The sequence below is a fragment of the Salvelinus fontinalis genome, chromosome 21 (genome assembly GCF_029448725.1).
Source record: "Salvelinus fontinalis isolate EN_2023a chromosome 21, ASM2944872v1, whole genome shotgun sequence".
Lineage (NCBI taxonomy): Eukaryota > Metazoa > Chordata > Actinopteri > Salmoniformes > Salmonidae > Salvelinus > Salvelinus fontinalis.
In genome coordinates, this window is record NC_074685.1 from 38642780 (window position 1) to 38855452 (window position 212673).

Consider the following 212673-nt stretch of genomic DNA (forward strand, 5'->3'; position numbering starts at 1 on the left):
GCCTCCTCCCTGAACGTAACATCATACCCGCTCTCCTCGCCGTTTCCGGTTAAAGCTCTGGATAACCAACCACTGGGATCTGGGACAATGACACACATCACAGCACCACTCACCATCACCGTGGCACCCCAGCACCAAGAAAACCTTTCCTCATCATCCAGGCACCCGTACACAAAGTCGTCCTCGGCCTCCCATGGCTCCCACTCCACGACTCCACCATTTCCTGGTCAAGGATAGAAATCACGGCCTGGGCACCCCGGATGTCAGAAGACCTGCTTTCCCTTACCCTGTGGTTCCACGTCAGTTGAGAGTCGTGTGGTTGCCCTCCGTGTCTTTATTAAATGTTTTTTGTTAAAATAACATGTCTTTGGCGATTTCTGAAACACGCATTGTCGTCTCCGTGCTGTCCGTGCCTATACCGTGGGTCTCCCATCCTCCTCCATTTTTCAAGTCACCATCCTCCTCCATTTCTCAAGTCACCAGCCGCCACTGACACACACACAGGGCCTGACTGTGAAGTTGATGACAGATACACTGTAATTGCATCTCGTTCTCACCGCCTCCAGCTCTTTTCTGGTCCAGAGGACAGTGTTGTTCTTTCAGTGCCGTGGGGTCAGCACCTGTAGGTCACACAGGTGATATGGGGTTACACGGACCCCTACTGACCTCTCACCCCAACCTGTCAATGGCTATGGGGTTACCAGCTTAATCCTTCACCCAATGCTAGAAAAACCCACCCATCCTATTGTGTTTCTCACTTTCCTTTCCCCCCCTATTTTCACACACACTAGATATACCTAATTCCTGATGCATGGCAAACTGAACAAATAACATACACACACATTAGCCTATTCCTCACTAACTACTCCTTCACAACGTGTGTCACTACACACGTTGCTAATGCTAATGCATTTGTATCACTGCTAAGAATAGCTGGGTTATCATTAACTCAAAAGAGTGAGATGGGATAGGATTAACAGCTGTTGAGGGTTACTGACTGATGTTTGGACTAGTTCTGCTTAGCTTTTGGTTTGATTTAAAGCCCTGATACCCACTGAGAAAACAGGGCACATTTTTGGAAGGCTGGGGTGAGTTTAAAAAAAGGCCTGTTAACAAAAGGGAGACAAGGGGAGGTATAGGCCGGGTATGTTCCTAAACATTCCCAAATGCTCCTGCCTATCTCGCTCTGTCTTTCTCGCTCTCTCTCTCTTTCATGCTGTGTGGGCTCTGACTCCCCCCTCCACCCCACCCCCTGTCTCCCTCCATCCCAGGCCGAGTATTCCTATTCCCCTCTCCCTAACGCTATCTGTTTGTCTCAGATATCCCCAGGAAAGGGCAACGTGGTGGTCATGGTGTAAAACATCCAGCCTTCCTGACGACCAGCCTGGGAAAGCAGACCAAAGGGCTTCTCTCTCCCTCTCTCGCCACACTTTAACTCTCAGATCCTCGCAGATCGGAGCTGGCTAATGCATGCCTGACAGCAGAGAGACAGAGCAGTGTGTACTGTAACATAGCTCAGAACAGGTCTGGGAAGCACCGGTATGAATTGCACTCGGGAAAAACACTTTTCACTGACTCCCCAGAGCAAAGCACAGCACAATGCATGGAGTTAGTAGAGCTCTGCATACTTCACAGAAATCTTCTTTCTATGTTGCTATTCTACCAGTCAGAGCCCCTGCCAACCATTCATCCCAGTCCCACAGAAAAAAAATAAGGGGGGAGGGGGGGGGGGGGGGGGGGGGCTAAGGAATGTGGAACATGTAGCTTCTCAATTGCATGGGTGAGCTACTGAGTGACAGGTAAGCAGAGCTGTATATGGAAGACTCCACCTGGGAGTGAGTTTGTTTGTGTGTAGAGGTCGACCGATTAATCGGAATGGCCGATTAATTGGGGCCGATTTCAAGTTTCCATAACAATCGGTAATAGGCATTTTTGGACACCGATTGTGGCCGATTACATTGCACTCCACGGGGTGCCTGCGTGGCAGGCTGACTACCTGTTACGCGAGTGCAGCAAGAAGCCAAGGTAAGTTGCTAGCTAGCATTAAACTTATCTTATAAAAAACAATCAATATTAACATAATCACTAGTTAACTACACATGGTTGATGATATTACAAGTTTATCTAGCTTGTCCTGCGTTGCATATAATCGATGCGGTGCCTGTTCATTTCTCATCGAATCACAGCCTACTTCGCCAAACGGGTGATTTAACAAGCGCATTCGTGAAAAAAGCACTGTCGTTGCACCAATGTGTACCTAACCATAAACATTAATGCCTTTCTTTAAAATCAATACACAAGTATATATTTTTAAACCTGCATATTTTGTTAATATTGCCTGCTAACATGAATTTCATTTAACTAGGGAAATTGTGTCACTTCTCTTGCGTTCCGTGCAAACAGTCAGGGTATATGCAGCAGTTTGGGCCGCCTGGCTCGTTGCAAACTGTGTGAAGACCATTTATTCCTAACAAAGACCGTAATTAATTTGCCAGAATTGTACATAATTATGACATAACATTGAAGGTTGAACATTGAAACAGAAAACCCAAACATATGGCAGCAGATCCACAAGGTCTGCCATGAGAGGTGACTGTGTAGTTCCCCTAAGGAAAAGCACCTTTAGTAAATCCGCTTTTTCTGTGAGAGCTTCCCATGTCTGGAATACACTGCCATCAGACACACATAACTGCACCACATATCACACTTTCACAAAATGCTTGAAGACATGGCTAAAGGTCAATCAGATTTGTGAACATGGTCCCTAGCTGTGTGTTGACGCTTTCCATGTCTGTTGTCTTTAACTTGTGAGGTGTGGAAACACTTTGTTGCTTTTATGAATTTTGTCTTGCTGCTTTTTGTTCTATGTTGCTCTGTCTGTATGCTACGTCTTGCTTGTCCTATGTTGCTATGTCTGTATGATATGTCTTGTTCTATGTTGCTATTGTCTATAATAACCTGCTCAGGGACTGCGGTTGAAAATTAGCCGGCTGGCTAAAACCGGCACTTTTACTGAAACGTTGATTAATGTGCACTGTCCCTGTAAAAATAAACTCAAACTCAAACTCAAACTCAACTCAAGGTTGTGCAATGTAACAGCAATATTTAGACTTAGGGATGCCACCCGTTAGATAAAATATGGAACGGTTCCGTATTTCACTGAAAGAATAAACATTTGGTTTCACAATGATAGTGTAACGGTTGTCGTCGGGAGAAAGAGATTGTTCATCTTATTTAATGAAAGTGAACACTTCAAAATATAAAACAACAAAGTGAAAACCGAAACAGTTCTATTTGGTGCAGACACACAAAGACTGAAAACAACCACCCACAAAACCCAACAGAAAACAGGCTACCTAAATATGGTTCCCAATCAGGGACAACGATTGACAGCTGCCTCTGATTGAGAATCATATCAGACCAAATACAGAAATAGAAAATCATAGAAAAACTAACATAGACAACCCACCCAACTCACGCCCTGACCATACTAAAACAAAAGACAAAACAAAGGAACTAAGGTCAGAACGTGACACATAGTTTCCAGATTTTACCATATTACTGACCTAAGGCTCGTATTTCTGTGTGTTATTATGCTATAATTAAGTCTATGATTTGATATTTGATAGAGCAGTCTGAGTGGTGGTAGGCAGCAGCAGGCTCGTAAGCATTCATTCAAACAGCACTTTCATGCGTTTGCCAGCAGCTCTTCGCTGCGCTTCAAGCATTGAGCTGTTTATGACTTCAAGCCTATCAACTCCCGAGATTAGGCTGGTGTAACCGATGTGAAATGGCTAGCTAGTTAGCGGGGTGCGCGCTAATAGCGTTTCAATCGGTGACGTCACTCGCTCTGAGACTTGGAGTAGTTGTTCCCCTTGCAGAGTAACGATGCTTCGAGGGTGGCTGTTGTCGATGTGTTCCTGGTTCGACCCCAGGTAGGGGCGAGGAGAGGGACGGAAGCTATACTGTTACACTGGCAATACTAAAGTGCCTATATGAACATCCAATAGTCAAAGGTATATGAAATACAAATGGTATAGAGAGAAATAGTCCTATAATTCCTATAATAACTAGAACCTAAAACTTCTTACCTGGGAATATTGAAGACTCATGTTAAAAGGAACCACCAGCTTTCATATGTTCTCATGTTCTGAGCAAGGAACTTAAACGTTAGCTTTTTTACATGGAACATATTGCACTTTTACTTTCTTCTCCAACACTTTGTTTTTGCATTATTTAAACCAAATTAACATGTTCCATTATTTATTTTAGGCTAAATTGATTTGATTGATGTATTATATTAAGTTAAAATAAAAGTGTTCATTCAGTATTGTTGTAATTGTCATTATTACAAATAAAAAATAAATTAAAAAATATCGGCCGCTAAATCGGTATCTGCTTTTTTTGGTCCTCCAATAATCGGTATCGGCGTTGAAAAATCATAATCAGTCGACCTCTATTTGTGTGTGTGTCATTCCACTCATAGACCTTTACACCTGCCATGACTATCCTCTCTGTCTCTCCAACATAGGCAAATACATACCCGAACATTGTGTATTTGAGCCTGGTGTCTGACTCTGAACTGATGTGTGTAGGTCCCAGACAAGTGTTTCTTTGGCTTTACTAGTACTGACCATCTGGTTGCATAGCCTGGCTCATTCCTCTCCAGTGGGTGGCGCTGCGTTGTCAGTCTGAGTGGTCTCACGCCCCTGAGGGGGAGGAGGGGATAAAAAGTGAGGGAGGGGGTGACAGTAGTGGGGGGAGACAAGCACGTCAAATTAGAGTGGAATTAGAGTTGTGAAAAAACCCATACCGGTTGTTCGGTTCAGCAAAAGACGGGAACACTTGCTCTGGTCTGTGGAATACAAACATCAAAGGCAACTGGGGACACACCTTGACTGGCATTACAGGCAATATTAACCACACCTGATTGGTGGGAATTGTCATAATAATGAGTAGACACTTCCTGACTCCAAGGACTTGTATTTCGTTATGGACTTCAGTTTGGTTATGTATCCCAAACTATAACACTTTCATCCACATTAGAAATGCAGCCTCTTTTTTGATTTGTGTCTCATCAAATCGTTTTCACATTTCTGATTTGTTTTTTCATTTAAATCGCATAGTTGCTAGTATAATTCCAGACTGTCAAGAGCTGCATTTACAGTGCAGACCCCTTCACTTTTTCCACATTTTGTTAAGCTACAGCCTTATTATAAAATTTAGCAATTCATCAATCTACACACAACACCCTATAATGACAAAGCAAAAAAATGTTTTTTAGAAATGTTTAAAAAATAAAATTTACATAAGTATTCAGACCCTTTACTCAGTACTTTGTTTGAAGCACCTTTGGCAGCGATTACAGCCTTGAGTCTTCTTGGGTATGACGCTACAAGCTTGGCACACCTGTACTTGGGGAGTTTCTTCCATTCTTCTCTGCAGATCCTCTCAAGCTCTGTCAGGTTGGATGGGGAGCGTCGCTGCACAGCTATTTTCAGGTCTCTCTAGAGATGTTTGATTGTGTTCAAGTCCGGGCTCTGGCTGGGCCACTCAAGGACATTTAGAGACTTGTCCCGAAGCCACTCCTGCGTTGTCATGGCTGTGTGCTTAGGGTCATTGTTCTGTTGGAAGGTGAACCTTCGCCCCAGGCTGAGGTCCTGAGCGCTCTGGAGAAGGTTTTCATCAAGGATCTTTCTGTACTTTGATCCGTTCATTCTTCCTTCGATCCTGACTAGTCTCCCAGTCCCTGCCGCTGAAAAACATCCCCACAGCATGATGCTGCCACAACAAAGCTTCACCGTAGGGATGGTATTGGCCAGATGATGAGCGGTGCTGGTTTCCTCCAGATGTGACGCTTGGCATTCAGGCCAAAGAGTTCAATCTTGGTTTCATCAGACCAGAGAATCTTGTTTCTCATGGTCTGAGAGTCCTTTAGGTGCCTTTAAGCAAACTCCAAGCAGGCTGTCATCTGCATTTTACTGAGGAGTGGCTTCCGTCTGGCCATTCTACCATAAAGGCCTGATTGGTGGAGTGCTGCAGAGATGGTTGTCCTTCTGGAAGGTTCTCCCATCTCCAAATAGGAACCCTGGAGCTCTGTCAGAGTGACCATCGGGTTCTTGGTCACTTCCCTGACCAAGGCCCTTCTCCCCCATTTGCTCAGTTTGGCCGGGCGGCCAGCTCTAGGAATAGTCTTGGTGGATCCAAACTTCTTCCATTTAAGAATGATGGAGGCCACTGGATTCTTGGAGACCTTCAATGCTGCAGAAATGTTTTGGTACCCTTCCCCAGATCTGTGCCTCGACACAATCCTGTCTCTGAGCTCTACAGACAATTTCTTTGACCTCATGGCTTGGGTTTTGCTCTGACATACACTGTCACCCATGGGACCTTATATAGACAGGTGTGTGCCTTTCCAAATCATGTCCAGTCAATTGAATTGACCACAGGTGAATTCCAATCAAGTTGTAGAAACATCTCAAGGATGATAAATGGAAACAGGATGCACCTGAGCTCAATTTAGAGTTTCATAGCAAAGGGTCTGAAAACTTATATAAACAAGGTATTTCTGTTTTTTATTTTTAATACATTTGTAAAAATTTCTAACAACCTGTTTTTGCTTTGTCATTATTGAGTATTGTGTGTAGATTGATGAGGAAAAAAGACTGTATAGTAACAAAATGTGGAAAATGTGAAGGGGTCTGAATACTTTTCGAAAGCACTGTACATGGCCCTGTATAAAATGTAAATACTAACAGACTCATAAAACCCCAAACTTTTATTTATGAACTTAACTCTCCTCTTACATATTTCATAATTTCACTCTTGAGCAAGTTATTAACCAGCGCTGAAGCCTGAAGGTCTAACTCTCTCTCACGCATACACACACACCCTCCCTGTGGGAACAGCAGCCCAAGAAAGGGCAGGCTGCCAGCTGGCTATGAGACATGCTTTTGAGTCTGAGGATGTTTTTTTAGGTCTGGAGTCTGGACTGTTTCTCTCCCTTTCTCTCCCTGGTCCCTGTGGGAGGTTCTTGGCTCTCACTGCTCACTTCTACAGCAGTGGGGGATTCTGCATGGCGCTCTGCTGTACTCTGCTACCACCTATTGGCGACTATTGAGCAGTACAGCATGGTGAAGTCCTCCTAGGTGAGGTAATAAAGTGTATAATAATGCAGTGCCTTCAGAAAATATTCATACCCCTTGACTTACTCCACATGTTCTTGTGTTACAGCCTGAATTCAATTATTCTTATTTTTTTAATCTCACCCATCTACACACAATACCCCATAATGAAAATGTGAAAACATTTACATTTTTGCCAATAAAAAATAAATACAAACTGAAATACAGAAATATCTAATTTACATAAGTTTTCACACCCCTGAGTAAATACTTTGTAGAAGCACCTTTGGCGGCGATTACAGCATTGAGTCATTTTGGGTATGTCTGTATCAGCTTTGCACATCTGGATTAGGGGATTTTCTCCCATTCTTCCTAGCAATTTTTTTTCAAGCTCTGTTAAATTAGATGGGGAGCGGTGGTGAACCGCAATCTTCAAGTCTTTCCACAGATTTTCAATGGAATTCAAGTCTGGGCCACTCAATGACTTTCACATTCTTGTTCTGAAGCCATTCCAGCGTTGCTTTGGCTGTATGCTTGGGGTCATTGTCCTGTTGAAATGTACATTTTTGCCCAAGTCTACGGTCTTTTGCACTCCGAAACAAGCTCTCGTCGAGGATTTGCCTGTATTTGGCTCCATTCATTGTTCCCTCTGTCCCCGACCAACCCAATTCATTGACGCTCTAACTGCTTTGGCGACTATTGACAAAAGTATCTTCTTTGCGGTGGGCTTTTTGTTAAGAGTTCTGGCACTCGGTCTGAAAGTTAACATGCATCGGATATCAGCGAGAAATAATAATACATAAAACAAAGGTTAAATTGACACACACCTCGTTAGGGTTAGTGTCCCCACACACCATGTCGCCATGGTTACAGCGCTTGTTTGCGGAATACAAGAGGCGACAATCTGTGCTAATTAGCTATCTAGCATACTCCAAACACGTGTGTGTACACTTAACCCCAGAGAGGAAGAGAGAGGCTCGACTCTGCGGAAAATCTGTCTCCTTCCAGCAAGTGGATTTTTTCGTTTTGCCCACCAAGCAACGACTTTTTTTTTATGGAGGTCAATGAGAGTATCTCGAATTTGGTCAACAACAAAAAAATATGGCTTATTTGCTACGTGAGGTTTATTTGATTGAATAGAATTTTCGTAATGCTTAAGTTGTTACAACTGTATTGATATTAGTAGGACATGTGACATCCCGGCAACATTGAGAAAAACACTTTATTTATGAGTTGTCTGCAGATGGCTATGCATATTCATGACATCAGGCTAGTAGCATGGCATTTGTCAACAACCTTTATCAAATATTTAAAAAAAGATTGTAATAATGAGATGTATCCACCAATCCAAAGAAAGGATTTGCGGGTGCAAGATAGCATGCCGTTCCGCTTTGTGGACAATGACTCTCATTGTTAGAGTGGAGAGACATGTTATGTGTCTTGTCAGTATATTCATAATCTTTGGTAACTCAGGAAGTGTAGCGGAAGTGTAGTTTCGTCGGATGGAGGCACCCGTAGCTGTATGGATCTGTGCAAAACTGCTACAGTAAGTATCTTTTTTATTTGAAGGATTCTTTCTCGCTGATTAAAGTTTCGAAAGCAATGATTAATGACGTTTCTAAATGTTAAAACACAGCGTTGGGATTGTGGTTCACATGAAGTAGACATGGGCGAAGCTAATGGCTAGAGTTTGAGAGTTATCCCCGAACATGTCTAGCTAGAAAGCCCAGCCTGCGTTTATAGCCTTTGTTTCATGTGTGAATGTTAGGTCTGACATGTTTTTACATGGGTTGAATGTTATCCGAATTCACCACGTGTCATATGTTATTTTACAATGTTTTGAAGGTGAAAAATAGACTTACGTTATAACTTGCCTCTGGCATTAATGGAAAAGCGAAACAATGGACTTGTTCTATATTTTGATAGCTTATGGAACGAAACATTCCAGGTTAAGGGTCTGCACGAAGGGCATTGCGTCGTGCCTAAGAACAGCCCTTGGCGGTGGTGCAGTATATTCAAAGAGTTTTAAGACTAGACCACAGCCTGTCGTTTCCAATTGGAACAAATTAGTTATGGTAGGCAGAGCCAAGCACGAGCTAGCGAGACTTTATTGCCGCGTTGCATATTTCTGTTATTGAACGCCTCCTCTGTGAATTGCGCGTCTGCAATAACTTAATTCTCATTTGCACTCCTTATAAACAACGCGATTTTTTAAAACCATTTTTACAAAGGGAGAAGTCTATAAAACGTAGTCCACACTGTTCATAACAGACTATAGTCTTAGGAACAGAAAACTGTATTGAGATCAAACGTTTGGTATTTTGGCCATACAGTATTTTTGCATTGTAGCATTCAATGGCTATAGGTCATTCTTACATGTTCTATGTTTGAGCTGCTTTTGAACGCAAAAGTCAAATTGAAAACATTATTGGCATTGTTGAATTCGATTTTCATAACGGCAAGCGAGGACTGATTATGGTTTGGTTAGCTTAACTAGCAAGTCTGTTTGTTTGGTTACCACGGCAACTACTGTAGCTATCTAGTAAACTTGCTAGCTACTTCAGTGGATGTTTAACACATTTTTATAGCAACAAATGTGTTACATTTATAGCCATGGTATAAAAGGGATAATCAATTCGGGGCTCTAAGCATTCTCTGAAAAATAATACAATTCCGTGGAAGGTCAGTTCCACTCCAATAGCGCGTCATGGAACAAACCTTCCACGTTGTTCATTATTTTCCATGGAACGCATAGCCCCTCGTTGATTATCCCTTACAAAATGTATAGTAATCGTGGTTATCAAATACACATTTTAAAAACACCAAAACAGATTTACCACGTGATCAAAGTTCCACAACACGTGGTACTTGAATAAAAAAACATGGAGGATGAAGTTGATTAAAGAGGCTGCTGTATTTTTGTGATCAGATTTACCCAAATATCACAGCTGTTAGTTTGGCTAGCTCATTGCCTGTCTTGGGAAGAATTTAAGGCAATATATTTTCTCTAGTGACAGGTTCTAGAATTCAGTGACGGTGTTTTGGGCGGCTCGAGGAGGAGCAGCAGCAGCGATGGAGGGGTTCGGGACTATAAACTTCCCCATGTTAGCAGACGAAGAAGAAAGCTGCAGTGCCTCTGCTGTACCAAGTAACGGTAGATGTTACAGCACTTCACTGCAGGTATTGTGGGGCTAAATGCCAACACACTTTTACCAATTGATTCGTACTAGACGGGTAGCAACGGAGCTAACGTTACGTCAGTCACCCAGGAAATATAGCCTTAGCACGCTAGTTTAGGCACCCCCCTCTCCATTGTTGCTAGTTAGCCTGCTGCTAGTTATTCGACACCCTTGCCGAATAATCTCTGATAATAATAGCTGCAGTATGCTGTTAGCTAGTTAACAAGTCAATTTCATTACATAAAGTCAACAATAGAAACGAGTCTGAGTTAGTATTGAGTCCATCTGTAATGACTGCTCTTACAGGACTGTGTCTAGTTAGCTAGCTCTGTCGCTCTGGACCAGTGCAACTAACGTTAGCTAGCTAGCTTGCCCAATAAATCAGACTGTGTGTGATAGCTAACGTTACCTCTGTAGATTTCCACTCTGGGATTCGAAAGAGGCCACTAGCTAGCTCTAGCAAAGTCTGCTAGCTCAGCAGAACGACATATTGCCCGTTTTTGCCAGTTCTTAACTCAGCCAAGATAGCGCCACTGTAATTTAGATGCTTACCAATATTACACGGCGAATTGGTGCATAGAACACGAGCTAACGTTACACCATATAATTCTCAAATCTAATTTTATTGGTCACATACACATGTTTAGCAGATGTCAGTCGTACTTGCTGTATTGTTGTTTTAGCCAGTCAAGCAGTAACTAGCTACTTAGCTATCTCAGGTACCATGAATGATATAAGCACCCATAACTATTATGTGTGTCATCTCTATTCCCTGAAGTATCCATACAGTATTGTCTTGACAGCTGTAGCTAGTGGGTGGCACATATTGTTGTTATTATTAGCGTGTTATGCAAAGCTACACAACCTGTGCTACACAACCTGTGTTTTTACATGTCCGTTTGCACATCCATTGTACACACATCACCCTAACAGAGTTACTGCATTGCATCATCAGGTGGAGGAGTTTTCAGCTGCAATGGAGGACAGGCGGTATTGGGAGCCCGGACCCACTTTTCATTCCCAACAGAGCTCGTTTTCATAAAGCATCTCTGACTAAGACTGCTGCTCAAGGTTCAGTTTTGCCTTTAAAATCATAATGAATAAGATTACAGGGAGGACCATGTCTCATATACGCACTCCTACTCTGAGACACTTTTTGGATACAGGCCCTGATGATTGTAGCTTTAATATTCTGCTGCAGGATGTAATGTAACATATTTTCTGATATCAGTCATAATAAGCTACTTTATTTTTCTCCTCTGTGACCATGGTGTTGTAGAGTTCATGGCATCTCTGTCCCAGAGCCAGCAGCAGAATATAATATAAAGATAATTGGATATCAGTCAATCACATTTATTTATAAAGCTATTTTTACATCAGCCGATGTTGCCAAGTGCTATGCAGAAACCCAGCCGAAAACCCCAAACAGCAAGCAATGCAGATGTAGAAGCACGGTGGCTAGGAAAAACTCCCTAGAAAGGCAGGAACCTAGAAAGAAACCTAGAGAGGAACCAGGCTATGAGGGGTGGCCAGTCCTCTTCTGGCTGTGCCGGGTGGAGATTATAACAGTACATGGGCAAGATGTTCAAACGTTCATAAATGACCAGCGGGGTCAAATGATAATAATCACAGTGGTTGTAGAGGGTGCAACAGATCAGCACCTCGGGAGTAAATATCAGTTGGCTTTTCATAGAGTTGAAAACAGCAGGTCAGGGACAGGTAGCACGTCCTGTCAACAGGTTAAGGTTCCATAGCCGCAGGCAGTACAGTTGAAACTGGAGCAGCAGCACGACCACGTGGACTAGAGACAGCAAGGAGTCATCAGGCCAGGTAGTCCTGAGGCATGGTCCCAGGGCTCAGATCCTCTGGTAGGGGAGGGAGAGAGAGAGAATTAGAGGGAGCATACTTAAATTCACACCAGATAAGACAGGAGAAATACTCCAGATATAACAGACTGATCCTAGCCCCCCCCCCGACACAAACTATTGCAGCATAAATACTGGAGGCTGAGACAGGAAGTGTCGGGAGACACTGTGGCCCCGTCCGACGATACCCCAAAACACAGCCAACCAGGCAGGATATAACCCCGCCCACTTTGCCAAAGCACAGCCCCCACACCACCAAACCACCAAATTACTACCCTGAGACAAGGATGAGTATAGCCCACAAAGATCTCCCCCACGGCACGAATCCAAGGGAGGCGCCAACCCAGACAGGTAGATCACGTCAGTGACTCAGCCCACGCACCACCCCTCGGGACGGCATGGAAGAGCACCAGTACGCCAGTGACTCAGCCCTCGTAATAGGGTCAGAGGCAGAGAATCCGTAGTGTACATTTTTATTTATTTATCCTTTATTTTACCAGGTAAGTTGACTGAGAACACATTCTCATTTGCAGCAACAACCTGGGGAATAGTTACAGGGGAGAGGAGGGGGATGAATGATCCAATTGTAAACTGGGGATTATTAGGTGACCGTGATGGTTTGAGGGCCAGATTGGGAATTTAGCCAGGATACCAGGGACACCCCTACGATAAGTGCCATGGGATCTTAATGACCTCAGAGAGTCAGGACACCCGTTTAACGTCCCATCCGAAAGACTGCACCCTACATATGGCAGTGTCCCCAATCACTGCCATGGGGCATTTGGGGATATTTTTTTAGACCAGAGGAAAGAGTGGCTCCTACTGGCCCTCCAACACCACTTCCAGCAACATCTGGTCTCCCATCCAGGAACTGACCAGGACCAACCCTGCTTAGCTTCAGAAGCAAGCCAGCAGTGGTATGCAGGGTGGTATGCTGCTGGCATAGCTTACATAGCGTGACCGTAGCGTACATGTAGGTATGTACGACAGGACCAAATCGGAGAGATAGGTAGGCGCAAGCCCATGTAATGCTTTCTAGATTAGCAGTAAAACCTTGAAATCAGCCCTAGCCTTAACAGGAAGCCAGTGTAGAGAGGCTAGCACTCGCTATTTTTTGGCTTCTAGTCAAGATATCAGATGTTAATGAACTCTTCTCCCCTCTGTGACCCCAGGGTGCAGCTGCATGTCCACGGCATCTCTGTGCCAGAGCCAGCAGCAGTGGGTTAAGGACTCCATCAGTTGTTCATAACAAACTACTCTTTTTCCTCTCTGTGACCAGGGTGTTTTCGTTGAAGAGTGCATGGCGTCTGCATCAGAAGACAGCATGGCGTCCCTGTGCCAGAGCCAGCAGCAGTGTGTGAAGGCCTCCATCGTGTCCAGCTGGCAGCTGGTGGAGGCTCAGGACCAGCTGTGTGGGCTGGAGCTGCACGGCTCCGAGAGTGTTGAGCAGGAGCATGCCCGCGCCATTGCCAGCCAATCAGAGCTCTCTCAGACGGAACAAGAGTGGCGCCGGAAGGAGAACATGCTGGGAGGCAGCAGAAGCCCTGTGCTCAGTGCTGACAGCAGCCAGGATGTGTTTGACAAGGTAACTGTGGAAACTTACACACACTCATTGAAACACGAGAAAAATACGAAGTTAAATGTCCCTGACAATAATAAAAGGGATGCAAACTTGCCACTTCTCGGGGACATTCGCTGTTTTGATCTCAAAATAGGTAATCCGTGTGAATCGTGTCGATCCGGCTTGAGGGTCTGGGTGTTGAGGGCACCACATGTTTTGTGGCTACAATCATACACTACCAAAAGTATGTGGAAATCTGCTTGTCGACCATCTCATTCCAAAATCATGGGGGCGGCAGGGTAGCCTAGTGGTTAGAGCGTTGGACTAGTAACCGAAAGGTTGCAAGTTCAAATCCCTGAGCTGACAAGGTACAAATCTGTCGTTCTGCCCCTGAACAGGCAGTTAACCCACTGTTCCTAGGCCGTCATTGAAAATAAGAATTTGTTCTTAACTGACTTGCCTAGTTAAATAAAGGTAAAATAAAAAATAAATAATATAGAGTTGGTTCCCTTCTGCTATAACAGTCTCCACTCTTCTGGGAAGGCTTTCCACTAGATGTTGGAATATTGATGTGGGGACCTGCTTCCATTCAGCCACGAGAATTAGTGAGGTCGGGCACAAATGTTGAGCGATCATCACCCCTGTCCTCTGAACTCCACTGTCTCCCTGTCTCCCAATGCATTGATTACAATATCCTCCTTCTGACCTACAAAGCCCTTCACCACCCCACCCTTACATCTCAGATCTTCTCCCCTCCCAACCCACACGCACACTCCATTCCACCACAGCAGGCCACCTTGTCGTCCCCCAGTTACAGAGCTTAGACGACAGGGCCTTGTCCAGGGTTGCTCCTAGGCTCTTTAACTCCCTCCAGCTATCTGTGACTGAGTCCATCACTATCTTTCAGTCCCTCCTAAAGCCCCACCTCTGACAAGGCCTACCCTTAAGCCAAAAAAATACTAAATAGCAGTTTGGCTTAGAATACTGACACGACTGCGAATGCAAATCAAACAAAACAGTGGTAGCAAGTAGGCCTAGTAAACAAAAAATCAGATCGATGAAGCATGACACGATCTATATTTAACTTCTCTGCGCTACGGATCCCTTTTACGGGATCATTTTCCTAAACAACCGCTGAATTGCAAGGCGCAAAAATATTACTAAAAATATTTATAATCATGCAATCACAAGTGAAATATACCAAAACACAGCGTAGCTTGTTGTTAATCCACCTATCGTGTCAGAATTTGAAAATATGCTTTACAGAGAAAGAAATCCAAGCTTTTGTGAGTGTATCAATCAATGCTAGAACAGCTAGCCCCAAATTAGCATGGTCACGAAAGTCAGAAAAGCAATAAAATGAATCGCTTACCTTTGATAATCTTCGGATGTTTGCACTCACGAGACTCCCAGTTACACAATACATTTTATTTTTGTTCGATAAATATTACTTTTATAACAAAAAAACGCCATTTGGGTTGCGCGTTATGTTCAGAAAACTACAGCCTCGTTCCGTTCGACGAAAATTCCAAAAAGTATCCGTAATGTTCGTAGAAACATGTCAAATGTTTTTTGTAATCAATCCTCAGGTGGTTTTTAACATACATAATCGATAATATTTCAACCGGACCGTAACCTATTCAATTAGAGAGAGAAAGAAAATGGAGAGCTAACCTCTCGCGCGCAGGAATTATTCAGAGGACACCTGACTACTTTTGAAAAATCTTGCTAATTTTTCAAAATAAAAGCCTGAAACTATGTCTAAAGCCTCGTCACAGCCTGAGGAAGCCATTGGAAAGGGAATCTGGTTGATACCCCTTTAAATGGAAGAAAGACGGGCCAGGAAACACAGATTAAAAAAAAAATATATATATATATATATATCACTTCCGGGTTAGATTTTCTCAGGTTTTCGCCTGCAGAATCAGTTTTGTTATACTCACAGACAATATTTTGACAGTTTTGGAAACTTTGGAGTGTTTTCTATCCTAATCTGTAAATTATATGCATATTCTACGATCTGGACCTGAGAAATAGTCCGTTTACCTTGGGAACGTTAATAAAAATAAAAAAATAAAAAATGACCCCTAGCGTCAAGAGGTTTTAAGCTAGTTGCATTAACAGTAAACAAAAGGCAAATGGTGATCCAAATAATGCAGCCTTGCACAGCTGTCTTGCCAAACAAATAGGCCTATAGGCTCGCTTCAAACATGGAAAATCATGCCGCTCATGAGTACAGCAACACGTTGTGATATGGCACAATACACTTCTGTGGATCAAATTCGAGCGACTTAATCAACTAAGCAATGCCAGCCTACCACAAACACGTTTCCAGAGTTTTGAGATTGTCCAAATATGTATTATCTACTTGTTATTCTCTGAAAATATGCAACAATTATTTTTGACCATTTCGGACCCTCGCAGGTTTGCATCCCTGATAAAGCTACCTACCTGATTAGTACACATGTAATCTTTCTCCACGTACTGTGAGAGCGAGTCTCAATTGTATCTCCTTGATTTCTTGTGTGCTCCCTTGAAATCTTATCAAAACACATTGAAGGAGAAGGTTCTGAAGAGGATGTGAGGAATAGTTATGGACTCAGTGTTTCTCTTTTTTTTTCTTTTTTTTATAGAGTATTATTAATTCAAGAAGTAAAAACGTTGAATTGGAGGATCATGACCAGAGCAAAACCTTTGTTCAGAAGTATGAACAAGAATTTAGACATTTCGGTGAGTGAAATGTTTAATCTATAACTTGTCGTAGTTCAATATTGAGTTATGCAGATCCATGGTGGAGCCATCCATCCATGGAGCTGGTGTTGTCCCTCTAGTGGGGCTGGGGGAGAATGTGGTATTGGTCCGATGGTCTATTGTGATTGGTCAGGCATGTTGCGGAGGTGGGATGACAGCCAGCGGTTCCTGTCTGACCTGCCTCACCTCGTCTGTGAGGAGACTGCCAACTACCTGATCCTCTGGTGCTTCAGACTACAGGCTGAAGAGGTCAGAACAGTCACACACGCACACTGTCCTGTTCTGTGTACAATATTTGATACAATATATGTTATCTAACAGCCAATGTCACCCGTATGTTTCCTGTTCAGAGTTGACGCATAAAGTTTTTTGTTGTTGTAAATTAGCATTTATTTTCAGCATAAGATTTGTTATAAATGCCTTGAAATTGTATGAGGTTTTATCAGTAAGGCCCACCAGAGGGTGCTGTTCCATATGTATTCGCAGTGAGTTAAGCAGGAGGCCCTGCCTCAAACGCCCCAATCGTTGGAGTGGATCAGGGCGGGAGTTCCGGCTGTCCTCCATTCGTTCGGCCATCTTAATTGCTGCTGTCTTAGTAGGAATGTCTAGCGCCATAATCGAGGCGTTTTCACCCCACCTCGACAGCTACTCACTAATAATGGGGGGTGGGGGGGGCAACATGTCAGGAAACTAGGTTAAACTCACTGTCTGCATACAGTCAGTTGTTCCTAATGTATAATAAGAACTCCCTTTTGTCCTCAAGCTCACACGCAGAGTATCTGGATAAGAACTTACATATTTTAATATCAACCACAGTGTTTCAGTTGGTCACTGGGGCATCTATTTGAGACTGCTTGATGTGCCTTTCACTCCACTACCCATAGTGCTATGGGCCTCGGTCAAAAGTAGTGCACTGTTTTAAGGGCATAGGGTGCCATTCGGTGTCACAGAGTCTGGCGAAAGGCCTCATCTCCCCCTACCCTCACCCCTTGCACTCAAGGGCATGTCAACCGATTTTTCACCTAGTCGACTCGTGGATTTGAACCAGCGATTTTTCGGTTTCTGGCCTAACACTGTTAACAAGCTAGACTACCTGCCGCCCAATGTTAGAGGTTGTTGTAACAGTGAAAGGTTACATCCTGTCCACTTCCCCTGCCAGAAAGAGGCCTTGAAAAATATATATTTTTACAGTTCAGGTTTACAAACGTTTACTTTATAGTATAGCCTACAGAGACTGTATTTGTGTAATACAGATGAATTCACTTTTTTTATTTTTTTATTTTTATTAAAACATTGTTTTTATTCAACCACAGAAAGAGGCGTTGATGGAGCAGGTAGCTCACCAGGCTGTTGCTATGCAGTTTATCCTGGAGATGGCCAGCACCTCCCAGCAGGACCCCAGAGGCTGCTTCCGTCAGTTCTTCCACAAAGCCAAAGTAAGCCTCTATCTATCCTGGGCACTGTTTTAGATAGTGATGGAACTTAGGCATACAGGTGTTTTTTAACGTTAAAAAATAACGGCCAAAGAAGTCGCACCAGTTTCCCAAAAGACCACGCAGTACACTCGTTACGAAGTGGAACTTAACCGTGTCGTTACAGGAGCTTTTCTGTGCCGAAAGGTATTATAGAATATCTGCGTAAGAGTTTGCTGTAGCTCTTAAATGGCTATTCAAAGTCATCTTTAAACAATACAATTTTCCCCATCAAGATAAGAAATGTTCTGTAGCTTATTATGTATTTGTTTGTATTATATGTTTGCCTTGTGTTATGTATTCTGTGTTTTCTTGTGCTATTTTCTATGCAATGTTTATGTAAATTCAGCATTTCTTCAGTTTGTGTAAATTGTGAGCCAGAATGAATATAGACACGTTCGCTAAAGAAAATATCAATGTGACCTAAAAAATAGGATATGATGACAATGGTTTTGATAATTGCTCAACAAATCATTGTCGCCTAATGACAGGCAGGAATTGAGCTTCAAGTAGGCCTACAGATATTCCACAATTCAAATAATTAAACCTGAGGTAGCAAGTTAAGCTTTGTCAAATGCGTGAGCTTTTAGATAATAGTAGCATATAGGCATAATAGATACAAATATTGAAGCGGCTCAGATGTAGCCTAATGACTTAATACTAGGTAGGTATATCGATTGCGCGCACAGTACCAGTCATAAGTTTGGACACCTACTCATTCAAGGGTTTTTCTTTATTACTATAATCTACATTGTAAAATAATAGTGAAGACATTAAAACTATGAAAAAACACATGGAATCATGGAGTAACCCCCAAAAATTGTTAAACAAATCTAAATATTTTTTAGATTTTTCAAAGTAGCCACCCATTACATTAATGACAGCTTTGCACACTCTTGGCATTCTCTCAACCAGCTTCACCTGGAATGCTTTTCCAACAGTCTTGAAGGAGTTCCCACATATGCTAAGCATGTGTTGGCTGCTTTTCTTTCATTCTGCAATTCAACTCAACCCAAACCATCTTAATTGGGTTGAGGTCAGGTGATTGTGGAGGCCAGGTCATCTGATGCAGCACTCCATCGCTCTCCTTCTTGGTCAAATAGCCCTTACACAGCCTGGAGGTGTGTTGGGTCATTGTCCTGTTGAAAAACAAATGATAGTCCCACTAAGCGCAAACCAGATGGGATGGTGTATCGCTGTGGTAGCCATGCTGGTTAAGTGTGCCTTGAATTCTAAATAAATCACTGACGGTGTCACCAGCAAAGCGCCATCACACCACCTCCTCCATGCTTCACGGTGGGAACCACACATGCGGGGATCATCCGTTCACCTACTCTGCGTCTCAAAGACATGGCGGTTAGACCAAAGGATAGATTTCCACCGGTCTAATGTCCATTGCTCATGTTTCTTGGCCCAAGCAAGTCTCTTCTTATTGGTGTCCTTTAGTAGTGGTTTCTTTGCAGCAATTTGACCATGAAGGCCTGATTCACACAGTCTCCTCTGAACAGTAGATGTGTCTGTCTGTTGAACTCTGTGAAGCATTTATTTGGGCTGCAATCTGAGGTGCAGTTAACTCTAATGAATGTATCCTCTGCAGCAGAGGTAACTCTGGCTCTTCCTCTCCTGTGTCGGTCCTCATGAGGGCCAGTTTCATCACAGCGCTTAGTTTTTTGCTACTTCACTTGAAGAAACTTTCAAAGTTACGTTTTCTGGATTGACTGACCTTCGTGTGTTATTTCATAGTTTTGATGTCTTCACTATTGTTCTACAATGTAGAAATTAGTAAAAAAAAAAAAAAAAAAACCTTGAATGAGTAAATGTGTCCAAACTTTTGACTGGTACTGTTCATCAGGGATGGGCAACTGGTGGCCCACTTTTTGCAGGTCCTTTTTAAAAATACAAATACATTTTGGAAGGGGGGGGGGCAGTCGGGGCCTCGTCATACATACTGTTGGGAGATAGAATAATAGAATACACAGGGTGCCATTTTGAAATCTGGATGTGCATCAGCAGTCACTCAATTAGCCCATGTCAGCATTTTCTTTTTTTCTTGGTTGGTAAATTAGTCTAGCTGCTAGGAATACACTTGTAGTAAGCATGGTCGAATTACCGACTGGCATGGGGCCCATTGATCATCAGTTATCATGTTAAAAACTGCAAACATTTGCCTCCACCCTATGGCAAAATGTGTAGAATTGCAGGAATTAGTTATAACATCTTCTCCGCCCCATGGCAAAAGGTGTAGAATTTCAGGAATTAGTTATAACATCTTCTCCGCCCCATGGCAAAAGGTGTAGAATTTCAGGAATTAGTTATAACATCTTCTCCGCCCCATGGCAAAAGGTGTAGAATTTTAGGAAATTAACTTTTAGAGCACAAGACTGTTCTCGTCGATGTCACAAGGGGGGGGCCGCTAAAATATTTTGCTTAGGAACACCTGCTCTTTCCATGACAGACTGACCAGGTGAAAGCTATGATTCCTTATTGATGTCTCCTGTTAAATCGACTTCAATCAGTGTAGATGAAGAGACGGTTTTGTGGAAACGGCTTGTTAAATCAGCCTTGGTCTGTCTGCTGAGTCACTGTCAAGTCATTATACCACAAAGTAATTTTAAGAAAAATGATTTACCCACCGTCTAACCAGTTGTTATTAATAAGCTAGGTTAAGGAATTATTCAACTTTTTGTGTTGTAATTCAATGACCAAACTTGTTTTTCATGGTTTTTTGTTATTATGTAACTAACATGTTAAAAAAAAAAAAAAAAAAAAAAAACTTTTGCTGGAGGAAGGAAGGTGTACGGACAGTGATGTAATGTGGTCAGATGACCACTAGAGTGACAGGAGTCAAGACAAAGATTCCTACAACACAACAAGGCAATGATATACAGCTACATGATTTCACACCAACACACTATTGCATTCATGTGAAAACATTGTAAGCATTTCTGTATGATTTCCAGTCTGACATGTTGATATGATTGTAAGTTCCTTCTGTGAACAGTATGGTTTCATGCCAAAATATGTTGCATTTGTCATCTGTAAACATTTATCTACAACTGACACTCTTTTAATATATGCCATTTTAGAAGACATTTGTTGCATCTGTTATGATTCCAAGTTCCTCTTGTCAACAGAGGAGGATCAAGTGGATATACTTTAATGCCGGTGTCATTTCTTTCTATGCAAGGCAGGACAAGAGGGGTACTTGGACGTATTCCATACTGAGCTAGAGGCCTTTAAGCAGAGAGTAAAAGAGCACACTGTCAAGTGCAAAGGAGAGACACTCCCTAACTTTACAGAGCACCAGAGCAGCACAGCACGCTGTCGTCCGGACCCCAAGGAAGTTCTAGAATCTTTACCCCCTGTAAGTATTCCAAATGACATCATTTACATGTGTGGAAAGTTTGCGATTTGTTTTCTCCTTCTTTTTTAAAATTAAAAAAAACATATTTTTTTTATTGAAATGTATTTTTGAAGCTGTACGTTCTGATACATTCTGATATGTACTACTATGTATGTATATATATATATATATATATATATATATATACGGTACTATATATATATATATATATATATATATATATATATATATATATATATATATATATATATATATATATATATATATATATATATATATATATATATATATATATATATATATATATATATATATATATATATATATATATATATATATATATATATATATATATATATATATATATACGGTACTATATGTATGATTCTATTCCTATCATTCTGGAACAGGAACTGAAGTCCGGCTTCCAGCTGCAAGACATGCAGATTCTCCAGAATGTTCTCAGCACCATGAATCCACAGGTATTGGCTACACTTCTCACCACAGTTTCCACAGAGGCAGACACGTGCTGTAGGCTTGTCGGATCTGTTTATTCAGCCACACTATTTGTTGAGAAAGAAACTTTTTCTTATGTGAACATTGATTGAGATAACCGACGGAAATATCCCAAGATACCGTAACTGAAATTCATGCTCAAGTTCAAGCTGTGCTCTCTGTTTTTGAAACCGAGGGTAAATTAACAGTCATTGTGTTGTTTTCGAACATAATTACTTTCTGGAGAGTGAGAGAGAGAGAGAGAGCGAGGGGGATGGGAGTGAGTTAAAGAATGAGATCACCCCCAACTGGGCACCTAAAGTCTGACTTCCTGCCAAATCCTAACAGACGGAGGGAAAATCAACAAATGTCCTCTCCTCCACAAATTCTACTTAGTTAGCAGCAGGGGCTTAGTTGGAATTCTAGACGTGGGCCAATTTAACTCCTGTTACATAACCATTATAATCTGCTTGAGCAGCACAGTGTGTTAACCCCTGTGTGCATGCTAAATGGCACCCTTTTCCCTAGATAGTGCACGTCAAAAGTAGTGCACTATATAGGGAATAGGGTGTTATTTGTACATTCACTCAGAGCAGACGGGTCTACTCTCCAACCCTCTGCCCCCACATGCTCACGAAACACTGGGCCTGTATTCACAAAGAGTCTCAGAGTAGGAGTGCTGCTGATCTGGGATCAGTTTAGCCTCTTAGATCATAATGCATGAGATTTATATGGACAGAGGGTTGGACCTGATACTAGAACAGCACTTCTATTCTGAGATGCTTGTTAAATACGGGCCCTGGAGAGTTGTTCACTGGAGTTAGACATGGCAGACTCCTTTTTAGATTGAGTGCTGCTGAAAGGTGTTACTACAGGGAACTTGGCGATAGGGAGTTAGCAATGTTCGCTATCAGATGCCCCACGGAGCAGGTGGATTAGGGTCGCAAACTACACTTCCCAGGGAGCAATGTTTAGCACTAACCCATAGAAATGAACTCGTCATATTGTAGAAGTGTGTCTGCTTTCCTCTTTAGATGAGTTATGCCTACCTGTACTGCAATCATTTGCATGATTTATTTTTGAATTTTCTCGGGGAGTTGAAGTTGCCCTTACGTTCTGTCTCTGTTTTTGTACCACCAGGTGGCAGAGTACCATGTGAAGCGCTGCCTGGAGGCTGGTTTGTGGACCAACAGAGAAGGGAGATGGTCCAAGGAGGACGCTACTTTAGAAACAGACGACCTGCGCATGATGGAGACATAGCGAATGTGGCGCAAGCGCCCTCCTTCTCCCCATCAGTTCATGACACTCAATAGAAATATTACAAAATGGAGGGAAAAAGGACTGAGCTCCCACAGACTTATTTTTGTATGCCGCAGAATCAGCGCTGGAATGTGTCCTGCACTTTATATTTGTTCAAAACAAAGAAAGTATTTAAGGGAAGACGATTGGTAGGTATTTTGAAGTGCTTACTGTACCTTTGCTTATATCGCTAAAGTATCTCTTATGTCATATCTTGAAGGGAGTTTGAAACAGTTTATCTACAGTAGGTTTGGCTGGACCCGGCACAGTCCTTCCCTAGCAGGAGGGGGGGAAACCTGAGCATTAGAATAAAACACGCTCTTGCTGTAAATAAAAGTACATATTGTTTTTATAATTGAAGAAACAAAAGGCCCGTTCCTGGACTCATGGTTCTGCAGTGGACATCTCCGACGTGCTGTCTAAAACTGCTATGCCACTAGCGTTGTGTGGTCAAAACTGTCCGAGAAACTTTCAGAGGAACTGCTCAGTGCTCCTTTTAAACTCCTGCGTGTCCAGTTCGTCGTCGTTAGGCCAAACATTGACAGTACCACGGCGTTGCCACGACGACGTAACTATGCAACGTGATCTGTTGACCGCTGTACCCGAAATCTTTTGTTTTTGTTACTGCTCGTCACTCCACCTCAACCAACCCTCCAGAAATGTGTCCGTCACAGAAGAATGAGCTTCTCAACATACGTGTGTGGCTGCTAAACCTGCTCACAGACTTGATTGTGGAATAGAAACAGATCGTAAAACTTTCTGGCTGACGTAGCGTGATTAACATCCTGTGTCAGGCTCTGCTTCGGTGCTCTGTTTGAAATAGAACAGCTTTAAAACAACTGTGTTCAGGGGGAAATGCTTTTCATAGGCCTACCAGCCATATTAGGGACTTAGACTTTTGCAGAGCGTCCAAGGTCGACATTAAATGGAAAGCTGTTTGTTGCTTTTCACCATTTTTAAAAATGTATTGTATTTGTTTATTTTACATTTTTAAACAGTTGGCCTGAATACAGTCTCTTCCAGCAAGTGAGACTTGATAATAAATAATACACTTGTTATGAAATAAAGTTTAAGGTTCATTAAAGTATATTCATACATGTATACACATTTAATAAAGTAGTTATTCCTTTGACTGATCAAAGTACAGATAATGTGCTACAAAAATAATGCATTATAATATGCTGGTCAGACATTCAGCATACATTTTCAGTATAGATTAGTCGGATTACAAATCTAAACTCCCAAGGCATGGCCACAGTCAGAGAAAATATACAAATATCGTAATTAAAACTAGGCATCGGCTAATTACAGCTTTTTTTGAGAATATACGTCTCCGTTATAACTTATCCAAATAGATTTTCTGACGTTTCACTTCGCGGGAGTGCAACGTTCACTCTGGTTTAACCAGGCTAACAACTTCAAATGACAGCTACTCTAAACTACTGCATTTCTGGTGACAAATGTGTCATTGGCATTAAGTCTTTTTTTTATCATTCATTAATTGCATGGTGATCCACATTTTTTTTTATCATGTAAAAGCGACACGATATATTGTCATGTCAACATCTTGGCCCTAAAGATGAATTCAAGACAACTTCAACTAATATAAATGGCACTTTTCCCTTTACCCCATTATAGTTGTCCTGTACACAGACAGATCTGTTTGTGCTGTTCTGCCAACTTCTATCGTCATTGTTTGGCATGACTATAGAAGTTGGCCAGAGCACAAACAGATCTGTATTGTAGCTTGTTGCTAGGTGGTTTTGTATCCAATTCATACCATTCCTTGGTCAGGCGACATATGGAATGAACAGAGATGGAATGTGACATTTAGTTGAATGAGTGGTCCTCATCCACATATGTTGTAGTAGTAAATGATATGGTCTTATATAGGCACTGAGATACTTTTACATTTTGGACCGAAGAGTTGAGTCCCATTTAAAGTTGTGGTAAACTGATCCATTCTTTTCCCGGGAGTGTATTCTATGCTTTCCCAACAACCTTTTAATATTGTGGGGAGAGTTTTTTGGACAGGAAGGCCTGAATGTGAGGCCAGGTCTTGTTGGTTTCCGTTCCTGAGAATGTCTCCAACACCCCTTTACTCCTGTTGTTAGAAACAGACATTAGTACCTCATGACAGTCATGAAAGTTATCACAATAAACATAAGCAGTGAACCAGGTCATGTTCAGTGGGTAAAAAAAAAAAAACGTTTTGAAATGGGGAGGTACTACTACCCTTTTCTCCAATAAGAACAGATTTCCGCTAAATGTTTTGCTGCCGTATGCTCTACTGAACGCAACCCAGTTCTTAACTACATAATACTTTCACGGTTGCCAACATAGATCATTCACTGTTTAACAAAGGGAAAGAGATCACTGCACAGTGTAATGCATTCACTGTCTGGTCTCATTTCTGAAACCTGAATCCTTTGTTACAGTCCCAAGATATTTCAGTTCTCAGACTGGCCTCTGTAGTAGGGTTTATTCATCTTTATCAATTTACCAGTGAAGAAGAGCTCCAACATCTATGTTATCAATAACTTGGACGCTATAACATCCTATGTACACAGGGGGCTCTGCCTACTGTTTTCCTTTTTTGCATTGGCCAGTGAACTGTGTGGATGTGATTTGTCATCTTGACCGTCACACATGCACTTAGCTATGCATCTAAATTCAAATTTCTAGCTAATTGAGATGAATGTCCGTTTGTTACGCCACCTTATGTCGCAGCTTTGAAAGGGCAGATCTACAGTAAGCCTTGAAGCCTATGATGACCCGAAAAGGGCCACTGCAATGTTATTATGCAGTTACAGCTTATATAATTGAATAACTAATATAACGGTGTATCAAATGTGTTGTACTAGACTGGTATGTTTTTGGAGAGAAACAAATACAATGTGTATATTTACATACACTTAGGTTGGAGTCATTAAAACTTGTTTTTTAACCGCTCCACAAATTTCTTGTTAACAAACTATAGTTTTGGCAAGTCGGTTAGGACATCTACTTTGTGCATGAGACATGTAAATTTAACAATTGTTTACACACAGATTATTTCACTTAATTATCACAATTCCAGTGGGTCAGAAGTTTACATAACCTAAATTGACCTTGCCTTCAAACAGCATGGAAAATAGTGCGCATGTAGAAACACTAGGGGACCACGTAGCCGTCATACCGCTCAGGAAGGAGGCGCGTTCTGTCTCCTAGAGATGAACTTACTTTGGTGCGAAAAGTGCTAATCAATCCCAGAACAACAGCAAAGGACCTTGTGAAGATGCTGGAGGAAACGGGTACAAAAGTATCTATATCCACAGTAAAACGAGTCCTATATCGACATTACCTGAAAGGCCGCTCGGCAAGGAAGAAGCCACTGTTCCAAAACCGCCATAAAAAAAGCCAGACTATGGTTTGCAACTGCACATGGGGACAAAGATCGTACTTTTTGGAGAAATGTCCTCTGGTCTGATGAAACAAAAATAGAACTGTTTTGCCATAATGACCATCGTTATGTTTGGAGGAAAAAGGGGGTGGCTTGCAAGCAGAAGAACACCATCCCAACCATGAAGCAGGGTGGGGGGGGGCAGCATCATGTTGTGGGGGTGTTTTGCTGCAGAAGGGACTGGTGCACCTCACAAAAGAGGACATCATGAGAAAGGAAAATTATGTGGATATATTGGAGCAACATCTCAAGACATCAGTCAGGAAGTTAAAGCTTGGTCGCAAATGGGTCTTCCAAATGAACAATGACCCCAAGCATACTTCCAAAGTTGTGGCAAAATGGCTTAAGGACAACAAAGTCAAGGTATTGGAGTGGCCATGACAAAGCCCTGACCTCAATCCTAGAGAAAATGTGTGAGCAAGGAGGCCTACAAACCTGACTCAGTTACACCAGCTCTGTCAGGAGCAATGGGCCAAAATCCACCCAACTTATTGTGGGAAGCTTGTGGAAGGCTACCCGAAACGTTTGACCCAAGTTAAACAATTTAAAGGCAATCCTGCCAAATACTAATTGAGTGTATGTAAACTTCTGACCCACTGGGAATGTGATGAAAGAAGTAAAAGCTGAAATAAATCTTTCTCTCTACTATTATTCTGACATTTCACATTCTTAAAATGAAGTGGTTATCCTAACTGACCTAAGACAGGGAATGTTTACTAGGATTAAATGTCAGGAATTGTGATAAACTGAGTTTAAATGTACTTGGCTAAGGTGTATGTAAACTTCTGACTTCAAGTCTGTGTATGTATGTATATATATATATGTGTATGTATGTATGTATATATATATATATATGTATGTATATATATATGTATGTATATATATATGTATGTATGTATATATATGTATGTATGTATATATATATATGTATGTATGTATGTATATGTATGTATGTATATGTATGTATGTATATATGTATGTATGTATATATATATGTATGTATGTATGTATGTATATGTATGTGTATATATATATGTATAAATATATAAATATGTGTATATATATGTATAAATATATAAATATGTGTATATATATGTATAAATATATATATGTGTATATATATGTATAAATATATATATGTATATGTATATGTATATATATGTATATATATATACACATATCTCAGCAAAAAAAGAAACGTCCCCTTTTCAGGACCCCATAAACAATTAATGAACATGCACCTGTGGAACATTGCAATGTCTGTACTGTGAGACGCCTAAGATAGTGCTACAGGGAGACAGGACGGACAGCTGATCGTCCTCGCAGTGGCAGACCACGTGTAACAACACCTGCACAGGATCGATACATCCGAACAAGTACAGGATGGCAACAACTGCCCAAGTTACACCAGGCATGCACAATCCCTCCATCGGTGCTCAGACTGTCCGCAATAGGCTGAGAGAGGCTGGACTGAGGGCTTGTAGGACTGTTGTAAGGCAGGTCCTCACTAGACATCACCGGCAACAACGTCGCCTATGGGCACAAACCCACCGTCGCTGGACCAGACCAGATTGGCAAAAAGTGCTCTTCACTGACGAGTCGCGGTTTAGTCTCACAAGGGGTGATGGTCGGATTCGCGTTTATCGTCGAAGGAATGAGCGTTACACCGAGGCCTGTACTCTGGAGCGTGATCAATTTGGAGGTAGAGGGTCCTTCATGGTCATGGTCATTGCAGGCAATCTCAACCCTGTGCGTTACAGGGAAGACATCCTCCTCCCTCATGTGGTACCCTTCCTGCAGGCTCATCCTGACATGACCCTCCAACATGACAATATCACCAGCCATACTGCTCGTTCTGTGCGTGATTTCCTGCAAGACAGGAATGTCAGTGTTCTGCTCTTAGCTGATACACCAGATATTGACTGTTACTTCTGATTTTGACCCCCCTTTGTTCAGGGACACATTATTCAATTTCTGTTAGTCACATGTCTGTGGAACTTGTTCAGTTTGTCTCAGTTGTTGAATCATGTTATGTTCATACAAATATTTACACGTGTTAAGTTTGCTGAAAATAAACGCAGTTGACAGTGAGAGGACGTTTCTTTTTTTGCTGAGTTTTTATATGGCTCGGGTTTTCGACACCACCTGTAGTACTCCAGCACAGGTTGTGTCTGGTTCTCGTATGCCTTTAGCCTCCTGGTGACGGTCTCTGGTGTGTCATCATCTCTCTGAATCAGAGGCTCTCCGGTGACGTCATCAAGGCCCTGTAGGCAAACCAAAACATACCAAACAGTCCATGAGTGTGTAAAGAAAAGGTATATTGGACAATTTAGTAATGCAGTGAAGGCCTGTATTAAAAAAAGTTTATATTTTAAGCTTATTAACTTTAGAGGCGACAAGTGCAGGACAAACGATTTGGCTGTTAAGCCATTGTCAATGTGTCCAACGTACTGCCATAGTATGTAAATTGTAAACACCACAGCCCAAGCCTGTGTTGCCTATTATGAGACATGCAAGGAGGGCAAAAACCTGTATGCCTATAGTTAGTAGCAAAACATGACCTATGAGGACATTGCTTTCCAAAAAAATTGCAACATACTTTAAACTCCTCGTGTGACCATGGTGACAAACACTCGAACAAGTGATCACATTGAACAAGACTTTTCCCACTCCTCAAAGACGTGAATAGACCCTTGAGAGAGCACACTGCTAAAATAAAGTGCTTTGAAACACAAAACTAGTGGCAACTGAGCTGCCACCAACGCAAAGGAGACAAAACCTTAACCTGGCTGGAGTATTGAAAGACATCATCCTGGGATGTTTTGAAACATGACGCAGTTTGTTGGTACACCACTTAATCAAGTATTGTGCAACACCTTGCCAGGGACTGGGAGCCCTACCGGAAAATGTTGAAAACACTATTTTGGTGTTTCAAGTTCTGTTTAATGCAGAATTAGATACTATTCCTCCTTTGGCCGGCTTTCCTTCCAGTTCTCAGCTGCCAATGACTGGAACGAATTGCAAAAATCACTGAAGCTGGAGACTCATATCTCCCTCACTAAGTTTAAGCATCAGCTGTCAGAGCAGCTCACAGATCACTGCACCTGTACATAGCCCATCTGTAAATAGCCCATCCAACTACCTCATCCTCATACTGTATTTATTTATTTATCTTGCTCCTTTGCACCCCAGTATCTCTACTTGCACATTCATCTTCTGCACATCTACTATTCTACTAAACATCTACAGTGTTTAATTGCTATATTGTAATTACTTCGCCACCATGGCCTATTTCTTGTCTTACCTCCCTTATCCTACCTCATTTGCACACACTGTATATATACTTTTTCTACTGTATTATTGACTGTATTTTTGTTTATTCCATGTGTAACTCTGTGTTGTTGTATGTGTCAAGCTGCTTTGCTTTATCTTGGCCAGGTCGCATTTGCAAATGAGAACATGTTCTCAACTCGCCTACCTGGTTAAATAAAGGTTAAATAAAAACATTTAAAAATAATGAACAAGCCTACAGTGTCACGTTGGTCTGAAGAGATTTGGGAGAATATAGCCCATCTGGAAATATCCCATCCAACTACCTCATCCCCATATTGGTATTTCTTTTATTATTATTTTTGCTCCTTTGCAACCCAGTATCTCTACTTGCACATTCATTTTCTGCACATCTATCACTCCAGTATTTAATTGCTAAATTGTAATTACTTCGCCACTACGGCCTATTTATTGCCTTACCTCCCTAATCTTACCTGATTTGCACACACTGTATATATTTTTTCTATTGTGTTACTGACTGTACGTTTGTTTATTTCACGTGTAACTCTGTTGTTGTTTGTGTCGCACTGCTTGGCTTTATCTTGGGCAGGTCGCAGTTGTAAATGAGAACTTGTTCTCAACTGGCCTACCTGGTTAAATAAAGGTGAAATATATGTATATATTTTAAACATCAACAATTCAGAGGAGGCTGCGTGAATCAGGCCTTCATGGTCAAATTGCTGCAAAGAAACCACTACTAAAGGACACCAATAATAAGAAGAGACTTGCTTGGGCCAAGAAACACGAGCAATGGACATTCGACCGGTGGAAATTTGGAGTCCAAATGGAAGATTTTTGGTTCCAACGGCCGTGTCTTTGTGAACAGACAATCTCCTCCATGTGTATTTCCCACCATAAAGCATGAAGGAAGGGGTGTTATGGTGTGGGGGTGCTTTGCTGGTGACACTGTCTGTGATTTATTTAGAATTCAAGGCACACTTAACCAGCATGGCTACCACAGCATTCTGCAGTGATACGCCATCCCATCTGGTTTGAGCTTAGTAGGACTATCATATGTTTTTCAACAGGACAATGACCCAACACTCCTCCAGGTTGTGTTGTGTAATGACTATTTAGAGAAGGAGAGTGATGGAGTGCTGCATCAGATGACCTGGCTTCCACAATCAATTGACCTCAACCAAATTGAGATGGTTTGGATGAGTCAGACCGCAGAGTGAAGGAAAGCAGCCAACAAGTGCTCAGCATATGTGGGAACTCCTTCAAGACTGTTGGAAAACCATTCCAGGTGAAGCTGGTTGAGAGAATGCCAAGAGTGTGCAAAGCTGTCATCAAGGCAAAAGGCAAAGATCTTCAAATATTAAATATATTTAGTTTAACACTTTTTTGGTTACTACGTGATTCCATATGTGTTATTAACTCATTTTGATGTTTACATTTACATTTACATTTTAGTCATTTAGCAGACGCTCTTATCCAGAGCGACTTACGTTAGAGTGCATACATTTTATTACATTTTACATACTGAGACAAGGATATCCCTACCGGCCAAACCCTCCCTAACCCGGACGACGCTATGCCAATTGTGCGTCGCCCCACGGACCTCCCGGTTGCGGCCGGCTGCGACAGAGCCTGGGCGCGAACCCAGCCCAGGCGCGAACCCAGAGACTCTGGTGGCGCAGCTAGCACTGCGATGCAGTGCCCTAGACCACTGCGCCACCCGGGAGGATGTCTTCACTATTATTCTACAATGTATAAAATAGTAAAATAAAGAAAACTCTTGAATGAGTAGGTGTTCTAAAATGTTTGACTGGTAGTGTAGGTATTACAGACTCAGTAAGGGAGAGTTTGAAAATGTCAGTGAAGACAGTTGCCAGTTGGTCCGCGCATGCTCTGAATACACGTCCTGGAAATCCGTCTGGCCCAGCGGGCTTGCTCACATCGGCTACAGAGAGCGTAATCACACAGTCGTCCGGAACAGCTGGTGCTATCATACATGCTTCAGTGTTGCTTGCCTCGAAGCGAGCATAAAAGGCATTTAGCCAGTCTGGTAGGCTTGCGTCACTAGGCAGCTCGCGGCTGGGTTTCCCTTTGTAGTCCGTAATAGTTTGCAAGCCCTGCCACATCCGACAAGCGTCAGAGCCTGTGTAGGAGGATTCAAATGTATCCGTGTCGTTGTTCAGCCACGACTCAGTGAATATAAGATATTATAGTTTTTTATGTCCCGTTGGTAGGAGCTCATCCAGCTAATTCTACAGTGATTGCACGTTGGCCAATAGAATGGATAGTGAAGGCGGGTTACACACTCGCTGACGAATTGTCACAAGGCACCCTGATCTCCGCCCCTTGTATTTCCTTATTTTCTTCATACGAATGACGGGGATTTTGGCCTTGTCTGGGAGCAACATTACAGTTGAAGTCAGAAGTTTACATACACTTAGGTTGGAGTCATTAAAACTCGTTTTTCAACCACTCCACAAATTTCTTGTTAACAAACTATAGTTTTGGCAAGTCGATTATAACATCCAGTTTGTGCATGACACAAGTCATTTTTCCAACAATTGTTTACAGACAGATTATTTCACATATAACTCACTGTATCACAATTCCAGTGGGTCAGAAGTTTACATACGCTAAGTTGACTGTGCCTTTAAACAGCTTGGAAAATTCCAGAAAATTATGTCATGGCTTTAGAAGCTTCTGATAGGCTAATAGACATAATTTGAGTCAATTGGAGGTGTACCTGTGGACGTATTTCAAGGCTTACCTTCTTACCAAACTCAGTGCCTCTTTGCTTGACATCATGGGAAAATCAAAAGAAATCAGCCAAGACCTCAGAAAAAAATGTATAGATCTCAAGTCTGGTTCATCCTTGGGAAAAATTTCCAAATGCCTGAAGGTACCACGTTCATCTGTACAAACAATAGTACGCAAGTATAAACACCATGGGACCACGCAGCTCAGGAAGGAGACACATTCTGTCTCCTAGAGATGAACGTACTTTGGTGCGAAAAGTGCTATCCCAGAACAACAGCAAAGGACCTTGTGAAGATGCTGGAAGAAACAGGTACAAAAGTATCTATATCCACAGTAAAACGAGTCCTACATTGACATAACCTGAAAGGCCGCTCAGCAAGGAAGAAGCCACTGCTCCAAAACAGCCATTAAAAAAATCCAGACTACGGTTTGCAACTGCACATGGGGACAAAGATCGTACTTTTTGGGGAAATGTCCTCTGGTCTGATGAAACAAAAATAGAACTGTTTGGCCATAATGACCGTTGTTACGGTTGGAGGAAAAAGGGAGATGCTTGCAAGCCGAAGAACACCATCCCAACCGTGAAGCACGGGGGAGGCAGCATTATGTTGTGGGGGTGCTTTGCTGCAGGAGGGTCTGTTGCACTTCACAAAACAGATGGCTTCATGAGGAAGGACAATTATGTGCATATATTGAAGCAACATCTCAAGACATCAGTCAGGAAGTTAAAGCTTGGTCGCAAATGGGTCTTCCAAATGGACAATGACCCCAAGCATATTTCCAAAGTTGTGCCAAAATGGCTTAAGGACAACAAAGTCAAGGTATTGGAATGGTAATCACAAAGCCCTGACCTCAATCCTATAGAAAATTTGGGCAGAACTGAAAAAGCAAGGAGGCCTACAAACCTAACTCAGTTACACCAGCTCTGTCAGGAGGAATGGGCCAAAATTCACCCAACTTATTGTGGGAAGCTTGTGGAAGGCTACCTGAAACGTTTGACCCAAGTTAAACAATTTAAAGGCAATCCTACCAAATACTAATTGAGTGTATGTAAACTTCTAACCCACTGGGAATGTGATGAAAGAAATAAAAGCTGAAATAAATTATTCTCTCTACTATTGTTCTGACATTTCACATTCTTAAAATAAAAGTGGTGATCCTAACTGACCTAAGACAGGGAATTTTTACTAGGATTAAATGTCAGGAATTGTGAAAAACTGAGTTTAAATGTATTTGGCTAAGGTGTATGTAAACTTCCGACTTCAAATGTACATCTTTCGCGTCAGACTCATTAAATCTTTTTTTTTGTTCAGTTCGAGGTGATTAATCGCTGTTCTGATATCCAGAAGCTATTTTTATGTCATAAGAGACGGTAGCATCAACATTACGTACAAGATAAGTTACAAACAATGCAAAAAAACACCCCTCTGGCGCATATATCATATTCCACATGTTCTGTCTGAAACGAGTACAACAACCTTCAAGGACATTTTTTACATGAATACCCATATTTTGATAACATGAGCGTTAGATGGTTGCATGGTGGATTAGGACAAGTAAGAGCTTTTACAGAGCAGCTGTATATTCATATAAAGCTAGCTAACGACAAGCGCAACTGTGTGTTGGGAGAGATGGAACAAGACATAGCTGCCATATCAGAGTTTTCACTATCCTGTTACCTGGCTATTACATGTGTAATAACATTCTAATTACAGTGTGATAAGGCCTGTGTAAAATGTGGCCATACACATTTAGAGCAGAAGCGTCACTATAACTCAGTAGTCTCTACATTTCAGTCATTTAGCAGATGCTCTTATGCCTTGCTCAAGGTCATAACGACAGATTCATCACCTTGTTGGCTCAGGGATTCGAACCAGCGCCCTTTCAGTTGCTGGCCCAATGCTCTAACGGCTAGGCTAGCTGCCACCCTTTATCTAGCTGTCATATACATCTGTGGCTCATTGACCCAACTTACAGCGATCTTGGGTGGGTTGAAGTCTATGTTGTAGACACGTCCGCTGGGCAGATGGAGCCAGCGAGAAGTCAGTCTCTGTTTGATGGTCTGGTAAGGCACGTCTAGGTTGATGACTGTGTCCACACTGCACACGTTGTCCAGAGACTCTGCCTGAGACACGGTACGGGGGAACCCTGCCCGACAGGAGAGACCCAGTCATAACCTTAGAGATATACACCTAGTGTACAAAACATTAAGGACACCTGCCTTTTCCATGATAGACTAACCAGGTGAATCCAGGTGACAGCTATAAGCCCTTATTGATGTCACTTGTTAAATCCACTTCAATCAGTGTCGATGAAGGGGAGGAGACAGGTTAAAGAAGGATTTTTAAGCCTTGAGACAATTGAGACGTGGATTGTGTATGTGTGCCATTCAGAGGGTGAATGGGCAAGACAAGAGTCTGATCTGATAGTCCATTCCCCTTCATCACATACAATATTAGTTGTCATATAAGTAGCCTAAGGTTTTTAACCCATTTAAAGACATGTTTATACATAGTGGCTTTTCCCCACAAAAAGCATACATCTATTCATCTATAAAAACATTACAAAGTTGTAATAAATAGCATGAAAGCTATCAAGATCTGTTCAATGTAGATACATCTAAAGCTTATTCTTACTCATCTGAAGGTTTTTGGAGTGTATGCCTTTTTACCTAAGCCTGTGTTGGTGTAGCCTAGTTCCCAGGCTAATTTCTAGAGAGCCGACTGGTGATAGAGACGAATTCTGCTGTGCCTAAAGATGAGCATAATAAGCGTGGTGTGTGTGTGTGTGTGTGTGTGTGTGTGTGTGTGTGTGTGTGTGTGTGTGTGTGTGTGTGTGTGTGTGTGTGTGTGTGTGTGTGTGTGTGTGTGTGTGTGTGTGTGTGCACGTGCGTGCCTAAAGACCAGTAGTCTAATGAATGCAGGTGCAACTTCCTGTTCATCAGCTTGCTGTTCAAGTGCCTTCAGAAAATATTCACACCCCTTTGTCCACATTTCAGCCCAAATTTTGAATTGATTAAATTTACATTTTTGTCACTGGACGACACACACAATACCCCATAATGTCAAAGTGGAATTGTTTTTCGAAATGTTTACATATTAATTACAAATCAAAAGCTGAAATGCCTTGAGTCAATAATTATTCAACCCCTAAATAAGCCTAAATAATAAAATAAAAATGTGCTTAACAAGTCACATATTAAGTTGCATGGACTCACTCTGTGTGCAATAATAGTCCTTAACATGATTTTTTAATGACTACCTCACCTCACACTTACAACTACCTGTACCCCACACATAGGGGCATTTCAAACATAGATTCAAACACAAAGACCAGGGAGGTTTCCCAATGCCTCACAAAAAGGGCACCTATTGGTAGATGGGTAAAAAAACAAACAGACATTGAATATCCCTTTGAGTATGGTGAAGTTATTAATTACACTTTAGGATGATGTATCAATTTTTAAGTTGCATCCCATTTTGCATCCCACTCTAGCCACTTTGAACACGACCCTCCATTGACCTTCTCACAAGGGAGTGACCGCAGCAGGTCGTAACGGTATCGTTTATTGTTGTTCTCAAAATTCTATATTGCGCCATATTTGCACGCATGTTCATGTTTAACATTAATGTTTCCAACTACCAATCAGCAAATGTGCCGGAAATCCGGCTCATTTGCCAAAAAGGCCGGTCTCTTTGGCAAATGACAGGAGTGGCAAGGAGTGGAACATTAGCTAAAATAACTGTTACCCAGACTTAGTTTGAGAAAATATAAGGGATTTAAACCACTGTAATTCCACTCCGCAATGGCTTATCAACTTGAAGCTTGTCATCGCTATCATGGATGTCCCTAAGATGAACCTCACTGAATTTGGTATTGATATCTCAAAAAACAAGGAATCTATTAACAACTCATTCTTTGCATGTGTAACGCTAATGCTCAAAGTCATCTGCAATAATCTTCTCCTCATGAACCATACATCCGATTGACTACAGATTTTGCATTTAGACTCATTACATCAGTCTTTAATGGTTTACATATTTGTTTGTTTGTTGCTGCTTTCAAATATGGCTGCATTGTATCTATAGATGCATGTTAGCACATTTGCTACTGCTTAAAAATCTTCTTCTCATGAACCATAAATCAGATTGACTCCAGATTTGGTATATAGATACAACGAATTAGCCTCTTAAGGAATTGGATAATGATTCGTTTCTGCATTCAAAGATACCCAACGTACTGTACTAGTCAAACATCACTTGTGTCAATTGAGAGATAAACATGGCAATGCTTTCACATGATAGAGTGCTTGCTTGGTTATCCACCTGATCTTGTGTCCTTTCTGTAATCCTGTCAACCCTGTTCATTGGTGCTCAGAGCTATATTTATTATTATATCCTTTTTCTATATTTCCCCATTTTTATCCCCTCTATCTGTTGCTGTAATGAGTGTGGTGGAGGTGCTTATTGCTTACCATCCAGCAGCCAGCTGCTCTGGTCTATGTTCCTCATCTCTGTCAGGATGAGACGGGAGATGACGTCATCAGGTACCAGCTGACCCTGGTCAATGCATGACTTCATCAGAAGACCCAGCTCTGCAAGGAGAGGAGACACCGTGGAAAATAAAGCTCAGAGCTGTGATCTTTACTATTTAAACATGTACACATTATGCACTTCAGAAGACCCAGCTCTGCCAGGAGAGGAGACACAGACACACAGAGCAACACAAAGCTAAGACCCAGCTCTGCAGGGAGAGGAGACATGGAGGAAGTTAAAGCTCAGAGCTGTGATCTTCACTATTTACACATTATACACTTCATCAAAAGACCCAGCTCTGCAGGAGTCCGGAGAAGAGACATGAAAAAAAAGGATCAGAGCTGTCATCTTTACTATTTCTTATCTCAGAAGACCCAATTCTGCAAGGATGAAACAGAAAGCTGTCATGGGCAATCCCACGGTAACAGAATTGCGATGAGACTCAAGATTTTTCACTTAAAATATATGAAAAAACAAAAACCATTAATTTCAAAGTTTAACAAACCATAGTCTAACACAAGGACTACTTTTAACAATTTACATTTTACAAAAATACATTTCTGGAAGAACTGTGCAGATGCAAGATTTAGTAACAGAATTTCTGTAAAATCTCCCTTCGTTTTTTTATGTGTGCGGTAACAAAATTTCATCATGGGTCCCTGATCTGTACTACACAGAAATGCATAATTATGGATATGAATGTCATTCTCTTCGTGGTGATGTATCCTAAATAGGTACACAGAAGTAGAAATATGCAATATCCTCCTTTGCATATTTGGGTATAATTCTACACAATGGTTAATATTTCAATGAGCTCTGCCACCAAACAAGACAACATTTTTTAATTGTGTAGGTGCTTACTGCTCCAGAGCGAAGGTTCACCTTCCAACAGGACAATGACCCTAAGCACACAGTCAAGACAACGCAGGAGCGGCTTCGGGACAAGTCTCTAAATGTCCTTGAGTGGCCCAGCCACTTTTGTCACACATTTAGCTGTGTGACAAAACTCCATCTTATATTTCAGCTCGTGAAACATGGGACCAACTCTTTACATGTTTTGCCAAAAGAAGAGACACAGGTAAACACACACAGCTCAGAGCTGTCATCTTTACTGTGCATTCTCCACTAAGAACATATTCTACCAAATCCTATCTTGTCCAAAATAGAGTTATATATCTTACATAACCTGTACACTAAGGACAAAAAAACATCCTGTATCTTTACCAAGTCGAGAAAAGACCAAATCTCCCCAATTGATTACGATATGTACTGTACTCAAAGAAACTACGGGTAACTACCCAAATAAAGGAAACGCCAACATAAAGCGTCTTAATAGGGCGCGCCAGAACAGCTTCAATGCGCCTTGGCATAGACTCAACAAGTGTCTGGAACTCTATTGGATGGATGCGACACTATTCTTCCATGAGAAATTCCATATAATTTGGTATTTTCTTGATGGTGGTGATAAACCTTGTCTCAGGCACCGCTCCAGAATCTCCCAATAAGTGTTCAATTGGGTTGGGTTCTGGTGACTGAGACACACACTTTAAACCCCCTATGCTCCTTTGAGACCCCTTTTTCAAAGTTACTGAAATCTTCTAGCCATGGTAAGTCACTGAGATCTCTTATTCTAGCCATGGTAGCCAACATAATGGGCAACTGGGCATTTTTAAACCTGACCCTTAGCATGGGATGCTTAATTAACTCAGGAACCACACCTGTGTGGAAGCACCTGCTTTCAATATACGTTGCATCCCTCATTTACTCACGTGTTTCCTTTATTTTGGCAGTTACCTATATATTTCTAATAGGTTTAGAAAAACTTCAGTAGATCATTTCCTATTTAAGCCAGAATACATTTCCCCCTCAGCCTTTCACTTAATTGGTCGTTGTCCAACAGCAGAAAGGAATTTCCTGACAGTCCGGGCAGGGGGTTGTGCAGGGCCATAGACGGTGCAGCAGGACCCATATGCATGCTAATATAGCCTACTGTGGATCTCATCTCAGTCTAGAGCAGAGAGGCTGCACACTCCACACTGAAAATATGTGTTTTGGATATACAGGCTTGCATTCTTTGAACTTTTGGCCTTCTTTGAGGACTTGGCACATGCATTTAAGTCATTTAGCAGACGCTCTTATCCAGAGCAACTTACAAATTGGAAAGTTCATACATAATCATCCTGGTCCCCCCGTGGGAATTGAACCCTGGTCCCCCCGTGGGAATTGAACCCACAACCCTGGCGTTGCAAGCGCCATGCTCTACCAACTGAGCCACACGGGACCATGCAACTTGGCACATGCTTGCTGTGCTTGTGTGTACTTACAAAATGTACAATTTAACTGCTAACTAGATCACAGATTTGTGGAAGATGGTATGGGCAATAAAACGGTGTCTTTTCGTCCTGTTTTCACTTGGGTGTTCTGAAATAAAACTCTATTGCCTTTTATGTCCTTCATATCATTCCAGTGTGATACAAAGGTGCTAGGGAGAGTGGGAATGAAGTCCTTGAAGTCAGTTGTCCGCTATAGGCTACTCGTCAGTTTATGATGTCCTCATATCTGATGGGACTTCAGCCAAGGTAAGAGCTGGAGCAATGTGATAACATGCTGCAGTTACATACAGAACCACCTTGAACTTCACTGTAGAAAGCTCGGGTAGCAGCTCGTTTATATATCAGGTGACCTGTGCACAGGTTTACGTTAGCCGTAGTTCTATGTGAAATACAGGTGTGTGAATTGTTTCAAGCTAAAGCGGTTCTTTGTCACAATGACTCTTCTTTCCACTTAATGATTTGTGATGGGGGTCTTGTCACGCCTCTTCAGGCTCGACCTAACTGCAGTAAGATACCAGTATGATTGTGGAACTGGACTGAACTGTTTCTCTTATCATAGTCCGACCAGAAACATACTATTGGCTACTGTAGGGGGGAGTACTTTATTTGCAAGGTGTTGGTCTATTGCTATTTTTGTAACAGTTGTCAAGAGCAACTTCAACAAAACAACAAGTAGTTAGACAGGAAATCCAGGGGTTTAGGCCAGGGGTCATTAGAAAAACTTTGGTGAACTCTCGATCTGCATCTTTCTCCCCAGGGGTCAGTTGATCAGCAACCACCACACCATAATAGTAGGAGTGTGAGAACTCAGAGCTTTTTTCAGGACATGCTTCATTGCATCATCTTGTAGATAACACTTTCTTTTTTCTATCTCTCTGTATGTTGCATTTTGTGCTTACATACAGAATAACCTGATTGCATCCCTAGTAAAGTGGCAGATGCCACATTCATTTTTGGACTTATAAATGTATGATATACAGTGGGGCAAAAAAGTATTTAGTCAGCCACCAATTGTGCAAGTTCTCCCACTTAAAAAGATGAGAGAGGCCTATAATTTTCATCATATGTACACTTCAACTATGACAGACAAAATGAGAAGAAAAAAAATCCAGAAAATCACATTGTAGGATTTTTAATGAATTTATTTGCAAATTATGGTGGAAAATTAGTATTTGGTCAATAACAAAGGTTTCTCAATACTTTGTTATATACCCTTTGTTGGCAATGACATAGGTCAAACGTTTTCTGTAAGTCTTCACAAGGTTTTCACACACTGTTGCTGGTATTTTGGTCCATTCCTCCATGCAGATCTCCTCTAGAACAGTGATGTTTTGGGGCTGTTGCTGGGCAACACGGACTTTCAACTCCCTCCAAAGATTTTCTATGGGATTGAGATCTGGAGACTGGCTAGGCCACTCCAGGACCTTGAAATGCTTCTTACGAAAGCCACTCCGTTGCCCGGGCGGTGTCTTTGGGATCATTGTCATGCTGAAAGACCCAGCCACGTTTCATCTTCAATGCCCTTGCTGATGGAAGGAGGTTTTCACTCAAAATCTCACGATACATGGCCCCATTCATTCTTTCCTTTACACGGATCAGTCGTCCTGGTCCCTTTGCAGAAAAACAGCCCCAAAGCATGATGTTTCCACCCCTATGCTTCACAGTAGGTATGGTGTTCTTTGGATGCAACTCAGCATTCTTTGTCCTCCAAACACGACGAGTTGAGATTTTACCAAAAAAGTTATATTTTGGTTTCATCTGACCATATGACATTCTCCCAAACTTCTTCTGGATCATCCAAATGCTCTCTAGCAAACTTCAGACGGGCCTGGACATGTACTGGCTTAAGCAGGGGGACACGTCTGGCACTGCAGGATTTGAGTCCCTGGCAGCGTAGTGTGTTACTGATGGTAGGCTTTGTTACTTTGGTCCCAGCTCTCTGCAGGTCATTCACTAGGTCCCCCGTGTGGTTCTGGGATTTTTGCTCACCGTTCTTGTGATCATTTTGACCCCACGGGGTGAGATCTTGCGTGGAGCCCCAGATCGAGGGAGATTATCAGTGGTCTTGTATGTCTTCCATTTCCTAATAATTGCTCCCACAGTTGATTTCTTCAAACCAAGCTGCTTACCTATTGCAGATTCAGTCTTCCCAGCCTGGTGCAGGTCTACAATTTTGTTTCTGGTGTCCTTTGACAGCTCTTTGGTCTTGGCCATAGTGGAGTTTGGAGTGTGACTGTTTGAGGTTATGGACAGGTGTCTTTTATACTGATAACAAGTTCAAACAGGTTCCATTAATACAGGTTGTTAAGGCTGTCGCTCTCCTCATCCTCGGAAGAGGTGAGGAGAGAAGGATCATCAGACCAATACGCAGCTTCAGGGAAATAAGCCATCTTTTATTTATAAACGAAAAACTGATGAAGATGGCAATACGAAAACAAACACTATAACAAACTTACAAAATAAGAAAACGACGTAGAACGAAACCTGAACATAAACTCACATCACTAAACGTAAACTCACGGACAGGAACGTTACATCAAAACGCACGAACAGCCAAACAGCCCCGTAAGTGAATAACATCGACAACACGAGAGACATCACAGGAGACATCACCCACAAACAAACAGTGAGAACGCCCTACCTAAATATGACTCTTAATTAGAGGAAAACGCAAACCACCTGCCTCTAATCAAGAGCCATACCAGGTAACCCAAAACCAACATAGAAACAGATAACATAGACTGCCCACCCAAAACACATGCCCTGACCATAAACACATAAAAAACAACATAAAACAGGTCAGGACTGTTACAGAACCCCCCCCTCAAGGTGCGAACGCCGGGCGCACCAGCACAAAGTCCAGGGGAGGGTCTGGGTGGGCAGTTGACCACGGTGGTGGCTCCGGCTCAGGACGCTCTCCCCACACCACCATAGTCACTCCCCTCTTCTGTCTACCCCTTCCACTGACCACCCTAAAACTACCTTCCCCTAAATAAACAGCCAGCACCGGGACAAGGGGCAGCACCGGGACAAGGGGTAGCACCGGGACAAGGGGCAGCACCGGAACAAGGGGCAGCACCAGGATAAGGACCAGCACCGGAATAAGGGGCAGCACCGGGACAAGGGGCAGCACCGGGACAAGGGGCAGCACCGGGACAAGGGGCAGCACCGGGACAAGGGGCAGCACCGGGACAAGGGGCAGCACCGGGACAATGGGCAGCACCGGGACAAGGGGCAGCACCGGGACAAGGGGCAGCACCGGGACAAGGGGCAGCACCGGGACAAGGGGCAGATCCCGGCTGAAGGACTCTGGCAGGTCCTGGCTGAGGAACTCTGGCAGGTCCTGTTTGGACGGCTCTGGCAGGTCCTGGCTGGACGGCTCTGGCAGGTCCTGGCTGGACGGCTCTGGCAGGTCATAGCAGGACGGCTCTGGCAGGTCCTGGCTGGACGGCTCTGGCAGGTCCTGGCTGGACGGCTCTGGCAGGTCCTGGCTGGACGGCTCTGGCAGGTCCTGGCTGGACGGCTCTGGCAGGTCCTGGCTGGACGGCTCTGGCAGGTCCTGGCTGGACGGCTCTGGCTCAGGCAGATCCTGTCTGGTTGGCGGCTCTGGCAGATCCTGTCTAGTTGGCGGCTCTGGCAGATCCTGTCTGGCGGGCGGCTCTAGCGGCTCCTGTCTGGCGGGCGGCTCTAGCGGCTCCTGTCTGGCGGACGGCTCTGTAGGCTCATGGCAGACGGGCGGCTTTGCAGGCTCATGACAGACGGGCGGCTTTGCAGGCTCATGGCAGACGGATGGCTCAGACGGCGCTGGGGAGACGGATGGCTCAGATGGCGCTGGGGAGACGGATGGCTCAGATGGCGCTGGGGAGACGGATGGCTCAGATGGCGCTGGGGAGACAGATGGCTCTGTAGGAAGGAGAAGGAGAGACAGCCTGGTGCGTGGTCTAGGCACTGGCTGCGCTGGAGAGGAGGAAACAGCAGGAGAGAGAACCCGGAGAGACAGCCTGGTACGGGGGGCTGCCACCGGAGGACTGGTACATGGAGGTGGCACCGGGTCTACCGGACCGTGAAGGAGGACACGTGCTCTTGAGCACCGAGCCTCCCCAACCCTACCAGGTTGAATGATCCCCGTAGCCCTGCCAGTGCAGCGAGGTGGAATAGCCCGCACTGGCCTATGCAGGCGAACCGGGGACACCACCTGTAAGGCTGGTGCCATGTACGCCGGCCCGAGGAGACGTACTGGAGGCCAGATACGTTGGGCCGGCTTCATGACATCCGGCTCGATGCCCAACCTAGCCCTCCCAGTACGGCAAGGTGGAATAGCCCGCACTGGGCTAAGCACGCGTACTGGGGACACCGTGCGCTTTACCGCATAACACGGTGTCTTACCAGTACGACGCCTTCTACCTCCACGGTAAGCACGGGGAGTTGGCTCGGGTATCCTACCCGGCTTTGCCACACTCCTCGTGTGCCCCCCCCCCCCAAGAAATTTTTTGGTCTGACTCACGGGCTCCCAACCGCGTCGTCGCGCTGCCTCCTCATACCAGCGCCTCTCAGCCTTCGCTGCTTCCAACTCCTCCTTTGGACGGCGATATTCCCCTGGTTGAGCCCAAGGTCCTCTACCGTCCAGGATCTCCTCCCAAGTCCAGAAGTCCTTGTTGCTCCGTAGAGCATTCCCATACCGCTTGGTCTTAGCGTGGTGGGTGATTCTGTTAAGGCTGTCGCTCTCCTCATCCTCGGAAGAGGTGAGGAGAGAAGGATCATCAGACCAATACGCAGCTTCAGGGAAATAAGCCATCTTTTATTTATAAACGAAAAACTGATGAAGATGGCAATACGAAAACAAACACTATAACAAACTTACAAAATAAGAAAACGACGTAGAACGAAACCTGAACATAAACTCACATCACTAAACGTAAACTCACGGACAGGAACGTTACATCAAAACGCACGAACAGCCAAACAGCCCCGTAAGTGAATAACATCGACAACACGAGAGACATCACAGGAGACATCACCCACAAACAAACAGTGAGAACGCCCTACCTAAATATGACTCTTAATTAGAGGAAAACGCAAACCACCTGCCTCTAATCAAGAGCCATACCAGGTAACCCAAAACCAACATAGAAACAGATAACATAGACTGCCCACCCAAAACACATGCCCTGACCATAAACACATAAAAAACAACATAAAACAGGTCAGGACTGTTACAGGTAACGAATGGAGGACAGAGGAGCCTCTTAAAGAAGAAGTTACAGGTCTGTGAGAGCCAGAAATCTTGCTTGTTTGTAGGTGACCAAATACTTATTTTCCACCATAATTTGCAAATAAATTCATAAAAAATCCTACAATGTGATTTTCTGGATTTTTCCCCCCTCATTTTGTCTGTCATAGTTGAAGTGTACCTATGATGAAAATTACAGGCCTCTCATTTTTTTAAGTGGGAGAACTTGCACAATTGGTGGCTGACTAAATACTTTTTTGCCCCACTGTATACCCAATATTCTTGAAGAATATAACTTAGAAATGCTTCAATAGCTTAGTTCAACTGCCGTCCCCAGGGCTCACAATTTAAAAAAATATTGGTAGCACTGGCGCTCCCAAATTAAAAAAGTTAGGAGCACAACATAAAATCTAGGAGCACCAGAAGATATCATTTTTTTTCATTAATTGAGATATAGCATATTGGGCCTATATAAATTCCAGGTACTATTGAAGCACATGTTGTGCTCATAGATATTAAACCAGTAGATAGCGATAGAGCGGATGTCATCCACCTATTCCGCTGGAAAACTCCCGATCGCACATGAAGCCAGGAGTATTTGAATTTGAAGCTGAATGGGGCTGAATGGCACAAAATAAATGCTAAAGATCATGGTGAAAGTGGCCGTAAATAGCAAAGGATCATGTAGTTGTTATCATCCTGCCTGAGAGAGTCAATCGGGAGCCTCCTCCTAGCCTGCTGGCCCGTGATTGGTCTGTGTCAGCACGTGGTCCTGTGTGACAACAAATATTGTAGTCAGATTAGATCACTATTTAATTAAATATCTAGATTTGTAGCATTGTTGGTGTAACGTTCCTGACCTGTTTTATGTTGTTTTTGTATGTGTATATGGTCAGGGCGTGAGTTTTGGGTGGGCAGTCTATGTTTTCTGTTTCTATGTTGGTTTTGGTTGCCTGGTATGGCTCTTAATTAGAGGCAGGTGTTTTGCGTTTTCCTCTAATTAAGAGTCATATTTAGGTAGGGTGTTCTCACTGTTTGTTTGTGGGTGATTGTCTTCCGTATCTGTGTTATGTTTGCACCATACGGGACTGTTTGGCTGTTCGTTCGTTTTGATGTAGTCTGTTCCTGTCCGTGAGTTTTACGTTTAGTTAGTTAAGTTCATGTTCAGGTTTCGTCTACGTCGTTTTCTTGTTTTGTAATTTTTGTAAGTGTTTTGTTTTCGTGTTGCCGTCGTGTCGAATAAAAGGATGGCTTATTTCCCTAATGCTGCATTTTGGTCCACTGATCCTTCTCTCCTCTCCTCGTCCGAGGATGAGGAGAACGACAGCCCTTACAGAATCACCCACCACGCTAGGACCAAGCGGCAAGGGAAAGCTCGACAGAGCAACAAGGACTCCTGGACTTGGGACGATATTTTGGACGGGAAAGGTTGCTACACATGGGAGGAGATCCTGGCTGGTAGGGATCGCCTCCCATGGGAACAGCTGGAGGCACTGAGGAGAGCAGAGGCTACCGGAGAGAGGAACCGGAGTTATGAGGGAACGCGTCTGGCACGGAAGCCCAAAAAGCCCGTAAGTAACACCCAAACATTTCTTGGCTAAGAGGTAGTGGGCCAAGGGCAGGTAGGAGACCTGCGCCCACTTCCCAGGCTTACCGTGGAGAGCGGGAGTACGGGCAGGCGCCGTGTTACGCAGTAGAGCGCACGGTGTCTCCTGTACGAGTGCATAGCCCAGTGCGGGTTATTCCACCTCCCCGCACTGGCAGGGCTAGATTGGGTATTGAGCCAGGTGTCATGAGGCCGGCTCAACGCGTCTGGTCTCCAGTGCGTCTCCTCGGGCCGGCATACATGGCACCTGCCTTACGCATGGTTTCCCCGGTTCGCCTACATAGGCCGGTGCGGGTTATTCCACCTCCCCGCACTGGTCGGGCAACCGGGAGTATTCAACCAGGTAAGGTTGGGCAGGCTCAATGCTCAAGAGTGCCAGTACGCCTCCACGGTCCGGTATTTCCGGCGCCACCTCCCCGCCCCAGCCTAGTACCTACAGTGCCTACACTACGCACTAGGCTACCAGTGCGTCTCCTGAGCCCAGTTCCTCCTCCACGCACTCTCTCTGTGGTGCGTGTATCCAGTTCGGTGCCTTCAGTTCCGGCACCACGCGCTAGGCCTCCTGTGCGTCTCCAGAGCCTTGTGCACACTGTGTCTTCTCCCCCTACTAATCCTGGTGTGCTTGTCCTCAGCCCGGTGTCACCAGTGCCGGTACCTCGCATCAGGTATGGAGTGGGCTTTGAGAGTGTAGTGTGCCCTGTCCCTGCTCCCCGCACTAGTAGGAAGGTGCGTGTCCTTAGCCCGGTGCCTCCAGTTCCGGCACCGCGCACCGGGTCTGCAGTGCGCCTTATCCGGCCAGAGCCATCCGTCTCCCCAGCGCCATCTGAGCCATCCGTCTCCCCGGCGCCATCTGGGCCATCCGTCTCCCCAGCGCCATCTGGGCCATCCGTCTCCCCAGCGCCGTCTGAGCCATCCGTCTGCCATGAGCCTGCAAAGCCGCCCGTCTGCCATGAGCCTGCAAAGCCGCCCGTCTGCCATGAGCCTACTGAGCCGTCCGCCAGACAGGAGCCACTAGAGCCGCCCGCCAGACAGGAGCCGCTAGAGCCGCCCGCCAGACGGGATCTGCCAGAGCCGCCAGCCAGACGGGATCTGCCAGAGCCGCCAGCCAGACGGGATCTGCCAGAGCCGCCAGCCAGACGGGATCTGCCAGAGCTGCCAACCAGACGGGATCTGCCAGAGCCGCCAACCAGACAGGATCTGCCAGAGCCGCCAACCAGACAGGATCTGCCGGAGCCGCCAGCGAGCCATGAGCAGCCAGAGCCGTCAGAGAGCCATGGGCGTCGAGAGCCGTCAGCCTGCCATGAGCGTCGAGAGCCGTCAGCCTGCCATGAGCGTCGAGAGCCGTCAGCCTGCCATGAGCGTCGAGAGCCGTCAGCCTGCCATGAGCGTCGAGAGCCGTCAGCCAGCCATGAGCGTCGAGAGCCGTTCAGTCAGGATCTGCCTGAGTATATCAGCCGGGACCTGCCCCTTGTCCCGGTGCTGCCCCTTGTCCCGGTGCTGCCCCTTGTCCCGGTGCTGCCCCTTGTCCCGGTGCTGCCCCTTGTCCCGGTGCTGCCCCTTGTCCCGGTGCTGCCCCTTGTCCCGGTGCTGGCCGTTCATTTAGGGGATGTTAGTTTGAGGGTGGTCATTGGGAGGGGAAGACGGAAGCGGGGGGTGACTATGGTGGTGTGGGGACAGCGTCCGGAGCCTGAGCCACCACCGTGGTCAGCTGCCCGCCCAGGCCCTCCCCTGGACTTTGTGCTGGTGCGCCCGGCGTTCGCACCTTGAGGGGGGGGGTTCTGTAACGTTCCTGACCTGTTTTATGTTGTTTTTGTATGTGTATATGGTCAGGGCGTGAGTTTTGGGTGGGCAGTCTATGTTTTCTGTTTCTATGTTGGTTTTGGTTGCCTGGTATGGCTCTTAATTAGAGGCAGGTGTTTTGCGTTTTCCTCTAATTAAGAGTCATATTTAGGTAGGGTGTTCTCACTGTTTGTTTGTGGGTGATTGTCTTCCGTATCTGTGTTATGTTTGCACCATACGGGACTGTTTGGCTGTTCGTTCGTTTTGATGTAGTCTGTTCCTGTCCGTGAGTTTTACGTTTAGTTAGTTAAGTTCATGTTCAGGTTTCGTCTACGTCGTTTTCTTGTTTTGTAAGTGTTTTGTTTTCGTGTTGCCGTCGTGTCGAATAAAAGGATGGCTTATTTCCCTAATGCTGCATTTTGGTCCACTGATCCTTCTCTCCTCTCCTCGTCCGAGGATGAGGAGAACGACAGCCCTTACAGTTGGAATCAAACCTGATCATAACAAACTAATTTGAGAGCCCAAAACATAGAATTTCGAGGGCAGACCAGGGATTTTGGCACCACTAGCTTGCTACGCAGTAGTCGATCAGCAGAGCTCTTGACTCGGGGGCCTGCTTGTGCTCTAGAAACTCATATTTAAACCTGTAAATACATTTGTTTATTATAAAAAGCTAAAATGTTGATACAAAAACCTGTAATTAAAATGACGACGTCATTTGTGTAATATTAGGTGGTTTCTACATTGTGTAAAAGCACTACCTATAGAGATGCATTACATTGAACATTCGACACGGTCTCAAATGTGTGAGAGTGAAGACATCGCAAGGGATACGTCATTCATTGCTATGATCATTGATCTTCGAAGCTATCCCCTTTTCCTTTCTTTCTGTGCCCCCAAATGTTTAGATAGTGTCACAAGCCGGCTCATAGCCTGTGACAAAAATGAGGGGACACGAACAACAAGTATAGGCCAATTCAAAAGTGTTCTTTATTATTAAACAAACTATTAACTTAAACTAAGAAACAGGAATGAGGTGTGGATGTATCATAATGTAAGGTGTATGTAAAGTGCATGGGTGCATGAATATGTGTGTGTGAACATGACTGAGTGAAAACTATGCAAAACTAAAAAGGAACAAACAAATCATGAGCATACCTGGAGGAGCAGAGAGAGAGAGAGAGCAAGACAGGGAGAGGTGATTAGTAAGCAGTTTTATACCCTGAGCCCAGGTGGCTCCAATCACTTAACGACCCTCCTCTGCCTGCAGGAGGAACCGCCCCCTGCACTGCAGAGGAGGAGCCGTGACAATAGAGAGCCAATGAAGTAAAAGGACTCAACAAGGTGTAAACAAATGTCTGGTTTTGGAACGACCCGTGACATGGTTTACGAACATGGCCTAAAAACGAACTTGTTGGTCCAGCAGCCACTGTGGCAGGTAGATGAAACAACTTGCCAGCCACTCACAATTCTTACCAGCCAATACATTTATTTTGTTTTTCCAGGTTCCTGATTTCCCCTAGTGTTTTTCAGGTTTTCACACTCAAAATCTCACATTTTTAAAATAGAAAAAACAACTCAATTTGATGTTCTAAGTCCACAACCTTAAACCACATCAGGAGTCTGGAAAAAAATATATATTTTCGCTTGCACACCTCAATAGACTGGTGTTTGGCTGGCGCTGTTTCTGTACTGCATGCGCAATAGCAGAGATTACGAAACAAAAAAAGCCCCTGATTAATACAAATCATCATGATATCATATCATATGTGTAGGGTGCTGTCTTTCGGATGGAACGTTAAACGGGTGTCCTGACTCTGAGGTCATTAAAGATCCCATGGCACTTATCGTAAGAGTAGGGGTGTTAACCCCGGTGTCCTGGCTAAATTCACAATCTGGCCCTCAAACCATCATGGTCACCTAATAATCCCCAGTTTGCAATTGGCTCATTCATCCCCCTCCTCTCCCCTGTAACTATTCCCCGGGTCGTTGCTGCAAATGAGAACGTGTTCTCAGTCAACTTACCTGGTAAAATAAAATAAAAAAATAAAAAAAAATATTATTCTGACAGGTAAGCCTACTTTGCAGTTAACATTTCATTTGGAAAGTTTTATGGGAAAGCCTTTAGAAATTACTGTTTTGGCATCGCTAACTGGCCACACAGACACAGGCATTCCCATACCATTTAAGTATTCAAAAAGTTGCAGGAAATATAAATCACTGATGCATTCTTTAATATGTAGTCGTTGGATTGAACGAATCTGCTCTCACTTTTTTCTCTACGCACAACAGCACAGTGAAGCCTATTATTTCATAAATTATCATCTGGGTGATTTTTTTTCTCGGGTTGCACTGCTGCTCCCAAAATAAAATGTCAGGTAACACAGCAAAATATCTAGGAGCATATGGTCGAACTTTAGAGTCCTGGTCGTACCCCATCAGAACGCAAAATGTAGGATTGTTTTACTCCAATGTTTGTAAACAAAGTAAATGTAAACATTATAGCCTAAAAACATGGTTTAAACTATAATTTTGATATAATGGATGGTCAGTCATTGCATCCATACAGGGCTGGCCCCTAGCCATAAGTGACATAAGTGTCTCCTGACCCCTCCTGTCTCAGCCTCCAGTATTTATGCTGCAATAGTTTATGTGTCGGGGGGCTAGGGTCAGTCTGTTATATCTGGAGTACTTCTCCTGTCTTATCCGGTGTTCTGTGTGAATTTAAGTATGCTCCCTCTAATTCTCTCTCTCCCCTCCCGGAGGACCTGACCCCCGGGACTATGCCTCAGCACTACCTGGCCTCATGACTCCTTTCTGTACCCAGTCCACCTGGTCGTGCTGCTGCTCCAGTTTCAACTGTTCTGCCTGTGGCTATGGAACCCTGACCTGTTCACCGGACGTGCTACCTTGTCCCGGACCTGCTGTTTTCGACTCTCTCTCTCTACCGCACCCGCTGTCTCTAACTCTGAATTCTCGGCTATGAAAAGCCAACTGATATTTACTCCTGAGGTGCTGACTTGTCGCACCCTCTACAACCCCTGTGATTATTATTATCTGACCCTGCTGGTCATCTATGAACGTTTGAATATCTTGGCCATGTACTGTTATAATCTCCACCTGGCACAGCCAGAAGAGGACACCCCTCAAATCCTGGTTCCTCTAAGTTTCTTCCTAGGTTCCTGCCTTTCTAGGGAGTATTTCCTAGCCACCGTGCTTCTACATCTGCATTGCTTGCTGTTTGGGGTTTTAGGCTGGGTTTCTGTATAGCACTTTGTGACATCTGTTGATGTAAAAAGTGCTATATAAATACATTTGATTGATTGATAAGCGATTGCTTAGGGCCCCTGGCCACTAGGGTGCCCCCGACCATTTATCTATATTAGGGTCTTTCTATAAAAGAGGGTACCAGTGAGGATTTCCTACATTGGACAACTTGTTACAACTGTTGATAAGTCATTAATTATAATCAGCCATTTTGTTTCATGTCATTACATTAAGATATAGTGGTGATAATAGCCAATAGCCAGTGCCGTTTAAGATGAAGGAGGACAAAAGAATATTCCATGAGCATGGCCTTATTTCTATTACAGCATATTGCATGACTGTCATTCATATTCCATTTACCCAGTTCAATGTAACAGTGATATGTTTAGGCTACTAAATGATAATTTCCCTATACTCATGAGCTTGCTACAACCTAGCCTATGAATGAAAGTTTACAACGTAGGTGACACAGTTCGAAATTAAAATTTGAGGTGACAGAGACACATGGACAGACAGTGACACATTCAATACCACCTTGCACACTCCTGCCTGCATCTAGCTGATATAGGCTGTAATCATTCGTCTGTTGCAAACGAGACTTTCTATTGGACAAATTCAGGTATGTTTACATGTTTTGTTCTGTTTGCTTCCATTAAAACAAAAATTTCAACAGAATCGGCAGAATAAATACACCGCTGATCACGAATAAACACAGTTCACTTTCATAGCAGCCAAGTTGTATTCCTTCTCGCACTCTCCTCCTCTCACCTTTTCCCTTCGCTTGTTGACTTCAATGCACAACACATCAGCTGTATGTGACCAGGCCAAAAAAAACTTTCCAAGCCAAACCATGTCATAACCGCTACACACAGCCTATATATACACATCGTTGTCACCATATTAGCTAAAGTAACGTCATAGTTAACATAGCTAATAGAACTAACACGTTAGTAAACCCAGTACAATCATGCAGTAACGTTACAGTGTACAGTCAGTAAGCAGTTTAGCACTTACACCGGTGGTTAAATTATACATTGAACTTGAACCCTGTAAGAATCCTGGATCTAGCTGTCAGACAGTTTTGTTGTATAGAGATCTCAGAAATGCAGTGTAACTACGTAACATTTCTTGTCTCCTTATGTTACGGGGTGAAAACAGTTCTCATGGGCACACAAATCCTAAATAGTTTTTGCATCGCAAAATGAAATGCTTCTAACTGAAAGAGTCACCTTAACTTGATACTTAAAACCTAAATAATACTTGTTGGATGCGCATTTGGTGTCCAGCTGATTAGCTACTCCGTGATATTTTCACACATCTGATCCGGGAAGAAATTTGCCAAATGACAGTCCAGTGATGAACAGCTTTGGTGATAGCTAATGCACTGCAACAACAGCCCAAGTGCTGGAAAAAAATATGTTTGCGAGGATTGTCCAGAATATTTTGGTACGCCGGTGAAGACAGTTGTGCCTGGATCCACGTTGGATCCAATATCCCTAGCGAATTGATGTTGAGCATCTGTTATTGTCTGCTTGATTTACAGCAGGGTCTTGTTATATTTAACAGAGAAAGCATCAAGGTAATGAGTTCATGTTTTCACATGTTTTTGTGCCTCGGATTGGACACAGTCTACTATGCGCAATTGTGTAGGAAAGACTATTGTGCAACACCCAGTGCTATTCCTATTAATTAAGTCGCTCTGGATAAGAGCGTCTGCTAAATGACTTAAATGTAAATGTAAACGTAATTATTCTGGATATTATGACAAATCACATAGCCTAGTGGGCTTCTTCACAATATGATTTGGTAATGAAATAACATGACAAATACATTTTGGTTGTCCCATGTTACACCTGCAATTTTAAACAATACAAGGGGCTTAGTAACCTAGTTGAACTTCGAGCTCAGAAATACAAGTACTGGAATAGGCGTACCTTGAAAATCAGACATTTCCTTAATTTGGTGCTTGAAAAGTTCTTGGCATTATTGTAGCCAATGTATAAATTCTCCTGCTCCCATAAAATAATCTGTGATTTCATTTTTGATCCGTTTTTGTAAGAGATTTGTCCACTTTCGTTTGTGTCCCGACACTTCAATTGAAGTGTGTTGCACTACTCTGTCGCGGTAAAACCATGTGCAGTTATTATGAGGATGACATCTAATGTTGGCTTCTTTTAATCACTCCATTAAAAATGAACCTGGTTTTTGGCCACTTTCTCATCATAGAAACACAATGGTGAGATTCAAACGGTGAGATTAATGCTACCCCTATTCATGGCTTTATATGTGCCTGAGTCGGCCACAAAGGCTACAGAAAGAAATTATAATAGGCGACATGCATGCATACACACAATCTATTTAGTCAGGTAAAACAATGTCCACATTATTCTGACGTGAAACTTCATGAAAATCCTTTTTATTTCAGTTTCAAACTATTTTGAAATGTTGATCCCAATGTCACACACTGGCCCAATTATTTATAGAAAGACCAATGTACAGTGCCTTCAGAAAGTGGTGGTATGTACACCGAGGAACTTCAACTTTCCATCTTCACTGCTGTCCCGTCGATGTGGATATCGGGGGTGCTCCCTTTGCTGTTTTCTGAAGTCCATGTTCATCTCTTTTGTTTTGCTGCCCTTGAGTGAGAGGTTATTTTCCATGACACCACACTCCGAGGGCCCTCACCTCCACCCTGTCTCATCGTTGTTGGTAATCAGTGCTACAACTGTTGTGTCGTCTGCAAACATGATGCTTGAGTTGGAGGTGTGCATGGCCACGCAGTCGTGGGTGAACAGGGAGAACAGGAGGGGGCTGAGAACACACCCTTGTGGGGTCCCAGTGTTGAGGATCAGTGGAGTGGAGATGTTGTTTCCTATCTTCACCAACTGGGGGTGGCCCGTCAGGAAGTCCAGGACCCAGTTGCGCAGGGCAGGGTCAAGACCCAGGGACTCGAGCTTACATTTGTATTTTATTTAACTAGGTAAATCAGCAAAGAACAAATTCTTACTTACGACGCTGGGACAATTGTGCGCCGCCCTATGGGATGATGAGTTTGGAGGGTACTATGGTGTTGAATGCTGAGCTGTAGTCAATGAACAGCATTCTTACATAGGTATTCCTCTTGTCCAAATGGGATAGGGCAGTGTGATGGCGATTGCATCATCTGTGGACCTATTGGGGCCGTAAGCAAATTGAAGTGGGTCTAGGGTGACAGTTAGGGTGGAGGTGATATGATCCTTGACTAGTCTCTCAAAGCACTTCATGATGACAGAAGTGAGTGCCACGGGGCGATAGTAGTTTAGTTCAGTTACCTTAGCTTTCTTGGGAACAGGAACAATGGTGGCCATCTTGAAGCATGGGGGGACAGCAGACTGGAATAGGGATTGATTGAATATGTCCGTAAACACACCAGCCAGCTGTTCTGCGCACTGAGAACACGGCTAGGGATGCTGTCTGGGCCGGCAGCCTTGCAAGGTTTTACACGTTTAAATGTTTTACTCACGTCGGCCACGGAGAAGGAGAGCCCACAAACTTTGGTAGTGGGCTGCCTCGGTGGCACTGTATTGTCTTCAAAGCGCGCAAAGAAGTTGTTTAATTTGTCTGGAAGTTGTGAGGTTGGACCCAGGTTCAGAGAAGAGACCAGACAAGGTATCAGTGGTTCAGGATAAACATAATACTTTACTGAGAAACAGTCGCCGCAGGATCACAGTACACTTGAAAAACAACAAACACTAAGTCTCAAAAACTCACTCAGGAAACGACCGCACATGGTAAACAATTCAACAGTGAGTCTTTCTGGGTAAGTCTCTAAGAGCTTTCCACACCTGAATTGTGCAACATTTGCCCATTATTCTTTCCAAAATTATTCAAGCTCTGTCAAATTGGTTGTTGATCATTTCTAGACAAATATTTTCAGGTTTTGCCGTAGATCTTCAAGCTGATTTATGTCAGAACTGTAACTAGGCCACTCAGGAACATTCAACGACGTCTTGGTAAGCAACTCCAGTGTATATTTGTGTCACACCCTCATCTGTTTCACACGTCTTTGTGATTGTCTCTACCCCTCTCCTGGTGTCACCCATCTTCCCCATTATCCTATGTGTATTTATACCGGTGTTCTCTGTTTGTCTGTTGCCAGGTCGTCTTGTTTGTCAAGTCAACCAGCAGTTTTTGTATCAGCCCCTGCTTTCCCCAAATCTCTCTTTTCTCGTCCTCCTGGTTTTGACCCTGAGGCCGCATGCCTGACCACTCTGCCTGCCGACCTGTACCTTTTCCCAGTCTCTGGATTACCGACCTCTGCCTGACCTGAGCCTGCCTGCCGTCTTGTACCTTTGCCCCTGTTGCTGTAATAAACATTGTTACTTCGACACGGTCTACATCCTGGTCTTACCTTTATCCTGATAATTTGGCCCTGTGTTTTAGGTTATTGTCCTGCTGAAAGGTTAATTTGTCTTCCAGTGTCTGTTGGAAAGCAGACTGGACCAGCTTTTCCTATAGGATTTTGCCTTTGATTAGCTCTATTCCATTTATTTTTATCATAAATACCTACCTAGTGACAAGCATACCCATAACAGCCATACCCATGTCAGCTTTTCTTTCTCCTACGCATCTACCAATAGGTGCCCTTCTTTGCGAGGCGTTTGAAAACCTCCCTGGTCTTTGTGGTTGAATCTGTGTTCACTGCTCGACTGAGGGACCTTACAGATAATTGTATGTGTGGGGTACAGAGATGAGGCAGTTAAAAAATCCTGTAAAAACTATTATTGCACACAGAGCAACTTATTATGTGACTTGTTAAGCAAATTTGTACTCCTGAACTTATTTAGGCTTGCCATAACAAAGGGTTTAATACTTATTGACTCAAGACATTTCAGCGTTTCATTTTTTATTAATAAAAAAAAAATGAGTGGCTATTGTGAACTTATTTAGGCTTGCCTTAACAAAGGGGTTGGATACTGATTGACTCAAGACATTTCAGGTTTCCATTTTTAATTTATAAACATTTCAAAAGATATAATTCACTTTGACATGTTGGCATTATTTTTTACATTATATGGTATATATTCTGGGGTATATACTGTATCTGTATATGCCCAGGGCCTGACCTCCAGGGGGGCCCCATTGATTGTCACCACTCAGATATCCTATTAACATGGCATAAATCATGACAAAATGTGTAGAATTTCAGAAAAATAGCTTTAAACTGCTCAAATGTATCTCCACCTCATGCTAAAATTCAGAAAACTCCAACATTTTCTCAACCCCCATGACAAAAGGTGTAGAATTGCAGGAAATTTACTTTAAAACTAAAAATATATATATTCGCCTTAGGCGAATGCCAGCCCTGCATCGATAGCTCTTGGTTAAATTTCTCCAGCCCCAATCCCTCATATTTTTACTGAAACGGGCGATAAAACGCGTTGTTATTGTTTCTACTGTTGATTGCGGCTTTAAACCATACATTCATATTCATTTTGATTTATGATTTGAGTTATTGAAAGTAACCCTATTTAATAGCCAATCACACAAACGTAAGAACATGATAGCAACATCTATCCTTTATAATGTGACAACTGCTGCGGTCATGCATGAGAAAGACACAAGCAAGTTGGAACATTCGGACTACGTCGAGGAAACTGACTAATGCATTATGCATTACTTCAAAATCAGCCATAGCAGCCATTTCCGTTATCTGCGTAGGTGGGTTGGTCTAGAACTGCACTCTGATCTAATCTTACCTGTTTTGGCTTTAATGTTGGCCCTCAAAAGGTCCCCACTTGAAAGGTGCATTAATCCGAAACTTTTTACTATGCGCCCTGACACAGTGCCTTTCCCCGAGCCCGGAGGTCCCATGATAACCGCCCGGAATATCCGTTGTAGAAGCATTTTCCAATGTTGTTGTTAATGTTGTAACCACCATATAAAGAAAAGTATTGTCCTTCCCATTAAACTGTTATTTGTGCATTTACACAAGGAAACTTCCGTTCGAGCGGCCTTGGACGTCAAAGTCTATCCACTGTGCGCAATCGTGCAATCGCATACTGTGGGCGTCTCCTGTAGTAGTCTTAGCTTGTCCCTTCAAATGATCCTTCAAATGATTTTTTCTGAAAACCTTGACGCGGATAGAGGAGGAGGTAGTTCATAATGAGAAAACAGCTTCGGCTGGCTGCATGGCTGGCTGCGCTGCACGGAGGGCACGTGAGGACGCTTAAATCCGTACATCACATCCACCGAGTCAATGATGTATCATATGAATGGCGATTAACAATAATAAATATAAACTAACGACCGTGATATAAACCCTGGATTCATAGCCGCAGAAAGTAAGGGTGCCGAGGGTGCTGCAGCACCCACTGATAAATCAAATCAAATATATATTTATATATTATAGATAAAGAGATTTTAATAAAAAAATTACGACGAAAATCTACCAAATTAGTGCACTAGACCTTTATTACTCCTTCATTCGCAGAGACAAATAGTCATCAGACAAAAATGTTCTGCAGCAGTGCAGTTAAAGATAAAGAAAACAATTATAATAGAAATGCGGAATAGCGATGAACAATAACGAGTAAAAATAACATGGCTATATACAGGGAGTACCAGTACAGAGTCGATGTGCAGGGGTACGAGGTAATTGAGGTAGCTATGTACATATAGGTAGGGGTAGACAACAGTGACTAGACAACATGACAGATAATAGACAGTAGCAGCAGCGTATGTGGTGAGTGTGAAAGAGTGTGTGTGTGTGTGTCTGTGTGTGTAGCGTCAGTATGCGTGTGTGCACTTATGTGTGTGGGGGTGTGTGCGTGTGTTGGGGTGTCAGTGTAAGTATGTGGGAGTGTGTGGGTAGAGTTCAGTGGGGGGTGGGGGGGAGATGTTCCCCTGGGTGGCCTCCCGGGTGGCGCAGTGGTCTAGGGCACTGCATCGCAGTGCTAGCTACCACCAGAGTCTCTGGGTTCGCGCCGAGGCTCTGTCGCAACCGGGAGGTCCGTGGGGCGACGCACAATTGGCATAGCGTCGTCCGGGTTAGGGAGGGTTTGGCCGGTAGGGATATCCTTGTCTCAGTATGTAAAAAATGTAATAAAATGTATGCACTCTACTGTAAGTCGCTCTGGATAAGAGCGTCTGCTAAATGACTAAAATGTAAATGTAATGTTCAGGGTCCTGTTGGTTCCAGACTTAGTGCACTGTTACCGCTTGCCGGTAGCAGAGAGAACAGTCTATAGCTTGGGTGGATGGAGTCTTTTACATTTTTTGGGGCCTTTCTCTGACACCAGGGAGCTCGACCCGCATAGATGGAAACAGAAAAGACTGAGCCTTTTGGGTAAAACACTGGGGTAAATCTAGCCCATTCATAGAAGCTAACTACCTAACTAACTTTAGCATCTATTCCTGATGGTATCTTCTGGCCGGTGGAGTTTTGTTCTGAACATTAACACGCATCGCTTGTGGTACGGTTTTGGAAACATCTTTCATATCAGCGATAAATAATAATAAAACAACTTAAAAAGTTAAATTACAACACACCTTTATAGGGTTAGTGTTCCCACACGGTGATATCTCCATGTTACAGCGCTTGTTTACGGAAGACAGAGGCGACCTGTGCTAATTACCTATCTAACGTGCTTGAAGTGTAGTTTGTCGGCTGGAGGCACACAACCGTATGGATCTGTGCAAACCTGCTACAGTAAGTGTATATGTTTTATTTTTACATATTTTTTGTTGATATGAAAGATAAGTTCCATATGTTTCAAAACCCGTATCGCAACCGATGATTATTGAAGTTTCTAAATGTTAAAACAGTGCTTAAAGCTGAGAACCCCTGGGATAAGGCAGAATGCCTTGTTTAATGTCTTGGGTTCTCGAGAACAATGGTATATCCTGTATGGAAATGCGCCATAAGGGTATGTGTTTTTTACATAGGCTTTTATTTGGACCAAAGACCATTTGGACAGAGAATAAATAAATGAATGAATAATTTCTGATATTTAACCACGGTCAAAATGTTTCTCATCACGGTGTGATGTATTTCTGTCACAGTGTGAGCCATTAACCCACTCTGACTGAACTTTGTGTCCTGTGGTGTTTGAGAAAGCTCGAGATAACTGGTTTAAAGCAGTGCTAGGGCGCCATCTGGTGGTTAACACGAATACTCCGTTTAAAATGTCCTTTATGTCCCTCGTGGCGTCCCGTAGTTAACCCTTTACCCTCTCGACTCCCCATATTGAAAACACGTGTGGAAATATCAACAGCATGGCAAGCCAGGGACTCACTTACGATGGTTGTAATTTTTTCAGACAACGACTAGTGTTATCAACTCTAAGTGGCAAAAGAGTCAAAATCAGGAACATACGATCTAAAGATGATAACCCAGGACTTAGAGGTAAGTGGACTGCAAAACACCAGTGTGGCGTCGCATTATTACATATGGCTAGCATTACTTAGCTAGCTGTTACTACGCAGTTAACGTTCATCCATTCCAGCACGCCCAAGTAGACTGAATTGTTGCTTTTTGGCACCAATGCCATATAAATGAATCAACCAGCTAAGTTATTGGACAACATCTAATGCCGGATACAGTAGGACCATAGCTACATAACAATGATCCTTTTTGAGGATTTTGTTAGCTAATATTAGCTAGGCAGCAGTCACTACCCAGCTAGCATTTGTGTTCAACCAAAGACTAACACTCCTTTGGTTCAGCTCTATAGAAGATCATGCTTCTATAAACACACACCCTTAATTCTGCAAAATATCCCATAGCTGTTTGTAGACAGTCAAGTAAATGCTGCATATGCCTAATAAATAGATAAGGTTGTTATTGGGGTTTGAGCTACACTTTTATTGACACATTTTTTTGTGAATGTTCTAGATTTTGAAGCCAGCTTCATCCGGCTTCTGGACAAGGTAACCAATGGGACCAGAATAGAAATCAACCAAACAGGTAAACCATGGGAGGATGGATACACAGACCACAGCGTATGTCATGCTCACTACTGAATTCCAATGTCATTTGGGTTTGTTTGTGCTCTGCAACCACCTCACTTTTGAATGCATGCATATACACCAAACTGTTTTCTTTACATTGGGAAATGTTTCTATATGTTTTGTAGTCCGTGGCGCCCCCAACAGTGTCATATCTGTTGCAACGCAGCATTTGCAAGGCGTGATATGCACATGCTCGCGTGGGTGTAGTTGCATCTGTTTACATGCACCAAGTGTCTACTTTCGATGTTGTTCCTAGGCATTTCTCTACGTCCATTTTTCAACTTCTAGACCCAGAGACTAGGCGGGCCAGGCTTATGTCCCTGTCCTGGGCCATGTTCATAAGGGCACATCGCAGCAGGGCATACTGCAACGGAAAACAACAGTCTGTGCTTCCATTGGACAACTGTATGCACTACCATCCAGTTTGAAAACATTCTCTCCGCACTGAAAACAACCCTCTCCTCTCTCTGCCCTGTAGGTACGGTGCTGTTCTACCAGCCGGGCCTGCTCTATGGTGGTGTGGTGGAACATGAGTGTAACACCCAGCGGTCTGTGGGTTACTACCTGGAGGCTCTACTCATGCTGGCTCCCTTTATGAAGAACCCTCTGAAGGCTGTGCTGAAGGGGGTCACCAACGACCCGACAGACCCCTCGGTTAGACCCATGTTCCCTTGCTTATATATACATGTGAAGCGGCTGGCTATGGGGCAGTTAAAAGATTTTGTGGGGTGGGGGAGTGGTCCAAAATAGCAGGAGATTGTCAAATGTATTTATTTTTGCTTTGTTTTTTTATTTATTGGGCACAGGGGGAGGTAATGTGTGTTGGTGCCATGGTGAAACTTGCACTCCTTTAAATCTGAAATGATTGGATGGTGAAACTTGCCGGCCAACCAGAAAAGAAAGACGAAGCGTTTTGGCCGTTAAGTCGGGTCAGGACAATCCTTGTCCTGAAAAGACGCCTTGTTTTATAGTTGGGAATGGGGGAAAAAATGATTTTGCAAGCAGTAGGCATTTAGAATTAAAAGTGGAGCTAATAGTTACGCCATGACATCGCGTGCCCTGCGTACCTTCAAACTTATTCTGTGATCATCATTTATTCGAAACACTTTGTCGCAATAATGTTAGCCAAAAGAAAGATCCACCCCTGTCGAACGAATACAAATGTTGTCGATCTTTAGAAAATGTCTCCTGTCTGCCGTTTCCATTTTATACTAACGTTCAAAAGTTTGGAGTCACTTAGAAATGTCCTTGTTTTGAAAGAAAAACACTTTTTTGTCCATTATAACAATATCAAATGGATCAGGAATACAGTGTACTTAAATAACTATTGTAGCTGGAAGCAGCTTTTAATTTTTTTAATGGAATATCTACATAGGCGTACAGAGGCCCATTATCAGCAACCATCACTCCTGTGTTCCAATGGCACGTTGTTAGCTAATCGAAGTTTATCATTTTAAAAGGCTTTTAGAAAACCCTTTTGCAATGATGTTAGCACAGCAGAAAACTGTTGTGCTAATTAAAGAAGCAATGAAACTGGCCTTCTTTAGACTAGTTGAGTATCAGGAGCATCAGCATTTGTGGGTTCGATTACAGGCTCAAAAGGACCAGAAACACAGAACTTTCTTCTGTGTAGTCCTTAAATTCTGACGTGCACTTTGAACATGTTAGAACAACTGTCCACGTTTACTTTTCCTCGGCCAACAAGACGAGTAACGAACAGCGAAATCACTAGCCTATGTCAATCTACTATAGTAGAAAACTTTAAGCTACCTATGATATTAGTCAGCTTGTCGATAAAGTAATAGCCTATTCCCAACAGACTGGGACAGTTGTGGGACGATAGATCCCAAATTCATACAACCAGTAGGTGCAGGTTACATAAAAAATGTAAAAAGCGATATCTGATACAACAGATCAGAACGTTTAGCTTAAAATGTTGATCGACTATTTCTTCACATAAGTGCAGCAATGCGCACAAAGCAGTAGGCTATGCGGAATGTTCCATAATGCAATTAGCTTGGAAACACTGTTGTCAAAAAAGGCACCACACATGTGAGCGGTTTCGTGTGACAGAGATGAAAATATCCGTTTGAAATTTAGAAAGAGAGGAGATCTAATGGGCTACTTTGATGCAAGTAAGACATGCTTCATAATATGTATTGAAACGTTCAGGTTTCAACCCAATGAAGTATGTGTTTTCAAAATGCGTACTGCCTCCGGTTCATTGCAAAGTGGTGGGTGACGCGCTGGAGGAGTCTACCTTCCATGTCCGTTTGATGCAGCGTTCAAAATAACTCTGAATAACTCTCTGGGGGGGGAGGGAGAACTGGGGAAGAATCGCTTTGAACCGTCATCCAACTCGGAATTCCAACTCAGGCCTCTTTCTAAAAGTCAGACTTTTTGACCTGAAGATCAGAGTTCCCAGTTGTCATGAAAGCACCACAAGATGCTGCCAATTAGCATCAAAATAAAAAAAATAAGATTTCCCCTAGCTGATTGTCTGCAGCCGGCTTTGGTCGTAAAATAATGGAACAGTTAGGGAGAGTGAGCTTGTGGTCGGCCGTCCCTCAACCTTCTTGCCCCGCGTGGCATCGACTGTGACACAAGTCAATTCAATGAGAGCATTGTTTTGGTTTGTAAAACAGAGTTGGAAAAAGTGGCTGAATTGTCCTTTAAATTGTTATGATGCAGGGGGGGGGGGGTTGTTAAATTGTTATGATGCAGGGGGGGTTGTCAAATTGTTATGATGCAGGGGGGGGGGGGTTGTTAAATTGTTATGATGCAGGGGGGGGGGGGGTTGTTAAATTGTTACGGTGCGGGGGGGGGGGGGGGGGGGGTTGTTAAATTGTTAAGATGCAGGGGGTTGTGATTTCCACTCGGTCACACATGCTGAATGGAAACATGCTCGTAAACGTTGTGTACGTGGAAAACCAAACCCCTTCTCTCGCCCTTCCTTCCAGGTTGACCAACTCAAGTATACGTCCATTCCTGTGATGAAGAAGTTTGGGATTGATGGAGAGGGGCTGGAACTGAAGGTGAGGCTTTTAGAGCACATTCCTAGCATTAGTTTGTATGGGTTTACCTGTATTCATATGATATATAGCAGTTATACTGTCTTTGTCTGGGACTCTACGTTGGTATGTGGTGGAATGTGTTATTGGTATGTTTTAGAGCATTTTGGGGGGGGGGGGGGGGGGGGGGTTTTGCAACTTGCCAAGCTGTTGGAAGAATTGTTTCTGAATGATTTTACCTGGTTAAATAAAAAAAGATGATTGTGTTTCCTGTGTCCAGGTAGTGAAAAGGGGGATGGCTCCAGGTGGGGGAGGCGAGGTGCTGTTTACGTGTCCCGTTCGCAAGACTCTCCGCCCCGTCCAACTGTCGGAGCCTGGCAAGATCAAGCGGATCAGAGGAATAGCGTATCTTTTTCAGTCTCTTAATTAAATGTTTTGAATGTTTTGTCCTTTCTCTTATGGTGTTGTCGAGAGTCTTGACACCCGCAAAATGTATGGCAGTTAGGTCTTTGTCTTTGTTTACATTCTTGTCTTTTTCTGTCATTGTCACCTTGCTTTACCTGGCTCATATAACACAACTTTATTGATCCGTTCTACGGAGACGACGGAAATTGTTACACCCCTTGACATTGGTCGCACAGATACTCTGTTAGAGTCTCTCCACAGATGGCCAACAGAATAGTGGACTCTGCCAGAAGCATACTGAATAAATTCATTCCTGATATCTACATCTACACAGACCACATGAAGGGGGACAAGTCTGGAAAGTAAGTCATCGCCCTGCCTGTATCATATTCATTAGTCCGTAGCGTAGGGAAACAAGGTAAACCCTGTCCGTTTCAGTCAACCGTGGTCTTTCTCTGGTGCTGTAACTTTGGCCACTAGATGGGGCTATAGTTAAGAAACGCTGGAAGATTTCCTTTTTGAGAAAGGAGGGGGCAAACAGTGCTCAACTAGGGATTGTTAATCGGTTAGCTGCCGAAAATACATTCGACCGGTCATGCTTATTGGTCTAGGTTCATTTGCATAGTTTAGTGGAATGAAATTGGACCGTGTTTGTTTTCGTTAGTTCGTCTTGTGTCTTATTTATCACATGCATACCATACGGCGCATAGGTTTGAGTGGAATAATATCACCTGTCGGACGGCGAGAGCTGCAGCCGGTTGCTGCTGGAGTGAAACGTGTTCTTATAAGCCCAGTCATTGCGCAACAATTCAAATTGCATGTTAAAAGTAGTTTTGATGGCCTTGATGAAAAGGAGGATCCCAGCTTTCTATTGATACAATTTTTTTTATTTCTCAACTCCTAATTGAAGCCCGTCCTTCTTTCGAGTGCATAGGCAATACGTTTGGCAGGCTATCGGCATGTTATCCGCCACCGTGCAATTAGAGGCAGTATGCATTTTGAAAACATATACTTCACTGTTTGAAACCTGGAAGTTTTACTTCAAATTATGAGGCGATGTCTTACCCGCTTCAAAGTAGCCTAGCCAAAATCCGACCTTAGAAACATGGAGGCAATTAGTTTTATAAAGACTTCCTCATATGCCATTGAAAACAGGATTTCTCGCCTGTTCTATTGGTTTTCATATCAACTTTATTTCGTTTGTCCAGAAGCCAAAGGCACAATCCTAGTCGTATTAGCAACCCATCCAATTTGTTGCATCTTTAGATTCACTCTCTAAGTTTCTAGAAGAGCTTTTCATCTCTGTCACGTGTCACATCAGGTGTGCTGTTTAGAACTGTGTTTTCCAGTGAATTGCGTTTTGGCAAATGTTTTACATTGCCTGCATCATTAGTAGTTGTTAAATAGTATACACTACATGACCAAAAGTATGTGGACACTTGCTCATTCCAAAATCAAGGGCATTGATATTGAGTTGGTCCCCCCCCTTTGCTGCTTTCCACTACATGTTGACAGATTGCTGCAGGGACTTGCATTCATTCAGCATTAGTGAGGTTGGGCACAGATGTTGGGCGACTATTCCTGGCTCGCAGTCGGCATTCCAATTTATCCCAGAGGTGTTCGAGGGGGTTGAGGTGAGGGCAATGTCATTGTATGCTGTAGCGCTAAGATTTCCCTTTACTGGAACTAAGGGTCCTAGCCCGAACCACGGAAAATCAGCCCCAGACCATTATTCCTCCTCCACCAAACTTTACAGTTGGCAGTATGCATTGGGGCAAGGTAGCGTTCTCCTGGCATACATCAAACCCAGATTCGTCCGTCAGATAGTGAAGCGCGATTAATCACTCCAGAGAATGTGTTTCCGCTGCTCCAGAGTCCAATGGCGGCGAGCTTTACACCACACTAGCCGACGCTTGGCATTGCGCTTGGTGATCTTAGGCTTGTGTGCGGCTGCTCGGTCATGGAAACCCATTTCGTGAAGCTCCCGACGAACAGTTCTCGTGCTGACGTTGCTTCGAGGCAGTTTGGAACTCGCTTGTGAGTGTTGCAACAGACAATTTTGGGGCGCTACGCACTTCAGCACTCGGCGGTCCCGTTCTGTAGTCTTGTGCGTTCTACCACTTTGCGGCTGAGCCGTTGGTTTCCCTAGATGTTTCACTTCACAAAAACAGCACCTACAATTGACCGAAATGTGCATCCCTAATCAAAATCGATTAACAATGTTCCCTTTTGATGATCTTAGTTTTCACTGCTTAATCAACAGCCAAAGCATACATTTCTGATGAGGCACAATCTTGTTTATCATATTGAAACATTTGTCATCAGTCATGTTGATCACTAGTGCTGAGCAATTCTACTTGTTTTTTGATTTTAGGTTATAAATTATAATTTTTTACATTCATTGTGGGTTGAATGCTGTAACAATACAGAATAAAACGATGAAAGTCCCATGATGGTAGTGACTGCCCAGTACTGCTTATCACTTATTAACCATAATTTATTCACATTACTTTACTAAAATGTTTTTGTTGTGTATATTACATTTGTTTCAGGCCTATTTGATGTCTTGGAACGAAATAATAAAGTCCTCATCTCTATAGAGCTGCTGACTACGCTGTCTGACAACCACTATTTTAGTAGTTTTTAATGTAAATAAGGCATACGTTTATGACTGCTGAATACCAACTATCGAACAACTGCTCTCTCTCTCCCTAGATTGTGCATTTTTCAAGGCCCTTCTCTCAGACCAGCAGGCGCGCAATGGATTATGGTCATTGTAGTTAATTACCACATTTTCTGCGCTAAACTATGTAGAAAGTTGTAGGATCTGATTTATCTCGAGAAACTGCACATTGCACTCAGAAAAAGATGGAACTAAATGGAATTCCAATAATGGAACAGACGTCGGTCAATTTGTTTTAAAAATGGGGGGAAAATCACAAATGTTGGTTAATCACTCGGCGCTAATGATCACACTAACAAAAGTTGTTCTAGTCTACTTCAAGGTTCAAGGGTACTGTTTCGAGTAGCAAATAGTAGCTAGTATTTCACTTAGTGACGCAAACGCTTATTGATCAGGTTGTTTCCCCAGAAAACCGTTCTATCGTGGCTGATTTCTCTCCCTCAGGTCTCCAGGCTTTGGCCTGACCTTGGTGGCCGAGACCCTGAACGGGACGTTCCTGAGTGCAGAGCAGGTTTCCACCCCCCAGGGGCAGGGAGACCCTGTGCTGCCTGAGGACCTGGGAATAAACTGTGCCAAGCTACTGCTGGAGGAGATCTACAGGGTGGGTGACACGCGCGCGCGCACACACACACCACCAATCGAAACCCAAGCCACAGGGCGTGGTGCACTTAAACATTTTTTTTTTTTTTACAATATGTTTTAGTAATTTAGCCGACGCTCTTATCCTGAGCTACTTAGAGTAGTGTGTACATACTTTTTTTTGTACTGGTCCCACCTGGGACTCGAACCAGCAACCCTGGCGTTGCAAGCGCCATGCTCTGCCAACTGATCCACACAGGACTCCTGTCAACCGTGTTTTAAATCGACTTGTGGCCCTTGAAGTTGTTGTCGACTTTAAATGTACTATTTAACCATAAAGTCCCATGGACGCCTGGACTATCATGTCTAACTGTCATTACAGCTGTTGAGTACATACCAGACATTAAGTGTCTGGACTTGTTAATTCACACATTCAAATCGCCATCTGTTTCAAGGCTAAATGCTTGCTATTCTCAGTGTGCGGCATTTACCCTCGGTGGTGCACAGAGCGAGTGAGACAGCCGTCTCTCAGAGCTCAGACTCAGCTCATCGTTACAGGGAATGTGGGTAAACACTGTTTGTTTCCATGTTGTGATTGAGTCAAGCCCTCAACTGTGTTACAGAGACTTATGTGTCTGACAGACCCTAATGTGCTCTGTGGACATCTGGCCCCGTATTTGCGAAGCGTCTCAGAGTAGGAGTGCTCATCTTGGATCAGGTTCCCCCCTCTAAAACATTATGATTTTAAAATACAAAACTGATCCTAGATCAACACTCCTTCAAGACGCTTTGTGGAAATGAGCCCCGAGTTGTGAGATGACCAGTGCCTGGTTGGTTTTCTCACACAACTCAGAGACACAATAAAGCCCTGTGATGTGTTGAAACATTTTAAGACTGTTGTGATGTCAGTCTCTATAAAGTGACTGTACCAATCTAGACAACATTACACCGCAGTTCTCTATTTAGAGAGAGGGTTTTATAGTTGATAGTTTCATGAAGAAATATGTTCCACGTCTTTAACCAGCGTAATTCTAGAAGGGTTAATGTTGGTTAAGTGGTTTTAAGGCAATGGATTATAAATTGAAGTTCACGCTATGTCTATAAGTGGTAATATGATAACGATGTGATGCAAAACTCGCCTCACGTCTTAGAAAATGCACAACTCCCCCCAAAAAAAAGGCACTTTATCCCCCCCAAAATAATAATATTAGCTGCCGAGTCTGTGACTTGACTTTTCTCCTCCTGACTCACACTGGTCACCCTCTTTCATAAGAGCATGTGAATCCAGTTAGCCAGGAGAATTTGATGATTCGTTTTGAATGGTGAATATTGTTGCTCACTTCACTACTAAGCTAGGCCCGTGGAGAGTGACTGCTTCAATCTCCTCATTGGCCAAGAGGAGGGAAGACTAGGAGATAGCCACTGGTGTCTCCTGGGAATGGTTGTTTGAAGCATATAAGGGTGGTTGAGTTTCTTTGGGAGGACATGCGATGCACATCTGTTTGTTCAGTGGCTAATCAGTAGTACTGGCTGGCAGGCAGCAAGCGTAGTGGTCGTAGTAAACGGGAGATCTGTTTTGGAGCGCCTGTTGAGATGAGGGACAAGGAGAGTGGCTGTAAGTAGTGGTCTTTTATATTTGAATAGTTATTCATCTCTTTTAGAGTTCAAATCAATACAATGGATTTGGCAAACTGTTAAATATGAAATGAAGTAGGTAAACTTGAACTGTTCGGTTTTAGATTATCTGATAGTATTCGTCCAGTAACTCACCCATATGTTACCTTAATGTCAGAATGTCTTGCGCTTTGGTGGTTTTCTATGCATGATGACAGAAAAGCAAGATGTCAGCCTTTTAAATGTTGTATTCTGTGTGGTTGAGGCAGGCTACGCCTACGCATCTTAGACGGGATTGTAACACTCCCTTTGGCTTCTTCAAAATATTAGGCAAAATCATTTCTAGTTAAATCAAAAATCATTTCTGTACCTATGTGGGATAATTCAATTTGACCATTTCTTTTCCACCAGTTGTTGAGATACCAAATACACTGGGGTCTGAAATTGTTGATAAAGTTAAGAAAAATATATAATATAAATGCTGAACTACATTGTATGCTTTTAAAGAAAGGGGGAATGTATATTTTATACTAATACAATTGCTCTGAGAAATATATTTTGTTCAACATGTAATTTAAAAAAATCTCAAAGGTAGGGACTAAAATTGACACACCTGTTTTCAATCACCTTGCGAGGATAATGGCACTGAGCCTTTTTCTTCCCAATTACAATCTTGTCTCGTCGCTGCGACTCTCCAACGTGCTCGGGAGAGGCGAAGGTTGAGTCATGCGTCCTCCGAAACATGACTCGCTAGACCGCGCTCCTTAACACCCACTCGCTTAACCCGGAAGCCAGCCGCACCAATGTGTCGGAGGAAACACTGTTCAACTGACCACCAAAGTCAGCCTGCAGGCCCCTGGCCCGCCACAAGTAGTCGCTAGAGCGCAACGTGTTTAGGTTAATTAACATTCAATTACCGTGAGACCGGCAGCTTGACAATCACCGGCTGACAAAATGCCATGACCACCACAGCCCTACTCAGGATGCAATGTTGCTGTTTGAATTGTGAAAAATGACTGTTTTAAATGGTAGGTCCAGACCATGCGTTATTTGATTTAAACATTTATCTTATGTCCTTATTCTGTTACATTTTATCAGCAGTCAGGACATGCCTTTCCTAGACAGATCATCGGGTCAGACTGACTGTCTGGCGGTTACAAACAGTGAATTGTTTGGGATCTCAGTAGTATCATGGAACACATAATGGCTGGAGACAATGTTGCCTTATTTATTTGAAAAACTGATTGAAGTGATTGAATCATATTCATGCTGATGACCAGATGTCGGGCATAAAGAAGGCCACTGCCACCGCATGCTCGCACAGCACGGGATTCACGGCCAGACTAGCCTCCGTGCTCTTCAGTACATCTAAGATGTTGGGTTGGGCAACCCTGCTGTGTGCCCTGCAAGGCTTTTACTGTGCGGCGCCAGTCAAGTTCAAACCATCTGTCACATCACGATGTCGTCACCATCGACGATGGCTGTCAATTATCGTCGCTAGACACTGCTATTGCCCAACCTTACTAAAATGTCATATGTCCAGAAGCTACAAGGGGATTGACAGATGATTGGACTGTAACCCTGTCTGTCTGGGGAGTCTGAGTACTGAGTACACTTCAGTATTAGAGTTGGTGTATTTGTTGTCTCTACCATTTTGAGATTGTTCGTGTTCCTAGTTTGGTTATGTCCATTTTTATTTTTGAATAACAGAATGATCAGTCTAATCTGCTTTTTGTTATCTTCTAAGTGAGGCCGTGACGCCACATGCGGTCTTATCTTCGGGGGGTATTGAGCTTTTCGGGACCTCTCCCCTTGTGACGTCGGTGTGTTATGTTGTTGTTTCTGACGCACTGACACCCCCCACTCTGCGCGCTCTTTTTCAGGGCGGCTGCATCGACTCAGCCAACCAAAGCCTGGCTCTCGTGTACATGGCCTTGGGTCAACAAGATGTATCTAAAGCGCTGCTCGGCGACCTCTCTCCATACACGTAAGTTATTTATTTATATATATATATTTTTTTTTACAGTAAGCCGTTTGGCAGGACCTGCGATCCAAAGTTCTCTCCTATAGCAGGAATTTAAACCGGCTGTGGTTAAACCAAAAAGGGACTAACCTGACAGTGGAAAGCAAACAAGTTGTCATTTACGATAAACCCATGGCCACATTTTTTAATCTTTTGTTTGACGATTTTTGCAAAACATTTAGGGTGAATACTTCTGCTTCTTCTACGAACTTCAAAATCATGTTTTATTAGTACATCTGTTTTTAATGTTGTATTTAATTATTTAGTGAGAACATTTTGATCAATTAAATCAAATCCATTAATATCCTACAGATGCGGTCGAAAATATTGGCACCCTTGCACTTTAGAACGGAAAAACATTTTCTGATTTCTCTTTTCAAAACTGGTTGAGTGGCTTTTTTTTTACCCTGTAGGCACCTGCAACTTACCACAGGTGAGACATGACACAGGAAACAAGCATTTGCCTCCAACCAAATTAATTAAAGTGTTTGAATGATTTAGTCCAGACCAAAAAAAATGTTTGGATCTAAAAAAAAAAAGATATATAAAACAAATACACGTGTGAACACAGTTTTACATTTCAATATATTTTAGGAGAAAAGGTGAATCGTGCAAGGGTGACTATATTTGACTGCATCTGTAATAGAGAAAGTTAAGACTAAGCCATAAAGGTAAATAACTGGTATCCGTCGGTCTAACATGTTGACATTTGTACATGTATGTCGGTGTGTGCTTCGGCATTTTATCCCCTGATAGCATGGCAGTGATAATGTGGCTGTCGGGGACAACGGGTTCATCACCCCTCATCACCCCTTCTCCTCGCGTAGGGTTTTTACCGGTTACATTCGCCCACGGTTGGCTCCATGTGAACTACAATTCCGACAATGTTTTTTCCGTTTAGAAATGTCGATCATCGCTTTCGAACCGGTTTTCGAAACATATGCTGATATGCCCGTTATCAAAATCAAATGTTATTTGTCACATGCGCCGAATACAACAGGTGTGGACCTTAGTGAAATGCTTACTTACAAGCCCTTAACCAACAATGCAGTGTTAAGAAGATACCTAAAAAAAAGTAAGAGATAAGAATAACAAATGATTAAAGAGCAGCAGTAAATAACAATAGCGGGACTATATACAGGTGTTGAGGTAATATGTACATGTAGGTAGTTATTAAAGTGACTATGCATAGATAACAGAGTAGCATCAGCATAGGAGGAGGGGACAATGCAAATAGTCTGGGTAGCCATTTGATTAGATGTTCAGGAGTCTTATTGCTTGGGGGTAGAAGCTGTTTAGAAGCCTCTTGGACCCAGATTTGTCGCGCCGGTACCGCTTGCCGTGCGGTAGCAGAGAGAACAGTCTATGACTAGGGTGGCTGGAGTCTTTGACAATTTTTAGGACTTTCCTCTGACACCGCCTGGTATAGAGGTCCTGGATGGCAGGAAGCTTGGCCCGGTGATGTACTGGGCCTTCCTCTGACACCGCCTGGTATAGAGGTCCTGGATGGCAGGAAGCTTGGCCCCAGTGGTGTACTGGGCCGTACGCACTACCCTTCCCGATCAGCAAGAAATAATAATTCAAATAAAAAAGATACACTTTCTGTCACAGTTTTGCACCTTCATTTGACGAAATACACTTCCTCCCCAGTTACGCTTACACACGGGTGTTCAGAGCAAGCTCGATAGCTAATCAACAATTTTTTCCCATGGCGAAAATGTGAAGCAGACCACATTCTTTGGTCCTTTTAAAAAACCTGCTGTATGTAAAATAGTGTGCTATAGCTTGGAAAATATTCACAGCATAATGTTTGTTTCCAACATAAGGGCTGTTTTCCTAAAGCATCGGGGATCTTTTAAAAAAAAAAAAAAAAACTCCCCTGAACAGAAGATGCTATTGTCAATATGAATGGGTTCCAGTCCTCTCAGTCAGACTATGAACTGTCCATTTTCAGTTATCATGGTACCGGTGCTGTGTCCCTGTCAAGTACAGTACTATGATAACTGAAGATTGGCAGTGCCATCTCAATGGTTCTCTGAGCACCTTCTGAGGCAGCTAGGCAGGTCTTATCGCTCTCTGGGCCTTTTTTCTGAGTGTGGGTCATCCATTTTTGGATTCTGAGTTCTCAGTATTGATGTTCTACAGTATGTTTGGACGGTCCATCCGTTTCCTGATTTGTGTGTATATGTTGTTGTGTATGGGTGATCATAAAGACCTTTGAGCTGCTGTTTGGTGTTTTGAAGGCATTCCAAAGCACACACTGTCCACGGTCAGTGCTTGTCCCCGGTCATCTACTCTGACATCACACACCGGGTCAGGGGTAGTGTTGCAAAATTTCGGCCATGTTTTGTTCCCGAATTCCAGAAATCCTGGTTGGAGAATTCCAGATTTCCTGCTTATTCCCTCCTAATTTCAGGAATCCCCCAACAGGGATTTCGGGAAAACAATGGAATTTATTGAAAGTTCCTGGAATTCTGCCACCCTAGTCAGGGGTCAGTGCTTCTCAGTATTCCAGTGTTTGATGTCCCTACTGGCCTTTATAGCCTTTTTCTAGGATGCTCTGGTGTTTTGTATTTGACTCTGTTGTAAAATAACAAATCATCTCCATGAGGTTAGCCTGACTTGTGTTGTACTGCTGTATTTGAGTAGCCAAGCCACGCACCTAAACTCTCGCTCTCCTCTCAGGATCGAGTTCCTCCGACACATGAGAGACTTCTTCCGGATGATGTTCAAGATCGAGACTCAGAAACCATCGGAGGACGAGAGGAAAGGAGGAGACAAAGTACTGATGACCTGTGTTGGAGCCGGCTATACCAACATCAGCAAATCAATCAAATAAAGACTGTACAGTATTTTTCCACCTGTGTCATTCTTGAATTGCGGTGGTGTTTGAAACATAATTTATCTCTAGATTTTTATTTAAATGTATTTGGGCACGTTCTAAATCAACTGTCAGCTTAATGATTTTAAATAATTTGTGCAATTAGGATAACATTGTCCAGTAGGAGTAGTAACACCAATAAGACATTTTATGTTGAGGATATTTGTAAATGCTCAAATCTAAGGTCACTATTAACCCTTAAATGATGCGATGAATAATGTTGCTCGCAATGTTATTTCACTTCATTTGAATTGACTAACACCAAGTGAGGGTTTGGATTTAAACACACCAAATTATCAATGGTATCCTCAAATTGATGGCATACTAAAGGGTTTCTTTAATAGACCCCTCCTGATAAATCTGCCACTAGTCGGAATACTCAATGAACTTATCTTAGCATTTCAAGGCGGTAACCCCAATTACATAAGACTGAGGGACAGACATTATACAATAAAAAATATGTATTTTAATAGTCTGTTTTTATTGACCTATACAATATATTAAATACATTTGTTCACTTTCTAGCATTCAAAATAATAGATATCTTGAAATCCCAAAAACATGGCACGACAACTTTACTCATCACTACTGGAACAAGCCAATTTGCATACTCAAAGTAGATTTAAACAATACATAAACCAAGTTTTTCATTATGTTGATCATTGATAAACAGTTCAATATAAACAAAAGCATGTATGATGTGTAACTATTTGTGTTGTATGGTTGCAAGGGATCTAATTAAAATACGTTTCTCATAGCAATACGGGAATCTGTAGGATTTCCTCCTGGGCATGAATTTTGACCACATTTCCACTATGTTCATAAATTCAGTATTCATTCTATATAGCTGAGCATCTCAAATAGAACTCTATCGTCTTTCTTTAAATCTACACCGCATATACCATGTTGAACAAACGTGCGTCGTTGGCGAATCATTTTGATTCGTGTCTTGTAACCGTTGCCAAATAATGACGTCAGAGAGCACAAAACATTAAGAACACCTTAATTTTGAGTTGCACCCCCCCATTTGCCCTCCAAACAGCCTCAATTCGTCGAGACACAGACTCTATAAGGTGTCAAGCGTTCCACAGGGATGCTGGCCCATGTTGACTCCCAATGCTTCCCACAGTTGTGTCAAGTTGGCTGGATGTCCTTTGGGTGGTAGACCATTCTTGATACACACAAGAAACTGTTGAGTGGAAAAACCAGCAGTGTTGCAGTTCTTGACACAAACCGGTGCGCCTTCACCCTCGGAATGGCATACATACACAATGTCTCAATTGTCTCAATGCTTAAAAATCCTTCTAACCGGTCTCCTCCCATTCATCTACATTGATTTATGTTCCAGTTCCTGCCAATGTCCATACATTTTGCATTGAAGAGGAGTGGGACAACATTCCACAGGTCACAATCAACAGCCTGATCAACTCTATGCAAATTAGATGTGTCACGCTGCATGAGGCAAAAGTCTACAGTCAATCACGGATTACAAAAGAAAAACCAGCCCCGTCGCGGACCACGATATCTTGCTCCCAGACAGACTAAACAACTTCTTCGCTCGCTTTGAGGACAATACAGTGCCAGTGACACAGCCCGCTACCAAAACCTGCGGGCTCTCCTTCACTGCAGCCGAGGTGAGTAAAACATTTAAACGTGTTAACCCTCGCAGGGCTGCAGGCCCAGACGGCATCCCCAGCCGCGTCCATGCGCAGACCAGCTGGCTGGTGTGTTTACGGACATATTCAATCAATATGTCCGTAAATGGGCCACCATTGTTCCTGTTCCCAAGAAAGCTAAGGTAACTTTACCACATGTATACTCCAATCATGTTGTAGAAACATCTCAAGGATGATCAATGGAAACAGGTTGTACATGAGCTCAATTTCGAGTCTGATAGCATGATGTTTATGTAGATGAAGTATCTTTAAAAAAAAAAATTCTACATTTGCCAAAATGTCAAATGTTTTTCACTTTGTCATTATGGAGTATTATGTGTAGATTGAGGGAACAATGTATTTAATTCATTTTAAAATAAGGCTGTAACATGAAAGTCAAGGGATCTGAATACTTTCCGAATGCACTGTATAGTCACATATCAAAACACACTGTTTTGCAATGAAGGTCTCTGTAGGGTAGCATCATGGTGTAGCTGGAGGACCGCTATTTTCCGTCCTGCTCTGGGACTTTAATATAGAAAACCTGGTTCTGTTACGTTCCCCAGTAAGAAAAATGTCGCTCAAACGGAAGGGGAACTAACAAAGAGTCACTGACAAACAACTAAAACTTAACAGGTGGGGTTTTAGGAGGGGTTCTGAAAGACTCATGGGGGTGTCCACTGAAGGTTGACTAGCAACAACAACCTTAAGCTAAAAGACACCCACCATGAGTGCCCACAAAATGTTCCCAAGCAGAGGTAAAAAATCTATATAAAAAATAAGACAGGAAGCAAACCAGAAAGTGGAGCAAAACAAACACAGATTTTAGGGGGTAGATCATCTTTAATATTGCAGAAATATTTATTCTTCCATTAATGTAATTGTCTGCATCATTTCCAATACCCCATATATATTTTGGGGTATATCTAGTAGCAGTCAAAGTTTGGACACACCTGGTCATACAAGGGTTTTTCTTTTGCTTTTACTATTTTCTACATTGTAGAGTAATAGCGAAGACATCAAAACTATGAAATAACACATAGCCACCCTTTGCCTTGACGACAGCTTTGCACACTCTTGGTATTCTCTCAACCAGCTTCATGAGGTATTCACCTGGAATGCATTTCAAATAACAGCTGTGTCTTGTTAAGTTAATTTGTGTAATTAAAAACGCATCGGCCTACTTTAGGACATAGACACATGGCCTTATTTATTGGCAATAACAAACTTCAAAATTGGACAGAGAAAACAAATGGCCACTTCTATAAAGCAAATGAGACCGGAGCACAAGTCTAGTCTCTAACCTCCCTCCATAAAATAAAGCCAAGAGATGTGTTTATGAGCCGTCTAAAGAGCAACGTGGATATTCCAGTTGTTTTAAAGTGACAAAAAGCAATGGAACTTAACAAATAACAAGAGCACGTGTGACTTCCTTTTGCTGCAGTTCCGCTGCAGCATAGGTACCGTGGGAACCGAACTGATGCAATTCTGTGTGGTGTGTTCTTGCTCTTCTCACACGACTCTGGCGTGGAAACCACACCAGTATTGCTCCACTAACCAAACTGTCAGTGATACTCGAACCACACCTGTCTTTTCAAAGTGAAGCCGTTTCAGCTTGTCCACAGGTTCCCACGAACTCAACTGTACATTTGGTGCACGCACCCACTGTGATGACTCATTATGTTGTGTTGTGTAAAAGGGGCCTAGATCTGATACACAGGCCTGGTCTCTCACTACCAGACTCGCTCAATGAACATGTATATAGTCTACAAACAATAAACAACTCCTAACTTTATTTACTATGCTAGTAAATATATGATGTTCTCAGTGGCGACCCGTCATTCAGGGCAGGTGGGGCAGAGCGTTATATCTACCGTAGCTTTGATTGGACTGATCATGTCAACATCATACTTTCAAAATGTTTGCTAGCAAGCTAGAATCTACTGGCAAATCCTTTTCAATACATGTCATATGAAGATAAATTATAGATATAACGTATCGGTGCTCATCGGCCATTGGAAATAGACATTACACAAAAAGTTGGAAATCGCAAATTCAACAATGAGTGGTTTGGAAGGAATCAGTGGCTAACTGCAAGTGCTGCAAAGCAATCACTATTTTGCTTCCCCTGCCTGTTATTCGGTGCAGAGGGTGTGTGGTCCAAGTCTGGTTTTAAGGGTCTCTTCAAGCTTAGAAGGATAAACATTCACACGCAAAACCATGGGCCAGAAAAGGTTGAATACATTGGCCATGCTGTCAATCCAGCATGACTTCTGCGGCATTCAAAACAACTGGAATATTGGGAAGTGGGAAATCGCAGACTTACAGTGAGTTCAAGACAACTGGCAACTCTGGGGGAAAAAATTGCTCAGACTGGGAAAATACGTATTTGAACGGTCATCCAACTCGGAATTCCAAGTCGGGGACTCAGGCTTCGATCTAGAGCTCCGACCTGAAGATCACTGACGTCATGATTCGACCAGTTGTGCTGTGACAAGATAGGGGTGCTATACAGAAGATTGCCCTATTTGGTATAAGACCAAGTCCATATTATGGCAAGAACAAGTCAAATAAGCAAAGAGAAACGACAGTCCATCATTGCTGTAAGACATGAAGGTCAGTCAATCCGGAAAGTTTCTTTAAGTGCAGTTGCAAAAACCATCAAGAGCTATGATGAAACTGGCTCTCATGAAGACCCCCAAAGGAAAGGAAGACCCAAAGTTACCTCTGCTGCAGAGGATACGTTCATTAGAGTTACCAGCCTGAGAAATTGCAGGCCAAATAAATTCTTCATAGAGTTCTAGTAAGAGACACATTTCAACATCAACTGTTCATGAATCAGGCATTCATGGTCAAATTGCTGCAAAGAAACCACTACTGAAGGACACCAATAATAAGAAGAGACTTGCTTGGGCCAAGAAACACAAGCAATGGACATTAGACCGGTGGAAATATGTCATTTGGTCTGATTTGAGTCCAAATTTGAGATGTTTGGTTCCAACCGCTGTTTTTATGAAACGCAGAGTAGATGAACGGAGGATCTCTGCATGTGTGGTTCCCACCATGAAGCACGGAGGACCACACTTAACCAGCATTCTGCAGCAATACACCATCCCATCTGGTTTGCACTTAAATAAACGTTAAATAATAATACATTTTTTAAACTAGGCAAGTCAGTTAAGAACATTCTTATTTACAGTGACGGTTTGGTTTGGGATGAGGTGGACCGCGGAGTGAAGGAAAAGCAGCCAACGAGTGCTCAGCATATGTGGGAACTCCTTCAAGACTGTTGGAAAAGCATTCCAGGTGAAGCTGGTTGAGAGAATTCCAAGAGTGTGCAAATATGTCCTCAAGGCAAAGGGTGGCTACTTTGAAGAATCTAAAATATATTTAGATTTGTTTCACACTTTTTTCGTTACTACATGATTCCATATGTGTTATTTCATAGTTTTGATGTCTTCACTATTATTCTACAATATAGAAAATAGTAAAAAAAATAAAGAAAAACCATTGAATGAGTAGGTGTGTCCAAACTTTTGAATTGACAGGTATTTAAAGGTTTTTACAGTCATGTTCTTAATAGGTGCAAGCTTATTGGTAATTGGGATAAGCAATTTCATAAATGTGTGCAACGTCTGTTTTTTCCTGATTACATACCACAGACCAACAAATGATTATTTACATCAACAACTTAGGAATCACTACAAAAAGTATTGTATGACACTATATTAGGCCCAGCTTTTGGAACCTGGTTTTCCTAGATATGGCTACTATATTGTGATCACTACATCCAATGGATCTGGATACTGCTTTCAAGCAGTTTTCTACAGTATTAGTAAAGATGTGATCAATACATGTTGATTTCACTCCTGTGCTGTCTGTGACTACATTGGTAGGTTGTTTGATAACCCGAACCAGGTTGCAGGCACTAGTTACAGTTTGAAGCTTTTTCTTGAGTGGGCAGCCTGATGAAAGCCAGTCAATATTTAAATTACCCAGAAAATATAACTCTGTTTGACTGTAAGCATTTGGTGGTCTATAGCAGCTTCCCACAAGAATGGGCTTTAGGTGAGGCAGATGAACCTGTAGCCATGTTACTTCAACAGTATTTAACATGAGATGCTCTAATCTTTACAGGAATGTGGTTCTGAATATAAACAGCAATACATCCACCACTAGCATTTCTGTCTTTTATCAAATCACATTTTATTGGTCACATACATATGGTAAGCAGATTTTATTGCGAGTGTAGCGAAATGCTTGTGCTTCTAGTTCCGACGGTGTCACATTCTGACCTTAGTTCTTTTGGTATTTCTTTGTTTTAGTATGGTCAGGGCGTGAGTTGGGTGGGTTATCTATGTTCGTTTTTCTATGTTGGTTTTTCGTTTGGCCTGGTATGATTCTCAATCAGAGACAGGTGTCATTAGTTGTCTCTGATTGATAATCATACTTAGGTAGCCTTTTTCCACCTGGGTTTTGTGGGTGGTTATTTTCCGTGTCTGTGTGTTCCACACGGAACTGTTTCGATTTGTTATTTCACGTGGCGTTTATTGTTTTGTTTCTGTGTTCGTTTGTTTCATTAAAATATATTATGGACACATACCACGCTGCGCATTGGTCCGACATTTCTTACTCCTCCTCAGATAAGGAGGAGGACAGCCGTTACAGACGGTGCAGCAATATCTAACAATTTCAGAACAACTACCTAATACACACAAATTTAAGTAAAGGGATGGAATAATAATATATACATATAAATATATGGATGAGCAATGACCGTGCGGCATAGGCAAGATGGAATAAAATACAGTATTTACAGTTGAAGTCGGAAGTTTACATACACCTTAGCCAAATACATTTAAACTCAGTTTTTCACAATTTCTGACATTAAATCCTAGTAAAAATTCCCTGTTTTAGGTCAGTTAGGATTACCACTTTATTTTAAGAATGTGAAATGTCAGAATAATAGTAGAGAGAGACTGATTTATTTCAGCTGTTATTTCTTTCATCACATTCTCAGTGGGTCTGTCACGCCCTGGCCATAGAGAGGTTTTTATTCTCTATTTTGGTTAGGCCAGGGTGTGACTAGGGTGGGCATTCTAGTTTCTTTATTTCTATGTTTTCTATTTCTTTGTGTTTGGCCGGGTGTGGTTCTCAATCAGAGGCAGCTGTCTATCGTTGTCTCTGATTGAGAACCATACTTAGGTAGCCCTTTTTTCCACCTGTCTTTGTGGGAAGTTGACTTTGTTTAGGGTACATAGCCTTTGAGCTTCACGGTTTGTTTTTGTAGTCTTTATTGTTTTTTGTTCGGCGTCATTTTGATTAAATAAAGAAAATGTACGCTCACCACGCTGCACCTTGGTCCTCTCCTTTCAACAGCCATGACAGGGTCAGAAGTTTACATACACTCAATTAGTAATTAGTAGCATTGCCTTTAAATTGTTTAACTTGGGTCAAACATGATGCTGCCACCCCCCATGCTTCACGGTTGGGATGGTGTTCTTCGGCTTGCAAGCATACCCCTTTTTCCCCCAAACATAACAATGGTCATTATGGAAAACTTATTGGGGACATTGGTGACATTATTGGTGACATCTTCCTGTGACATCGGTTGCTGTAGATGTCCTGGAGGGCAGGTAGTTTGCCCCCGGCTATTTTTGTTTCATCAGACCAGAGGACATTTCTCCAAAAAGTACGATCTTTGTCCCCATGTGCAGTTGCAAACCATAGTCTGGCTTTTTTATGGCGGTTTTGGAACAGTGGCTTCTTCCTTGACGAGCGGCCTTTCAGGTTATGTCAATATAGGACTCGTTTTACTGTCGATATAGATAGTTTTTGTACCCATTTCCTCCAGCATCTTCACAAGGTCCTTTGCTGTTTTTCTGGGATCGATTGGCACTTTTCGCACAAGAGTACGTTCATCTCTAGGAGAAAGAACGCATCTCCTTCCTGAGCGGTATGACGGCTGCGTGGTCCCATGGTGTTTATACTTGCGTACAATTGTTTGTACAGATGAACGTGGAACCTTCAGGCGTTTGGAAATTGCTCCCAAGGATGAACCAGACTTGAGGAGGTCTACAAATTTTTTTCTGAGGTCTTGGCTGATTTCTTTTGATTTTCCCATGATGTCAAGCAAAGAGGCACAGAGTTTGAAGGTAGGCCTTGAAAAACATCCACAGGTACACCTACAATTGACTCAAACTATTATTCAGAAGCTTCAGAAGCTAAAGCCATGACACAATTTTCTGGAATTTTTCAAGCTGCTTGAAGGCACAGTCAACTTAGTGTATGTCAACTTCTGACCCACTGGAATTGTGATACAGTGAGTTATAAGTGAAATAATCTGCCTCTAAACAATTGTTGGAAAAAATACTTGTCATGCACAAAGTAGATGTCCTAACCGACTTGCCAAAACTATAGTTTGTTAACAAGAAATGTGTGGAGTTGTTGAAAAACGAGTTTTAATGACTCCAACCTAAGTGTATGTAAACTTCCGACTTCAACTGTACATATGAGATGAGTAATGCAAGATATGTAAACATTATTAACGTGGCATTATTAAAGTGACTCGTGATCCATTTATTAAAGTTGTTGGTAATCAAGCCTACTCTGTTGTGTCGTCTGCAAACTTGATGATTGAGTTGGAGGCGTGCATGTCTACGCAGCCATGGGTGAACAGGGAGTACAGGAGGGGGCTGAGCATGCACCCTTGTGGGGCCCGAGTGTTGAGGATCAGCGACGTGGAGATGTTGTTTCATACCTTCACCACCTGGGGTAGCCCGTCAGGAAGTCCAGGACCCAATTGCACAGAGCAGGGTTGAGACCCAGGGCCTCAAGCTTAATGATGAGCTTGGAGGGTACTATGGTGTTGAATGCTGAGCTGTAGTCAATGAACACCATTCTTACATAGGCATTCCTCTTGTCCAGATGGAATAGGGCAGTGTGATGGCGATTGCATCGTCTGTGGACCTATTGGGGCGGTATGCAATTTGAAGTGGGTCTAGGGTGACAGGGAAGGTGGAGGTGATATGATCCTTAACTCGTCTCTCAAAGCACTTCATGATGACAGAAGTGAGTGCTACTGGGCGATTAGTCATTTAGTTCAGTTACCTTAGCTTTCTTGGGAACTGGAACAATGGTGGCCCTCTTGAAGCATGTGGGAACAGCAGACTGGGATAGGGATTGATTGAATATGTCCGTAAACACACCAGCCAGCTGGTCTGCCCATGCTCTGAGGATGCGGCTAGGGATGCCGTCTGGGCCGGCAGCCCTGCAAGGGTTAACCCATTTAACTGTTTTACATTTAGGAGAGTCCGCAGGTTTTGGTAGCGGGCCGTGTCGGTGGCACTGTATTGTCCTCAAAGCGAGTGAAGAAGTTGTTTAGTTTGTCTGGGAGCAAGACATCGGGGTCCGCGACAGGGCTGGTTTTCTTCTTGTAGTCCGTGATTGACTGTAGATCCTGCCACATTCCTCTCGTGTCTGAGCCGTTGAATTGTGACTCTACTTTGTCTCTATACTGACGCTTAGCTTGTTTGATTGCCTTGCGGGGGGAATACCTGTACTGTTTGTATTCGGTCATGGTTCCGGTCGCCTTGCCCTGATTAAAAGCAGTGGTTCGCTCTTTCAGTTTTGCGCGAATGCTGCCATCAATCCAAGGTTTCTGGTTGGGGAAGGTTTTAACAGTCACTGTTGGTACAAGATCACTGATACACTTGCTAATAAACTCGCTCACCGAATCAGCGTATACATCAACATCAACAGTTCAGAGGAGACTGCATGAATCAGGCCTTTGTGGTCGAATTTCTGCAAAGAAACCACTACTAAGGACACCAATAATAATAAGAAACTTGCTTTGGCCAACAAACACGAGCAATGGACATTAGACCTGTTGTGAGATTAGTCCAAATGTGAGGTTTTTGGTTCCAACCACCGTGTCTTTGTGAGACGCAGAGTAGGTGAATGGATTCTCTGGTCTGATGAAACCAAATTTGAACTCTGGCCTGAATGCCAAGCGTCACGTCCGGAGGAAACCTGGCACCATCCCTACGGTGAAGCATGGTGGTGGCAGCATCTTGCTGTGGGGATGTTTTTCAGTGGTAGGGACTGGGAGACAAGTCAGGGACGAGGTAAAGATGAACGGTGCAAAGTACAGAAACATCCTTGATGAAAACCTGCTCCAGAGCGCTCAGGACCTCAGACGGGGGTCACTTTCACCCTCCAATAGTACAACAACCCTAAGCACACAGCCAAGACAACGCAGGAGTGGCTTCGGGACAAGTGTCTGAATGTCCTTGAGTGGTCCAGCCAGATCGCGGACTTGAACCCGATCTAACATCTCTTGAGAGACCTGAAAATAGCTGTGCAGCGATGCTCCCCATCTAATCTGAAAGAGCCTAGCAGTACTGTGTCTGCAGAGAAGAATGGGAGAAACTCCCCAAATACCCCAAAAGACTCTCTAAGACTCTCTAATACCCCAAAAGACTCTCAAAAAGAGGCTCTAATTTCTGCCTAGGGTGCCTCAACAAAGTACTGAGTAAAGGGTCTGAATACTTATGTAAATTTGATATTTTGTTTTTTTACATGTTTATACATTTGGTAAAATTTCAAAAAACCTGTTTTTGCTTTGTCATTATGGGGTATTGTGTGTAGATTGATGAGAAAGAAAAACAATTTAATACATTTTAGAATTAAGCTGTAAAGTAACAAAATGTGGAAAAATTCAAGGGGTCTGAATATTTTCTGAATTATTATTTATAAAGTTACATATAACTAACTTTAGGTTATAGTTTCATATACCAAACCACTGTATCAGCGGCGATTTTAGCATGTAAATCTTAGTGGAACAAACTCAACAATTGCACTATAACGGTGCCCACAAACTGTTAGGGCCTACATAAAGCTGTCCCGACAGATGAGCTTTGCTTTCCGCACCATGGAGTGATTCCTTACCACCGCTACACCTGGCTATCAGCGGTGCCTCGTCTGGCAGTGAAACAGTTAATTCAGCCTCATTTACTGATTTTTTAACACCTTAGCTGAAACGGCTGACTTACTTACACAAATCCACAAGGAGTGAGTAGACACCACATTTGTTTAAGTCGATAAGAACCTCGCTGTCCTTCAATAATAAAGAACGCCAACATGAGTTTTGACTTTTGAACCATACACAAACATTATTACATTTATATTCAGTAAATGCAAACGAGCTGCAACGAGGTAGGCCTATTCGGTCAGCACTTTCAAAATGGATACAGACAGAAATTCAGATCGACTCTTTTTTAATTTTCTCTGAAGGGGCATTTAAAAATGTGGAGCTAATGTTGTAAACTGTGATTGACCACACACTCCAGTACAGTAGGTGGCGGCATGCACCTTTAACGTTTGAGAACTGCCATTACATAATAGAAGAAGTCGTGTGTCTCTCTCTCCCTACTCACACACACTCCGACCGTATTACAGACTACAGTGACTTGTAAAGTAATGGAATCTTTGGAAATTACACTTTGCGTGGTTTTGTCACGGTCCAGCCATTAGTAATATACTAAAATATGTCAACGTTTGCGTGCTAATTTATCAGCTATAGAGTGAAAACCTCGTGCAAGATAAAAAAAAGTTTGTTAGAAATCTATTTAGATTGCTGTCAAATGTCAAACTAGCGTTCTACACGGAGTTATCTCGCACCCAGAATGAATCGGAAACAAGAACCTGACACGAAGGAGACGAAATTAATGGGGAAGCACGCGGACTGCAACGTTAATGGTTTTGACTTCTGCAACAGTCATAACTGTCATTCGGAATAATTTCCTTCCCGGTAGCTACAACATTCAGAACGGACAACGTCCAGGTAAAGTACGTTATGCTGTCAATCGTTTAGCAGACCAGTTTAGCCACCATGCTGTTTTCCGTGATATAGCCTATACGCTCTAAAGGCCCAGGGAAGTTGTGTAATTCAAATAAAACCAGAGACGAACTTCAAAATAGTTCAAATTGCAAGGCATTGTTAGATGCAGATTACCAAAATATATGTGCACGCTCCTGCCTCTCTCCCCCGCTCTCTCTGCCTGCAAGTCTTCTGCGTGTAGAATATGCTGGCACAGGTGTCTTCGGGACAGTCTTAGTTGTTTTATTTTTAATTTACCTTTATTTAAGTCAGTCAAGAACAAATTCTTATTTACAATAACGGCCTTCCGGGGAACAGTGGTTTAACTGTCTTGTTCAGGGGCAGAACGAGAGATATTTACCTTGTCAGCTCTGGTATTCGATCCAGAAACCTTTCGGTTACTGGCCCAACGCCACTAGGCTACCTGCCGCACGGTTTTACTAGCACGTTAGTCTTTTTTGTGTGCCTCATCACAGGCTACCGGTAGCCTGTATCGATTACGTTTTTCAGATGGAATGGAATGTTGCCCCGGCTACGGAATGTTTGTTTGTCTGTTAGGGTAGGCTACACTACGGTTTTTAAATTGCTGACTCGAAACCTCCGTTGATATGAACGGACATTTTACTTATCTTTTAAAGGATTGCCGTTTCTGAAACGGGACTAAAATCCATCACACGGTTATCAGAACTGCAGATCAAATAATCTCGAGCTGCTGCGGGCAGCCTGCTTGTCTACTGCCTGCGCGCAGACGACTATCTTAAAAAATTACTTAAAAGTTTGTTAAATACCGTGATTTCCCAAGACATTTATTAGAAATAAAACACATCTAGCTACCATATCATAAACTGCAATTTAAAACCAACACAGCAGCACATCAATCAGTGACGTTTATTGTTAGGGGAAAAATATATATATATGTATATATATATTTTAAGGCTGGGCATAATTCTACGTTATGAAATGGTACAGACCTGATGCACTTTTATTTCCTGAGAATTTATCAATTGTTGCTATCGACATGTCACTGTAGCTGCATTCTCTCTGTAGAGGGTTGCGGTAGATATAACTTAACTGCCCGGCCCTAGCGGTTAAACGTATAACACCAATATTGGGCATTGTAAATTGACATGGAATTGTATGATTTTTCTTATAATTTTAACTGAAAACCGTAAAAAAAATGGTAGTTTAAACATTAAGCAAATTGTCAGTTTGTCTCATCCCTAGTGCCCACTGTGCCACCATCAGGACAAATAGTATACATTGGCCTAAGATAAGCTACCTCTGTACAGTTTACAACGCTTGCCAATTATCAGAACTCAAAATCAAACTGATCATGCAATATAATATGCTTTTGGTGTATTTTGGACCATATGAAGTTGACTACTTTAAACGTCTTCTTCAGAATCGCTGGACCGATGTTGTATATATCATCTGGATGCACATCTTAAAACCCAATATTTTCCAAGACTCTAGCTGAAACAATATGGCCAATGAGCTTGCAATAATGTTTTTTCCTGACCACAATGTGGTCAAACTCAACCATACTTTACAGGTTAGCTAGACTCATCCTTGAGCATGTGTGCCAAATTTCATCACTCGGAGTCAAACCGACCAAGAGAGAAAAATGTGGCAGTTATAACGCCACTGTGTGGTGTATGAAGTGTATACTCTTAGCATAGTCTATTAGCTAGAAAGGTACAGTGTATCTTGACGCCATAAAGAAAAGTTTTCTGTTGTAAATCAAAATGTTCCAATGCTGTGTTTCTCTGCTCAAACAAAATCAATGGGCATGTGACCTGAATGCCCGTTAAAAAATTTTTAGATTCTCCCTGACTGTGTAGCTTTTATTTGATTATTATGGTATTATTTAAAAATGTATATCGTTTTCTATCTGGTTTTCTTCATTTAAGGTGACACCGAAACTGTTTTTCCATCCCAAAAATTACTGCTTAGACTGCCTGTCGAAGAATTTTCTATACAGAAAAACCCAGTAATAGCTCCAATGACTGTAATTTCCTCCAGATTAAAAGGGTAGTTTGAGTCATTGCGCTAACACTAGTTAGCATTGGCTTGTGAAATTACCTCTGCCTACCTTCTGAACGCAAGAGAAATAAAAATGGTGTCTACAATGGTATTGTTTTCCAGCTAACGATATTCATTAAAAAAAGTAATCACCAAAAATTGCCCCCAAAATATTTTCCCCAAAACATATTTTAAAAAGTACGGCCCCCTGCAGTACCCCGGGACCCCAGTTTTAAAACACCTGCCCTAGTTCATTCAAGAATGAACCTAGTCTGATTTAATCAGGCTGTAATACACAAATAATTGGTATATACAGCCTGAGACGTGTGTGCAAAATCATGTAAATGTTCCTTACAAACCAGAACGTTGAATAAAATTACATTTAAACTTCTCTACCGGTTGTCTGTGCTCGAAATTTGAGACAAAATATCCAGAGTATTGTTTACCTAACTTTTTAGAGAGCTGATAGGTACCAAGGTAAAGTTAGTTTCATATTGAATGTGGATAATTCTCCATCATTTGATTCAGAATATAACATTTTCATTGTCATGGCATGCTTGGTTCAATAGATAATGACGAGAAAAAATATCCAATATAAAACTAACATTACCTTGGTGCCTGAATGGAACCATATACCTACCGGCTCTCTTAAAAAGTTGGGGAAACAATATTTGGTACAAATGTGTACCGTTACATCCCTACTATTCAGTAGCCTATATCCCCTGGATAGCCCCCGTCTCCCCTAATCTGCATAGCATGTGCTCCTAAATTTGCCGCTATACTCACAGAACGGTCAAACAATAATACTGCGCGACCCTGGTTCTTTTGCTGTGTTTGTTCCGGACTGCGTTCTCCCCTGCAGCGAACCGCACCACGGTACGAATTGAATCGGGCCGAGACCAGGCTAGGTGCGTTGTTCAGTGCTCTCCCGAGTGTGGATTGTGTTCACAACATTCCAAATGAACCAAACTAAGGGGGTAAACGCACCAGAGTTTGGAAAAAAACACTCCAAAATAAGTTGGTGTGAAAGCCCCCTAAGTGTGTTTTCACACATAGTCCTCTTTAAAATTAATTCTGTGGTAAAAATAAGCAAAATAACTCTTCTCTTTGTATTCACAATGCCCTAAAAAAGATAACTGGACCACAGACTTCAAGCGAATCGAACTCAGATCCCCTCAGGAGATGGTCTCAGTTCAGTTTGCTTTGGGGGGCTCTTTTGAGGGGTCTGAGTTCCTTTGGAATGTTCACACTGCACAAAAATGTAAGCCAACTGCACTGAGTTCACAAAAAATTGAATGTTGGGTAAGCAGCATCCTCACAGTAGCTTTACGCAAGGTTTTGCGACTCAAGACATCCTGCTCATGAATTCCACTGTCCATTGGGAGAACTGTTGTAGAACTCTAGTGTGAATATGCCTCATGCTAGCTGCATGATGTCCCTTTTGACATTGTCAGTGAGAGGTCAAGAGGGTTTTTAGGAGTTGCAGACCCAGTAGAGTAGATGGAGCAAGCCTTGTGACATTAAGGCAGAGTGGACTGTACAGGACAGCCTGCAGGATACAGTCTGGCTGCAGTGATAGTGGTTCGCCCCAGCTTCCCCCAAAGCCCTGATAAGCCGGTGACACCATGGACAAACCAGGGTTACGTACGTAGTTGTGTGTGTGTGTGTGTAATCTAGACAGTTAGAGGGGTGGCTGAGCAGGGTTTAGGGGATTGTTAGGGAGTGCCCCAGCCCTGCGTGTTTTTTGAGTTTCAGCAAAACAGAGACCGCTGAAAGAATACTGAGCTAGGCTTATTGAAATCAGCATGGAACGAGTCTGGCTGTGTCCCAAATGGCACCCTATCAACAAGCTCTGTCTCATTGCAGAATGAAATGTTTATCCACTTTTCTACAAACCAGTGTATGTATGTATGAGTGGATTTGAGCTGGATTTGAGCTTTTTATAGCAAATTTGCTCCATTCATTAAAATCACAATTTAACCAACATCTATTTGTTTTGACAACCGGGACCTACCATTTGGTTTTGAAGTATTGAAACCAAACCATATGATTTGAATGAAAAGTATTTTAATTAACATGAGAAGGTGAATGTAAGAAGTGCTCATTTTAAGTAGGCTACATGTCATATTAAACAGCAAATACGGTGTATTCAGACTCCTTGACATTTTTCACGTTTTGTTACGTTACAGCCTTATTCGAAAATGTATTCAATGATTTTTTCCCCTCAGTCTACACACAATACCCCATAATGACAAAGCAAAATGTAGCTAATTTATTACAAATAAAAAACAAAAATAGTATTCAGACTAGAGGTCGACCGATTCATTGGAATGGCCGATTAATTAGGGCCGATTTCAAGTTTTCGTAACAATCGGTAATCGTCATTTTTGGACACCGATCATGGCCGATTACATTGCACTCCACGAGGAGACTGCGTGGCAGGCTGACTACCTGTGCAGCAAGGAGCCAAGGTCAGGTGCTTGCTAGCATTAAATGTATCTTATAAAAAACAATCAATCTTAACATAATCACTAGTTAACTACACATGGTTGATGATATTACTAGTTTATCTAGCTTGGCTTGCGTTGCATATAATCGATGCGGTGCCTGTTCATTTCTCATCGAATCACAGCCTACTTCACCAAAAGGGTGATTTAACAAGCGCATTCGTGAAAAAAGCACTGTCGTTGCACCAATGTGTACCTAACCATAAACATCAATACCTTTCTTAAAATCAATACACAAATATATATTTTTAAACCTGCATATTTACTTAATATTGCCTGCTAACATTCATTTCTTTTAACTAGGGAAATTGTGTCACTTCTCTTGTGTTCATTGCATGCAGAGTCAGGGTATATGCAGCAGTTTGGGCCGCCTGGCTCATTGCGAACTAATTTGCCAGAATTTTACGTAATTATGACATAACATCGAAGGTTGTGCAATGTAACAGGAATATTTAGACTTATGGATGCCACCCGTTAGATAAAATACGGAACGGTTCCGTATTTCACTGAAATAATAAGCGTTTTGTTTTCGAAATGATAGTTTCCGGATTTGACCATATTAATGACCTAAGGCTCGTATTTCTGTGTGTTATTATGTTATACTTAAGTCTATGATTTGATATTTGATAGAGCAGTCTGACTGAGTGGTGGTAGGTAGCAGCAGGCTCGTAAGCATTCATTCAAACAGCACTTTCATGCGTTTGCCAGCAGCTCTTCGCTGCGTTTCAAGCATTGAGCTGTTTATGACTTCAAGCCTATCAACTCCCGAGATTAGGCTGGTGTAACCAATGTGAAATGGCTAGCTAGTTAGCGGGGTGCCCGCTAATAGCGTTTCAATCAGAGACGTCACTCGCTCTGAGACCTTGAAGTAGTTGTTCCCCTTGCTCTGCAAGGGCCTCGGCTTTTGTGGAGCGATGGATAACGATGCTTCGAGGGTGGCTGTTGTCGATGTGTTCCTGGTTCGAGCCCAGGTAGGGGCGAGGAGAGGGACGGAAGCTATACTGTTACACTGGCAATACTAAAGTGCCTATAAGAACATCCAATAGTCAAAGGTATATGAAATACAAATGGTATAGAGAGAAATAGTCATAATTCCTATAATAACTACAACCTAAAACTTCTTACCTGGGAATATTGAAGACTCATGTCTTGTCCGAAACCACCAGCTTTCATATGTTCTCATGTTCTGAGCAAGGGACTTAAACGTTAGCTTTTTTACATGACACATATTGCACTTTTACTTTCTTCTCCAACACTTTGTTTTTGCATTATTTAAACCAAATTGAACATGTTTCATTTTATTTTAGGCTAAATTGATTTTATTGATGTATTATATTAAGTTAAAATAAGTGTTCATTCAGTATTGTTGTAATTGTCATTATTACAAATAAATAAGTAACATTTTAAGAATCGGACGATTAATCGGTATCGGCTTTTTTTTTGGGTCCTCCAATAATCGGTATCGGCGGTGAAAAATCATAATCGGTTGACCTCTAATTCAGACCCTTTACTATGGAACTCGAAATTGAGCTCAGGTGCATCCTGTTTCCATTGATCATCCTTGAAATGTTTCTACAATTTGATTGGAGTCCACCTGTGGTAAATTCAATTGATTGGACATAATTTGGGAAGGTGCACACACCTGTCTATATAAGGTCCCACTGTGCATGTCAGAGAAAAAAACAAGCCATTTGGTCGAAGCAATTGTCCGTAGCACTCCGAGACAGGATGTGTCGAGGCACATATCTGGGGAAGGGTACCAAAAGAATTCTGCAGCAAGAACACTGTGTCCTCCATCATTCTTAAATGTAAGAAATCACTCTGAAAGAGCTCCAGAGTTCCTCTGTGGAGATGGGAGAACCTTCCAGAAGGACAGCACTCCACCAATCAGGCCTTTATGGTAGAGTGACCAGACGGAAGCCGCTCTTCAGTAAAATACAGCCCGCTTGGAGTTTGCCAAATGGCACCTAAAGGACTCTCAGACCGTGAGCAACAAGATTCTCTGGTCTGATGAAACCAAGATTGAACTCTTTGGCCTGAATGCCAAGTGTCACATCTGGAGGAAACCAGGCACCATCCCTACGGTGATGCATGGTGGTGGTAGCATCATGCTGTGGGGATGTTTTTCAGTGGCAGGGATGGGAGACTAGTCACATGAATGGAGCCAAGTATAGACATCCTTGACAAAAAACTGCTCCAGAGCGCTCAGGATCTCAGACTGGGGCCAAGGTTCACCTTCCAACAGGATAATGACCCTAAGCACACAACCAAGACAATGCAGAAAATGGCTTCGGGACAAGTCTCTGAATGTCCTTGAGTGGCCCAGCCAGAGCCAGAGCTCCCCATCCAACCTGAAAGAGCTTGGGAGAATCTGCAGAGAAGAATGGGAGAAACTCCCCAAATACAGGTGTGCCAAGCTTGTAGCGTCATACCAAGAAGACTCAAGGCTGTAATAGCTGCCAAAGGTTATTCAACAAAGTACTGAGTAAAGGGCCTGAATATTTACAGTACCAGTCAAAAGTTTGGACACACTTACTCATTCAAGGGGTATTCTTTATTATTATTATTTTTTTACATTGTAGAATAATAGTGAAGACATCAAAACGATGAAGTAACACACATGGAATCATCTAGTAACCAAAAAAGTGTTAAACAAATAAAAATATATTTTAGGTTTCTTCAAAGTACCCACCTGTTTCCTTGATGACAGCTTTGTACACTCTTGACATTCTCTCAACCAGCTTCGTCTGGAATGCTTTTCAAACAGTCTTGAAGGAGTTTCCACATGCTGAGCAGTTGTTGGCTGCTTTTCCTTCACTTTGCGGTCCAACTCATCCCAATCCATCTCATTTGGGTTGAGGTCGGGTGATTGTGGCGGCCAGGTCATCTGATGCAGCACTCCATCACTTCTTACATACCCTGGAGGTGCTTTGAGTCATTGTCCTGTTGAAAAACAATTGATAGTCTGTCTTGGATATTCAGTACTGAGAGAGACTTGGTCAGTTCTTCAAACAATCATCTTTATTTAATATCGATGAATTATTGCAGTAATGAGACCGTCAGCCCTTACACTCTTGTTCTGACTGTTAGGCTGAGAGCCTAGCCTTTACAGACAATGCACCGTTTTTATATTGCTCATACCAAGATCGCTTAGTCAGTCATTTCTAACCTTCCCATCAGCCACCTTGGTTATCTACGTAGGATGGTGTTTCACTTAGTTCCCCAGATGCCAGGAATATGAGACAATGAAGCATTGTTCTACTCCTCTGTATCCCAGTTACAATCACCCAACATTCTGTCACTGGAATGCCATCTGTAGGTTTTATCACCAGGTCAATCAATTGCCAGCTCCAGCTATTTCTAGTAAAAACCCATGTCCACGAAACCCAGACTAGCTGCAGGAAGCTAGAGTGGACACCATAAAACTCAGCATTAGCAGGACTGAAATATCTTACTTTATGTTAAGTAAATAATTGTAACATATCCAATAAATAAGGGCAATACATAATTCTTCCCTCAAGTCCCACTAAGCGCAAACCAGATGGGAGGGTGTATCACTGCAAAATGCTGTGGTAGCCATGCTGGTTAAGTGTGCCTTGAATTCTAAATAAATCAGTGTCACCAGCAAAACACCTCCATGCTTCACGGTGGGAACCACACATGCGGTGTAAATCCGTTCACCTACTCTGTGTCTCACAAAGACACGGCGGTTGGAACCAAAAATCTCAAATTTGGACTCATCAGACCAAAGGTCAGATTTCCACCGATCTGATGTCCATTGCTCGTGTTTCTTGGCCCAAGCAAGTCTCTAATTTATTATTGATATCCTTTAGTAGTGGTTTCTTTGCAGCAATTCGACTAGGCCTGATTCACGCAGTCTCCTCTGAACAGTTGATGTTACGATGTCTGTTACTTGAACTCTGAACAATTTATTTGGGCTGCAATTTCTAAGGCTGGTGGTTCTAATGAACTTATCCTCTGCAGCAGAGGTAACTCTGGGTTTTCCTTTCCTGTGGCGGTCCTCATGAGAGCCAGTTTCATCATAGTGCTTGATGATTTTTGCAATTGCACTTGAAGAAACTTTAAAAGTTCTTGAAATGTTCCATATTGATTGACCTTCAAGTCTTACAGCAATGATGGACTGTCGTTTCTCTTTGCTTATTTGAGCTGTTCTTGCCAAAAAAGTAGTGTACTATAAACGGAATGCACCTGTGACTAACTTCTCCCACCTGTAGGAGTTCAAACAGCTGTAGAAATTAATTTAGCCCATGACAATTGTTCATGTGTGAGACCGAGCAACCACATGTGATTGTAGAGTTAGTAGCCTACATCAGTTGACCACAGCTACTTTTGCTTCGCTTGTCATTGTCAGCTCTGCCTGGGCTACTACCTACGTGATTGGAGCTGTGCATGCTGAACATTCTAGAGAAATGCAAAAATTCTAATAGAGGAAGTGTTGCACATCTAGCAATCTGTGTAAATAGTCACAGTTAGGCCAAAGCTATACGTTACGTGTCGACCTACTTTTATGTTCACTTCCTTTTTCCTGCTATCGGTCGGCAGGGACTCCCCTAATGACACATTGAAGTACTGAAGCACAATAGCAATGCATTGTGTGACGCAATGATAGCTTGAAACATGTTTTGTTTAAACTGCTGGTTAATATGGACCTTGTTTAGCCTACGTTTCGGTTTGCACTACTTTTCATCATTTTTACTGATGAAACGTGATGTACTAGCGTAATGGCAGTGCCCGATTGCTTTTCAGAAGTCAGCCACAATGTGGACTATTCTCACGTCACCAATTCTAGTGCTTCCCATAGGAGTTTTGTTAAGCAGCGGTGGCGAAGTTAGCTCGGGGTAGTGCGCGTGGCCAATGGCGCCGTACTTTCGGCCAACATTTTTCGAGGCCTTCCTTTTGGCCGCAGAGATAACGTTGCTGTATTCCCAGTCATGTGAAATCCATAGATTACGGCGTAAGACGCCCTCAGGCGGAGATGTCAATAAGGAAAACCATTATGAGAGCGTTCTGAATATCTGACCAAGGCCAGGGAACGTTTTAGCTGCTAAAAATGTAGCCTAATTATGGTGTACTTGTTTTTTTTAACCTCTTGTTTTCTATTCTTTATTGATTTCATACATAATGGTATCTGATCAGATTTGCTCATTATCATCATCTTGATGCCATGTACTGTAGAATGCAAGCAATTATCTGCAGGTAGGTAGGTAAATACTGCTTAGCTTTGCAGAGTCCGTGACATCTACAGCCACCTACCTCCGGTTCAAACCTGATTCATAGGGAAGCTGTAGGGCTGGCACAGTAATTGTATAATCGTGTAACCGCCTATTATGAATGAAGACCGTCATGAAAATCAAATGACCGTCGACGTACTTTACCCAAAAGCAGCAAGGTAAAAGTAAGCCTAGTCAACAAAAAACAGCTGATGGTCATTTGACTGATGTGTCACCCCAAAATCCATTACAGTCACAGCCTCAGGAAGCCGTTGTCGGCCCAAAGCTGAGGGTTGGAAAATTACTACGGGATTTCCATCTAGGATGAGTAACAGAATCAGTGGGACAGTCTAGTCATGTCAAACGGTCGGCTTGTATCTTTTCTCTGATCCAGTTGGTGGATCATTAACTCTCTGCCTCATCTCCGCGCTCACGTGGATTGCTATTTTTTTATCATTGTTTAACAATGAAATCTTATCATAAACTGTTATGAAGGGTCTCATAAATGTTGAGGTGATCAGTGTCTGAAAATATGTTTTTAACTTTGTTTCATCATGTGAAATATCTCAATGGTCACTGCAACCGTAAAAAGATTAGCAAGTTTTTACTCACCTGTTACCTCCTTTTTCACAACAGATACTGTATTGTCACAGGTCTACTCGTTATGACATGGGAATAGAGCTGAGCATACAATAGCTAATACATTGTAGTTATATACCATAATAACACATTAACCTTTTCATACATAAAACACCATTATAGTAACGTTTTGCTACCGACAATTGATAACCTTAAGCGCTGATAAGTCATACAGTGCATTCGGAAAGTATTCAGACCGCTTGACTTCGTCTAAATGTTTTACGTTACAGCCTTATTCTAAATTGGATTAAATCGTTTTTTCCCCCTCATCAATCTACACACAATACCTCATAATGACAAAGCAAAAACAGGTTTTTAGATATTTTAGTAAACGTAGAAAAAAATGATTTTTTAAAAATTAATTTACATAAGTATGCAGACCATTTAATCAGTACTTTGTTAAAGCACATTTGGCAGCGATTACAGCCTCGAGTCTTCTTGGGTATGACGCTACAAGCTTGGCACACGTGTATTTTGGGGAGTTTCTCCCATTCTTTTCTGCAGATCCTCTCAAGCTCTGTCAGGTTGGATGGGGAGCATTGCTGCACAGCTATTTTCAGGTCTCTCCAGAGTTGTTCAATCACATTCAAGTCCGGGCTTTGGCTGGCCCACTCCAGGACATTTAGAGACTTGTCCCGAAGCCACTCCTGCGTTGTCTTAGCTGTGTGCTTAGGGTCATTGTCCTGTTGGAAGGTGAACCTTCGCCCCAGTCAGGTCCTGACAGCTCTGGAGCAGGTTTTCATCAAGGATCCCTCTGTACTTTGTTCCGTTCATCTTTCCATTGATCCTAACTAGTCTCCCAGTCCCTGCTGCTGAAAAATTCCCCAGAGCATGATCCTGCCACCACCATGCTTCAATCTTGGTTTCATCAGACAAGATAATCTTGTTTCTCATGGTCTGAGAGTCTTTAGGTAATTTTGGCAAACACCAAGCGGGCGGTCATGTGCCTTTTACTGAGGAGTGGCTTTCATCTGGCCCCTCTACCATAAGGCCTGATTGGTGGAGTGCTGCAGAGATGGTTGTCCTTCTGGAAGGTTCTCCCATCTCCACAGAGGTACTCTGGAACTCTGTCAGAGTGACCATTGGGTTCTTGGTCAACTCCCTAAGGCCCTTCTCCCGATTACTCAGTTTGGCCGGGCGGCCAGCTCTAGAGAGGGTCTTGCTGGTTCTAAATTTCTTCCATTTAAGAATGATGGAGGCCACTGTGTTCTTGGACCTTCAATGCCGCAGAAATGTTTTGGTACCCTTATACAGATCTTTGCCTCGGCAGAATCCTGTCTCGGAGCTCTACGGACAATTCCTTCGACCTCATGGCTTGGTTTTTGCTCTGACCTGCACTGTCAACTGTGGGACCTTATATAGACAGGTGTGTGCCTTTCCAAATCATATCCAATCAATTGAATTGACAACAGGTGGACTTCAAGTTGTAGAAACATCTCAAAGATGATCAATGGAAACAGGATGCACCTGAGCTCAATTTCGAGTCTCATAGCAAAGGGTCTAAATACTTCTGTAGATAAGGTATTTCTGTTTTTTACTAAACCTGTTTTCGCTTTGTCATTATAGGATATTGTGTGTAGATTGAGGTAAAATTATTTAATCGATTTTAGAATAAGGCTGTAACGTGACAAAAGGGAAGGGGTCTGAATACTTTCCAAATGCACTATATTCTATAGAATTCTCAAACGCTCCAGGAAACCGAAACAGGGTAATGAATTTCATATGTGAAAACGCCCTTAATTAAATATGGTACATAAACACACTGTACGTGGTTAACCCATTTCCTTTCCCCCAAGAGAATGCATCTGTCAGCGTCTAGTCTCTTGTGGATACAACGGGATGCGGGAAGTAACGAGCAGCATTAGTTCCGGAGCTTTGTACAAATCACGATTTCGCATCTCTCAAATTTCGTGAGGGGACATTTGGCATATTGACTTGCCCGTAACTTGCGAAAAGAGAGGTGGAACTCTTCGTTACGGTTCCGATCCTTGTTCTATCACTTCTCTTAACACGTATGGACCCTGAACCTACAGTAATCGAGCAGCTGACCAATAACGCAATGATTTTAGTTCTGGGTTAACTGAGATTAGATTGCGTCTCCACACAGTATGCACATACCACGTTTTATTACATATTAATCCATATCACAGTAAATCAAATACAGGAAAAGTTACTCAAATAATTTCCCATTACACAGGTTTACAAAGCAAGTTTCAAATGGCCTTCATTTGTGCAAGAGGGCTTACTGTCACTTAAAGTAAACCGACTTGATTGTGCAATTCAAAGCATCTATTCATTTTAGTTGGGGAATTTTGGTTATACAGCAACAGTATTGTATTCATCTACTGGCCTAGGACTTATATCTAGTGTACATCCCCTGTTCCTTATATAATGCTCTACTTTTGACCAGAGCCCTATCCAGAACCCTATACAACGAAAAGGGTGCTTGATTAGGATATACGGTCAGTCAAAGGTCTATATTATAACACTGACATCAACATACCATGGCACATTTTTCCGGGAATGTTGGTGTGAAGACTTGTTCCTCATACAGGCTAGTATTTCACTTTCCTGGTCAGTGTGCCTTGTGACATAGTAATCTGATGCTTGCAGACAGTTTCAGAAGTGATATAATAGTGCAGCTGTAAGTACAACTCTCACACTAGAACACCCTGGACATGAGTCAACTTTGACCTTTTTGATCGCTAGCCTCTGACTCTGAACATTATCCATTCACATGTCAAAAGTATGCAGGCCTAGCACTTGTTTAAGACAGTGATTTGCAGCCCTGAGCGTTGGGCTGGGCGGTATACTGTATTTTACGATATACCGGTATTGATGCATGGACTGGTGTGGGTTTTTACGTTACCTTTTTATAACAGTATTTGAATTCTCTTTGTCCCCCCCCCCCCCCCCCCCCCCCCATGCTGCTTTCCACACAGACCTATCCCCGCCCCCTGTCACCGAAGGAGTGGATTTGTTGTTCCTCGACCACAGCACACTTTCGTTCAGTCTGCATGGTCAATGCAAAAATGTTGATGACAACGATGCTGTTTTCACTTTGCTTCTTAATATAAAGTATCAGTCAAAAGTGTGCAAAGCTGTCATCAAGGCAAGGGTGGCTACTTTGAAGAATCTCAAATATAAAATGTATTTTCTTTTGTTTAACTTTTTTTTTGGTTACTACATGATTCCAGGTGTTATTTCATAGTTTTGATGTCTTCACTATTATTCTACAATGTAGAAAATAGTCCCCAAAAAAGACAAACCCTGGAATGAGTAGGTGTGTCAACTTTTGACTGATACTGTAAATCCACTAGTGTTCTATAATTACACTTAGTTTGTTTTTCTTTCATCTGCAATCGGCTAGTTTGCCTTTTCTTAGGGAGTTGAGCCTAAATCGTGTTAGCCGCGAATGCTATTGGCTAGCTAGCTAGCTAATAAATGTACAGAGTCAGAGCAAACGTAACTAGCAATACAGCCTGATAATAACATTGATGGTGTAGACCTAAATCAGCATGTTGTTTGTGCAACAGTGTCTTCTAAATCACAGAGGAATACGCAAGGCATGAATATGTTCGCTACATGAAGTAGCTAAGAGAGAATATTAAATGTAGCCAAAGATTGTAGGGCCCCCTAGGAAACACTTATATACACATTGGTCACAATAACTCCTCCTGGAATTTTGTTGCCACCCTAGGGTCACGCCTACTCATAAAGTAAATGTAGAACCTTTTAATTATTCAAAAACATAAAATTGTGTCTTACTGTAATAATTTAAAAAAAATAATGTGATATATTTTGGACATATTGCCCAGCCCTACCTGACAGGCATTCACACTTGGAAGTGTATGGTTAGCTTGGTTAGCCTTTTCTGAGAATAACTATTTTAAATGTTTTATTTTACATTTATTTAACTAGGCAAGTCAGTTAAGAACAAATTCTTATTTACAATGACGGCCTAGGAACAGTGGGTTAACTGCCTTGTTCAGGGGCAGAACAACAGATTTTTACCTTGCCAGCTCGGGAATTCGCTCTTGCAACCTTTCGGTTACTAGAATCACTCCAGTGTTAATCTGCTAAATTGTAATTACTTTGCTACTATGGCCTATTTATCTCCTTACCTCACGCCATTTGCACACACTGTATATAGACATTATTTTTTCTCGATTGTGTTATTGACTGTACGCTTGTTTATTCCATGTGTAACTCTGTGTTGATGTTTCTGTCGCACTACTTTGCTTTATCTTGGCCAGGTCGCAGTTGTAAATGAGAACTTGTTCTCAACTAGCTTACCTGGTGAAATTAAATGTAAAAAAACGAGTCCACTAGGCTACCTGCTGCCCCCCTGCTATAGCATACCTGTAAACCAAGCAGAGCAGTTAAAGGTCTGTGTTTCTATCTCACGACATGAGTCAACTGTGCTAACTGACTCCCCTCTGCCCCCCTCCATCTTCCCCTTTCTGACTTTCTTTTGCTCTTTCCCCCCTATTTCTCTCTGCTCTTGTCTCCTCCCCTCTCCCCTCTTCTAACTCATGCTCTTCTTTCTATCTCTTACACTCTGTCTCCTCTCTTCTCTTTCTCCTCCATTCCTCTCCCTTTAGGTGGATGTATCTGCTGAGCCACACATGGACATGGAGTGTCCAGTATGTCCCTCGTCCAATCAGGATGGCTGTGTCCTAGACCCACTTCATGTCTCCGAGCCCAAACAGGTAGTAGCCCCTCCCTGTCTGAGGGTGCACCTGTATCACCTGGGCAGGGGCAGGGCCAATAGCCCAGACCTCACCTATCCTTCAGGGAACTATGTGGCTGAGGAGCTGTGCATCGATGCGGCCATGGCATGCGGTGAGTGAGACAATGCATAGAAAAAAGGGAATGTCTGCTCAATGTTTTTCTGCTCCCAAAGATGATTATTTGATGAAGCTTAAAGGGATACTTTGGGATTTTTCCCAATGGTTTCCTTTTATCTACTTCCCCAGACTCTGATGAACTCGTGGATACCATTTTTATGTCTCTGCGTCCAGTATGAAGGAAGTTGGGAGTTAGTTTTGCGAGCCGATGGGAACTAGAGATGCCAATATCACAGACTGCCCCCAGCCTCCATCAGAACTTACATGGGCTCCAAACACAGGTCTAGTGTCTGACCCACAGACAGTCGCCCTGCAGGACCTACAGTACATGATGTTCGCTCTTATTGCCCCTAAAACAAGCATTAAAGAGATACTTTGTGATTTTTGACAATTATGCTCTTTATTTACTTCCCCAGAGGCAGATGTACTCGTCTCTGTGTCAAGTATGAAGGAATTTGGAGGTAGTTTTGTGAGCCAATGCTAACTAGCGTTAGCGCAATGACTGGCAAGACCATTAAGATTAAGGGCATCATTACGTGTTCCACAAAACATGTGATATACCTGACAAGGGAATTGTATTGAATTCGCCGTTTGTGTACCATGTCTCCTAAAGGTCTGAACCAAGAGTTTTATATCAGACCATTTCTTACACGAATATGTCACGTTCATTTGTCCTCCCTTTCAGGTCTCCTACTTGGTCATTTTGTACATATATTAGATTCTGTAACTGGAATTATAGCTACGACCACCACGCTTAGTGCGCGTAATGGTCATGTAGGCAGGTATTCCAACAGTTTCCAACAATCTTTTTTACGGTTGCCCAGGTTTTAACTTGAACCCATTTGTATGTATTTCTGTGATTTAATTAGGATTTTATGCACAAAAGTGAATTGAATTGTTTCCAACCCCGCCATGTGTCATGTGCGTAATGGTCATGCGAGGTGAAATGTGTACATTTTGGGAAGTGAGCACTCTGTTTGTTTTGACCTGACGAAGATCCGTTCCGGATTGAATCGTAGTCAATATTGGGATGAATTGGGAGCTTCGAGTGTGCGGCCCTTATTCTTTATTAGCCCAGCACCTATGTTTTTAAGGATGTACGTATGACCACAAACTTTTCTATGGAAGACTTCCAGTCATAATGCTACCGCTAGTTAGCAATTGCTCTAGCGCCAGTTAGCAACTTCCTTCAAACTGCACTCAGAGACATGAAAATGGTATCCACGAGTTCATCTGACTCTGGGGAAGTAGATAACGGGCCTCATTGCCAAAACCCCGAATTATCCCTTAATGCTTGTGTCGTGTCTTTACTATCATTATATTGAAGACTCAGTTTTTTATCAAAGATTCCTGTAATTAGTATTACGCGATTAAACTGAATAATCATGTAACTGTAATTAACTAGGAAGTCAGGGCATGAAGGAAAGTATTCAGATTACAAAGTTATAATTTCCCAATATAACCTTTCAGATATTTTCATATCTGATCAATAGTCTTCTGATTTAATTATTTATTTATTTTACCTCACGTTAGTCTCATTCCAAACGTCGTAAATTGTTTGTTATCTGCACGAACCCAGTCTTCACTGAGTCATCCATACATCAATTGTCTTAAATCATGTATTTATTACTAAGTAATTCACAGAAATGCATAAACAAACAAACAAACAAATTAAATGTGGTTACAAGAAATTATAGGAGAATCGGCCCTAGTGGGCTAAACCGGCATGGCGGCTTGTTAAACTAAAGGGAAGTGGGGGTCGACTGAGATGAGACACTACAAAATTAATAATTATAACAATTGAAATGCTAATCCTTTGCACATGAACGCTCACTCATTCGGTAACAATTGCCATCAATATATATATTTACGCTCAGTGTGTCGTCTTGATCGCTGGTGAAAAGTTTGTTTCTGTTGGAGAGTTTCGTCCTCTCTCTGTCTCTCTCTCTGTCGTGGTTATAGTGGATAGTTGAGTGACATTCATTCGTGTTGTAGAATGGATGTTTCGGTGGTATCGTTCTTCGCGTTCAATGATACCGAATTCCTAGCTGCAGACTAGTAATTAATATCAAAGACTTGTTATTATTCTGTCGGTATCGATAGTCTAAGAGTTTAACCACGTGGTATGGTTAAAAGATTCAGCAATGGTCTGCAACCTTCAGCCATCTCGTAATTGAGGTAAGCTCGGTCTGCTGATCATTTCTCAAAGTTGGGTTTTATTCGGAATGGCAGAAAAGGGGCTGTCCCAGGATGTCTGACCCTAACTGGGCTCAGGGGCGGTCCTCTGATTTAGTTCAAATCAAAAGGGAATTGTATTTTTCTTCATTAAACAGTCCAAAATAATTTTACACAATTATACAAACAGTATCATACTCACTCATTCATCTTATACAACAATTAGATGTAAACCTCATATCTTTGGCTATTAAATAAACAGCGGTATGGTAATGTAGCCACACAGTCTCCCATGAGTTTCCCCAAGTTGTAACAAACGGACCAGTTCGTAGCTGGATTCTTCACCGATGTTTTATACTTTCTCCGGAACATGAAATTTGTTCGTACCTCAAGTTCTGTGAGGTGGAAGAAATCCATTTGTTCTCTATGAAAGTGTACCCTCTGCTATACTGCGTGGCCAGGGTCTTCTACTCAGGAATTTACGACCTCTCTCTGACCACAGCAACCTAGTTGTAGGAGGCAGGGAGAGGGGGATGGGGCTTGCTGTACCCAAACAGGCAACGTCAGGACACTTGTTTAACCTCTATCGCCTCACAAACCCGGATCCGGGAGCACCCCCATCAAAAAAGCTGACTAGCCTAGCCTAAAGCCACAGGGATATCATATAATAAAATGTTCATGAAATCACAAGTCCAAGACACCAAATGAAAGATACAGATCTTGTGAATCAAGCCATCATTTCTGATTTTTAAAATGTTTTACAGGGAAGACACAATATGTAAATCTATTAGCTAACCACGTTAGCAAAAGACACCACTTCTTTACTCCACCATTTTTTTACTCCATCAGTAGCTATCACAAATTCGACCAAATAAAGATATAAATAGCCACTAACCAAGAAACAACCTCATCAGATGACAGTCTGATAACATATTTATTGTATAGCATATGTTTTGTTAGAAAAATGTGCATATTTCAGGTATAAATCAGAGTTTACCATTGCAGCCACCATCACAACTCTCACCAAAGCGACTAGAATAACTACAGAGACCATCGTGTATTAGCTAATTACTCATCATAAAATATTTCTTAAAAATACACAGCGTACAGCAGATGAAAGACACAGATCTTGTGAATCCAGCCAATATTTCAGATTTTCTAAGTGTTTTACAGCGAAAACACAATATAGCGTTATATTAGCTTACCACAATAGCAAACATCACAACAGCATTGATTCAAGGCAAAAATAGCGATAACGTATAAACCACCAAAATATATAAAAAAAATTCACTAACCTTCTCAGAATTCTTCAGATGACAGTCCTATAACATCATATTACACAATGCATAGAGTTTGTTCGAAAGTGTGCATATTTAGCGGCACAAATCGTGCTTATACAATGAGAATAGTGTCCAAAACCTCAAGCAATCTGTCCGGCGCCATCTTGGAGAGGCACCTATTCTAATCGAAAACTATTCATAAACTTGACTAAAAAAATACAGGTTGGACAGCAATTGAAAGACAAAGTAGTTCTTAATGCAATCGCTGGGTTACATTTTTTTAAATTAACGCTACTTCAAGCATACAGCGTGCGCTAAAGCGAGACCGCACCATAATTCATGGCGGAATTATTATTTGACTTTTGTCAACATAAGTACGAATTAAGAGCATAAAGACTGCTTACTATTTGCTGAGCTTCCATCAGAATCTTGGGCAAGGTGTCCTTCCTCCAGAACAATCGTCTTTTGGTTGAAAGATGTCCTCTTGTCCTGTCGAAATAGCCGCTAACGTTAGCCACCCACTGGAGAAGTGTCCAACTCGTGAAAGCGTATGACAAAGAAATCCAGGAAAATCGCTATAAACTGCTATAAATCGGTTTAAATTAACAACATTATGATGTCTTTAACACCTATATTGAATAAAAACAGAGCCGGATATATCTAAGAGCTAAAACAGGAGCTTCTAGCACGACATGCCAAGATCCTCCCTGCGTCAGAGCGAAGAGTCAAAAGAGGGGACACCTCGTTTCCAAGCAATTTATAAACTTTCAGATCTGCCTAGAGACTCCATTTCAAGTCCTTCTAGTCGCTGACACCCAGGGGAAGGCGTATGCAGTGCATCTCAACCAATAGAGGACAGGCAAATTAATAAACTGTTCTGGGAACAGCGAGCAGATTTCAGCATTTTCAAATCCTCATAGGAAAATTGCTCTAAGTCCAGTTCTGTTTCACTCACAGACATAATTCAAACGGTTTTAGAAACTAGAGAGTGTTTTCTATCCAATAGTAATAATAATATGCATATTGTACGAGCAAGAATTGAGTACGAGGCAGTTTAATTTGGGCACTATTTTTTCCAATGGTGAAACAGCGCCCCCATATTGACAAGAATGTTAAGGGGCAATAGAGCAAACGAGATGTACTGTAGGGAAAGCCCATACCCCTAACAGTTGATTAACCTTTCAGTGCAGACAACAGCACAGACCGAACCAGACTTTCTCACTGTGAGGAGGGAGTGTAATAAAATTGATATCTGTCCACACAAAGCTCTCCTCTGCCATATTTTTCTAATCGAATCTGACTCCGGTTGACTTTTTCTAAGGGCTTTGTCTAACTATAACTACAGTCATTGTTAACTGCAGTTTACCAAGCTCTCATTTGATGATACAGAGCCATTTTACGTCATCGGGCGGAACATTCATTCAATGTGGGAAGTAATTTTTTTGTATGTTGGCCTTTATTTAAACTAACCCCCAGGGTGAACCCAATTCGTACACAAGAACAAAGCGTTGTCTGAAACGTCTGTGTGAAATTTCCCCTGCTGCTGAAAGACAAAAAGTTTTAAACATCACTTAAAGAAGACCGTCTGTCTTAACTTCGTGTGGGAGCCCACTTCATTAAACCATAAGGAAGTTGATAATGTATTCGTTATGGTGGTTAAGGTCAGTTAGTTTACGTATAATGACACTAGCAGCACTGAGGTTGTGTGTTTGATTCTGACATTGGACTATTCCACATCTCCATTTAGTATAAGAATCTGTCGAATCCAGTAGTCGACACGTAGGATTCTGACAATGGGCAAGCTAAGGGTTGATTTGGGATTCAGCACGTGTGACTCAGCCTAGCCACCATGGGATTAAATCATTAAAACCTTAATCTCCTCCTTGGTATAGACCTGTATTGTGACAGGGGTTATATCTGTGCCTGAAGAGAGGCTATGTAAACACAGATGAATTAATTAAGGAATTATTCCATTAGGCTATTTGATTAGGTAAATGCTGACGCAGAAGTGTTGCGCTTCTTTCCAGTCATGGTGTGCAATGTGCTTGACTGGCGGTGACAAGTTGTATACATGAGAGTTGGGAAGTGTGGTCTGTTCTTAAAATATAGAGCAGTGTACATAGACCTAGTGTATCTCTCCTCCTATCACACTTTATTCTTGGCAGTCTTACAATTCCAGTTATTTTATGCAGTGAAGTGCCATAGTTGGTGTATTTTTAAAGGAGGGCTGGACTTACTGATTTGGCCTTGTTTTGAACTTTGCTCATTAACAGTTTAGAACCCGAAGTGGCATCTCTTTAAATTACTATAGCAGCAGCGAACTGCCTTGTTTTTCTAACAATATTATGTGTCAATTTCACAAAAGTAGTGAAAACCTTGTGAAGACTTACAGAAAACGTTTGACCTCTGTCATTGCCAACAAAGGGTATATAACAAAGTATTGAGAAACTTTTGTTATTGACCAAATACTTATTTTCCACCATAATTTGCAAATAAATTCATTAAAAACCCTACAATGTCATTTTTTTTTTTCTCATGTTGTCTGTCATAGTTGAAGTGTACCTATGATGAAAATTACAGGCCTCTCTCATCTTTTTAAGTGGGAGAACTTGCACAATTGGTGGCTGACTAAATACTTTTTTGCCCCACTGTAATTTGCTCTCAACCAGTTGTTGTATTCGCGTGGCTGTTGTCATCAACCAGACGCCGGAAACGCGGTATGCTGTTATTTGACCTTCTAAAATACAAAAATCACTAAATTACAGAAAATTATTCTTCTGCAGGAAATCTCACAGGATTTTTGTGATCATTTTCCTGTGGGACAACATCATGATTCCTGCAGGAATGGTTCTGCAGGACTAATCCTGCAGGATTCTTATAATTCCTGCAGGAAGTACCTCAGAATTGAATTTAGACATTTCCTGCTGGAATGGTCTTGCAGGACCAGTTCTTCAGGGATCTTCTGCAGAAATCCTACTCATACTACCTTCAGTATTATAATTTTTCTTGTAGGACTAACCTACAGGAGCAATACTGCACAATTTGAATTATTCAGGATTCAACAATTTTATTTATGCAGGATTCAAACTCAAATGTATCCTGCATGACACCTACTTGTAATTCCTGCAGTAGGCCTATATGCAGTATATACTTTCATATAGATGGGGGAAAAGACAACACTGCACCAAGACTCTAATTCAACGTGTGTATGAGTGCTTGTCCACCAATCATCCAGTCATGTAACGCAGGAATTCCTAGGAGACAAAATAAACTGCATCAGGAAAATGGAATATTGGTTTTGGGCCTTAATCAAAATTAAGATTTCAAAAAGCAGAAATTCCTGATTAATCATCCCTTATCTATACTGAACGGAAATATAAATTCAACCTGTAACAATTTTCTAATATTTTACTGAGTTACAGTTCATATAAGGAAACAAATCAATTGAGAGAAATTCATTAGACTCTAATCTATTGATTTCACATGACTGGGTAGGGGTGCAGTCATGGATGGGATTGGGAGAGCATAGGCACACCTACTTGGGAGCCAGGCCCACCCACTGGGGAGTCAGGCCCAGCCAATCAGAATGAGTTTTTCCTTAAGTCTTTATTACAGACAGAAACACTCCTCAGTTTCATCAACTGTCTGGGTGGCTGGTCTCTGATCCCGCAGGTGAAGAACCTGAATGTTGAGGTCCTGGTCTGGTGTGGTTACACGTGGTCTGCGGTTGTGAGGCCGGTTGGACGTACTGCCAAATTCTCTAAAGTGATGTTGGAGGCAGCTTAAGGTAGAGAAATTAACATTAAATTCTCTGGCAACAGCTCGATTGGACATTCCTGCAGTCAGCATGCCAATTGCACGCTCCCTCAACTTGAGACGGCTCTGGCATTGTTGTGTGACACAACTGCACATTTTAGAGAGGCCTTTTATTGTTCCAGCACAAGGTGCACCTATGTAATGATCATGCTGTTTAATCAGCTTCTTGATATGCCACACTTGTCAGGTGGATGGATAATCTTGGCAAAGTAGAAATGCTCACAAACAGGGATGTAAACAAATTTGTGGCCAACATTTTAGAGAAAAAGCCTTTTGTTCTTATGGAAGATTTCTGGGATCTTTTATTTCATCTTATGGGACCAACACTCTATATATCTTGCGTTTATACTTTTTCCACAAGAGTTAATGTTAATGATTTATCACTTCGCTTTAACATGCAATGTCCAAACAGATCCTCATGAGTCCACTGTTATGATGATTTCCTGCTGATGAAATATAAGATCATAAATTTATATAAAAAAAATATAGGCTATCCTAATAGTGTCCATTCAATTAAAAAAAAATCTTAATTGGGCAGAGTCATGGTGACAGTTAGCGTATTCTATATCTACACTTGAAGTGGGCAGAGCTGTTTTTGATGATGTTGTGGGGGAACCTCATGCATGCCTCTGGTGGTGTGTAGACTCAATGTGTAACACCGTGGGCAAATAAACAATATTAAAAAAACTCCATAAGTCAACTGACCAAAGGAGTTGAGTAGGTTGACTTATGATTTTGAACAGCATTTCAAGATTTCACAAACTGTGGTCTGAATCCAATCATCCAGGATCACAACACACTCACCATGAGTGAGGGGTCAGTCCTTTTCCTCCATGTGCTCCAGAACAACCTTCTGTAGTTGCTGGGTCTCTGTATTGCCAGAGGTCTGTGAAACAGTTGATGGAGAGCAGAGGGAGTTGGAATGAAATTATATAAGCACATTTGTGCTCTTTTGTGGGGATTTTACAAGGCAAAGAGAAGGCCTATCACAAGTGGCACATGTTTGGGACTAGGATAGTGGGAGAGGTGGTTTAAGGTGGTGGTGGGGGGGTGTAATCATTTCTGTATTGACCTCGCTTTGTTCATGGGGCCATTGTCATGCTGAAAGGGCCTTCCCCAAACTGTTGCCACGAAGTTGGAAGCAGGGAATCGTTTATGCTGTAGCGTTAAAATGTATCTTCATTGGAACTAAGGGGACTAGCCTGAACCATGAAAAATATCCCCAAACCATTATTCCTCCTCCACCTAACTTTACAGTTGGCACTATGCATTCGGGCAGGGAGTGCTCTTCTGGTGTCCGCCAAACACAGTCGTCCGTCGGCCTGCCAGATAGTGAAGCAGGATTCATAACTCCAGAGAACTAATTTCCAATGCTCCAGGGTCCAATGGCGGTGACCTTTACACCACTCCAACCAGTGCTTGGCATTGCGCATGGGGATCTTATGCTTGTGTGCGGTTGCTCGGCCACGGCAACCCATTTCATAAAGCAAACAGTTATTGTGCTGACTTTGCTTCCAGAGGCAGTTTGAAATTCGGTAGTGAGTGTTGCAACTGAGGACAGACAATTTTTACGTGCTTCAGCACTCGGCGCTCCCATTCTGTGAGCTTGTGTGGTCTACCACTTCGCAGCTGAGCCGCTGTTGCTCCTAGACATTTCCACTTACTACTATAACAGCACTTACAATTGACCGGGGTATCTTTAGCAAGGCAGAAATTTGACTTAAACTGACTTATTGGAAAGGTGTTATCCTATGACTGTGCCACGTTGAAAGTGACTGAGCTCTTAAGTAAGGCCATTCTATTGCCAATATTTGTCTGTGGAGATGGCATGGCGGTGTGCACGATTGTATACACCTGTCAGCAACGGGTGTGGCTGAATACCTGTATCTACACATTTTTAAGGGGTGTCCACATACTTTTGTGTATATATATATATATATATATATACTGCTCAAAAAAATAAAGGGAACACTTAAACAACACAATGTAACTCCAAGTCAATCACACTTCTATGAAATCAAACTGTCCACTTAGGAAGCAACACTGATTGACAATAAATCCGGCAACTGAGTTAGGAAGGACACCTGTATCTAGGTATAACTTCACCGTGCTCAAAGGGTTATTATTTCTCTCTCTCTCTCTCTATATATAAATATATATGCCCTTCTTTGCGAGGCATTGGAAAACCTCCCTGGTCTTTGTGGTTGAACCTGTGTTTGAAATTCACTGCTGAAGGACCTTACAGATTGTATGTGTGCGATACAGAGATAAGGTAGTCATTAGACAATCGTTAAACTCTATTGCACACAGTCCATGCAGCTTATTATGTGACTTAAGCACATTTTACTCCTGAACTAAGACTTGACCTAACATTTCAATACATTTCAGCTTTTCATTTTTAATTCATTTGTAAAAATGTGTGTAGGCCCAGTGACCAAAAATCTCAATTTAATCCATTTAAAATGTACGCTGAAAAAGTCAATGGGTGTGAAATATTTCTGAAGGAACTGTAGATTATACCTCAGTCCCGGGTGTTCATAAACTTTACACCGACCTCGGCAGGCTGTCGACTTGTTGCTTTTGTGTCTTCTATTGCTCTATCTCTCTCAAACACACTCAGAAGGTCTCGCACTGATAAGCACCCTGCTGCTCTCTTTCTTGCTCTCACTCTCGCTCTCTCTCTCTCTCACTCCCCCTTCTCCTTCTGACTTTTAACTAATCCATACTGCAGTGTAGACACATATGGGGCAGTGAGTAGTCTTCCGTGTGTGCAAGGGACCTCATGATACGATATTATCACAGCACTTTGATGCCGGTACGATATGTATTGCAATTCAATGTTCCATACATATTGGTCACCATATTCTCTGCTGCAGAGGGACACGAGGGACATGATATCTAATTTTGATCAGTCATGGAAATAAGTGCTGAGAGCAAATTTACACTATTTAGAAATATGGAGAACAAGCTATGAAGGATCATACTGGAATTTTGCTGCAGGTACAGCCAATGAGCGCAAAAATAATAATGTGGTTTCGATGATAATATACACTACCGTTCAAAAGTTTGGGGTCACTTAGAAATGTCCTTGTTTTTGAAAGAAAAGCAAACATTTTTGTCCATTTAAAATAACATCAAATTGATCAGAAATACAGTGTGGACATTGTTAATGTTGTAAATGACTATTGTAGCTGGAAACGGCAGATACAAAAAAATAAAAATGGAATATCAACATAGGCGTACAGAGGCCCATTATCAGCAACCATCACTCCTGTGTTCCAATGGCATGTTGTTAGCTAATCCAAGTTTATCATTTTAAAATGCTAATTGATCATTAGAAACCCTTTTGCAATTATGTTAGCACAGCTAAAAACTGTTCTGATTAAAGAAGCAATGAAACTGGCCTTCTTTAGGCTAAGTTGATTATCTGGAGCATCAGCATTTGGTTTTGATTACAGGCTCAAAATGGCTAGAAACAAAGATGATCTGAAACTCATCAGTCTATTCTTGTTCTGAGAAATTGCCAAGAAACTGAAGATCTCGTACAACGCTGTGTACTACTCCCTTCACGGAACAGAGCCAACTGGCTCTAACCAGAATATAAAGAGTGGGAGCCCCCGGTGCACAACTGAGCAAGAGGACAAGTACATTAGAGTGTCTAGTTTGAGAAACAGACGTCTCACAAGTCCTCAACCAACTGCTTCATTAAATAGTACCCGCAAAACACCAGTCTCAACGTCAACAGTGAAGAGGCGAATCAGGGATGCTGGCCTTCTAGGCAGAGTTGCAAAGGAAAAGCCATATATCAGACTGGCCAATAAGAAGAGAAGATTAAGATGGCCAAAAGAACATCGACACTGGACAGAGGAACTCTGCCTAGAAGACCAGCATCCCGGAAAGTACCAGCACAGCACACCCATTGACTATACATTAGAATTAGCGTATTACCATTTCCCGAAATTAAGGTTCTCGTTAATAAAATAGGCAATTATAGCTCAATAAGCAAGTAATCTTAGACAGCCATTGTGAGTCGGCAAACAATTGAACACGTCACTAAAGCCCATTCATGCCTCCATGTTGGTAAGGTAATGGTTTTCTAGGTTTTTCCCCAATTTTTTACTTTTTAGTCATTTCGGTAATAAGGTTGGTGTAAAGGGGATGTTTGAAAATAAGATCCTCATTCTGATGGAATTCAATTAATTTGTTAATCTAAGGACTACTACTCCTAGATGATGCATCATAGGTGAATAAAACCACAATTGTGAGCTTCAACTAGTATACCATTTTTATGATTTATGGACAAACTACAGCAACATATATATTTTTATTCAAAAAAGTTAGAATTTTCAAAAGTACAATTTTATAAAATGTACCCAATTTTATCCAGACGTATTTCACTAAGAGAATTTGGTTGATAAGTTACGTAATTCAAATCAGACACTACCTTACACTAGGCATTTTAGTCTTCCGAATGATAGTTGAGTGTTGCAGATGCATCATGGTTTTCTAAATCAGTCTTACTACCTCAATTTGTTACTACCATGGTTAAAACTGTTTTCATGACAGTCACCCAACTAAGCTCCACCACACAATATGCTCTGCTAGGTTTCTCTTCCTGTTATCACACGGCACTCTACTCTCACTTCCTGTTTCTTTCATCTACTTTCTCTTCTTCCTTATGTGTGTCACACACTTGTCTTAGAGTTTGTTGTTGTTGTTGTGGTTTGAGCTGCAGATAAATAGTGTTTCTGAGTCCTGGCCCAGGACATCTGAACTTCATCCATTCTCTGGCTTGTTGTATTCCGTTTTTACTCTGTGACTCAAGCCTCTTCTTGCATTTTCCACTGGCCCCTCGCCCTTAGCTTTGTCCCCTGCACAAGGACGTCATTCATAGACACATTGAAACCCAAATATATACATACGTGTGCAAAAACATGCAGGACATTGTCACGACTTCTCCCGAAGTCGGTTCCTCTCCTTGTTCGGGCGGTGTTCGACGGTCGACGTCACTGGTCTTCTAGCCATCGCCGATCCATTTTTCATGTTCCATTTGTTTTGTCTAGTTTTCACACTCACCTGGTTTCAATTCCCTAGTTACATGTTGTGTATTTTCCCTCTGTTTCCCCCATGTCCTTGTTGGGAATTGTTTATTGTAAGTACTTGTGCTATGTGTTACTTGTGCGCTACGGGTTTTGCACCCATGTGTTTGTTATTTTGTACGCCGTTAGTTTTATGTATTAAACTGCTCCGGCTATTCACCAAGTTCTGCTCTCCTGCGTTTGACTTCCCTGCCACCAGTTACGCTCCCCTTACAGAATTCCCGACCCCTTATGGAGTCAGCAGGAACAGATACCCCTAGTATAGGGGTCGAGGAGCGCGTCCAGGAGGAAGCGAAAGTAATCCAACATCTCGGCGCCATCATGGATCAAGTTATCCAGACCCTGGACCGCGGAAGGACAGGAGGAAGGAGATGCGGCGTTGGAGGACTTCACAGAGTTCACCCGCCGTTTTTCTGGGCGGTCTTCGACCACCCGCCCGAGGGTAGAACGGCGGCTGAGCGCCTCTTCCAGCTGAGGCAGGAGACGAGGAGCGCCCAGGAGTTTGCCCTGGAGTTTAGGATCCTGGCTGCCGGTGCGGGATGGAACAACAGGGCCCTGATCAACCACTACCGTTGCAGTCTGCGCGAGGACGTCCATTGGAAGTTGGCCTGCAGAGACACCACCCTCACGTTGGATCAGCTGGTGGACCTGTCTATCCGGCTGGACAACCTGCTAGCTACCGTGGACGTTCTGATCGGTGTCTGGTGGTTCCATCCCCTCGCACCCCCTCTCCTGAACCTATGGAGCTGGGAGAGGCGGTGCGTAGGGAGACCGGAGGGGGTTCCAGTTCGTGCACCATCTGTGGCCGCAGAGGACACACTGCCGGTCGGTGCCGGGTTGCTCCCTCTGGGAGTCGAGGCAGCAGGCAAGGCACTCTGGCGTCACCCCAGGTGAGTTTGCACCACTTTAATCCAGAGTCCTTTTTGTGAAGGAGGATGGAGGTCTGCGTCCGTGCATTGATTATCGAGGTATCAATAAAATCATGGTGAGGTACAGTTACCCGCTACCTCTTATCGTCACGGCGATTGAATCAATGCACAAGGCGCGCTTCTTCACTAAACTGGATCTCAGGAGCGCATACCACCTGGTGCGTATCCGGGAGGGAGACGAGTGGAAGACGGCGTTAAGTACCACCTCAGGGCATTATGAGTACCTCGTCATGCCGTACGGGTTGATGAATGCTCCATCAGTCTTCCAATCCTTTGTAGACGAGATTTTCAGGGACCTGCACGGGCAGGGTGTAGTAGTGTATATTGACATTCTGATATACTCCGCTACACGCGCCGTGCATGTGTCTTTGGTGCGCAGGGTACTTTGATGACTGTTGGAGCATGACCTGTACATCAAGGCTGAGAAATGCCTGTTCTTGCAGCAAGCCTACTCCTTCCTAGGGTAACGCATTTCCACATCGAGTGGAGATGGAGAGTGACCGCATTTCAGCCGTGCGTAATTGACCGACTCCCACCACGGTAAAGGAGGTGCAGGGATTTTTAGGGTTTGCCAATTACTACCGGAGATTTATCCGGGGTTTTGGTCAGGTGGCTGCTCCCATTACCTCACTGCTGAAGGGGGGTCCTGTACGTCTGCAGTGGTCAGTTGAGGCGGACAGGGCTTTTGGGCAACTAAGGGATCTGTTTACCTCGGCGCCCATCCGGATCCCTCTTTGGCGTTCATAGTGGAGGTGGACGCGTCTGAGGCTGGGATAGGAGCGGTGCTCTCTCAGCGCTCGGGTACGCCACCGAAGCTCTGCCCCTGTGCCTTCGTCTCGAAGAGGCTCAGCCCGGCGGAGCAAAACTTTGACGTGGTGGACCGGGAGCTGTTGGCTGTTGTCAAGGCCTTGAAGGTGTGGAGACATTAGCTTGAGGGGGCTAAACACCCTTTTCTCATCTGGACTGACCACCGCAATCTGGAGTACATCCGGGGAGCGAGGAGACAGAACCCTCGCCAGGCAAGGTGGGCCATGTTTTTCACCCGTTTTGTTTTCACCCTTTCGTACAGACCAGGTTCCCAGAATGTTAAGGCAGACGCACTGTCCCGGCAGTATGACACAGAGGAGCGGCCTCTTGCTTGGTGGCGCCGGTAGTGTGGGAGCTGGATGCGGAAATTGAGAGGGCATCACGTGCAGAGCCCGCTCCCCCTCAGTGTCCAGCTGGGCGTCTGTACGTTCCGTCTGATGTCCGCGACCGGCTGATCTATTGGGCCCACACGTCACCCTCCTCTGGTCATCCTGGGATCGGTCGGACGGTGCGCTGTCTTAGTGAGAAGTACTGGTGGCCCACTTTGGCTAAGGATGTGAGGGTTTATATTTCCTCCGGTCTTATTGCCAGTACCGGCCGGGGGAGTGGGCAGCGTTCATGCCCTGGGCAGAGATGGCCCAGAACTCGCTCCGCCACTCCTCCACTAACCTCTCTCCCTTCCAGTGTTTATTGGGGTATCAGCCGGTTCTGGCTCCTTGGCATCAGAGTCAGACCGAAGCTCCTGCGGTGGATGACTGGTTCCGGCGTGCGGAGGAAACATGGGACGCCGCCCATGTCCATCTTCAGCCTGCCGTGCTGCGCCAGAAAGTTGGCGCAGACCGTCACTTCAGTGAGGCCCCTGTGTTCGCACCGGGGGACAAGGTCTGGCTCTCGGCCCAAAACCTGCCCCTCCGCCTGCCCTGTTGGAAGCTGAGTCTGCAGTTTGTGGGGCCCTTTCAAGTCCTGAGGAGAGTGAACGAGGTATGTTACAGGTTACAGCTTCCCCCCGATTACCGCATTAACCCCTTGTTCCATGTGTCTCTCCTCAGACCGGTGGTGGCTGGCCCACTCCAGGAATCTGAGGTGCGGGAGGTTTCTCCGCCCCCTCTGGACATCGAGGGCGCCCCGGCGTACTCCGTTTGATCCATCCTGGATTCGAGACGTCCGGCGAGGGGCCTTCAGTACCTCGTGCACTGGGAGGGTTACGGTCCGGAGGAGAGATGCTGGGTTCCGGAGGAGGACGTGTTGGACCCTTCTATGCTGTGGGATTTCCACCGTCTCCGTCCGGATCGCCCTGCACCTCGCCCTACGGGTCGTCCCCGAGGCCGGTGTCGGCACGCTGCTGGAGCCGCGCGTCAAGGGGGGGGGGACTGTCACAACTTCTGCCGAAATCGGTTCCTCTCCTTGTTCGGGCGGTGTTCGGCGGTTGACGTCACCGGTCTTCTAGCCTTCGCCGATCCATTTTTCATGTTCCATTTGTTTTGTCTAGTTTTCACACTCGCCTGGTTTCAATTCCCTAATTACATGTTGTATATTTTCCCTCTGTTTCCCCCATGTCCTTGTCGGGAGTTGTTTATTGTAAGTACTTGTGCTATGTGTTACTTGTGCGCTACGGGTTTTGTACCCATGTGTTTGTTATTTTGTACGCCGTTAGTTTTATATATTAAACTGCACCGGCTTTTCACCAAGTTCTGCTCTCCTGCGTTTGACTTCCCTGCCACCAGTTACGCACCCCTTACAGACATCTATTTACAAGTACAAGTTTCAAGCTGTTGTAATGCCATTTCAGGAGCCTAAAACCCACAAGTCAACAGTTTTTCCACTGTCCATTTTACAAGGCTATTTCCATTCTGAGAAGAGTGACACCTCCTGACCTCAACCCCTCCTTCATCTAATCCACAGATATCCATCTGTCTTAACTATATCAACACATCGCTCTCCTCTCCTCCATCAAACACATTCCAAAGCCTTCTGGCTTTCTACAGAGAACCCTTAACTTTCTCCTTTGATTCTATGCTTATTTTCTATCATTTATTTAATATCTCAATGTTCAAAATGTCAAACCCAACAGGACACGCCTCCTTCTCTCTCCAATCCTTACATCTTATGGTTCAACAGAAAGTAGGGAACCAGATACTAAACCCTGATTACTCCCTTAAGGGGAACTGACCTCACCTCCTGACCTCAACCCCTCCTTCACCTAATCCATAGATGTCCATCTGTCTCCCCTATCTCAACCGTTGCTCTACTCCCTCCCACCCAACACATTCCAAAGCTATCTGTCTTCCCACAGAGAACCATTAACATCTGACACACAACCCAGTCTCTTTCACTCTTCCTATTCAAGGCTTTTTCTCTATCATTTATTTAATATCTCAATGTTCAAAGTTTAGCCGATTCCAACAATACCCTCCAAGATTCACAAGAAGCTTAACCATCCCCCAGGAAGGCTGTCGTTTTTTCTATTGGTTTTGACCGAGAAGATGTCCCCCCCAAAAATCTGAAACCACGTGACTACCCTACCAGCCAATGTGAGAGATTCCGTGGACATGAGAAGCATATTGAAGTCTTTAGGATGTATTGAGGGAAATGTCATTATGGCTACATTTGATGTTGAGTGCTTTCTGAAAGTAATCAGGCCCCTTGACTTTTTCCACATTTTGTTACTTTACAGCCTTATTCTTAAATGGATTAAATCATTTCCCCCCCTCATCAATGGACACACACTCCCCCCTAAAGACAAAGAAAAAATTGGATTTTAGACATTTTTTACTAATTTATAAAGAATTTAATACTATCACGTTTACATAAGTATTCATACCTGTTCCTCAGTACTTTATTGAAGCACCTTTGGCAGCGATTACAGCCTTGAGTCTTCTTGGGTATGACGCTACAAGCTTGGCACACCTGTATTTGGGGAGTTTCTCCCATTCTTCTCTGCAGATTGTCTCCAGCTCTGTCAGGTTGGATGGGGAGCATTGCTGCACAGCTATTTTCAGGTCTCGCCAGAGATGTTCGTTTGGGTTCAAGTTCCGGCTCTGGCTGGGCCACTCAAGAACATTCAGAGACTTGTCCCGAAGCCACTCCTGTCTTGGCTGTGTACTTAGGGTCGTTGTCCTGTTGGAAGGTGAACCTTCGCCCCAGTCTGAGGTCCTGACCGCTCTGGAGCAGGTTTTCATCATGGATCTCTGTACTTTGCTCCCTGCCTCTGAATAACATCCCCACAGCATGATGCTGCAACCACCATGCTTCACTGAAGGGATGGTGCCAGGTTTCCTCCAGACATGACGCTTGGCATTTAGGCCAGAGAATTTTGTTTCTCATGGGCTGGGACTCTTTGTTGGTATGTGGTGGAATGTGTTATTGGTATAATGTTTTTAAGTATTTTTGGGGGACTCGTTAGAACATCTCAAGGATGATTCATGGAAACAGGATGCACCTGAGCTCAATGTCTATGCCTAAAGGGTCTGAATACATATGTAAATAAGGTATTTCTGTATTTTATTGATAATACATTTACAGAGATGTCAACTGTTTTCATTTTGTCATTATGGGGTATTGTGTGTAGATTGAGGGGAAAGAAGTTCATACATTTTAGAAGAAGGCTATAATATAATGTGGAAAAAGTCAAGTGGCCGGAATACTTTCCGAACGCATTGTACTTGTATTCCCCACCATAGAAAGCTAGAATCTCTCACCTTCTTTCTGAATCAGTGCTTCCCTGAGGCACGCCGATGGGCTCCCAATTATGCCAACCTTTTCATGGGGCTCCTATAACCGGATGTCATTTTTTGCCAAAATAAAATATTTTTAAGCCGGGTAAAGTTATGACTTCGCTATGTGGATGATGATATGGTTATTTGTCATGGGTCTTTTATGACTTTTTAAACCACTGCAACGAATACTATGTATGTACAATTGAAGTCGGAAGTTTACATACACTTATGTTGGAGTAATGAAAAACTTGGTTTTCAACCACTGCACAAATTTCTTGTTAACAAACTGTAGTTTTGGAAAGTCGGTTAGGACATCTACTTCGTGCATGACACAAGTCATTTTTCCAACAATTGTTTACAGACAGATTATTTCACTTATAATTCACTGTATTACAATTCCAGTGGGTCAGAAGTTTACATACACTAAGTTGGACAATTCCAGAAAATGATGTCATGGCTTTAGAAGCTTCTGATAGCTAATTGACATCATTTGAGTAAATTGGAGGTGTACCTGTGGATGTTTTTCAAGGCCTACCTTCAAACTCAGTGCATCTTTGCTTGGGAAAATCAAAAGAAATCAGGCAAGACCCCAGAAAACAAATTGTAGCCCTCCACAAGTCTGGTTCAACCTTGGGAGCAATTTGCCAACGTCTGAAGGTACCACGTTCATCTGTACGTACAATGGTACGCAAGTATAAACACCATGGGACCACGCAGCTGTCATACCACTCAGGAAGGAGTTCTGTCTCCTAGAGATGAACGTACTTTGGTGCGAAAAGTGCAAATCAATCCCAGAAAAATAGCAAAGGACCTTGTGAAGATGCTGGAGGAAGCAGGTACAAATGTATCAATATCCACAGTTAAACGAGTCCTATATCGACATAACCTGAAAGGCCGCTCAGCAAGGAAGCAGCCACTGCTCCAAAATCGCCATAAAAGCCAGACTACGGTTTGCAACTGCACATGGGGACAAAGATCGTACCTTTTGGAGAAATGTCCTCTGGTCTGATGAAACAAAAATAAAACTGTTTGGCCATAATGACCATTATGTTTGGAGGAAAAAGGGGGAGGCTTGGTGTCAGCGTCATGTTCTGGGGGTGCTTTGCTGCAGGAGGGTCTTGTGCACTTCACAAAATAGATGGCATCATGAGGTAGGAAAATTATGTGGATATATTGAAGCAACATCTCAAGACATCAGTCAGGAATTTAAAGCTTGGTCGCAAATGGGTCTTTCAAATGGACAATGACCCCCAAGCATACTTCCAAAGTTGTCGCAAAATGGCTTAAGGACAACAAAGGAGAGGTATTGGAGTGGCCATCAAAGCCCTGACCTCGATCCCATAAAAGATTTGTGGGCAGAACTGAAAAAGCGTGTGCGAGCAAGGAGGCCTACAAACCTGACTCAGTTACATCAGCTCTTTCAGGAGGAATGGGCCAAAATTCACCCAACTTATTGTGGGAAGCTTGTGGAAGGCTACCTGAAACGTTTGACCCAAGTTAAACAATTTAAAGGCAATGCTACCAAATACTGATTGAGTGTATGTAAACTTCTGAGCCACTGGGAATGTGATGAAAGAAATAAAAGCTGAAATAAATCATTCTCTCTACTATTATTCTGACATTTCACATTCTTAAAATTAAGTGGTGATCCTAACTGACCTACGACAGGAAATTTTTACTTGGATTAAATGTCAGGAATTGTGAAAAACGGAGTTTAAATGTATTTGGTTAAGGGTTATGTAAACTTCTGACTTCAACTGTATGTATACACACACTCTCTCTACTGGTCAAACGTTTTAGAACACCTACTCATTGAAGTTTTTATTTTTATTTGTACTATTTTCTACATTGTAGATGAATAGTGAAGACATCAAAACTATGAAATAACACATATGGCATCCTTTATGACTGGCCTGCACAGAGCCCTGACCTCAACCCCATTGAGCACCTTTGGGATGAATTGGAATGCCGACTGCTAGCCATTCCTAATCGCCCAACATCAGTGCCCGACCAACTAATTATTTTGTGGCTGAATGGAAGCAAGTCCCCGCAGCAATGTTCCAACATCTAGTGGAAAACCTTCCCAGAAGAGTGGAGGCTGATATGGCAGCAAAGGTGGGACCAACTCCATATGAATGACCATGATTTTGGAATGAGATGTTCGACAAGCACTTTTTGGTGAAATAATCTGACGAAAATCCTTGCAGGATCGAAATGTTGTTTATTTGTGAATAAAGGTACGTGGTGGAGTTTGAGTGTGAAGGCTCTTTTATACCTACTTCTTTCGGCCTTTCAAACGCACATCCTCAAGTGGGGTGATCACACTTGACTACTACTATCAATTTCCACTGGAATGTCTCGTCTCAAGCTTGAAATCCTAAACCCTCACAACCCCAATGCTCTTATAGTGACCATTTGACCACAGCAACCCTGTTTGTGTAGGATTGCTGATCTAGAATCAGCTTTGCCTTTGAAGACCCACTACACTTCTACTCGAGGCTGCGGTGTAAATATTTAAATCATGCCTGTCAGGCTGTGCAGGCGCCGAAGTTGCACACATACTTTTTTAGCTGTGAAACTTGCCTGTGAGGCAGCGTGCGTGCCAAAAGGACCTTCAAAATCTGCACACTGCCCCTTGTGGTGAAATTAAGAACTGCCATGAGATACATTTGCAAATTGTTTTATTTTATTTATTTAATATTTTATTTAACTAGGCAAGTCAGTTAAGAACACATTCTTATTTACAATGACTGCCAAACCCTAACCAGGACAACGCTGGGCCAATTGTGCGCCGCGTTATGGGACTCCCACTCAAGGCCGGTTGTGATACAGCCTTGAATTGAACCAGGTTCGATTCAAGTGACGCCTCTAGCACTGAGATGCCGGGCCTTAGACCGCTGCGCCACTCGGGAGCCCCAAATACAGGGCAAATACATGGTCATAGAAGATATGAATTATTCGAATAAAGGAAAAGTTACTGTTTGACCAAATAGGCATACAAATGTAGAAATGTGTGGAAATGATAACAATTGAGTGAAGGAAACGCGTAAATTGGTAAAAATGCCGACATTTTTGGGTGATTGAAGTTTCATTTGTTTTATACGGTTCAATCAGAAGAAAGCCCCATTAAAACCACACCCTGGGGTCATACACTACTCAAAGCACATTTAGAACTTTTATTATTAAAAAACCTGTAAAATACCGTCATACCATCAAAAATTAGAAATATATTGTGATATATTTTGGCCATATCGCCCAGACCTACGCTAGTCTATTGCAGGGCCTTCACCTCAATCCATCTCCTTAATGCTGTGTGTGCCAAGCAGAGAGGCATCAGGTCCCACTTTTTTTGTGTTTTCGTGTGACTCGACCAGGGATAGATGCCTGTGGATATGTTTAGTGTCAATGTTTTTATTATTCTGTTCTCTCCTGTGTCCCAGGCCTGTCACCAATGTACTGCAGCCTATTTGGCCTGATGAGGGAGAGCGACCGCATGTGGTTCCCACCCAATCACATCCTCAAACTGGACGAATCAGCCAATGAGATGCTCCTCTTCAGAGTGAGGTAGGAACTAGGAAGTGTCATGGGTTCAGGGGTCTAGCACTATTTATTTCTCTGTTGAAAAGGAAATGTTTAGTTGGACTAGATTTATTTATTTTTTAAATAAAAAAAATGGAGGAATTAAAGTGTGACATACAGTGGTAATTAAGTTTAATCAAAGTATCATTGTTATGTGGTATTATACACAATGTTAATTTATCTTCTATGACATCTTACTCTTTGGCTCAATCCCAATAACCCACCCCCTTAGCCCTCCCCCTCCGTTTTGCGCTATCCCGCAAGTGGTATGTCGTGGAAGTGGTGTCCCAATTCAACTTTGGGCGAGGTGTAGTGCCTTTTCAGTCCTCTAGTTGGCCCTCCAAACAATGTAAATCGAGTTGCTGACTTCCTACCGCAATAATGTCCATCTGCGGACTGAGGTTACTACATGGCGCCTACTATGCCTCGCTAAATGCCGCGGCCACTGCCATTGTGGCTGCTAGCGTGGTTTCTGGCCCAGACTGCAGCACAATAAGTGGCGGTAATGTACCAAAAACCCACCGAAGGAGGCTGCTAGCTAGCTAGGGGACACCGGTACACAGTGTCCTTCACCCCCGCCTGCCGACCACTGATTTCCCACAGTTATTTTAACGTTAGGGCGAGGGAGGTAGTTAGCTTCTGTCGCCAACCCAACTCTCGCGTGGCACTACCCTCGCCATAACATTAAAATAACTGCGGGAAAGCAGTGCTCGTCAGGTGGGGGCGAAGGACACTGTACTGGTGTCCTAGCTAGCAGCCTCAATGGCACTGGACGAGGCATGTAGTGACGCATAGTGGGCGATACATGTAGTAACCGCAGTATGCAGATAAACCCTACTCTCCTACCGAGTGGTTCTCAAAACTTCCAAGGCTCGAATGTTGCTTCAGGAAAGATGGCTGATTAATAAATACTAGGATAGAAGCAAATGTAAGTAATTTTTATGAATCATGCAAAACATGTACTGTTAAGAGGAATATGTTCGGTAGTCCGTTATACTCGTACCCCTGTGCGGGTTGAAAATGGCAGATTTGGGGACTGAGAAGTGCCTAAATTGGAATGCAGTGGCTGTACAGTAACATGCTATAAATGATGTCAGAGCTCAGGCTCTGCGTTTTCACAGCGCTGTATGGGTTTTGACTGACAGCCGTTCTGAACTTCCCCACCGCACAGTTCAAGAAGCTTCCGCGAACCCTCCTGCTAATTGGGCATTTTTTGTTTTCTGAGGGAAGAAAAGGCTTTAAAATTAGGAAGAGACTATGTATTTTAAAAGAGGAGACGATGAGGATTATAATAAATGCCACTTTCATGTCATACAAGCAAGCCAAACACTCGTGAGTCCAAATATGCACTTCACATTAAAACTTATGTCCTAAACAGTCAACGTTTATGATCACTATGTTTGATGTACAGTTACAAGATGACATGGCATCATACCTAGTCATGTTGGCAATAGAACGAGATTTCAAATGATGCCCACCTGACCCAGATAGCGATTTATAATGGGCTGTTTTTGGATTGCGTAAACAACAATAGTAATTGTGTGATGACGGGGACGCAAGGCTCTATTCCAAACAAAACAACTACAAGTGTGCTTGCTCTAGTTCCTGAACCGCACAGCTAGGACAGCTCAAAAAAGCATCTTATAGTTGAAGACTCTTTGAGCCATAAAAGTGCATTGCGGATAAAAAAGACATGTACGTCTATGGATGTATAGCCGATCTGTGTATGGACCCTAAAACATTTGGTATAAATATTAGTTCAGTAACAGTGGTTTTAATTGTTCTACAATGATTCTACTGGTTAATCGTTAATCCCTAAAAAATTGCAGAAAATGCCTGTGTGAAGGAAATGTGACTGTTTGTAGCAGTATTTATTAGAGAGGGGTAAATATAAAGATTTTGTTCGGGCGCCAGGCAGGTATTAACCATGCCGAAAGGAAAAGAGTAGAATAGAGAGAGTACCACTACCAGACCCACACACATCAGCAGAAGAGACTGCCTAGAGTGTAGCCTGTTTGCCAGATAGCCAGTGGAGAGAAAAGAGAAGACACACCATATAAAAACCAACATCACAGCACAGGGGTAACCACACCAACAATACCTCATACAATAATAATAATAATAATGGCAGAGCAATTGAACGGCAACTTCATAGAAACAATTTACAAGAAAGAACCCAGTCATCAACAGAGGATTTGCAATAATCTGTATTCTCTTCCAGTGGAGGAGTGCAGAGGGTATGAATGTGGGACACAAAACAAAGGCCTTAAAAATGTCCACAATCTTCTCGGCCACATGTCAACATGTTACATGTCAAACTGCTATTATGGAATGAAAGTCCTACTCCACGTTGAACCACAGCCAGAGGATGTGTCCGGGCACTTTGTTGTTTTGCTGTTCTCATTTGTTGCTGACGCAGTAAGTACGTATTTGTTGCATAAGAAATATAAGGAAAGCTATTACCGCCGCCTGTACAGGCTAGTCATCCTTTGCATGGTAGGCTATCCATTGGCTGCTTTTATTTATCGCTCCACCACTAGTTGCTCCGTTTTCAAGTGCCACTCCCCCACCGAAAGGACACATGAAAACAAGGTGAGGGGAAACTAGTGGTAGAGCGATAAATAACCCTCGGGGATGGACATCACTTCATCACTCGCGCACATCTGATCGTAGCTTGTTGGGATGGAGCCCTTATCTTTCCCTTTTCTCTTACTACCCTGTTTCTTTCCCCTCTCTCCAGGTACTACTTCCCTGGCTGGTATAACAACAGAGTCTCCTGTGCCCACCGCTATGGGGTCAACAAAGGACTGGAGAGCCCCGTCTTAGACGACACCGTCATGTCCTACCTCTTTGCTCAGGTTAGTCTTGACTTTGGCATTATTCTTGCCTGGTTTGTTTTCGGTCTGGTCGAGTGAAATTCAAGAGAGCAAAGGTGTAAATTCATAAAAGAGTCTCAGGGTAGGAGTGCTGATCTAAGATCAGCTTTAAATTCATCGTCTCTTCTACTCAGAGTTGCTTTGTAAATATGGGCTCTGACCAGACCATGTAGCCTTCAGGCTACATTTGAGGGAATGGTCTCTATAAGCAAAGCACCAATCAGCGAGGCTGTAGATCATTGTAAATCATTGCTTAATCCACCCATTGGTTGGGTGGGTGGTAGGGTACTGAAGAAAGGGGAAGTGATATTGGGAGGCAGGGTGAGAGGCACAGTGGTGGAACCTGGGTTTTTTATGGGTTTTTGTGTGTATGTGTGTGCGCTTCCTCACATTTTTACAATGTCTATGTGAGGATATGTGAACCAGGGGGCCCTTTCACTTTATCTCTGCTTATCCTTTTGACTTTACTATGAGAGAATATGCTGTCATTTAAGGGGCGATACGCATATAAATGATATACACTCATTGATTCTTGAAGAATATAACTTACAGATGCCTCATGACAGATGCCACTTAGTTAAACTTTCGTACATCAGAATCCAAAATATAAGCTTGTTTTACCCAATGTTTGTAAAAAATTGTAAATATAAATAAACAGTCATTAAAGTGTGTAAAGTCATTAGACTGTTGGCCGACCGAGATTGTTCTAGTCAAGCAGTAGTGTGTATATGTATTATAATATATATATATATACACACATAGAGTTGAAGTCGGAAGTTTACATACACTTTAGCCAAATGCATTTAAACTCAGTTTTTCACAATTCCTGACATTTAATCCTAGTAAAAATTCCCTGTCTTAGATCAGTTAGGATCACCACTTCATTTTAAGAATGTGAAATGTCAGAATAATAGTAGAGAGAATTATTTATTTCAGCTTTTACTTCTTTCATCACATTCCCAGTGGGTCAGAAGTTTACATACAGTCAATTAGTATTTGGTAGCATTGCCGTTAAATTGTTTAACTTGGGTCAAACATTTCGGGTAGCCTTCCTCAAGCTTCCCACAATAAGTTGGGTGAGTTTTGGCCCATTCCTCCTGACAGAGCTGGTGTAACTGAGTCAGGTTTGTAGGCCTCCTTGCTCGCACATGCTTTTTTCAGTTCTGCCCACAAATTTTCTATAGGATTGAGGTCAGAACTTTGTGATGGCCACTCCAATACCTTGACTTTGTTGTCCTTAAGCCATTTTGCCGCAACTTTGGAAGTATGCTTGGGGTCATTGTCCATTTGGAAGAGCCATTTGCGACCAAGCTTTAACTTCCTGACTGATGTCTTGAGATGTTGCTTCAATATATCCACATAATTTTCCTACCTCATGATGCCATCTATTTTGTGAAGCGCACAAGTCCCTCCTGCAGCGGTTGGGATGGTGTTCTTCAGCTTGCAAGCTTCCCCCTTTTTCCTCCAAACATAACGATGGTCATATTGGCCAAACAGTTCTATTTTTGTTTCATCAGACCAGAGGACATTTCTCCAAAAAGTACGATCTTTGTCCCCATGTGCAGTTGCATACCGTAGTCTGGCCTTTTATGGCGGTTTTGGAGCAGTGGCTTCTTCCTTGCTGAGCGGCCTTTCAGGTTATGTCGATATAGGACTCGTTTTACTGTGGATATGGATACTTTTGTACCTGTTTCCTGCAGCATCTTCACAAGGTCCTTTGCTGTTGTTCTGGGAATGATTTGCACTTTTTGCACCAAAGTACGTTCATCTCTTGGAGACAGAACGCGTCTCCTTCCTGAACGGTATGGCGGCTGCGTGGTCCCATGGCGTTTATACTTGAGTACTATTGTTTGTACAGATGAACATGGTACCTTCAGGCGTTTGGAAATTCCTCCCAAGGATGAACCAGACTTGTGGAGGGCTACAATTTTTCTTCTGGGGTCTTGGCTGAGTTCTTTTGATTTTCCCATGATGTCAAGCAAAGACGCACTGAGGTTGAAGGTAGGCCTTGAAATATATCCACAGGTACACCTCCAATTGACTCAAATTATGTCAATTAGCTATCAGAAGCTTCTAAAGCCATGACATAATTTTCTGGAATTTTCCAAACTGTTTACAGGCAAAGTCAACTTAGTGTATGTAAACTTCTGACCCACTGGAATTGTGATATATAAGTGAAATAATCTGTCTATAAACAACAAAGAAAAATGACATGTGTCATGCACAAAGTAGATGTCCTAACCGACTTGCCAAAACTATAGTTTTGCCAAAACTAAGTTTTAGAACACCTACTCATTCAAGGGTTTTTCTTAGTTTTTACTATTTTCTACTTTGTAAACATTAAAACTATGAAATAACACATATGGAATCATAAAAGTAGTAAGCAAAAAAGTGTTAAGCAAATCAAACTATGTTTTATTTTTGAGATTCTTCAAAGTAGCCATCCTTTGCCTTCATTACAGCTTTGCACACACTTTGCATTCTCTCAACCAGCTTCACGAGGTAGTCACCTGGAATGCATTTCAATTAACAGGTGTGCCTTGTTAAGTTAATTTGTGGAATTTCTTTCCTTAATGCATTTGAGCCAATCAATTGTGTTGTGACAAGGTAGGGGTGGCATACAGAAGATAGCCCTATTTGGTAAAAGTCCAAGTCCATATTATGGCAAGAACTGCTCAAATAAGCAAAGAGAAACAACAGTCTGTCATTACTTTAAGACATGGTCAGTCAATACGGAACATTTCAAGAACTTTGGAAGTTTCTTCAAGTGCAGTCGCAAAAACCATCAAGCACTATGATGAAACTGGCTTTCATGAGGACCGCCACAGGAAAGGAAGACCCAGAGGTACCTCTGCTGCAGAGGATAAGTTCATTAGAGTTACCAGCCTCAGAAATTGCAGCCCAAATAAAGGCTTCACAGAGTTCAAGTAACAGACACATCTCAACATCAACTGTTTAGAGGAGACTGTGTGAATCAGGCCTTCATGGTCGCATTGCTGCAAAGAAACCACTACTAAAGGACACAAATAATAAGAAGAGACTTGCTTGGGCCAAGAAAAATGAGCAATGGACATTAGACCGGTGGAAATTTGTCCTTTGGTTTGGAGTTCAAATTTGAGATTTTTGGCTCCAACCGCCATGTCTTTGTGAGTCTCGGTGTGGTTGAACGGATTACTTCTGCATGTGTATTTCCCACCGCAAAGCATGGAGGAGGAGGTTTTATGGTGTGGGGATGCTTTGCTGGTGACACTGATTTATTTAGAATTCAAGGCACACTGCATTCTGCAGCGATACTCCAACCCATCTGGTTTGCGCTTAGTGGGACTATCATTTGTTTTTCAACAGGACAATGACCCAACACACATCCAGGCTGTTTAAGAGCTATTTGACCAAGAAGGAGAGTGATGGAGTGCTGCCTCAGATGACCTGGCCTCCACAACCCCCTGACCTCAACCCAATTGAGATGGTTTGGGATGAGTTGGACTGCAGAGTGAAGGAAAAGCAGCCAACAAGTGCTCGGCATATGTGGGAGCTCCTTCAAGACTGTTGGAAAATCATTCCAGGTGAAGCTGGTTGAGAGAATGCCAAGAGTGTGCAAAGCTGTCATCAAGGCAAAGGTTGGCTATTTGAAAAAACATATATATATATATTTTGATTTGTTTAACACTTTTTTGATTACTACATGATTCCATATATGTTATTTCATAGTTTTGATGTCTTCACTATTATTCTACAATGTAGAAAATAGTAAAAATAAAGTACCAGTCAAAGGTTTGGACACACCTACTCGTTCAAGGGCTTTTCTTTATTTTTATTATTTTCTACATTGTAGAATAATAGCGATGACATAAAAACTATGAAATAACACATATGGAATCATGTAGTGACCCAAAAATTATTAAACAAATCAAAATAGCTAGATCTAATAGATTTGAGATTTTAGATTCTTCAAAGTAGTCACCCATTCCCTTGACAGTTTTGCACACTTTTGGCATTCCCTCAACCAGCTTCACCTGGAATGCTTTTCCAACAGTCTTAAAGGAGTTCCCACATATGCTGAGCACATGTTGGCTGCTTTTCCTTCACTCTGCGGTCCAACTCATTCCAAACCATCTCAATTGGGTTGAGGTCGGGTGATTGTGGAGGCCAGGTCATCTGATGCAGCGCTCCATCACTCTCCTTCTTGGTCAAATAGCCCTTACACAGCCTGGAGGTGTGTTGGGTCATTGTCCTGTTGAAAACAAATACTAGATATAATAGACTCATTCAAGGGTTGTTCTTTATTTTTACTATTCTCTACATTGTGGAATAATAGTGAAGACATCCAAACATGAATAACACATGGAGTTTTGAGATAAAGGAAAACCCTTGAATGAGTAGGTGTGTCCAAACTTTTGACTGGTACTGTATATATTTGTGCCCATCTCAATGAGCTAATCCATTGCAGAGGTATAGACTAAAAGTCAATTTATGCTTGATTCGAAAATGTGGTCGGAGTCTCCATATGGAGGGTGTGATGCAATTGCGGAGCCTCCAGAGGCATGCAGAGGCCAAATCGAGCTCTACCGCGTCTTCATGCGCCTCCCAAATGTTGTAACAATGCGGAGAACTCTGTATAGCTCTGCATTGACATGAGTGGTTGATGGTAGGTGGGGGTGGTACATCCTGTATAAACTCAAACTCACTTCCTTGTTCCGCTCTGCGAAGCGCAAGAAGTATGAATATCACCGTAAATGCTGCATGGTCTATGCAGACGTCGGATTGACCATGCGACCAGATGCACAATGCTCTTTCTTTCCATAATGCGCTCTCTCCAGTACATTCATCGTTTCATAACTTCATTGTGTGAATTGTTTGCGTTTGATTGTTAGTGTATATCAATTCGCCATTACATACAGTGGGGAGAACAAGTATTTGAAACACTGCCGGTTTTGCAGGTTTTCCTACTTACAAAGCATGTAGAGGTCTGTAATTTTTATCATAGGCACACTTCAAATGTGAGAGACGGAATCTAAAACAAAAATCCAGAAAATCACATTGTATGATTTTTAAGTAATTAGCATTTTATTGCATGACATAAGTATTTGATCACCTACCAACCAGTAAGAATTGTATGATACATTAGCTAGCTAACGTTACGTGTATGATCTGCGTAGTAATATTTGTATCTCAGTTAGCTTGCTAACATTGAACCTGGTTGGTTAGCTACGTGCAGATTCATACATTATGAGTTTAGTTTATGGTTCATTGTTTAGCTAGCTACATGTCTAAACAAATGACTCCACTATGCAAGTAATAATTTCAATTGAATGTTCATGATGTAACTACAACAACTGTCGATAGACGTAGCTGGTAAATTCGCTCTGACAAATTTACGAACGCTCAACACCCGTTGAATATGGCCTGTGTCGTGCAGCGTTGAGGTGCATGGCAGCGGGATGCATGACACCACAATGGGCCTCAGGATCTTGGCGCGGTATCTCTACATTTTAAATTGCCATCGATAAAATTCAGTTGTGTTCGTTGTCCGTAGCTTATGCCTGCTCATACCATAACCCCACTACCACGATGGGGCACTCTGTTCAAAACGTTGACATCAGCAAACCGCTCAACCACACAATGCCATACACGTGGTCTGTGGTTGTGAGGCCGGTTGGACATACTGCCAAATTCTCTAAAATTACATTAAGGTGGCTTATAGTAGAGAAATTAGCTTTACATACTCTGGCAACTGCTTTGGACATTCCTGCAGTCAGCATGCCAATTGCACACTCCCTCAAAACTTGAGACATCAAGTTTTGTGTGACAAAACGGCACATTTTAGAGTGACCTTCTATTGTCCCCAGCACAAGGTGCACCTGTGTAATGATCATTCTGTTTGATCAACTTATTGACATGCCACACCTGTCAGGTGGATGGATTATCTTGGCAAATGAGAAATACTCACTAACAGGGATGTAAACAAATTTGTACACAGAATTTGAGAGAAATAGGCTTTTTGTGCAAATGGAACATTTCTGAGCTCTTTTATTTCAGCTCATGAAACATGGGATCAACACTTCATGTTCCGTTTATATTTTTATTCAGTGTAATTGGAAGCTTCCTTAAAGGCCAGATCCGGGTACCTTTTATACTTTTCAGAACTGTAGAATTTAACTAACTGCTCTACCAAGTCAACGGCCTTCAAAGGGAGAGATGGGTACTATACTAAATCACTATACTTAATCTTAATCAGTAACAAAAAGGTTTTAATTACTGACTAAACAAAACACAACTTCTGTTCACAGGGAGGCCACTCTCCCCCTTTACTTTAACCTTACTGGAAGGTATTGTTTTAATCTACCCCAAAGTTTTACTGTATGTACTATTACAATCTCTGTTGGATATTCACTATTTGCTTCACACTCCTTGTGTATTATTTTGAGATGAATAGGTTTTGTACCCAAATTATAAAATACATCAGCCAGATACCAATGTTCACCAAATTAAAACTTAGTGTTTTTTCGAGCCAGATATCGCACAAAAAACAAAAATGTTGAAGGCTAATTTACCCCATTCTGACAGAGGTTAACTATTTCAGAATAAGAATGAATAAAGTCTCACAAAATTGAGCGTGTGAGGAGTGTTTGGTCATGCCAACAGATTATCCAAACACAAAATCGGTTCTACCCCAGCTACAATAAAGAATAAGCCCGGGAATTGTTACTGGACCTATTGTAAACTGCATGGGTAGTAGTTAAATTGCTCTTGACTCTGTCTCTTGGCGCCACTGAACGTAATGATTTTTCTCGTCGTAAATGTAGCCAATTTGAGCGACTGCACAGAGGCCAAATATCCCTATGCTTTCTTTACCTCCAACTCCGGACATTTTCAGGAGAGTTTTTCTGCTGCTCACTAGTCAGTGAAGAAAATGAGTCGGCGCAGAGAGCCCAGGCACCACCGTACATTCTCACCCAATGGCCAAGTGGGCGGCATCGGTTTGCTTTTATTCTCCCTACTCTCAAATCCATTACCAGCGCTTGGGGTATGGGTAGGAGCGACAACACGCACTGCTGCACCGTGAGTTGAATTCGATTCCGCTCTCAATGCAGCTTGCACTATCTGTTCCCAGCTGGCGTGTTGATCCACCACGCTGGCCATAGCCAAACCTGTCACAAATTCCTCTATCTTTAATTTGAGCTTTATCGTTTCAACCTTACTGTTGATAAAACAACGCCATCAAAACGCGTGTATATTGAGCTTGCGATTTGTCCTTGACGTCATTGTGCCATACCACCACATCTCTATTTGATTGGAATTTTCAGTCAGCAGGGAAATGCTGATCAATGTCTCAATTTGCACGATTTTCCCCATACCAAGTTGGTAGATTCTTTGCGCACACCCATGGATTTACAAAATGTTTCCTCCTCTATTTCCCGTCTCTCGACGGTATCCAAGGTGATTAGATGTTCTCACCCAGTAGTTACGTTATACGTGCTTAATACATTTGTCACTGGACCGGATATCTTGTGTTGAGAACGACACTGAAGCGTCTGCAAATTTACTATTGGAGAATCCAGGAGACCTACGGTCTTTAATACCAGTGTCACGCCTCAAGTATCACTATGGTTCACAACACAAGTTGTTTTATTGCTACACAATCGGTCTCTATTATTAGCCCCAATAGACCACAAACCAACCTCCTGACTTATAGTATCTCCACAGCAACCTTCTAACACTATACGCATTACTACTCACTGATAACGCCTCATCCTTGATTAGATGCTATTAACAGGAACCGTCCATGTTCAATGAATTCATGGTACCCAAGAAGGTTCTTTCAACATGAACTCCTTCTCTACAACCAAACGTACTGGTATAAAAATGACAATTTATCCATACAAAGAACAGACGATAACACACAATAAGACAAAACATTAATATAGTCATCGGGGCCAGGAACAAAAGGGGTCGGGCACGAGGGGTCGGCAGGGGAGACTCATTCCGGCTTTAAGGGTACTCTTGAAAGTTGTAATAGTAGAATGCACAACGTGCAATTTTTAAATTGGGTCGTGCTTCATCGGTTCCTCTTGTCATGCTAGTCAATGGCATACCTTACAGAGCTATTTATAACTTGTCAGAAATGTCCAGAACAACTAACCCATGTCAGCTAACATTTTTGATTCCGTTTTTTTAGCCCATAGATATTGTTGTAATTTATTCACATGGATACACATTAGACATGGCAAAATGTATAGAATTGCCATAAAATGTGCTTTAAAACTTTAAAATTCTCTTTGCCCCCCCCCCCCCCCCCCCCCCCATGACAAAATGTGTAGAATTGCAGGAAATAAGCTTTAAACCTGCTAAATTCTCTCCATTAACAAGAAGGGTATGAACAGTTGTCATGAACAGAGCTTGTCTCAATAAAAATAGATGTGGTGCGCAGGGGGGGGATGTTCCCCAATGCTGGAAGCGGGGCCCGGGATGTTCCCTAATGCTGGAAGCGGGGCCCGGGATGTTCCCCAATGCTGGAAGCGGGGCCCGAGTGGAAAAGGTTTGGGAACCCCTGATCTAAGCCTCAGACTTCAAATTACATGGTCATCCAGTAGGGGAAGCTCAAATGAAAATAGTCATCTAGGCCACAAACCTAAAAAATGACAATCATCCACGACGTCAAAACAGTGGGACGACTGAATAAATCCAGGCTTTCGAAGTCCATTTCCAAAAATTCGTATTCTGCCTACGACAAAGATCAGAATGAGTGGAACGGTTATAGGAACTTTGCCTACCTCGTTTTTGTGTGCCGGCTCCTGTTCCACTGATTCAGACTCTTTAGTTCAACTGTAAATCGTGGTGAATCCTACCGACAACGCCAATTCTTAGGTTCGAAGTTTCTGGTACAAATTCCCGTCGGACTCCAGCGAAAGCTAGATTTACTAAACCACGCTGGGTCATACAGCTGCGAAAGACAAGGTACAGAATCTCAGAACCTATATTTATCACCTCTGTTTTCCCGGACAAGCCCTCCCCTTCCTGAGTCTAGGATGTACAATGAATCTCTGGCTAGGCAGGTGGTGTTAGCATCCCAGCCCCAGTCCAGAACCTTTGGTACTCTTCCACGCATCTCCCGGTCTTCTTATCAGTAGGGAGTATACATTCTTGCACCTTGCCGCAGTCCATTGTTAATTATCCTCTCATACACAGAGGGCTATTTGAGAATTAGCAATACATTCATGATGCAAATCATATTGAGAGAATATAATGATATAAAACAGTTAAGCTATAAGACAGTGTTACAGGGCAGTAGTTCGCAATCTATTATCTCTACCATATCACTCCTATCTCACCCTTATGGAAACATTCTGTCTCAGGAGGCATCTATCAAACCCATAGCATGTTATTCACTATTGCTAGGAAACTTATCTGATTTATAAACATACTAAAACATGCTCAAGTGAATTAGTCACTTTCCGACAGTAGTTTAGGACAAGTTTGGCCCTGGGTTGCTGTAAGGAAAGGGCTGTTGACTCTTTAGTACACATTCTGAGAACCGAGGTACCTGGCTTCCACGTAGCTTCGGGAAGTTGGGTGATGGTCCTCAAGACGTTCTGTCTGGTTAATGCATTAGTTGTCTAGTCGAGGCCGATCTCTGTTGTGGTTTTAGTTGATGTTATCCTCGGAGAATGTAGAACTGGCCATGGTTTTAATAACCGTGAGGGCCCGTGGGGACAGAGAGAGGCATGACACTGATAGGGCTGTGTAACTACAGATTTGAGGCTTGAACAACTGCTTTGTGCCTAATCAGATGGTCTGTCTGCCGTTTCTCCTCTCTCATATCATGTTAACGTTATCTCTCTCCCTTTTTTTTCCTCTGTCTCTTTTCTCTTTCCCTTATTTCCCTTTTTTCTGTTTTCACCTTATGCCACCTGTACCCTGTATCTCCCTGCCTATTTACTTCCTCTGCCACTTTCTTTCTTGCTTGTACCTCCCTCCCTTTCTTTCTTGCTTGTACCTCCCTCCCTCCCTCCCTCGCTTGTACCTCCCTCCCTCCCTCCCTCAGTGGCGTAGTGACTTTGTGGATGGCTGGGTCAGTATCCCAGTAAACCATGAGGCCCAGGAGGAGTGTCTTGGCATGGCTGTGTTGGATATGATGAGGATGGCTAAGGAGAGCAGCCAGGCTCCTGTGGACATCTTCAACGACACCAGGCGAGTACACCGGAGGAAGATGGAGCATATTGAACCTCAAAGCAAAGACAAATGTATAGGAAACTGAAGTGAAAACGTTTGGTCCCAAAGCGGCGTTCACAACGGTCAAACCAGGTGGAATGCATAGCCTCCCCTGTGGTCACTAAAGAAATAGGGATGTTAACCCTGTGTCCTGGCTAAGATGCTAACTTGACATTTGTATTTCCTTCCCGGCCACCTAATCATCCCTAAATCCCTAGCTTCCAATTGGCGTATTCAGTTGTACCCCTCTCCCCTGCAACTCTTCCCCTGAGGTGTTTCTGTAAGAGAGGAATGTACTGGGTGAACACTTCACAGTTAGGGTTAAATATAACTTGCATGTTTTGGGACATGACATATGGTATAATGATGTCGCTCCCTCTCTACTAGAAGTCTTGGGATCTACCAAATTACCTGAGATCCGACCAACGTTGTCGTAGTTAACCCCTTGGATCCCAGGTTGGATCTCGCCCGGTGGCCACATACCTCAGATCTGTGTGAAAATAGGTGAAATACCAACCGGATCTGAAATTATATCTTTGAGTTTTGTTCCTAAACAATATAAATGCTAATTTCAAACTTTTGCATTATATTCTCTTAACACTAGAACTGCCATAGGCCAATGGCCACTGACGTTTGATTTTGTACTGTATATTAAAATAACCCCCCCCCCCCAAAAAAAATGTCCTGTTCCTCGCCTGACTTTTCCTAAACGTTTGTATCTTACACTGCTCACCTGTCCGAATTTCGAAATCACAAACAGAGAAGTATTTAGAGCCTTTTTACCAGTTTATTTTTTTCTCACTTATTCCCAATTCATTCCGCCAAGACAATGTGCTGTAGGACGTTGGTACCTAGCCAGGCGCTAATGCGTCTCTCTCTCACTGGGCAATAATTGTGCAAGTTACTTCACAATCAAATTTAAATGAGGCCTAACTGAATGATGAGGGTGAAGAGGTTGATTTAATTTCGAACAATAGTAGTTGTAATGATGAGTTTCTGTTATGCCTATTTATCAGTGTTGGCTTATGTTAATCATTTGACCACGCACCTTGCAGGTTCATACATTCTCATTTACGTTTTAGTTTATAAAAATAAGCTGTTATGGTACTGTTTTATTTACTATGACTCTATTACTAATCAAATGTATTGTACAGGAAATGAAAACATGCTATGTGTTGCAGTAGGTCTTTAGAATCATGCAAAACATATCCTTGACTCTATCCAAGTTGATGAGCGGGAAACAAACAATGCCAGTCAGCCTGCACAGCCCGCCCATCGAAACTACACCTAAACTATACCAAAACTAATTTCACACGTAATAAGAGTTAGCCTATAGACAAGATGAAATTGACAATAATCTGATGAGTGACAATATTAGGCCTATCGGCACTCAAATTGTACATGAAGAGAAGGGCGCATCCTGTAATTGACAGATGCAGGGAAAGGAGCATCGGTTTATCCAATCCTTCTTCAGTCACATGCAGGTAAAACATTTTGATTTCTACATAGTCTCTGAAAGAGGACATTCTGCAGTTTCTGTGACACTTTGTCAAATAACGCAAAATTCAAGAGGTGCAGCTATTTTTCCACATTTCACTTTTTATTAGACTAACCGTGCTGTCCGTGCATTCAGTGCATGACCGAGCTGAATTATGTTTGTAGGTTTTTCTAATATTTTTCAAATGAATTACATATGAAAAGCTGAAATGGATTTACATTTTACATTTACATTTAAGTCATTTAGCAGACGCTCTTATCCAGATTGAGTCAAGTATTCATCCCCTTTTTTTATGGCAAGCCTAAATAAGTTCAGGAGTAAACATTTGCTTAAATCACATAATACGTCGCATGGACTCACTGTGTGTGCAATAATAGTGTTTAACACGATTTTTTTGTGACTACCTCATCTCTGTACCCCACACATACAATTATCTGTACGATCCCTCAGTCAAGGATTGGGATTTTTTGTTGATGAAAAATAAATGGAGTAGAGCTAGGCACAGGCAAAATCCTAGAGGAAAAACTGGTTGTCTGCTTTCCAACAGAAATTAGGAGACAAATTAACCTTTCAGCAGGTCAGTAACCTAAAACACAAGGCCAAAAATACACTGCAGTTGCTTAGCAAGATTACCTCCTGAGTGGCCTAGTTACAGTTTTGACTTAAATCGTCTTGAAAATCTATGGCAAGACTGTCAAGCAATGATCAACAACCAACTTGACAAAGCTTGAAGAATTTAAAAAAATAATAGTGGGCAAATATTGTACAATCCAATCCAGGTGTGCAAAGCTCTTAGAGACTTACCCAGAAAGACTCACAGCTGTAATCACTGCCAAAGGTGATTCTAACATATTGACTCAGGGATGTGAATATTTATGTAAATGTGAGAGTTCTGTATTTCATTTTTAATGAATGTGCAAATACTTCTAAAAACATGTTTTCACCTTGTCATTATGGGGTATTGTGTGTAGATGGGTAAGATATATATATATATTTTTTAAATCAATTTCGAATTCAGGCTTTAACACAACAGTAAGTATTCATACTTTACTTGTTCCACATTTTGAAGGCACTGGTCCTGCAAATCAATGAACATATTAACCCTTAGTGTGTGTGAGAATATCAGTATTGAAAACGTGTTCATGACATCCTTTACAGAACATAATAAACCCATGTCATTAAATATTTCATGATACACGGTCTCTGTACTCACCCTGGCCTCCTTTTCTCACTCCATCACACCACACCTCCCTCCTATCCAACCCAGCCCATGTATTTAAAATATATATTAATTTCTGTTAGTTGCTCATTTTCAATAAAAAAAAAAAATCCTTTCTTAAATCATGAAATTGTATCACATAATTCATCTCTTGGCTGCTATTGATACTAGTATTTAATGCACCCCAATTGTAACTAATCCAATCCCATTCTGTCTCCCCCCCCACAGCTATAAGTCATTCCTGCCCAAGGACATACGTGCCCGTATCCAGGAGTACCACTTTGTGACCCGGAAGAGGATCCGCCATCGCTTCAAGAAGTTCATCCAGCAGTTCTGCCAGTGTAATGCCACCGCTCGTGATCTCAAGCTCAAATACCTGGCAAATCTGGAGATGCTGCAGCCAGCCCTCTACTCCGAGTGCTTCCGGGTCACAGAGCCCTCGGCTGGAGAGGTCACCATCGTCGTCACGGGTAACAATGGAATTCAGTGGTCCCAGGGGACGGATATGGAGATAGAAAAGGTAGGGAGAAGTAGCATTCTCTTCTCTTTCTCTTCTCGTTTCTTGTCCTCTTATTGTCCTTTTTCCTTCTCTATTCTTCTCCTCTTGGAAACAGCACATGCCGTGCTGAAACGACCACAGAATGGCTATGATTAGTTATGTGTTTCAATCGTCTCATGCAATCATTTCATCGTTTCATAGAGAGTAAGCGGAAGGGCGTTTGAACGTTGTGCATTCAGGATTGCTGCCACTGTATATGACTTCTCTTTCTCGCTCACCATGTCTATCTCTCTCCCGGTCTCTCTCAGGGTTTCCAGACGTACTGTGATTTCCCTGAGGTTATAGACATCAGCATTAAGCAGGCCAACAAGGGCGGTGCTATCGAGAGTCGTATCGTCACCATCAACAGACAGGACCATCAGACTCTGGTACGACCACCCTGCTAACCTAACTCATAGAGGGACAAGAACACCTGCTTTATCTGAAATGATAATGACCCTATTCCCGATATACACTGGGTGTACAAAACATTAAGAACACCTTCCTAATATTGAGTTGAACACCCCCCCCCCCCCCCTTTGCCCTCAGAACATCCTCAATTCGTTGGGGCATGGACTCTACAAGGTGTCGAAAGCATTCCACAGGGATGATGGCCCATGTTGGCTCAAATGATTCCCACAGTTGTCAAGTTGGCAGGATGTCCTTTGGACCATTCTTGATACAACAGTTTCCCGTGTGCATGTGGAAAAACCCAGCAGTGTTGCAGTTCTTGACACAAACTGGTGTGCCTGGCACCTACTACCCTACCCTGTTCAAAGGCACTTTCATCTTTTGTCTTTTCCATTCACCCTCTAAATGGCACAAATACACAATCCATGTCTCAATTAACTCAAGGCTTAAAAAACCTTCTCTAATCTGTCCCCTCCCTTTCATATACACTGATTTGAAGTGGATTTAACAAGTGGCATCAATAACAGATCATAGCTTTCACCTGAATTTACCTGGTCGGTCTATGTCATGGAAAGATTTGTACACAGAATTCTGTACTTCCACAACCACTCATTGTATGTGAGTGGTTGTGTGTTGAGTCAGTATAAATGTATGTGCATATTATCCTCAGTCTAAGCCATGGGGGGGGGGGAGATAACATATGGAATTGTTTTAAGATGGTCATACCATGGATCATTTAGCTATTAGGTTTTTTAGGTATGTCATTATAAATACTTTTACTACTAAAATATTGAATTTGGTCTTTACTACTTTAGCCCATAGAAACACATTGCATAACGCAGAGACAGTCAATAAACAAATCATTATTAATAAGGATTTGAATTGTCTGTCCTATTTAGAAGATATACAAGAAAGAGCAGGATTTAATTTTGTACTTTTTTTTGGTCACATTTAACCCCTTCTTTTTGTTGATACAAACCTACCTCCATACTTCCATTCATTTGTATGGGATACCTTCAGATGATCCCTGTGACACTTGTGGGGGTCGTAGAGTAAAACGGAGATCACCACCGTGTTCGTGAGAGTCTCATATTCCCTTTGAGTGGTCATATTAGTTTGGATGCTACAGACGTTTTTTTGTGAGAAGACCGATTTCTGACGAACACTGCTGTGCTCGATCACCTTCCACCGTAGATGCGGAAGGCCCACATAGGGCAATTTTGTTTTTAATCTCTAGCTTAAACTGACGGATTTTGATGGGGGATTTTTTTTATGTTACATAGATTGACGCGTGGGTGCGTCAATAGATTCTTGAGGATTATGTGTGTGTGTGAGCAAATGATGAAGTGAGTGTTTGTGCGTTGAAGTGTCCATGTACGGGAGTGTGTAGGGCCCTGAGAGTGTGCATAGAGACAGTGCAAAAATAAAATACATGGGCTAATTCTGTTTAGCCATTTTGTTAGCTATTTAGCAGTCTTATAGATTGGGGATAGAAGCAGTAGCCTCTTGGTGTCAGACTTGTTGCACCGGTACTACTTGCGGTGCGGAAGCAGAGAGAACGGTCTATGGCTTGGGTGGCTAGAGTCTTTTTAATGATTTCACACCACCTGATATAGAGGTCCTGGATGGCTGTGTATGATGAGAACCTCCTGAAGAACCCTTTTTACCATCGATGTACTGGGCTGTTCGCACCACCCTCTGTAGTTCCATGTGATCGAGGGCAGTGCTATTGCCATACCGAGCAGTGATGTAGCCAGTCAAGATGCTCTCAATGGTACAGCTGTAGGAGTTTTTGAGGATTTGAGGGTCCATGCCAAACCTTTTCTACCTCATGAGGGGGAAGAGGCGCAGTCTCGCCTTCACGACTGTGCGCATGTGTGTGGACCATTTTAAGTCCTAAGTGATTTGGACATAGAGGAACTTGAAGCTCTCGACCCGCTCCACTACAGCCCTGTCGATGTGGATGGGGGCGTCCTCGCCCCCCTGTTTTCTGTAATCCACAATCAGCTCCTTGGTCTTACTGACGTTGAGGGAGAGGTTGTTATTCCGGCACCACACTGCCAGGTCACTGACCTCCTCCCTGTCCCACCAACGTGACGTCAGCAAACTTTATTTATTATTTATTTAATTTATTATTTAACACATTTTTTCTCCCCCAATTTTGTGGTATCCAATTGGTAGTAGTTACTGTCTTGTCTTATCGCTGCAACTCCCGTATGGACTCTGGAGAGGCGAAGGTCGAGAGCCATGCGTCCTCCGAAACACAACCCAACCAAGCCGCACTGCTTCTTGACACAACGCACATCAAACCGGAAGCCAGCCGCACCAATGTGTCGGAGGAAACACCGTACACCTAGCGACCTGGTCAGCGTGCACTGCGCCCGGCCTGCCACAGGAGTTGCTAGTGCGCGATGAGACAAGGATTTCCTGCCGGCCAAACCCTCCCTAACCCGGACGACGCTGGGCCAATTGTGCGTCGCCCCATGAGCCTCCCGGTCGCGGCCAGCTGTGACAGAGCCTAGGCTCGAACCCAGAATCTCTGGTGGCACAGCTAGCGCTGCGATGCAGTGCCTTAGACCACGACGTCAGCAAACTTGATGATGGTGTTGGAGTCGTTGGTGAACAGGAAGTACAGGAGGGGACCAAGCACACACCCCTGTGGGGCCCCGGTGTTGAGGGTCAGCATGGCGGAGGTGACGTTGCATACGCTCACCAACTGGGATCGGCCCGTCAGGAAGTCCAGGATCCAGTTGCAGAGGGAGGTGTTCTGGTGTCCTAAGCTTGGTGACGAGCTTGGAAGGGACAATGGTGTTCAACGCTGAGCTGTAGTCAATGAACAGCATTTTCACATAGGTGTTCCTCTTATCTAGGTGGGTTAGGGCCGTGTGAAGTGCAGTTGAGATTGTTTCGTCTATGGAGCCGTTGGGGCGGTATGCAAATTGGAGTGGCTCTAGGGTGTCTGGGATGAGGGTGTTGATGATGTGTGCCATAATCAGCCTTTTAAAGCACTTCATGATTACAGATGTGAGTTCTGCAGGGCGGTAGTCATTGTGGCATGAAGCCTTAGAGTTCTAGGGAGCAGGAATGATGGTGGTCTTCTTAAAACATGGGGACTGGCACAAGCAGAGGTTGAAAATGACCGTGAATATCCCTTCCAGCTGTTCTGCGCATGCTCTGAGAATGTGCCCTGGAATATCATTGGGCCACACAGCCTTGTGGGTGTTGACTAGGACTGTGGTGGTCATTACATTTTGTCAGACAGTTATTATCATGCAGAAACTGCAGTAATTTACCGTTAATTAACAAACACATTCAGCATCGCCAGGCCTCCATGCATACAAGCTGCTGATCTGCGCACGTGGAACATTTACATATTTAAAACAAGTTCTAATAAATCAATGTAATATACACCATCACAATAAATCCACTATTTTAGGCAGGTCTAAAGAAACGTAATAATATGAAGAAAATGTGTTTCAGAAGAACAGAATATGAGTTGGCCTACTGTATGTTATCTTGCTATGCGCCATGCTGTAGGCTTGTTCATTTAGCAGACATGATCAAAACAAATGTTATTTGTCACATACACATGGTTAGCAGATGTTAATGCGAGTGTAGTGAAATGCTTGTGCTTCTAGTTCCGACAATGCAGTAATAACCAACAAGTAATCTAACCTAACAGTTCCACAACTACTACCTTATACACACAAGTGTAAAGGGATAAAGAATATGTACATAAAGATATATGAATGAGTGATGGTACAGAACGGCATAGGCAAGATGCAGTAGATGGTATAGTGTACAGTCTATACATATGAGATGAGTAATGTAGGGCATGTAAACATAAAGTGGCATGGTTTAAAGTGGCTAGTGATACATGTATTACATAAAGATGGGAAGATGCAGTAGATGATATAGAGTACAGTATATACATATGAGATGAGTAATGTAGGGTATGTAAACATTATATTAAGTGGCATTGTTTAAAGTGGCTAGTGATACATTTTTACATAATTTCCATCAATTCCCATTATTAAAGTGGCTGGAGTTGAGTCAGTATGTTGGCAGCAGCCACTAAATGTTAGTGGTGGCTGTTTAACAGTCTGATGGCCTTGAGATAGAAGCTCTCTCAGTCCCTGCTTTGATGCACCTGTACTGACCTCGCCTTCTGGATGATAGCGGGGTGAACAGGCAGTGGCTCGGGTGGTTGTTGTCCTTGATGATCTTTATGCCCTTCCTGTGACATCGGGTGGTGTAGGTGTCCTGGAGGGCAGGTAGTTTGCCCCCGGTGATGCGTTGTGCAGACCTCACTACCCTCTGGAGAGCCTTACGGTTGTGGGCGGAGCAGTTGCCGTACCAGGCGGTGATATAGCCCGACAGGATGCTCTCGATTGTGCATCTGTAGAAGTCTGTGAGTGCTTTTGGTGACAAGTCGAATTTCTTCAGCCTCCTGAGGCTGATATGATATGCTTATGTCCCGTGCCAAATCTATGATTTTATAGTAAGAAGAATATAATTGAAGTTGGCTAGATAAAATGGGAAGGATATTTTTCGCATTCCGAAGCGGCTATGTTGAGCATAAAAGTGATCATTTGAAACCGTTCCTATAGGCTATCGACTTTAGTTATGAATGATGCAAGTCTTAGAATGTCTTACAAATCAGAACGGATGTGGGCTGCATAGTGCAACTATAGGCTATTGATGGTTTTGAGAAAGTAGGCCAAAAAAAGTTGCGCTCTGGTTCTTTGTCTCAGGCTGCACACGCTGTGATCATATTTTCGCCCATCGGACTATTCCAGGGCCGGCACCAGAACGAATCAGTTGGGTGGCATTTGATTTCTATAGGAGGGCAATTATTATTATTTTTTCACGGGACCTCCTGTGTGCGCTAATTTTGTTATTGGGTGTTATAATGAAGACCATTAGAAGCGTGTGAGTTTCAAGTTTAGGGAAGCTTACAATTTCTCCTAACATTTCTACCTACTGTATCTGCGTGCCAGTTATGATTCGTGGAACAATTTAATTTAAATAATATCATTTTTTCTCAATTATTGTCACGTGGTTAATCATAATCTGAATTAAAATGATATAAATCTAAAAGTTAAAATTCAGCTAATGCAGGAGCATCAGTCTTTGCCATATGGACACATTGATACGTGGCGAAAGAAATTAGGGCGTGAAACTCAGAGATACCCTACAATGCAGCAGGCAACTAAGTAAAATACATAGGCCTAAAGCTGACAAATAAAAACATGAAATCTCCGGGTTAAAATGTAGGTTCTTTCATTCACATTAATCTTTCTACTCCGCCTGTTTGCCTCCCTTTCGATCTGACCTGTTTTGAGCTATCGCTAGTGAAGTGCAACTATGTATAAATTTAGCAGGTTGGCGTGCTCAGGCGCAGAGATACGTTGTCATTTCTTCAAACAATCATCTGTATTTAATATCGATCAATTATTGTAATAATGAAACCGCCAACCCAACAACCTTGAATAAACATTAAAAGGGAAAACAATTCACACAATGGAACAATGAATGCGCAGGAATTGGCGGGAGAGAGCTGAGTGCATGCATTCTGGAGAGGGAAGGCCATGTCTTTGCCACACACCCCTCCCCTTGTCTCAAATGTTTTTTATTATAATCAAGACACATTATCTAAACACATTTTAGATGCTTTTCACTGAAAGCCGCAAACACAATAATCAGCTAGGCCCATTGCCACACGCGCTGCCCAAATTGCGGGCTTCCCAAGTAGACATAGGCCTACGAGCTTGTGATTCTAAAACAACCCACAGCTATTTTGTTTTAAAGAAGATTATGATCCTCTGTGACTAAGTCATGCTCTCCGATAAAGTATTGGAATGATTTTTATTTAGACAGGACTAATTATCGAATTTTGGCAAACGTCAATTTACTTTAGGGGAAGTCATCATCTGAACAGTGCACTATGCACCCACCAACTTTGATTTCTAATTCGAAAGTGGCTGAAACCAGAGATCTGTATATAATGATGAAATGCGCATGTCTCCACCCTAGCAATGTGAGGCGTTGTACCAAAGGCAGGAATGCAGGCGACAATCTTAGGTCTGCATATTACAGTATGCCTATAGAAACGCATTGGGCTTATTCGGGAAAGATTTTTGCTAGAGGGAACCCTCTCGCTTCGCCTCTTCCTCTCTGCTGAAACTAGCGAGCGAAACAGCGCCCCTCTCTTACTTTATGTAGCCCATGTATCTGATGCTGTCTGGACAGAGAAAAGTATGACATGCTATACTCCTTTTGTCCAGACAGCATCAGATGCATGGTCTACACATACTGAGACAGAGGGGCACCGTTTCACTCGCTCGGATGCTTTTTTCTGAGATTTCCGTGTCTTTCTGTTGGTACTCGTCTCGGTCAAATATATGATCATTATTTCAGTATTTTATTTGGATGGGCAAGGGGGTACAGCGAGGGGCCTGCCCATAATGCTGGCCCTGGACTATTCTCAATTTAATCTTGTATTTACTAAAATGTAAAATTAGTTTCGATTTAGAATGGCCCATTCCAACCCTGTTCCTGCAGCTACCCAGTGTGGTGGTAATACGGTTACCACAACAGCCCAAGTGTTGACCTGATCAATTACGTTGGCCATGTCAGGTTGCTGGTTCATACCTGGCTCAAAGGAACAACGAGGCCTTTTCCGTACAAAAGCATGTCAGAGTACTGACCCAACCCTCTCTTTTCCTCCATCTTCTTTAACTGTCTCTCTCTCTCTTCTACTACACAGGAGCTGGAGTTCCATTCCCTGTCCGAGGCTCTGTCCTTTGTGTCTTTGGTGGATGGCTACTACCGGCTAATAGCAGACGCCCACCACTACCTGTGTAAAGAGACGGCGCCCCCTAAGCTGCTGCAGGCCATTCAGAGCTACTGTCACGGCCCAGTTTCGTAAGTCAAGTGTATGTGCGCACGCACACACCCGCACACGACCCTGACTGAACCCATCTGTCATCTCCATCTTTGTCCTCAGGATGGAGTTTGCTATCAGTAAGCTGCGACGGTCCGGGAATCATAAGGGTCTGTTCATCCTCCGCAGCAGCCCTAAGGACTACAACAAATACTTCCTGACCTTTGTGGTGGGGGTGAGTACAATGCATGATACTGGTGCTGTGTGACCTGATGGACTGAGTGTCCCCAGAGTCCCCTGACCCACTGCTCTAACGTTAAAACTAGAACTATCCATGTTAAGTCCAGAACAGACGTATGGTAGCCTTTCTCCTCGTGTGGACATAACCTTACTGTCAAAAGTGTGTGTCTGTCTCTGTATGTATCGGTCTCTGACCTGTTCCCCCTCTCTTCTCTGAAGCAGAGTGACAGCCTGGTGGAGTATAAGCACTGCCAGATCGTGAAGACAGACCAGGGAGAGTACATCCTCTCTGGGGCCAAGAAGAGCTTCAGCTCTCTAAGGGAGCTGCTCCACTGCTACCAGAAGGAGGCGCTGCGCTCTGACGGACACATCTTCAAGTTCACCAAGTGCTGCCCGCCAAAGGCTAAAGGTGAGAGGTCAGGGGATAAGGGGCAACGAGGGGTCATAGCTGTGTTTTTGTGTTTATAACAATAACATAAACTGTCCTACTTGATTTAATTGGCCAATGTTGGCAATTTGGGTAAACGTTTTGGGCTGGCTCCCCAGCCACACTTGACTCTCGATCTATATTCTCACAGTAGTTTAATAAACAAGTAATGCACTATCCTTCAAAAGGAGACGTGCTCCAGAGCACTCAGGACCTCAGACTGGGGCGAAGGTTCACCTTCCAACAGGACAACGACCCTAATACTGAATACTTTCCAAAGTGCGATTTATATGAACAGATTCGAATAAGATTTCATGTTGCTACAATGCTGTCGGTTCCACTTTGAATGCAACAGTGGTTCACGCACAGAAGTTATTTTCAAAGAGATGGCTAGCAACAGCAGGCGCTGCAATAAAAAACACAGTTCCACTCACCAGATGAGGATCATTTGAAACTTCTTGTTCAAAGTTATTCTTGAAAGGAAGAAGCTAACAAATTAGCAACAACATCGTCTTTGATACCTGCTGCAACCGCTGCAAACTAGCCGACCACAAAAGCTAGCTAGACTGTGGGAAAACTACTGCTCGCTATTGCGCAGTGACCTGTTTCCATATGTTTTTGTAAAAACGGTCCCACCCATTAAGTCAAAATGTGATTGGTGACATTTGGTCTTGAATTGGACTTACATTCTTCTGGTCTTGGCTCGGTCTCGGAACCTCTTGTCCCCCTCCCGGTCTTGACTCACATACAATAACAAAATGTATGTACCCCACTAGCTACGTTCTACCCTACATTCACAGGTAACTTAAGGAGTTACGGGAGAGACAAAGACAATCTCTTTATATACCCCTAACTCTACATCTTCATCTCTGTCCCATCTTTCTGCAGACAAGTCTAACCTGTTGGTCTGCAGGGGTAACCAGGGCGCTGAGGTACCTCTCTCCCCCTCCCTCCACAGAGACATTAGCCAGATGGTGTTCCACAAGATACGCAAGGAGGACCTTGTCATTGTAAGATACCTCTCTCAATCACTCTTTTTCTACCCATCTGTATTCCCCCTCACTCATTACTAAAATGAATAGCTCTGGTCAATTAGGTTGAGAGCAGAGGCCACTGGGTTCTGTACCCACACACACACACACACATACAAAAAATACTTCTGAAGAGGTGATTGCGGGTAGTAACAGACCTGCCACTTAAGCACCAGGGAATTGATTGTGTTCCCTTTGTGTTACAGAAAGATAGTCTGGGTCAGGGAACGTTTACTAAGATATTCTGTGGCGTGAGGAAGGAGCTTGGGGACTATGGAGAGATTCACCAGATGGACGTCATCATCAAGATCCTGGACAAGGCCCATCGCAACTACTCCGAGGTTAGTTAAGAAAATGACTCTCACATCAGTAAGAGATTAATTCTAATTTAGTCTTTGATTGAAATCAATGCATGAAAAAGTGGAAATTCGATTTAAATCCAAGTTAGGATATGACCCTAAGAGAGCTGTAGTGTTCAGGAGCTAGTCTTGATTTGACTTGAGTACAAGTCTGCATCCGTTCTTGAAAGCAGTGGTGTAAAGTACTAAAGTAAAAATACTTTAAAATACAGTTGCAGTTGAAGTCGGAAGTTTACAGTCACTTAGGTTGGAGTCATTAAAACTCATTTTTCAACAACTCCACAAATTTCTTGTTAACAAACTATAGTTTTGGCAAGTCGGTTAGGACATCTACGTTGTGCATGACACACGTCATTTTTCCAACAATTGTTTACAGACAGATTATTTCACTTATAATTCACTGTATCACAATTCCAGTAGCCCAGAAGTTTACATACACTAAGTTGACTGTGCCTTTAAACAGCTTGGAAAATTCCAGAAAATTATGTCATGGCTTTAGAAGCTTCTGATAGGCTAATTGACATCATTTGAGTCAATTGGAGGTGTACCTGTGGATGTATTTCAAGGCCTACCTTCAAACTCAGTGCCTCTTTGCTTGATATCATGGGAAAATCAAAAGAACTCAGTCCCAGAAAAATAATTGTGGCCCTCCACAAGTCTGGTTCATCCTTGGGAGCAATTTCCAAATTGATGAAGGTTCCACGTTCATCTGTATAAAACAATAGTACGCAAGTATAAACACCACGGGACCACGCAGCTGTCATACCGCTCAAGAAGGAGACGCGTTCTGTCTCCTGGAGATGAACGTACTTTGGTGCGACAAGTGCAAATCAATCCTTGAACAACAGCAAAGGACCTTGTGAAGATGCTGGAGGAAACAGCTACAAAAGTATCTATATCCACAGTAAAATGAGTCCTATATCGACATAACCTGAAAGGCCGCTCAGCAAGGAAGAAGCCACTGCTCCAAAACCGCCATAAAAAAAGCCAGACTACGGTTTGCAACTGCACATGGGGACAAAGATCGTACTTTTTGGAGAAATGTCCTCTGGTCTGATGAAACAAAAATATAACTGTTTGGCCATAATGACCATCGTTTTGTTTGGAGGAAAAAGGGGGAAGCTTGCAAGCCGAAGAACACCATCCCAACCGTGAAGCACGGGGGTGGCAGCATCATGTTGTGGGGGTGCTTTTCTGCAGGAGGGACTGGTGCACTTCACAAAATAGATGGCATCATGAGGAAGAAAATTATGTGGATATATTGTAGCAACATCTCAAGACATCAGTCAGGAAGTTAAAGCTTGGTCACAAATGGGTCTTCCAAATGGACAATGACCCCAAGCATACTTCCAAAGTTGTGGCAAAATGGCTTAAGGACAACAGTCAAGGTATTGGAGGGGCCATCACAAAGCCCTGACCTCAATCCCATAGAGAATGTGTGGGCAGAACTGAAAAACTGTATGCGAGCAGAGGCCTACAAACCTGACTCAGTTACATCAGCTCTGTCAGGAGGAATGGGCCAAAATTCACCCAACTTATTGTGGGAAGCTTGTGGACGTTTGACCCAAGTTAAATAATTTAAAGGAAATTCTATCAAATACTAATTGAGTGTATGTAAACTTCTGACCCACTGGGAATGTGATGAAAGAAGTAAAAGCTCAAATAAATCGTTCTCTCTACTATTATTCTGACATTTCACATTCTTAAAATAAAGTGGTGATCCTAACTGACCTAAGACAGGGAATCTTTACTAGGATTAAATGTCAGGAATTGTGAAAAACTGATTTTAAATGTATTTGGCTAAGGTGTATGTGAACTTCCGACTTCAACTGTAAGTAGTTTTTTTGGTATCTGTACCTTACTATTTATATTTTTGCCTACTTTTACTTCATTACATTCCTAAAGAAAATAAAGGACTTTTTACTCAATACATTTTCCCTGACACGCAAAAGTACTCGTTACACTTGCACAGGAAAATTGTCCAATTCACACACTTATCAAGAGAACATCACTGGTCATCCCTACTGCCTCTGATCTGGTGGACTCACTAACACACACATGCTTCATTTTGCAAATTATGTCTGAGTGTGGCCCTGGCTAAAGAAAAAAATAAAATTGTGCAGACTGGTTTGCTTAATATTAGTCATTTGAAATTATTTTAACTTTTATTTTAGCAATTCCATTTACTTTTGATACTTATGTATATTTAAAACCAAATACTTTTAGACTTTTACTCAAGTAGTATTTTACTGGGCGACTTTCACTTGAGTCATTTTCTATTAAGGTATCTTTACTTTTACTCAAGTATGACAATTGGGTAGTTTTTCCACCACTGTTGAAATGGACAGGAAAATGTTGTTTTGCCAATGGTATTTGTTAATTTGCTATGTTTATATTTTCAAATGTGTCTGTCACCAGTCGTTCTTTGAAGCCGCCAGTATGATGAGCCAGCTGTCCCATAAGCACATGCTCCTCAACTATGGCGTGTGTGTCTGCGGGGAGGAAAGTAAGTGACATCCCACAATTCAGTTATATTGTTCCTCCCGCCTTTTCCTCTGATAGCCTACCTCTCCCTCCCAACCATAGCCCCTAAACTCTCCCTACCTCCCTGCCCTCTCTACAACAATGTTGACCTTTGTCTGTCTCTGCAGTCAGTGTCGTCGGTCTGAGGATCAGTCTGTTATGATGGGATACGGGTGTTTTTCTAATGGAGTCCTGCTGAGGCAGGATTAAACATAACAGGGTCATGTTCATTAGGGCACCTGACAGAACACGAAAATGTGTTTCTTATTGGACAAGTCCAGGTAGTCCCTCCCTTTTTGTCAGTTTTCTTCCATTTGGTGCCTAATGAACATGATCCTGGCCAAATTCGCCGTGTTCTCTGTGGGTTAGCATCAGGGCCAGCATTGGTCACCACACTGTCTGGACTAAAAGGCGTACAGTAGCTGTGACCTGTGACTACTGAACGGACTGATGCCCTGGGTTAATCCTAAGATGTAATGACTGGAGCAGCCAGCTAGTGCATCAAGTGCAGGCTCAGCCTATAAAGCAGGCCTTGCTCTATATACTGAGTGTACAAAACATTAGGAACACCTACCTTATGTTATTTTTAGTATTACATTGTTATTGATTACTGCATTGTTGGGTTTAGTGCTTGAAAGAAAGGCAGTTCACTGTACTTTGGGCATGTGACATTCATACTTAAAACCTAAGGATAGAAAGGATGGCCTTTTCCACATTCTGTGGCATAAGAAACTCTTCCACATATACAAGGTGTACAATAAGTGTCTGTAGGGCACTATAAACTGAGTGTACAGTCGTGGCCAAAAGTTTTGAGAATGACACAAATATTAATTTTCACAAAGTCTGCTGCCTCAGTTTGTATGATGGCAATTTGCATATACTCCAGAATGTTATGAAGAGTGTTCAGATTAATTGCAATTAATTGTCAAGTCCCTCTTAGCCATGCAATTGAACTGAATCCCCCAAAAACATTTCCACTGCGTTTCAGCCCTGCCACAAAAGGACCAGCTGACATCATCATGTCAGTGATTCTCTCGTTAACACAGGTGTGAGTGTTGACGAGAACAAGGCTGGAGATCACTCTGTCATGCTGATTGAGTTCGAATAACAGACTGGAAGCTTCAAAAGGAGGGTGGTGCTTGGAATCATTGTTCTTCCTTTGTAAACCATGGTTACCTGCAAGGAAACACGAGCCGTCATCATTGCTTTGCAAAAAAAGGGCTTCACAGGCAAGGATATTGCTGCCAGTAAGATTGCACCTAAATCAACCATTTATGGGATCATCAAGATCTTCAAGGAAAGCGGTTCAATTGTTGTGAAGAAGGTTTCAGGGCGCCCAAGAAAGTCCAGCAAGCGCCAGGACCGTCTCCTAAAGTTGATTCAGCTGCGGGATCGAGGCACCACCAATCTAGAGCTTGCTCAGGAATGGCAGCAGGCAGGGGTGAGTGCATCTGCACGCACAGTGAGGCGAAGACTTTTGGAGGATGGCCTGGTGTCAAGAAGGGCAGCAAAGAAGCCCCTTCTCTCCAGGAAAAACATCAGGGACAGACTGATATTCTGCAAAAGGTACAGGGATTGGACTGCTGAGGACTGGGGTAAAGTCATTTTCTCTGATGAATCCCCCTTCCGATTGTTTGGGGCATCCGGGAAAAAAGCTTGTCCGGAGAAGACAAGGTGAGCGCTACCATCAGTCCTGTGTCATGCCAACAGTAAAGCATCCTGAGACCATTCATGTGTGGGGTTGCTTCTCAGCCAAGGGAGTGGGCTCACTCAAAATTTTGCCTAAGAACACAGCCATGAATAAAGAATGATACCAACACATCCTCCGAGAGCAACTTCTCCCAACCATCCAGGAATAGTTTGGTGACGAACAATGCCCTTTCCAGCATGATGGAGCACCTTGCCATAAGGCAAAAGTGATAACTAAGTGGGTCGAGGAACAAAACAGGAAACTCCCCAGACCTTAATCCCATTGAGAACTTGTGGTCAATCCTCAAGAGGCGGGTGGACAAACAAAAACCCACAAGTTCTGACGAACTCCAAGTATTGATTATGCATGAATGGGCTGCCATCAGTCAGGATGTGGCCCAGAAGTTAATTGACAGCATGCCAGGGCGGATAGCAGAGGTCTTGAAAAAGAAGGGTCAACACTGCAAATATTGACTCTGCATCAACTTCACGTAATTGTCAATAAAAGCCTTTGACACTTATGAAATACTTGTAATTATACTTCAGTATTCCATAGTAACATCTGACAAAAATATCTAAAGACACTGAGGCAGCAAACTTTGTGAAAATTAATATTTGTGTCATTCTCAAAACTTTCGGTCACGACTGTACAAAACATTAAGAACACCTGCTCTTTCCATGACATCGACCGACCAGGTGAAATCTATATCCGTTATTGATGTCACTTGTTAACGCCACTTCAATTAGTATAGATGAAGGGGAGGAGACAGGTTAAAGAAGGCGTTTTAAGCCTTGAGACATTTGAGACGTGGATTGTGTGTGTGTGCAATTCAGAGGGTGAATGGGCAAGACAAAAGATTTAAGTGCCTTTGAATGGTGTATGGTAGTAGGTACCAGGCGCACCGGTTTGAGTCAAGAAGTTTAACGCTGCTAGGTTTTTAACGATTAACAGTTTCCCGTGTGTGTTAATGGTCCACCATCCAAAGGACATCCAACCAACTTGACACAACTGTGGGAAGCATTGGAGTCAACATGGCATCCCTGTGGGTAGATGGAGATGGGATGTTTTCACCCAACAGTCCTTATTAACCATAGAAGCTTGGAAATGGCTTGCCCTCATCGTGGCAATATGGAGCTCTATGGCAGTTTGAAGTCCCCTTTTTGTACAATTTGGCACGTATCACTGTATTGTGCTGCGGTAGTACAGCTGTGATTGTTGAATTATAATCCTTTACTTTTCAGACATGATGGTGCAGGAGTATGTGAAGTTTGGGTCCCTAGATACATACCTGAAGAAGAATAAGAGCTCTGTGAACATCACCTGGAAGCTAGAGGTGGCCAAGCAGCTGGCCTGGGCTATGCATTACCTGGTAAGACCAATCAATCAGTTACACAGTAACACATTTAAAAAGTTTCATTGCCACATACACCACATAGGTGCAAACAATGACCTAGTAAGACCCTAATCATCATCTGCTAGAAGAACCTCCAGGGTTCACACAAGAAATATGTATGCAATCACTGTAAATCGCTTCGGCTCAAAGTGTCCGCTATGTCACCTGGGTGGTCTAGCAGTCTGTGCCGCTGCCTACAACACATATACCAGCGTTGACATGGGTTCGAATCGGACCCACAGTCCACTGTGAAGCTTGATGATTAGTTGACTATTTCAATCAGCTGTGTAGTGCGAGGGCAAAAACTTAAACGTGCACCCCTTGAGGTCCCGAGGACCGAGTTTAGGAAACCCTGGTCTACTGTATGTGATGCACACTCCTACCTTTCCCACTTTCTCTCTCCTCTCTGTCCAATATAACATATACAACTGTGTCTGCTAAGTGGTGTGTGTGTGTGTGTGTGTGTGTGTGTGTGTGTGTGTGTGTGTGTGTGTGTGTGTGTGTGTGTGTGTGTGTGTGTGTGTGTGTGTGTGTGTGTATATATATATATATATATATATATATATATATATATATATATATATATATATATAGCACCGTAATGGTATTACATTTATTTGCAATCTGCCACAAATCTGTCTGTCATATTCTGTGTGTAACAGGAGGATAAGAACCTGATCCATGGAAACGTGTGTGCCAAGAACGTCCTGTTGATCCGAGAGGAGGACAAGAAGACTGGGAACCCTCCCTTCATCAAACTGAGTGACCCTGGAATCAGCATCACTGTCCTGCCCAAAGATGGTGAGCACCAGCTCTTGTATCAGTTATTACAAAGAGATACTAAGAAATTATACTTTACTGAACTTTTACATGGTCTTTACAGGGCATTTACAGGGCCTTTAGAACCAAACAGGTCTTCCTCAGGCAGTGTTGATGCAACGTATTCACCACGTATACAATATTTCAAAGGAAACAAATACTGCATTGTCAGTGGACACTCCTCTCTTCGCCACCCCTCCTCTCTCCTCCACCAAGAGGAGATACTAGGAAATAAATCAAAAAGTGTTAACCATGCAGAAAGCATGCGAAGGTAGAAACTCCAGACATTTTTCGACACGCTTTTCTTTAAGTAATGTCGGATATTTTTTGTGGCTATTGCACAGTGGCAATGATAAAAACGAAATAAAAAAAATATCCTCGAACATATACAGTCCTTCTCTCTCCGATGCATTCTCGACCCACCCCTCGCTCCCTCTCAACCCTCACCTGAAGAACGGTAGGGTGAAGCTGACTACTTTACAGTCCATGGTCACAGGGAAACTCATCCTCCTCCTTCTTCTTTATAACCTCTAGTCTTGGTGGAGCGTATCCCCTGGGTGCCTCCAGAGTGTATAGAGGTGCCTAGACACCTGACTCTGGCCACGGATAAGTGGGCCTTCGGCACAACCCTGTGGGAGATCTGCAGTGGAGGAGACAAACCACTCAGCACACTGGACTGCTCTAAGGTAAAGACCGGGGGACGTGTTGTTGTTGGGCAATTCATATTAATCACAGCAATAACAGTTCATTTAGTTTGAAAGCCATGTCCGAGCCAGAATGGCCCAAAGGGCAGGAGCCGATCTCCTGTTTCTGAAGCATTGTTTGTATAGCACACTGTAAACTACACCGAAATATCAAGGTAGGTCACAAGCAGGAAATCAAATAAAAGGCAGGAAAATGAAACGCTTTTGAGCTGTGTAGGGTTTTGTTCCTCTGTTGTGTTGTGTTTTGAGGGCCATAGTTTCTGGTCTTCTGAAAATGTGTATAATGAATACATCTATTGAAACCAACATGTTTGGGCATATATGTCTTCAAGGTATTTTCCTGGCTAGAAATACCTGTTCCATGAGGACAAGGAGAAGGGACATAGTGGATACTATTTCATGCCAACATTGTGTACTCGCTCTGCTCTTTATTATCTCCCTCTGTAGAAACGGCTGTTCTATGAGGACCGCCACCAGCTACCTGCTCCGAAGTGGACAGAGCTGGCCAATCTCATCAACAGCTGTATGGACTATGAGCCCTCCAACAGACCTTCCTTCAGAGCTGTCATCAGAGACCTCAACAGCCTCTTCACTCCTGGTCAGTAGCCCTCTTGTCTTTCTACTGCTCTGCCCACAGACAAAGATGTAATTCTAGTCATTTTACTCAAACCTGATGATGTTCCAATGGCTCAGTGTGTTGAACCATGGCGCTGGCAACATTAGGGTTGTGGGTTCGATTCTCGCGTGGACTACTTATACCGAATATTAGCTATGGGTCATTTTGGATAGCATATTATTATTGTTGTTTAGTTGATTTACAGAAGGTCTCTGTATTGATTGTGTTCTGTCTCCTGTCCTAGACTATGAGTTGCTGGTGGAGAGTGACATGGTGCCCAACAGGACCAGAGGTTTTGGGTTCCCAGGGTCTTTTGAGAACCAGGAGCCCGCTCTGTTTGAAGAGAGACATCTCATCTTCCTCAAGCAGCTGGGGAAGGTTAGACGCTTGCAACTACACACACACTCTTTCTCTCTTCATTATGCTAGTTATGCTAGCAATGCTAGTTATGCTAGTTATGCTTCATTATGCTAGCAACCACCGTCTGTGGTTGTAGATTTTCCCCCCTCTTTTGCGCCGTTACGTTTCATTTTTATCTCCGTTTTCGCTCGATGAATTGATCAATCACTCACTAATCTCTTCGAGACAGACCACGTCAATATAAGTGATACCGTAGATCATGATACTACAGGATGCGTGAGATAACTAACAGAATTATTTTGGGTTCTTTGGACAAATCACGATTTTGCAGGTGTTAGCAACTTTAGAATTTCGGATGGGGAGAGGACATTTGGCCCATAGACTTGCCCGTAACTTGCAAAGAGAGAGGGTAGAGATTCTTCCTTCTGGTTCCCGATCCTTCTCTTAACCAATATGGACCCAGAACATCTGACCAATTACATCGATCATCTGACCAATTACACAAGACTTAACCCTTGTGTTGTCTAAGAGTCAAAAATGATCCGCCACTATGTTTAATAGCAGAGAAAACCCCCTAAATTAAATTTTTTCAACTTGAAATTTGTTGACTTTTCCTAGACTGACCCCAACATTAGAAAAAGTGAAACATCGTCTTTGTTCATATTTCCATGAAAGCTGTACACCACCAGGGAACAAATATTGTCTTAGGGTCATTTTTGACCCGGCAGTTATAAAATCATTTACACACCACAAAAACCACAGACACACACACACACACACACACACAATGAGAAATTGAGATTGTGTGCTACTGATTGAACTCAGACGAAACAAAAACTTTCTTGTGCATGTGCAGCACCTCCCCTCCACGACCTCTCCACGACCCCACACATGACTCAAGTTCACAGACAAAATAAAAACTATTTCAGACAAAATAAACATTTCTTGAAAGCATTGTTTACTAATGGGGAATGCAGTTAGAGACTATAAAGGTGCTGCAGATGACAGTCCCCCCCAGTTCTCTCTATGCTGAAGCCATGAGTGCACGTTTCAGTGCCCAACAGGTCGTAGATCAGATTTTTTCAGATGTCCAGGAGGAACAAGAGAACAGTGATTTAGGAGAGGAGGAGGTATCTGAAGAAGAATATGGGGAAGAATACAACCCAGATAACGATGCATCATCTTCAGATGAAGAAGAAATCCCCCAAGCTGAAAGATAATTTTTTTGTCAAAGAACAGCTAAATAACATGGTCCTTGTCACCATATGACAACCAGGGCAGGATGGCAGCACAAAATGTCATAAGGATGACCCCATGGCCCACAAGACATGCAGTTGCCCATGCCCAGGACATCGCCTCAACAATCTACATGTTCATCCCACCAGCCATTGAAAAAATCTTCCTGGAGATGACAAATTTGGAGGGTTTCTGTAAATATCAAGACATCTGGAAAAGGATGAATTTGACCTACGTGCCTACATAGGGCTGATAATCTTAGCGGGTGTGTATAGGTCCCGAGGCGAGGCTACATGTAGTCTCTGGAATGCAGAGAGTGGAAGGGCGATTTTCCGTGCCGCGATGCCACTGAAAGTCTCTCACTTTCTCAAGAAGGCTATGATTTGATAACCATGAGTCAAGACCTGCAAGACGTGTGAGAGACAAACTGGCGGCCATAAGAGAGGTCTGGGTGTAGTGGGTGGAGTGTCTGCCAAGTGTCTACAACCCTGGGCCTGAAGTAACAGTGAATAAGCAACTGGTTCCATTCAGAGGTACATTTTTATTTCTCTAATGTAAGTGATTTTCACTGTTAATTCTATTATGTATTGCTGTAATATCATTGATTTATGTGATTGTTTTCGGTGACACTGATACTAATTTCTGGCAGTATATGCCCAGCAAGCCAGCAAAGTATGGCATCAAGATATGGGTGGCCTGTGACGCACAATCCAGCTACGCTTGGAAGATGCAAGTCTACACAGGGAAGCAGACCAGTGGAGGCCCGGAGAAGAACCAGGGGATGCAGGTTGTGCTTGATGTGACAGATGGACTGAGGGGGCACAGTGTCACGTGTGACAATTTCTTCACCTCTTATGAACTCAGCCAGCAGCTTCTGAAGAGGAAGATCACCATGGTTGGCACAGTTAGAAATAACAAGCCTGAGCTCCCTCCTGCACTCCTCGTAACAAGGGGGAGAGAGGCCTTCTCATCAAAGTTTGCATTCACCCCCACCACCACTCTAGTTTCTTACCTCCCAAAGAGGAACAAGAATGTGGTCCTCCTGAGCACACTGCACAAAACGGCTGAGATCAGTGATCGTGAGGACAGGAAGCCAGCCATCATCCTGGACTACAACCACAACAAAGGAGGCGTGGACAACCTTGACAAGGTGATTGGAACTTACAGCTGCAGGAGGATGACTTCCCGCTGGCCCCTGGTCATCTTCCATAACATCATTGATGTGTCCTCATACAATGGCTTCGTGATATGGAACAAGATCAACCCTACCTGGATGCCTGATAAGCGGAACAAGAGGAGGGTGTTCCTGGAGCAGCTGGGAAAGGCACTTGTAACCCCACACATTCAAAGAAGGGAGTGCCTCCCTCGCACAGCAGCGCTTGTGAAAGCTGTTCAGGGGGATGAATCTTGTCCTGATCCACCTGAGGCTGCAGCTGGGGCAGGCAAGAGGAGGAGATGCCAATTCTGCCCCCCCCCAGAGAAGGACTAAAACAAATAATATGTGCTGCACATGTGAGAAATACATCTGAAAAGTCCATGCACACACACTTGCATACTGTCCTACATGTGCTAATTAGAGTTGATTGATTTATGTTCTTCACATTTTAGTTTTGTACCTATTATCTTATTTTCTTATTGTTGTTGTTTATGCACCTTGTGGGTGGGGACAATGGTTCAAAAAATGGGAGAAGACTAGTATTTTGTAGTTGAATTCCTCATTGTACAGTATATAAGAATATATCACTATGTTGCCAAAAAAGACTGTTATTGTTTCCCTTCAGTAAAATACATTCAAAACCACTTTCTGGACATTTCTGCTACTTTCTTTGGCTATGCAAGTGCTATCTCTTGCTAAAAAATGTATGTTTACACCTATGCAGTACCTTTAGCAATAATAATAATAATCCTCTACTTATTACAACTCGACAGGTGAGTTGTAATAAAAACGAGTGGTGTCCTCTGATGAAATGCAGTCTTTCTGCATTGTGAAGAGGGAAAACCCCAGATATTCACAAAGTTTGATGAATGACACGTTTTTTCTTCTTCGTGCAAAATAGATTTTGGGGTTTAAAATTCAATTAAGCGGCTTTCTTTTCGGGGTCTAGTGAAGGCGGGTCATTTTTGACCTTTTGGACAAGTGGAGTATACAGAATGCTAAGACTACACAAGGGTTAAGTTCTGGGTTCACCGAGATGAATAACTCCCACTGTCTCTCTCTCTCGCAGGGTAACTTTGGCAGTGTGGAGATGTGTAGGTACGACCCTCTGCTCGACAACACAGGGGAGGTGGTGGCAGTCAAGAAGCTGCAGCACAGCACAGCCGAACACCTCCGAGACTTTGAACGGGAGATCGAGATCCTCAAGTCCCTCCAGCATGACAACATCGTCAAGTACAAGGGAGTGTGCTACAGCGCTGGTGAGATCTGTATGTTCTTCTGCTGTTGAGCAAAAGTGTGACGACCGCAATCTTCTCGCGGTCATTGTTCCTTGAATATGCAACTGTTTGAGATGAATCATGCTACTATGTCCCAGCTTTGTACAGTACATGACCGTCGTAACAAGAACTTTCAATCACTGGAAATTAGCGCAAGCTAAAGTGTTGTAGTGCTATGCATCTGACTGCTGCGATGTTTATTCAATTCTAACCATGTCCTAGGTCGGAGGAACCTGCATCTGATCATGGAGTACCTCCCCCACGGCAGTCTGAGAGACTACCTCGTCAAGAACAAGGATCGCTTCGACTACAAGAAGCTCCTGCTCTACGCCTCACAGATCTGCAAGGTACAGGACTGTCACAGTACATTGTAATACTGTGCAAATGCTTGAGGAAGACGATTGACCATTTTTCAAGTCCTGCCCTCCCTGTTTACTGTTGCGATGTCCGACAAACTTTTGCAACGGAGAGCAATTTCCCTTTAAAACCAATGGAGAAGAACCGACAATAATGTTGTTAAACGTTTACTACTTGATTCATTTGAATGCAGGCAGCCCCTTGCTCCTCGGGAGACTGATGTTTGTTACTGTGGACTGTCATTTGAACGACTTCACAGGAACTCACTGAACTCTACCTGTGTGCCACTGCAGGGCATGGACTACCTGGCGACCAAGCGCTACATCCACAGAGACCTGGCCACCCGTAACATCCTGGTGGAGAGTGAGCTGAGGGTGAAGATAGGAGACTTTGGGCTCACCAAGGTCCTGCCTCAGGACAAGGACTACTACACCGTCAGAGAGCCGGGAGAGAGCCCCATCTTCTGGTGAGAAATAATACCGCAACTTCTTTAACAGGCAGTGGGAGAATTGTGGTTACTACAGTAATCGATTGTTACTTTTATTAATGAAGTCGGTCACAAATGAGCTCACTAATTGGCAAGCACCAAAATAACAATCCTACAATTTGAAAAAAGATTGACTTTTTATTTAATGTTGTATAAACTATTTTAACTTAAAGATTGACTGTATATTAATACTTAGATACCCTTTATAACGCCTTTTAAAGGGTCTCTTTTTTTAGCTTTTTAGATCACTGCTGTGTGTATGTCTTATTTACATTTGTAGCTCATTTTGCTTCGTTGTGTTGAAGGTATGCCCCCGAGTCGCTGACTGAGAGCAAGTTTTCAGTGGGCTCTGACGTGTGGAGCTTTGGAGTGGTCCTATACGAGCTGTTCACCCAGAGCGACAAGAACTGCAGTCCTCCAGCCGTACGTCTCTGCACTATTATTTTTCCTCTTCCACCTCTTCGTCTCTATCACTTTTCTAACTCAACTGTCTCCCTCAACCTTTCTCTCTTTGATACTGCCTACTTGTTCAAAAAGGTGGAAAGAGCTCGATGAAGACTTGTCGTAGTCATAATTATGGCCGTTGAAGACTATTTCTTGTACCATGTGTCCCTCATAGAAATGATCAAACTGCATTTGATGCTGTAACTAACCAAGCTCTTATCCCCTCCCCCCTCCTCCAGGTGTTCATGGATAAGATGGGCCGTGACAAGCAGGGCCAGATGATAGTGTACCACCTCATTGACCTCCTGAAGAGAGGATACAGACTCCCTGCTCCCCAGGGCTGTCCCGAGGAGGTGAGGCTGACCGTCTGTTTTTGTCTGTTTGTCTCCGTCTGTCTCTGTATGTTGTGTATATCTGATTGCCAGCTAAACTCGAGCCTCCCTCAAAATCGTAAGGCAGCCTAAACAGAGAGCCCAGTACATGTTTGACATATTTTATGTTTTTAGGTGTTTTTTTTAATAGTTTTTAATTTTTTATAATCTTTTTAGTTTTGTTGATAAGTAATTGAGTTGTTGATTGGATATATCTGGTTGCTTTCACCCACGGAGTTGCAGGACTGATGGCAGGATGACTTGTCAGGTTTAGCTAGGCTGGCTAATATTAGCATTTTAAAAGACGCATTTCAACACCGGCTACTTCTTGATCAATGGTGACCTGACTGGAGTATGGAAACGGCAGCGAGCTCGTACTGATGTGTGGTGGCCTTTTCTTGCGCTGTAGCAGCAGCAGAGGCATCACCCAAGTGGGCGCTACACGTGAGTTGTGGTGGAATACCAAGTCCAGGCTACAGAGAGGCTGAGCTGTGGACGACATCAGGGCCAGCAAGCCAATTGCGTCATTATATTTCTACGGCATCAACTGACACCACCATGATCTAACTCAGTTTAGGAGCCAGAGATCGCTGATCTGCCGAGGGAGTCCTGCTCTGTGTCTATGACAATGTCATCCTGTCCTTTGTTTTGTTATGTTATACTGTATGTGTTGTTAAGTTCATGTGACACTGAAACTGACACAGGAAATGGAGCAGAGACCTTCAACCATGCCCCTGGTAATACTGTTGAGCGTTCGAATGAGGAAAACATTCAGCAACAGCCACATGTGTTAAGAGAACATGGTTGTTCCAATCTGAAAACTGGATAAACTGTTAACTACAAGGACAGAGAAAGTGGTACTCCACATACAGCAACCGTCATTGGACGAACAGGGAAAGCAAAAGGAAAACTTGCAGTAGTCTGAACCAGCTACACTTTCTGGTACAACAGGGTCAGCTGACCTGTCACTTGTAGATAATATCAGAATTGAACCAATGGAAAATCGAGAAAAACAGAATGACATTCAAAATGATGATGTACTTGAAACCAAGGACGTGTCATTTGACTCAGCTAAGCTAGATGAGCTCAGTAATTGGAGGAAAAATTGAGTGTTTGAGGAAGTCAAAGACATTGGCCAAAAATGCGTCTCAACAAGGTGGGTGTGTACCCTTAAAGAATCCTTAACTGGAATAGTGCCCAAAGCACGTCTAGTGGCTAGAGGTTTTGAGGAGCTGGCTGCTAAACAACTCCCAAAAGACTCACCGACATGCGCCTCAGAGTCACTCAGATTGCTGATGTCAGTGATCTGCCAGAAAAAATGGAAACTTAATTCCATAGACATCAAATCTGCATTTTTGCAGGGAACAGAGCTGTCAAGGGACATTCACATCCGACCTCCGCCCGAAGCTAAAAGCGAAGGAACACTGTGGAAACTAAAAAAGTGTGTGTATGGACTGGCAGATGGATCACTCTACTGGTACAACAAAGTCAAGGCAACAATGCTGAATACAGGTGGAAAAATGTCATAAGTGGATCCTGCAGTCTTCTATTGGCTTGATCAAGACTGCAATGTGACTGGAGTACTTGCCTGTCATGTTGATGACTTTATCTGGGGTGGCTCACAGACCTTTGCTTCAACTGTGATTCCATACCTCAAAGCTGTTTTCTAGGTTGGCCGTGAGGAGCATGATCATTTTTGTTATGTTGGCATAGAGTTTATTACAGTTGATGGAAAAATACTGATGCTTCGCTAGGGAACCTTACAGATGGAGGCACACAAGGTGGACATCTAATCGTGTTAATGGGTGAAGGAGGAAGATTCTCACCTATCTGTTGGCAGTCAAAAGGATCAGAAGGGTTGTCCGAAGCGGACTTGCTGGAGAAACACTTGCTCTTGCGGATGGAATTGACAATGCGATCTTTCTTGCAACTCTGTTCTCAGAGCTTACCACTGGTGAGACAAAACGGCACATTCTACCTGTAGTTTGTGTCACTGACAACTACTCATTAGTTGATGCTGTGAAGTCAACCAAGTCTGTCACAGAGAAAAGACTTCGAGATTAGCAGCATCAAGGAACTTAATCAAGCACAGAGAATCCAGCGGATTCTGTGGTCGACCACAAAGGAACAGCTTGCTGACTGTCTGACTAAAAAGGAGCATCCGGTCTTGTGCTCCTACAGGCTCTCAGTAATGGAAAGTGGCAGCTTGAGTAATACAAATAAAAACTGTCACACAACTCATTTGTAATGGGGATCTTGAATAATACTTGGACATTTAATTATGTTGATGTTTTATTTGTCTTTAAAGAAAAGGGGGAGATTGTTAAGTTCATGTTTTAAGTATCCCTACATTTCTGTTATTACAAGGCTATCACTTAGTCAAGAGTGCGCATGCGCAGGGAGTCTAGTCGTCGATGGACCTAGCCTTGAGTGTAATGGCTACCTTGTAGTGTGTTCATATCTTATAGTAAACTTTGTTAAACTGGAACCTTGTCGTTGTGTCATTTCGAGTTAACATGTGTCACCCAATTCTGCCTAGTAGGCTAGGTCTACTGTGTAACTTATACCTACTACTATGTTACATTTTTGAACCATTTATTTAAGAGGACTTTTTTGTGTCATCCTCAATGATTTGAAATGCATTATCCACTTGTGTGCTTGTATTCCGTTTTAAATGGTCAACTCTATCTATTTACCCCTCAGATCCACAACATGATGACAGAGTGCTGGAATGGTGACCCAGGTCTGCGGCCCACCTTCAAGAAGTTAGCCCAGAGTGTGGACACGTTCCGGGACAGTAAAGAGGGCTGAGGAACCTTTCCTGGAGGGTTCTGCTGGAGGTGACCTGGCCCAGCCCACATGATCACCTTGTCCAGTAAGAAACGCTCATTTTCATTTTCCATTGTAAAACGTTTTGCTACGATGTGCCCTAATCAATACAGCCCTGGCGACGCCTTAACTCTCAAAGACTACGACAATGAAGTCACTTGAGCCAACAGTCTTCTGGAGCAGATAGGAGGAGAAAACGGGGAGGATTACCAATGGAATTCTGGGAGAAATCACAAAAAGACAATATTGAAGTCTGTCTTTGTGTGCGAACCTACCTCTTTTTTCACTGATTTGGGGGAAGGAAAATGACCACATGCTGTTACTTTGCCGTCGTCTTTTCTCCATTCTGGGATGTTTTCACTGTGGCTATTATGACTTATTTTGGGCTCTGGCCTCAGACTCCAGCACAGGCAGAACACACTCCGCTGTTGTATATGTTGATGCTAATGGCAGCAGAGAAACACGTCAAGGATAGCAATACGGACGACGTCCATTTAGTAAAGACGTGAAGAGTGTTCCATCTGCCTCCCTCCTCAACTCAAGTGGATTATGTCAAACCACTTTTCTCTTTGTCACGGTCATCCATATTGCGTTAATGTGCCGTCATCTCACCTGCTGACCTCCATTGGAATATGAATGTGCACTTCTGCCGGATCAGTAGTACGTATAAGAAAATGGACGAGACTGTTTTGTCTGTCAGTTTGTTTGTCCTTTTATTTCAGGTTGTTATGGCAGCCGTGCGGACTGTCATAGGCGATGCCACGTCAATGTCAAAACTTCGAAGGTTAAAGTGTTTTGAGTGAACATATTTTTTTTTTTTTTTTTTTTTTTTTTAAAAGCGATAATCTATGTTCATGGGTTTTTAACATGTATTTATTTAATTGTTTTTATACAAGCCACTATTTACCTGTTTGCGAGTTGAACGTAAGTGTGCTGGTGTTACATTTGAGTTATAATGCTTTGGCTAAATTGATTGTAAAATATCAGCTATTTTATATCAAAGCAGTCATACAGTATTAAAGGGTATGTTATTGCAAAACTGGTCAGACATTGATTTTGTTGCTTTAGTGGCATGTTTTATGTATTTGTGTGAGACAAAAGTTCAACTGCCATTTTATTTGGTTGTATTCATCCTCTTGAGTGGAAAGTTGGTGACTCCCATCTCCATCCACACCGTCAGCCCTCAAAAAAGGTCACATACACACACGTGCGCACCAGACCTGGGTTCAAATACATGTGTATTTGAGTATCTGTTATTTCAATTACTTTAAAAAAAAATTATTTGAGTATTTTCAAAATACACAGAAAAAAACGAATACTTCATCAAAAACTTTCCTGGAACACTATTTGAACCCCTTTTCAAATATATTTGCACCAAACACTTTGCTGCTCCATGTCCAACGAGCTTTTAGAAACTGTTTTTGTAACATGTAAGAGACACCAATGTAAAGTATGGGCTGCATATTGTGATTAATACGTCAAATGAGACCTTGAATAGCTTCGATTTCAAACGAAACTTAAGTACATTCACAACTATTTTCAAATGCACACCAAATAATCCAAATATTTATTTGAAAACACTGTCTTTCAAATGCTTCCAATGATATGTATTTTAAGTAATTGTAAATACATGCAAATCTTTCCAAATAGTATTTTTTTTAAATACATTCCAATATTCAACTACTTGTTCTTTCAAATTACGATGCTCTAAATACTTGTTTTGAAATGTATTGAAGGGTAATTGCACACATGGACGCACACACACTCCACAGAGAAATTTGTATCTATTTAAGGCGCTGACTGGTGACTTAAACCATTGTCAAATACTCAGGTATAGTCGGATTACAGTCAGGAATGGTCTCCCACTGAGAAAACTGTGATTTGTTGTGATTGCTTTGAGGCTAAATGAGGTAGGATCCTCATAAACCAGTGAGTCCCTGTTAAAACTAGCTGTGTGAAATCCCTCTCATGGACACCTTGATAGTGGTGGTGATAGTAAGTGTAACTAATGATCTGTGGAAGTATGGTAGTCATTGCAATAACCGTTATTGTGTCTGGTGGATCCTCCTGTCGTCAGGGCCACCAGCTAACTGTTACCGTTTCCATGGTAAACCAGGAGAGTGGTGAGAGAAAAAAAAAGCTAATAAGGGAAACTAAGAGCTTATTACCTGACTTGTTGCCATGGCGTCAGCTACAGTAAACATTGAGTAAATGGCCAACAATAATGTGGTTTTACCCCAGGTAGAATGCAGACATGAAATAATTTAGTTTGGATGAACCTAATAAATAACTGTGTTCTTTCATAGCTAGCACATTTTTTGCTTTTCTATTAAAGTGGATGAGACATTTCAACGTGGACAAGATGTGATTTCCAAAATAGACTTTATATACACTTAACATATATTCACAGTATTTCAATGGGGTATTCTTGGGTGTAAAGGGGGATGCATTTTTCAAGTCATTCAAACAATTGTATTTCTCAGGGAAGTGCATAGGTGCTCTTTGCTTCAGTAATTAATTTAATGATGAAACAACACATTTAATTGCAAACTATTTGCCTTACACATTATACAGAAAAGCGTACAAAGCCATTTGAACAGCTAGCCCAGCATTTCCCAAACCTGGTCCTCTGGATCATTGCCCTAACACTACACAGCTGATTTAAATGATCAAAGCTGGATGATTAGTTGATGATTTGAATTAGCTGTGTTGGGCTAGGGCAAAACCCAAACGTGCACTCCTTGGGGTCCCGAGGACTGCGTTTGGGAAATCCTGAGCCAGCCTGTGTTGAAATTTCTCCCATCAACAACCTAATCGAACACTGAAAAGAAAACGGCTACCTGTCACCCACACTCCAATAACACAGAGAGGAGGTGGGCCGATAAACCCAAGCTAGGGCAGCTCTACCTCCACCATCCTGTCGCCCACTGCCCCAGTCTCAGCACAGACGCCCAATGTCATTCTTAGTGCAGCCCTGGTTGCAGCACATGCCAGCTACGCCCAAGGAAAAGTTCCTCTTTCGCTTGTTGCGGCGTTGCCAATTGATGCTTGGGCTCCTGGCCAACTCTCTGGCTCCCACCACCAATGCATGATTCTGGAGCTCTTCACTGGGGTCGAGGTTGACCGCGGACCCCCTATGGTCCCCCACTCCATCCAGGAGTGAGAGGAGTTCAGCCAGGGGGGTGGGGGATGAGGAGGAGAGCTGGAGAGGGTGGTCTGCTACTGCGGCCTGGTCCAGACCATGAGGCCAGTTGAGTCTGCTGTCCTCGCCCTCTCTGACATCACTATGGGAGCTGGCATGGAAGAGATCTGAGCATAGGGGGGGGACAGTCAGTAGGGGTGAGTACACCCTGCATTAATATTTTGGTTGTCATCCATCCGATCAAGATGAGCCGATAACTATCTGATCAAGTATTGTTGCTTCTACACATGGTTTTAAAATGCCTCCTATCTGCCGACTGCATCTGCATTGTGAGCAGATTCCCTGGTCCCTCCCTGTACGCAAACTAATCCAACCTGCCTTGGACCTTCCCTTATGGCACAAGCTGTGTAAATCAACAGGAAAAAAAGCATACTTTTATACTCAATAGTTATACTCATCATTACGGCCTACTTTTGTTAACCAACAATTTAATACTGGGCTTAATACTGTCCCGATAGCCTCATCAGCTCATGCTCTTTGTTTTATTCCAAATGATTTGTAAATGCGGAAGTGGCCTCGCTGATGCTTACAGAAAGTTATGCGCCTTTACGAATCAGTTTGGACATCTTCTGCACTTTATTGCTAGCTATTAGTCTGGAAAATGCTCAAAGATTCACAGAATATAATAGAACAGAATTCAATAAAGATTCTGCGTTAGCCTACACTAGACCTAAACAGTTCTACCAAAGGAGCAGAAATGTAACATGCTGGGAGAATGACTGTGTCCAAATAATTGATAATGATAATGTGATAATTCCGAAACGGAGTCACTTTCACTCATCGAGGGTTGATTATAGGCCTACTACAAACATGTTGAGGATGTGACGGACTATGATGGAGTCACAGCACAAGAGCGCAGTGTATGGCAAGGTACATTACATGACCAAAAGTATGTAGACACCTGCTTATCGGGCATTAATATGGAGTTAAACCCCCCCCCCCCCCCCCTTTACTGCGATAACAGCCTCCACTCTTCTGGGAAGGCTTTCCACTAGATGTTGGAACATTACTGCGGGGATTGCTTCTATTCGGCCACAAGAACATTAGTGAGGTCAGGCACTGATGTTGGGCGATTAGGCCTGGCTCGCAGTCGGTGTTCCAATTCATCCCAAAGGTGTTCAATGGGGTTGAGGTCAGGGCTCTGTGCAGGTCAGTCAACTTCTTCCACAACGGTCTCGACAAACCATTTCTGTATGGACCTCGCTTTGTGCATGGGGGCATTGTCATGCTGAAACAGGAAAGGGCCTTCCCCAAACAGTTGGAAGCACAGAATCATCTAGACTGTCATCATATGCTGTAGCATTAAGATTTCCCTTCACTGGAACTAAGGGGCCTAGCCCGAACCATGAAAAACAGCCCCAGGCCATTATTCCTCCTCCACCAAACTTTACAGTTTGCACTATGCAATCGGGCAGGTATCGTTTTCCTGGCATCCACCAAACCCAGATTCGTCCATCGGACTGCCAGATGGTGAAGCGTGATTCATCAATCCAGAGTCGCATTTCCACTGCTCCAGAGTCCAATAGTGGCGAGCTTCACACCACTCCAGCCGACGCCCCTGGGCGATCTTAGGCTTGTGTGCGGCTGCTCAGCCATGGCAAGCCATTTCATGATGCTCCCGACTAACATTTATTGTACTGACCTTGCTTGGAAAGGCAGTTTGGAAATTGGTAGTGAGTGTTGCAACCAAGGAAATACAATTTTTACGCACTTCAGCGGTCCTGTTCTGTGAGCTTGTGTGGCCTACCACTTCACGGCTGAGCCGCTGTTGCTCCTAGACATTTCTACTTTACGATAACAGCACTTATTTGACCGGGGCAGCTCTAACACCTGTCAGCAACGGGTGTGGCTGAAATAGCCAAATCCACTAATTTGAAGGGGTGTCCACATATTTTTGTATATATTGTAGGCCTAATTTTCCACCTGTAGGCTACCTTTAGAGCCAGAGTGGATTTTTATACAATTTCTATAGACAAACCACTGTACTAAATACTGGCCAAACACATGTTGTGTTAGTCCCATGTGTCATGAGCTGAAATAAAAGATCAAAGATTTTCCATAAGCACAAAATGATTATTTCTCTCAAATTTGTTTATATCCCTGTTAGTGAGCAGTTCTCCTTTGCCAAGATAATCCATCCACCTGACAGGTGTGGCATATCAAGAAGCTGATTAAACTGCATGATCATTACACAGGTGCACCTTGTGCTGGGGTCAATAAAAGGCCACTCTAAAATGTGCAGTTTTGCAACACAAAATGCCACAGATGTCTCAAGTTTTGAGGGAGTGTGCAATTGGCATGCTGACTGCAGGAATGTCCACTAGAGCTGTTGCCAAATCATTTTATGTTAATTTCTCTACCATAAGCCGTTGGAGGCCAACGTCGTTTTAGAGAATTTGGCAGTACATCCATCCGGCCTCACAACCACCAGACCATGTGTAACCACGCCAGCCCAGGACATCCATATCTGGCTTCTTCACCTGAGACCAGCCACCCGGACAGCTGATGAAACTGAGTATTTCTGTCTGTAATAAAGCCCTTTTGTGTGGGAAAAACTCATTCTGATTGGCTGGGTCTTGCTCCATGGTGGGTGGGCCTATGATCTCCCAGGCCCAGCCATGTCTGCGCCCCTGCCCAGTCATGTGAAATACATAGATTAGGGCCTAATGAATTTATTTCAATTGACTGATTTCCTTAAATAAAGTGTAACTCAATAAAATCGTTATTTGTTGCGTTTATATTTTTGTTCAGTATAAATACCACTATTATTTTCATATCTGGTAATAGCAACATGAATTAGGGCTCTGTTCAATCTGTAACGATGAAGCGTTACAGATTCCGCTATAGCCTATAAATGTAAAGGTAATTTCAGAATGAGCCGATATAAGTAGCGTCTACTGCATTTCCGAAATGCGGTTTGAGTACAGCCCTTAGACTTTTCACAATACAAAAACGGTCAGCATTTAATTATCTCCATCATCCACAGCGCTGTCCAGAATTAACGGTGGGCGTTGGTGGGATCATGGGATGGCCACAATACTGCATCCAGCTCCGAATAAAAATGGGCTCTGGGTTATCCCGTTCTCACTCCTGCTATTACAGTCATTGACCTTTAAGATGTTTTCAAATATTTGATGTTGCGCTGGCATTGGACATGTGAACCCTTTTTCATGTATTAGGGACGATATCTTAGTAAATATCTTTATTTCTATACGTGTTATCTAATTTCGATTGGACTATGGCATCCGACCACAGTACCAGAAGGCACTTGGTTTCTATTGAAGTCCATGATCTTAATTCTGGAGGATTTGTAGAGGTAACCTATTGTTGTTCATACTTACTACCTCGACTGGCCGGTGTGATGTATTTTATGAGGGCGGGACAACCGTGAAATTGTCCATATTTATAGGCTATGCTTTTGTTATCAGGATTTGTTTACACTTCAAGAATATCCTTACAAGATGCGTCTTGGCTGCCTCCGGTGGTCAGAAAGACCTCATCAAAATCAGTTAATTAATACTTTGATTGTCTATAGGCCTGCCTGTCGACAAATGTGGGCACAATCAGAATGTGAAGAGACGTATTTTAGAACCAGGTATAAACGAGGCTAGTGAGACACATTATGTTAAAAAAGATCTACACTTTAATGCATAGACTCATGTGAATACCGGTACACAAACTCTAAAGGAGAATAGATAAAATGCGGGGTTCTTTTTTTAATTCCAACATGTTCCACCGTGTCAATACACCCTAACAATTAATTTCAGTAAAAATCAGAGGTTCACTGTTACTGCACGGATAGCTATGACGGTCAGAAACCGTGCTAAGTACATTGCAGGTCCACCGTGCTAATAATTGAAAGCGCTCTGAACAACTTTTACATAGGAAATTACAAAATAATGTTGGGTCGCTTAGGTTGATTGTGTTTCAATTAGTATACTTCTCGGTAATCAGTCCAACAGGGTACCATATTTTTTACAGAGGAAAAAGCAGCGCTCCCTATTTTCTAATTCTCCAACCAATACACTGTCGGTGGTTCTGAAGTAGGCTACCACTATCAAGCTGAAACGTCTCTCCATCGTTCTCTGGGACAGAATTGACCAAATGTACCAAAATCTTGATTGAATATATGCGCTTTTCTTTCAAAACCTAGACTGCAACTTTTGATTTTTAGACCATAGCTTGTGTCTTTTAAAATCGAAAATAAGACTTTGTAGGTCTACCAAAACAATGCGGCGCCCAAGTCACATGAGATGTACACAATTAATAGGCTATAACAACGTCTTACTGCGGAGAAAAGTACAAGTTTGACCAGTTCAACATCATCGACAAGTGTTTGCATTAAGGACCGCAATGATGTAGCTACTTACCCAAGTCTCCATCTTGGGACCGTTTCCAACGGGACCCGCCGCACGTGAAGATAACGGCTCTTATAAACTCTCTGCCGCACAGTTTCATCCCATTGTCTCTCGATAGGCTTTGAGTGCTTGTACACATTAACAAAGTACCAACACACACAAGGATGACAAAAGAAAGCTTTGGTAGCATTTTTCAGTTTAGAGCTGGCTTCCTTGTGAGAGAGATTAACTAAAGTTACCCTATAGTGTGCGGTCCTGGTGTTCTGTGTGTTCTGAGCTTCTATGCTGTACTGTGAGTCCAAGTTCTCTTGTCAATGTAGACTTCAATAGGATATCATTAGGTACCTCTCACTATCCCGTGATGCTTCTTGTGGTCTGTTTGCTACTGGTCCATCTTTTATAGTCACTAACCCCACACCATTACCATCCTGGGTGTGAGTCATATTACTCTACACTCCATCCACCTCCACCTGATAACAACCCCCAACAATTGCACACAGATGTTTAGGGGGTGCTTACATTTTTTTGGTACTCTCATACAGGATAGTAAAGTCCTAGTGCACTACTTTTGTGAGAAAAATATATAAATATCCCCCCCCCCCCCCCCCCCCCCAATTTGTTTTGTACAACTTGAAATTCTGATTCATCAGGGGGTGCTGCAGCACCCCTACTTCCCTAGCCGCATGTGCATGCTCTCTCTCTTACACACAAAGCAGGTGTAGAAAAGGATTCCAGACACACTTTAGATACATAACAATGAATGAATTCATGTTTGTTTTTTTACGTATTCTGGGTATAAATTCTTTCATGTAGCAGAATTACAGTGAAATGTCACTGTTCAGATTTGGAAACAGCTCAGAGCTATACACTCGAAACGGCTTCCAAATCTTCATCTGCAATAAACAATCTGTTTGTAAATGATGACCGGTACTGTGATAGCAGAAAATTAAGAATTTCTGTGGAAATTGATGAATATGATTTCCTTCTATTCCAGAAAGTAAACTTTGTCATGAGAAATATCCACATGGTCCTGCGTACAGACAATCATATTTTATTAGTAGTTTCATCAGCAGCCAACTTTTCTTTTATACGTTTACAAACTTTTGACAGTAGTGCAGGGCTGAGTAGTGACTGCTTACCATCAATCTTAGGCATTTGAAGTCCATTTTAATGTGGGCTTAAATATATATCTGAACACCATTGGTGTAGATCATTCTAAAACAAGGCAGATTTTGATCACAACAGTTATTCCTAGGTCAGCACAATAAGTGTCCTATGTGCATGGATGGCTGTATAATTTCGCATTCATGTGCTATTGGAATGATCGGAAATGCTAAAATATCTAACTAGGTACTTGCTACCCAAGTTTCCGATCATTTCTAGAGCATGTGAACACAGCTTAACTTTGTGGTGAAGACCTGATGAACGTTGATCTTGGGGACCGAGGAGCATCACTCACTCACTTCCAGCGGTGGAGATCAGAGGGGCGTGACACTGGACAACACACCCACCATGACAGCGTCATTTCTCAAAGAGGGAGCCGAGGGCGGTCTTGGCTCTTCTTGCCTTCTCAATGCTCTCGAAGTTGGGCACACCGTGTGGAAGGTCCAATCGGTCGTGTTCTGAGACCATGATGCTCTCCGCCTCTCCTGGGGACCCACACAGGCAGGAAGTGACATCAATCAAATAGCAAAGGAAACAAGCAAGCAAAGAAGAAGACTATTGTCCATTTTCTTTTCAGATCACAGAAATGAGTTTATTGCTTTCATCCAAGATACTGATATTTAACTGTGGTGGTCTGCTGTGGGTATTGTTGAAATCACATCTACCCTATACTGTAGTAACGGACTACAGCAACAATCTGGTTTACCCACGTTTAATTTATCTGAGGGAGGATATGCCTTGGAAGGTTTCTGGTTGGCTGAAAGAAAATCAAACCCAAGTATTTTTGTGAAGTGGTGACGCTTTCGGAAGTGACTATAAAAGCAGCCCATTTTCCCCTGAGAGGTAGCCAATTATTGGAGATTGGTCAGCGTATCCAAATGGCTTTCTCCATACCTAATGAGCATGGAACCCAATAACCAATGTCCCAGAATGTTTGAAGTTTGACAGAAGTCGCACAAATCAAAGCAAGATCTGTCTTTTTCTTCTTGAGGTGGCTTTTGATCCTGAAATTAGGTGATTGACAACCCCGTCTCGTTCTAAACTTGGTGAAATCACTAACAAATGTGAGTGTGAGCTAAAATACCCTTTTCACATTACCGAGCTGAGCTGACAATGAAAATAAAAGATCTGAGTTTGCAAAATATGTTTTGGGTCAGCTGCCTGTGCACATGGTAGAGAGAGAAGTACTTACCCCTCATTCGGTAGATGAGCGTTCCATACGCCATGTCCATCTGATAGGCCAGGATAAAACTGAGAGGCACGACAGGGGCAAAGAGAACAGGCTTCTTCTTCTTAATGGCACTGCAAGAGTGGGAGATGGTGGACCATTAGACAATCACAGAGAGAAACTAACAATTAAAAAGGGAACTGCACCTGCTGGGCTCTGTTTTTTGGCTTGCTCCTCAAGAAATGCTGGCAGGCCATGACAGAAGCCAAACGTGAGTTGGCTTAGGGGTGTGGTTTGATGTGGGTGTGTCCTTTCCACCACCAAGACACCCATCTGTCAGAATCTTGCCCACATCTGTTTCCCCCCCACTCAATCAAAACAAATATACCTCCTGCGGGTTGAGTTCAATAACTACAGGCAGATGTATGGTGAGATGCCGGAGGAAACTTTGAATAGGTCAGTAGCCCACAGAGTAATACGAGAAGAATGCAATTGCTGAACTTATCTAGATATTCTAAACTGTGTTTTTTGATAACTTTCAAATGTAACAGGTTCATGTAGAATATACAAACCATTTACATAATACCATAGAAGCAGTGTCATGCTAATATAACAATGTGCACCTTTTATTGTCGTTCCCAGCCGGTACAGACACTGTGCCTATTTGCATTTTGTCTGGTGGTAATGGGGCTACCTTGGCAAACATATCAGTGGTCATACCTTCCTGGGTGGAGTCCCATATACAACAGGAGTTCCATGATCCTGGTGCAGAACACACAGGGTTTCTCCCTCCCCATTTTGACTGATACCATTCAATTCAATAAAGACAATACAAGTAAAAGTTGTGTCTAGTAAAATGTTTATGCCGAGTGCCAGGTCTCTCTCCATTCAGAGACATCAGTATCAAGTCAGTCTGGACTTCATCACATCATCTTGCAAGTCTCCATACATGTTTCTGTGAACATACACACAGCCACTGTTCTATTACCAATGGCAGTTAGGGAGCGGTCGAAATTTACACAATTGTTACCCGGAGGAAAATGGGGGAGGGTTTAGTAGAATGTTTTATTTAGTCCAGGGGAAGGTCATTTAATTTGTAATAGATTAAATGTCATATTGCTCAGTGTTTGAGAATTAGTTGCTTATTATATCTCGATGTGTGCCCGATGCTGCCCCTCATCCCTAATTCCTCTACTGGGGACGCAATATCAAGTGCAATTGATGTTCAACATTTCAACAGGCTATTAAACAACATACTAAACTCTAAATCAGTCAGGAGCAAGCCAGGTAGCCAAATTATTTAGGCTATATTATTATTATTTGGAGGCTATTGCCTGCCATTTAAGAAAGAAATTGTGAAGCATTTGTGACACACTACAGCACGTGTCAAACTCATTCCACGGAGTGTCTGCGGCTTTTCGCTCCACTAAGTCACTAATTAGTAAGGAACTCCCCTCACCTGGTTGTCTAAGTCTTAATTAATTGGAAAAAAACCCGCAGACAACCAGCCCTCGGTGGAATGAGTTTGACACCCCTGCACTACAGGCTAGAAGGAACGCTCAGCATTTCGACAACACATCGACAGCACCACTTTAACAACATGCCTATACATTTCACAAAATTATTACTTAGAATCAAATAATAATGAAATAAAAAATGCCTTACTAGGCTATACTTTTTGAATTCACTTTTAGAAACACAAGTTTGGACAGTCTTTGGTTTGAGGATCATGAGGTGAGCTATGCATGCCTAGTATCACAGTCAACACAAATCTATTTTGCAACAACAATATCATGGAATAAAATCGATTATTTAAAAAAGGATAGTTTCCCAAATGAAAAAAAGTTACAAGCACATATAGGCCTACCGGATTATATGTGGCCGCTATGTAAAAAAAAAAAAAAGGCCTTTTTCACGAATTCATTGATAATCAGATACTTCAGTTGTAACTGGTTCTGTTGCGCAACATCTTTACAGTTGATAGACAACTTTAGCACTGTTCCAATCTAAGACTATCCTCATTTTTAACAATTGCCTGTATAGAAATCTCCGGTGTCATGCTCTGTTGTGGTATTAAAAAAAGAGTGCTTGCTTCTAGTCACGTAAAATGACCTAGAATTGCATGAAATGCGTTTATATATAAAAAAAAAAATCTTTGGACTGCAAATAAGATATTCACGCAGTGCTTATATTATAATGGAGGTCTTTTCACCCCTGCCTTTGTCCGCAGTTGTCTGCGAATCCACAACCTTCTGGCTACTTGTAATGCTTACTAAACTGCATATCTAAGGCTCTGATCTGTCCTAGGAGTGAGGGTAGGCATGCTCTCGGCCATCCACGGGGAGGGTCACTTTTTTTTTCTTCTTCCAAGCATTTAGGGAGGGTAAGATTCTTCAAATAGCCACCCTTTGCCTTGGCAAACTTTTTGCACACTCTTGGCATTCTCTCAACCAGCTTCACCTGGAATGCTTTTCCAACAGTCTTGAAGGAGTTCCCACATTTGCTGAGCAATTGATGGCTACTTTTCCTTCACTCTGCGGTCCGACTTATCCCAAACCATCTCAATTTGGTTGAGGTCGGGGGATTGTGGAGGCCAGGTCATCTGATGCAGCACTCCATCACTCTCCTTCTTGGTCAAATAGCCCTTACACAGTCTGGAGGTGTGTTGGATCATTGTCCTGTTGAAAACAAATGATAGTCCCACTAAGCGCAAACCACTTGGGATGGCGAATCGCTGCAGAATGCTGTGGTAGCCATGCTGGTTAAATGGGCCTTGAATTCTAAATTTAAAAAATTTAACTATTTCTTGATCTGTATTGTAGGTTAAGGGCTTGTACAGTTGAAGTCGGAAGTTTACATACACCTTAGCCAAATACATTTAAACTCAGTTTTTCACAATTCCTGACATTTAATCCTAGTAAAAATTCCCTGTCTTAGGTTAGCTAGGATCACCACTATTTTAAGAATGTGAAATGTCAGAATAATAGTAGAGAATTATTTATTTGAGCTTTTATTTCTTCCATCACATTGCCAGTGGGTCAGAAGTTTACATACACTCAATTAGTATTTGGTAGCATTGCTTTTATATTGTTTAACTTGGGTCAAACATTTCGGGTAGCTTTCCACAACCTTTCCACAATAAGTTGGGTGAATTTTGACCCATTCCTCCTGACAGATGGTGTAACCGAGTCAGGTTTGTAGGCCTCCTTGCCCAGTTCTGCCCACAAATTTTCTATAGGATTGAGGTCAGGGCTTTGTGATGGCCACTCCAATACCTTGACTTGGTTGTCCTTAAGACTATTGAAGTATGCATTGTCTATTTGGAAGACCCATTTGCGACCAAGCTTTAACTTCCGGACTGATGTCTTGATGTTGCTTCAATATATCCACATAATTTTCTGCCTCATGATGCCATCTATTTTGTTTACTGCACCAGTCCCTCCTGCAGCAAAGCACCCCCACAACATGATGCTGCCACCCCTGCGCTTCACGGTTGGGATGGTGTTCTTCGGCTTGCAAGCTTCCCCCTTTTTCCTCCAAACATAACGATGGTCATTGTGGCCAAACAGTTCTATTTTTGTTTCATCAGACCAGAGGACATATCTCCAAAAAGTATGATCTTTGTCCCCATGTGCAGTTGCAAACCGTAGTCTGGCTTTTTTATTGCGGTTTTGGAACATGGCTTCTTCCTTGCTGAGCGGCCTTTCAGGTTATGTAAATATAGGATTCATTTTACTGTGGATATAGATACTATTGTACCTGTTTCCTCCATTATCTTCACAAGGTCCTTTGCTGTTGTTCTGGGATTGATTTGCACTTTTCGCACCAAAATACGTTCAGGAGAAAGAACGTGTCTCCTTTCTGAGCGGTATGATGGCTGAGTGGTCCCATGATGTTTCTACTTGCGTACTATTGTTTGTACAAATGAACGTGGTACCTTCAGGCGCTTGGAAATTGCTCCCAAAGATGAACCAGACTTGTGGAGGTCTACAATTTTTTTTCTGAGGTCTTGGCTGATTTCCTTTGATTTTCCCATGATGTCAAGCAAAGAGGCACTGAGTTTGAAGGTAGGCCTTGAAATAGATCCACAGGTACACCTCCAATTGACTCAAATGATGTCACTCAGCCTATCAGAAGCTTCTAAAGCCACAACATAATTTTCAGGAATTTTCCAAGCTGTTTAAAGGCACAGTCAACTTAGTGTATGTAAACTTCTGACCCACTGGAATTGTGATACAGTGAAATAATCTGTCTGTAAACAATTGTTGGAAAAATTACCTGTGTCATGCACAGAGTATATGTCCTAACCGACTTGCCAAAACTATAGTTTGTTAACAAGAAATTTGTGGAGTGGTTGAAAAACGAGTTAATGACTCCAACCTAAGTGATTGTAAACTTCCGACTTCAACTGTATATTTGGATCATTATCACTGTCATCACCAGCATAGCTGACGATAGATACCCTAAACAGCACTTCATGATGACAAAAAGTCATTTAGTTCCGTTACCTGCTTTCTTGGATACAGGAACAATGGTGGCCATCTTGAAGCATGTGGGGACAGCAGACTAGGATAGGGAGAGATTGAATATGTCCGTAAACACTCCAGCCAGCTGGTCTCTGAGGAAGCGGCTAGGGATGCCGTCTGGGCCGGCAGCCTTGCGAGGGTTAACACGCTTAAATGTCTCACTCACGTCGGCCACGGAGAAAAGAGAGCCCACAGTCCTTGGCAGCAGGCCGTGTCGGTGGCATTCTGTTATCCTCAAAGCGGGCGGAGGTGTTTAGCTTGTCTGGAAGCAAGACGTCGGTGTCCGCGATGTGGCTGGTTTTCCCTTCGTAGTCTATGATTATCTGTAGACCCTGTCTCGTGTCTGAGCCGTTGAATTGCGACTCGACTTTGACTCTATACTGACATTTTGCCTGTTTGATTGCCTTACGGAGGGAATAACTACTGTTTGTATTCGGCCATATTCCCAGTCACCTTGCCATGGTTAAATGTGGTGGTTCGTGCTTTCAGTTTTGCTCGAATGCTGCCATCTATCCACAGTTTCTGGTTCGGTTATAATAGTCACAGTGGGTACAACATCCCCTATACACTTCCTGATGGTATCAGTGTATTCGTCAATGTTATTCTCAGAGGCTACCCGGAACATTTCTCAGTCCGCGTTTTCAAAACAATCATCAAGCATGGATTCCGATTGGTCAGACCAGTGTTGAACAGTCCTTAGCACAGGTACTTCCGGTTTGAGTTTATGCCTATAAGGAAGGGAGGAGCAAAATGGAGTCGTAATCAGATTTGCCGGGGGGAGCGCCTTGTAGGCATCCCGGAAGATGGAGTAGCAGTGGTCCAATGTTTAAGTAGCGCGAGTACTACAGTCAATGTGTTGATAGAACTTCGGTAGCATTTTCCTCAAATTTGCTTTGTTAAAATCCCCAGCTACAATAAATGTGGCCTCAGAATTTGTGGTTTCCAGTTTGCATAAAGTCCAGTGAAGTTCGAAGGCCGTCGTGGTATCGGTTTGAGGGGGAATATACACGGCTGTGACTATAACCAAAACTCTTGGGAGGTGATACGGTCAGCATTTGATTGTGAGGTATTCTACAGTAGGTTGGGTGAACAAAAGGACTTGACTTCCTGTAATGTTATCACAATCACACCATGAGTAGTTAATCATGACACATACACCCCCGCCCTTCTTCTTTCCGGAGATATTTATTCCTGTCTGTACGATTAACTAAGAACCCAACTGGCTGTACTGACTCAGACAGTATAATCCCGAGAGAGCCTTGTTTCTGTGAAACAGAGTATGTTACAATCCCTGATGTCTCTCTAGAAGGAAATCCTCACCCTGAGCTCGTCAATTTTATTATCCAGAGAACATTAGCGAGTAATATACTCGGAAGCGGTGGATGATGTGTGCACCTCCTGAGTCGGACTGGAAGTCCACTCCTAATACCTCTTCTCCGCCGACGGTGTTTTGGGTCAGCCTCTGGAATCAGTTAAATTGCCCTGCGGGGATACGAACAAAGGATCCGATTCGGGAAAGTCGTATTCCTGGTCGTAATGCTGGTGAGTTACCGCCACTCTGATATCCAAAAGTTCTTCCAGGCTGTATGTAATAACAAACAAAAAAAATCTGGGCTAATAATGTAAGAAATAATATATAAAAAAACAAAATTCTGCAAAGTTGCCTAGGGGCTAGAAGTACGGCTGCCCTATCTATCGCCCCCATTTTCTCAAACCACTAGATGTTAATATTTGCAACGATGGGGCACACAGTTTAGCTTACATTATCAACACTAGCCAAGGCTTAAAGCCTACATGCACACAAACTCACTTCCTTGACAACAGCTCTGCTCTGTGAAGCGCAAGAAGTATGAATGTACTGGCGTCTGCAGTGGCCGCATTGCAATAAATGCCGTACGGCCACTGCAGACGTCAGGTTGACAATGCAAAGCCTGGTATGTTGATGGATGGCCAAAGAGAGATCAACAAATACTTAGAACAATCATTGATATGCTCGGAAACAAAGTATATTGCTTTACACAACATTATGGTCGGTATTGTATCTGACGTGTGTGTTTTGACAAAGAACATATCGCCCCGTCTAAATCAACCCGTATGTGAATAACAGGTCGAACTGCATACAAGACAACCTTCACACTGCTGTAAATAAAACAGTGATGTTGCTGTAAAGGCCACTGCACATCATTCAGTCACCCTCTGACCCTTTAGATCAGTGAGCCTCTCACACCTAACATGTGGGAAATGCAGTCACTCAGGTCTGCAAGCTGTGGCAGCAGTAGTGGGCCTTTGTACATTTCTGAGAATCAAACCATCTTAACATTTCATTTGAACTGTACATCAGAACAGACTTAATGTGAACAAACATGTTGTAGGCCTACTGGCCTAGTTAACACCACGGAGAACCCACCCGGTGGTGAGGCCTAGTGCGGCCAGGCTGAAGAAGGTGCCGTAGTATTTGAGGAACTCCCTGGACCAGGCTATCTGCATGGCCATCTGTCTCTCTCTCATCTGATTCTGCATCAGGATCTGTCTCTCCATCTGGGGTTCGGGCAGGAAGGTCAGAAACACACTCCGTCAGAGCGAACAGCAAAACTGGTTGCAGTGACATCATTATGACATGACACTCAGTAAAAATACGTTTAGTTAAGCAGCAGAACTGAGCAGGCAAAACTGGCTGCATTATGACGTAAAAGGACGTTTTGCAGCAGCAGAAAGCCAAATTACAAGCCAAAATATGTCTGGTTGCTAAGAATACATATTTTTTGGATGTAAATTTGTTTTTCTGCTGCTGCAAAACTTTGATCTCAAGGTACAGACCCTGTAAATGAATAGACTATAGCTGATGTATACATCTCTTCAACACAGATCTCAGAGTTATGTTCAAACTGTTGTATCAAGAGAGGAGAATGTGCATGAATGAAAGGAATAAAGAAAGGCATGGAGAAACATTTAGGCACACTGTGGCTCTACTGGTGTAGCTATACCTATGGGGGATTGTGCCTCCCTGACAATAGACGTAATAACAGTAGGATAGCTAGGGGTAAGAGTTAGTTGAGAGAGGTGGGGTATTGGTGGGGGTCAGAGAAAGATGGAGGAGAAGAATTGATCATCTAGTGACGAAGGACTGGGAGAGTGGAGAGCCTGTGGCAACCACATCCTGGCTTGAACTGTGGACTCACTCACCAGTCACACCAGTTGAAAGTAATTATCGGCATCATAATTGAATTATGAGACGGGACCATACAGTGCATTCGGAAAGTATTCAGACCCCTTGACTTTTTCCATATTTTGTTACCTTACAGCCTTATTCTAAAATTGATTTTTATGCCCTCATCAATCTACACACAATAAGCTATAATAACAAAGCAAAAACAGGTTATATTTTTTGTGTGCAAATTTATAAAAAATGTACAACTGAAATATCACATTTACATAAGTATTCAGACCCTTTACTCAGTACTTTGTTTGAAGCACCTTTGGCAGCGACTACAGCCTCGAGTCTTCTTGTGTATGATGCTACAAGCTTGGCACACCTGTATTTGGGGAGTTTCTCCCATTCTTCTCTGCAGATCCTCTCAAGCTCTGTCAGGTTGGATGGCTGGGGAGCGTCGCTGCACAGCTATTTTCCGTTCTCTCCAGAGATGTTCTTTTTTTAAAAATGTTATCCCATTTTCTCCCCAATTTTTCGTGGTATCCAATCGCTAGTAATTACTACCTTGTCTCATCGCTACAACTCCCGTACGGGCTCGGAAGAGACGAAGGTCGAAAGCCATGCGTCCTCCGAAGCACAACCCAACCAGCCGTACTGCTTCTTAACACAGCGCGCCTCCAACCCGGAAGCCAGTCGCACCAATGTGTCGGAGGAAACACCATGTACCTGGCCCCCTTGGTTGGCGCGCACTGCGCCCGGCCCGCCACAGGAGTCGCTCTCTCCAGAGATGTTCAATCGGGTTCAAGTCCGGGCTCTGGCTGGGCCACTCAAGGACATTCAGAGACTTGCCCCAAAGTCAATCCTGCATTGTCTTGGCTGTGTGCTTAGGATTGTTGTCCTGTTGGAAGGTGAACCTTTGCCCAAGTCTGAGGTCCTGAGTGCACTGGAGCAGGTTTTCATCAAGGATCTCTCTGTACTTTGCTCATCTTTCCCTCAATCTTTAGTCTCCCAGTCTCTGCCACTGAAAAACATCACCACAGCATGTCACCACCATGCTTCACCATAGGGATGTTGCCAGGTTTCCTCCAGATGTAACGCTTGACATTCAGGCCAAAGAGTTCAATCTTGGTTTCATCAGACCAGAGGATCTTGTTTCTCATGGTCAGAGTCCTTTAGGTGCCTTTTGGTAAACTCCAAGCGGGCTGTCGTGCCTTTTACTCGATTGCTCAGTATGGCCGGGCGGCCAGCTCTAAGACTCTTGGTGGTTCAAAACTTCAAAAAATGTAAGAATGATGGAGGCCACTGTGTTCTTCAATGCTGCAGAAATGTGTTGGTACCCTTCCCCAGATCTGTGCCTTGAAACAATCCTGTCTCGGAGCTCTACGGACAATTCCTTCGACCTCATGGCTTGGTTTTTGCTCTGACATGCACTGTCAACTGTGCGGCCTTATAGACAAGTGTGTGCGCCTTTCTAAATCATGTCCATGGAAACAGGATGCACCGGAGCTCAATTTCGAGTCTCATAGCAAAATATCGGAATACTTATGTAAATAAGGTATTTTTTTATTATTATTTTTTATACATTTGCAAAAAAAAATCTAAAAACCTGTTTTCGCTTCGTCATTACGGGGTATTGTGTGTAGATTGATGAGGGAAAAAATACATGTAATCCATTTCAGAATAAGGCTGTAACGTAACAAAATGTGGAAAAGGGAAGGGGTCTCATTACTTTCCGAATGCAATGTATGTATCTTGCCCATGATGTAGGCCTATTTACTGTATCAGAGTAATTGACCTCACAATAAGCCAGATTCGAGTAACACATTGTGGTGCTGAAACTTGATGCCGCAGCCACGGAACAATCAATTGGAAATGGACAGTTCATGGATATGATAAAGGCTCTGAGACACATTCAGAGTGGATGAGAAAGCTTGCTATTTTGTCTTGTCACCTGTGTGAATATGATTAATATATTAATAATGGGAAACTTAAATCAGTTTTACCGAATTTCTATCAACATGTTAAATGTGCAACCAGAGGTTAAAAAAAAATCGAGACCACATCTACTCCACACAGAGACGCATTCAAAGCTCTCCCTCGCACTCCATTTGGCAAATCTGACCATAACTCTATCCTTCTGATTCCTGCTTACAAGCCAAAATTAAAGCAGTAAGCGCCAGTGACTCGGTCTACCAAAAAGTGGTCAGATGAAACAGATGCTAAACTACAGGACTGTTTTGCTTGCACAGACTGGAATATGTTCCTGGGATTCTTCCGATGGCATTGAGGAGTACACCACATCAGTCACTGGCTTTATCAATAAGTGCATCGAGGACGTTGTCCTCACAGTGACTGTACGTACATACCCCAAACAGAAGCCATGGATTACAGGCAACATTCGCACTGAGCTAAAGGGTAGAACTGCCGCTTTCAAAGAGCGGGACTCTAACCCGGAAGCTTATAAGAAATCCCGCTATGCCCGCCGACGAACCATCAAACAGGCAAAGCATCAATACAGGACTAAGATCAAATCGTACTACACCGGCTCTGACGCTCGTCGGATGTGGCAGGGCTTGAAAACTATTACAGACTACAAAGGGAAGCACAGCTGAGAGCTGCCCAGTGACACAAGCCTAACAGACAAGCTAAATAACTTCTATGTTCGCTTCGAGGAAAGTAACACTGAAACATGCATGAGAGCATCAACTGTTCCGGATGACTGTGATCATGCTCTCCTCAGCCGATGTGAGTATGACCTTTAAACAGGTCAACATTCACAAGGCCGTTGGGCCAGACGGGTTACCAGGACGTGTACTCCGAGCATGCGCTGACCAACTGGCAAGTGTCTTCACTGACATTTTCAACCTCTCCCTGTCTTGAGTCTGTAATACCAACATGTTTCAAGCAGATCACCATAGTCCCTGTGCCCAAGAACACTAAGGTTACCTGCCTAAATGAGTACCGACCCATAGCACTCACATCTGTAGCCATGAAATGCTTTGAAAGGCTGGTCATGGCTCACAACACCATTATCCCAGAAACCCTAGACCCACTCCAATTTGCATACCGCCCTAACAGATCCACAGAAGATGCAGTTTCTATTGCACTCCACACTGTCCTTTTCCACCTGGACAAAAGGAACACCTACGTGAGAATGCTGTTCAATGACTACAGCTCAGCGTTCAACACCATAGTGCCCTAAAAACTCATCACTAAGCTAAGGACCCTGGGATTAAACAGCTCCCTCTGCAACTGAATCCTAGACGTCCTGATGGGCTGCCCCCAGGTGGTAAGGGTAGGTAACAACACATCTGCCACACTGATCCTCAACACGGGGACCCCTCAGGGGTGCGTGCTCAGTCACCTCCTGCAATCCCTGTTCACTCATGACTGCACGGCCAGGCACAACTCCAACACCATCATTAAGTTTGCTGATGACACAACAGTGGTAGGCCTGATCACTGACAACAATGAGACAGCCTATAGGGAGGTCAGAGACCTGACCATGTGTTTCAAGAACAACAACCTCTCCCTCAACGTGATCAAGACAAAGGAGATGATTGTGGACTACAGGAAAACAGGACCGAGCACACCCCCATTCTCATCGATGGGGCTGTAGTGGAGCAGGTTGAGAGCGTCAAGTTCCTTGGCGTCCACATCAACAACAAACTAACATGGTTCAAGCACACCAAGAGAGTCGTGAAGAGGGCATGACAAAACCCATTCCCCCTCAGGAGACTGAAAAGATTTGGCATGGGTCCTCAGATCCTGCCTGACGGGTTGCATCCCTGCCTGGTATGGCAACTGCCCTGACCGCAAGGCACTACAGAAGGTAATGCGTATGGCCCAGTACATCACCGGGGCCAAGCTTCCTGCCATCCAGGACCTCTATACCAGGCGGTGTCAGAGGAAGGCCCTAAAAATCGTCAAAGACTCCAGCCACCCTAGTCATAGACTATTCTCTCCGCTACCGCACGGCTAGCGGTACCGGAGCGCCATGTCTAGGTCCATGAGGCTTCTAAACAGCTTCTACCCCCAAGCCATAAGACTCCTGAACAGCTAATCAAATGGCTACCCAGACTATTTGCACCCCCCCCCCCCCCCCCCGCTACATCATCTCTGTTATTATACATGCATAGCCACTTTAACCTGTTTTGGAGACTGGTTATTGTTCGGAATTTCAGATGACTGACATGCCCAAAGTAAACTGCCTGTTACTCAGGCCTAGAAGCTAGGATATGCATTGGATAGAAAACACTCTGAAGTTTCTAAAACTGTTAAATAATGTCTGTGAGTATAACAGAACTGATATGGCAGGCGAAAACCTGAGGAAAATACATCCAGATATTCTTTTGAGGTCACAGGCCATTTCAGTGCTCGCCTATGGGAAATACAAATAGATAGGACCCAGATTGCAATTCCTATGGCTTCCACAAGATGTCAACAGTCTTTAGAAAGGGTTTCAGGCTTGTTTAAAAAAAAAAAAAAGAGCAAGTAGTTGGAAAAACTACACAGTGTCTCATTAGAAAAGTAGTCTTGTTGGCGCATGAATGAGGTGCGCGCTCTTCGTTATTTATCTTCCCTATTGAACATACTATTCTCGTCTTAAATATTATCATTTATTTAGATATTAGAGTACCTGAGGATTAATTAGAAACATCGTTTGACTTGTTTGGACGAACTTTACCGGTAACTTTTTGGATTCGTCTGTATGCATGTTGAATGAGTGGACTACTGAGATCATTGGCACCAACTAAATACTTTTTTGGATATAAAGAAGGACTTCATCGAACAAAATTACCATTTATTGTGTAGCTGGGACCCTTGGGATTGCAAACAGAGGAAGATCTTCAAAGGTAAGTGATTTATTTAATCGCCATTTGTGATTTTGTGACACCTGTGCTGGTTGAAAAAGTATTTGATGTGGGGCACTGTCCTCAGATAATCGCATTGTATGCTTTCACCGTAAAGCCTTTTTGAAATCTGACGACGCGGTTGGATTAACAAGAAGTTAGTCTTTTAAATGATGTACGACACTTGTATTTTCATGAATTTTTAATATTATGATTTTTTTTATTTTGCGCTCTGCAATTTCACCGGATGTTGTTGTAGATGTCCCGCTAGCGGTTCATGCGCCCAAACAGGAGTTATCAAACCTACCCGCATGTACATAATTATCTCAATTACCTCGACACCAGTGCCCCCGCACATTGACACATTGACTCTGTACCGATACCCCCTGTATATAGCCCCGCTATTGTTATTTACTGCTGCTCTTTAATTATTTGTTTTTCATCTCTTCCTTTTTTCTTAATTATTTTTTTGTTGTATTTTCTTAACTGCATCGTTGGTTAAGGGCTTGTAAGTAAGCATTTCACTGTAAGGTCTACACGTGTAGTATTCAGCGCATGTGACAAATCCAATTTGATTTGAGGACAAAGGTTCATTTGCCACATTTTTTGCAGTTTTACTTAAGTGCCTTATTGCAAACAGGATGCATATTTTGTATTCTGTACACGCTTCCATCTTTTCACTCTGTCATTTAGGTTAGGATTGTGGAGTAACTACAATGTTGTTGATCCATCCTCATTTTTTCTCCTTTCACAGCCATTAAACTCTGTTTTAAAGTCACCATTGGCCTCATGGTGAAATCCCTGAGCAGTTTCCTTCCTCTCCGGCAACTGAGTTAGGAAGGACGCCTGTATCTTTGTAGTGACTGGGTGTATTGATACATCATCCAAAGTGTAATTAATAACTTCACCATTCTCAAAGGGTTATTCAATGTCTGTTTTTATGAATTTTTATTTATTTTCCAATGGATGCCATTCTTTGCAAGGCATTGGAAAATCTCCATGGTCTTTGTGGTTGAATCTGTGTTTGCAATACACTGCTCGACTTGAGATAATTATATATGTGGGTTAGAGATCATAATCATTCAAAAACCATATTAAACACTAATTGCACACAGACCGAGACCATGCAACTTATGTGACTTGTTAAGTAAATGCATTTTTTATTAATTTGTAAAAATGTCTAAAAACATAATGCCACTTTGACATTATTGGGTATTGTGTGTAGGCCAGTACCACAAAATCTCAATTGAATACATTTTAAATTCAGGCTGTAACACAACAAAATGTGGAAAAAGTCAAGGGGTGTGGATACTTTCTTCAGGTACTGTATACAGGGATCCAAAACTATTGACACCCTTGATAAAGATGAGTAAAAAACACTGTATTAAATCATTAAAATACTGAGTTGTATTGTATACAAAAAAATGTTGGGGGGTGAAATTATATTATTTTATACTAATTCATTTTCTCAATAAGTTCAGCATTCTGAGTTGGAGAACACATTGGGAGGGATCTTAGACCAAGATCCCTCCCAATGTGTTCTCCATGGGTTGTTCCATCTCATTTCAGCAAGCCATGACACAAACCATCTCAGATCGTGTCTGTAGTTAGAAACAGATAAGATTAGCATTCCTGAAACATTATTTTAATTAAATTGTTTTTGATCTCTAATCAATTAAGCTAATTGATTACACCGAAATTTGCCATTTTAATTAATATGATTCATATGATCTTTAATAAATATAGTACAAAGTATCCGATTTGGACTATCCAATAAAATGGTCAAAAGCCATCCACAGACCCACCCACACCCCAATCCCACCCCAACAACCAGTATACAGTCTCAGTTCTCTATGTTTGACTAGTATAAATGTGGTTTTGAATATTGCTCCTTCATCCTTGGTAATGTATATCCTGTGAATCTGGTCATGTTTTATTTTTATACCCCCTTCTCCCCAATTTCATGATTACGATCTTGTCTCATTGCTGCAACTCCCCAAAGGGCTTGGGAGAGGCGAAGGTCGAGTCATGCGTCCTCCGAAACCTGACCCGCCAAGCCGTGCTTCTTAAAACCCGCTCGCTTAACCCGGAAGCCAGCCGCACCAATGTGTCGGAGGAAACATCGCTCAACTGACGACCGAAGTCAGCCTGCAGGCACCCAGCCCGCCACAAGGAGTTGCTAGAACGCGATGAGCCAAGTAAAGCCCCCCCGGCCAAACCCTCCCCTAACCCCAGGCTGTAGTGACGCTGCAACACTGTGATGCAATGCCTTAGACCGCTGTGCCACTCAGGAGGCAATCCATAGCTTTTTTAAAAGGGAATAAACCACACACACACGGTCTGTTTCCTGGACGCAAATTAATCTGAAAACTGAATTGCTATCATGGAGGACTAGCTTGAATTGTGAGGTTGACAGCACAATGTATTTTCATCATGAGAAAAAGCTATTGGTAAAATAAAATGTTGTGATCTATTTAATAAACACAAGAGACCAGCAAAATGGATAGAAATATCAGGAACAGCGGCATCTAGTGGGCAAAACTGGGTACTTTCACACAAATGTATGGTAAATAATGAAATCGACTTCAATTACTAATTTCTCTGAACAGTGGGGGAAAGAACATCACCAGATTCACAGGGAGTACATTTGAAGAAGCAATACTCCAAGCAGCAGTGCCATACTACTTGTCAGACAGAGATGTGATACTGTATACTGGTTGTTGGGGTGGGGTGTGATCAGCGGGTGGCTTTTTAAAATGTTATTGGATTTCTCATGTCTTACCCATTGTTAGGAAGAATTATGGTCCAAATCAGATGTTAGGTATTATATTTACTGAAGACTATATGAATCCTATAAATTACAAATGGCCAATTTGGGTGGAGTCTATTAGCATATTTTCTCAGAGATCAAATTATATTTCAAGAAAATGTTTCAGGAATGCTGATCTTAGCTGTTTCTAACTACAGAAACGATTTCAGAACAATCAGATGGTGGGTGTCAAAATCCTCTTGTGCTTTTTGAGGTGGAATGACTCCCATGTCATAAAACATTTTAGAAAAAGGCTGTGCCGTTATCCTCGCGTGGTGAGGCATTGAAATGTATTGAAAACAGGGGTGTCAATCATTTGAAAAAATATATATCACTTGTTTGACAAAATCACTTTCTCTGAGCAATTGTATTAGCATAAAATAGAATTGTAAAACATTTGAGCATACAATTAAGCTCTGTATTAGAATTTTTTTTATCAAGGGTGTCAATTTCGGATCCCACTGTAAAAAAGACATAAATTATAGTATGTCATGTGACGATGATTTATGACAATTATATTTTTTGGGTCATTTGTGGCAACACATTGAATATTGGAACAGTAAGTGGGCCAGAATTGACAGAGCACTAGACAACATGGTAAAGGACATATAATGAAGAAAAATAATATCACTGATATAGACTGATTGTCTGAACATTTAGGCCTGGTTAAAAAACAAGCTCAACGTCAAAATCCATTGAACGTTATTTTTAGTGTAGGACTAGGCTTCATCTAGTCCAGACAATTGTTATATTCCAAGATTTCAAATGGAATTTCAGAAAAACATAAAGCTTTACATTTCTGCAAACAACAGATGTTTCGTCCACTCTTTCTCGTGTCGTGATCTGAATGACGAGCGACAGAGTGAGACTGATTGGCTCAATTTGAGACTCATTACTCAATTGATTTTAGTCACACAACCCATTGTGAAAAGGGCACGTAACCAATCAATCATGGAAGCCATTGTGTCCCCAGGAAGCTGGAAGTATCATATCTGCCTGATTGCCCGAGTGTCATTAACGCCATTAACTGAGTGCTGTTAACTCAGAGTTGCTGAATAGAGCATAGAGGTGTTGTGACGTGAGAAGAGGGGGGCTCATTGGTGGTTCTAGCCCGAATAGATCACCTCCTCCGTCCAGTCAGGAGGCCTCTCGCTGGGCCGGGTCACAGAGTAGAAAGTGAAGAGTAATCCAGTGAAGGTGTCCCAAATGGCATCCTAATAATAGTTGATTGGATTTATATAGCGCTTTTCTACCAACTGAGGTACTCCTAGCGCTTCACATAGGTGAAAACTCACCTAATCCACCACCAATGTGCTGCCCGGTGACCATTTTTGTGCCAGAACGCTCACCACACATCAGCTATCTGGTACGCCAATTAGAAATTAGGGGGATGATTAGGTGGCCATTATGGAATGGGGCCAGGTTGGGAATTCTTCCAGGACACCAGGGTTAACAATCAGGCAGGTGGGGGAATTCTCATCTGTAGTCATTTAAATGGGCTTGACACTTTAGACTGTATGGCCACCAGACATCGATTTCAGCATGTTTTGCCATCAACAACGTTGCGTCATCGAACTGGAGATGGCGAAGCAGAACCCCCCCCCCCCCCCACAAAAAAAGAGAAAACACCACAGAGGAAAGATGTACAGTTAAGATGAAGTATAGTGTATTTTAAAGGCTCATTCCCGGCAGTGCGTAATGCATTTTCATTAGGTCCACGTAAGGTAGTGGGCCCACTTAACTGTTTATATACCTCAGAGCGCAAAAGGGGGTCACCAGGGCATTCGGGCAGATAGGAAAGATCTCTTCCTGTGTATACCACATTGATGTCTGAGTAAGGCATTAGGCCAATGTTTTGTGGGACTTTGATTGCATGGGGCTTTACCAAATCCCTGCAGCCAAAACATAGGCCTATGAAGAATCTTTACCTTTGTCAACTCCAGCGTTAACTCAAAGTCATGCTCAAATATAATCTGTTCTGAGTAGTCAGATGGGGGTTAGGGATCGGGGAGGCAGGGGAAGTCGAGGGAGGAGGAGGAGTATGGAGGTGACGAAGTGGTTATTAATCTGTGGAGGAAGCTCACTGACATTTCCTAAAGGCCGCGTGGAGGGATGTTCTTGACCGAGCAGTAAACCAAACGCAAACAATAGAGACCTTCTCAAATAATCAAGAGAAGTTTCTCAAGCAACTTTTATTTTTAGTGTGTCGGGTCTAGGCAGGAGAGAGAACTTTTTGATTGTGATAAGGTTTTATCATCTCACATATCGTCATACGCAGGGAAACAATTTGAGCTTTGTGAAAGACCAGACATTGAGGGGTGTGAATGACTGTCTTAAAACACTAAATTATGAGAGCAATCAATCATCTAGATTCAATGCTGTTCCCCCTTCCTCAGAACATCAGGACACACACACCCCTATAATTTGAAGGCTATTTTTCCCATATTGGGATAATGATGAATAAAAAACAAATGTCATAGCCTTCAGTCATGCATGACACACCATAAAAACGGACCACTTAATAATCAAATCATAGACAATAACATAAAACGTTTTTGAGATTCCACTACAATGAGCAGTGACGTAGGTTTGACATCTTAATGCAGGAGAGAGGGAGAAGACATATGCTAGATACACCAGCTAACCTTTTAAAATCGCCAGGTCGATTCCATTCATTACCAAGTGTCAGATAGTAATTTACATCGACAGGGAGATGGCTACAGTACAGTAATGTTGTTCTATTTCTAGGTGATTCTGTCCTCACATTACCTTTAAGAAAGTTTTTTTTTTAAATCCATAGTTACAGTAATGTTGCCAGAGCATTAGGCACATAACACAATGGCGTGTTTTACAGTATGTATTTTTACAACGATGATGTCTGGCGTTAATAAGTTTGTCACCACCTATGGGCACTTGTCTGATAATGACATTGTTCTGCTACAAACAATGATCACAGGTGCTGATTGCCTCACAGGCAAAAATACAAAATGTATTGTTCCACAAAATAGAGGGGAAAAAAGCTTTTTAACTTGTTGCAAAAAGCCACCTCTAACGATTGCAATAAAACCGTTGTTTTACAACCTGCTTAAACTAGCCCCGAGAGGATGGAAGCGCCTCACTTCATCTTAGAGACTGCGTTGCTGTGATATTCTAGAATCTAGGGGAAACTACTGAGCACAAATAAAATGTGTGCTACTCAGTGGGCAAAACTCGTTTAAATGACATCTTTACAACCAGAAACCTGGCAAAACTGGTTGAGAAGATGCCGTTACAACCGTTGTAATGACGTCATTTCAACCAGTTTTGCCCAGTTTTACACACAGGCACACCTGAAACGTCTGTACCTTTCCTCCTCCAAGATACAGAAATAATGGCCACAAATTGTATAGGTTTATATATGAATCTTTGTAATGGCTTTCGCATTCGTGAAGACATAACAGACCAGGGGTGTAAGCACTGAGCCATTTACACTTTTCTAACATCAAATAAGGCAGTGGTTCTCAAACTTCTCGTGGGGACCCGCACCTGTTCCATGTGCATTTGATCAATTCTAAAGCTAGCACAGCGGATTCTACTTGTCAACTAATCACCAAGCCCTTGACTGACAGCATGCCCAAACTGGACGCAAATTGATTTTGTCCCCCCCACGCCAAACGCGATCACGACACGCAGGTTGAAATATCAAAACAAACTCTGAACCAATTATATTAATTTGGGGACAGGTTGAAAAGCATTAAACATTTATGGCAATTTAGCTAGCTAGCTTGCGGTTGCTAGCCAATTTGCCCTGGGACCTAAACATTGAGTTGTTATTTTACCTGAAATGCACAAGGTCCTCAACTCTGACAATTAATCCACACATAAAACACTCAACCGAGTCATTTCTAGTTATCTCTCCTCCTTCCTAGGCCTTTTCTTCTTTGGACTTTATATGGCGATTGGCATCCAACTTTCCTAATAAGGTGTATTACCACAACCGACCAACCTCAGTTCATCTTTCAATCACCCACATGGGTATAACCAATGAGGAGATGGCACGTGGGTATATGCGTCTGAAAGCCAATGAGGAGATGGGAAAGGCAGGACTTGCATCGCATTCGGAGTCACAAATAGAAGCAACTTCTATTTTAGCGCTTGGCAATGCAGACGCTCGTTGGCACACGCGAGCAGTGTTTTTATTTTACCTTTATTTAACTAGGCAAGTCAGTTAAGAACAAATTCTTATTTTCAATGACGGCCTAGGAACAGTGGGTTAACTGCCTTGTTCAGGGGCAGAACGACAGATTTATACCTTGTCAGCTCGGGGATTCGGTCTTGCAACCTCCCGGTTACTAGTCCAAAGCTCTAACCACTAGGCTACCTGCCGCCCTGTGTGGGTGCAATGATTGAATAACATGTATGTGCACATTTATTTTGCAGCGCTCGCGACACGTCCGGTTTGGGTAGTGTGTAAGTGAATCAGGTGAGCTAGTTCAGGGCTCTAACAAAATTGTGAATCTTCTGGGGGTCCCGGGTAGAGGTTTGAGAACCACTGCAATAGGGGGCAATCAGTGGTAAAAGTGGTTGAGTAGCCTATTACGTCAAATCAATTAACTAAATAACACATCAAACATTAAATTGATTATAAACTGCTATATCCCCATTTCAAGTAAGTCTAATGTTGAGGCCATGGGAATGTAATCAGACATTTTATATAATTACCTTATTTTGAAAAGCCCACCCCATGTTCTATGGCCCTGGTGCTGGAGCCACACTTCTTATAGGCCACTGCATATCAAATGTTTTTCAATTCATCGGCCTACATAACGGTAACTAAAATCATCTCCTTGGCTTCCAACTGGTGAGATATGATGTAGTCTAATTCAGGGGTTCTCAAACTGTAGGGGGTTGGGTTAGACAACCAAGCCCCCAGTTTGGGAACCACTGGTCTAATTGACAAGTTTTTTTAAATGTAACCTTAATTTACCTAGGAAAGTCAATTAAGAACAAATTCTTATTTACAACCAGTGTGGCAACAGGCTATATTTTTTGGCTGTATTTACTGCTATGTGCAGCACTGCCTCCTAGAAGTAGAAAAATACATAGGGAGACTTAACATCTTAGATAATGTAAATATTCTCAGAATGACCATAATTATTTATAATGTTAACATTTTTACTGGTACGTATGACCGGCATGTCAGTAGAGATGATTCAGACTCTGTATAATCTGTACAAGTTTATTATATCACCTTCTCACATGGGGAAATTCATTGGAATCTTTGGAATCTTTTGTTGCTTCCAGTCTACAAACAGAAACTAAAACAAGAAGCTCCCGCGCTCAGGTCTGTTCAACGCTGGTCCGACCAATCTGATTCCACGCTTCAAGACTGCTTCGATCACGTGGATTGGGATATGTTCCGCATTGCGTCCAACAACAACATTGATGAATACGCTGATTCGGTGAGCGAGTTCATTAGAAAGTGCATCTGCGACGTTATACCCACAGCAACGATTAAAACATTCCCAAACCAGAAACCGTGGATTGATGGCAGCATTCGCGCGAAACTGAAAGCGCGAACCACTGCTTTTAACCAGGGCAAGGTGACCGGAAACATGACCGAAGACAAACAGTGTAGCTATTCCCTCCGCAAGGCAATCAAACAAGCTAAGTGCCAGTATAGAGACAAAGTAGAGTCGCAATTCAACAGCTCAGACACAAGAGATATGTGGCAGGGTCTACAGTCAATCACGGATTACAAAAAGAAAACCAGCCATGTCATGGACCAGGATGTCTTGCTCCCAGACAGACTAAATAACTTTTTTGCTCGCTTTGAGGACAATGCAGTGCCACTGACACAGCCCGCTACCAAAACCTGCGGGCTCTCCTTCACTGCAGCCGAGGTGAGTAAAGCATTTAAACGTGTTAACCCTCGCAAGGCTGCAGGCCCAGACGGCATTCCCAGCCGTGTCCTCAGAGCATGCGCAGACCAGCTGGCTAGTGTGTTTACGGACATATTCAATCAATCCTTATCCCTGTCTGCTGTTCCCACATGCTTCAAGAGGGCCACCATTGTTCCTGTTCCCAAGAAAGCGAAGGTAACTGAGCTAAACGACTACCGCCCCGTAGCACTCACTTCCGTCATCATGAAGTTCTTTGAGAGACTAGTCAAGGACCATATCACCTCCACCCTACCTGACACCCTAGACCCACTCCAATTTGCTTACCGACCCAATAGGTCCACAGACGACACAATCGCAACCACACTGCCATAACCCATCTGGACAAGAGGAATACCTATGTGAGAATGCTGTTCATCGACTACAGCTCAGCATTAACACCATAGTACCCTCCAAACTCGTCATCAAGCTCGAGACCCTGGGTCTCGACCCCGCCCTGTGCAACTGGGTAATGGACTTCCTGACGGGCCGCCCCCAGGTGGTGAGGGTAGGTAACAACATCTCCACCCCGCTGATCCTCAACACTGGGGCCCCACAAGGGTGCGTTCTGAGCCCTCTCCTGTACTCCCTGTTCACCCACGACTGCGTGGCCATGCACGCCTCCAACTCAATCATCAAGTTTGCGGACGACACTACAGTGGTAGGCTTGATTACCAACAAAGACGAGACGGCCTACAGGGAGGAAGTGAGGGCCCTCGGAGTGTGGTGTCAGGAAAATAACCTCACACTCAACGTCAACAAAACAAAGGAGATGATTGTGGACTTCAGGAAACAGCAGAGGGAGCACCCCCCTATCCACAACGACGGGACAGTAGTGGAGAGGGTAGTAAGTTTTAAGTTCCTCGGCGTACACATCACGGACAAACTGAATTGGTCCACCCACACAGTCAGCGTTGTGAAGAAGGCGCAGCAGCGCCTCTTCAACCTCAGGAGGCTGAAGAAATTTGGCTTGTCACCAAAAGCACTCACAAACTTCTACAGATGCACAATCGAGAGCATCCTGTCGGGCTGTATCACCGCCTGGTACGGCAACTGCTCCGCCCACAACCGTCAGGCTCTCCAGAGGGTAGTGAGATCTGCACAACGCATCACCGGGGGCAAACTACCTGCCCTCCGGGACACCTACACCACCCGATGTCACAGAAAGGCCATAAAGATCATCAAGGACAACAACCACCCGAGCCACTGCCTGTTCACCCCGCTATCATCCAGAAGGCGAGGTCAGTACAGGTGCATCAAAGCAGGGGCCGAGAGACTGAAAAACAGCTTCTATCTCAAGGCCATCAGACTGTTAAACAGCCACCACTAACATTTAGTGGCCGCTGCCAACATACTGACTCAACTCCAGCCACTTTAATAATGGGAATTGATGGAAATTATGTAAAAATGTATCACTAGGCACTTTAAACAATGCCACTTAATATAATGTTTACATACCCTACATTACTCATCTCATATGTATATGTATATACTGTACTCTATATCATCTACTGCATCTTGACATCTTTATGTAATACATGTATCACTAGCCACTTTATGTTTATATACCCTACATTACTCAACTCATATGTATAGACTGTACTCTATACCATCTACTGCATCTTGCCTATGCCGTTCTGTACCATCACTCATTCATATATCTTTATGTACATATTCTTTATCTCTTTACACTTGTGTGTGTATAAGGTAGTAGTTGTGGAATTGTTAGGTTAGATTACTCGTTGGTTATTACTGCATTGTCGGAACTAGAAGCACAAGCATTTCGCTACACTCGCATTAACATCTGCTAACCATGTGTATGTGACAAATAAAATGTGATTTGATAGGCTATGTATAAGCATCTCACCTGGAGCCGTGCGTTGAGAAGCATGAACTCCTGCTGTTTCTTGAAGTTCTGGTCCATAGATTTAGACAGCATAAAACCCATGGTGCTGGTTTAGATAATAAAATGGAGCCACATGTTATGAGATAAAGCAAGGGTCAGGGCCCTGGGTTTATCCTGGAAGTGGAAAAACTCAGGGCCCTATTAAAGTAAGATGTGCAAACTACTGTAGGTGGCTGGGCCACCAACAAAACAATGAGGATTTCTATGGTAGCAACTGCTGCTAGCTAAACAATATATGTAGCTATAGAGCACTGCTCAATGAATGCCATTCCATGGGTGCAAAAATACGTTTGTTAAATGTATAACTCGGTAAAACTGTTTACGCGTGACACTCGACGCCTGCTAACAGTAAGTGGCTAGCTAGTGGTGCATTGAATCATTATTAGCTAGCTAAATCAGCTAGCTACTAGTAGTAGTTGGCGCGTTAAGGCAAACATTTCCACATTTGAAATTATTGCATGCTGTACTGAAAAGCCACGTCGATTCGCCGTGGCAGTGGAAAAACATACCTTTTATTTTACGTCGCTATTCTATGAATGTATTTATTTAGCTAGTTAGTTATGATTAGTGTGTGCTGCTCCGCTAAAGTTTCCTTTTCCCAAGTTCTATGGGTATGTTCACGCAAGCATGCGCTACCCACAACACAAAGGCGTCTCACTCATTGGTCAGAGTTTTGACATTGAGGGACTTATTTTATGCTGTCCGGAATTGAACTGACGCGGGGAGGGAGGAGAAGGTAACATGGTGCATTGCTTTTGCATAAAATATGATTGTTATTGATGAAGATCAGATCAAATTGTATGACCAATTTATGCAGAAATCCAGGTCATTCCAAAGTGTTCACATACTTTTTCTTACCACTGTATCTGTTTTCGAGTGCACTTGAAATATTCATTATGCAATACGAATTGCCTTGATCGTATGAAGAGGTAACTCCATTTAGCCAATGTATTGAAAGCTAGCCAATGGTAGTTTGACTAGCCTAGCCAGCTATTGTAAATGTCATCTTTTTCACTCTGTCAGTGAATTCACATTTTTAATTATGTTTTGTCTTATTTCAAGTAACTAGCTGCAGGCCTAAAGAAACATTGAATTAAAGAAACATTACTTTGCACAGAAACCCAAATAAAAACATGTAGATAGAACGATGTGTGTGTCATGTACGCTAGAATGGAGATTTAAAAACGACAGATGCATATGCGCCAATACATATGGCATAGTTTACTGTACACATTTTTAACCAGGCAAGTCAGTTAAGAACAAATTCTTATTCACAATGACAGCCTACTCCGGCCAAACCCTAACCCGGATGACCCTGGGCCAATTGTGCTCAACCCCATGGGATTCCCACTCACGGACGGTTGTGATACAGCCTGGAATCGAACCAGGGTCTGTATTGAAGCCTCTAGCACAGATTGCAGTGCCTTAGACTGCTGCACCACTCGGGAGCCTAGAACATAATGTATATCTTGCAATACAAACTTCTCTAAAAACAGTTGTAGAATTGTAAAATGTGCCTTGCAATAAAATAACCAGAGTTTGATTTCTCAAAGTTCTCAAATAGCAGCTGCCCAGTATGGGGCTGTAGGTAGCCTAGCGAGATCCTATTGGTGGGTTCTAGCATTAATTTGCATATCTCCACTAGCGTTCGCCTACTATGTGAAGTGCGCGTGTGCAATAATTAAATTCGCCCTTGCACCCCTAAACGCCGCAATTTTTAGAAACTTTGGCGAAGGGTAAAGTCTACAAGACACAGTCCACTCTGTTACAGATGATAGTTTTGGAAACAGAAAATTGTTTGGAGATAAAATGTTTCGTCGTTGAGTAAGATTGCAGAATTTCGGCCAAAATCCATATTTCGGCATATTCTCCCACTGCCGGCCACTGGGCTTCCTCTCATCACCATATATGGTAGTGAGTGGAAACGCCAACCAAATGCTTCACATTTATACATCCGGTGACATGTCTGGCTCATTGTTCTGTGGTTGCTATTCAAAATAACTGTTCGTCACTTGTTTGTGTCACTTGCTAGCTAGGTAACCAACTTCAGCTAACTGTCACGTCAAACATTGAACCTGGAATGACAGTACACTAGCTGCATTTTCGTTTGTTTTAACTTTTTTTCTATTGGCATTTACTTGGATATGTCCATGATAATGACGTTGATGCGAAAAAAGTTGTCACGTCTGGGCATTGTTCACCATATTTATGGTACTACAGAGATTGAAATTGAAACATTGTTTGAGGTCAGACAGGCAGACAGCGAGGCCTATATTAACCCCTGCTGTACCGAACAAAATGCTAGGCTAGAAGCAAGGATAAATAATGTGCGAGTTGAGATAAATACAAGAGAAGATTCGGACAGCAACATGAACATGATATTCGTATGGAGGTGCAGTGTTCATTTTTAGATGGAACTGTTAGCAGGCATAGGTTTGTCTGTTACAGCAAGGCTTGGAACAATGCTCATCCAATCAGCATCCAGGATCCAAACAACCCGTTCTTTAAATGTAAATGTCATGCATATACATTTATTGAGTACTGAGTCAAATAGCAAAAGGTGTCTCAGGCAGTATTTTAAGTATCTAATGTTGTTACATTACAGCCTTATTCTAAAGTTGATTACAAAACAATTTGCCCCATCAATCCTCACACTACTCCACAATGACAAAACAAAAACAGGTTAAGACAGTTTTGCAAATTTATTACAAATAAAGTATTCAGACCCTTTACTCAATACTTTGCTGAAGCACCTTTGGCAGCAATTACAGCCTTGAGTCTTCTTAGGTATTACGTTACAAGCTTGGTACACCTGTATTTGGGGAGTTTCTACCATTCTTCAAAGCAGATCCTCTCAAGATCTGTCAGGTTGGATGGGGAGCAACGCTGCATAGCTATTTTCAGGTCTCTCCAGAGATGTTCGATTGGGTTCAAGTCCGGGCTCTGGCTGGGCCACTCAAGGACATTCAGAGACTTGTCCCGAAGTCACTCCTGCATTGTCTTGGCTGTGTTCTTTGTGTCATTGTCCTGTCGGAAGGTAAACCTTAACCCCAGTCTGAGATCCTAAATACTCTTGAGCAGGTTCTCATCAAGGATCTCTCTGTACTTTGCTCCGTTCATCTTTCCCTCGATCCTGACTAGTCTCCCACTCCCTGATGCTGAAAAACATCCCCACAGCATTATGCTGCCACCACCATGCTTCACCGTAGGGATGGTGCCAGATTTCATACAGATATGACGCTTGGTATTCAGGCCAAAGAGTCCCATCTTGGTCTCATCAGACCAGAAAATCTTGTTTCTCATGGTCTGAGAGTCTTTAGGTGCCTTTTGGCAAACTCCAAGCAGGCTGTCATGTGCCTTTTACATAGGAGGGCTTCTGTCTGGCCACTCTACCATAAAGGCATGATTGGTGGAGTGCTGCAAAGATGGTTGTCCTTCTGGAAGGTTCTCCCATTTCCACAGGGGAACTCTGGAGTTCTTTCTCCCCCGATTGCTCTGTTTGGCCAGGTGCCCAGCTCTAGGAAGAGTCTAGGTGGTTCCAAACTTCTTCCATTTAAGAATGATGGAGGCAGCTGTGTTCTTGGGGACCTTCAATGCTGCAGACATTTTTTGGTACCCTTCCCCAGATCTGTGTCTCGACACAATCCTGTCTTGGAGCTCCATGGACAATTCCTTCGACCTCAAGGCTTGGTTTTTACTCTGACATGCACTGTCAACTGTGGGCCCTTATATAGACAGGTGTGTGCCTTTCCAAATCATGTCCAATCAATTGAATTTTCAACAGGTGAACTCTAATTGACTTGTAGAAACATCTCAAGGATGATCAATGGAAACAGGATGCACCTGAGCTCAATTTCTTTCGAGCCTCATAGCATCTGTACACTTATGTAAATTAGCCATATATAGGACAAGTAGTGTAAATCTAATAGTCATCAAGGCGTGACACACTCATTTCATTCATACTGCCAAATATGAAATGACACGCCTGCCTCAGACTGGATGTTCATTTTCTAGCTCACAAGCTACATTGATGATTTATTTGATAACTTCTTGTCTTTCACCTTTGTCTTACATGATCTATTTAGCTCTCCTGTGTCCTGCTCCCAGAGATCAACCAAGTGCTATTCACCAAGCATGGGCTGATTCACTCACCTGTGAGGAGAACCATCCTACTGCAGTTTGAACTAGCCCTGCCGTCACTATTTAGGCATTAGGACCACATATGCATTTGCCTGTTGTCTTTTCTTTGTGGATTTTGTCTTACACAGTCTAGTGCATTTTAGAGTTGAAAAACACCCACTACAGATACACGTGCTTGTTTGAGCATCTCAAAGACTAAATTCTATGTAGAATCAGTTTAACAGATGACAAAAGTGATTATTTTACTATTGTAACATGCAGTGGGGAGAATTCCATTCTCCTTTTCAGGAGCCCAGAGTTCTCATCTCTGGACCACACAAGCTTTAGATTGCATTATGCTAAGGCCCTTGTCTCTCTCTACATCAGTCAGCTACATTGGTGACCAGAGTGGGATCCTTTCGATATGCCTATGGGACCTGGGCACACATAGAGAGAAGGGGGAATACTGAAGCATGCGTTGATGACAGTTCTACAGTCTCCATCAGATGCCCAGGCTTTTGGCATAAATGGTAAAGCTCTCATTTCTCGACTGCAATATTGTAGGGTGGCAGGTAGCCTAGTGGTTAGAGTGTGGGGCCAGTAACCCAAAAGGTTGCTAGATCGATACCCGAGCTGACAAAGTAAAACATCTGTTGTTCTGCCCCTGAACAAGGCAGTTTACCCACTATTCCTAAGCTGTCATTGTAAATAAGAATTTGTTCTAAACTGACTTGCCTAGTTAAAAAAGGCTTAAATAAAATAGTAAGATTGTGCCATCCATGGCACTTGATATACAGTGCATTTGGAGAGTATTCAGACCCCTTAACTTTTTCTACATTTTGTTTATTTTTTAAAAATGTATCAATAAAAAATTTCTCAATCTATACACAGAATACCCCATAATTACAAAGCAAAAACAGGTTTATACATTTTTGCAAATGTATTAAAAAAACAGATACCTTATTTAGGAAAGGGACACTTTTAGTTAGCTGGCTAGCTAGCCACCGGAGGACAACAACACAACGAGAAGCAACTATTAAAAAAGTTTTTCTGTCAACGACGTTTCTGTCTATCTTCTTACTGTACTGTCTTTGATAGTACCGGGGATAGTAAACGGGTTTTGATTGGTTTACAGGTAAATACTCAGCGGCGTTTGCCTGTCCAGCCACATACAGTATTTTGAAAAAGTGTGCAAGAATTGACAATGCCTACAAACATTATTGTTTTCAAATAAATATACACACTATATAAATAACAGCTCCTCCCTTGACAGAGATCGATCATCTAAAAACTAAAGCAGATAGCTTGATACGGCCCACCTGAGTTATAATAAGAACGGGCCCTCCTCCTATGGAGGAAGGTTCATAGGGATAGTCAGATAGCTTTGGTTGAGGAAATGGCGCCCACTAGTGAAGATTATATTGTATTCATGATGACGTTTTATTTATTTATATATATTTTTTAATTCACCTTTATTTAACCAGGTAGGCTAGTTGATAACAAGTTCTCATTTAGAACTGCGACCTGGCCAAGATAAAGCACAGCAGTTCGACACATACAACACAGAGTTACACATGGAATAAACAAACATACAGTAGAAAAAATAAAATCTATATACAGTGAGTGCAAATGAGGTAAGATAAGGGATGTAAGGCAATAAATAGGCCATGGTGGCGAAGTAATTACAATATAGCAATTAGACACTGGAATGGGAGATGTGCAGAAGATTAATGTGCAAGTAGACATACTGGGATGCAAAGGGGAAAGATAAATAAATAAATACAGTATGGGGATGAGGTAGTTGGATGGGCTGTTTACAGATGGGCTATGTACAGGTGCAGTAATCTGTGAGCTGGTGTTTAAAGCTAGTGAGGGAGATATGGGTCTCCAGCTTCAGTGATTTTTGCAGTTTGTTCCAGTCATTGGCAGCAGAGAACTGGAAGGAAAAGTGGCCAAATTAGGAATTGGCTTTGGTGGTGACCAGTGAGATATACCTGCTGGAGCGCGTGCTACGGGTGGGTGCTGCTATGGTGACCAGTGAGCTGAGACGTTACTGTTTTATATGAAGGAAAATGTATCTCCAGTCTCATACAATTTGGATTTATTTGTAAAGGGAGGGTTGGTACGGTTATTGTAGTTTAGGTTAATTAGTAACTTTGGCAATAAACAACTAAATTGTCTGGGCAGGCTTTTCCTTTGTAATAGGTCCTTTTGGCTCACTGCCTGTTCAGGCTATTCATAGTACACTGCTGGGCTTGCCCCTTCACTGTAAATTCAGAATTCTTCCTTGTAAAGGAAATAAGGGATTTAATCATAGTTACTACTAGGTACTCGGCAACTTTGTGTCCAGATTTCACATGCACAGTCACTACCAGGAAACTGCATGGTTTGGGGGGGAGGAGAATTACAGTATGGGAAGTAGATAGGAATATAAATACTGCGCTACAAAACAATATATGTCACAGCTGTGATATGATTATGAAAGAAGGAAGGAAGGAACAAGAAATACTTCTATTAAGGTAGAAGACTGCATCTACTGCATTTAGTGAGTGCTGAACTTCATTTCGTTTATGTGTCAACATATTTGGCTTAAATGCTTTTATTTTCAAACGTGGTGGTAGATTATGCAGACTCATAAGATGCTTCTAAAGTTATCTTTATGTGTATGCAAGTAGGGTAATGATGGTCTAGTATCTTTTTTTTAAATCCATAATTTTTTTTGTTGACTTTTACTTTTTTCCCAAATCCACTATTCTCAGGTTAAATACAGAAATGCTATTGTTATGTTTCAATATTCCCTCTGCTTTTTCTACATATATATTTTCCATGGTATATTATTGTGCTGTGATATAGTCCTCAAATGGACTATATCTCTTATCCAGATTATATATATACAGTATATATAATCTTTTTTTTGATCAATTGTTTTATTATATGTTCAAGCAAAAGGCAGAATAAATCATTGGACAAATAACAATTAGAATGTCAGCACACTCCAACAGATTTTTGAACGTGGGTTTATTGTATTGATTTAAAAGTTGAATTTATGCAATTCACTAAGCTGTACTGAGCCTGATGTGTTCCTTTTGTTTACATCCACTATTCTTGACCAGTGTGTGCGTGTGTGCGGGCATGCTGACTCATACCAGTATGGTCTAATCATGAGGTCGTATGTCAAGTTCGAATGATGACTGTGCATGAAATGTTTGCAACATAACAAGAGATTAATAAATACAGTGCATTCAGAAAGTATTCAGACCCCTTGCCTTTTTACACATTTTGTTACGTTACAGCCTTATTCTAAAATTGATTAAATAACACATGTTTCACATCAATCTACGCACAATACCCCATAATGACAAAGTGAAAACAGGTTTTTAGAAATGTTAAAAAATAAAAAACAGAAATACCTTATTTACTTAAGTATTCAGATCCTTTGCTATGAAACTCGAAATTGAGCTCAGGTATATCCTGTTTCCATTGATCATCCTTGAAATGTTTCTACAACTTGATTGTAGTCCACCTGTGGAAAATTCAATTGATTGGACATGATTTGGAAAGGCACACACCAGTCTATATAAGGTCCCAAAGTTGACAGTGCATGTAAGAGCAAAAACCCAAGCCATGAGGTTGAAGGAATTGTCCGTAGAGCTCCGAGACAGGATTGTGTCGAGGCACAGATCTGGGGAAGGGTACCAAAAAATGTCTGCAGCATTGAAGGTTCCCAAGAACACAGTGGCCTCCATCATTCTTAAATGGAAGAAGTTTGGAACCACCAAGACTACGTAGAGTTGGCTGCCCTGACAAACTGAGCAAATCGGGGGTCAGGGAAGTGACCAAGGACCCGATGGTCACTCTGACAGAGCTCCAGAGTTCCTCTGTGGAGATGGGAGAACCTTCCAGATAGACAGCCATCTCTGCAGCACTCCACCAATCAGGCCTTTATGGTAGAGTGGCCAGACGGAAGGCACATGACAGCCCACTTGGAGTTTGCCAAAAGGCACCTAAAGGACTCTCAGACCATGAGAAACAAGATTCTCTGGTCTGATGAAATCAATGCCAAGCGTCACGTCTGGAAGGAACCTGGCACCATCCCTAAAGTAAAGCATGGCGTTGGCACATCATGCTGTGGGGATGTTTGTCATTATGGGGTATTGTGTATAGATTGATGAGGGAAAAAAACGATTTAATCCATTTTAGAATAAAGCTGTAACGTAACCAAATGTGGAAATGTCAAGGGGTCTGAATACTTTTCGAATGCACTGTAGGCACATATTCTTTTTCCTTTGGGTCACCCGTTGCTGACAAGCTCAGACCAGCCTTATAAAGATGTAGGATCTTCATTTGATCACTCTTTTTGGTGAGCATTTTCCTGTTGCTGCAGGATTATTTTCCTGCTGTAACAAACTGGCTCCAATGAAGGTCCTACATCTGTACAGTCGTTTTGGTGTGTTCTGTTTAAATAGACTGACTCATAATTCCACTTACAAAAGGATGTGGTTGCAACATTTCAAATGTTTTCGTTCTTCTCTAGTTAGAATGGAGCAGGCCTTTCTTTTGGTTTTACAAGTAGTCTTATGGCCCACTCTTGCAGGTATGTTATTGATGTTTTTAAGTACTCAATGCAATACAATACAATAGAGACTCAGGGCCACATTTAAAAGTTTTGTGTGTTTAGTTCATAGAACCCCCCCCCCACACACACACACACATCTTTTGTTCTCTCTTTCCACACAGCCTTGTTCACAGTGGAGGTGGACACTCCTTTCCACGTGGCAGAGTTCCGCGGTGTAGTCACCATGGGTTGCAGGTTCCAACCTGGGGGCCAGGGCCCAAACTTGTCAGTGATATGGCATCGCATCTGGCCTCCTCCAGTTGTGGAGGTGTACAGGCTGGAGAACAGACAGGAAGACCTCACTTCCCAGAATCCCCAGTACCGTGGCAGGGTACGATTGGTGACAGAGGAGATGACCAATGGGTGGGCCAAGCTAGAGGTGTCCATGCTGAGGATCAATGACTCTGGGACCTACCAATGCCTCGTGGAAATGGCGGGAGCTGATTACAAACAGACAACTTTGACTGTTAAAGGTCAGTCATGAATCTGTCAGTGTAACAGAACACTACTCTAGGCTAATTCTAATTTCCAGTCTTTCAGTATTGAGTAATAAACTTTAATAAACTTTAAAATAATTGTGGTAACACTTTTAGTTGCTCGTAAAACTATGTAGTAATGCTGTAATTCCACTTTGTATTATCATGTTGTTACATAGTAAAGTTTTTATCTATCTTTTAGCCTCCTATAAAACTATTGTTAAAAGCATGAAGAGACGTAGGGGAGATGAGGTAGAGCTGGTCTGTGAGTCTGAGGGCTATCCTCTGGCCACTATGACCTGGAAAGACAGGAGTCTTAGGAACATAAAGTCCAATGACACCACTGTTAGAACTCCAGACCAGCTTTTCCAAGTCGCCAGCAAGATAACAGTGAAATCCTCTGACAAAAACAACTACACCTGTGCCTTGGTGGAGGAAGGGGAAGTTCCAAAAGGTCCATCAGCCAGGTTTGAAATCCCAGGTATGAAGTGAATTTGATCATGTTTGATAACACTTTATTTGAAGGGTACCTCAATCAGGACTTCATAACACATTCATAACTCGTACATAACACATTCATAAGCCGCTTATGCACTGCTTCTAAATGTGTTGTCCTTATGTAGGTACCCTTCAAAATGGGTTACCCCTGTTTTTATTTTCACACCTCTTGGCTTGACACCGATACCCTAGAAATGAGACTCTGTGACGTTGTACTGACTGCACAAGCTAATGAAAACTAGGAGGTTATGGTGAGGCCTACACCATTTTTTTTTTACCGTTGAGTGTAGATGTGTTGTTGATTTAAAAGGGGCTATAAACGGGTGCATTCCTCAATGATCATGGCGTCAAAGCGTAATATTTACAACTTCCATTCAGCAAAACACATGTTGTAGGAGATCTACGTCAACGTGGGAGGAAAAAGGCTTTAAAGATGGTAATGGAGATAATGGAGATAGTGGAGATAAAGAGCATCCACCTCTCTGTGAAAACCAAATTTCATCCATTTCACACATCTGAACTACTGTCGGTTAAGATTTAGGGAAGCTCTGTTCCCACCGGCCTATCTGGTGTAATATCGGGTTATTTCCAAAATGCTTGTTTTTGTTTTGCACTTCTGACTGAGAACATTTGCAACTTCTTGTTGTGCATTATATATTTGACGATGCAAAATAACATCATTTGCCTCTCAATCTTTTTTCTTCACAGATGAAATAGCCCTACCAGCAATTCATAGTCAATGTAACACCCTTTCTATTGCATTGGGCACGTCACTGACAGTCATTGCTGCTGCCATGGCCATTGCTGCTGCCATCTTTGGCTATCGCAGATGGAGAGGTAACTTTTCTGCTGTTCTTACTTGATTTGCACACATTTCTGTCTCAGGTTTACTACAAAGAGTTTCCACTGTTTGTTGGTTTGCTGAGATCGAGACGAGATGACGCTACTGTAAACTCTAAAGGTGTAGAGATGCTGTCGAGAGCAGAATAAATCAATGAGACGGTGTTTTTCGACTCACGATCTTGTGACAATGACTTAGCATGCGAGGACATGTGTGCACGTTCTTAACCTATCCGAACTGCGACGTGTGAAAACACCCCCACAGACACGATTTCTCCTTTTGTGTCAGGGGGATTTTACATGTTGTAAAGTCATGTGGGTGGTTTCTCAATATAGGCCTTGTCATTCCTTATATTTAGAATAGTCCCCTATCAGTCTTTTGGTTCAATCTTTACGGTATTGCATAGTATTTTAAGACTGCGTGTTAAAATGAGTTAGAAAGAGGAAAGTCCCAAACTGCCTTTGACAGTAAATACTAGACAGTCACAAATGCAGTTACTGCTTAGTAAGTAATAACCGTAGTAGGTACAGCAAAATATCTCTTGCAACATGGAATGGAACAGAATATATACTATTGTAAACTATATACCCTGCTTTATCTTTCTGCTCACAGGGAGGCCCAGGGATCCCAGCACCCCGAGCACTAACACCCTCCAGGCTCAGCAGAGATGGGAACTGGACCCTTTTATTGTCTAGCAGCTTCAACTGGCCCTGGTAATAAACTGTCAGAGGGTCACACAGATGACCTGTTCCAGGAGGTAATAGAGAAGGAGCTTGTCAGGACTGTGCTGTAGCTCCTCACTGAGACTGAGACTGTAAACTGTGTGCAAAGGACTGAGGACACAAAAGACTCATGCACACACACATACACTCATATTGACTCTGTCAGATAAAGTTTTAATCGTGTTACATTTACTGATACCTCAAGAACATGTTTTACGTTTTTATATTAACATTTCAGAATTGTTTTGATAACGTCAAACCACTGATAATGTGGTTATACCCAGTGGCGATTTTAGCATGTAAATCTTGGTGGGGCGAATGCCACAATTTTTTTAAATGCACACCAGCAAAGCCACAACAATACACAACACTAAACAATACTTTAATTGCACTATAACAGTGACAAACGGTGCCCACAAACTGTTATGGCCTACATAAAGCTGTCCAAACAGCAGAGCTTTCTTTTCAGCACCATGGAGTGAATCCTTACCACCGCTACACCTGGCTATCAGTGGAGCCTCGTCTGGCAGCGAAACAGTTCATTCAGCCTCATTTACTGACTTTTTAAAAATATAGCTGATACGGCTGACTTTCTTAAACAAATGTGGTGTCTACTCACTCCTTGTGGATTTGTGTAAGTCGATAAGAACCTCATTCTCCTTTAATAGTAGCGAACTCCAACATGAGTTTTGAATTTTGAACCATACACAAACATTATTACATTTATGTTCAGTAAATTCATAATGTCTGTTCTTATCATTAACACTTAATTCTAAGTGCAAGCAAACGAGCTGCAACGAGGTAGGCCTATTCGGTCAGCACTTTCAAAATGGACACCGACAGAAATTCAGATAGTGAGAGAGATGCAGTTATCCTACCATTTTAAGTATTTTATTTGGCCTATGTGGTCTAAAAAGGAAGGAAAATACAATCATAGACAATATACCGACACACAGACAGCGCAAACAAAACGACCCTTGCAATATATACTGGAAATACATTAACTTTTTGTTGAAAACAAATATTTAAATGGGAAGAGCCAGTCACTGGCAACAGCGTTTACAGACCGAAAAACATTATAAAATGTTGTCGTCTAAGGTGCTTTCAAGACAACTGGGAACACTGAAAAAAACAAGGTTGAATCATGACGTCAGTGACCTCCAGGTCGGAACTTTAGTTCCCGGTTTGGAATTCTGAGTTGGATGACCGTTCAAACCGTATTTTCCCAATCTGAGCATGTTTTTTCCTAAGTTTCCAGTTGTCTTGAACTCACTGAAATCTGAGATTTCCCAGTTCCGAGTTTCCATTTGTTTTGAACGCGGCAGAAGTCATGCTGGATTGACAGCATGGACAATGTATTCAACCTTTTCTGGCACCCATGGTGTTGCACCCATGGTGTTGCGAGTGAATGTTTATGCTTTTAAGCTTGGAAAAGACACAATTTCAAACAGATGTTTTAAATCCTTAAACCCAGACTTGGACCATATACCCTGTCCACTGAATAGCAGGCAGGGGAAGCAAAATAGGGATTGCTTTGCAACGCTTGCAGTTAGCCACTGATTCCTTCCCAACCACTCATTGTTGAATTTGCGATTTCCGACTTGTTGTATAATGTTTATGTCCAATGGCCATTTAGCACCGATACCTTTTATCTGTAATTTATCTTCATATGACATGTATTGAAAAGGATTTGCCAGTAGATTGTCGAAGTGATTCATGATGATAACTGCTTGTCGAGCAACTAGCTAAGATTTTGAACGTAACATCAGTTCAATCAAAGCTATAACATGATTTGACATAATTTTATCTGTGGCCAATGACCTTGGGCCTTCTTGGATGGGCGCTTGTAATGTAAATCTACGGCAGCACCCAAGGGGGCTAGAACTGCCTAGCTCTCCCTGTAGATTTCTGCAGCGACGTAGTGTCCCCAGGAGTGACAGAACACTGAGCCAATCACGGCGCAACCAGAGAACATTACCAATGCCTACGCTCTGTATATTCGTCTGGCTGTCCCTCCACCACAGAAAGCACTGAGCTAGGCTGAAACACTTGCATTTTGGAGCTGCCTTACTCAAGAAACAGACCACGTTTGTAGGCTGCTTTATTAACTCTATGTGACATAATAATATTTTTTTTTTGCTTAACAGGTGGGGCTCAAAACAGGTGGGGCTCTGCCCTCTCCTGCCCTGAATGACGGGTCGCCACTGCTTATACCACATTTACTTGCTGTATATGCTGTACCTTTACTATGTATAATACAGAGATAAGTACATGTTTATACAGAGATGTCCCATGTTGGGGGATGTTATTGAAAAACCAGTTCACCTCCATGCTCACCATGAAACTCCAGAAAGCAAATGAGTGATTTCAGCTACAGTTTTAGTATTGCTCATATTAATGCAGTTACCTACAGCACCTCGAGGAATAATGCTGTTTGATACTCATTATGAGTCTAACCATTTGCTGACCACACAGTTTCATTTTCAGTCCAATGTACAATTTCCTGTAAAACAAAACTGCCTTAAAGACAGCTGTGCTAAAGACAAGGACATGCTCTTGATTTTTCCCACAAAATAAAACATTCAGTCATCAACCAAACTCAGTCATCAACTCTGCTCTTCTTTCTAATTCCCATAATATAACATTGTAAAACAACTGACACGTGATGTGCCTTGATAACAGTTTGCTATTTGTGACAGTATGCTTTGTTACACAAGGAAACAGACAATGATTTCCCAGTATCTCCACCCTGTGAGGATCTTTTCCTTATTGATGTGTCTTACCTCAGATATATATATGTCTTTCTTCGGTTGTCCCCAATTGATATATTGTTCTACCATGGTGTTAAATAACATAAGCCATTAGCTTGGAAGGGCATTTTTCTTCTGTGCATAATCATAAGGATCACAATTAAAATGCTCTCTTTCCTCTGCATTTCAAACAAATGAAACAGTGTGTGCAGTGAATTACTGGGCAACATGCTCTGTTGTTGCATTAAACTAACCACCAAAGTATGATTATCCTACTGAAAAGTCTGGTGGTTTCCAGTGCCTCTGACCTCCACTGTGTAGAGCACCCATTAGTGGTCATTACTCATTATTGCAATGCTCGGCTCAAAATGGGAGTCAAGCCTGGGCTTCTGAGGCTAGAATAAATCAAGAGTTATTTATGTAATGTATGTGGGGTTTGTGAATAAATGCCTGACATCATCACATAAGAGCTTGGTAGTCAGGAAGCCCATTCGCTAGCAATGTAACAAATGGATACATGAGTCATCAGATCTAATCTAAAATACATATATCTATTTTATGTGTTGTACACGTCTGTAGCGTCCGAACTGTTTGGGCTACAAACCCCACTATGGAAAGGGGAGACTCATGAACACAACGTTTTTTTCTATTTTGCTCTACATCACGGGACTCGCCTGAAAGTAACCTGTTACCGTTTTTTTTTAATTATGGAAGTAGTTTTGTGCCAACAAAAAAAGGGGTTAAATATGTGTCCAAAAAATGAAAATATTTCCTGAGCTTTCATATGTTTTCTTGATATAGGACAGACATTTCAAAACCTTATTGTAACGGCTTTCCTCTTCCTCTTCATCCGAAGAGGAGGAGCAGGGATTGAACCAAAATGCAGCGTTGTGATAAGACATGATTTTTAATTAACAAAACAGAAAACACGACGAACACTTGAATAATTACAAAACAATAAACGACGTAGACAGACCTGAACGACGAACTTACATGAAACACGAAGAACGTATGAACAGGAAAACTGACTACATAAAACGAACGAACAAACAAAACCGAAACAGTCCCGTGTGGCGTAACATACACAGACACTGACACAGGAGACAACCACCCACAACAAACAATGTGAAAACACCTACCTTAATATGGCTCTCAATCAGAGGAAATGAAAACCACCTGCCTCTAATTGAGAGCCATATCAGGTCACCCTTTAACCAACATAGAAACACATAACATAGACTACCCACCCAAACTCACGCCCTGACCGTCAAACACATACAAAATAACAGAAAACCGGTCAGGAACGTGACATAACCCCCCCCCAAGGTGCGTACTCCGAACGCACCACCAAAAGTCTAGGGGAGGGTCTGGGTGGGCGTCTGACCACGGTGGTGGCTCAGGCTCTGGGCGAGGTCCCTACCCCACCATAGTCAATCCCAGCTTACGTCTCCCCCTTAGAATGACCACCCTCATTTTACACCCACTTAATTTAAATGGTAACCTTAATACAAGGGGCAGCACCGGGACAAGGAGCAGCACCGGGATAAGGTAGCTCAGGACAGAGAGATAGCTCAGGACAGAGAGGTAGGTCAGGATAATGAGGTAGCTCAGGATAGAGGGGCAACTCCGGACTGAAGGGCAGCTCCGGACAGAGAGACAGCTCTGGACTGAGGGGCAGTTCTGGATAAATGGCCGCTCTGGCCTGAGGGGCAGCTCATGACAGGCTGACGGCTCTGGACGCTCATGGCTAGCTGACGGCTCTGGACGCTCATGGCTAGCTGACGGCTCTGGACGCTCATGGCTGGCTGACGGCTCTGGACGCTCATGGCTGGCTGACGGCTCTGGACGCTCATGGCTGGCTGACGGCTCTGGACGCTCATGGCTCGCTGACGGCTCTGGACGCTCATGGCTCGCTGACGGCT

At 42.7% G+C, this 212673-nt stretch overlaps 7 protein-coding genes across 12 annotated transcripts; 4 read left to right on the forward strand and 3 right to left on the reverse strand.

Annotated features, from left to right (window-relative positions):
- The first annotated feature begins 8563 nt into the window (after positions 1–8563).
- On the forward strand, positions 8564–27313 carry cdc37l1 (cell division cycle 37-like 1). Of its 2 annotated transcripts, XM_055875133.1 has the most exons (9): positions 8575–8670; positions 10136–10304; positions 13448–13753; positions 16363–16459; positions 16614–16729; positions 17794–17916; positions 21140–21316; positions 21727–21798; positions 22952–27313. In XM_055875133.1, exons 2-9 carry the CDS (start codon positions 10197–10199, stop codon positions 23069–23071), a joined length of 1119 nt encoding a protein of 372 aa, XP_055731108.1. In that variant the 5' UTR covers positions 8575–8670; positions 10136–10196; the 3' UTR covers positions 23072–27313. The 2 variants fall into 2 exon arrangements, with proteins under 2 accessions (XP_055731109.1, XP_055731108.1); XM_055875134.1 differs by lacking the exon at positions 10136–10304 and having other exon boundaries at positions 8564–8670.
- LOC129818856 (GTP:AMP phosphotransferase AK3, mitochondrial-like) lies at positions 24174–57690 on the reverse strand. Its single transcript, XM_055875135.1, has 5 exons — positions 57086–57690; positions 37072–37191; positions 34573–34745; positions 28698–28816; positions 24174–25214 (listed from the first exon to the last, which is right to left on the reverse strand). The coding sequence occupies exons 1-5, from the start codon at positions 57231–57233 to the stop codon at positions 25115–25117; spliced, it is 660 nt and encodes a 219-aa protein (XP_055731110.1). The 5' UTR covers positions 57234–57690; the 3' UTR covers positions 24174–25114.
- A 1850-nt stretch (positions 57691–59540) lies between these two features.
- On the forward strand, positions 59541–73511 carry rcl1 (RNA terminal phosphate cyclase-like 1). Its single transcript, XM_055875132.1, has 9 exons — positions 59541–59733; positions 60223–60294; positions 60817–60992; positions 63299–63373; positions 63630–63754; positions 63991–64116; positions 66882–67038; positions 70514–70617; positions 73339–73511. The coding sequence occupies exons 1-9, from the start codon at positions 59604–59606 to the stop codon at positions 73490–73492; spliced, it is 1119 nt and encodes a 372-aa protein (XP_055731107.1). The 5' UTR covers positions 59541–59603; the 3' UTR covers positions 73493–73511.
- Positions 73512–84633: 11122 nt separating this feature from the next.
- On the forward strand, positions 84634–164714 carry LOC129818857 (tyrosine-protein kinase JAK2-like). Of its 3 annotated transcripts, none has more exons than XM_055875136.1 (24): positions 84634–85033; positions 100073–100313; positions 121581–121704; positions 124460–124577; positions 134638–134783; positions 137750–138041; positions 138329–138448; positions 145240–145397; positions 145480–145591; positions 145816–146005; positions 146912–147033; positions 147261–147395; positions 149832–149919; positions 152868–152995; positions 153682–153820; positions 154373–154524; positions 154990–155140; positions 155403–155536; positions 158980–159169; positions 159410–159534; positions 159838–160010; positions 160337–160454; positions 160715–160828; positions 163550–164714. In XM_055875136.1, the coding sequence occupies exons 2-24, from the start codon at positions 100097–100099 to the stop codon at positions 163655–163657; spliced, it is 3354 nt and encodes a 1117-aa protein (XP_055731111.1). In that variant the 5' UTR covers positions 84634–85033; positions 100073–100096; the 3' UTR covers positions 163658–164714. The 3 variants fall into 3 exon arrangements, with proteins under 3 accessions (XP_055731111.1, XP_055731112.1, XP_055731113.1); XM_055875137.1 differs by having other exon boundaries at positions 145819–146005; XM_055875138.1 differs by lacking the exons at positions 84634–85033; positions 100073–100313; positions 121581–121704 and adding an exon at positions 122414–122647.
- LOC129818859 (programmed cell death 1 ligand 2-like) lies at positions 163646–210599 on the forward strand. Of its 3 annotated transcripts, XM_055875139.1 has the most exons (7): positions 203172–203394; positions 205384–205443; positions 205587–205937; positions 206143–206421; positions 207147–207275; positions 207892–207992; positions 210149–210599. In XM_055875139.1, the coding sequence occupies exons 2-6, from the start codon at positions 205389–205391 to the stop codon at positions 207972–207974; spliced, it is 897 nt and encodes a 298-aa protein (XP_055731114.1). In that variant the 5' UTR covers positions 203172–203394; positions 205384–205388; the 3' UTR covers positions 207975–207992; positions 210149–210599. The 3 variants fall into 3 exon arrangements, with proteins under 3 accessions (XP_055731117.1, XP_055731115.1, XP_055731114.1); XM_055875142.1 differs by lacking the exons at positions 203172–203394; positions 205384–205443 and adding an exon at positions 163646–163721; XM_055875140.1 differs by having other exon boundaries at positions 203168–203394; positions 207892–210599.
- On the reverse strand, positions 166041–171809 carry LOC129818860 (relaxin-3-like). Its single transcript, XM_055875143.1, has 2 exons — positions 171248–171809; positions 166041–166984 (listed from the first exon to the last, which is right to left on the reverse strand). Exons 1-2 carry the CDS (start codon positions 171423–171425, stop codon positions 166614–166616), a joined length of 549 nt encoding a protein of 182 aa, XP_055731118.1. The 5' UTR covers positions 171426–171809; the 3' UTR covers positions 166041–166613.
- Positions 172271–197366, reverse strand: plgrkt (plasminogen receptor, C-terminal lysine transmembrane protein). The gene is made up of 5 exons (XM_055875144.1): positions 197240–197366; positions 196692–196776; positions 180501–180631; positions 173592–173701; positions 172271–172884 (listed from the first exon to the last, which is right to left on the reverse strand). The coding sequence occupies exons 2-5, from the start codon at positions 196770–196772 to the stop codon at positions 172757–172759; spliced, it is 450 nt and encodes a 149-aa protein (XP_055731119.1). The 5' UTR covers positions 196773–196776; positions 197240–197366; the 3' UTR covers positions 172271–172756.
- Positions 210600–212673: the final 2074 nt, after the last annotated feature.

Bases quoted from the DNA above. Each gene is read 5' to 3' on its own strand.
- cdc37l1 (XM_055875133.1), top strand. From the start codon at position 10,197: ATGGAGGGGTTCGGGACTATAAACTTCCCCATGTTAGCAGACGAAGAA. The intron at 16,730-17,793 runs GTCAGAACAGTC...ATTCAACCACAG, and splicing joins TCAGACTACAGGCTGAAGAG to AAAGAGGCGTTGATGGAGCA. The intron at 21,799-22,951 runs GTATTGGCTACA...TTGTACCACCAG, and splicing joins TCAGCACCATGAATCCACAG to GTGGCAGAGTACCATGTGAA.
- LOC129818856 (XM_055875135.1), bottom strand. From the start codon at position 57,233: ATGCTTCTACAACGGATATTCCGGGCGGTTATCATGGGACCTCCGGGC. The intron at 28,817-34,572 runs GTAAGTTGGGTC...GTTTGCCTACAG, and splicing joins TCAACCCACCCAAGATCGCT to GGCCTTGATGACGTCACCGG. The intron at 25,215-28,697 runs GTGGTGTCGAAA...TTCTAACAACAG, and splicing joins CCTGTGCTGGAGTACTACAG to GAGTAAAGGGGTGTTGGAGA.
- rcl1 (XM_055875132.1), top strand. From the start codon at position 59,604: ATGGCAAGCCAGGGACTCACTTACGATGGTTGTAATTTTTTCAGACAA. The intron at 60,993-63,298 runs GTTAGACCCATG...CCTTCCTTCCAG, and splicing joins ACGACCCGACAGACCCCTCG to GTTGACCAACTCAAGTATAC. The intron at 67,039-70,513 runs GTGGGTGACACG...GCTCTTTTTCAG, and splicing joins TGCTGGAGGAGATCTACAGG to GGCGGCTGCATCGACTCAGC.
- LOC129818857 (XM_055875136.1), top strand. From the start codon at position 100,097: ATGGACATGGAGTGTCCAGTATGTCCCTCGTCCAATCAGGATGGCTGT. The intron at 145,592-145,815 runs GTGAGTACAATG...TCTTCTCTGAAG, and splicing joins TCCTGACCTTTGTGGTGGGG to CAGAGTGACAGCCTGGTGGA. The intron at 154,525-154,989 runs GTAAAGACCGGG...CTCCCTCTGTAG, and splicing joins GCACACTGGACTGCTCTAAG to AAACGGCTGTTCTATGAGGA.
- LOC129818860 (XM_055875143.1), bottom strand. From the start codon at position 171,425: ATGCTACCAAAGCTTTCTTTTGTCATCCTTGTGTGTGTTGGTACTTTG. The intron at 166,985-171,247 runs GTAAGTAGCTAC...CCCTATGCTCAG, and splicing joins GTCCCAAGATGGAGACTTGG to ATCTCTTCCATGCCAGCTCC.
- plgrkt (XM_055875144.1), bottom strand. From the start codon at position 196,772: ATGGGTTTTATGCTGTCTAAATCTATGGACCAGAACTTCAAGAAACAG. The intron at 180,632-196,691 runs GTGAGATGCTTA...CCCGAACCCCAG, and splicing joins TTCTCAACGCACGGCTCCAG to ATGGAGAGACAGATCCTGAT. The intron at 173,702-180,500 runs GTGGGTTCTCCG...CCACTCTTGCAG, and splicing joins GCACTAGGCCTCACCACCGG to TGCCATTAAGAAGAAGAAGC.
- LOC129818859 (XM_055875140.1), top strand. From the start codon at position 205,389: ATGGAGCAGGCCTTTCTTTTGGTTTTACAAGTAGTCTTATGGCCCACT. The intron at 206,422-207,146 runs GTATGAAGTGAA...TTTTCTTCACAG, and splicing joins AGCCAGGTTTGAAATCCCAG to ATGAAATAGCCCTACCAGCA. The intron at 207,276-207,891 runs GTAACTTTTCTG...TTCTGCTCACAG, and splicing joins TGGCTATCGCAGATGGAGAG to GGAGGCCCAGGGATCCCAGC.